The 232,094-nt window shown below is 43.0% G+C and overlaps 3 protein-coding genes, 1 long non-coding RNA gene, 1 other non-coding gene and 1 pseudogene across 8 annotated transcripts; 3 read left to right on the top strand and 3 right to left on the bottom strand.

Moving 5' to 3' along the window:
• Window positions 1-20,515: 20,515 nt before the first annotated feature.
• Window positions 20,516-56,526, bottom strand: LOC135516539 (amyloid beta A4 precursor protein-binding family B member 1-interacting protein-like). Of its 2 annotated transcripts, XR_010451945.1 has the most exons (14): window positions 56,381-56,526; window positions 53,959-54,018; window positions 49,820-49,907; window positions 47,181-47,425; window positions 46,123-46,200; window positions 45,711-45,870; window positions 44,265-44,386; window positions 43,819-43,893; window positions 43,513-43,656; window positions 39,085-39,195; window positions 26,058-26,156; window positions 24,579-24,699; window positions 23,317-23,453; window positions 22,750-22,827 (listed from the first exon to the last, which is right to left on the bottom strand). XR_010451945.1 is itself a non-coding variant. In XM_064940896.1 (13 exons), exons 2-13 carry the CDS (start codon window positions 54,016-54,018, stop codon window positions 22,739-22,741), a joined length of 1,392 nt encoding a protein of 463 aa, XP_064796968.1. In that variant the 5' UTR covers window positions 56,381-56,526; the 3' UTR covers window positions 20,516-22,738. The 2 variants fall into 2 exon arrangements, 1 of the variants encoding a protein (XP_064796968.1); XM_064940896.1 differs by lacking the exon at window positions 23,317-23,453 and having other exon boundaries at window positions 20,516-22,827.
• On the top strand, window positions 46,674-46,728 carry LOC135519021 (U7 small nuclear RNA). The gene has a single exon (XR_010452244.1). It is a non-coding gene; the product is annotated as a U7 small nuclear RNA (small nuclear RNA).
• A 9,469-nt stretch (window positions 56,527-65,995) lies between the features above and the next one.
• On the bottom strand, window positions 65,996-184,356 carry LOC135516526 (metabotropic glycine receptor-like). The gene is made up of 11 exons (XM_064940879.1): window positions 183,034-184,356; window positions 178,271-178,376; window positions 131,139-131,241; window positions 105,416-105,633; window positions 99,316-99,384; window positions 90,310-90,419; window positions 88,810-89,048; window positions 84,857-84,995; window positions 73,803-73,908; window positions 73,342-73,488; window positions 65,996-69,602 (listed from the first exon to the last, which is right to left on the bottom strand). Exons 1-11 carry the CDS (start codon window positions 183,903-183,905, stop codon window positions 67,782-67,784), a joined length of 3,930 nt encoding a protein of 1,309 aa, XP_064796951.1. The 5' UTR covers window positions 183,906-184,356; the 3' UTR covers window positions 65,996-67,781.
• On the top strand, window positions 133,371-146,457 carry LOC135516509 (uncharacterized). 3 transcript variants are annotated; one of them, XM_064940860.1, is made up of 3 exons: window positions 133,371-134,071; window positions 138,748-138,922; window positions 145,795-146,457. In XM_064940860.1, exons 1-3 carry the CDS (start codon window positions 133,876-133,878, stop codon window positions 146,249-146,251), a joined length of 828 nt encoding a protein of 275 aa, XP_064796932.1. In that variant the 5' UTR covers window positions 133,371-133,875; the 3' UTR covers window positions 146,252-146,457. The 3 variants fall into 3 exon arrangements, 1 of the variants encoding a protein (XP_064796932.1); XR_010451942.1 differs by lacking the exon at window positions 138,748-138,922; XR_010451941.1 differs by lacking the exons at window positions 138,748-138,922; window positions 145,795-146,457 and adding an exon at window positions 137,835-138,500.
• On the bottom strand, window positions 148,752-151,663 carry LOC135516533 (uncharacterized). Its single transcript, XR_010451943.1, has 3 exons — window positions 151,474-151,663; window positions 150,996-151,278; window positions 148,752-150,900 (listed from the first exon to the last, which is right to left on the bottom strand). It is a non-coding gene; the product is annotated as an uncharacterized LOC135516533 (long non-coding RNA).
• A 32,074-nt stretch (window positions 184,357-216,430) lies between the features above and the next one.
• Window positions 216,431-232,094, top strand: part of LOC135507269 (piggyBac transposable element-derived protein 4-like) — a 17,440-nt pseudogene continuing 1,776 nt past the window's right edge.

Here is a 232,094-nt window from a genome sequence, read left to right as displayed (position 1 = left end):
AAGCGTGTGCAAAGCTGTCATCAAGGCAAAGGGTGACTACTTTGAAGAATCTCAAATATAAAATATGTTTGATTTGTTCAACACTTTTTTGGTTGCTACATGATTCCATATGTGTTATTTCATAGTTTTGATGTCTTCGCTATTATTATACAAGGCATAAAATAGTAAAATAAAGAAAAAACCTTGAATGAGTAAGTGTGTCCATATTTTTTACTTGTACTGTATATATACAGTGCATTTGGAAATTATTCAGACCCCTTGACATTTTTCACATTTTGTTAGGTTACAGCCATTTTCTAATATTGATTAATAGATTTTTTCCTCATCAATCTACACACAATCCTCCATAATGACAAAGCAAAACCATGTTTTTATACATTTTTGCTCATTTAGAAAAAAAAAACAACTTAAATATCACATATACTTAAGTATTCAGACCCATTACTCAATACTTTGTTTATGTGCCTTTGGCAGCGATTACAGCCTTGAGTCTTCTTGGATATGACGCTACAATCTTGGCACAGCTGTATTTGGGGAGTTCTCCCATTCTTCTCTGCAGATCCTCTCAAGAGGTGTCACTACAGAACCGAGTTCGATCCCAGGCCGTGTCTTTATAAAATGGCGCCGGAGCAGAAGGCAGACGTTTTACCTGCCCACAACCGATTGTGTTTTTTGTTTGCTTATCTGCTTTGTTTGTGACTTAGTTTTTTAAACTATTTTTGTACATAATGTTGCCGCTGCCGTCTCTTATAACTGAAAATAACTTCTAGGCATCAGGACTGCGATTACTCACCACGGACTAGCAGACTCCATTTTCTTCTTTCACGACTCTGACAAGCCCGAGGCGGAGGATATACGGCTCCCTCGGAAACAGGCCCCGACCCCAGTGATCTGCGTGATGCGGAGGCGGAGAAAGAGAGGCCGGAGGGCGGGCTGCCTTCTGAGGAGTAGGAGACGATTGAATGAACCCCCACTCGCCTCAATTCTGCTTGCAAACATGCTATCTTTGGACAGTAAAATTGACGAGTTATTGGGAAGATTAAACTACCAACCAGACTTTAAAAACGAACATCTTATGCTTCAAGGAGTCGTGGCTGAACGACGACAATATCAACATACAGCTGGCTGGTTATACGATGTACCGGCAGGATAGAACAGCGGTGTGTGGTAAGATAAGGGGTGGCGGTCTATGTATTTTACAGCTGGTGCACAACATCTAAGGAAGTCTCGAGCCATTGCTCGCCTGAGGTACAGTTTCTCATGATAAGCTGCAGACCACATTACCTACCGAGAGAGTTTTCATCTATATTCTTTGCAGCTGTTTACATACAACCACAGTCAGAGACTGACGCCAAGACAGCATTGAATGAGCTGTATTCCGCCAAAAGCAAACAAGAAAACGCTCACCCAGAGGCGGCACTCCTAGTAGCCGGGGACTTTAATGCAGGGAAACTTAAATCGGTTTTACCTCATTTCTGTCAACATGTTAAATGTGCAACCAGAGGGAAAATAACTTTAGACCACCTATACTCCACACACAGAGATGCATAGAAAGCTCTCCCTCGCCCTCCATTTGGCAAATCTGACCATAATTCTATCCTCCTGATTCCTCCTTTCAAGCTAAAATTTAAGCAGGAGGCACCAGTGACTTGATCAATAAAAAAGTGGTCAGATGAAGCAGATGCTAAACTACAGGACTGTTTTGCTAGCACAGACTGGAATATGTTCCAGGATTCCTCCAATGGCATTGAGGAGTACACCAAATCTGTCATTGGCTTCATCAATAAGTGCATTGATGACATCGTCCCCACAGTGACCGTACATACCCCAACCAGAAACCATGGATTACAGGCTGCATCCGCACTGAGCTAAAGGCTAGAGCTGCCGCTTTCAAGGCGCGGGACTCTAACCCGGAAGCTTATAAGAAATCCCGCTATACTCTCCAACGAACCATCAAACAGGCAAGCATCAATACAGGACTAAGACAGAGTCGTAATACACCGGCTCTGACGCTCATCGGATGTGACAGGGCGTGCAAACCATTAGACTACAAAGGGAAGCACATCCGAGAGCTGCTCAGAGACAAGAGCCTACTGGACGAGCTTAACTACTTCTATACTCACATGCATGAGAGCACCAGCTGTACTGGAAGACTACGTGATCACACTCTCTGCAGCCGATGTGAGTAAGACCTTTAGACAGGTCAACATTCACAAGGCTGCATGGCCAGACAGATTACCAGGATGTGTACTGCGAGCATGAATTGACCAACTAGCAAGTGTCTTTGCTGATATTTTCAACCTCTCCCTGTCCAAGTCTGTCCAACATGCTTTAAGCAGACCAACATAGTGCCTGTGCCCAAAAACACTAAGGTAACCTGCCTAAATGACTACCGACCCATCACTCACGTCTGTAGCCATGAAGTGCTTTGAAAGGCTGGTCATGGCTCACATCAACACCATCATCCCAGAAGCCCTAGACCCACTCCAATTTGTATACCACCCAAACAGATCCACAGGTGATGCCGTCTCTATTGCATTCCACACTGCCCAATCCCACATGGACAAAAGGAACACCTATGTAAGAATGCTATTCATTGACTACAGCTCAGCATTCAACACCATAGTGCCCTCAAAGCTCATCACTATGCTAAGGACCCTGGGACTAAACACCTCCCTCTGCAACTGGATCCTGGACTTCCTGACAGACCGCCCCCAGGTGGTAAGGGTATGTAATAACACATCCACCACGCTGATCCTCAACACAGGGGCCCCTCAGGGGTGCGTGCTCAGCCCCCTCGTGTACTCCCTGTTCACTCATGACTGCACGGCCAGGCATGACTCCAACACCATGACTCCAACACCGTCATTTGCAGATGACACAACAGTGGTAAGCCTGATCAACGACAACAACGAGACAGCCTATAGGGATGAGATCAGAGACCTGGCCGTGTGGTGCCAGGACAACAACCTCTCCCTCAACATGATCAAGACAAAGGAGATGATTGTGGACCACTAGAAAAAGAGGACCGAGCACGCCCCCATTTTCATTGACGGGGCTGCAGTGGAGCAGGTTGAGAACTCTAAGTTCCTTGGTGTCCACGTCACCAACAAACTAACATAGTCCAAGCACACCATGACAGTTGTGAAGCGGGCACGACAAAACCTATTCCCCCTCAGGAGACTGAAAAGATTTTGCATGGGTCCTCAGATCCTCAAAACGTTATACAGCTGCACCATCGAGAGCATCCTGATTGGTTGCATTACTGCCTGGTATGGCAACTGTTTGGCCTCCGACCGCAAGGCACTACAGAGAGTAGTGTGATAGGCCCAGTACATCACTGGGGCCAAGCTTCCTGCCATCCAGGACCTCTATACCAGGTGGTGTCAGAGTAAGGCCCTGAAAATTGTCAAAGACTCCAGCCACCCTAGTCATAGACTGTTCTCTCTGCTACCACACGGCAAGCGGTACCGGAGCGCCAAGTCTAGGCCAAAGAGGCTACTAAACAGCTTCTGCCCTCAAGCCATAAGACACCTGAACATCTAGTCAAATGGCTACCCAGACTATTCACATTGCCCCCCTCCCCTCTCCACACCACTGCCACTCTCTGTTGTCATCTATGCATAGTCACTTTAATTAACTCTACCTACACGTACATACTACCTCAACCGGTGCCCCGCACATTGACTCTGTACCGGCACCCACCTGTTTACATTGTTATTTTTTACTGCTCCTCTTTAATTACTTCACTTTTATCTCTTACCCTTATTCATGTTTTTTTTAACTGCACTGTTGGTTAGGGGATCGTAAGTAAGCATTTCATTGTAAGGTCTACACCTGTTGTATTCGGCGTGTGACTAATAAAATTAGATTTGTGTCGAATCCCACCATGACCTAGAGATCCATGAGGCGGCGCACAATTAGCCCAACATCATATGGGTTAGGGGACGGTTTGGCCATCCGGGTTGTCCTTGTCCCATCGCGCTCTAGCAACTCCTGTGGCGGGCCAGGCACATGCATGCTGACATGGTTGCCAGTTGGACAGTGTTTCCTCCGACTCATTGGTGCGGCTGGCTTCCGGATTAAGCGAGAAGTGTTTTAAGAAGCAGTGTGGCTTGGCAGGGTCGTGTTTCGGAAGATGCATGGCTCTCAACCTTCGCCTCTCCGGAGTCCGTACAGGACCTCCCTGACCAAGGCCCCTTCTCCCCCGATTGCTCAGTTTGGCTGGGAGGCCAGCTCTCGGAAGAGTCTTGGTGGTTCCAAACTTCTTCCATTTAAGAATGATGGAGGCCACTGTGTTCTTGGGGACCTTCAATGCTGCAGAAATGTTTTGGTACCCTTCACCAGATCTGTGCCTCGACACAGTCATGTATCTGAGTTCTACGGACAATTCCTCATGGCCATGCACTGTCAACTGTGGGATCTTTATATAGACAGGTGTGTGCCTTTCCAAATCATGTCCAATTAATTGAAGTTAACACAGGTGGACTCCAATCAAGTTGTGCAAACATCTCAAGGATGATCATTGGGAACAGGATGCACCTGAGCTCAATTTCAAGTCTCATAGCAAAGGGTCTGAATACTTATGTAAATAAGTTATTTCTGTTTTTTATTTTGTAATACATTTGCAAAAAAAAAATAACAACTGTTTTCAGTTTGTCATTATGCGGTATTGTGTGTAGATTGATCAGATGATGCTTTTTTTAGTCCATTTTAGAATAAGGCTGTATCGTAACAAAATATGGGAAAAGTAAAAGGGTCTGAATACTTTCCAAATGCACTGTATATGTATATATATATATATACTGTAATGTGAGAAGCTGCCAGTTTGTGTGTCAGTAGTGTTTTACCTGTGATTTGCCATCTGTCTTTTGAGGGGTCAATGGCATGCAAAGTTGTGCCAGGCAGGGATGATGTAACTCACTCTAATTTAGTCATTGGTGGGGTTTTCTTTGATTTTTAAATTTTAGTGCCATTTCTACCCTCAGTTTAGCCAATTGTCACTTAATATTACGTTTTTTTAATGTCGTTTTTTTAATGTAATTTTTTTAAACGATATCTTCTTATTTTATGCTGTCAGGCTACTGTAGCAAAACGTGAAGAAACGGATTATTGTACGTTCTACTCCATCATGGTTCCATTGTGTTGGAATGTCTGCACTGATTAGTTCTCAATGGCTTTTTATATGACATCAATCACATGGCTTTGATTGCAACACACGTTTGATTGCGTTCTGGCTATCGAAACGTTGCATTATCGTTGTTAGTTATATCAACCTGGCTTTGACAGTGGGCTCTGGTTAGGTGCTTATCTTTGGTACTTGATAACCATCATCAACACAACCTCAAAACAAGGACGCAAGACTGTCAAAAAAAATGGTGTAGGCTACTAGCCTACTAATTGAGCAGAACAGAGTGATTTGTAACAGTGGTAAACATTCAATCTTGAATGTAACCTTGCTCTATCATTTCTATCACAATGAATGTAGGCAATTCAGCAGTGTATTGTGGACTCAAATGTACTACATTGATTGTATTTAAAAGATGCAGACACATTTGTGCCACACAGTTATGATGAACTAATATTCCACACACATTGTCAGTGCATAGTAATGCCTACACAACTTTATTGTAAACATGACATGATGACATAACTAAATACTTCCATGCAAATATGTAGGTTGCTTGTAGTTGGATGGCCTTACATCCTGTCATTTGAGGTTTATTTTTCATGAGCCATCAGTGATGTTACGGTTATGACAATAGGTTGTGACCACATGGAGTAGGCGTTATGACGCACAGACAAAGTTAAGTTAAAGCTGGCCACATGCGGCCTCCCGTGTGGCGCAGTGGTCTAAGGCACTGCATTGCAGTGCTAGCTGTGCCACTAGAGATTCTGGGTTCGAGTCCAGGGTCTGTCACAGCCGGCCACGACAGGGAGACCCATGGGGCGGCACGCTATTGGCCCAGAGTCATTCAGGTTAGGGGAGAGTTTGGCCGGCAGGGTTGTCCTTGTCTCATTGCGCACTTGCAACTCCTGTTGGGGGCCGGGAGCAGTACACGGTCGCCTCGCCAGATGCACAGTGCTTCCTCTGACACATTGGCGTGTCTGGCTTCCGGGTTAAGTGGACATTGTGTCAAGAAGCAGTGCGGCCTGGTCTGTTTTTTTTTCTGAGGACGCACAGCCCTCGACCTAGTGAAAGAGAATGGGAGGGAGAGAGAAAGGGATAAAGAGAGAAAGAAAGAGAGGGAAAGTGTGTGTGAGAGAGAAAGAATGAAAAAGAACTAGAGTGAGAGACAGTGGAGGAGAGAGAGAGAGAGAATGAAAGTAAGAGAGAAAGAGAAAGCAGAGAGAGAGAGAGAAACATGTTGTCCCCTGGTTCCAAATATAGTATACTCTGTTATTGTGGCTTTTTTTTTATTAATTAAAGACTCAGACATGACAAAATCCGTTTTTGTTCGGAGCATTGCTTTGTACAGACGTTTGTTTGGCTTTTTGGCTCGACGAGACAAGACTGTAATTACCAATTGGATACCATGAAATTGGGGAGAAAATCTTCAACACAAACAGTATTCAACCTCAATGTATGCATACATTTTTTACTGAGAATAATAATTTGCCACTACATCCAGTTATTGACTGTACTTTTAACTCTTCCATCATTTTTGGTCATTTTTGTGAGAGAAAAAACTACTTTTCCTACCTAAGCATTTTTAGCATTACATTTTGTTGTTTTGAAATACTTTGTCTAAGACTGCTGTACATGGTTAAGTAGCGGTGTGTGTTTTTATTTATTTATATTTTCCTAGAAAAATATGAGACAACCACTCACATGCAGCAGAACATTGCATGTACGTTTACCACTAAAAACCTAAAACATTTCAGGGCACCAGGGCTCAAGGCATCTTGATTTTATGTCTGTTTTCTTATATGAAATGTGGAAAAAGTGATGATCTGTAACTTAAATGTTCATGGGAACATAATCTGATTTGTCTTCTTTCCTCTTGGTTTGTATATATAATGTGTTAATTGAAATGTATGTACAGTCCTTTTGTAATAAACAGCTCGCCGAAACAACAAATGAAGCTGGTCTTTGGTGGGGGATTTCTCCTTGGGACAGTTAAAGAACAGCATTGGAAATTCAATGACTTTCTATGGCTTTTTGGCAAACAAATTAACACCAGATAATACTGCCCATAAAGCCACACACACACATACACAAACACACACACGCACATAAAAATATACAATATTCACATCACCAAATAATTCACCAAATAATTGATTAAAACACAGAATGTTTTGCAATGAAGGTCTACAGTAGCCTCAGCAGCACTATGTAGGGTAGCACCATGGTGTAGCCGGAGGACAGCTAGCTTCTGTCCTCTGGATACATTGACTTCAATACAAAACCAAGGAGGCTCATGTTTCTCAAGCCCTTCCATAGATTTACACCAGGGCTGTCCAATCCTCTTCCTGGAGATCTACCATCCTGTGGGATTTTAGTCCAACCCTAATTTAACACACCTGATTCTACTTATTAGCTGCTCAACAAGACTATAGCTGGCTGAATCAGATACGCTAAATTAGGGTTGGACTGAAAACCTACAGGACAGTAGATCTCCGGGAAGAGGGTTGGGCAGCCCTGTCTTACACAGTAATTATGACAACTTCCGGAGGACGTCTGTTACGGGCGTCGTAAGAAGTGGACCAATGTGCAGCGTGGTGAGCATACATATTCCTTTTTATTATAGAAAATGTCGCCAACAAAACAACAAACGAAAAACAACCGTGAAGCTTACAGGGCTATAGTGCCACTAACAAAGATAACTACGCACACTAAAAGGAGGGAAAAAGGGCTACCTAAGTATGATTCCAAATAAGAGACAAAGATAGACAGCTGTCCCTGATTGAGAACCATACCCGGCCAACACATAGAAACACAAATCATAGAAATAAAGGACATAGAATGCCCACCCAAATCACACCCTGACCAAACCAAAAAGAGACATAAAAAAAGCTCTCTAAGGTCAGGGAGTGACAACGTCCTCCAAACTATCAGAGCTCTTGCAAAATGAACTGACATGTTGTCCATCCAATCAAGGATCGTAGAATAAATCTACTACTGAAATCATAAGCTACAGCTAGCTAGCACTGCAGTGCATAAAGCGTGATGAGTAGTTGACTCAAAGGGAGAGAGAAATTGTTGAACGGTTTTGAACAAATTCGTTTTCTTCCAAAATTAAGGAAGAGCGAGAGAGAGCGCCAGCTAGCTATATTTGGTTGTATTTTTCTTAATGTTGCTTTCACTTAGCTAGCAAATGCAGCTAGCTAGTTGAACATACTCAAACACCTGGCTCAAACAGAGAGGGATGCTATGTTAGCTAACTGGCTATGGGCATCTGACACTGGAACTCTTCCAAGTCAAAGTAAGCTTTTGGTTTTATTAATTTATTGCCTCCGGTGCCTGCCGGTGTAACAGCTAAAGTGCTTCCGGGCTGTACACTGTACTGCAAGATTGTAGCAGGTTTACTAAAGCCTTAGTTCTAGTAGTTCTAGTTGACTATGATGTGACAATGATGTAGGCTATGTGTAGCAGTTAGCAGTCATGATAGGAAGGTTTGGCATGGAACGTTTTTTTTGCCTGGTCACAGACAGCTGATATGATGTGCACTGAAGTCTACAAGTGAAGGGAAAAGGTGACAGGACGAGAGCGCATAGATGGTTGCGAGAAAGAATCATATATACAACGAGCAAAGTGATCATGATCATGTGACTACTATGAAAGTGAATGGATTGCGTGTGATCCAGGGGTGTATTCATTCCATCGAGCAAACGGACGAAATGGGGATAAACATACCTGGATTTGTCCAATAGAAACTCTCGTTTGCAACTGTTGGACTGATGATGATACCCTAGATCAGCTAGATGCAACCAAGATGCAGCCAGGTCTCTCGACCTGTGCACCTACATTTTAAACTTTCATTCATAGGCTAGGTTGTAGCAACCTCATGGGTACAGGGAAAATTTGAGTATCATGTAGTAGTAAAAACCTATCAATGTTACATTGAGCTAGGTGAATGGAATATGAATGACAGTCATCAGTCATCCAATATGCTATAATAGAAATAAGGCCATGCTTATAATTCTTAAACGGCACCGACTGCCACTGACACAAACACACATCCAAACAGACACACACACACAACTTAACCACTTTATTGCAAATACTAACCATAGCAACTCTACATAATTTTTTATTTAAGTAAGATCAATGACGAACAATAAGGTTCATTGTTAACTGTCAGATAGTAACAGGAGTTTTAACGATATACATACTGTATATTAAGCACTATGCCAAAGGCATGTTTATCTGCCATTCAACATGTAATAATACTATAGGGATTGATCTATCTTAGCCCAGTTTATCTCCATTTTTGAAAAGGGAGTGGCTACATGACCTATGATGAAAAAGCTTAATACCAACATAATGCACATTTTTGTTTGGCTACAAAGATTTCCTTTCCAGTGGCATAGCGGTTGTTTAGACAGTTTTGGAGGTGGAACTGTACGGAAATCCAGAGAGATCACAACTTAGTTATTTGATGATCACTACAATACAAAAGTTATTTTCAAATCAAATCAAAGTAGCGAGGCGACATACAGAAACTGGTTAGTCAGGCTGATTGAGGGAGTATGTACATGTCGATATGGTTAAATTGACTATGCATATATGATGAACAGAGAGTAGCAGTTGCATAAAGAGGGGTTGCGGGTGGTGGGTGGTGGGACACAATGCAGACAGCCTGGTTAGCCATTTGATTACCTGTTCAGGAGTCTTATGGCTTGGGTGTAAAAACTGTTGAGAAGCCTTTTTGTCCTAGACTTAGCACTCCGGTACCACTTGCCATGTGGTAGTAAAGAGAACATTTTATGACTGGGGTGGCTGGGGTCTTGACAATCTTTAGGGCCTTCCTCTGACACCGCCTGATGTGGAGGTCCTGGATGGCAGGCAGCTTAGCCCCAGTGATGTACTGGGCCGATCACACTACTTTCTGTAGTGGACCATTCTAGTTTGTGGGTGATGTGGACACCAAGGAACTTGAAGCTCTCAACCTGCTCCACTACAGCCCGTAAATGAGAATGGAGGCGTGCTCGGTCCTCCTTTTCCTGTAGTCCACAATCATCTCCTTAGTCTTGGTTACGTTGAGGGATAGGTTGTTATTCTGGCACCACCCGGCCAAGTCTCTGACCTCCTCCCTATAGGCTGTTGTGTAGTCTGCAAACTTAATGATGGTGAAGGAGTCGTGCCTGGCCTTGCAGTCGTGGGTGAACAGGGAGTGCTTTCTCCTATAGAGCTCCATTTTTATGGAACGATCTGCCTACCCATGTCAGAGACGCAAACTCGGTCTCACCCTTTAAGTCTTTACTGAAGACTCATCTCTTCAGTGGGTCATATGAATGAGTGTAGTCTGGCCCAGGAGTGGGAAGGTGAACGGAAAGGCTCTGGAGCAACGAACCGCCCTTTGCTGTCTCTGCCTGGCCGGTTCCCCTCTTTCCACTGAGATTTTCTGCCTCGTCCCTGGGAGGGGTGCGTCACCTGAGTGGGTTGAGTCACTGATGTGATCATCCTGTCTGGGTTGGCGCCCCCCCTTGGGTTGTGCCATGGCGGAGATCTTTGTGGGCTATACTCAGCCTTGTCTCAGGATGGTAAGTTGGTGGTTGAAGATATCCCTCTCGTGGTGTGGGGGCTGTGCTTTGGCAAAGTGGGTGGGGTTATATCCTTCCTGTTTGGCCCTGTCCGGGGGTGTCCTCGGATGGGGCCACAGTGTCTCCTGACCCCTCCTGTCTCAGCCTCCAGTATTTATGCTGCAGTAGTTTATGTGTCGGGGGGCTAGGGTCAGTTTGTTATATCTGGAGTACTTCTCCTGTCCTATTCGGTGTCCTGTGTGAATTTTAATGTGCTCTCTCTAATTCTCTCTTTCTCTCTTTCTTTCTCTCTCTCAGAAGACCGGAGCCCTAGGACCATGCCTCAGGACTACCTGACATGATGACTCCTTGCTGTCCCCAGTCCACCTGGCCGTGCTGCTGCTCCAGTTTCAACTGTTCTGCCTTATTATTATTGGACCATGCTGGTCATTTATGAACATTTGAACATCTTGGCCATGTTCTGTTATAATCTCCACCCGGCACAGCCAGAAGAGGACTGGCCACCCCACATAGGCTGGTTCCTCTCTAGGTTTCTTTCTAGGTTTTGGCCTTTCTAGGGAGTTGTTCCTAGCCACCATGCTTCTACACCTGCATTGCTTGCTGTTTGGGGTTTTAGGCTGGGTTTCTGTACTGCACTTTGAGATATCAGCTGAAGTACGAAGGGCTATATAAATAAATTTGATTTGATTTGAGTACAGGAGGGGACTGAGCACGCACCCCTGGGGGCCTCCAGTGTTCAGGATCAGATTGGCAGATGTGTTGGCTTTGTGATGAGCTTTGAGGGTAGTATGGTGCTGAACGCTGAGCTGTCGTCAATGAATTGCATTCTCACATAAGTGTTCCTTTTGTCCAGGTGGGAAAGGGCAGTGTGGAGTACAATAGAGATTGCATCATCTGTGGATATGTTGTGGCGGTATGCAAATTGGAGTGGGTCTAGGGTTTCTGGGATGATGGTGTTGATGTGAGCCATGACCAGCCTTTCAAAGTACTTCATAGCTACGGACGTGAGTGCCACGGGTCTGTAGTAATTTTGGCAGGTTGCCTTTGTGTTCTTGGGCACAGGGACTATTGTGGTCTGCTTGAAACATGTTGGTGTTACAGACTCAATCAGGGACATGTTGAAAATGTCAGTGAAGACACCTGCCAGTTGGTCAGCACATGCCCGGAGCACACGTCCTGGTAATCCATCTGGCCGCGCAGCCTTGTGTGTATTGACCTGTTTAAAGGGCTTACTCACGACGGCTACGGAGAGCGTGATCACACAGTCGTCCGGAACAGCTTATGCTCTCATGCATGCCTCGGTGTTGCTTGCCTCGAAGCGAGCATCGAAGTGGTTTAGCTCATCCAGTAGGCTTGTGTCTCTGGGCAGCTCGCGGCTTTGCTTCCCTTTGTAGTCTGTAATAGTTTGCAAGCCCTGCCACGTAAAACGAGCGTCGGAGCGTGAGTAGTATGATTCAATCTTAGTCATGTATTGACGCTGTGCAAGTTTGATGGTTTGTCGCAGGGCATAGCAGGATTTCTTGTAAGTTTCCGGGTTAGAATCCCGCACCTTAAAAGCGGCAGCTCTACCCTTTAGCTCAGTGTGAATGTTGCCTGTAATCCATGGCCTCTGGTTGGGGTATGTACGTACAGTCACTGTGGGGACGGCGTCCTCGATGCACTTATTGATAAAGCCATTGACTGATGTGGTGTCTCCTCAATGCCATCAGAGGAATCCCCGAACATGTTCCAGTCTGTGATAGCAAAACAGTCCTGTAGTTTAGCATCTGCTTCATCTGACCACTTTTTATAGACCGAGTCACTGGTGCTTCCTGCTTTAATTTGTGCTTGTAAGCAGGAATCATGAGGATAGAGTAGTGGTCAGAGTTACCAAATGGAGGGCGAGGGAGAGCTTTGTACTCGTCTCTGTGTGTGGAGTAGAGGTGATATGAGTGGATGTATTGATGATAGATTGACAGTATGGCTGAGATGGCAGAGCCCATGGTGGATTAATGTATTTGTTGATTGCTGCACTAAGGGATGGTACATTTCATGCTAACATCATGCTTTCATTTGTGTGGAGCTCATTATCAGTTTATAAGTTAGAATGTTAGCAAGCTCTTACCTTGAGCTAAGAGCTCATGGGACAGCTAAGCCTTTGTGGGGCATTTAAGCCCCTAACTATTCCTGACAGGCAACCCTATCTCCCAGTCTGTGTCACCCGCATTACGATAGCTACTTGCATGTAAGCAACAACACAGCTAATTTGGCTAGTGTTGTGAACGAGCGAGCTAGTTAGCTAGGTAGTATTGTTAGCTATCTAGCTATTTTCTATTCTGGTTGTTAGCTTGTATAATAGATAACAGCATCTGCCTATAAAGAAATTTGACCTATGAAACAGCCTATAAGGCAGCATCCTGACTTATCAGCATCTGAGGCTGAAACTGAATCTGATCAGCCTGTCAAGAATGGAGCTCACCCACTGTAAATTGTAATAATATCCACAAAACATGAAGTGTCCCTTATAATTATACACATATCAGGTAAGCAAGCTAACAACCAGCACAGATAACAAGCTAGTTTGCTAGTTAGATAACAAGACTACCAAGCTAACTAGCCATGTTACAAGAATAGCCAAGTTAGCTGCATTGTTCCTTGCATGCAATTGGCTGTGGTCTTGGGGGCGACACGCAGCCTGGTAGACATAGTTGCCTATCAGGTATCGTTCAGGGCTTAAACGCCCCACGAGCACATCGCAATCAATGCAGCCACAGGACTCCTTGATGAGGTGGTTATTGTGCATCTGAACAAATTAATGGATAATGTAAGTATGGAAAGCCGTTATAACATATATTTAACACACACATATTTTAACTTACAAGCATTTCGCTACATTATTTCACTTATAATTCACTTAATCACAATTCCAGTGGGTCAGAAGTTTATATTCACTACATTTACATTCTGATAGGCTAATTGACATAATTTGATTCAATTGGAGGTGTTCCTGTGGATATATTTCAAGGCTTACCTTCAAACTCAGTGCCTCTTTGCTTGACCGCATGGGGAAATCAAAAGAAGTCAGCCAAGACCTCAGAAAAAAATTGTAGACATTCACAAGTCTGGTCATCCTTGGTAGCAATTTCCAAACACTTGAAGGTACCACGTTCATCTGTACAAACAATGGTACGCAAGCATAAACACCATGGGACCACACAGCCGTCATACCGCTCAGGAAGGAGACGCGTTCTGTGTCATAGAGTTGAATGTACTTTGGTGCAAAAAGTGCAAATCAATCCCGGAACACCAGCAAAGGACCTTGTGAAGATGCTGGAGGAAACCGGTACAAAAGTATCTATGTCCACAGTAAAACGAGTCCTATATCGTCATAACCCAAAACCGCCATAAAAAAGCCAGACTATGGTTTGCAACAGCACATGGGTACAAAGATCGTACTTTTCTGAGATATGTCCTCTGGTCTGATGAAACAAAAATTGAACTGTTTGGTCATAATGACCATCGTTATGTTTGGAGGAAAAAGGGGGTCACACGCCCTGACCATAGAGTGTTGCTTATTCTCTATGTTGGTTGGGGTGTAACAGTGACTAGGGTGGGTCATCTAGGTGTTTAATGATCTATGTTGGTCTGGTGTGGCACCCAATCAGAGGCAGCTGTTTATCGTTGTCTCTGATTGGGGATCATATTTAGGCAGCCATTTCCCCATTGTGCTAAGTGGGATCTTGACTTTGTATTGTTGCCTGTGAGCACTATGTTAGCTTCACATTTCGTTGGAGTTTATTGTTTTGTTTTGCTGTGTGTTTCACTTAGAAATAAAAAGAGGTGGAACGCAGATCAACCTGCGCTTTGGTCCACTCCTTATGACGAACGTAACAGAAGATCCCACCAACAACGGACCAAGCAGCGTGCCCAGGAGGTAATGGCATCCTGATCTTTGGACAAGATTAGGGAGAGAGCATCCTGGACATGGGACGACATAGTGGCAGGAGAGAAGAGCCTGCCGTGGAAGCAGGCGGAAGCAGCGAAGGAGGGACAGCAACGAAGTCGGTGAGGATGGCCACAGAAACCCCCCCAAAATTTGGGCGGAGGCACATGGAGCGGAGCCAAGAAGTGAACCAGAGCCAGTCTGGGAGAAGAAGGAGAATTTGGAGGAGAGAGAAATGGGGGTTGAGTTGGTGGAGGATTCACGAATTTGGAATAAAGGAAAGTGTTGTCAGTTTGGTGCCACCTGATTCAGCTCCCGGTACTCATCCTGAGAAGGGTGTTAAAGTTCCGGAACAATTGATGCCGGTTATACACACCAGGTCTCCAGTGCACCTTCACAGCTCAGTATGTCCTGTGCCAGCTCCTCGCACTTGCCGTGTGAAGTGTGTTAAAGTTCCGGTACCATTGATGCCGGCTATACGCACCAGGTCTCCGGTATGTCTCCACAGCCCGGTACGTCCTGTGCCTACTACTCGCACTCTCTCTCAAGTGCGCTTTCCCAGTCAGGTGCATCCTGTTCCTGCTCCTCACACTCTCCCTCAAGTGCGTGTCCCCAGTCAGGTCCGTCCTGTTCCTGCTCCTCGCACTCACCCTGAGATGCTTGTCACCAGCCTGGTGCCACCTGTACTGGTTCCACGCATCAGGGCTCCAGTGCGCCTCCGCGCTCCGGAACCTCCCGAGACGGTCCGCGTTCCGGAACCTCCTGAAACGGTCCGCGTTCCCTAACCTCCTGAGACGGTCCGCGTTCCCTAACCTCCTGAGACGGTCCGCGGTCCGGAACCACTAGCGACGGTCCGCGGTCCAGCGCCTCCAGCGACGGTCTGCGGTCCAGAGCCTCCAGAGACGGTCTGCGGTCCAGAGCCTCCAGAGGGGGTTCCTAGTCCCTAGCCTACTGCGAGGGTTCCCAGTTTGGAGCCAACTGGCGACGATCCACGGTCTGGAGCTTCCGGCGACGATCCCCGCACCAGTACCCACTCCGCGTCTGCGAGCGGAGTGGGTACTTCGCCCCGCACCGGAGCCGCCCCCGGAGGTAGATGCCCATCTGGACCTTCCCCTATTGAGTCAGGTTTTGTGGTCCGCACCTTTGGAGGGGGGTACTGTCACGCCCTGCCCATAGAGAGATGCTTATTCTCTATGTTGGTTGGGGCGTGACAGTGATTGGGTGGGTCATCTAGGTGTTTAATGATCTATGTTGGCCTGGTATGGTTCCCAATCAGAGGCAGCTGTTTATCGTTGTCCCTGATTGGGGATCATATTTTGGCAGCCATTTCCACATTGTGCTTTATGGGATCTTGACTTGGTATAGTTGCCTGTGTGCACTATGTTAGCATCACGTTTCACTTGAGTTTATTGTTTTGCTGTGTGTTTCACTTAGAAGTAAAAAGATGCGGAACCCAGATCACGCTGCGCTTTGGTCCACTCCTTATGACAAATGTGACAGGGGGAGCCTTGCAAGCCGAAGAACACCATCCCAACCCAACCTTGAAGCACGGGGGTGCAGTATCATGTTGTGGGTGTGCTTTGCTGCAGGAGGTACTGGTGCACTTCACAAAATAGATCAGCATTATGAGGTGGGAAATTATGTGTATATGTGGATATGGACAATGACCCCAAGCATACTTCCAAAGTTGTGGCAAAATGGCTTAAGGATAACAAAGTCAAGCTATTGGAGTGGCCATCACAAAGCCTCAATCCTATAGAAAATTTGTGGGAAGAACTGAAAAAGCGTGTGCAAGGAGGCCTACAAACCTGGCTCAGTTACACCAGCTCTGTCAGGAGTCACGGGCCAAAATGCACCTAACTTATTGTGGGAAGCTTGTGGAAGGCTACCCAAAACGTTTGACCCAGGTTAAACATTTTAAAGGCAATGCTACCAAATACTAATTGAGTGTATGTAAACTTCTGACCCACTGCCAATGCGATGAAAGAAGTAAAAGCTGAAATAAATCATTCTCTCTACTATTATTCTGACATTTCACAGTCTTAAAATGAATTGGTGATCCTAACTGACCTAAGACAGGGAATTTTTACGATGATTAAATGTCAGGATTTGTGAAAACTGAGTTTAATTGTATTTGGATAAGGTGTATGTAAACCTCCGAATTCAATTGTATGTGTATGTGACCAATACAATTTGATTTGATTCATGACATTATTTATATGAAAAATATTTTATTTTCAAAATCAACAATTTAATTTCTAACATTTTTTTAATCAATATAATTAAAAAAAATATATATCCATAATTCCCCATAGGCTTCAATGGAGGAACCAATTTTTATATTGATAATTCAATGTTTTATATAATATATACACTACCAGTCAAAAGTTTTAGAACACCTACTCATTCAAGGGTTTTTCTTTATTTTTTAAATTCTGTTTAACACTTATTTGGTTACTACGTGATTCCATATGTGTCATTTCATAGTTTTGATGTCTTCACTATTATTCTGCAATGTAGAAAATAGTAAAAATACATAACAACCCCTCTAATGTATATCGATAATTACATTTTTTGAATTAAAAGTTACGTCAATAAATAATGAGTTTATATACAAACTTCAAGTTATTGATAATGAATTCTGCATATATTAGCATATATTTAGCATTATTAAGACAAACCAGCTTCTGGTGCTTTGCATGTCAATGATGAGGGTGGCGAGAGAGCGCCATGAAACTTCACATTTTGTTGCCTTAAAATAAAATGTAAAATTGTATGACATATATTTGTTTATGTGTACAAACTACCCCACATTTCTAAATGAGACAAAATTTTCCTAAGTAATAATTTTTATTTCGTTCTGTATGTCTTCACAACCCATAGTTAATATGATTTGATACTTGGGGAAATGGGGAAATACAATAGAGACAATAGAGAGGGCTGCTGCTTCCATATAAATACATGGAATCGATTGAGAATAATACCCCATTGTCACTCCCTGGCCATAGAGAGGTTTTTATTCTCTATTTTGGTTAGGCCAAGGTGTGACTAGGGTGGGCGTTCTAGTTTCTTTATTTCTATGTTCCCAATCAGAGGCAGGTGTCTGTCGTTGTCTCTGATTGGGCATCATATATAAGTTGTCCTTTTTCGGGTTTTGTGGGTAGTTATTTTCTGTTTAGTGTCTGCACTTGGCAGGACTATTTTGGTTTTCACTCTGTTATTTTGTTTGAGTGTTTGGAATAATACATTTACCATGAACACTTACCACGCTGTTCCTCGGTCTCCTTCTTCATCCGACGAAAGCCATGACACCCATCATATACCCCACTCCAACACAAAAGATTAATAAATTAATGTCAGGCAGCAGGTAGCCTAGCAGTTAAGAGTGTTGGGCCAGTAAGCGCAAAGTCGCTGGTTTGAATCTCGGAGCTGACTAGGTGAAAAATCTGTCAATGTACCCTTGCACAAGGCACTTAACCCTAATTCCTCCTATAAGTTACTGGATAAAAGTGTCTACAGTTGTGGCCAAAAGTTTTGAGATTGACACAAATATTGCTTTCCACAAAGTATGCTGCTTCAGTGTCTTTAGATATTTTTGTCAGATGTTACTATGGAATACTGAAGTATAATTATAAGCATTTCATAATTGTCAAAGGCTTTTATTGACAATGACAAGAAGTTGATGCAAAGAGTCAATATTTGCAGCGCTGACCCTACTTTTTCAAGACCTCTGCAATCCGCCCTGGCATGCTGTCAATTAACTTCTGGGAAACATCCTGACTGATAGCAGCCCATTCTTGCATTATCAATGCTTGGAGTTTGTCAGAATTTGTGGGTTTTTGTTTGTCCATCCGTCTCTTGAGGATTGACCACAATTTCTCAATGGGATTAAGGTCTGGGGAGTTTCCTGGCCATGGACCCAAAATATCAATGTTTTGTTCCTCGAACCACTTAGTTATCACTTTTGCCTTATGGCAAGGTGCTCCATCATGCTGGAAAAAGCATTGTTCATCACCAAACTGTTTGTGAATGGTTGGGAGAAGCTGCTCTCGGAGGATGTGTTGGTACCATTCTTTATTCATGGCTGTGTTCTTAGTCAAAATTGTGAGTGAACACACTCCCTTGGCTGAGAAGCAACCCCACACATGAATGGTCTCAGGATGCTTTACTGTTGGCATGACACAGGACTGATGGTAGCGCTCACCTTGTCTCCTCCGGACAAGCTTTTCTCCGGATGCCCCAAACAATCGGAAAGGGGATTCATCAGAGAAAATGACTTTACCCCAGTCCTCAGCAGTCCAATCGCTGTAACTTTTGCAGAATATCAGTCTGTCCCGATGTTTTTCCTGGAGAGAAGTGACTTCTTTGCTGCCTTTCTTGACACGGCAGGGTAGCCTAGTGGTTAGAACGTTGGACTAGTAAACAGAAGCTTGCAAGTTCAAATCCCCGAGCTGATTTGTTGTTTTTCCCCTGAACAGGCAGTTAGCCCACTGTTCCTAGGCCGTCAATGAAAATAAGAATTTGTTCTTAACTGACTTGCCTAGTAAAATAAAGGATAAATAAACACTAGGTCATCCTCCAAAAGTCTTTGCCTCACTGTGCATGCAGATGCACTCACACCTGCCTGCTGCCATTCCTGAGCAAGCTCTGTACTAGTGGTGCCCCCATCCCGCAGCTGAATCAACTTTAAGAGACGGTCCTGGCGCTTGCTGGACTTTCTTGGGCGCCCTGAAGCCTTCTTCACAACAATTGAACCGCTCTCCTTGATGATCTGATAAATGATTGATTTAGGTGCAATCTTACTGGCAGCAATATCCTTGCCTGTGAAGCCCTTTTTGTGCAAAGCAATGATGATGGCACGTGTTTCCTTCCAAATAACCATGGTTGACAGAGGAAGAACAATGATTCCAAGCACCACCCTCCCTTTGAAGCTTCCAGTCTGTTATTTGAACTCAATCAGCATGACAGCGTGATCTCCAGCCGTGTCCTTGTCAACACTCACACCTGTGTTAACGAGAGAATCACTGACGTGATGTCAGCTGGTCCTTTTCTGGCAGAGCTGAAATGCAGTTGAAATGTTTTTGGGGGATTCAGTACATTTGCATGGCAAAGAGGTACTTTGCAATTCATCTGATCACTCTTCATAACATTCTGGAGTATATGCAAATTGCCATCATACAAACTGAGGCACTGAGTTTCAGCTGATGCCATCTAGGAGGCGTGACAGGGTGCAAATAAAGCCCCACAGTGGAGGTGTCATAATACCCATAAATCCTAGCGGTCAAACAGGAAAATGGTTCCAATAATTTTTCCACCATTCATTTTTCCCATAGGGGATTTTAAAAACACTGAACATAAGGGCTGTGTTTTGTGTAGGCCTGGTGGGATGTTTTGATAACCATGTAAATCTCTCAGACAATGTGACTTTTATCAATATATTCAGCTCTATTTACTCTCAGATTCCATCAAAGTAAACATCATGCAAAAATACAAATCCCTGCAAGCTCCTGCGTGTTATCTGTAGCTGAAACCTTTGCTAATAGGTATTGTGTCAATTTAAAACGTGCACAAGACAGTTCACAGAATTGTCAATTTAAAGAACTTTTGCCAATTTATTCATGACTAAATTTAGCTAACATTAAATAGATCATCCAAAGATTCTTATCTTTGCCTTGATTTGGCAGTTTTGTCCAGATCATCATGGTGTTTGTAGTTCTTTACGATAGTCACATTTTCAGTTAATTAGCATGTCATTTTTGGGGGGTAAGTGCAGGCAAATATATTGGTATAAGTCACCTTGTCCTAGAAAGAGTTACACAGTTATCAAAACGGCACACCAGGATAAGCCTACTGTCGTGGAATTATTGTAATCAAATGGAGAGATTTTTTAATTTCTTCAAAACTTTATTATTTAATTACTGGGATAATTACTGGAATAATAATGGAGCTTGTCAAAGAGCCCCCCACAGAATTTTATAGCAAAGTCCATCCTCCTGGGTGTTCCTCCTCTGGCTACATTGACTTCAATACAAAACCTAGGATGCTCGTAGGCCTCTCCCCCTTCCATAGACATACATTTTAATTCTACTTCTGGAGGACGTCCTCCATCCAATCAAAGCTTTTGAGGTATGAACTGACATGTTGTCCATCCAGTCATAGAATTAGGATCAAAGAACGAACCCATGATTTGTATTGGGATTGTGCCACAGAGCATTATGGGGGTTCTATGTGCTGAGAAGCTTGGGGACATTGTTGGATAGAGATTAAGAGTGAAAAGTGATAGTTGAGCATTTTTTGGAAATTATTCAATTAAAATGAGTTTTTTCAAATTACAGGAGACATAGGTGAAATATTATCAATTGTTTTCTTAACTTTATTTTTGCGTCCAGTTTGTGCAATTTATTTACATTTGCCTTGCTAACTTCAGTAATTTAGCTATAGCTAGCTACCAGAGCGAGTGTGCCGTTTTCTGTGCCATAATGGTAACGTTAGCATGGCCAAAAATTAGCAATGCCGAAAATGTTGTGGACTTTTTGTTGACCCCTTCCATTCTCTGGGGTACACGGAAAAGCTGCAAATTAAAAGCGAGGGTCGACCTCTGCCTGAGATCAGTTTCATGAAGAAGGGTGAAAAGGTGAGGGTGTTCAATGGCATCTGGTATCAACAGTATAGCTGGTAAACAGGGAGCCTTTCATCAAGCCGCCTCTATTGCTGGCCTTGCAAGATTTTGAGATGGAAAGTTCCACCGACAAGGGGAACTACAAGGAGCTTGCAGAGCTAATTACACGTTACGATGCGTCACTTGCTGAACATATCGAACTTTTGACTGTCTTTTCTGGCATGTCGAAAACGATTCCGAATTCCCAATGCTTCCATCTCATCATCCATTAAAAGATAAAAGAGAGAGTTTGACGCAGCGCATTTTTTCGCGTGTGCTCAAGTAGGCTTTCCACTTGCATCCAGTATACATTTAGCAAAGGTGATAACACATAATCACTCCGGACAGACACAAGAAACAACTCATGATATAAATGTTGCAGCAGCCTAGGCTACACCTAAACATTAGAAATCTGACATGCTGTATGGGATGAAAACGAGACTATTTTTCAGTCTGATCAACTGTAGTCTACTAATAAGAGCAGCTGCTTACAGCCTATGCGCCCTGTCCATCTGGTCAGGATAAACTAATGGTAACGTTATCTATTTACAGTCCATTTGTGTGTCAGGAGAAAATGTGAATGGGCACCCCAGGTACTTGTATGAGTTTACCTGCTTAATGTTCTTTCCATGTACCACCATGGGGATGTAGTCTCCAATGGACTTACAGTCAAGGATCATCTCCTCAGTTTTTTTCACATTCAGTTGTCGGTGGTGTTCATCACACCATCTGACGAATCCTTCAATCGCAGCTGTAGCCGTTGGTGTCAGAGCCTTTGTTTAAGAGTCCGAGGACAGCGGTTTTGTCTGAGAACTGAACTGCGTAGTTGTTGCGGTGCTTGCAGAGCAGATGCAAAGGTTTGTGTACAACGTGAAGAGGATAGGCGACCTTGAGGTGACCTTGAGGATAAGGTGCCTCTTCTTGAACTGCACTGTCGGTTAAGGGCTTGTAAGTAAGCATTTCACGGTAAGGTCTACACTTGTTGTATTCAGCGCATGTGACAAATACATTTTCATTTGATTTATGGAAGCACTGTTGGCAGCCATTACAGATGTGAATCATTTTGAATAAGATTAGTATTGTGGTGGCAGAATCATGTTATGGGTATGCTTGTTGCTGGAAGGGGCTGGGGAGTTTGTTAGGATCAAAATAAATATGAAAAGAGCAAAGGACAGGTAAAAAGTTAGAGGAAAACCCACCATAGTCTTCTGAATAGCTAACCCTGTGATAGTTATATATTTTTTGCGGAACAATTGCACAAATTCTAATGCTAAAGATACACCAGAATGGTTTTCTAAGAGGTGTTGAGTGTTCCTAAATAGTCTAGTAGTCTCAGTTCTGACCTAAATCTGATTGAAAATATTATTGTCCATCTGCCTGTCTTTAGGTAGGTTGAGAATGTCCTATGGTAGTCAAAGGTTGTGCATTGAGGGGGTGGAGCTCCTTCCCTAGACTCCAGAGCCCCAACCAGGAGGGGGCGGGGGAATAACGTCTGGGGGAGGTTCAGGGAGGTCCTCCTGAGGGGTGTGTCCATTTGCTGAGGGAAAGAAAACAATAGTATTTAGATTATGTTTTGGGGTTGACCATATTATATTCCATTTGTATGTGGTTTTTGCTTAACTATTCTTGTGGGTACCAGAAATCCTCAAAAGGATAGTAAAAACAAGGAAAATTCAGACAGGATGAAAATGGCTATTTTAGGTTTAGGGATTAGAATTAGGGTTAGGATTAAGGTTAGGGGTTATGGTAAGTCCCCATAAGGATGTGCGTACAGTTGATGTCAGAAGTTTACATACACTTATGTTGGAGTCATTAAAACAGATTTTTCAACCACTTCACAAATTTCTTGTTAACAAACTAGTTTTTAGCAAGTCAGTTAGGACATCCAGTGGGTCAGAAGTTTAGATACACTAAGTTTACTGTGCCTTTAAACAGCTTGGAAAATTGCAGAAAAGTATGTCATGGCTTTAGAAGCTTCCAATTGAGTCAATTGAAGGTGTACATGTGGATGTATTTCAAGGCCTACCTTCAAACTCAGTGCCTCTTTGCTTGACATCATGGGAAAAAGAAATCAGCCAAGACCTCAGAAAAAAATTGTAGACCTCCACAAGTCTGGTTCATCCTTGGGAGCAATTTCCAAACGCCTGAAGGCACCATGTTCATCTGTACAAACAATAGTACAGATGAATAGCAGGTATATACACCATGGGACCACACAGCTATCATACTGCTCAGGAAGGAGACATGTTCTGTCTCATAGAGATGAACGTACTTTTGTGCGAAAAGTGCAAACCAATCCCAGAACAACAGCAAAGGACCTTGTGAAGATGCTGGAGGAAATGGATACAAAGTATCTATATCCACAGTAAAACGAGTCCTAAATCGACAACCTGAAAGGCCGCTCATCAAGGAAGAAGCCACTGCTCCAAAACCGCCATAAAAAAGCCAGACTACAGTTTGCAACTGCACATGGTTACAAAGATTGTACGTTTTGGAGAAATGTCCTCTGGTCAAAATGACCATCGTTATGTTTGGAGGAAAAAGGGGGAGGTTTGCAAACTGAAGAACACCATCCCAACCGGGAAGCATGGGGGGTGGCAGCATTATGTTGTGGGGATGCTTTGCTGCAGGAGATGCTGGTGCACTTCACAAAATAGATGGAATCATGAGGGAAGAAAATGATGCGGATATATTGAACAACATCTGAAGCAACATCAGTCAGGAAGTTAAAGCTTGGTTGCAAATGGGTCTTCCAAATGGACAATGACTCCAAGCATACTGCCAAAGTTGTGGCCAAATGGCTTAATGACAACAAAGTCAAGGTATTGGAGTGGCCATCATAAAGCCCTGACCTCAATCCCATACAAAATTTGTGGGCAGAACTGAAAACGTGTGTGTGAGCAAGGAGGCCTACAAACCTCAGTTACACCAGCACTGTCAGGAGGAATGGGCCAAAATTCACCCAACCTATGTGGGAAGCTTGTGGAAGGCCACCCAAAACGTTTGACCCAAGTTAAACAATTTAAAGGCAATGCTACCTAATACCAATTGAGTGTATGTTAACTTCTGACCCACTGGGAATGCGATGAAAGAAGTAAAAGCTGAAGTAAATATTTCTCTCTACTATTATACTGACATTTCACATTCTTAAAATAAATTGGTGATCCTAACGAACCGCAGACAGATCATTTTTACTTGGATTAGATGTCAGGAATTGTGAAAAATTGAGTTTAAATGTATTTGGCGAAGGTGTACGTAAACGTCCGACTTCAACTGTAATTGTGTCACCTCTGTGCACAGTAGGTGTGGAAGGGCTGGAGGCAGGCAGACTAGTCAGGTGCAGAGTGGAGCTGATGGTTGATGCTCTCCTCACTGCCATCTGGTAGTTCTTGTACAGGGTGGCCCCATACTAAACAAACATAGATACAATAGGTACACAAAACATACAGTGCAATGGGGAAGTATTTGCCACCTTTTGAATTTTCTCTACTTTTGCATATTTTTGATACTGAATGTTATCAGATATTCAACCAAACCCTAATATTAGATAAATGGAACCTGAGAAACCTACATCCCAAGTAAAGACCAAATGTTGTGTTCCCTACAGGTTGTAGAGAAGAACACAAGCTCTGAACTCTCTTTACTGATGTCATTGTCCCCATGGGGAAATTTAGTTGTAGTACACGTTTAAAGTAGTGTTTAAATGCAGTAGAAAAAAAGTTAACATTAGAACATTCATTACAGTTACATACCAATAAAAAGATATTAGCCTGCTGGCCTTACTGGGTTGATAGGAACATTAGCCTGAGCTGTTAAAGAGGGATATCACACCTGGCACAAACTATTGTCCAGTTCTGTTCAGACCTTAATTCTACCTCTGCTACAGATCCAGACCCAACCCCCATACCAGAACACCGGAAGAGGCGCGGAGGAGGGATCAAAGATCTAACCTTCATCTGGAGTGAGCAGACCACTGGGAAGTACCACCATTGGGTCTAGGGCTCGCTTGTGTTTCTGCTTGCTTCACAGGTTGTCCTCCTCCCCTCTACAGACCCAGATCCTGACCCAGTTCCTGGTTCCTGCCCACCCCCCCAGTTTTCAACCTCAGCACGACTTCCAGTCCCGGCCCCAACACCAGCACCAACCCAGTTTTCTCCCGGTCCCAGCAACAAAACACGCAAAAACTCTGGACACGGCACTGACTAACCTCAACTGCCACCTCCATCCAGCAACTGCCAGCCCAGATCCCACCCCTTCCCCAACACAAAGAAGCAGACACATTGTGGACTGACTGACCAACGGACTGACTCTCTCTATTTTTTAAATGAATAATTATTGAATTTTAACTTGTGACATTTAACCTGTAAAGAAATGTATAAAAAATGTAATACAAAAATTACCCAGTCCTACCTACCTACAGATTGTGGAAATCTGCTCTTTTAGCAAGTCAAATATGATAAAACAAAGACACTCTAGTAAATACTACAGCATTCTCCGCAAAAACACAACAGTACATACTTCAGTATACTACAAAAATACTACATGAATTACTATAGTATTATACTACCGTTTTCTTTTAAATGAGTATTTATGCTATAGTTTACTGTAAATACTACAGTATATAGTATACTATAGTATTTTTCATGTGGGAGTTGCTAGGACCATGCTGGAAAGAATAATGTGAAAGGAATATAACTAATAACTGAGCCAGCACAGTACAGCTCAGGTTGGCAAGATAGTGGGAAAATACTATCAATAAAGCCTGACCTTGGCTACTCTGATGGAGTTGACCCAGAGGGAGAGAGTGTGCTCATCATCACAACACAGGAATCTGATGTATTGGGACTCCTTCTGGATCTGAGGATGCTGAAGGGAAAAGAACAGAACAAATGGCATTGATGGTAAATCTCTGCTCTTAGAGCAACATCTCCTGTGCATGCAATGTCTGTCACAAAATACTGTATTGATGCTTGATTCACTTCTCAGTCTTTGTTCAAGTGGTCCAGTATTTTTGTTGTTGTAGTTCATCAAAGAGACAACAGGGGGCAGCCAATGCTCACTTGAGTCAAGCCATTAGAGGAGCACTATTTGTATTGCACTACCATGTTTCATGTTTGATTAGTCGTACGTACAGGATACACATGGTATACACTGTCCAACGAAATGTTTACATCCATGTGGGTTGCACTACCATGTTCTCAAACCCTCTCGCATTAAGAACCTTTATCATTCATGTTAAGAATGCCTGAACATTCTCATACACATAATAAATGGTAAGTAAAAAATAAAGGCCCTAATTTGAACCATAACTTTGAACCATCAAATTTGAAGATTACTATTTTTTTACTAACTTTTTGACTTTACACTTAGAAAGAAAGGAGCTATCTAGTTCTTTGGCTGTCCCCATAGGAGAACACTTTGAATAATCTTTTCTGGTTTCCGGTAGAACCCTTTAGGCTTCCATGTAGGCCCCTTTCCACAGAGAGTTCTACGTGGAACCAAAAAGGGTTCTTTCTATGGGGACAGCTGAAGAATCCTTTTGGAGTTTAGGGACACTGGTGAGGAATATTTTTTTTCTCCAAAATGGACAGAAATATAATTTGGTCATATGTTGTTGTTACGAACCATACAGTTATAATATACGCTAAATATACGCTAAGTTAACTTCTTTAATGTACCTTTAAAAACAGATCATTGTCAGACATGGTTCTGCAAGTAACTGACATAAATATTAAGCAACCAATATTGAAAAGCCACCAAAGTACCTGTCAAACATAGGAAATCCACACTGTCCATATACTTATGAATTAACATACATATAACATATTTCAAACGTGGTCTCAGGGCAATTCGTATTATTCTGTACATAAATCTGTGGCACTCATTTTAGTATGATATATTAAGTTACTTTAGGTTACATTATGAATGTAATAGCGGTCGTACAATATCAAACGAATTATAGGACGTACAGTATAGTATCATGTCTCACCCGGCAATACAATTACGTAATTACTTGTTACTTTTATTTATTATCCGTATATTTTTAAACTGCATTGTTGGTTAGGGGCTCGTAAATAAGCATTTCATTTTAAGGTCTACACCTGTTTTATTTGGCACTTGTGACTAATACAATTTGATTTGATTTGATTTGAATAGCATACGGATTGGATAATGTAACTTATCAAACATAGATCCTGAATCAGCAGGTATAGTATTATACCTCTTTCTCTGAGACCAGGTTGCTTGTTGCACTGTAACAACATAGGAGAAATACAGGGAGCATTTACATTGGCGGTTAGAGGAACTAACGATAAAGGTTAGGTTAATTTATGGAAAAAGGTTAGGGGAACTAAAACGGCAAAGCTTAGGTGAGTTTACTTAGCAGGTTCGGCAAAGGAGACTGGTAAGGGGAGGACGGCTCAGAATAATGGTTGGCATGGTGAATGGAATGGTACCAAACACAAGGAAACTGTGTTTTATACTATTCCATTAATTCTGTTCGAGCCATTACTATAAGTCGTCCCCGATTTAAAGTGCCACCAGCCACCACTGGTGAATGGGGTTAAGTTTAGAATAAGACCAAGTGAGGATTTTTTTTGTATGGACGTCTATGAGAGAGTGTCATATGGTCCACAACATTTATTGCTAATTTGCCACATGAAGCTTATTTGATCCAATAGAACTTTCGTAATGTTTAGGTTTTTACAAATGGAAAGATAAGTTCACGCTTGTGACAACTTTGAGAAAAATATTTTATATCGGAGTTATGTCGGTTGCTCACACACGTATCTGCCCTCTCATTAGCTAGAATGTTCCCACCTGACCACACCTCCTCCCGCCAGCCTTTCTGCTTTGTGGACATTCATCTCCTAGCAACCAATTCCATGAGCAGCATGAAAAAGGGTCCTCCTTAAATTGCAATCTTTGTCAAAACAAATTATTATGTTATTGCATTGCTGTCTTCTGCCCATCTAGAAGAATTGGAAGATACTTTTCTTTTGTGGAAATAGCTTGGAGCGATTTTGAGAGATTTATCAACTTGGTTCTTGCTGGACTCCCCTGCTGAATCCTCAGGCAACACAAGGAAGGAATCGGATAGGAGGACCATAAACCCAACAAGGACAACAACAAGAATTAGGACATAGATAAGCAAACAAAACCAACAGAGGGAGATAGAGAAAGGATCTCTGAGGGATTTCTGGAGGATAGTTCAGGCCTTGATAGTGAAACAAGCATTCAGACGAACAAACAAGCAAAATAGCACTTTGAAAGGAGGTAGAAACATTCCAAACATTGAGAGAGTATCTTAATTTATGTGTAATGTGTTATTTCATTGAAAAACACATTCAATATCTTTATTTGTACTATTAATAAAACGTGCATTGTTTTAAAAGTGCATTTATCATTAGGTGCATTTTTTAAATAAGCACTTTCATCAAGTAAGCACTTCACAACATTCTAGAGCAGAGTGGATTGTTAAAACAGGTCACCACGGAGATGAATATGGATGCATTCTCTAAGCATTGTTTCAGAGACCTTGCCATCACATATCCTGAAAATGTTACAAGTGAGTCATGAAAAAAGACATTCAAAAAGAAATTGCTAAGAGAAGAGAATCCCCAGAGACTCTGAGGGCAGACTTCATCCTAAAAGTGAACACGGATGATCCTAATGCCGGCACACAACTCTCCATAAGGCCTTAAAATGTCAGAAAACAGAACAATGAGGCAACTGTACATCGATTCCACCCCCAAATGTAACATTCATATTCATAATAACGGCACTGTGATGGATCAAGGTTCGGAGGCCAGTCTGGATCAATTTGTTTACTACTTCGACCAAATAAAACCTCTTCTTGCTGAACTTAAAACCGCTCCACTGTCACTACCTACAACAGCCTCCCCCCCTCTGTGCCCCAGTATGTAGTCCCCAGTGTCCCTCTCCCTCCCTCGCCTGCAGCAGACACAGCCCTGAGCATGCCTCTCTCACACGTGACACCTGCATCATATACAGGAGGAGATCAGCCTGGTGCGTCGGCATAGGGGTGAGATCCAGGAGCTGCAGTGTGCAATGAAAAATGTTGAGGAGGACAACCAGGCTCTCAGGATGGAAGTGCGTAGTCTTAGAGAGGAACTGTCCAGCCCAGACAACACCGGCCACATGCACAACCTCCAGAAGGAGTTACAGTACATGACCTAAGGCAGGAATTTCTCAGCCACCACCATCCATCTACAAAGAGTCACACAACTACGCAGGATCAGGCCAACAGCTGAATCAGAACTCACCTACCAACCCAACCAACCAATACACCAACCCAGCTGACCCCCTCCATGCCCATCTCACGGCCTGTAATTACTCCCATCACTCCTGCCATCCTCCATAGACTTGACGAAAAACCCGACATTATATTAATGATGGACTCAAATGGAAAGTTTATATAGAGAATCAACTTTTCCCAAATAAAAAGGTGTCAAAGTTATGGTGCCCCACAACAGAGAGAGCTACTGGGGGAAATACCACAGTGTGCCATCACAGCAGAAAGATTTGTGACCTGTTGCCACCAGAAAAGGGCAACCAGTGAAGTACAAACACCATTGTGTTGCTCTTGTTGCTGTACTTTTTTTTGTATATATACAGCCTTGTACCATTTGCACATCGTTACAACGCTGTATATATACATGTACGACATTTGTAATGTCTTTATTCTTTTGGAACTTCTGTGAGTGTAATGTTTTAATATTCATTTTATTGTTTATATCACTTTGTATATGATCTACTTAATATGCTTTGGCAATGTTAACGTATGTTTCCCTTGCCAATAAAGTCCCTTGAATTGAAATTGAGTTGAATTGAGAGCTATGGAGCTCATGACTGTGGCCCAGCTTGCTCACCAAGCCATATCATCATTCACACCTGGGGACCAATGACCTGCGTGCCCAACAGGAGAGGGTGGCCACATAACTAAGGGGACTGATAGACAGGGCCTCCACCATCTTTCCCCTTGCAAAGATAGTAATATTTACCCTGCTGCAGAGGAGAGACTTCCAATAATGCCACCATCCAGGGCGAAGATGCCAGTCTCTCTCGGGACTGTGTGCAATGGCCCACTTTTCCACCCTCAGCCTGCACTGTCTTCATGACAATGTACAGCTGTACAAAGAGACAGTGTTAAAGGAAGTTGCTCTGCGTGGCCAGTCCACCTCACCCACCAACTCCCTGAGACAAACAAGACACTCCTTTAGACCTGAAACCGGTGGCGCCTTATAGAGACAGAAGAACAGCCAGCAACGCTGCCCCCCACACCACCCTACACCACTTCTCTCCCAGGAACTGCATGCAGATAGACTGAGCTATGCCCAAGCCGCAAACAGTCAGAGGCCCCATGCACAGTTTGGAGCATCGGTGGTCACACTGCCCACCCTCTTCAATTCCCACTACAAACTCCTTCTCATACTACCAGACCAGGTCCGCCTCAGCACAGCTCAACCAGACCCGGCCCATCACAGCACAGATCCACCAGACCCGGCCCATCACAGCACAGGTCTACCAGTCTCGGCCAATCACAGCATAGATCCACCAGACCCGGCCCATCGCAGCACAGCTCTACCAGACCCGGCCAATCACAGCACCGATCCACCAGACCCGGCCCATCACAGCACAGGTCTACCAGACCAGACCCGGCCCATCACAGCACAGGTCTACCAGACCCGGCCCATCACAGCACAGGTCTACCAGTCTCGGCCAATCACAGCATAGATCCACCAGACCCGGCCAATCGCAGCACAGCTCTACCAGACCCGGCCAATCACAGCACCGATCCACCAGACCCGGCCCATCACAGCACAGGTCTACCAGACCCGGCCCGTCACAGCACAGATCCACCAGACCCGGCCAATCACAGCACAGATCCACCGGACCCAGCCCATCACAGCACAGCTCTACCAGACCCGGCCCATCACAGCACAGCTCTACCAGACCCGGCCCATCACAGCACAGATCCACTAGACTCGGCCCATCACAGCACAGATCCGACAGACCCTGCCCATCACAGCATAGCTCAACAAGACCCAGCCCGCCTCAGCAAAGCTCTACCAGACCCGGCCCATCACAGCACAGCACAGCTCTACTAGACCAAGCCCACCTCAACTGCCCAGCTCTACGCAGCACCAACCACTACCCTAGGATGTGGCAAAACACTGTTGAGGGTAGTGCACAGATGGTGATACAGTCCACACCATGTATCATTCACATCATCAGCCCTCATGTGGTGAGAGTTTTGAGCTTTGCCAGTCACACTGCCCTCCACACCACCCTCAATTTCCCCTACAACCTCCCTCCCAGGCTAGTTTTGGTTACCCTCCCTACTCCCATCCCCAGGACAGGCCTGGGACACTTCTTCCCCCCATGGCAACCCCAACCCTGCAACAGGAGCCACACCAAAGCCTCATGTGCACACCCATAATGGAGCATTGGCGGGAGCTTCATCAGGGTGGACTGAGCTCTGCCAACACTGCTCTCCCAGTTCTCACTCCAGCCCCTGCATCCAGTGACTTGAGGGATGTCTGTCAAATGCTCAGTCTACTCTGCTCTCATGTGGTTGGCCAGGGACCTTGGCAAAGTCTCAGCTCACTCAACAAATAGCTGCAGATGACCCTTTGCTGTCAGCTCTTATGGAAATGAGCTGAATACCCCCCAGACTTTAAATCTAGTAGGGGGCTTGGGCTAATGCACCTAAATGTGCGAAGTAGGGTTGAAAAAATGGACACAATTGATATTTGGGAACAGGACGCTTGTCTGTCCTGACATTCTGGTTCTCTCGGAAACATGGTTAAATGGCTCTGTGTCTGACGAAGACATTGAAGTAAATTATTATAATGTATTTAGGTGTGACAGATTACAGAAAGGGGAGGAGTGGCCATATATGTCAAATCTAATTTCATGGATTGCCAATCTTTAGATATTTCTGTTCCCAAGAAAATTGAGCTCCCAGTTGTAGATGTGTCCATGAACTAGAATACACATTTGTTTGTTAATGGGATTTATCGCCTCCCCCTGCTGCCATGGTGAACGTTATTGGTGGTATAGCTGAGTGTTTAACACTTTTTTTTGTCCTCGGAGTTGGTCATTTGAGGGGATTTGAGTCTGGATTGCTATGCCCGGCCACAGATCAATTTAAGAGTATATGCATTGACTTCAATCGGACAAATGCACACGACTAAATGCGAGAAACCCTGTTAACTCATTGATTGATTTAATTCTCACTAATAACCCCCATAAATATTTGTCTCGTGGAGTAGTTGCATATGATCTCAGTGATCATTGTCCCACACAGTATAGTACAGAAAAATACTAATACTTGTTTAATTGAGATGACCAAGTTTAAAAAGTTCTCAAGTGTTTTTACGTTACACGTTCTATTCTGATTTAGCCACTCTCCTGTATTACTGAACCTGAGTTGGCTCTAGAACATTTCTTCCCTGCCTAAGCAAGTTCTGTCTGACTCTGGCATCATAACTGAGAGGAATGGAACAAGTGATGCTTTTAATCATTTTCTCTCAGCAGGCTTTTTACCTGAGAGAAACTGTGGTTTAATTGACCTCAGTCAGTCAATCGACTGCTTTTCCCTCGGCCAGCCCCGAGCTGACTCAATGGTTAACCCTTCAAATTCTAGTGAATCTTTGTTTTCATTTCAAGAATTTACTATCTCTGATGTGCCTTGATTAAGATTAATGTAAAAGAAAAAGAATATAGGTCTGATATGCTTGATCCATATCTGCTGCAGCTCTCTGCCCACCTGATTGCTGAATCATAAACCCATATTTTTAACCTGACGATTATCTGGTACTATCCCCAAGGTTTGGAAGGCAGGCAATGTACTCCACCTTCATAAAGGTGGTGACCCTTGTGACCTAAATAATTATCGCCCTATTTCTAAACTTTCTTGCCCAGGTAAAATGTTACAATCCTTGATTAATTCTCAGCTAAGATATTTCTTATCTTTGAAATGTATTCTTAATGTACAGTACCAGTCAAGGTTTGGACACACCTACTCATTTAATACTTAGTTTTTAGTTTAGTTTAGTAATATTTAGTTTTACTATTTTTACATTGTCGAATAATAGTGAAGACATCAAAACTATGAAATAACACACATGGAATCATGTAGCAACCAAAAAAGTGATAAACAAATCTTAATGTAATTTAGATTCTTCAAAGTTTTTTGGTTTTTTATTTATTTCACCTTTATTTAACCAGGTAGGCAAGTTAAGAACAAGTTCTCATTTACAATTGCGACCTGGCCAAGATAAAGTAAAGCAGTTTGACACATACAACAACACAGAGTTACACATGGAATAAACAAACATACAGTCAATAATACAGTAGAAAAATAAGTCTATATACAATATGCGCAAATGAGGTGAGTTAAGGGAGGTAAAGGCAAAAAAAGGCCATGGTTGCGAAGTAAATACAATATAGCAAGTAAAACACTGGAATGGTAGATTTGCAGTGGAAGAATGTGCAAAAGTAGAAATATAAATAATGGGGTGCAAAGGAGCAAAATAAATAAATAAATCCAGTAGGGGAAGAGGTAGTTCTTTGGGCTAAATTATAGATGGGCTATGTACAGGTGCAGTAATCTGTGAGCTGCTCTGACAGCTGGTGCTTAAAGCTAGTGAGGGAGATAAGTGTTTCCAGTTTCAGAGATTTTTGTAGTTCGTTCCAGTCATTTGCAGCAGAAAACTGGAAGGAGAGGCGGCCAAAGGAGGAATTGGCTTTGGGGGTGACCAGCGAGATATACCTGCTGGAGCGCGTGCTACAGGTGGGTGTTGCTATGGTGACCAGTGAGCTGAGATAAGGGGGACTTTACCTAGCAGGGTCTTGTAGATGACCTGGAGCCAGTGGGTTTGGCGACGAGTATGAAGCGAGGGCCAGCCAACGAGAGCGTACAGGTCGCAGTGGTGGGTAGTATATGGGGCTTTGGTGACAAAACGGATGGCACTGTGACAGACTGCATCCAATTTATTGAGTAAGGTATTGGAGGCTATTACAGTGTCCTAGAACTTTTTGGAGTTTGTGTTGCAGGAAGCAAATTTCTGCTTGAAAAAGCTAGCCTTGGCTTTTCTAACTGCCTGTGTATATTGGTTTCTAACTTCCCTGAAAAGTTGCATGTCACGGGGGCTGTTCGATGCTAATGCAGAACGCCATAGGATGTTTTGTGTTAGTTAAGGGCAGTCAGGTCTGGAGAGAACCAAGGGCTATATCTGTTCCTGGTTGTACATTTCTTGAATGGGGCATGCTTATTTAAGATGGTGATGAAGGCATTTAAAAAAATAGCAGCATGAGCTTTGAAGATAAATGGGGGGCAATCAGTTCACATATGGTGTCCAGAGCACAGCTGGGGGCAGAGGGTGGTCTATAGCAGGCGGCAACGGTGAGAGACTTGTTTTTAGAGAGGTGGATTTTTAAAAGAAGAAGTTTGTTGTTTGGGTACAGACCTGGATAGTAGGACAGAACTCTGCAGGCTATCTCTGCAGTAGATTGCAACACCGCCCCCTTTGGCCGTTCTATCTTGTCTGAAAATGTTGTAGTTAGGGATGGAGATTTCAGAGTTTTCGGTGGTCTTCCTAAGCCAGGATTCAGACACGGCTAGGAGATCCGGGTTGGCAGAGTGTGCTAAAGCAGTGAATAAAACTAACTTAGGGAGGAGTTTCTAATGTTAACATGCATGAAACCAAGGCTAGGCTATTACGGTTACAAAAGTCATCAAAAGAGAGCGCCTGGTGAATAGGAGTGGAGCTAGGCACTGCAGGGTCTGGATTCACCTCTACATCACCAGAGGAAGGAACAGAGGAGGTGTAGGATAGGGGTACGGCTAAAAGCTATGAGAATTGGTCGTCTAGGACGTCTGGAACAGAGAGTAAAAGTCTGGGGGCGATAAAATTGCTTCAAGGTATAATGTACAGACAAAGGTATGGTAGGATGTGAATACAGTGGAGGTAAACCTAGGCATTGAGTGATTATGAGAGAGATATTGTATCTAGAAACATCATTGAAACCAGGTGATGTCATCGCATGTGTGGGTGGTGGAACTGAAAGGTTGGATAAGGTATAATGAGCACGGTTAGAGGCTCTACAGTGAGATAAGCCAATAAACACTAACTAGAACAGCAATGGACAAGGCATATTGACATTAAGGAGAGGCATGCTTAGCCGAGTGATCATAAGGTTCCAGTGAGTAGTGAGGTTGGTTGGGGTCACGGCGTTTCAGACAGCTAGCCGGGCCATGGGTAGCAAGCTGGCAGAGGATGGAGGTCTGTTTTTAGCCACCTCGTGCATTTCTGTCTGTAGATTAGTGGGGTTCCGTGTGGTAGAGGGGACCGATCCAGTTGTCAAAATAGATATAGGTATAGTGGCACAAGAAAATTGTCCGATAGACCTATTCAGATAGCAGCAGATAAGACAGCTAACAATTAGCGGGCCGCAGATGAGCGTTCAGGTTACGTTGCGACGGAGAGGCCAGTTGGATAACTCTCAGATAACGTCGGTAGTCCAGTCGTGAAGGCCTGGTGGGGCTCCGCATCGGCAGTAAAACGGGTCCAGATAGGTGATTGTAGCCCAGGAGTGGCTGATGGAACTCTTCAGCTGGCTAGCCCCGGAATAATTAATGTTTGTTCCGGGACCGACGTTAAGCCAAAAGTCACTCGGTTAGCAGCTAGCTAGCTGCAAGATCCAGGTGTAAATGTCCAGAGCTTGCGGTAGACATCCGGGGATATGGAGAGAAAATAGGTCCAGTATACTCTGGTCTGAGTCGCGTTGTACAAAGCCAACCTTTGCCTTGATGACACCTGTGCACACTCTTTGCATTCTCTCAACCAGCTTCATGAGGTAGTCACCTGGAAAGTATTTCAATTAACAGGTGTGCCTTGTTAAAAGTTCATTTGTGGAATTTCTTTCCTTCTTAATGCATTTGTGCCAATCAGTTGTTGTGAAAATGTAAGGGTGGTATACAAAATATTTGATATTTGGTAATGATCAAGTCCATATTATGGCAAGAACATCTCAAATAAGCAAAGAGAAATGACAGTCCATCATTACTTTAAGACATAAAAGCCAGTCAATCCGGAAAATGTCAAGAACTTTGAAAGTTTCTTCAAGTGCAGTCGCAAAAACCATCCAGCGCTATGATGAAACTGGCTCTCATGAAGACCGCCACAGGAAAGGAAGACCCAGAGTTACCTCTGCTGCAGAGGATAAGTTCATTAGAGTTAACTGCACTGCAGATTGCAGCCCAAACAAATGCTTTACAGAGTTCAAGTAACAGACACATCTCAACATCGACTGTTCAGAAGAGACTACGTGAATCAGGCCTTCATGGTCGAATTGCTGCAAGGAAACCACTACTAAAGGACACTAATAAAAATAAGAGACTTGTTTGGACCAAGAAATCTGTCCTTTGGTCTGATGACTCCAAATGTTTGATTTTTGGTTCCAACTGCAGTGTCTTTGTGAGACGCAGAGTAGGTGAATGGATGATCTCCGCATGTGTGGTTCCCACCGTGAAGCATTGAGGAGGTGGTGTGATGGTGTGGTAGTGCTTTGCTGATGACACTGTCAGTTTGGAACCAAAAATCAAACATTTGGAGCCCACCTTGGGGCGGCAGGGTAGCCTAGTGGTTAGAGCATTGGACTAGTAACTGAAAAGTTGCAAGTTCAAATCCCCAAGCTGACAAGGTACAAAATCTGTCGTTCTGCCCCTGAACATGCAGTTAACCCACTGTTCCTAGGCCGTCATTGAAAATAAGAATTTGTTCTTAACTGACTTGCCTGGTTAAATAAAGGTAAAATAAAAAGTGATTTATTTTGAATTCAAGGCACACTTCACCAGCACAGCTACCGCAGCATTCTGCAACAATACGCCATCCCATCTGGTTTGCGCTTAGTGAGACTATCATTTGTTTTTCAACAGGACAATCACCCAACACACCTCCAGACTGCGTAAGGGCTATTTGACCAAGTAGGAGAGTGATGGAGTGCTGCATCAGATGACCTGGCCTCCACAATCACCCGACCTCAACTCAATTGAGATGGTTTGGGGTGAGTTGGACCGCAGAGTGAAGGAAAAGCAGCCAACAAGTACTCAGCATATGTGGGAACTCCTTCAAGACTGTTGGAAAAGCATTCCAGGTGAAGATGGTAGAAAGAATGCAAAGAATGTGCAAAGCTATCATCAAGGCAAAAGGTGGCTACTGAAGAATCGAAAATATATTTTGATTTCTTTCAATTCTTTGTGATAGGGGGGAATATTTTCACGACCGGATGAAAAGCGTGCCCAGAGTAAACTGCCTGCTACTCAGGCCCAGAAGCTAGGATATGCATATCATTAATTAGTAGATTTGGATAGAAAAAACACTTTGAAGTTTCGAAAATTGTTTGAATGATGTCTGTGAGTAAAACAGAACTCATATGACAGGTGAAAACCTGAGAAAAATCCAACCAGGAAGTGGGAAATCTGAGGTCTGTAGTTTTTCAAGTGATTGCCTATCCAAAATCCAGTGTAAATGGGCTCATATTGCACTCCTAAACGCTTCCACTACTAAAATGATTTTTTGCAAACTTCATGAACCTACATTTATTTCCTTGCTGGTGTGACCTTACCATGAGAACCACCACTCTCATAAACTCAACTAATTTCCTGAAAATGTGAGGTGTAACTGTAGAGAGAACATGGGGGCAGATCTGGGATCACGAACTATGTCAAATTTTTCCAAATATTTTAGCTGGGCTTGATTAAGCTTGCCTGGCACAATGGAACCAATAGAATAATAGCAAAAAGGGAAATCCTGCTCTTCTGGCACTCCAAGCAGGCTAAAGCAAACACTCAAAGTATTACAAAGATTTCAAATAGCATTTGAATCCAGTTCTGGAGAGCACATAGGGGCTGAGGGGTAAATTGTAGTTGTTGTAGTAAAGACCAACATACACAGCTTAACCAAGTTGCATGGTTCTAAATACCCGACACCAAACATTATTTTGAAGGGAAACCACAACCCAGCATGTCAGAGCTGCTTTACACTTCAACCAACTAACACCTCACTTCCCCCTGCTTTCATTCTGTCTGAGCAAGTCCTATTCTGGGTATGGAAAATATTCCTTATTAAAATGCCTACTCCTTGAAGACTGACATTAGGTCGTTTAAGTTGGCCCCTGTCTGTCTCTCTGTCTGTCTTGTATTCTCAGTCTCTCTCGTTCCACATAACAGCTGGTTTTGTGTGATCCTTTAGAGATCACCGTGGGAAACATGTGGGTCTGTCTGTGTGTGGTGGTGCATTGCCAATATGTTAAAGTAGTTGCAGTGCACAACTTCCTGTCGAACACATCTAGCCTATATTTAAACATGCAAATATTCAGAATTAAGTTATCAGCTTATTTTCTTCCCTGCTGGCCCTCAAAACTTTGCATTTTTAAATGTTGCAAATGTACAGTATTGAGGTGGAAATAGATGTTTCCCATAACATCTGACTATCAGTCTTCAAATAGTTTTCAACAAATCGATTTGCCAAATGGGCCAAACATGGACACTAACTTTTCACCCAGTTAGTCTAAACCCTGAACCTAGTTTAAACCCCCAAAAGTGCTCCAGGACCATTGCACTGTGAATTTTTCAGCCTGTCAAAGATGTATGTGTGTTACCCAGTCTGTTACCTCAGTGAGTCGATTGGAGAAGAGCAGACAAATGTCCACTGTGACAAACTGATAACATCTGTTAATCTTTCCTCCAAGATGGATGGCCTACCTTGAGGATGAAGCAGAAATCAGATGGTGCTTTGTATTTCTGTTTGTAATCAGTGGTGGTGTAGATATTGACTTTGTCAAGCTGAATGAAGCACGCCAGGTCCCTGGATGTCTGTCAAAGAAGAAAAACATGAGAAAACCTGAATAAGTAGACTTTAGGTTATATCGTCTCTGTCTGATGAAAACATCTTATCTCTAAAAATTGAGACTTTTTGGGAAATTGTGAAAATTACCATATTTTCCCATTATTAACGAACATACAATTATGAAAATCAGAAACTATTTTGAATACATTTTCTTGGTCCTAAAAGTCATTAAATATTCAGAGTACATTGAGGGTTGTTACTGCTTTCAAGAAAAAAAGAAGAAAAAAATTGGTAACAATTGGAGTTCCTAGGTTTTCATCAGACAGCAACGATATGGATCATATCATTGGAGATCCAGTGAGTAAGGATTTCACAGAGTAGTGTTTTAGTCTGAAAAGTCCCAACTTGAATGAATGTGTGCACTGTGGACTTCCTGAGCCAATAGTTTTTAAGCGTTTTGCAGACACAACATATACAGTGCATTCGGAAACTATTCAGACCCCTTGAATGTTTCCACATTTTGTTACGTTGTTACAGCCTTGTTCTAAAATGGATTACAATCGTTTTCCCCCCATGATCAATCTACACACAATGACAAAACAAAAACTGTTTATACATTTTTGAAAATATATATTAAAAAATACATTTACATAAGTATTCAGACCCTTTACTCAGTACTTTGCTGAAGCACCTTTTGCAGCGATTACAGTCTCGAGTCTTCTTGGGTATGATACTACAAGCTTGGCACACCTGTATTTGGGTAGTTTCTCCCATTCTTCTCTGCAGATTCTCTCAAGCTCTGTCAGGTTGGATGGGGAGTATTGCTGCACAGCTATTTTCAGGTCTCTCCAGAGAAGTTCGATCGGGTTCAAGTCCGGCCTCTGGCTGTGCCACTCAAGGACATTCAGAGAATTGTCTCGAAGCCAGTCCTGCTTTGTTTTGGCTATGTGTTTAGGGTTGTTGTCCTGTTGGAAGGCAAACCTTCTTCCCAAGTCTGAGGTCCTGAGTAGGTTTTCATCAAGGATCTCTCTGTACTTCAAATCAAATGTTATTGGTCACATACACATGGTTAGCAGATGTTAGTGCGAGTGTAGCAAAATGCTTGTGCTTCTAGTTCCAACAGTACAGCAATATCTAACAAATCCACAACTACCTAATACACACAAATCTAAGTAAAGGAATGGAATAAGAATATATACATATAAATATATGGATGAGCAATGACAGAGCGGCATGGTCAAGATGCAATAGATGGTATAAAATACAGTATATACATTTGAGATGAGTAATGCAAGATATGTAACATTATTAAAGTGGCATTATTAAAGTGACTAGGGATCCATTTATTAAAGTGGCCAATGATTTTAACAGTCTGATGGCCTTGTGACAGAAGCTGTTTTTCAGTCTCTCTGTCCGAGCTTTGATGCACCTGTACCTCACCTTCTGGATGGTAGCGGGGTGAACAGGCAGTGGCTCAGATGGTTGTTGTCCTTGATGATCTTTTTGGGGGTGGCAGGTAGCCTAGTTGGACCAGTAACCGAAAGGTTGCAAGATCAAATCCCCGAGCTGACAAGGTAAAAATATGTCATTCTGTTCCTGGACAAGGCAGTTAACCCACGGTTCCTAGGCTGTCATTGTAAATAAGAATTTGTTCTTAACTGACTTGCCTACTTAATCAAGGGCAAGGGTGCCTTCCTGTGACATTGGGTGCTGTAGGAATCCTGGAGGGCAGGTAGTTTACCTCCAGTGATGCATTGTGCAGACCGCACCACCCTCTGGAGACCCAATTGGTTGTGGGCGGTGCAGTTGCCATACCAGGCGGTGATACAGCCCGACAGGATGCTCTCAATTGTGCATCTGTAAATGTTTGTGAGGGTTTAGGTGACAAGATATATTTCTTCAGCCTCCTGAGGTTGAAGAGGCGGTGTTGCGCCTTCTTCACCACACTGTCTGTGTGGGTGGAGCATTTCAGTTTGTCCTTGATGTGTATGCCAAGGAACTTGAAGCTTTCCACCTTCTCCACTGCTGTCCCATCGTTGTGGATAGAGGGGTGCTCCCTCTGTTGTTTCCTGAAGTCCATGATCATCTCCTTTGTTTTGATGATGTTGAGTGAGAGGTTGTTTTCCTGACACCACACTCTGAGTGTCCTCACCTCCTCCCTATAGGCTGTCTCGTCATTGTTGGTAATCAAGCCTACTACTGTTGTGTCATCTGCAAACTTTATGATTGAGTTGGAGACTTGCATGGCCATGGAGTAATGGGTGAAGAGTCATGGGTGAAGTCATGGGTACAGGAGGGGGCTGAGCACGCACTCTTGTGGGGCCCCAGTGTTGAGGATCAGCGAAGTGGAGATGTTGTTTCCTAACTTCACCACCTGGGGGCGGCCAGTCAGGAAGTCCAGGACCCAATTGCACAGGCCGGGGTTAAGACCAAGGGCTTCTAGCTTAATGATGAGCTTGGAGGGTACTATGATGTTGAATGCTGAGCTATAGTCAATGAACAGCATTCCTTTTGTCCAGATGAGATAGGGCAGTGTGCAGTGTGATGGCGATTGCATCGTCTGTGGACCTATTGGGACTGTAAGCAAATTAATGTGGTTCTAGGAGGACAGGTAAAGTGGAGGTGATATGATCCTTGACCGGTCTCTCAAAGCATTTCATGATGACAGAAGTGAGTGCTACGGGGCGATAGTCATTTAGTTCAGTTACCTTTGCCTTCTTGAGTGCAGGAACAATGGTGGCCATCTTGAAGCATGTGGGGACAGCAGACTGGGATAGGGAGATATTGCATATGTCCGTAAACACACCAGCCAGCTGGTCTGCACATGCTCTGAGGACGCAGCTAGGGATCCTGTCTGGGCCGGCAACCTTGCGAGGGTTAGCACGTTTAAATGTCTTACTCACGTAGGCCGCGAAGGAGGAGTGAATACGGGCCACGTCGGTGGCATTCTATTATCCTCAAAGCGGGCAAAGTGTGTGTTCGTGACGTGGCTGGTTTTCCTTTTGTAGTCCGTGGTTGTCTGTAGACCATGCCACATATGTCTCGTGTCTGAGCCGTTGAATTGCGACTCCACTTTGTCTCCACACTGAAATTTGTCTTGTTTGATTGCCTTGTTGAGGGAATAACTACACTGTTTGTACCATAAATGCCTGATTGGTGGAGCGCTGCAGAGTTACTTTTCTCCATTCATCTCTGCCTCGATCCTGACTAGTCTCGGAAAACATCCCCACATCATGATGCTGCCACCACAATGCTTCACCATAGGGATGGTGCCAGGTTTCCTCTAGACGTGACGCTTTGCATTCAGGCCAAACAGTTCAATCTTGGTTTCATCAGACCAGAGAATCTTGTTTCTCATGGTCTAAAAGTCCTTTAAGTGCCTTTTGGCAAACTCCAAGTGGGCTGTCATGTGCCTTTTTACTGAGGAGTGGCTTCCATCTGGCCACTCTACAATAAATGCCTGATTGGTGGAGTGGTTTAGAGATTGTTGTCCTTCTGAAAGGTTCTCCCATCTCCACATAGGAACTCTGGAGCTCTGTCAGAGTGACCATCGGGTTCTTGGTCACAACTTGGTCACATCTTGGTCACATCCCCAGGAAGCACCTAAGCTCAATTTTGAGTCTCATAGCAAAGGGTCTGAATACTTATGTAAATAAGGTATTTCTGTTTTTTATTTTTAATATATTTGTAGAAGTTTTTGCCATTGTGGGGTATTGTGTGTAGATTGATGATATTTTTATTTACATTTACATTTTACATTTAAGTCATTTAGCAGACGCTCTTATCCAGAGCGACTTACAAATTGGTGAATTCACCTTCTGACGTCCAGTGGAACAGCCACTTTACAATAGTGCATCTAAGTCATTAAGGGGGGGGGGGGGGGTGAGAAGGATTACTTATCCTATCCTAGGTATTCCTTGAAGAGGTGGGGTTTCAGGTGTCTCCGGAAGGTGGTGATTGACTCCGCTGTCCTGGCGTCGTGAGGGAGTTTGTTCCACCATTGGGGGGCCAGAGCAGCGAACAGTTTTGACTGGGCTGAGCGGGAACTGTACTTCCTATTTAATCAATTTTAGAATAAGGCTGTAATGTAACAAAATGTGGAAAGTGTCAAGGGGTCTGAATACAATACGTTTTTATATTAGTTCCTAAACTGCCTATACAATATACTGTATGTGCAAGACTATGTATTGACAAGATGTTTACTCAACTTGCTGTGACGAAGGACATGCAGCCAAAATTCATCTGGGTTCATAATCTTTGTTTCCATTGAACATGCCATACAAATAAAGGCATTTTAATACATTATATTTAGAGTGCCTTGGTACTCCTTTCACTTCCTGTACCTTTGTCTTTCCTTTAGGCACATAATATATCCCAGATGCCCTGAGCAGGAAGTAGCGACGTTTCCACGATTTCTTCCCATCCTCTCTCAGATACAGCAGCCCCTCCAGGTCTGGGACGATGAGAGAAGGCCCATCAAAGTTTTCCTGGACTCAGAAACAAAAAATAAGGTTTGTGGAAGTGTTTGAGGGTTTAGATAAGCCTGATTTTCTCAAGAGGAAGGAGAAGACCAACAAAATATTGGTATAGTAAATGTGTGTACTGTATAGGCTATAGAGGAGACTACAGGTGTGTTTGTGATAACTCACCTTTAGCAGAAGTTCCTTATGCCTTTCTTTTATCTCATTAATACATTTTTGGTCTTTCTTCCATAGGTAGAATATCTTGAAGTTGACGTGAAAAAAAAGCGAAAAGACAATGTCAGCACAAGGATATAAATAATGGAACTAAAACAAAGAGCTTGGTTGCTAGTTTGTCTCTTCTTAAACCACTTTTTTGTTTGGTAAAACATTGGCAGAAGTAGAGACAGATCATTGGATTAAATTAGAAAGCACAGTTAACTGCACTATTTTGTGTGAACTCTGGGTCATGTTCATATGGGCACGAAATGGAAAACGTTTTAAAGAGCTTGCAACAGAAAACAACAAAGATTTTATTGGGGGGGGGTAGAAGTCCAGGTAACTTCTCCCTGTTTCAGTCTATTTTCTTCCATTTGGTGCTTAATGTTTGGTGCCCAGTTCTCTACTGTACTCACCTGGGGGTCCTTGAAGAAGAGATATTTGTTGGGTCTCAGAAGGAAAATGATTTGGTTTTTACTGTCTCGTGTCCATGCAGAAAGAGGCTCCACTAGATATTCATGGTCTTCAAACCCCCTTTCTGCATTGAGAACAAAAGAGGAGCCTCATTTCTTTATGAAAATGATATACATAAATCATACAATGTCATATCTTATATCATACCTAAAGTACACTAAATTACCAAAAGTATGTGGCCACCTGGTCGTTCGTCCACACCGATATCGACAAAACATTTATGTATGGGCCTCCCTTTTTTCACAGGGGTATTGCTATGCTGAAACAGGAAAGGGTTTTCCACAAACGATTGCCACAAAGTTGGAAGCACAAATCAAATCAACCTTTTTCATCAGCAGATGTTACAAAGTGCTTATACATAACTAGCCTAAAACCGCAAACAGCAATGAATGCAGATGTAGAAGCACAGTGGTTAGGAACAACTCCCTAGAAAGGCAGGAACCTAGGAAGAAAACTAGAGAGGAACCAGTCTCTGAGGGGTGGCCAGTCCTCTTCGCCTAGAATTTAATTGCATGCTGTATCATTAAGATTTCCCTTCACTGGAACTAAGGGGCCTAGCCCGAACCATAAAAACACCCCCAGACCATTATTCTTCATCCACCAAACTTTACAGTTGCCACTATGCATTTGGACAGGTAGCGTTTTCCTGGCATCCGCCAAACCAAAATTTGTCCGTCAGACTGCCAGATGGTGAAGCCTGATTCATCATTCCAGAGAACGTGTTTCCACTGCTCCAGAGTCCAGTGGTGGCAAGCTTTATACCACTCCAGCCGACGCTTGGCATTGCGCATGGTGATCTTAGGCGTGTGTGTGGCTGCCCGGCCATGGAAACCCATTTCATGAAGCTGCTGATGAATAGTTATTGTGCTGACGTTGCTTCCAGAGGCAGTTTGGAACTCGGTAGTGAATGTTGCAACCGAGGACAGATGATTTTTACGCGCTACGCACTTCAGCACTCGGCAGTCCCATTTTGTGAGACGTTGTTGCGCCTAGATATTTTCACTTCATGATAACATCACCTCTAGCAGGACAAATATTTGACAAACTGACTTGTTGGAAAGGCGGCATGCTATGACGGTGCCACGTTGAAAGTCACTGAGCTCTTCAGTAAGGCCATTCTACTGCCAATCATTGTCTATGGAGATTGCATGGCTATGTACTCGATTTATACATCTGTCAGCAACGGGTGTGGCTGAAATAGCTGAAACCACTCATTTGAAGGGGTGTCCACATACTCTTGTATATATAGTGTACCTTGACTGCACTTGATTGAGCTTGCTTGGTGCAATGGAACCAATGGAAGAGCCCAAAAAGTGCAAACCTGACCCAACAACCGGACAGAAAACAAATACCACCTGAACCAAGGTCTGGTGTGTAATGATTCTCACCCGTCTGCAGCTCGGGGTTGGTCTCACACAGGCTCCAGTCCATGCTGAAGTCACAGTGGGTCTTCTCAAACAGATTATCCAGCACGTCCCTGACCGTCTGTCTCTCGTCCACCATCAGTGTCTTGGAGCTGCCATCACTCATCATCACCTTCACTACCAACTACCAGGAGGTACATACAAATAGCCATTGAAATATAAGTACTTATTGAGTATACTCAATATGACTGCTGGCCCACCCATCACAGAATGTTGACTTAAATGGGGATTGCCATTCTAGTAATAAACAATGATTACTAGAAACATTTGCATATATTTGCATTTTTATTTGAGTTCTTTGCATGATATAGGGGTAGCTCAAATCCTCACAATGTGAAGCTGTTATAGCCGGTTTAGTGAAATTAACCCACTATACCTTCTTAACTTTGGCTTCTTTTAGCTTCTCCAGAGCCAGCTTGATTTTGTCAGTTTTGGCTTGTGCTTCGGCCTCTCCCTGGAAAAGTTTTAGTATACTGTTTGATTAAAAGAGCAGGAATGTCAAAAGGTGCCACACACACATGAAAAAATACTAGTTTACTATAGAAAACTACAGTACTTACAGTAGTACTTACATACTACTACACACTGTAGTATCCCTCGATCATGTGTAGTACTTACCATAGAATGCTATAGTATACTGTAAAATACTATAGTAAATACTACAGTATTAACCAAAATAACACTGTAGTAAATATTACAGTAATGTCAGCAAAAAGACTAGTTTTTACTATAGTAAATATTACTGTATCTTATTTGCATATACTCCGCTCATTCGCAATTCGTGCCACCCATAACTGAGAAACCTACATGCAGAGTATAGAATATACATTGTGTTCCGTACAGTTTATAGAAAAGAGCAGAGGCTCTGAACTATCCGTTCATAGAACTATCCTTTCAGACCACAGTCATACCTAGCTATAGGTTATGGAGAATTTGCTCTTTTAACATTTCTCCAGTAGGTTTCCTGAAGGAGAAAACCTCCACTCCTATGTCAAAGATAATAAAACAAATACACCATAGTAAATACTACACTGATGTCCGCAATAACACTACAGTAAATATACAGTTGAATACAATCTGCAAAAACCCTACATTCATTACTTTAGTATGTACTACTATTTTACAGTATTTTAATACACCTTAGTAAGTATTCACTTTTGTAGTGTGTTTGTACAAAAAATCTACAGTGAATACTATAGTCATTATACCATAATATTTTTTATGTGGCAGTTTACTGTATATTGGCAGTAATTAGCTACAAAAACAGAAAGGTAAGATGCCTTGATATGCAAATCAATAGAACTGCAGAACTCAAGGGCCTGATATTGTGCACCCCTGCATTTGAAACAGAAATAGTTATGTAATCTTGGTTGAGACCTGAAGACTTGCATTAGCTGCCCTGGCTAATACCTAGGGTTACACAGTCATAGTTACCGGTGGAAGTGGTTTTGGGGGTTCAGGAGGTAGAGAGGATGAGGAGGACGCCAGCGATGACATTTGGGACAAGGAGATAGGTGCTCGGACATTTTGTTGTTGGGTGGAATAGCCAGACTTGTGCAGCTGTGTGTGGACATGTCCCATCTTGGTTGCATTCAGTTTCTCCTCTGTCTCTGACAAATCTGACCCCAGATCAGCCATCAGAGCGTCCAGGTCATGATCCTCTAGCGCATTTAGAGATTCTGCCAGAGGAAGATGGGAAATGAGGGGTTTATCTTAGACGTGATAACGCAATCACTTCCCTTCTTATGAATACTTTTACCATTCTAACTCATGTACTAGTGAAAAGTGCTTAATAAGGTTGCTATTGGCAAGCAGGACTTAAAATATTTGTCATATGCATCAACTCTAATTGTAAACCAGGTAGTTTGGGTCCAGTATTTCAGCCATATGTATATGTAAGGGATACATGCAGACGTTCAGTACATTACACTCTTAGAAAAAAGGGTTCCAAAAGGGTTCTTCGGCAGTCCCCATAGGAGAACCCTTTTGGGTTCCAGTTAGAACCGTCTGTGGAAAGGGGTCTACATGGAACCAAAACGGGTTCTTCAAAGTGTTCTCCTGGAGACAGCTGAAGAACCCTTTTTGGTGCTAGATAGCACCTTTTTTTCTAAGATTGTACCTTGGAAATAATGGACGACGAAGCATGATGATGCGGAGCTGAGTCCCTTTGTGTAGTTCCTTTTTCCAAGGTAATGTACAGCACGAAGGTGTTTATCCGCTAATACCACAGTTTCCAAAGAAAACAATACTAAAGTACACGTTTACTGGTAGAAATGAAACATTTTCATTGATATTAAATATTAAACAACAGCAAAGTAGCTGCATTTGCATTTGTTTAAGCTGTTTTCTATTGCCATTCATGTGGATACATCCATAAGGAGCTGATGATGCCAGTTTTTTGCCTGGCATAGTTCGAAATGTGGTTTGAGCCGACAAACATTTTTACTGCTCTAATTACGTTTGGAAAAAATTTACAACAGCAGTAAGGCACCTCGGGAACTTGTGGTGCATGGCCAATATACCACTGCTAATGGCTGAATGCTGATTGGCTTCCGTCGTGCCTAAGAACATCCCTTAGCCGTGAAATATTAGCCATGTACCACACTCCCTCAGGCCTTATTGCTTAAATACAGTTGAAATCGGAAGTTTACATACACCTTAGCCAAATACATTTAAACTCAGTTTTTCACAAATCCTGTCATTTAATCCTGGTAAAAATCCCTGTTTTAGGTCAGTTAGGATCACTATATTTTAAGAATGTGAAATGTCAGAATAATAGTAGAGAGAAGGATTTATTTCAGTTTTTATTTCTTTCATCACATTCCCAGTGGGACAGAAGTTTACATACACTCAATTGGTATTAGGCAGCATTGCCTTTAAATAGATTAACTTGGGTCTAACGTTTCGGGTAGCCTTCCACAAGCTTCCCACAATAAGTTGGGTGAATTTTGGCCCATTCCTCCTGACAGAGCTGGTGTAACTGAGTCAGGTTTGTAGGCCTCCTTGCTCGTACACGCTTTTCAGTTCTGCCCACAAATATTCTATGGGATTGAGGTCAGGGCTTTGTGATGGCCACTCCAATACCTTGACTTTGTTGTCCTTAAGCCATTTTGCCACAACTTTGGAAGTATACTTGATGTCATTGTCCATTTGGAAGACCCATTTGCGATCAAGCTTTAACTGATGTCTTGAGATGTTGCTTCAATATATCCACATCATTTTCTTTCCTCATGATGCCATCTATTTTGTGAAATGCACCAGTTCCTCCTGCAGCAAAGCACACCCACAACATGATGCTGCCACCCCTGTGCTTCCCGGTTGGGATGAGGTTCTTCGGGCTTGTAAGCCTCCCCCTTTTTCCTCCAATCATAACATTGGTCATTATGGCCAAAAAGGTTTATTTTGGTTTCTTCAGGCATTTGGAAATTGCTCCCAAGGATGAACCAGACGTTTGGAGTTCCAAAAAATATTCAGAGGTCTTGGCGGATTTCTTTTGATTTTCCCATAACGTCAAGCAAAAATGCACTGAGTTTAAAGGTAGCCATGGAAATACATCCACAGGTACACCTCCAATTGACGTCAATTAACCTATCAGAAGCTTCTAAAGCCATGACATAATTTTCTGGAATTTTCCAAGCTGTTTAAAGGCACAGTCAACTTAGTGTATGTAAACTTCTGACCCACTGGAATTGTGATACAATGAATTATAAGGGAAATAATCTGTCTGTAAACAATTGTTGGAAAAATGACTTTTGTCATGCACAAAGTAGATGTCTTAACCGACTTGCCAAAACTATAGTTTGTTAACAATACATTTGTGGAGTGGTTGAAAAACTAGTTTTAATGACTACAACCTAATGTATGTAAACTTCTGTCTTCAACTGTATACCACCGGTACGGTGCAAAAAGACTTGTTTAATGTACTATTTATGTTGGTAACCAGTTTATAATAGCAGTAAGGAAACTTTGGGTTTGTGGTATATGACCAATATACTACACCCCCTTGGGTCTTACTGCATCAAGATACAAGATTTCCACTGTTTGCTGATGTACTGTTGCATTATGTTTCTCACCGTTCAAATCTGTGAACCCAATAGAGAAGTTTTTTTCTCTCTGTGAGCTGGATGACATTTCTGAGGGCTCCATTTCATACCCAAGACTCTGTCAAAAAAATGGTTTCAGATGAAATGTTGGCATAGTACAGAACCAGAAAGAAATTGTATGTTTTACATAACACTAATACAGATAGAGAACACATATTTGCAACATTTGTACATTAATTCTAAGAAAACCCTCTTCAAGGACCATCTCAGAAGCCACATTTATAAGCTGTGCAGAACACAGTCAAAATTCAAACCTTATACTTCGAATGCAAAAAAAAACAAAAATAAACTGCACTATGGTGAGGATGTGATATCATAGGAAAGTGATTATTTAATCTGATATGTCATATTTTCATAAATGTCCCCAGCAGGCAATTCCAGCAAAACATACACAGTGGATTCAGACCTCTTCACTTTTTACACATTTTGTGACGTTACAGCCTTATTCTAAAATTGATTACAAAACATTTGTCACTCTACACACAATACCCAATAATGACAAAGCAAAAACAGCTTGTAATTTGTTTGCAAATGTATGGAAAAAAACAAATTAAATATTATATTAACATAAGTTTTCAGACCCTTTTCTCAGTACTTGTTGAAGCACCTTTGGCAGCGATTACAGCCTCGAGTCGTCTTGAGTATGATGCTACAAGCATTGCACACCTGTATTTGGGGAGTTTCTCCCATTCTTTGCAGATCCTCTCAAACTCTGTCTGTAACGGCGTTCTTCTTTTGTTGAAAGAAAGTCGGACCAAAATGCAGCGTGTAGGTTACTCATGTTTAATAGTGAAAACAAACAAACGAACTATACATGAATAACTAATAAATACAAAAACAACAAATGGAACGTGAAACCTATTACAGCCTGACTGGTGAAACTAGCACAGAGACAGGAACAATCACCCACGAAATGCAAAGCGAAAACCAGGCTACCTAAATACGGTTCCCAATCAGCGACAACGAGAATCACCTGACTCTGATTGAGAACCGCCTCAAGCAGCCAACCTATTTAACACACACACACCCCTAATCAGCTACAATCCCAAACACTACAAAAACCCAATACGAAAATATAATACAATAACCCATGTCACACCCTGGTCTAACCAAATATATAACGAAAACACAAAATACAATGACCAAGGCGTGACACTGTCAGGTTGGAGGGGGAGAGTATTTTCAGGTCTCTCCAGAAATGTGCTATTTTAGCATTTCTCCAGTAGGTTTCCTGAAGGAGAAAACCTCCACTCCTATGTCAAAGATAATAAAACAAATACACCATAGTAAATACTACACTGATGTCCTCAATAACACTATAGTAAATATACAGTATAATACAATCTGCAAAAACCCTACATTCATTACTTCACTATTTTACAGTTTTTTAATACACCTTAGTATAAAAATACTGTAAAACTGTAGTATATACTAAAGTAACGAAAGTATGGTTTTTGCAGATTGTATTATACTGTATATTCACTGTAGTGTTTTTAGGGACTGTAGTACACTACTAAAAATACTAAGTATTCACTGTATTGTTTTTGTGCAAAAAAATCTACAGTGAATACCATAGTCATTATACCATAGTATTTTTTTATGTGGCAGTTTAATGTATATTGGCAGTAATTAGCTACAAAAACAGAAAGGTAAGATGCCTTGATATGCAAATCAATAGAACTGCAGAACTCAAGGGCCTGATATTGTGCACCCCTGCACTTGAAACAGAAATAGTTCTGTAATCTTAGTTGAGATCTGAAAACTTGCATTAGCTCCCCTGGTGTTCGATTGGGTTCAAGTCCAGGCTCTGGCTGGGCCACTCAAGGACATTCAGAGACTTTTCCAGAAGCCACTCCTGTGTTGTCTTGGCTGTGTGCTTAGGGTTGTTGTCCTGTTGGAAGGTGATCCTTCACCCCAGTCTGAGGCCCTGAGAACTCTGGAGCAGGTTTTCATCAAGGATCTCTCTGTACTTTGCTCCATTTATCTTAGCCTCGATCCTGACTAGTCTCCCAGTCCCTGCCGCTGAAAAACATCCCCACAGCATGATGCTGACGTCACAATGCTTCCCCGTAGGGATGTTGCCAGGTTTCCTCCAGATGTGACGCTTGACATTCAGGCAAAAGCGTTCAATCTCGGTTTCATCAGACCAGAGAATCTTTCTTATGGTCTTAAAGTCCTTCAGGTGCCTTTTGGCGAACTCCAGGCGTGCCGTCATGTGCTTTTTACTGAGGAGTGGCTTCCGTCTGGCCACTCTACCATAAATGCCTGATTAGTGGGGTTCTGCAAAGATGATTGTCCTTCTGGAAGGTTCGCCAATCACAACAGAGGAACTCTGGAGCTCTGTCAGAGTGACCATCGCGTTCTTGGTCACCTCCCTGACCTAGGCCCTTCTCCCCCAATTGGTGGCCAGCTCTAGGAAGTGTCTTGGTGGTTCCAAACGTCTTCCATTTAAGATTGATCGATGCCACTGTGGTCTTGGGGACCTTCAATGCTGCAGAAATGTTTTGGTACCCTTCCCCAGATCTGTGCCTCGACACAATCCTGTCTCTGAGCTCTACGGACAATTCCTTTGACCTCATGGCTTGGTTTTTGCTCTGACATGCACTGTCAACTATGGGACCTTATATAGACAGATGTGTGCCTTTCCGCATCTTGTCCAGTCAATTAAATTTACCAGAGGTTGATTCCAATCAAATTGTAGAAACATCTCAAGAATAATCAATGGAAACAGGATGCACCTGAGCTCAATTTTGAGTCTCACAACAAAGGGTTTGAATACTTATGTAAATAAGGTATTTCTGTTTTTTTTAAATACATTTGGGGAAAAAATTAAAAACCTTTTCTCACTTTGTCATTGTGGGGTATTGTGTGTAGATTGATGAGGAAAATGTTCTATTTAATCAATTTTAGAATAAGTCTGTAACGTAACAAATGTGGTAAAAGTCAAGGGGTCTGAAGACTTTCCGAATGCACTCTATCGTAAACAGTCTATAGAACTGGGTGACCTACATATGATCTCCCCTGGCACATAACTGAACCCTGATTAATATAGAGAGAAACATATGGATGGATTCTGAGGTCTGTTGATCTCCATGCTCCCAGAAAGTAATCCAAATTATGTATCAATCCAATCATGGTCAAATTTGAAAACATTTGATCTCTTAAGTTCAGGATGAATGATTATTCTTATCAAATGGTTATCTTCCTAATTTGCATAAGACTGTAGACAGTGACACAATATTTGTGGCTCTCCAAAAGGATGGCTGCCAATATGAGGTTGAATTGGCATAAATAACCATTCCATAGATTTCGATTTAAATGTAATGCCATTTGGTCTAATTACTACTCCTGTTCTAAGAGCTACATTCATTAAAGGGGATGTTCTGTATTTTATGATTCCTCACCCTGAAAGAAGTCTATGGGCCAGGTGAAACTGTAATCAATCGTTCGGTTTTCTTTACATCCACTACAAACTACAACTAACATTATCTACTGCTAGCAGCTAAAAATCAATGGAAGTGATATGGCAGCATCAAACCAGATATTGAGTTGTTTGATTTGCTCGGTTGCCCCATTCACTTCCATTGATTGTTTGCTAGCAGTGTCTCAAGTTAGCTGTAGTTTTTAGTGGCTGTTTAATGAAAACTCAGCCATCGATTACAGTTTGTCTGGTCCCATAGACTGCGTACAGGGTGAGAAACCATCTAATATTAAGTTGTAAAATACTGAACTTCCCCTTTAAGAGGAGTTTACTGCTGAATACAATGTACCATGCACATAGGTATTAGCCAGGATTCTATTAATGGCATCTAATGTTTCATCTGGCAAGCCACATACTGTACATACTAGTGTCATGGAGGGACAAAGTGCTTGAGGACACCTTGGTGCCATGACCTTAATATCAGTGGCTTCTGTCCATTACTCAACCCAGATAATGTTTCTCGTCATTCATTTTACTTTATTTTATTTATTTGACAGAGATAATGCATAATAATCAACACCCTCTGTAAATGTTCCAGATTTATGTCTGGTTTGTTCATTTCTGGTAAAACACTTCTGATGAATCAGGGGAAGTGTAGTTTATAAGAATGGTCCCAGTGACAACTCACCTGTGTTAGGAGGTCCATCTCTCCCAGCAGGTCAGTGAACATGGAGTCTATATCATCCATCTGTTACAGATAACAAGCAGACATATTTTAGACAAACGTCTGCACACTAGAAGGCCATCAATGAGCCCTATATACCTAAACATGACATCATTGACATTGACATAAACGCTAAGGACCATTATTGTGGCAGACAGAGAATAGGTCTACATAACGAGTGTCACTTAAACTTGTAAAATCATGATTAAAGGGATAGTTCAGCCAAATTATAAATGTCCATATTTCTTTCATAACTTTGAAAGCAGTCCATGGACAAAGAGAGGCAGTAATCCATCTTTGGCTTTTGCCAGCAGCATACCCCCCTGCATACCACTGCTGGCTTGCTTCTGAAGCTAAGCAGGGTTGGTTCTGGTCAGTTCCTGGATGGGAGACCAGATGCAGCTGGAAGTTGTTTTGGAGGGCCAGTAGGAGGCACTCTTTCCTCCGGTCTAAAAAAATATCCCAATTCCCCAGGGCAGTGATTGGGGACACTGCCCTGTGTCGGGGGACGTTAAACGGGTGTCCTGACTCTCTGAGGTCATTAAAGATCCCATGGCACTTATTGTAAGAGTAGGGGTGTTAACCCCAGTGTCCTGGCTGAATTCCCAATCTGGCCCTCAAATCATCACAGTCACCTCATAATCCCCAGATTACAATTGGCTCATTCACCCCCCTCCTCTCCCCTGTAACTATTCCCCAGGTTGTTGCTGCAAATGAGAACGTGTTCTCAGTCAACTTACCTGGTTAAATAAAAAATCAAATAATACTAGCCAATGCCAACAACTGCTAATTTGAGCTATTTCTAACCAAAAAACAATGTGCTCCAGTTACCATGTTTTAAATGCCATGCCCATAGTACCACGGGGAGTCTGCAATGTGACAATGTGTTATGTGACCACTAAAGTTGCTTCCATGTTGCTTGGACTGTGAGAGACAAACACGTTTTCATTAGAGGCCATCAAAGTAGAGCTGCATTGACACAGAGGATGACACTGAACAATAAACGATCCCATAAGCGAAGTCGTCTGCTCTTTGAGCGAGGCCTGTTTAGGTTAGCGAATGATTTAGTCAACGTGAAGGGAAAAAGCACCAGTACGTGTGTAGCAGGCAGCTCTGGCCAAATGGATCATCTCTCCAAGTATGCAGCTTAGATACGAGCACCGTCTCACCAAATTTGAGAGGCCTTCTACAACCACTACTCATTTTTTTTTTGTATTTTATTTTTTGCACTGACTCTTTTGCACTTGCTCGATGCACACTCTATTGACTCTACCCACACACACACACACATACAGTACTACGTTGACACTCTAACTAACACACACACACGCTCACACAAACATGCATATTGACACCACTCACTCACTCACACACACACGCACGCACGCTTGCACGCGCGCACACACACACACACACACACACACACACACACACACACACACACACACACACACACATACATACATACATACTGGTACTCCTTGAATATAGCCTCATTATTGTTATTTTATTGTGTTACTATTTTGTTTTTTATTTTATTTAGCAAATGTTTTCTTACTTTTTAACTGAATTGTTGGGAATGGGCTCGTAAGTAAGCATTTCACAGTCAATTCTACACCTGTTGTATTCGGCGCATGTGGCCAATAAAATTGCATTTGATTTTTAAAATAGCATAAGGATGCCACATGTGGTCTGTGGGCATGCTACTTCTGCACTGACACAATAAAGTGACTCACTAAAGTTCAGACAGAGAGAGTGACCAATGCCTAATCATCAACAATGACTTAGTGTACATAGAAAAAGATACTGTGGTTCTCGATAGGCTGGCTACGTATGTTGAATGTTCTTGTGTTCAAATGGTCCCTCTGTTTTATATTTGTTTTATAACTGTTTTATAATTGTTTTCTAACTGTTTTATAAATGAGTACATAAACAATTGCTGGCTGCTACTGTAGAAAGATGTGTTCACTTTAAAGGGGCAATCTTATTCATTTAAATGTCCAGAGTGGATGTACCAATTCCAGATTGCCCCTTTAACCAACGATGGCTGTTGAAGTATTTCCTAACTGGCCAATGGGCTGTATTTGTGAGTATTGTACAATACTGTATAACTTTTTTATCATATTGCATCAGAACATGAGAGTAATACAATGCCCAATATGAGAAAGTTGAATGTAACAATCACATAATTGTCTTTGGTAGTACTATGAAGAAGCATTAAAGCTCAAATCTAGACTGTAAGGTAACATAACATACAACGACTCTACAAGTAATGCTAACCATCTATTCACAGACATATTAAGGAAGCAAAGTCATGTAATAAAAGTCAAAAGACACAAATGTCAAAGATAAAAAGCAACCTGTCAAAAATCACCAGAGAGTTTACCTTTTCTAGTTTAATGATCTCCTGGATTACTCTTCGGTAATAGATTAGATATAAGATATTGTATCGTTAAGTACATGTGCACCTTGCACATGTGGGGTTGAATTGGAAATGGTATGACTACTGAGACTGAATGATAGGGGCTCTATTTCCTGTTCTATGCGAAAGTTGACCTTCTTACTGTCACATGACTCAGGAAGAGGCTTGGTTTGTGTCTAACAATGAGGTGGCTTCCTCTTCTTGTCTCCTTAATCTGCACTGGTCTGAAGACGCAGGATAGGTGCCAACAAAATGGTTGACACTTACTGTGAATTTGCTTGCACCTGTCAGTCTGAAAATCAAAGGTGTTGTTTAATTTTACTATAGGTTGTCTTAAAGTGGAAATCAGCAGTTCAAACCATAACAGAGCAACACCCCACCACTGTGAATGGGATGGGCTGGAGAAATGTAACCACTATCAAATTCATGGACATAGAGCTATGGATGCAAGGACTGACCATCCATGATATCAAAATGAGAGTTTTACCCAAGTTTTGAGGCTATACAAGTGTTGTTTATATTTAAATTGTTTACAATTATGGTTTAAAACAATGTTATATTTTTGCGGTTCTGATGGGGTTGGAATGTTGAATTAAGCTCGTGAGGCATTTTTTTGTTACATTCTTCAAGAATGTATCATTAACTGAAGTAAAACATTTGATGTACAGTGAGGTATTCAGAAGATATTCATACCCCTTGACTTATTCCACATGTTGTTAGCCTGAATTCAGGACAGATTTAATTGATGTTTTCTCAACCATCTATATACTCCATAATAACAAAGTGAAAACAGTTTTTTTTAAATATTAGCAAATTTATTGAAAATGAAATGAAATACAGAAATATAATTTACATACAGTGCATTCAGAAAGTATTCACACCCCTTGACTTGTTCCACATTTATTGTACAATCCAGGTGTGCGAAGCTCTAAGAGACTTACCCAGAAATACTCACTGCTGTCATCGCTGCCAAAGTGATTCTAACAGGGGTGTGAACACTTAAGTAAATTAGATATTTCTGTATTTAAGTTTTTAGACATGTGCACCTATGTACCTACGTAGATAGGTGAGAGAGAAATATATTTGATCCATTTTTAATTCAGGCTGTAACAAAACAAAATGTGGAATAAGTCAATGCGTATGAGGGACTTTCTGAATGCACTGCATGTGTTCACATCTGTGGGTGGGGAGGAGCTAAGGCTTAAGAAGGTGTGAACGATGTTGAATAGGCGTAAACAAATAGCTATCTAGGAAGTGTGAAAATCTCATCAAAATCTTTCAAAGGGCATTTTCCCCTACTTTCCCATGTTTCCTCCAGTTACAGTGTATGAAAGTCTGTACTCTCATAAAATGTCAAATTGGCTAGTAACTTACATTTGATAAAACCCTCAATAGAAAAATCCGTACACATATGAAATATTTGATTTCAAATCTAAAATGCTGGAGCATAGAAATCAAATAAAAATAGCACACAAAAAACAATAACGAGTTAGAATATACAAGGAGTACCGGTACCGAATCAATGTGCAGGTGTACGAGGTAGTTGTGTACGACGCAATATGTAAATCTAGGCAGGGGTAAAAAGTACTAGGCAATCAGGATAGATAATAAACAGAGTAGCAGCAGCGTATGTGAAAGTGTGTCTATGTGTGAGTGTGTGTGTGCGTGTGTGACGCTAATATGCATATATATGTGTATGTGAGCGTACAGTGGGGCAAAAAAGTATTTAGTCAGCCACCAATTGTGCAAGTTCTCCCACATAAAAAGACGAGAGAGGCCTGTAATTTTCATCATAGGTACAATTCAACGATGACAGACAAAATGAGAAGAAAAAAAATCCAGAAAATCACATTGTAGGATTTTTAATGAATTTATTTATACCCTTTGACTTAATCCATATTTTGCTGTGTTACAGTCTGAATTCAAAATGGATTAAAATATATTTTTTCTCACCCGTCGACAAACAATACTCCATTATGACAAAGGGAAAACATGTTTTTAGAAATTTTTGCACATTTTATGAAAATGAAATACAGAAATATCTCATTTATGTAGGTATTCACAACCCTGAGTCAATACATTTTAGAATCACCTTTGGCAGCGATTAGAATTGTGCGTGTTTCTGGGTAAGTCTCGAAGAGCTTTGCACACCTGGATTGTACAATATTTGCATATTATTATTCTAATTTTATTTTTTTAAGATGTTAAAGGTGCAAATCAAATCAAATCAAATGTATTTATATAGCCCTTCGTACATCAGCTGATATCTCAAAGTGCTGTACAGAAACCCAGACTAAAACCCCAAACAGCAAGCAATGCAGGTGTAGAAGCACGGTGGCTAGGAAAAACTCCCTAGAAAGGCCAAAACCTAGGAAGAAACCTAGAGAGGAACCAGGCTATGTGGGGTGCCAGTCCTCTTCTGGCTGTGCCGGGTAGAGATAATAACAGAACATGGCCAAGATGTTCAAATGTTCATAAATGACCAGCATGGTCGAATAATAATAATAAGGCAGAACAGTTGAAACTGGAGCAGCAGCACGGCCAGGTGGACTGGGGACAGCAAGGAGTCATCATGTCAGGTAGTCCTGGGGCATGGTCCTAGGGCTCAGGTCCTCCGAGAGAGAGAAAGAAACAGAATTAGAGAGAGCATATGTGGGGTGGCCAGTCCTCTTCCGGCTGTGCCGGGTGGAGATTATAACAGAACATGGCCAAGATGTTCAAATGTTCATAAATGACCAACATGGTCAAATAATAATAAGGTAGAACAGTTGAAACTGGAGTAGCAGCACGGCCAGGTGGACTGGGGACAGCAAGGAGTCATCATATCAGGTAGTCCTGGGGCATGGTCCTAGGGCTCAGGTCCTCCGAGAGAGAGAAGGAGAGAATTAGAGAACGCACACTTAGATTCACACAGGACACCGAATTGGACAGGAGAAGTACTCCAGATATAACAAACTGACCCCAGCCCCCCGACACATAAACTACTGCAGCATAAATACTGGAGGCTGAGACAGGAAGGGTCAGGAGACACTGTGGCCCCATCCAAGGACACCCCCGGACAGGGCCAAACAGGAAGGATATAACCCCACCCACTTTGCCAAAGCACAGCCCCCACACCACTAGAGGGATATCTTCAACCACCAACTTACCATCCTGAGACAAAGCTGAGTATAGCCCGCAAAGATCTCCTCCATGGCACAACCCAAGGGGGTGTGCCAACCCAGACAGGATGACCACATCAGTGAATCAACCCGCTCAGGTGACGCACTATGCAGAAATCGCTCTGACATTTCCTGGTTGCAAAAATTCACTTAGTTCTACTAAACTGAAATTATGTGATAAAACAAGCATTCTCTTGTGTAGAGAATCATTGTACCATGTAAACCACAGTAAAATATGTTTTCTATAATCAACATTTTTTATATTCAGCTGTTTGAAGCTGGTGTACAAAACCAAATGTGAAAGACGCAAAAATGAAACTTCAGAACAGGAAGCATAGAATCAGCCCACATAGAACAGATCTACCGCTTCTTAGACATTCTTTCAATGGAAATGAAAGATCTATAACGCTCCCAAAAAGTGACATATTGTAGCTTTAGGCTCTGTCAAGTTGGTTGTTGATCATTGCTAGACAGCCATTTTCAAGTCTTTCCATTGATTTCCAAGCCAATTTAAGCCAAATCTCATCTTGGTAAGCAATTACAGTGTAGATTTGACCTTGTGTTTTAGGTTATTGTCCTGCAGAAAGGGGAATTTGTCTCCCAGTGTCTGTTGGAAGCAGACTGAACCAGGTTTTCCTCTAGGAATTTGCCTGTGCTTCGCTCCATTCCGTTTATTTTTATCCCAGATAACTCCCTAGTCCTTGCTGATGACAAGCATAACTGACAAGCATAACATGATGCAGCCTCAACCAGGCTTGAAAATACGAAAAGTGGTACACAGTGATGTGTTGGATTTGCCCCAAACATTACGCTTTGTATTCGGTACAAAAAGTTCTGGACAAAAAGTTCAGGACATAAAGTTAATTTCTTTGCATCATTTTTTTGTATACAGGATGCATGTTTTGGAATTCTGTACAGGTTTCCTTTTCACTCTATCATTTAGGTTAGTATTGTGGAGTAACTACAATGTTGTTGATCCATCCTAAGTTCTCATATCACAACCATTAAACTATGTAACTGTTTTAAACTGTCTTTGGGGTAGCAGGTAGCCTAGTGGTTAGAGTGTTGGGCCAGTAACCAAAAGGTAAAAATCTGTTGTTCTGCCCCTGAACAAGGCAGTTAGCCCACTGTTCCCCAATATCCGTAATTGTAAATAAGAATTTGTTCTTAACTGACTTGCCTAGTTAAATAAAGGTATAAAAATGGTTTTAATCACAATTTGCCTCATGGTAAAACCCCTGAGCAGTTGCCTTCCTCTCCAGCAACTTAGTCAGGAAGGATGCCTGTATCTTTGTAGTCACTGGGTGTAATAGTTACACCATCCAAAGCCTAAATAGTAACTTCACCATGCTCAAAGGAATATTCAGCATATGCTTTTTTTATTTTCACCAATCGGTTGCCCTTCTTTGTGAGGCATCGAAAACCTCCCTGGTCTTTGTGGCTGTATATGTACTTGAGGGACCTTCCAGGTAATTGTGTGCGTAGGGTACAGAGATGGTGTAGTCATTCAAAAATCATGTTAACCACTATTATTGAACACGGAATGAGTCCATGCAACTTATGAGATTTGTTAAGCACATTTGTAACTTCTGAACTTTGCCGTAACAAAGGGGTTGAATACTTATTTTAAATTCAGGCTGTAACACAACAAAATGTGGGAAAAATAAAGGGGTGTGAAGTCCCTTTCTGAAGGCACTGTATGTTTCATGTTAGCCACCATATTCTAATGTGAGTATCCTCTGCATGCCTTATATAATGGCTGCTTTGCGTGATGTATTGTTGTCTCTACCTTCTTGCCCTTTGTGCTGTTTTCTGTGCCCAATAATGTTTGTGCCATGTTTTGTGCTGCAACCATTTTGTGCTGCCGCCACGTTGTGTTACTACCATGTTGTTGTCATGTTGTGTTGCTACCATACTGTGTTGTCATGTTGTGTTGCTACCATGCTGTGTTGTCATGTTGTGTTGCTACCATGCTGTGTTGTCATGTGTTGCTGCCATGCTATGTTGTTGTCTTAGGTCTCTCTTTATGCAGCGTTATGGTGTCTCTCTTGTAGTGATGTGTGTTTTTATCATATATTTGTCTTTTCTTTTTTCTTTTTAATCCCAGCCCCAGTCCCCGCAGGTAGGCCTTCTGGTAGGCCGTCATTGCAAATAACCATTTGTTCTTAACTGACTTGCCTAGTTAAATAAAGGTTAAATAAAATAAAAACATGTATACTGTACATATAATGACAATTTTCAGGAGACCCTAGGCTACCAGACTAGGGTTGTACACTGTTGTGTTAGACATCCACAAACAATTATATTATTTTAACATGGACACAGTATGTAAGTAATAGAAACATATTGTTTACCCCAAATGAGCTGTAATAAAATGTATATATATATTTTTTTTTTATACAGGGATTCCAATAAAATGCATTTGTAATACCAGATGTGCCATGCTGCTGCTGTAGTGTCTCTTTATATTAGCACACGTTTAGCATGACATTTAGAGACATGTGTGGCTAAGTCCAGTAGATAGTAGGCTTACTATGACCACGAATTAGAGTTCTAAGAATAGCAATTATGCCACCAGCCAAAGTGCCAGTCTTTACTGCCGTAATACACACATTTTAAACATTGTGACACCAAACCTCATGCTTGTCAAGGTCATTAAACTCTGCTTTAACAAGACTGTAGGCTACATATTTTAATTATGGTTGGAATGTTTGTTATATATTTAAACAACCATGTTCCTGGGTACAGCCCTTAGCCGTGGTATTTTGGCCATACACCAGAAACCCCAGAGGTGCCTTATTGCTATTATAAACTGGTTACCAACATAAATAGAACAGTAAGCAAGTGTTTTTCCATCACACCTGTGGTACAGTGCCTTGCAAAAGTATTCGGCCCCCTTGAACTTTGCGACCTTTTGCCACATTTCAGGCTTCAAACATAAAGATATAAAACTGTATTTTTTTGTGAAGAATCAACAACAAGTGGGACACAATCATGAAGTGGAACGACATTTATTGGATATTTCAAACTTTTTTAACAAATCAAAAACTGAAAAATTGGGCGTGCAAAATTATTCAGCCCCTTTACTTTCAGTGCAGCAAACTCTCTCCAGAAGTTCAGTGAGGATCTCTGAATGATCCAATGTTGACCTAAATGACTAATGATGATAAATACAATCCACCTGTGTGTAATCAAGTCTCCGTATAAATGCACCTGCACTGTGATAGTCTCAGAGGTCCGTTAAAAGCGCAGAGAGCATCATGAAGAACAAGGAACACACCAGGCAGGTCCGAGATACTGTTGTGAAGAAGTTTAAAGCCGGATTTGGATACAAAAATATTTCCCAAGCTTTAAACATCCCAAGGAGCACTGTGCAAGCGATAATATTGAAATGGAAGGAGTATCAGATCACTGCAAATCTACCAAGACCTGGATGTCCCTCTAAACCTTCAGCTCATACAAGGAGAAGACTGATCAGAGATGCAGCCAAGAGGCCCATGATCACTCTGGATGAACTGCAGAGATCTACAGCTGAGGTGGGAGACTCTGTCCATAGGACAACAATCAGTCGTATATTGCACAAATCTGGCCTTTATGGAAGAGTGGCAAGAAGAAAGCCATTTCTTAAAGATATCCATAAAAAGTGTTGTTTAAAGTTTGCCACAAGCCACCTGGGAGACACACCAAACATGTGGAAGAAGGTGCTCTGGTCAGATGAAACCAAAATTGAACTTTTTGGCAAGAATGCAAAACGTTATGTTTGGCGTAAAAGCAACACAGCTCATCACCATGAACACACCATCCCCACTGTCAAACATTTTGGTGGCGGCATCATGGTTTGGGCCAGCTTTTCTTCAGCAGGGACAGGGAAGATGGTTAAAATTGATGGGAAGATGGATGGAGCCAAATACAGGACCATTCTGGAAGAAAACCTGATGGAGTCTGCAAAAGACCTGAGACTGGGACGGAGATTTGTCTTCCAACAAGACAATGATCCAAAACATAAAGCAAAATCTACAATGGAATGGTTCAAAAATAAACATATCCAGGTGTTAGAATGGCCAAGTCAAAGTCCAGACCTGAATCCAATCGAGAATCTGTGGAAAGAACTGAAAACTGCTGTTCACAAATGCTCTCCATCCAACCTCACTGAGCTCGAGCTGTTTTGCAAGGAGGAATGGGAAAATATTTCAGTCTCTCGATGTGCAAAACTGATAGACATACCCCAAGCGACTTACAGCTGTAATCGCAGCAAAAGATGGCGCTACAAAGTATTAACTTAAGGGGGCTGAATAATTTTGCAAGCCCAATTTTTCAGTTTTTGATTTGTTAAAAAAGTTTGAAATATCCAATAAATGTCGTTTCACTTCATGATAGTGTCCCACTTGTTGTTTATTCTTTACAAAAAATACAGTTTTATATCTTTATGTTTGAAGCCTGAAATGTGGCAAAAGGTCGCGAAGTTCAAGGGGGCCGAATACTTTCGCAAGGCACTGTATGTTGTCTGATATACACACTCTGAACTGATTCCACCAATCAGCATCCAGGACCCAAACTATATGGTTTATAATTAAGCAATAATGCACGAGAAGGTGTGGTATATGGCCAATATACCACGGCTAAGAGCTACTTTTAATAAATTAGCAAAAATGTCTAAAAACCTGTTTTTGCTTTGTCCTTATTGGGTATTGTGTGTATATTGATGAGGGGAAAGACAACAACATTTGAATCCATTATATAATAAGGCTGTAACGTAACACAATGTGGAAAAAGTGAAGGGGTCAAATACTTTCAGAATGCACTGTATGTTTTCAATAAACATTGGAGACGAAATATAGTTTACATGTTGTCACCAATGTAAGCCAACCAGTCAGTTTTGCCCCATAGTTGTGCACGAGTTGGTTTTGTTGCTAAACGACAATCCCATCTATAGAGTTCTTTTGGGAGCCCAGATAATCTATTTATAAATCCCATCATTGGATGGTTTGGTAGTTTCCCAAGGGACTCCATACCCACTTACAAGACAAGTGTAACGGTTTTCTTTAGGCGAAAGAGAGTCGGACCAAAATGCGGCGTGGCTATTAAGATTCATGTTTAATGAAAAACAAAGGAAACACAAATCCATACAAAACAATAAACGTAACGTGAAAACCGAAACAGCCTAAACTGGTGCAAACTAACACAAGACATAAACAAGGACAATCAACCACGAAACACTCAAAGAATATGGCTGCCTAAATATGGTTCCCAGGACGCCAGGACAGCGGAGTCAATCACCACCTTCCGGAGACACCTGAAACCCCACCTCTTCAAGGAATACCTAGGATAGGATAAGTAATCCTTCTCACCCCCCCTTAATGATTTAGATGCACTATTGTAAAGTGGCTGTTCCACTGGATGTCAGAAGGTGAATTCACCAATTTGTAAGTCGCTCTGGATAAGAGCGTCTGCTAAATGACTTAAATGTAAATGTAAATGTAATCAGAGACAACGATAAACACCTGCCTCTGATTGAGAACCACTTCAGACAGCCATAGACTAACCTAGAAAACCCCACTAAGCTACAATCCAATACCTGTGAAAAAACCCCAAGACAAAACACACCACATACAAAAACCCATGTCACACCCTGGCCTGACAAAATAGATAAAGAAAACACAAAATACTAAGACCAGGGCGTGACAACAAGACAAAGCCTCTCATACAAAGCCTCTCATACAGCCCACAGTCCCTCTGTGTATTCAGCTTGACCCAGCAATGACCAAAAGCTTCTCCTTCTCTGATATGCAATATCAATACATATTCAGTATATTTTCATTATATTCAATATTCAATCACTTATTTTATTTCATGCTTTGGTTAAGTGTCTAAAAACTTAATGGTCATTACAAATGAGTAATCGGTTTGGTTCAACCATAAATTATATTGCTGGGACTTCATTAGTCTGATATTAGACTCCTGGTGAAATTCTAGTCTGTAAAAACAATTCAAGGATGAGGAAGTAACATTTTAAGACTTGTCATAAGCATGTATGAGCCCCTTAAATGGATAGACCAGCCAAATTGCAAATGTACATATTTTTTTGCTTATTGAAAGCAGTCTGTGGACAAGGAGAAAACTGCAATCCACCCTTTGGTTTTGCTTACCTTGTCACAGCCAATAATATTTGTATTTTCTAACCAAAATCAATGTTCTCCAAAATTCAAACAAATTAAGTAGCGACACAATCCCTTCCAGAGACTTTGAAAGGATTTGGTATGGCAGAAAATATTATGTCTACAGTTATGTATGCTTATCTCCACCAGGGGTTAGTGTTGGTCTATGTGATGAAGTAGTAGGTATTCTCTCCAGACCATGGTTAGTCAGCACTGTTCGACAATACCCATCAAATAACAACAGAAAATAAGATTGAGTTTTATATGAATATTTATTGCAAGCATACAATAGTGGTACAAGTTCACTTAACAAACAAGTCATAACAGTCTGATGGAGCAGGGTTTGCGTAGAGCAGTGAGACGCTGGGCCAATATGTTTAGTGTCATGCAGAAGCCACTGTAGCATTCATATAGCATCATCGTGTTCCTGATTACCTAGATCTTATTCACTAGGATACCAAATGGAGGAAAACAGACAAACAGGGAGGAAATAAACCAAACTTGTCCAATAAGAAATGTTTCTTTCCATTGCAATAATGAACATGACCCTTATGTCTTTGACAACATTCAACAACAAGAGTTACTAGTTACTGGTGGAGTAGATCAAATCACCACCACTAAAATGTTACAAAGGCCATATAAATAAAGGAAGAGGGAATCGGTAATAATGCTAAAGTGGCAAACGTTTTTCATGCAATGCAATGATGCAGACACACACACACTGTACACACCCACACACACATGCAATAATGCACACACGCTGTACACACCCACGCACACATGCAATAATGCACACACGCACACACCTACCCGTGTGGAATCTATGGTGACACTATTTCGACAATCAATGTCATAGCATTTGATTTTAGGTGAACAACTATAAGGTGTTATCAAGCAATTGCATGGATTTTGGAAAGCAAGCAAAAGTCAAATATGCTGTATAATCCATCTGACTTTTCTTTGCTTTTGGTCCATAAGAGAGCACTGAAATGATTATACATAAACCTTCAAATAAAAATGTTTGGGAAAAGTACAAGACAAAGCTTGTTTAAGGATTCACCTAAAATTAACATATGTAAATTAATGTCAACATTGTATAAGAGGGGGGAACCTTTGGGATTACAATACTGCTTCAATATTTTTTCCATATCATATTTTCAGATGAATGCACATAGAAACATTCTTGAAAGCTTTATGTTTTAAGCTGTATTTTAACTTTGAACTTGAACATTGAATTATAGTAGGCAACATCAAGTATTACATCTTCATTACCAAATGTTTTGGATGTAAGTTGACAAATGGACATAAATACACTTTTGGAAGTGCTTTGCCACATGCTACAGCAGTTTTTTTGAGAAATTAATACATCAAAGATAAACTTCTGCTTTTTTTTACAGACATAAAGCATGTTTGACTAAATGGAGACCAGGTGAGATACTTTTCCTTCAGTGCATGTATCATCATGTTGCTACCTATGTACTAAATGTTAACTATGTACGGTTCACCTATGTACCTATTTCTCCTGCTCAACACTCAAAATGCATATCCTTTGTATAATCTATAAGGCCCAAAATTAAGGCATAATTACCTGTGCACTGTGCTTAATATGGAAATGACATGATGTACTTCCCAATGACCAACATTCTGAACTCATACTCAAACCATTACTTGACAAAAATGGCACAAATGCAGGATACAGGCCAAAGAGAACTCTTAGGACACAATTTAATGTATTGAAGAATGTGAAAAAAACGTGCATAAATGCAAACTGAGAAAATCTACCAGCAAATAGTACCGACAACACTTTCCTCTACATTTCAGAAAAGTGACTTTAAGTTGCATAATTACACAACTAACAAAACAACAAATACTTTGTTTGGAATGCTTTAAGAGACGGTAGTGTCATGTTTTTCTTCACAATATGATTTTGATATAACCAAGGCAAATTGTGCATTGTTATTTTCACCACACTTTCCCTATCTTTAAAACCCAGTTTGCAGGGCTTTTGTGCAGTGAATACAAAGCATATAAAGTCCATGATGTCAAATATCATGCACTTTTCTCTGACCCATTGTCTTCAAAATCCCACGGACAAACGTCAACCTTTTTGGCAGTGCTCATGGGTTGTTTATAATTAGAACTCAAAGAGTTTTCTTTCGCTGGAGAAGTTTTTGTCTGTGCCATATTGGTTGGCGCGTTCTCTACCTCCCACGGGCATGCCTCCACTCTCTTGTTCTCCGACACCTCCGGGTCTCTTGTCGAGCTTTTCCGTCTCCCAGACGCGGGCGCGGTGACCGAACCGCCCTCTGAGGATTGGCTGACACGTCGTCTTTCCGGGGGCTTGCTGGAGGAGCTCCTCCTCTCCTTGCTCTTTGACCTGTGCTGCTTCTCTTCCTCCCTGTCCCTCCCTCCTTTCTCTCTCTCACCCTTCTCTTTGTAGGAGCATGAGCCTTTTCGTTTCCGCTTGGAGTGAGGCGTGGGGCTGGAGCAGTTCTTCTCCTGGCTGGGGGAGGGCGGGGCAGGGGCTTCATTGTAGTCCCAGGGACAGATGTCCACCATCAGGGCGGGCGGCTGCAGCAGACTCCCCGTGGATTTGGAGTAGTCTGAGTGGAGGATCTTGGGCTTCCCATCGGTGGGTGTAACACTCTTCTTACTTCTGATCCTCTCTGGGGAGATGGAGTCTGAGTCACCTCCCAACACCGGCTGCTCCTCAAAGGCCCAGGGGCACACCTCTGGTTTGAGGGGGAGCGGAGATCTGGGAGACCTGGGCTTCCTTGTTTCTCTGGCCTCGTCTGGTTCACAACCCTTACCTTTGGAGCGACGTCGGCCTGCAGGTGATTGCCCTGCGGCTCCCTGTTGCTTCTGTTGGGAGCGACTGCCCTTGGTGCAAACCGCACCACCACCACCACCCCCCCTGTGGACCGTGGTGGTCTCTCCCAGAGCAATGGACACATGCTTCTGTGACCTTCCTTCCGAGGGGGTTGGGGGGTCCTCTACATCCCAAGGGCACACCTCGGAGAGGTCATACAGGTTTCTCCCTGGCTCTGTATTGATGGACGGCTGGCTGCCACTCACCTGCTGCTTCATGATGCCCATCTTGCCCATGGGCGTCTTGGAGTACTCCACCGACTGGCTGATGATCATCTTGGGATAACACTCCTTCTCTTCCGCCTCGTCCACCTCAGACAGCATCCTCCCATCGCAGCCCTTGAGTCCCTTCTTGCTTGCTTCCTCCACGCAATGTGTCTTGCTGGTGAGCCCGGGCATCTTCTCTTTGGCACTGGTTATGACACTCAGTGACTTCTGCATGATGGACGTCCTCAGGTGGATGGGCTTTTTATCCACTGTAAAGTTGTGCGCGCTGGCTGACTTGCAGACCAAGGGCACTGACTCAGTGGACTCGGAAGGTTCAATCCTTGGGGCATGCTCTGGTGACTTCTTCACCTGTCTCCTCATGAGGGATCCAAGCAAGGAACCCTCTCCGGCAGCCATTTTGTCCCCACACGAGCTCTCTCCGCCAGCAGTTTCCTCCCCTTGGTCACAGACGTGGTCGTAGCTGTGCGATTTCTTCAGGCCAAGGACCTTGTTTTTCAGAGAGTCTTCCCTGGACTTGTGACCAGAGTGGGATGGGTCAAAGGGGTTCCGTCGAAGGGTGCTCCGGTTGCTCCCATGCTCACTACAGTCACGATCCTCACGACTGCCATGGCTGCCGTGCCGGTGCATAGTCTCTGGGATCTCAGTGATGCGCCTCATGAGGGAGCGGCCCAGGCCCTTCTTGGAGCTGCGCTTCTTCTGGAGATGGGGGTTGTTGGCCAACATCTTCTTGCGCTTGTAGACTTCCAGTTGCACGTAGAGCTTCTTTAGCTCATCCTAAAATAGCAACACAGAGAGAGGTGTTGAGAGAGAGAAAAGTGGATGAGAAATCATAAGGAGGAAAATGATTTCTCTAAGTGTTTGTGCTACAGACATTTTCTGACATCACAGACACAAACTAACCATGGTCCATTTCCTTGACAGACCAGAACTTTGCCACAAGGTAGTGACTTTCCACAGGGGTCAGTGTCGGGGCCAATACCATTTTTAATCTACATGCTCTCTCCAAACCAAATGCCTAAGTATACATCCAAACAAAAGGGACACAACATCTCTAATTTATCAAACTTTGGCATCTGCTCTAATGAACTGCGCTATACAAATTAAACTTGATAATTAATTACTAAAATGTGGTGCTGTGAGTGATACGCCTTCATTGATTGGGCATGTTCCCAAACAAAATGTATTTTCCTTTGTTAAGACACAGCAAATGGGTACTTAATCTAACCAGTCTCTTCTCTGTAAAATAAGCTGAATGGCACCAGAGGAGATGGCTGCCATTTCACAGGCTCCTAACCAATTGTGCTATTGTGTGTGTTTTTCCGTGTTATTTGTAACTTATTTTGTACCTATTGTTTCTGCCACCGTCTCTTATGACGGAAAAGAGATTCTGGATATCAGAACAGCAATGACGCACATCATACTGGACAAAGATTTTTTCTTTAACGAGTCGGACGTGAAGGATTTACTTCAGACCCAAATCCTTGTCATTCGCATGAAGAAGAGACAGAGATATCGGGGACGTAGATCGAGGTGCCTTGTAAGATTCCGACGGCGAGCGGGTAATCCGCCTCTACCATCAGTCCTATTAGCCAAAGTGCAATCATTGGATAAGAAAATGGATGAGCTCTGATCAAGAGTATCCTACCAAGAGACATTAAAAACCATAATATATTATGTTTCACAGAGTCGTGGCTGAAAAACGACATGGATAGCATACAGCTGGCTGGGTTTTCCATGCATCGACAAGATAGAACAGCTGCTTCTGGTAAGACAAGGGGTGGCGGTCTGTGTCTATTTGTGAATAACAGCTGGTGTACAAAATCTAATATAAATGAAGTCTCTAGTTATGCACGGCTGAGGTAAAGTATCTCATGATAAGCTGTAGAACACACAATTTACCAAGAGAGTTTTCATCTATATTTTTTGTAGCTGTCTATTTACCACCACAATCCAATGCTGGCACTAAGACCGCACTCAACGAGCTGAATAAGGCCATAAGCAAACAAGAATATTCTCATCCAGAGGCGACACTCCTAGTGACCGGGGACTTTAGGGAAACTAAAATCCATTTTATCTCATTTCTACCAGCATGTTACATGTGCAACAAGAGGGAAAAAACTCTAGACCACCTTTACTCCACACACAGAGACATGTACAAAGCTCTCCCTCGAGCCTCCATTTGGCAAATCTGGCCATAACGTTATCCTCCTGATTCCTGCTGACAAGTAAAAACTAAAGCAGGAAGCACCAGTGACTTACTCAATACGGAAGTGGTCAGATGAAGCAGATGCTAAGCTACAGGACTGTTTTGCTAGCACAGACAGGAATATGTTCCGGGATTCTTCCGATGGCATTGAGGAGTAAGCCACATCCGTCACTGGTTTCATCAATAAGTGCATCGATGACGTCGTCCCCACAGTGATCGTACGTACATACCCCAACCAGAAGCCATGGATTACAGACAACATCCGCACTGAGCAAATGTGTAGAGCTACCGCTTTCAAGGTGCGGGACTCTAACCCGGATGCTAATAAGAAATCCCGCTATGCCATCCGACGAACCATCAAACAGGCAAAGATTGAATCGTACTGGACCGGCTCTGACACACGTTGGATGTGCAGGGCTTGAAAACATTTACAGACTACAAAGGGAATCACAGCCACGAGCTGCCCAGTGACACAATCTTACCAGATGAGCTAAATGACTTCTATGCTCGCTTCAAGGCATTAGAACACTGTTCCGGACAACTGTGTGAACACGCTCTTCGTAGCCGATGTGAGTAAGATCTTTAAACAGGTCAACATCCACAAGGCCGCAGGGCCAGATGGATTACCAGGACGTGTACTCCGAGCATGCACGGACCAACTAGCAAGTGTCTTCACTGACATTTTCAACCTGTCGCTGACCAAGTCTGTAACACCACCATGTTTCAAGCAGACCACCATAGTCCCTGTGCCCAAGCACACCTAGGTAACCTGACCCGTAGCACTCACGTCTGTAGCCATGAAGTGCTTTGAAAGGCTGGTCATGGTTCACATCAACACCATTATCCCAGAACCCTAGACCCACTCCAATTTGCATACCACCCCAACAGATCCACAGATGACGCAATCTCTATTGCACTCCACACTGCCCTTTCCCACCTGGACAAAAGGAACACCTATGTGAGAATGCTATTCATTGACTACAGCTCAGCGTTCAACACCATAATGCCCTCAAAGCTCATCACTAAGCTAAGGACCCTGGGACAAAACACCTCCCTCTGCAACTGGATCCTGGACTTCCGCATGGGCCACCCCAGGTGGTAAGGGTAGGTAACAACACATCTGCCACGCTGATCCTCAACTTGGGGGCTCCTCAGGGGTGCATGCTCAGTCCCCTTCTGTACTCCCTGTTCACCCATGACTGTATGGCCAAGCACGACGCCAACACCATCATTAAGTTTGCCAAAGACACAACAGTGGTAAGCCTGATCACCGACAACGATGAAACAGCCTATTGGGAGGAGGACAGAAACCTGACAGTGTGGTGCCAGGATAACAACCTCTCCCTCAACGTGATCAAGACAAAGGAGATGATTGTGGACTAAAGTAAAAGGAGGACTGAGCACGCACCCATTCTCCTTGAATGGCTGTACTGGAGCGGGTTGAGAGCTTCAAGTGTCCACATCACCAATGAACTATCAGGGTCCAAACACACCAAGACAGTCATGAAGAGGGAATGACAATGCATATTCCCCCTCAGGAGACTGAAAAGATTTGGCATGGGTCCTTAGATCCTCAAAGATTTATACAGCTGCACCATCGAGAGCATCCTGAATGGTTGCATCACCGCCTGGTACGGTCTCCGACCACAAGACACTACAGAGGATAGTGCGTACGGCTCATTATATCACTGGGGCCAAGCTTCCTGCCACCCAGGACCTTTATACCAGGCGGTGTCAGAGGAAGGCCCTAAAAATTGCCAAAGACTCCAGCCACCCTAGTCATAGACTGTTCTCTCTGCTACCGATTGGCAAGTGGTAACGGAGCGCCAAGTCTAGGTCCAAAAGGCTTCTTAACAGCTTCTATCCCTTAGCCGTAAGACTCCTGAACAGCTAATCAAATGGCTACCAGGACTACATTCATTTACGCTGCTGCTACTCTCTGTTTATTATCTATGCATAGTCACTTTACCTCTACCTACATGTACATATTACCTCAATTACCTCAACTAACCTGTGTCCCCGCACATTGACTCTGTACCAGCACCCCTTGTATACAGTCTTCCTACTGTTATTTTATTGTTGCTCTTTAATTATTTATTTTTCTATTTTCTTATTTTTCACTTCAGTTTATTTGAGTAAATACATTCTTAACACTTTTTTTTTGTCATAAAACTGCATTGTTGGTTAAGGGCTTGTAAGTAAGCATTTTACTGTATACCTGTTGTGTAGACCTTACAATGCATGTGACAAATAACATTTGATTTGATTTGTTTACAGAACAAAAAAAGACAGAGGGACCCTGCTCACACGTATGTCCTCAGGGTCCAGGCTGTGCTCACTCCAGGCTGAGGTGATGCTGCTGTTGAGGTAGGACCCAGACCGGCCCATGTCCAGCTCCTCCTCATAGGCTTCAGTGGCAATGTCATCCCTTGCCTGAGTCCCTGTGGACAGAAACTAACGAGAAGGGAAAAAACCTACTTCGGGTGACATTATTTAAAATGTTATAGTGCATTTGTTCACGGTGTGCTTGTATTTTCAGGAGGAAAGATTGACATCATCCCACTGTTCCTAATTGTCATCTAATTAAATCTTGAGAAATGAACGGTTTATTCCCCACTCATCGAGTGTTTAAATGTTCTCAAATAAGACTTAAAAATACCCAGATGTGCACTTAAATCACATTACGTTAATTATTATTGCAGTAAGAAGCTGTTAAATGTAATGCTCATGTATTCAGGGGAAAGGGAGAGGAGAGAGAGCAGGGTTACCTTTGGAACAAGCAGAAGCCCCAAAGTCACAGTCACGGTGAGGTGTGTGTGAGCGAAGACCAGCATGAGCATCCAGTCTGGGTGCCACAGAGGGGCCAGAGTGAACCTGCAAATAGATAGCAACAGATAAGACACTTTTATTGAAGTGTAACAGAGTGCATTCCATTCTGCCCTGAGCAGGGTTGGAACTCACAACCCTAGTCAAAGAACCTATATGTTTTGTGATTTTTTTTCCTTTTCCCCAATAGAATCCTATAGGATTCTCACAATCCTATTTTGTGTCACATCTATCTGAATCCTATCCAGAGTCCCATTGGCCTACTCTTTTCCTTTTGTAAATCAAAAGTAATCCTAATGGATCCTATAGGAATCTATTGGAATCATATTTGGACTATTTTTCCCCCCTATTGGAAATCAATCCTATAGGTTTTTGATAAATCATGTAGGATTTTGCCACCCCAATCTGAATCCTATAATTTATCTTAACTGAAATGCTAAATAGCACACCTTTTTGACACAAATGTAAACATCCTTGCGGACAATCTCAGAAGGTTTCACAGCAATTGTTGTCACAGTTGGCACCATAACTTTAATGTGTGATGATGCACCAGATGCAAATATTCTCTCACGTTGTGTCCCTTGGACCTTGGGGGATGGGGTTACGTGAGATACACTACATGATCAAGGTATGTGGGCACCTCCACATCGAACATCCCATTCTAAAAAATGGTCCCCCCTTTGCTGCTTTAACAGCTTCCACTCTTCTGAGAAGGCTTTCCACTAGATGTTGCTGCGGGGACTTGCTTCCATTCAGCCACAAGAGCATTAGTCAGGTCGGGCACAGATGTTGGGCAATTAGGCCTGGCTCGCAGTCGGCATTCCAATTCATACCAAAGGTGTTTGATGGGGTTGAGGTCAGGGCTCTGTGCAGGCCAGTCAAGTTCTTCCACACCGATCTCGACAAACCATTTCTGTATGGACCAGGCTTTGTGCTAAAGGGCATTGTTATGCTGAAACAGGAAAGGACCTTCCCCAAACTGTTGCCACAAAGTTGGAAGCACAGAATGTCATTGTATGCTGTAGCGTTAAGATTTCCCTTCACTGAAACTAACGGGCCTAGCCATATCCATGTAAACCATTATTTATCCTCCACCAAACTTTACAGTTGGCTCTATGCATTGGGACAGGTTGCATTCTCCTGGCATCTGCCAAACCCAGATCTGTCCATCGAACTGCCAGATGGTGAAACGTAATTCATCACTCCAGAAAACGGGTTTCCACTGCTCCAGAGTCCAATGGTGGCAGGCTTTACACCACACCAACCGTCGATTGGCATTGTGCATGGTGCTGCTGCTCGACCATGGAAACCCATTTCATGAAGCTCCCGATAAACAGTTATTGTGCTGACGTTCTTGTGCTGATGCGCTTCAGAACTCGGCGGTCCCGTTCTGCTTGTTTTCTTCCACTGTCATGTCCTGACCTTAGTATTCTTTATTATTTTGGTTAGGCCGGGGTGTGACATGGGTGATATATGTGTTTTTGTACTGTCTAGGGGTTTTGTATGTTTATGGGGTTGTTTACTATCTAGGTGTTTTGTATGTCTATGTTTGCCTGGATTGGTTCTCAATCAGAGGCAGCTGTTTATCGTTCTCTCTGACTGGGAACCATATTTAGGCAGCCATATTCTTTGGGTAATTTGTGGGTTATTGTGTATGTCTAGTTGCCTGTGTCTGCACATTTTATATTATAGCTTCATGTTAATTTTGTTATTTTGTATAGTTTTTTTAGTGTCCGTCTTTATTAAAAGTAACATGTATTCATATCACTTGGTCTCCTCCATTCAACGAACGTGACAACCACTTCACAGCTGGAAAGGTGGCATCCTATGATGGTGCCACGTTGAAAGTCACTGAGCTCTTCGGTAAGCCCATTCTACTGTCAATGTTTGTCTATGGAGATTGCATGGCGATGTGCTCAATTTATACACCTGCCAGCAACGGGTGTGACTAAAATATCCAAATCCACTAATTTGAAGGGGTGTCCACAAACTTTTGTTTATATAAGGTAGGTACTGGTTAGAGGGGACATTGCCAGTGGTTTCCCACTATAGGGTCACCATCTCAAGTGACAAGGGTGCAGTGGAGGCTGCTGAGGGGAGGGCGGCTCATAATGATGGCTGGAATGGAGTCAATGGAGTGGTATCAACCACATGGAAACAACGTGTTTCCATGCCCCCTCCTCGACGGGGGTTCGTGCCCCGGCTCGGCCGACTGTCTTCCCTAAACCACTTTCTGTACCCTTCTCTATATCTGTCTCCCTATCTGAACTTACATCTGTCCCTAAAAAATAAATAATAATATATCCAATCTCCTAATAAAGAACACATTTTTACCCTAGTCAAAAAAATCCTTCAGCATTTCAATAAAAAAATAGTATTCGAATCTAAAATAATAAAACAAACCCTATTGGATACATTTTAAAAGTCTCCAACTTCAGCGATTTTTGCAATTTGTTCCAGTCACAGGCAGCAGAGAATAAGATTTTTTGCAAAAGCAGCAGCTAATGGGGATCCTAATTAATACCAAATACCAAAAAACAAAAATTAGCATGATTTGCATGGAGCAAAAAAAAACTGTGGGAAAACAAAAGTACCAGGATGCACGCAAACTCAAAACTTTGCTCCACCACTACCTTTGCATTGGAGTCTCTCTGCTCTTTAATAACCTCTTGAAACTCTAGGGGCGCAATTTCATTTTTGGATGAAAAACGTTCCCGTTTTAAACAAGATATTTTGTCACAAAAAGATGCTCGACTATGCATATAATTGATAGCTTTGGAAAGAAAACACTCTGAATTTTCCAGAACTGCAAAGATATTGTCTGTGGGTGCCCTAGAACGGGAGCTACAGGCAAAGCCAAGATGAAACGGCAACCAGGAAACCAGCAGGATTTTTGAGGCTCCGTTTTCCATTGTCTCCTTATATGGCTGTGAATGCGAGAGGAATGAGCCTGCCCTTTCTGTCGTTTCCCCAAGGTGTATGCAGCATTGTGACGTATTTGTAGGCATATCATTGGAAGATTGACCATAAGAGACTACATTTTCCAGGTGTCCGCCCGGTGTCCTCCGTCGAAATTGGTGCGTCTTTTTCAGCTGCTGGTATTTTTCCATGCGATTCTGAGGGGAAGCAGGCTTCCACGAACTGCATATCAATGAAGAGATATGTGAAAAAACACCTTGAGGATTGATTCTAAACAACGTTTGCCATGTTTCGGTCGATATTATGGAGTTAATTCGGAAAAAGTTTGACGTTTTGGTGACTGAATTTTCGGTTCGTTTCGGTAGCCAAATGTGATGTACAAAACGGAGCGATTTCTCCTACACAAAGATTCTTTCAGGAAAAACTGAACATTTGCTATGTAACTGAGAGTCTCCTCATTGAAAACATCCGAAGCTCTTCAAAGGTAAATGATTTTATTTATTTGGTTATCTGGTTTTTGTGAAAATGTTGCGTGCTAAATGCTACTCAAAATGCTAAGCTAGCTTAGCATACTCTTACACAAATTAGTGATTTGCTATGGTTCAAAAGCATATTTTGAAAATCTGAGATGACAGTGTTGTTAAGAAAAGGCTAAGCTTGAGAGCAGGCGCATTATTTTCATTTTATTTGCGATTTTCAGAAATCGTTAACGTTGCGTTATGCTAATGAGCCTGAGGCTTTATTCACGATCCCGGATACGGGATGGGGAGTATCAAGAGGTTGGGAGTTGTGTTATTAGGAAGTACCCAAATAGTAAACGTGGCATTGAAACGAGTGGCCACTCAGTCATCACAGTTTGGTGAATATGAAGCTTCTTTATGCCAATAATCGGAAATGGAAACCCAGTATATTCCTGGATATGCAGCTTCACTAAGAATGACACCAACCTCTGGTGGAGAGATGACCTGCTGGATGTGTACAGAGTGACTGCTGTTTTTCTCACCAACAGAGGATACCACAATCCTGAGAAGCTCGACAGCGCTGAGATCCTCATCGGTAACTCACTGGAACAATGGCAACAACCCCATATGAGCTGTCATCTTCCACACCTCAGCAGGAGAGACCCACACCTTCCAGTGTAAAGAGTTACCTTCTCTTTTCTTTACCACTCTTCTTCAACTTACCCTTTGCATTAAACATTTCTTGACATTTGATGTGTTCTTTCAAATCTGATAGACAGTGCACAAGGCTGTTGGATTCTCTGTTTGAGCACTATGGAACCCCTGGCTCAGATGTATGCTTAGCCTAGCGGTTAAGAACGTTGGGTCAGTAACTTTTGGTTGTTGGTTTGAATCCCTGAGCCGGAAAAGTGGGAAAATCTGCCGTTCTGCCCTTGAAAAAGACAGTTAACCCCTAACAACAAGTTTTCCCTTTCCCTTCATGATGAGTATCACTTTCCGAACGAAAACAAGCTGTGGACTAAAGCACAGCGTTACTGCAGAGACAAGTACATTGACTTGGCCACCATAGACAACACGGAGGACATGGACAGACTGACGAAAACTGTGGACAGTGGCTATACTGAAGCAGTCTGGAGAAGGGCACAGTGTTAAGAAAATGATAGTGTTCAGATAACACTTACAGTGAAGGATATTTCAAATAGGGAAGGAGGAATGTGTGTTTATGAGAAAAAGTATTTGTTGGAAAGATCACTGATGCTAAGGTCTACATATTTGGTTTATCTGCTACAACGGTAAGCAATCTCAATCACACAATCCATCATAAAATATTATACAAATCTCTGTTGATATAGTAGTATATGTCATAGCCTTGTGGCCGGTTCAAAATCAAAGTACTGACAGGATGAAAAATCAGGAGGGAGTGAGCCGGCAACTAGAGGGTTGCTGGCACCTACAGTATCAGTCAAAAGTTTGGACACACCTGCTCATTCAAGGCTTTATTGTTTACTATTTTCTACATTGTAGATTAATAGTGAAGACATTAAAACTATGAAATAATACAACCAAAAAAGTGTGAAACAAATCAAAATATATTTGAGATTATTCAAAGTAGCCACCCTTTGCCTTGATGAAAGATTTGCACATTCTTGGCATTCTCCCAACTCTTGAAGGAGTTCCCACATATGCTCAGCACCTGTTGACTGCTTTTCCTTCACTCTGTGGTCCAACTCAATCTAAACCATCACAATTGGGTTGAGGTCAGGTGATTGTGGAGGCCAGGTCATCTGATGCAGCACTCCATTCTTCTTGGTCAAATAGTGGTGTGTTTTGGGTCATTGTCCTGTTGAAAGACAGATCGTAGTCCCATAAAGCACAAACGAGATGGGATGGGGTTTCACTGCTGAATGCTGTGGTAGCCATGCTGATTAAGTGTGCCTTGAATTCTTAATAAATCACTGACAGTATCACCAGCAAAGCACCATCACACCTCCTCCTCCATGCTTCACGGTGGGAACCACACATGCAGATATCGTCCGCTCACCTACTCTGCATCTCACAAAGACACGGCGGTTGGAACCAAAAATCTCAAATTTGGACTCAACAGACCAAACGATAGATTTCTAGCGGTCTAATGTCCATAGCTCGTGTTTCTTGGCCCAAGCAAGTCTCTTCTTATTATCTGTGTCCATTAATAGTTGTTTCTTGGCAGAAATTTGACCATGAAGGCTTGATTCACGCAGTCTACTCTGGATAGTTGATGTTAAGAAGTGTCTATTACTTGAACTCTGTGAAGCATTTATTTGGGCTGCAATTTCTGAGGCTGGTAACTCTAATGAACTTTTCCCCTGCAGCAGAGGTAACTCTGGGTCTTCCTTTCCTGTGACGTTCCTCAGGAGAGCCAATTTCATCATAGCACTTGATGGTTTTTGCGACTGCATTTGAAGAAACTTTCTAGGTTCTGGATGGACTGACCTTCATGTGTTAAAGTAATGATGGACTGTCATTTATCTTATCTTATTTGAGCTGTTCTTGCCATAATATGGACATTTACCAAATAGGGCTGTCTTCTGTATACCAACCCTACCTTGTCACAACACAACTGATTGGTTCCATTGCATTAAGAAGGAAAGAAATTCCACAAATTAACTTTTAATCTGGCACACCTGTTAATTGAAATGCATTTCAGGTGACTACATTATGAAGCTGGTTGAGAGAATGCCAAGAGTGTGCAAAGCTGTCATCAAGGCTGTCACGTCCTGACCTTAGTTCCTTTGTTATGTCTCTATTTTGGTTTGGTCAGGGCGTGAGATGGGGTGGGAATTCTATATTTTTCATTTTATGTTTTGTATTTCTATGTGTTTGGCCTGGTATGGTTCCCAATCAGAGGCAGCTGTCAATCGTTGTCTCTGATTGAGAACCATACTTAGGTAGCCTGTTCCCACCTGTGTTTGTGGGTAGTTGTTTTGTGTATTGCACTTTGCGGAACTGTTCGTTTGTTGTTTTTGTTCAAGTGTTTGTATTTATTAACCGTATTATGAATACTTACCAAGCTGCACCTTTGTCCTCTTCTCCTTCTCCCGACGACATTCATTACAAAGGCAAAGGGTGGCTACTTTGAAGAATCTCAAATATAAAATATTTTTGGATTTGTTTCACACTTTTTGGTTACTATATGATTCCATATGTGTTATTTCATAGTTTTGATGTCTTCATTATTATTCTACAAAGTAGAAAATAGTAAAAATAAATAAAAGCCCTTGAATGAGTAGGTGTGTCTTTTGACTGGTACTGTATATTTCAGGTGCCACCTAATGTCAATATTCCCTTGAGCAAGGAACTTAACTACATGCTCACTGGGCTCTGCACTCTAGCTGCAAGTGGTTCAGGGTCAGTGAAGAGCCCACCAGCTACCACAACTGGGCTCCAGGAAACGGGACTGCCATGGAGGACTGTGGGAGAACTGGAGCGGTGAGAACCGGGGCAGTAAAAAGAGATGTCACCAGTGGGTTAGTCTGCCTGAGACCCAGGAGCTCAACTTTATCTGCAGCACCTCTGTCAAGTAGTAGAATCTGGAACCTGCTCTAACACAGTGGCATTCCCAGACACAGATTAAGCCTAGTCCCGAACAAAAAATCAGAAAAGAGAAAAGTGTTACAGAATCCCCCTGCCGAGGGCACTGTGGGACTAATTTACAGCATGTGTCTTGTTGTATATGTCTGGCTGGCACTGCATAGCCTAGCCTCACACGAGATATTGATTACCTCCAGCTTGTGGCTCCAGCCAATCAGACTGTCCCAATCAGTGTTGCCAACTAATTTTCAGGGTAAGTTGCTAGAGGCAGGTTGATTTGTTGCTAAAAGTTGCTAAATGATGTTGTGATGTCATTGCGTGATAACGTAAAACTACGTCATTACGTAGAATACACAATAACGTTACTCAAATTAACCGGCCATCTCGGCAAAAAATATGATTTGACATTTGTTCAGGTACAGACTCCCACTCTTTTCTATACTTCTGGCTGTACATTTTTGATTGAGACATGTTGATTGATGTTGTAAGTTCTGTTCAAGATCAAACATTCGTGACCAACTATATTAATTGGGTTTGGCTCGTCAAACCCGTACTACTGCTGCTACAGTCAGTCATCAATGATTTGCAATTTATTGAAATTGCTGCTGAGCGCCTGCTGCTGACATCAATCACGATGCAATTTTGCAGCCAGGCACCTGTGTTGTGACTGAGTGTGTGACAGAGAATCATTTTTGTGTCATTTAGAGGGAAAATGCGTACATTTTAGCATTTGAGTCACTTTCAAAAGTTACTAAAAGTTCAAAATACATTTTTAAAAGTAGCTAAATTTGATGCTAGGTGCTGTTTGAAAGAAAAGTTGCCAGGGTAGTCTGAAAAGTTGCTAAATCTAGCAACAAAATTGCTAAATTGGCATCACTGGTCCCAATGCAACCCACACTCTGCCCATGCACTGATCATACATCCTGTGATTGATTGGTCAGATGCTCCTAGCCAGCCCAGCACTGGAAAATCGGGTCTTTTGCATGCTCCCTCAAGTGTATAAGTATTAGCCAGGCCTGTACTGAGTTTTACCAGTCTCAGAACGTGGGTGGACATGTGTGCATGGATGCGTAAACAAAGTTATCACTGTTGACGTTGTTGTTATCCTTGTAGTATGTGCTACAGTAGCAGTATTCTATGTAGTTCTCATTCCTGTTATTATTATGTTACTACTGATATTGTTTACTACTTCCTATTTCCTATACTATACATTTAAATACAGTTCTTGCTCTTGTGTGCTGCTGTGAAATAGCCTACTATTTGTATAATATACAGTCCATGCCATTATTCTTACTGTGCTATTGCCATGCTAGTCATTAAGCTGGTGTTACTATGGAATACATGGTTATTAGGTCATTATTAGGTACAGTCCTTGTTGTTTTATCCCATATTCGATTCTATCGTACTCTGCATATACACTATATATACAAAAGTATCTGGACACCCCTTCAAATTAGTGGATTCGGTTATTTCAGCCACACCCGTTGCTGACAAGTGTATAAAATCGAGCACACAGCCATGCAATCTTCATAGTATGCCAGCAGCATACCACCCTGCATACCACTGCTGGCTTGCTTCTGAAGCTAAGCAGGGTTGGTCTTGGTCAGTTCCTGGATGGGAGACCAGATGCTGCTGGAAGTGGTGTTGGAGGGCCAGTAGGAGGCACTCTTTCCTCTGGTCTAAAAAAATATCCCAATGCCCCAGGGCAGTGATTGGGGACACTGCCCTGTGTTGGGTGCCGTCTTTCGGATGGGACGTTAAAAGGGTGTCATGGGTCATTAAAGATCCCATGGCACTTATCGTAAGAGTAGGGGTGTTTAACCCCGGTATCCTGGCTAAATTTCCAACCTGGCCCTCAAACCATCACGGTCACCTAATAATCCCCAGTTTACAATTGGCTCATTCATCCCCCTCCTCTCCCCTGTAACTATTCCCCAGGTTGTTGCTGCAAATGAGAACGTGTTCTCAGTCAACTTACCTGGTAAAATAACAGATAAATAAAAAAATAGACAAACATGGGCATTAGAATGACCCATACTGAAGAGCTCAGTGACTTTCAACGTGGCACCGTCATAGGATGCCACCTTTCAGTTCATCAAATTTCTGCCCTGCTAGAACTGCCTCGGTCAACTGTAAGTGCTGTTATTCTGAAGTGGAAACGTCTAGGAGCAACAACTGCTCAGCTGCGGAGTGGTAAGCCACACAAGCTCACAGAACGGGAAGCGCGTAGCAGTCGTCTGTCCTCGGTTGCAACACTCACTACCGAGTTATAAACTGCCTCTGGAAGCAACTTCAGCACAAAAACTTTTCATCGGGAGCTTTATGAATGGAATTTCCATGGCCAAGCAGCCGTACACAAGCCTAAGTACATCATGCGCAATGCCAAGCATCAGCTGGACTGGTGTAAAGCTTGCCGCCATTGGACTCATTGGAAAAGCATTCTCTGGAGTGACGAATCACACTTCACCATCTGGCAGTCCGATGGACGAATCTGGGTTTGGTGAATGCCGGGAGAACGCTACATGCCCCAATGCATAGTGCCAACTGTAAAGTTTGCTGGAAAAGGAATAATGGTCTGCGGCTGTCCTTTCATGGTTCGGGCTAGGCCCCTTAGTTCCATTGAAGGGAAATCTTAACGCTACAGCATAAAATTACATTCTAGACGATTCTGTGGATTAAGGTTAGAGTTAGGGCTAAGGTAAGGATTAAGTTTAAGGTTAGGATAAGGGCTAAGCGTCAAACTTTAAATGAGGCAAGTGAATTTACAAGAATTTGGGCTTTTTCATATCCTTGACTAATTCAACGGGGATCATGGCGCCGAGGGACGGCGGTCAAGGTGCCACAAAAGTCTCTGTCCTTCCGTCCCTCCATCGTGCTCCTCCGATAATGAGATTCAACCTCATTAATCATGTTAGTCAAATCAAATCGTATTTGTCATGTGCGCCGAATACCGTGAAATGCTTACTTACAAGCCCTTAACCAACAATGCAGTTCAAGTAATAGAGTTCAGCAGTCTTAGTCATGTTTTTGGCATTGATTGAAAAGCAACATCACGACTCCCTCCATCCCTCCTCCCTCAATCCCCTCCTCCTCTCCTCCCCCATCCCCTCCTCTCCTCCCACCAGCCCCTCCTCCTCTCCTCCCTTAGTCTGCCAGCCCTTATCTCTGGGCTCCAGCAACCTGGCTGCTCTCTCCGATCCCTCAGAGATGGCGATGAGTTTCTTTTTGAGGTTCGGTTTATGTGAGACATTCATAAGGGTGCTGTTTAGAATTTTACATTCAGGGGACAGATTTACAGTAATCGATTTATCCCCCTCCCCTCCCCTCACCTCCACTCCTGTCACTGTTGTAATATTCAATGTAGGCATATTCCATCACAGCTGGTTTGTTATTGGGTGAGGCATGCCAACATGTTATGAAACCTTCAGATACAACCCCGGGGTTAAATTGATGGGTATACCATAACCTTGCTGCTTTGTTCCGCATGACAATAGACTTGTTTATGCTCATACTGTACGTACGCCAATCCCTTTCATTGGGATTTGTAAAAGGAATGAATTGGACCCAGCTGTTCGTGAGCAGCACACACACGACCCCTCCTCTCTCACACACACACACAACCCTCTTTCCCCCCCACCCCCCTTCCCCACACACACTTGTAGTTCTCCTGGTGGTCAAATGAGGAGGTGGCTCATCAAGCCAGTGCCACCAACCAGTGTCAGCTCCACCAGCAGATTCAAGTAGAGGAACAGTTACAGGGCATAAGGAGTTTATTTTAAGCCTTGGCAGATTTATGCACTGTCTGCCTGGTGCAGGCATATTTTATTCACCTCTGTTCAAGTGGCTTATCCAAGCTGTCCTGCTGACTATTCATTTGCTTGATGGGAGGGAGCGCTCTATTCTGCCTTTTAACTGGGGATGTTCTGCTCCTGTTATTGTCCTGCTTAGAGGCGTATATCGCTTCTTGATTATGATTATAAACTATAGGGTCACACATTTGTAAGGGCATACACTCTCTCTCTCTCTTTCTCTCTCTTATTACTTACTTAATGGTGTGGAATATTGCCGATATGAGGAGTTCATTGTATATGGCAACAGTCATGTAGCGTGGTTCATGGAAGGCTGACGGTACGGTCCGGACAGCATAGCAGAGGTACACTCCCCACAGGAGAAACAGGAACTCAGCTAGATAAGGAGAGGTCAACAATACATTGTCCTTAACTCTAACACACAAATAGCAGAGATACACAACGTACAATGACTGGAAATGTAAAATTATATTCTGTAAGATCTGCATTATTTACGACAACCATTGTTTGCTTTGGTTTGCACAAAATGGCATACATGTTACGTGTTATTTAGCAATACAATTCAAGGGTCTCCACATGTAGGGCTGGCACAATTATCATATGATTGTGTAAAAAAAAATGTAAAAAAATTGTCATAATACATACATTTTAGGAGATGGGGGGATTCAACTTTATATTCAAGTAGATATAGTTTACTCAATAGCAGTTTTTCTTTTTTACATGAAGTGGGTAAAAGTTGTAATAATTTTATGAGCAAAATGGCACGGTCACAAGGAGAAACCCACTTGTTTTTGAAACAGGGGTGTCATCAAAGCTGTGTTGTTTTCATTAGGTATGTTTTAACAAATGTTCAAATCTGCATTATGATACATTACAAGCTGAAAAAAAAGTTATACGAAAATGACAATTCTGACCATAACCGTGGCCATTTGCATGACAATCAACCGTCACAGCCCTATCCTCATGTCCCGTCCGTTTTGAAAAGGCCACAATTCAGCAGGAAAGAATTGGCAAAATTCAAGGACCTCAGCCTGTCAAGTGTTGATGGCTGCACATCATGTAGTCACTAGCCACTGACAGTTACTAATTTTGCTGTGCCCGTGAGAGTTCCCATTTCTGCCAACAGTGATTTCCCATTGCTTGACTGCCAGCCCACTGCCTCATTGACAGATCTCCTGCTGGATAGAGATCCTCTCTATTGTCCAAAGGTAGCTGGTAGTTCGCAAAGAGAAAGGAAGTCTGAGTCTCTCATCTTGGTTTATTCTACATTCTAAGAACTGTACTTAGAACTGACAATATCCTAAGTTCTCTGAACTGGTCTCAGAACTGTAAGACAGTCCAAGTCTCTCGTCTCTCCTTTATTCTATGTTTTTAGAACTATTCTCAGAACTGCTCAAAACTGTTTAAAACATTTTCCGTTGCATGCCCAAATGAATACGACCCATTTTTCAGAACTGTTTCAGGACTGATTCACTGTTATTCGGGAGCCCATAACGGTGATGCTAATTTATATTCCATTTCCAAGAACTGTTATCAGAACTGTAAAGCAGTCCGAGTCTGTCATCTTTCCTTTGTTCTACATTCTCAGAATTGCTCTCTATTGTCTGCCCATAAAAACAGCCCTAATTTACATTCATTCAATAATTAACACCAAAGACAACAGGGATCATGTCGGATTGTCATCTGTAAATAGTGATTAGAGTGTATTATTATTATTATTAATGTTTTGTGAATCATGATGACTAATTATAAGCTATTTAATGTCATCAGTATGCATGGTGAGCTGTTTGTAAATGCTGGTGGGAGGAATAAGTCATTTCTTATTAGATCAACACTTTTTTTTCATTAACTGATAAATCATTTTTATCATTATTGTAGAACCACAAAACAATACAAATAATAATTGTATGTTCTCTTTTTAAAATTATTTTCCTGTACAGCACCTTAGCACCTTAGAAGGGTGGATATCGTCCACGTGTTTCCAGAAGCTGTCAGAACAATCAGCGGGGCGGCTGAGCCCCTACCCCCGACCGCAGACCGATCTCTCCTCTTCACCATTTCTATTTACAGGCACTCTAGCTGTCTCTGCCTCCCCTGCGAAGCTGCACAATGTTCTTACGCCTTATCTCAAATCCGTTGGTGACAACACTCTCCATATCTCTCTCAAGGTCCTCTGACAGAGCAGAGCACATCGCTTCTCAGGGATCCATCCTCTTTAAAAAGGATTGGATGATAGGTCCTGTGTCTCAGCTGCCTGTCACATTCCCCTCTAGAAGGGGCTTGGCAATTCTCCAATTCTTCTCTTGTTATTCGGAGACTGGAGGAGTCCATTTGTGTTGCCACCTACAGTTTGGCTTTTGGGAATGATGAAACAAACAACAGCTCCAGTGGCGATGATAATTGGAGTAGGGCCCAGTATCAAATAAAATACAATTTTACTGGTCAGGTACACATACTTTGAAGATGTTATTGCGGGGGTAGCAAAATGCTTATGTTCCTAGCTCCAACAGTGTAGTAATACCTAACAATACACCCCCCCCCCCCAAAAAAAAATTAAATATAGAAATATTAGAATGAGCAATACCAGAGTCCGGAATATAAATGTATTCTGAACAAAGATATAAAGGCAACATGCAACAATTTTGAAGATTTTACAGTGCTATAGTTCATATAAGGAAATCAGTCAGGCCCTAATTAGGCCCTAATCTATGAATTTCACATGACTGGGCAGGGGTGAAACCATAGGCCCGCCAACTTGGCAGCCAGGTCCACCCAATGGGGAGTCAGGCCCAGCCAATAAGAATGAGTTTTTCCCCAGAAAAGGGCTTTATTATAGACAGAAATACTCCTCAGCAAACACCCCACCCCCCTCAGACGATCCCACAGGTGAAGAAGTCAGATGTGGAGGTCCTGGGCTGGCGTGGTTATACATGGTCTGCGGTTGTGAGGCCGGTTGGACGTACTGCCAAATTCTCTACAACGATGTTAGAGGCAGTTTATGATAGTGAAATGAACATTAAATTCTCTGCCAACAGTTCTGGTGAACATTCCTGCAGTCAGCAAACTTGAGACATCTGTGGAATTGTGTTGTGTGGCAAAGCTGCACATTTTAAAATTACTTTTAATTGTCCCCAGCACAAGGTGCCCCTGTGTTATTATCATGCTGTTTAATCAGATTATTGACATGCCACACCTGTCAGGTGGATGGATTATATTGTCAAAGGAGAAATGCTCAATAAAAGAGATATGAACAGACTTGTTGACAAAATTTGATAGAAATAGAAAGAAAGCTTTTTGTGCGTATTGAAAATTGTAGTAGATTTTATATTTCAGCTCATGAAACATGGGACCAACACCTTACATGTTGCATTTATAATTTTGTTCAGTGTATGTACAGTGCCATGCTTACATGGAAGAAGTTAGGAACCTCCAAGACTCTTCCTAGAGCTGGTTGCCTGGCCAAACTGAGCATTCATGGGAGAAGGGCCTTGGTCAGGGAGGTGACCAAGAACCCGATGGTCACTCTGACAGAGCTCTAGAGTTCCTCTGTGGAGATGGGAGAACCTTCCAGAAGGTCAATCATCACTGAGGCTCTCCACCAATCAGGCCTTTATGGTAGAATGGCCAGACGGAAGCCACTCCTCAGTAAAAGGCACATGACAACCCACTTGGAGTTCGCCAAAAGGAACCTAAAGACTCTCAGACCATGAGAAACAAGATTCTCTGGTCTGAAGAAACCAAGACTGAACTATCTGGCAAGAATGAGAAGCATCACATCTAGAGGATACCTGGCACCATCCCTATGGTGAAGCATGGTGGTGGCAGCATCATGCTGTGGGGATGTTTTCAGGGACTGGAAGACCAGTCAGGATCGAGGCAAAGATGAACGGAGCAAAGCACAGAAAGATCCTTGATAACAACTTGCTCCAAAGCACTCAGGACCTGAGACTGGGGGGAAGGTGAAGGGTAGAGTACGGGGTGGTAGCCGTCTACTAACAGTGACTAACGTACAGGGCAGGGAACTGGGTACTGTTATAAAAAGAAAGATAATAAAAACGACAATTGGCGTAACCCGCTACAAACATAAAACGGAACGTCACAATAACATAATTTCAACCAGTTTTTAGCTTTAATGATGTCATTTACCCACTGGGTACTGACTAGGGGTCCACACTTCCGTCACAACTCACCGACTGCCATCATGTAGTCCCAGCGGTCGAGCAGGCACATGCTGAACTGCAGTCCATCGGGGGTGAGGCCCATGTTGATAAGAGCCAACGTCAGGTCAGGTGTCTGACACACGGCCGAGGTCCAGGCCACCAGGAACCACAGCACCACTAGCAAGATGACCCCCAGCAGACGCAGCACCCGCCAGCTGGTCATGTATGGGGTCCTTTGGGCTGTACGGGACAGGAACACCTTCAGCACCCTGGAGGAGGGAAGAGAGAGAAGGTTTTTGTTGTTCCCAAATCCCAACAGGCAAAATTTGGCATCTAATGGCATCATTTTCTGAGAGAAAAACTTTTTTGAGAAAAACTTATAACTAGATTATAACCAACAGGTCTCTGTTATAAACAGGTAAATATATCCTTTTCATTATTGCTTTGTCATTATGTATTTTACAAATTATGGAACTTGACACAACTAACACTACTTTAACTGCAACTACTGTACTACCACCATTACCATCCCAACATTACTCCTTCCACCACTGCACTTTCTATCATTTTGGTTATTACTTGTTCTATACTACCTGTACTGCTGCAAGCCCTTGCAAGCACTAGTATCTCACTGAGACGTGTGGGCTAGATTAGCATAGATATATAATGAGGAGATATTTTGACCTTTGGGTTCTCTGAGGGAACAACCATGATTGATCCTGTCTCAGATCTGTGTGTGGGATTCCCCTAGAGGGTACTGACACTGAGGTCATGGTTCGAGCTTTCTACACCAGGAGGAATTTAATTGGTAATTTTGTCAGGTGAAGTAGCAGGCTGCCCTATGGCCCCTCTTTTCTGCACTGCTCTCAAAACTATACTGACTGAAGTGGGGGTGTACCCCCTCCCGCCAAACACACAGGAGCAAACACACACACACACACACACCTATTTCTTACACACACACACACCTATTTCTTACACACACATGGTCAGATTGAGTTGTTTCTCTACAGTCTCAGTGAAATGTAAAAAGGCCAACATGAGGGCCAACTCATTTCCAGAAGAGGAGAGTGGAGAAAACTATGCTACGGTAAGTAGTTCTGTGTGATTGAGAATGTAAAGTGCTACCTTTGCCTCTAAGTCCTCTCGCTTCGACTACTAAGAAGCAAAATAGAATGACTGCAAACCAGGACCAATTCTGAGAAGAACCTGGATGTGAGCGAGCGCTCCACAGGGCAAACTCATCAAGGAGCATCATTGGGAAAATTGGGGGGAGAAAGGACACAATGTTCTGGGCTGAATACTGCAGAAGTTATCCAATTTGGCCATATGTCATTGGTTTCTCTGCGTGATACATCTGGGGTGTATTCACTAGGATAGGTCGTAACGGAGAGGGACCTACCTGATTATGCAGTTGCAAAACGTTTTCTACGGTGCAAAACATATTGTTGTTGTGTGTACTTATGAATACACCCCTGTGATTTAGATTCCTTTGGCAAACTCCAAAAATAGAATGAACATACAACATACCTATAAAGCATCAGGATCACTGTTCCGTAGGCTGTGGCAAAGCCCAGGAGACGCACCCATCTCAGGAGGATACAGCGGAACATGCTGGGGTTGAAGTACAGTATCATCACCTAAAGGCAAGTGGAGATGCACATTACTTTGACTATATTTTAATTTATGTTAAAAAAAGAGTGGGGCAGTCCCACTCCTTTAGTATTTTCTCTAGTGAAAAAGTGTAGTGAAAAAGCAAGGAGAGTTAACAGACAGATTATTTCACTTATAAATCACTGTATCATAATTCCAGCAGGTCAGGAGTTTACATACACTATGTTGACTGTTCCTTTAACTTCTTCGATATAGAGGGCGTTCTTTTAATTTTTGGATTTAAATTTTTTCGTTTTAAACAAGAAAAGATGCTCGACTATGCATATAATTGACAGCTTTGGAAAGAAAACACTCTGACGTTTCCAAAACTGCAAAGATATTATCTGTGAGTGCCACAGAACTGATGCTACAGGTGAAACCAAGATGAAATTTCAAACAGGAAATGGCCCAGATTCTGAAGGCGCTGTGTTCCAATGTCTCCTTATATGGCTGTGAATGCGCCAGGAATGAGCCTACACTTTCTGTCGTTTCCCCAAGGTGTCTGCAGCATTGTGACGTATTTGTAGGCAGATCATTGGAAGATTGGCCATAAGAGAATACATTTACCAGGTGCCCGCTTGGTGTCCTCCGTCAAAATTATTGCGTAATCTCCAGCTGCGTGCATGTTTCCATTTTCTTCAGAGAAGAAACACAACTGCCACAAATTATTTATCATCGAATAGATATGTGAAAAACACCTTGAGGATTGATTCTAAACAACGTTTGCCATGTTTCTGTCGATATTATGGAGTTAATTTGGAAAAAAGTTCGGCATTGTAATGACTGAATTTTCAGTTTTTTTTCTTAGCCAAACGTGATGAACAAAGCGGAGCGATTTCTCCTACACAAATAATATTTTTGGAAAAACTGAACATTTGCTATCTAACTGAGAGTCTCCTCATTGAAAACATCTGAAGTTCTTCAAAGGTAAATGATTTTATTTGAATGCTTTTCTTGTTTTTGTGAAATTGTTGCCTGCTGAATGCTAGGCTAATGCTATGCTAGCTATCAATACCTCTTACACAAATGCTTGTGTAGCGATGGTTGAAAAGCATATTTTGAAAATCTGAGATGACAGTGTTGTTAACAAAAGGCTAAGCTTGTGAGTGAATATATTTCTTTCATTTGCGATTTTCATGAATAGTTAACGTTGCGTTATGCTAATGAGCTTGAGGCTATGATTACGCTCCCGGATACGGGATTGCTCGACCCTAGAGGTTAAACAGCTTGGAATATTCCAGAAAATGTCATGGCTTTAGAAGCTTCTGATAGGCTAATTGATATCATTTGAGTCAATTGGAAATCAGCCAAGACCTCAGAAATAAATTGTAGACCTTCACAAGTCTGGTTCATCCTTGAGAGCAATTTCCAAACGCCTAAAGGTACCATGTTAATCTGTACAAACAATAGTATGCAAGTATAAACACCATGGGACCACGCAGCCATCATACTGCTCAAGAAGGAGACGTGTTCTGTCTCATAGAGATTAACGTACTTTGGTGCGAAAAGTGCAAATCAATCCCAGAACAACAGCAAAGGACCTTGTGAAGATGCTGGAGGAAACCGGTACAAAAGTATCTATATCCACAGTAAAGCGAGTGCTATATCGACATAACCTGAAAGGCTGCTGAGCAAGGAAGAAGCCACTGCTCCAGAACCACCATAAAAAAGCCAGACTACGGTTTGCAACTGCACATGGGGATAAAGATGGTACTTTTTGGAGAAATACCCTCTGGTTAGATGGAACAAAAATATAACTGTTTGGCCATAATAACCATCGTCATGTTTGGAGGAAAAGTGGGCGCCTTGCAAGCCGAAGAACACCATCCCAACCGTGAAGTACGGGGTGGTAGCATCATGTTGTGGGGGTGCTTTGCTGCAGGAGGGACTGGTGCACTTCACAAAATATATGGCATCATGAGGAAAGAAAATTTATGTGGATATATTGAAGCAACATCTCAAGACATCAGTCAGTTAAAGCTTGGTCGTAAATGGGTCCTCCGAATGGACAATGACCCCAAGCATACTTCCAAAGTTGTGGCAAAATGGCTTAAGGAAAATAAAGTCAAGGTATTGGAGTGGCCATCACAAAATCCTGATCTCAATTCTATAGAAAATGTGTGGGCAGACCTGAAAAAGCATGTGCGAGCAAGGAGGCCTACAAACCTGACTCAGTTACACCAGCTCTGTAAGGAGGAATGGGCCAAAATACACCAAACTTATGTGGGAAGCATGTGGAAGGCCACACGGAAAGTTTGACCCAGGTTAAATCATTTAAGCAATGCTACCAAATACTAATTGAGTGTATGTTAACTTCTGACCCACTGGGAATGCGATGAAAGAAGTAAAAGCTGAAGTAAATATTTCTCTCTATTATTCTGACATTTCTCATTCTTAAAATAAACTGGTGATCCTAACTGACCTAAGACAGGGAATTTTCTACCAGGATTAAATGTCAGGAATTGTGAAAACAGAGTTTAAATGTATATGGCTAAGGTGTACGTAAACTTCTGACTTCAACTGTAGCAGCGGCATAGACATGCTGGACCACCCCAGGCCACAACTCAAATTTAAATTATAACTGTAAGTTAATTTGACAAGGAAATGCACATTAATCAGCTTTTTTGTAAAGATGACAGATTTTGTGCCAGCCAGCTATTTTTCAACTTTAGTCCCTAGGCAGGTAAAATGACTACACATCAATGAGGAATCAGGCACTCCCATTTCTCTTTCTGCATTGCTGACAACTTCAGCTTTTGTTCATAGTCAAACACACAGATGCCGGAAAACATTGGGAACATATCTGATCTAAGTACAGCATTATTACCTAAAGGGATGAAGATCCACATTAAACATAGGCTACACATCAAGCCACTAAATTTCACTTTCTGCATTGCTGAAACAACTTCACCTTTTGTTAATAGCCAAACCCAGTAGCAGGAGAACATCGATACATGTCTGACCGCGGGGCCAGGCTGGCTGCCTTTCAACCTTCACATTGTTGTCTCATTTTCTGGATGTCGTCTAAAAGGTGAGTCACAGGCATCTGCTTGGAAAATATTGTCCTGCCGTTAGCTCTTTGTGAAGTTCATTCTAGCTGATTATTGAAAGAGGCAAGGACTGGGGATGGAGGCACGAGGTCATGCATTGTCAACTGAACAAAGGGCAATGCTTGTTTGAGAGGTTTCTGTATGGTAACTCACTTATTTCATTATATATTCCAGCAGATGCAGAATCGCAAATGTCACATCTCAAGTGACTAAAATGGAGTTGAGTTATAGAACCTATACTGAATCCAAAATATACAGTTGAAGTCGGAAGTTTACATACACTTAGGTTGGAGTCATTAAAACTCGTTTTTCAACCACTCCACAAATGTATTGTTAACAAACTATAGTTTTGGCAAGTCGGTTAAGACATCTACTTTGTGCATGACACAAGTCATTTTTCCAACAATTGTTTACAGACAGATTATTTCACTTATAATTCACCTTATCACAATTCCAGCAGGTCAAAAGTTTACATAGACTAAGTTGACTGTGCCTTTAAACGGCTTGGAAAATTCCAGAAAATTATGTCATGGCATAATTTGAGTCAATTGGAGGTGCACCTGTGGATGTATTTCAAGGCCTACCTTCAAACTCAGTGCCTCTTTGCTTGACATCATGGGAAAGTTCAAAAGAAATCATCCAAGACCTCAGAAAAAAAAATGTAGACCTCCACAAGTCTGGTTCATCCTTGGGAGCAATTTCCAAATGCCTGAAGTTACCACGTTCATCTGTACAAACAATAGTATTCAAGTATAAACACCATGGGACCACGCAGCTAACATACCGCTCAGGAAGGAGATGTGTTCTGTCTCAATGAGATGAACGCACTTTGGTGCGAAAAGTACAAATCAATCCCAGAACAACAGCAATGGACTTTGTGAAGATGCTGGAGGAAACAGGTACAAAGGTATCTATACCTGTCCCCCCCACAGTAAAACAAGTCCTATATCGAGATAATCTGAAAGGCTGCTCAGCAAGAAAGAAGCCACTACTCCAAAAGCGCCATAAAAAAGCCAGACTACGGTTTGCAACTGCACATGGGGACAAAGTGTAACGGCTTTCTTCTGTTGAAGGAGGAGCGGACCAAAATGCAGCGTGGTACTTTTGAGACATATTTATTGAAGAACGAAAAAACACGAACAATACAAAAACAACAAACGGAAACGTGAAAACCTAAACAGTCCTATCTGGTGAAGACACAGAGACAGGAACAATCAACCACGAAAACACTCAAAGAATATGGCTACCTAAATATGGTTCCCAATCAGAGACAACGATAATCACCTGACTCTGATTGAGAACCGCCTCAGGCAGCCATAGACTATGCTATACACCCCACACAACCCCAAGACGAAACACACCACAAATAAACCCATGTCACACCCTGGCCTGACCCAATAAATAAAGATAAATATAATATATTTCGACCAGGGCGTGACACAAAGATTGCACATTTTGGAGAAATGTCCTCCGGTCTGATGAAACAAAGATCAAACTGTTTGGCTTGCAAGTCAAAGAACACCATCCCAACAGTGAAGCACGGGGGTGGCAGCATCATGTTATTTATTTATTTTTATTTTACCTTTATTTAACTAGGCAAGTCAGTTAAGAACAAATTCTTATTTTCAATGACGGCCTAGGAACAGTGGGTTAACTGCCTGTTCAGGGGCAGAACTACCTTATCAGCTCGGGGGTTTGAACTTGCAACCTTCCGGTTACTAGTCCAACGCTCTAACCACTAGGAGATACTGGTGCACTTCACAAAATAGATGGCATCATGAGGAAAGAAAATTATGTGGATGTATTGAAGCAACATCTCAAGATATTAGTCAGGAAGTTAAAGCTTGGTCGCAAATGGGTCTTCCATATGGACAATGACCCCAAGCATACTTCCAAAGTTGTGCCAAAATGGCTTAAGGATAACAAAGTCAAGGTATTCGAGTGGCCATCACAAACCCCTGATCTTAATCCTATAGAAAATATGTGGGCAGAACTGATAAAGCATGTGCGAGCAAGGAGGCCTACAAACCTGAATCAGTTCCACCAGCTCTGTCAGGAGGAACGGGCCAAAATTCACCCAACTTATTGTGGGAAGGCAACCCGAAACGTTTGACCCAAGTTAAACAATTTAAAGGCAATGCTACCAAATACTAATTGAGTGTATGTAAACTTGTGACCCACTGGGAATGTGATGAAAGAAATAAAAGCTGAAATAAATCATTCTCTCTACTATTATTCTGACATTTCACATTCTTAAAATAAAGTGGTGATCCTAACTGACCTAACTAACTGAGGATTAAATGTCAGGATTTGTGAAAAACTGAGAGTTTAAATGTATTTGGCTAAGGTGTATGTAAACTTCTGACTTCAACTGTAACTATTATGTCAACCACACCAGTATGTCAGCCAATTTAGTAACGTCCTTCTCACGAGCTAGTCTACATATTTGAGAATGTTCAAGGTGAGCTGTTGTCCCAGCTCCACAGACTGAACTGCTTTGCTGGCTGTCAGCAAAATAACAAAAAGCACCAGGTTTTAGACTCTTCCACAATACTCACAACCTATCCCTGCAAATAAGTGTGATAGCCACCCCAATCCCATTTCCTTCCTTGTTTACATATTGTATGTACTCTACAAATCAGACCTGTGTTCAAATAGTATTATTTTTTAAATTTAAATTCTAAAGGTGCACTCAATTGAACTTGCATGACACAATGGAACCAATGGAATAGTCCCAAAAAGTGAAAACCCCAGCCATCTGGCCCTCCAGTTCGGCTAAATCAAAACACTCAAAGCATTTGAGGGGCAACAAATACTATTTCTAATACAGGTTTAGTACAACCTTCACATTTCCACAGCTATACACTATAGCTCCCAGAGATACAGTTTTATCTTGTCTCTATGGTATATTCCACAATTTGAGGTATGCAGTGTGGCTGTTTGAGAGATGGCAGGTATCCTCTATAATTAAGCAGAGCGACAGCACCTGTCCCCTGCGGCAAGATGGCAGAACATCGGCAACCAGCTTGCTTAACTCGCAAACAGGGGAAATGTTCTCGTGGATATGGGATGAAACAATGGCACAGTGCCACACACAACCCGCAAAGCACATATCACACTTCCATGATATGAGAGGAGGCCTCATTTAGCTGCAGAATTCACTGGAAGAAAATGTTGGTAAAACTTTACCTGAACGGTACCTAGGTAAGGACTTCATAACACATTCATAACCCATACATAAGGACACCTTCATGATGATATGACAAGCTTTAGTTGCACTTTTCTTGAAGGGTACCTGCATAAGGACTTCATAACACATTATTAGCCATCCATAGGCCATGCACAAGCAGTACATCTAGGCACTTCATAGATGCTTATGTCAACAAGTTGCCTGCATTATTAATCCTTTACCCAAATTTTGCCTATATCAAGCACTGTCAACAGAACATTTGTACAAAGGGAAATAGGGAAATAGGTACACCTACAGTCTATGGATTTAAATACATGCGCGTAATGTAGGAAAGATCCACAATTACTACTAGTACACCCTAATTGCATCCACTTGTCATGGCCAGAAGCAATAAAAGCAACACAAGACTGGCAGCACTGGAGATCTTTAAGTTTATGTTCATCCAGGAATAAAAAAGCAAGTAAGTGAGTGTACCCTAATTGTCCAAGATGCATTTATATCCTATACATTAAGAAGAAATACTATCAATATCTTTTCAGCACTGGCTCCTGCTCATCATGCATCATGACTGTAAATGTGATCAAGGGCATCAAGGAATTGCTGCAGTCAGCTGACATGTATCCCTGGCTGTAAGCTGGCTTTTAAAGTTCCAAAGCTTTCCATTTGCATGCGAGTCATGAAAAGTGTATATAAAGTCACATCCATATGTGGAGGGCTTAGAGTGGTGACGCTATTGGTAAAGTAAATGACTGCAGTCACTTATGAGACACATTAACTGGTTGGTACACAGGCAAGATACAGACTCCTGTATATCATACATGTATTGCCAAGTTGGTTTCCTTCAAAGTTACTTATATTTTCCTAATGTACAGTAGTATCTGAGGCTAGAAACGGGAATGTTATGAGTTTGTTTGAGGAGCGAAATGTAACAGTGTACTGAGCACGCACACACACACACACATACACATACAGCATGCCCAACAGCAACATCACAACAACACTCAAATGACAACAATGGGATTTATATTGTATACCCCTCCCAAACATAGCCACCAGTTACATACTCATTAACTGCATTTGATCATGTTCTTCATAAACTCACTGTACTGATAACCTCCGGCTAGTATTAGTTGTATCCAGGCTTCTGTAGTAACCAAGCCCTGTCCATGTAGAACAGCAAGTCCCACATTCCTCCATGACAAGTCAAAATACATCACGTCCCAAACAAGACGTACAACTAGGCCAAATATACGTAAGCACACACGTGCAATAGCACGCACACACACGCAATATCCAGCAGAGTATAACTTGCATGGGCCACTCAAATGAGCGAAAGAGAAGGGAGCTACATGTTTGTTTCCAGCATCAACCTGCTAAGGTGGCTTCCTCTTCTTTCCCCTCTCCATACCCCCAACTCCTCCCAATAAATTAACCAGCAGATGTATTTTTAATACAAGTTGCGCTAGAACTTGACGGACTCTTTAAAAATTGAGCGCCACGGCAAAACAGCTGCACTAAGCTGCGGCTGTGGCAACAGCAGCAGCAGGAGGAGAGCACATCACTGTGGAAGAGAGAGAGGGAGAGTGAGAGAAAGAATAGAGAGAGATAACCAGGGTTGCATGAGCACATTGGAGTGAGGAGTTCCTGGGTCCTGTGGCAGAAGAGATGAAAAGGGGAAAGTATATTTTGGGGGGATGGAGTCACTCCACTTTGGTCCAGGAATAGCCTGAGGTGCAGAAACTTTGAGGACTGGAGTGGTGCACCCCTGGTTTAAAAGTATATCACAACAATAATGATGACAACCAAACCATAGTAGTATTGTTGATAAGCTTAGGTTTATCTCCCCATTTGTGTGGAATGTACCAAAAATAATGTTCAGTAAAAAAAAAAAAACATGGTGAGGTGTGGTCTCTCAGCCCATAATGTGGTTACTACGTAACATTGTTACAATATAACGTTGTCACTGTTACATTGTTCCTACGTTACGTTGTTACTACATCACGTTATAATAAAGTTGAGTTATTACTAAGTTGCATTATTCCTAGGTTACGTTATTACTAAGTTACGTTATTACTAAGTTATGTAAATACTACACTGCTACAGAGACATTGCTACAACTCTAGCCTGAGAGGAAAAGCCCAATCTCTAAAGCTTACTTTAGCCAACAACACCGAACCTCATCCTTGTCAACAAACTTTTAATAGTCCCTCCTGTGTGGTTTACTTCTCTGGCTTTGTTTTCCCTTTTTCTTTTATAATTTTCCAAATGTGTTCTCTAGACAGCTGTGTTTTGCTGTTGGCAGCCATTGAAGGTATTTGAAGTGAGTGAATTTGAAATCCCTGTAGCTCCATAAAAACACCATGCAACATTGGCTGTAAGCTCCCCGTCTGTTAAAACTCTGTGTGGCGCTCCAGGTTGGACTGTACGACACACTTTAAAGCATTACTCACACACACCAGCTGTGTTGTCATCCAGGATGTCTGTGGCTTGTTTTTTCTGTGTCATTTTAAAATATAGCTGTGATATATCAATTCAGAGGGACTGTGGACAATGGACAGGCATGCAGACAGTCAGAGACACACAAATGCACACACACGCACACACAAAGTCACAAACAAACACACGTCTAAATTGGAGACTTACGGTCGAGTAGAGAAGCAAGGCTCCAAACAAGATGGCTTCCAGGAGGATAAGACCAGATGCTCGGATCCTCTACAAAAAAAGAGCGAGAGAGAGACTCAACAGTAGAGAACAATAGAGAGCACTCAGCCATGCAATCTCCATAGACAAACATTGGCAGTAGAATGTCCCGTACTGAAGAGCTAAGTGACTTTCAACGTGGAACCGTCATAGGATGCCACCTTTCCAACAGGTCAGTTCGTCAAATTTCTGCCTTGCTAAAGCTGCCCCGGTCAACTATAAGTGCTGTTATTGTGAATTGGAAACGTCTAGGAACAACAACTGCTCAACCAGGAAGTGGTAGGCCACACAAGCTCAGAGAACGGGACCACTGAGTGCTGAAGCACGTAGACATTCTAGACGATTCTGTACTTGCAACAGAGTTGCCACAAACAGAGACAATGCCCCCATGCACAAAGCGAGGTCCATACAGAAGTGGTTTGTCGAGATCTGTGTGGAAGAACTTTACTGGCCTGCGCAGAGCCTTGAGCTCAACCCCATCTAACACCTTTGGGATGAATTGGAACGGATGAGTGTGAGCCATGCCTAATCGCCCAACATCAGTGCCCAACCTATCTAATTCTTGTGTGGCTCAATGGAAGCAAGTCCCCGTAGCAATGTTCCAACATCTAGAGGAAAGCTTTCCCAGAAGAGTGGAGGCTGTTAAAGCAGCAGGGGGGGGGACTAGCTCCATACTAATGCCCATTATTTTTCGAATGAGATGTTTGATGAGCAGGTGTCCACATACATTTGGCCATGTAGTGTAACATCCATTTTTATTTATTTTATTTTAACATTATTTTACCAGGTAAGTTGACTGAGAACACGTTCTCATTTACAGCAACGACCTGGGGAATAGTTACAGGGGAGAGGAGGGGGATGAATGAGCCAAATGTAAGTCATACAGTTACTAGGATGATCTACACTATCTGAATCTACTCGGCTGAAAATAAATAAAGAATTTGACTCAATGGCACAACAAAATGGATATAAATGATCAAGATAGTCCCTTTGTTGAACTGCTCTGCTACCAATCATGTTAGTGAAAATGAGCGAGGGCCACGGGACAACTCTGGGCTTAATTTAATTACTCATTATATCCTAGAAGGCAATGTATTTTACGTATATATCTAAATTCACACACCTCAAGGAACATCTCATCTGAACTGCATTTCTGAAAGATTCTTATATGGATCAACCCAAGCTTCGAATCGTGGCATATAGCTCGATATACAAAACAAACGGCCAGGCATGTGTGGACTCTCTACGAGACAACCATATTGGAATATCATATACAGGTTTGTTTAACCCTGTCCTATAGTGTATCAATAACCATCACTGCTGTGGAATACGTACTGCAAAAGGTGCCCTTAGGATGAGACATGAAATAGAGCTTTGACTCTGTGGTCACTAAAAATCCCATGACACTTAATGCTTGATTATGGCTGTTAACCCCAGAGTTCTGGCTATACTCACCCTGGGCCCTCGCCAGTTTCAAATTGGCCCAATCACTCATCACCTCTCCACAGTGGAAATGGATTCCGTGTGATGAACATTCTGGCACAAAATGGCTACCATGCATCAACAGGGTGGATGTTACTACAAATTGGTGTTGGATGGAATAATGAGTTACTCCAGATCAAGGTAAAGTGCTTTGAGACCAGATGAAAAGCACTATGTCAATGGAATCCATTACCACAACAGAAGACTGTCAAATGTTCCCAAGAACTCTAAGGCTGTCACAATGACTACCACCCTGTAGCACTCACATCTGTAATCATGAAGGGCTTTGAAAGGCTGGTCATGGCACACAACTCCATCATCCCAGACACCCTAGACACAATCCAATTTGACCGCCCCAACAGATCTACAGATGATGCGATCTCAACTGTACTCCACATTGCCCTCTCCTACCTGGAAGAGAGGAATACCTATGTAAGAATGCTGTTCATCAACTACAGCTCAGCGTTCAACACCATAGTGCCCCCCATGCTCGTCACCAAGCTTAGGACCCTGGGACTGAACACCTCCCTCTGTAACTGGATCCTGGACTTAATGACGGGCTGACACCAGGTGGCGAGAGTAGGTAACAAAACTAGTTTGAAGATGGCGCCGGAAGGGATGGCTGCCGTTTTATGGGCTCTACACCAACTGTGCTATTTTTTGAACGTTTTTTTTCGCATTGTTTGTAACTTATGTTGTACATAATGATGCCGCTAACAGTCTCTTACTCACCTTAAACTGGACGACAAAGAATTTTTCTTTAATGAGTCGGACGAGAGGGATTTACCCCAGACACCCGAACAGGCCCTCATCCCTGTCATTCGCAGGAGAAAGTGACAGAGGTATCGCGGAAGGAGATCAGGGTGCCTTGTGAGCACCCGGTGAGACGAGTGGCTATTCTGCCTTTGCAATCAGTACTATTGACCAACATACAATCACTGGATAATAAAGTGGACAAAGCACATATATCCGACCAACAGGACATTAAAAACTGTAATATCTTATGTTTCACCGAGTTGAATAACATACCGCTGGTGGGTTATACACTGTATCGGCAGGATAGAACAGCAGCCTCTGGTAAGACAAGGTGTGGCAGTCTATGTATATTTGTTAAACAACAGCAGGTGCACGATATCTAAGGAAGTCTCGAGGTTTGGCTCACCTGAAATAGAGTATCTCATGATAAGCTGTAGACCACACTATCTACCTAGAGAGTTTTCATCTATATTCTTCGTAGCTATCTATCACCACAAACCAATGCTGGCACTAAGACCGCACTCAATGAGCTGTATACTGCCATAAGCAAATAGGAAAACGCTCAATCAGAGGCGGCGCTCCTAGTGGCCGGGGACTTTAATGCAGGGAAACTTGAATCCGTTTAACCCAATTTCTACCAGCATGTTAAATGTGCAGCAAGAGGGAAAAAAATCTAGACCACCGTTACTCCACACACAGAGACGCACACAAAGCTCTCCCTCACCCACCATTTGGTAAATTTGACCATAATTATATCCTCCTGATTCCTGCTGACAAGCAAAAATTAAAGCAGGAAGCACCACTGACTCGATTATTTAAAAAATGGTCAGACAAAACAGATGCTAAGCTACAGGACTGTTTTTCTAGCACAGACTGGAATGTTCCGGGATTCTTCCGATGGCATTGAGGAGTACACCACATCAGTCACTGGCATCATCAATAAGTGCATCGATGACGTCGTCCCCAACCAGAAGCCATGGATTACAGGTAACATCCGCACTGAGCTAAGGGTAGAGTTGCCACTTTCATGGAGCAGGACTCTGACCTGGAAGCTTATAAGAAATCCCGCTATGCCCTCCGAAGAACCATCAAACAGGCAAAGCGTCAATACAGGACTAAGATCGAATCATACTACACCGGCTCCAATGCTCATCTAATGTGGCAGGGCTTGCAAACAATTACAGACTACAAAGGGAAGTAAAGCCGAGAGCTTCCCAGTGACATGAGCTAAATGACTACTATACTCGCGTCGAGGCAAGTGCCACTGAAACATGAATGAGAGCATCACCTGTTCTGGAAGACTGTGTGATCACACTCTCCGCAGCCAGTGTGAGTAAGACCTTTAATTAAGCAGCAAACATTCACAAGGCCGCAGGGCCAGATGGATTACCAGGATGTGTACTCCGAGCATGCGCTGACCAACTGGCAAGTGTCTTCACTGACATTTTCAACTTCTCCCTGTCTGAGTCTGTAAACCAACATGTTTCAAGCAGACCACCATAGTCCCTGTGCCCAAGAACACTAAGGTAACCTGACTAAATGACTACCGACCCGTAGCACTTACGTCTGTAGCCATGAAGTGCTTTGAAAGGCTGGTCATGGCTCACATCAACACCATTATCCCAGACACCCTAGACCCACTCCAATGTGCACACCGCCCCAACAAATCCACAGATGACGCAATCTCTATTGCACTCCACACTGCCCTTTCACACCTGGACAAAAGGAACACGTATGTGAGAATGCTATTCATTGACTACAGCTCAGCGTTCAACACCATAGGCCCTGGGACTAAACACTTCCCTCTGCAACTGGATCCTGGACTTCCTGACGGGCAGCCCCCAGGTGGTAAGGGTAAGTAACAACACATATGCCACGCTGATCCTCAACATGGGGGCCCCTCAGAGGTGCATGCTCAGTGCCGTCCTGTACTCCCTGTTCACTCATTATTGCACGGTCAGGCATGACTCCAACACCATCCTTAAGTTTGCAATTGACAACAGTGGTAGGCTTGATCACCAACAACGATGAGACAGCGTATAGGGAGGAGGTCAGAGACCTGGCCGTGTGGTGCCAGGACAACAACCTCTCCCTCAATATGATCAATACAAACGAGATGATTGTGGACTACAGTAAAAGGAGGACCAAGCACGCCCCCATTCTCATCGACGGGTCTGTAGTGGAGCAGGTTGAGAGCTTCAAGTTCCTTGGTGTCCACATCACCAACAAACTAACATGGTCCAAGCACACCAAGACAGTAGTGAAGACGGCACGACAAAACCTATTCCTCCTCAGGAAACTGAAAAAATATGGCATGGGTCCTCAGATCCTCAAAAGGTTCTACAGCTGCACCCTCGAGAGCATCCTGACGGGTTGCATCACTGCCTGGTATGGCCACTGCTCGGCCTTCGACCACAAGGGATTACAGAGGGTAGTGGGTACACCCCAGTACATCACTGGGTCCAAGCTTCCTGCCATCCAGGACCTCTATACCAGGCGGTGTCAGAGGAAGGCCCTAAAAATTGTCAAAGACTTCAGCCACCCTAGCCATAGCATGTTCTCTCTGCCACCGCACGGCAAGCTGTACCGGATCGCCAAGTCTAGGTCCAAGAGGCTTCTAAACAGCTTCTACCCCCAATCCATAAGACTCCTGAACATCTAATTAAATGGCTACCCAGACTATTTGCATTGCCCCCCCTCTCTTTATGCTGCTGCTACTCTCTGTTATTATCTATGCATAGCTCACTTAATAACTCTACCTACATGTACATATTACCTAAATTACCTTGACTAACTGGTGCCGCCGCACATTGGCTCTGTACCGGTACACTCTGTATATAGCCTCGCTATTGTTATTTTATTGCTGCTCTTCAATTATTTGTTACATTTATTTAGGTATTTTTCCTAAAACTGCATCATTTGTTCAGGGCTTGTAAGTAAGCATTTCACTGCAAGGTGAACAACACTTGTTGTATTCGGAGTATGTGACAAATAAAATTTGATTTGATATGACATCCGCCACACTGACCCTCAACACAGGGGCCCCCCAGGGGTGTGTGCTTAGCCCCCTCCTGTACTCCCTGTTTACCAACGACTGTGTGGCCACGCACGACTCCAACTCCATCATCAAGTTTGCTGACGACACGGCTGTGGTAGTCATTTGGTAGTCAAACAAACGGTAAATTAGGAGTTCTGGCACAACACTTGAGTTGCTACCTAATTCCCTACATAGTGCACTACTTTTGACCACAGCCATATGGGCCTTGGTCAAAAGTAGTACACTATATATGGAAAAGGGTGCCATTTGGGTAACAACCTCCAAGCAGCTGTGTTCATCAATGCAGGTCCTGGAGGGTAGGAATCAGTAGATATTTTGGTCTCTCTTTCTTACCATTCAAAAATGGCAATCCAGTAACAGTTTACTGAAATCCAACAGGATTTCGTGTGATGAACATTCTGGCACAAAATGGCTACCATGCATCCTCCGGGTGGATGCAACTACAAATTGTATGTATCCTTTAACTTAAAATGTCTTCAAATCATCTCATAATGATCTTAACTAATTCAATAAAAGCCATTTCCACTACGTTGTAGCATAGAAATACATTATTAGGGCTCATACATGCTTATAGCAAATAATAAAACATTTAAATAAAGTTATACGAGAAATCACAAGTGTATGAAATAGAAACAACAAACTATACCAGTAATACCTTTGGTGAAAAACACAATACATAATACCAGTTTTCTGGATGGAGTTCCCCTGCTTGACCCCTAACCCATGCTTCCTCCCAATAGCCCTTACCTTGTTCCTGTGGAAGTGGTAGACCAGCACCATGGCCACTAAGTCCAGCAGCATGCAAAGGCCCTGGAAGGAGGCTACAGAAAGCCGGAGGGCCCCGTCTTCCTGAGCCAGGCAGGGTGTGTCGCCCCGGCAGTAGGGGCAGCCCTCACGGCACGGCAGGCACTTACTGGACACCTCTGAGGGGTCCTCGCTGTGAGCGTGACCATTGCTCTCTTTCCCTGGAAAGGGCAGATAGACAGAACATTGAGGAGATACATTAGAGGATGATGTGTTGTGGAAGCATTGTGGAGGCAATTGTGTATTTGAGTTATGCAAAAAAAGTGTGTTCTCAATGTCGTTCTTTCTGTGTATAATTTGTACTGACCCCAGCAAGAGTAGCTGTTTGGAATCAAAATAAACAATGAGTACACTGCCAATGAGTACAAAAGTACTACAGATGGAAAACAGCTGGCAATAACAAGCCTACAATCTGATCTACAGTGAAACATTCAAGTCAAAACATTTAGAACAACAGTGTGTGTGTGTGTGTGTGTGTGTGTGTGTGTGTGTGTGTGTGTGTGTGTGTGTGTGTGTGTGTGTGTGTGTGTGTGTGTGTGTGTGTGTGTGTGTGTGTGTGTGTGTGTGTGTGTGTGTGTGTGTGTGTGTGTGTGTGTGTAGTGCTGAAGAGATAGCCTTAGCAAAAGGAAGTCAACTTTAGTGGAAAACTAATCAAAGAGTGGGTTTTGTAATCATGCTCTCTCTTCAAGACCATTTATAACCTTCTGTTGGTGTTTCAATGGGTAAGAGCATCACTGAGTCATAACTGCTGTGGCCATCTATAGGTTATCTGGTTATGGTTATATCACTAAAGAGAACAGGGGCAGTGGGTTGTGTATCTTCTCACAATTTGTTGTTCTGATTCATTTGTGAAGAAAGATCAGGGATGTGTTGAGTGGGGGACACTGAAGAAAAACCTGTTGGGTAACACTTTACTTAAAGCCTACCCTGCAGATACAATAGGTTATAACTTGTTATAAGCATGTATGTAAATTCTTATAATAAAGCTTAAAATACTGTATGCATGTCAAGTCTTACAATGCATTATAATGGCATAATAATGCATTATAGCCTACATGCAAGGCATTAAGTTAAGTGTTACAAAAAACTGTGTTCTTATTGGAAGTTCATGTAATACCGCACCGTTTCATCCTACTGACCACAACCCAGGCCACCAAACCATAACAAGCTAAAAACGGTCTGTTCCCTGTCGTAGACAACACCCAATCATGTGGAGTGGACAACCCACAAAACACCCAGTCACAGTAAAACAGTGCTTCGATTTAGTGAAGTAAAGTGCTGCAGCGTATTTGCAAACAAACAAACAAACAGACAAACAGACACACAGACACACAGACACACAGACACACAGACACAGACACAGACACACACACACACAGACACAGACACAGACACACACACACACACACACACACACACACACACACACACACACACACACACACACACACACACACACACACACACACACACACACACACACACAATACATCCCCCAAGGCATACTGTCTGTTAAGAACAGAGTAACCAAGCGCAGGCTGAGATGACAATGTAGTCCCCAACTAAAGATATGCACACTTTGGATCGACAATAAAAAAGTAAACGAGACAAAGAACTGATAGAGAATTCAGCTCAAATAATCCCTCACTAATAAGAGCCTAATTGCTAACAGAGACAACAATAGAGCCTCATCAGTCATACTGTTATCATCTTTAAAGCTTGCTATAAACAGGTTTGGAAAAACCTGCAATCTGACTGGGTGAAATGGGGTTCCAAGCCATTGACAATGCCCTGTTTTCCAAACTGTTTGAAGTAGATTAATGACTCACTGAATGAGTGCCAGTTTTCAAAATATCAATACGCCAAACTCCGAGCCCTGTCCAAAACAAAAAACACGGGGGACAATTTATGTTGCCTCATATCCATAACCAGTAGTAATCACAAATCAGGTTATATTAAAATTAAGACTAATCTAACATGTCCGCACCCAACAACATTGTTGCCGAGGTGGACTTGCTAGCTAGCTACAGGATTTGAGTAATCTCAACTGTTTTCTAATAAAACAGCTCAGTTAGCCTATGTGAAGTGCTAGTTCGAGATGACAATAGCAAGCTTTCTAGCTAGACGCAGCTACACTCGTGAGCTGATGGCTGATGACTAGTTCATTTTCAGAAGAATTTGTTCATCATAGATACTTTATCCACTAACCACCAAATCTATGAGGAAAACTGACTGAAATGTAGCTGAACAACAAGCGGTAAAACAGGACACGTAGGAGTACTTGAACGTAGGAGCAGTTGATAGCACGTCATGACTGCATCACATTTTGTATATGAGGACCTAGTATGCATTTCCCTCATCATAAGATCCTGCATAAACAAATTAATGCTAGCTAGCCTAGTTTCCTCATTGGTGTTGCATTTAGAATGTATCTAATTTTGGTTTGTTAGGATGTTGTTGGTTTAGTTTTTTGGAACCTCATAGCAATAGGCTGCTGCCTGGCAGTTGATCCAGCATGCTTGCTAGCTAAGTGAGCCAACTAATCATGATTGTATGATCAGCCCAAAGAAGCACTACACCAATTGCAGACAATTTGCCCTGCTACTGTGGCTAGCTAGCCATGTGGCCAGTTGAAGTCAGACGTTTACATACACCTTAGCAAAATACATGTAAACTCAGTTCTTCACAATTCCTGACATTTAAATAGAGTAATAATTCCATCGTAGGTCAGTTAGGATCACCACTTTATTTTAAGAATGTGAATTGTCAGAATAATAGTAGAGTGAATGATTTGTTTCAGCTTTTATTTCTTTCATCACATCCCCAGTGGGTCAGAAGTTTACGTACACTCAATTAGTATTTGGTAGCATTGCCTTTAAATTGTTTAACTTGGATCAAACATTTTGGGTAACCTTCCACAGGCTTCCCACAATAAGTTGGGTGATTTTGTCCCATTCCTCCTGACAGAGCTGGTGTAACTGATTCAGGTTTGTAGGTCTCCTTACCCAGACATGCTTTTTCAGGTCTGCCCACAAACTTTCCATAGGATTGATGTCAGGGCTTTGTGAAGGCCACTCCAATAATTTGGCTTTGTTGTCCTTAAGCCATTTTACCACAACTTTGGAAGTATGCTTGGGGTCATTGTCCATTTGGAAGACCCATTTGCGACCAATCTTTAACTTCCTGACTGATGTCTTGAGATATTGCTTCAATATATCCACGTAATTTTCCTCCTCATGACTCCATCTATTTTGTGAAGAGCACCAGTCCCTCCTGCAGCAAAGCACCACCACAACATGATGCTGCACCCCCGTGCTTCACGGTTGGGATGGTGTTATTCGGCTTGCAAGCCTTCCCCTTTCTCCTCCAAACTTAACAATGTTATAACCCAGAGGACATTTCTCCAAAAAGTACGATCTTTGTCCCCATGTGCAGTTGCAAACTGTAGTCTGACTTTTTTATGGTGGTTCTGGATCAGTGGCTTCTTCCTTGCTGAGCGGCCTTTCAGGTTATGTTGATATAGGACTCATTTTACTGTGGATTTAGATACTTTTGTAACGGTTTCCTCCAGCATCTTCACAAGGTCCTTTGCTGTTGTTCTGGGATTTACATTAACTTTTCAAACCAAAGTACGTTCCTCTCTAGGAGACAGAACTCATCTCCTTCCTGAGACGTATGACGACTGCGTTGTTGGAAAAATGACTTGTGTCATGCACAGATGACACAGATGACACAGATGTCCTAACCAACTTGCCAAAACTATAGTTTGTTAACAATGAATTTGTGGAGTGGTTGAAAAACAAGCTTTAATGACTCCAACATAAGTGTATGTAAACTTCCGACTTCAACTGTATAGCAGTCATTGCATTACTAGCTAGGCAGATAGACTTTGTTCTCATTCCAGCTGTCGAGTCTCTTTATGACTCTACTGTAACGTTAGTTTGCTAGCTAACGTTACCTAGCAAGTGAAGTGACAAGAACATGGGGCGGCAGGGTAGCCTAGTGGTTAGAGCGTTGGGCTAGTAACCGGAAGGTTGCAAGTGCAAATCCCCGAGCTGACAAGGTACAAATCTGTCGTTCTTCCCCTGATAAGGCAGTTAACCCACTGTTCCTCGGCCATCATTGAAAATAAGAATTTGTTCTTAACTGACTTGCCTAGTTAAATAAATAAAAACAATTTTTTTGCCAGCTTCCATAACAACCAACAGAGAGAAAGAGGCAGCACATTTTCCCTGCTATTGCTATATAGCTGGCTAGTCAAGTGGGTATGTTGCAGTTATGGCATTACTACTAAGGCTGACTGAGGCCAATAATAGTATTGTTCTGTAATCATCTGCATAATGGGGTGACTTGCTCTATGTGGCGTAGTGACATGGCAACAGTTAGAGCAGTGGTGGGGGATATGTTAGGTTAACCACACTCTCGCAACAACAAAATGCTATCTTTTTTAGAGAAACATTTTACTTTTCAGAGGAAATTCTCTCAAATAAATGGTTGGGATACGTTTTACAAGTTCATTAACACACTCCAGACAGTGCTTTGAGCGGAAATTCCTTGGCAACGCACAGTCTCTCGTGTGTTAATGCTTGCTTAACACTGCTGACCAGACGGCATCCCCAGCCGCGTCCTCAGAGCATGCGCAGACCAGCTGGCTGGTATGTTTATGGACATATTCAATCAATCCTTATCCCAGTCTGCTGTTCCCACATGCTTCAAGAGGGCCACCATTGTCCCTGTTCCCAAGAAAGCTAAGGTAACTGAGCAAAACGACTGCCGCCCCGTAGCACTCACTTCCGTCATCATGAAGTGCTTTGAGAGACTAGTCAAGGACCATATCACCTCCACCCTGCCTGACACCCTAGACCCACACCAATTTGCTTACCGCCCAAATAGGTCCACAGACAATGCAATCGCAACCACACTGCACACTGCCATAACCCATCTGGACAAGAGGAATACATTTACATTACATTTACATTTAAGTCATTTAGCAGACGCTCTTATCCAGAGCGACTTACAAATTGAGTACCTATGTGAGAATGCTGTTCATCGACTACAGCTCAGCAGTTAACACCATAGTACCCTCCAAACTCGTCATCAAGCTCGAGACCCTGGGTCTCGACCCCGCCCTGTGCAACTGGGTACTGGACTTCCTGACAGGCCGCCCCCAGGTGGTGAGGGTAGGTAACAACATCTCCACCCCGCTGATCCTCAACACTGGGGCCCCACATGGGTGCGTTCTGAGCCCTCTCCTGTACTCCCTGTTCACCCACGACTACGTGGCCATGCACGCCTCCAACTCAATCATCAAGTTTGCGGACGACACTACAGTGGTAGGCTTGATTACCAACAACGACGAGACAGCCTACAGGGAGGAGGTAAGGGCCCTCAGAGTGTGGTGTCAGGAAAATAACCTCACACTCAATGTCAACAAAACAAAGGAGATGATTGTGGACTTCAGGAAACAGCAGAGGGAGCACCCCCCTATCAACATCGACGGAACAGTAGTGGAGAGGGTAGTACTGAATTGGTCCACCCACACAGCGCCTCTTCAACCTCAGGAGGCTGAAGAAATTTGGCTTGTCACCAAAAGCACTCACAAACTTCTACAGATGCACAATCGAGAGCATCCTGTTGGCTGTATCACCGCCTGGTACGGCAACTGCTCCGCCCACAGCCATAAGGCTCTCCAGAGGGTAGTGAGGTCTCCACATCACCGGGGGCAAACTACTTGTCCTCCAGGACACCTACACCACCCGATGTCACAGGAAGGCCATAAAGCTCATCAAGTAAAACGTCTAAGACAATTGTGTAGTCTAGAGCGATTTTCTAGGTTAGCTAGCCAGCTATTGTCGTTCTTTTAACCTCTTACATCTATGGGGGCGCTATTTCATTTTTGGATGAAAAACGTTCCCGTTTTAAACAAGATATTTTGTCACAAAAAGATGCTCGACTATGCATATAATTGATAGCTTTCGAAAGAAAACACTCTGACGTGTCCAAAACTACCAAGATATTCTCTGTGCGTGCCCTAGAACGTGAGCTTCAGGCAAAACCAAGATGAGATGGCATCCAGGAAATGAGCAGGATTTTTGAGGCTCTGTTTTCCATTGTCTCCTTATATGGCTGTGAATGCGAGAGGAATGAGCCTGCCCTTTCTGTCGTTTCCCCAAGGTGTCTGCAGCATTGTGACGTATTTGTAGGCAGATCATTGGAAGATTGACCATAAGAGACCACATTTACCAGGTGTCCGCCCGGTGTCCTGCGCCGAAATTGGTGCGCAAAAGTCACCTGCCAGTATTTTTCCATGGGATACAGAGAGGAAAGCAAGCTTCCACGAACTGCATATCAATGAAGAGATATGTGAAAAAACACCTTGAGGATTGATTCCAAACAACGTTTGCCATGTTTCGGTCGATATTATGTAGTTAATCCGGAAAAAGTTTTACGTTGTAGGTGACTGAATTTTCGGTTCGTTTCGGTAGCCAGACGCAATGTAGAAAACGGAACGATTTCTCCTACACACAGACGCTTTCAGGAAAAACTGCGCATTTGGTATGTAACTGAGAGTCTCCTCATTGAAAACATCAGAAGCTCTTCAAAGGTAAATGATTTTATTTATTTGGTTATCTGGTTTTTGTGAAAATGTTGCGTGCTAAATGCTACTCAAAATGCTATGCTAGCTTTGCATACTCTTACACAAATTAGTCAATTTCTATGGTTCAAAAGCATATTTTGAAAATCTGAGATGACAGTGTTGTTAAGAAAAGGCTAAGCTTGAGAGCAGACGCATTATTTTCATTTTATTTGCGATTTTCAGAAATCGTTAACGTTGCGTTATGCTAATGAGCCTGAGGCTTTAGTCACAAACCCGGATCCGGGATGGGGAGTTTCAAGAAGTTAACGTAACGTAACGCAATCAACACTGCTAGCTAGCCAGCTAGCCCCCGAATAGCAGCACTGTAGAAACTATTACAGTACAACGGTTTGATTTGTTTGATCGTAGCTAGCTAGCTACATAGCCGTCTTTGTATCTAAGACAATTGTGTAGTCTAGAGCGATTTTCTAGGTTAGCTAGCCAGCTATTGTCGTTCTTTTAACGTAACGTAATCAACACTGCTAGCTAGCCAGCTAGCCCCCAACTAGCAGCACTGTAGAAACTATTACAGTACAACGGTTTGATTTGTTTGATCGTAGCTAGCTAGCTACATAGCCGTCTTTGTCTCTAAGACAATTGTGTAGTCTAGAGCGATTTTCTAGGTTAGCTAGCCAGCTATTGTCATTCTTTTAACGTAACGTAACGCAATCATCACTGCTAGCTAGCCAGCTAGCCCCCGAATAGCAGCACTGTAGAAACTATTACAGTACAACGGTTTGATTTGTTTGATCATAGCTAGCTAGCTACATAGCCGTCTTTGTATCTAAGACAATTGTGTAGTCTAGAGCGATTTTCTAGGTTAGCTAGCCAGCTATTGTCGTTCTTTTAACGTAACGTAACGCAATCAACACTGCTAGCTAGCTAGCTAGCCCCAAATAGCAGCACTGTAGAAACTATTACACTCGACGGAACGACTTGATTAGTGTAGTGTCAACATCGCAGCCACTGCCAGCTAGCCTACTCCAGCAGTACTGTATCATTTCAATCATTTTAGTCAATAAGATTCTTGCTACGTAAGCTTAACTTTCTGAACATTCGAGACGTGTAGTCCACTTGTCATTCCAATCTCCTTTGCATTAGCGTAGCCTCTTCTGTAGCCTGTCAACTATGTGTCTATCTATCCCTGTTCTCTCCTCTCTGCACAGACCATACAAACGCTCCACACCGCGTGGCCGCGGCCACCTAATCTGGTGGTCCCAGCGCGCACGACCCACGTGGAGTTCCAGGTCTCCGGTAGCCTCTGGAACTGCCGATCTGCGGCCAACAAGGCAGAGTTCATCTCAGCCTATGCCTCCCTCCAGTCCCTCGACTTCTTGGCACTGACGGAAACATGGATCACCACAGATAACACTGCTACTCCTACTGCTCTCTCTTCGTCCGCCCACGTGTTCTCGCACACCCCGAGAGCTTCTGGTCAGCGGGGTGGTGGCACCGGGATCCTCATCTCTCCCAAGTGGTCATTCTCTCTTTCTCCCCTTACCCATCTGTCTATCGCCTCCTTTGAATTCCATGCTGTCACAGTTACCAGCCCTTTCAAGCTTAACATCCTTATCATTTATCGCCCTCCAGGTTCCCTCGGAGAGTTCATCAATGAGCTTGATGCCTTGATAAGCTCCTTTCCTGAGGACGGCTCACCTCTCACAGTCCTGGGCGACTTTAACCTCCCCACGTCTACCTTTGACTCATTCCTCTCTGCCTCCTTCTTTCCACTCCTCTCCTCTTTTGACCTCACCCTCTCACCTTCCCCCTACTCACAAGGCAGGCAATACGCTCGACCTCATCTTTACTAGATGCTGTTCTTCCACTAACCTCATTGCAACTCCCCTCCAAGTCTCCGACCACTACCTTGTATCCTTTTCCCTCTCGCTCTCATCCAACACTTCCCACACTGCCCCTACTCGGATGGTATCGCGCCGTCCCAACCTTCGCTCTCTCTCCCCCGCTACTCTCTCCTCTTCCATCCTATCATCTCTTCCCTCTGCTCATACCTTCTCCAACCTATCTCCTGATTCTGCCTCCTCAACCCTCCTCTCTTCCCTTTCTGCATCCTTTGACTCTCTATATCCCCTATCCTCCAGGCCGGCTCGGTCCTCCCCTCCCGCTCCGTGGCTCGACGACTCATTGCGAGCTCACAGAACAGAGCTCCAGGCAGCCGAGCGGAAATGGAGGAAAACTCGCCTCCCTGCGGACCTGGCATCCTTTCACTCCCTCCTCTCTACATTTTCCTCCTCTGTCTCTGCTGCTAAAGCCACTTTCTACCACTCTAAATTCCAAGCATCTGCCTCTAACCCTAGGAAGCTCTTTGCCACCTTCTCCTCCCTCCTGAATCCTCCTCCCCCTCCCCCCCCTCCCTCTCTGCAGATGACTTCGTCAACCATTTTGAAAAGAAGGTCGACGACATCCGATCCTCGTTTGCTAAGTCAAACGACACCGCTGGTTCTGCTCACACTGCCCTACCCTGTGCTCTGACCTCTTTCTCCCCTCTCTCTCCAGATGAAATCTCGCTTCTTGTGACAGCCGGCCGCCCAACAACCTGCCCGCTTGACCCTATCCCCTCCTCTCTTCTCCAGACCATTTCCGGAGACCTTCTCCCTTACCTCACCTCGCTCATCAACTCATCCCTGACCGCTGGCTACGTCCCTTCCGTCTTCAAGAGAGCGAGAGTTGCACCCCTTCTGAAAAAACCTACACTCGATCCCTCCGATGTCAACAACTACAGACCAGTATCCCTTCTTTCTTTTCTCTCCAAAACTCTTGAACGTGCCGTCCTTGGCCAGCTCTCCCGCTATCTCTCTCAGAATGACCTTCTTGATCCAAATCAGTCAGGTTTCAAGACTAGTCATTCAACTGAGACTGCTCTTCTCTGTATCACGGAGGCGCTCCGCACTGCTAAAGCTAACTCTCTCTCCTCTGCTCTCATCCTTCTAGACCTATCGGCTGCCTTCGATACTGTGAACCATCAGATCCTCCTCTCCACCCTCTCCGAGTTGGGCAACTCCGGCGCGGCCCACGCTTGGATTGCGTCCTACCTGACAGGTCGCTCCTACCAGGTGGCGTGGCGAGAATCTGTCTCCTCACCACGCGCTCTCACCACTGGTGTCCCCCAGGGCTCTGTTCTAGGCCCTCTCCTATTCTCGCTATACACCAAGTCACTTGGCTCTGTCATAACCTCACATGGTCTCTCCTATCATTGCTATGCAGACGACACACAATTAATCTTCTCCTTTCCCCCTTCTGATGACCAGGTGGCGAATCGCATCTCTGCATGTCTGGCAGACATATCAGTGTGGATGACGGATCACCACCTCAAGCTGAACCTCGGCAAGACGGAGCTGCTCTTCCTCCCGGGGAAGGACTGCCCGTTCCATGATCTCGCCATCACGGTTGACAACTCCATTGTGTCCTCCTCCCAGAGCGCTAAGAACCTTGGCGTGATCCTGGACAACACCCTGTCATTCTCAACCAACATCATGGCGGTGGCCCGTTCCTGTAGGTTCATGCTCTACAACATCCGCAGAGTACGACCCTGCCTCACACAGGAAGCGGCGCAGGTCCTAATCCAGGCACTTGTCATCTCCCGTCTGGATTACTGCAACTCGCTGTTGGCTGGGCTCCCTGCCTGTGCCATTAAACCCCTACAACTCATCCAGAACGCCGCAGCCCGTCTGGTGTTCAACCTTCCCAAGTTCTCTCACGTCACCCCGCTCCTCCGCTCTCTCCACTGGCTTCCAGTTGAAGCTCGCATCCGCTACAAGACCATGGTGCTTGCCTACGGAGCTGTGAGGGGAACGGCACCGCAGTACCTCCAGGCTCTGATCAGGCCCTACACCCAAACAAGGGCACTGTGTTCATCCACCTCTGGCCTGCTCGCCTCCCTACCACTGAGGAAGTACAGTTCCCGCTCAGCCCAGTCAAAACTGTTCGCTGCTCTGGCCCCCCAATGGTGGAACAAACTCCCTCACGACGCCAGGACAGCAGAGTCAATCACCACCTTCCGGAGACACCTGAAACCCCACCTCTTCAAGGAATACCTAGGATAGGATAAGTAATCCTTCTCACCCCCCCTTAAATGATTTAGATGCACTATTGTAAGTGGCTGTTCCACTGGATGTCAGAAGGTGAATTCACCAATTTGTAAGTCGCTCTGGATAAGAGCGTCTGCTAAATGACTTAAATGTAATGTAAATGAAAACAACCACCTGAGCCACTGCCTGTTCACCCCGCTATCATCCAGAAGGCGAGGTCAATACAGGTGCATAAAAGCAGGGGCCGAGAGACTGAAAAACAGCTTCTATCTCAAGGCCATCAGACTGTTAAACAGCCACCACTAACATTGAGTGGCTGCTGCAAACACACTGACTCAACTCAGCCACTTTAATGGAAATTGATGGAAATTGATGTAAAAATATATCACTAGCCACTTTAAACAACGATACTTAATATAATGTTTACATATCCTACATTACTCATCTCACATGTATATGTATATACTGTACTCTATATCATCTACTGCATCTTTATGTAATACATGTATCACTAGCCACTTTAAACTATGCCACTTTGTTTACATACCCTACATTACTCATCTCATATGTACACTGGGGCAAAAAAGTATTTAGTCAGCCACCAATTGTGCAAGTTCTCCCACTTAAAAAGATGAGAGAGGCCTGTAATTTTCATCATAGGTACACTTCAACTATGACAGACAAATGAGAAAAAAAATCCAGAAAATCACATTGTAGGATTTTTAATGAATTTATTTGCAAATTATGGTGGAAAATAAGTATTTGGTCACCTACAAACAAGCAAGATTTCTGGCTCTCACAGACCTGTAACTTCTTTAAGAGGCTCCTCTGTCCTCCACTCGTTACCTGTATTAATGGCACCTGTTTGAATTTGTTATCAGTATAAAAGACACCTGTCCACAACCTCAAACAGTCACACTCCAAACTCCACTATGGCCAAGACCAAAGAGCTGTCAAAGGACACCAGAAACAAAATTGTAGACCTGCACCAGGCTGGGAAGACTGAATCTGCAATAGGTAAGCAGCTTGGTTTGAAGAAATCAACTGTGGGAGCAATTATTAGGAAATGGAAGACAAACAAGACCACTGATAATCTCCCTCGATCTGGGGCTCCACGCAAGATCTCACACCGTGGGGTCACAATGATCACAAGAACGGTGAGCAAAAATCCCAGAACCACACGGTGGGACCTAGTGAATGACCTGCAGAGAGCTGGGACCAAAGTAACAAAGCCTACCATCAGTAACACACTACGCCGCCAGGGACTCAAATCCTGCAGTGCCATACGTGTCCCCCTGCTTAAGCCAGTACATGTCTAGGCCCGTCTGAAGTGTGCTAGAGAGCATTTGGATGACCCAGAAGAAGATTGGGAGAATGTCATATGGTGATATGAAACCAAAATATAACTTTTTGGTAAAAACTCAACTCGTTGTGTTTGGAGGACAAAGAATGCTGAGTTGCATCCAAAGAACACCATGCCTACTGTGAAGCATGCGGGTGGAGACATCATGCTTTGGGGCTGTTTTTCTGCAAAGGGACCAGGACGACTGATCCCTGTAAAGGAAAGAATGAATGGGGCCATGTATCGTGAGATTTTGAGTGAAAACCTCCTTCCATCAGCAAGGGCATTGAAGATGAAACATGGCTGGGTCTTTCAGCATGACAATGATCCCAAACACACCGCCCAGGAAACGAAGGAGTGGCTTCGTAAGAAGCATTTCAAGGTCCTGGAGTGGACTAGCCAGTCTCCAGATCTCAACCCATAGAAAATCTTTGGAGGGAGTTGAAAGTCCGTGTTGCCCAGCAACAGCCCCAAAACATCACTGCTCTAGAGGAGATCTGCATGGAGGAAAGGCCAAAATACCAGCAACAGTGTGTGAAAACCTTGTGAAGACTTACAGTGTCACAGCTTTCGTTGTGGGAAGGAGGAGCGGACCAAAATGCAGCGTAGTTGTGATTCATTTTATTTAATAAGGAAACTATACATGATTAAACTAACAAAATAACAAACATACAAAAACCGAAAACAGCCCTATCTGGTGCAAAACACAGAGACAGGAGCAATCACCCACAAACACACAGTGAAACCCAGGCTACCTAAATATGGTTCAAAATCAGAGACAATGACTAACACCTGCATCTGATTGAGAACCATATCAGGCCAGACATAGAAATAGACAAACAAGACATCCAACATAGAATGCCCACTCAGATCACACCCTGACCAACCAAAACATAGAAACATACAAAATAAACTATGGTCAGGGTGTGACAGTACCCCCCCCCCCAAGGTGCGGACTCCGGCCGCAAAACCTGAACCTATCGGGGAGGGTCTGGGTGGGCATCTGTCCGCGGTGGCGGCTCCGGTGCTGGACGTGGCCCACACTTCACCGTAGTCCTCCCCCACCTTGTCCGCTTCCGTGACCTCCTAGCCACGGCAACCCTACTAAATAACACGAGGCAGAGGGGCAGCTCGGGATGGAGGGGCAGCTCGGGACAGAGGGGCAGCTCGGGACAGAGCGGCAGCTCGGGACAGATGAGCAGCTCGGGACAGAGGGGCAGCTCGGGACAGAGGGGCTCCTCAGACTCCGGCAGCAGCTCCGTACAGGCGGGAGACTCTGGCAGCAGCGCCGTACAGTCGGGAGACTCCGGCAGCAGCGCCGGACAGGCGGGAGACTCTGACAGCACAGGAGAGGAAGGCTCTGGCAGATCCTGGCTGACTGGCGGATCTGGAAGAGTCTGGTTGACTGGCAGATCTGGAAGAGTCTGGCAGACTGACGGTTCCGGCAGATCCTGGCTGACTGGCAGATCTGGAAGAGTCTGGTTGACTGGCAGATCTGGAAGAGTCTGGCAGACTGACGGTTCCGGCAGATCCTGGCTGACTGGCGGATCTGGAAGAGTCTGGTTGACTGGCAGATCTGGAAGAGTCTAGCTGACTGGCAGATCTGGAAGAGTCTGGTTGACTGGCAGATCTGGAAGAGACTGGTTGACTGGCAGATCTGGAAGAGTCTGGCTGACTGGCAGATCTGGAAGAGTCTGGCTGACTGGCAGATCTGGAAGAGTCTGGTTGACTGGCAGATCTGGAAGAGTCTGGCAGATTGGCGGATCTGGAGGAGTCTGGCTGAGTGGCAGATCTGGAAGAGTCTGGCTGACTGGCGGATCCTGGCAGACTGACGGCTCTGGCTGCTCCATGCTGACTGGCAGCTCTGGCTGCTTCATGCTGACTGGCGGCTACATGCTGACTGGTGGCTCTGGCTGCTCCATGCTGACTGGCGGCTCTGGCTGCTCCTTGCTGATTGGCAGCTCTGGCGGCTTCTTGCAGACTGGCAGCTCCTTGTAGACTGGCAGCTCCTTGCAGACTGGCAGCTCCTTGCAGACTGGCAGCTCCTTGCAGACTGGCAGCTCTGGCTGCTCCATGCAGACTGACAGCTCTGGCTGCTCCATGCAGACTGGCAGCTCTGGCTGCTTCATGCAGACTGGCATCTCTGGCTGCTCCAAGCAGGCTGGCAGCTCTGGCTGTGCTAAACAGGCAGGAGACTCCGGCAACGCTGTAGAGGCGGAAGGCTCTGGCAGCGCTAAACAGGCGGGAGACTCCAGCAGCGCAGGAGAGGAGGAAGGCTCTGGCTGCGCTGAACATGCGGGAGACTCTGTCAGCGCAGGAGAGGAGGAAGGCTCTGGCTGCGTTGAACAGGCAGGAGACTCCGGCAGTGCAGGAGAGGAGAAAGGCTCGGGCAGCGCTGAACAGGCGGGAGACTCCGGCAGCGCAGGAGAGGAGAAAGGCTCCGGCAGCGCTGGAGAGGCGAGGTGCACTGTAGGCCTGATGCGTGGTGCTGGCACTGGTGGTACTGGGCCGAGGACAGGAAGCCTGGTGCGGGGAGCTGCCATCGGAGGGCTGGTGTGTGGAGGTGGCACAGGATGGGCTAGACCGTGAAGGCGTACTGGAGATCTTGAGAGCAGTGCTGGCACAGGACATGCAAGGCTAGGGAGGTGCACAGGAGGCCTGGTGCATGAGGCTGGCACCAACTTCACCAGCCAACTAACACGCACCTCAGGATGAGTATGGAGCGCTGACCCAGGTGCCATCAAATCCCCGACACGCTCCGTTGGGCGAATTCCATACTTAAAGCACCAACATAGCAACTCCCTCATTACTCTCTCCTCCAATTTCCCCATTAACTCCTTCACAGTCTCTGTTTCGCTCACCTCCAACACCGGCTCTGGTTCTGGTCTCCTCCTTGGCTCCTCACGATAAACAGGGAGAGTTGGCTCAGGTCTGACTCCAGACTCTGCCACACTCTCCCTGAGCCTCCCCCCAAGAAATTTTTGGGGCTGACTCTCGGGCTTCCATCCACGTCGTCTTGCTGCCTCCTCATACCGGCGCCTCTCCGCTTTCCGCCTCCAGTTCTTCCTTGGGGCGCCGATATTCTCCAGGCTGAGCCCAGGGTCCTTCTCTGTCTAATTCGTCCTCCCATGTCCATTCCTTTTTTAGTTGCTCCTGCTGTTGCTTTTGCCTGTTACCACGCCGCTTGGTCCTGTTGTGGTGGGTGATTCTGTCACGGCTTTCGTTGTGGGAAGGAGGAGCGGACCAAAATGCAGCGTAGTTGTGATTCATTTTATTTAATAAGGAAACTATACACGATTAAACTAACAAAATAACAAATGTACGAAAACCGAAAACAGCCCTATCTGGTGCAAAACACAGAGACAGGAACAATCACCCACAAACACACAGTGAAACCCAGGCTACCTAAATATGGTTCTCAATCAGAGACAATGACGAACACCTGCCTCTGATTGAGAACCATATCAGGCCAGACATAGAAATAGACAAACAAGACATCCAACATAGAATGCCCACTCAGATCACACCCTGACCAACCAAAACATAGAAACATACAAAATAAACTATGGTCAGGGTGTGACATACAGAAAACGTTTGACCTCTGTCATTGCCAACAACGTGTATATAACAAAGTATTGAGATAAACTTTTGTTATTGACCAAATACTTATTTTCCACCATAGTTTGCAAATATATTCATTAAAAATCCTACAACGTGATTTTCTGGATTTTTTTCCTCATTTTGTCTGTCATAGTTGAAGTGTGCCTATGATGAAAATTACAGGCCTCTCTCATCTTTTTAAGTGGGAGAACTTGCACAATTGGTGGCTGACTAAATACTTTTTTGCCCCACTGTATATACTGTACTCGATACCATCTACTGCATCTTGCCTATGATGTTCTGTACCATCACTCATTCACATATCTTTATGTACATATTCTTTATCCCTATACACTTGTGTGTATAAGGTTGTAGTTTTGGAATTGTTAGGTTCGATTACTCATTGGTTATTACTGCATTGTCGGATCTAGAAGCACAAGCATTTCGCTACACTCGCATTAACATCTGCTAACCATGCGTATGTGACAAATATAATTTGATTTGATTTTGTGTGTCGATACATAATCGTGGACTTCAGGAAAAGGCAGGCCAAACAGGCATTAACATCGACGGGGCTGTAGTGGAGTGGGTCGTGAGTATCAAGTTCTTTGGTGTTCACATCACCAACAAACTATCAAGCTCCAAACACACCAAGACAGTCGTGAAGAGGGCATGGCAACACCTTTTCCCCCTCAGGAGACTGAAAAGATTTGTCATGGGTCCCCAGATCCTCAAATTATCCAGCTGCACCATCAAGAGCATCCGGAACTGTTGTATCACCGCCTGGTATGGCACCTGCTCGGCATAGTAAGGCGCTACAAAGGGTAGTGAGTACGGCCCAGTACATCCCTGGGGCCAAGCTTCCTACCACCCAGGACCTATATAATAAGCGGTGTCAGAGGAAAGCCCAAAAAATGTTCAGACACTCCAGTAACACAAGTTATACATAGACTGTTTCTCTGCTACCGCACGGCAAGCGGTACCGGAGCGCCAAGTCTAGGACCCAAAGGCTTATACCCAATAGCCATAAGAGCGCTGAACAATGAATCAAATGGACACCGGACTATTTACATTGACCACCCCATTTGTTTTGTACACTGCTGCTACTCGCTGTTTATTATCTATGCATAGCCACTTCACCCCTACCTACATGTACATATTACCTCGATTAACCTGTTTCCCCGCACATTGACTCAGTACCGTTAGCCTCTGTACATAGCTTTGTTATTGTTATTTTAATGTGTTATTTAAAAAGATTTAAACTTTAGTTTATTTGGTAAATATTTTCTTAACTCTTCTAGAACTCCATTGTTGGTTAAGGGCTTGTAGGTAAGCATTTCACGTAAGGTCTATGTGCATGTGACAAATACATGATTTGATTTGATTTGATTTGATAGATGTTCTGGAAACTTCTGTCTGAAAACTACCCCTGCTGAAATTCTTGGGATATTTTTTTTTGACAGTTTGCTATTTTCCCATATCTAGAGGTTAAAGGTTAAAAAAACTATTAAGTGCCCCTTTAAGCTTCACAACTTCCAGGTGAGGTGAAATTTACCAAAAGATTGATATGGCCAAATTGGTGGTAGGCTACTTTGAATAGGTACACAACCCAAATCATTGTTCAGGCTCACTTACAACAACAGTGTCATCAGCACATACAGTTGTAGTCGGAAGTTTACATACACCTTAGCCAAATACATTTACACTCAGTTTTTCACAATTCCTGAAATTTAATCCTAATAAAATTCCCTGTCTTTGGTTAGTTAGGATCACCACTTTATTTTAAGAATGTGAAATGTCAGAATAATAGAAGAGAGAATTATTTATTTCAGCTTTTATTTCTTTCATCACATTCCCAGTCAGAAGTGAATACACTCTACATACAATATACTCAAATAGTATTTGGTAGCATTGCCTTGTTTAACTTGGGTCAAACGTTTCGGGTAGCCTTCCTCAGGAGGAAGGTAGAACACTTTTGGTTCCAGGTAGAAACCCAGAGGGACAGCCAAAGAGCCCTTTGGGAATCTTAGATTTCTGTCTGAGAGTTGCTGATCATATTTATGCATAGACACCCTCTTATATGAACTCTCTTATATGAGTAAAATTAAGAAAAATCATTGACTAATCAAAGAAATATTAAAGGAAATCTTTTCACTTTTTGTCAGCATCTAAATTCATGGGGTTTGCCATGCCTTGGAAGATGAGACCATCTCCCCACCAGTTTTTACTTAATGCTTTATTTCATTATTGTCTTGATAGTTTCTGGGAAACAACAATACATGAAATCGGTTTGTGAAGAATAACAGTGGCAGGTCAATTCAGTGGAAGTGGAAATGAGTATTTCTCCTACAATCCAAACTAAGCCGGAGAGATGCATTTGAAATATTTTTTTAATGACGTGTTTGTGGGCTTTTGAAGATGACTTTTACCCCTCGATGCTACTTTCAAGTCTCCCATTGCATTCCAATAAGGCTGTCACATCCTCAGGGGTGCTGTCTAGGAAATTTTATGAAAAGGACTGTATACATACTAATACTTTACTCCATATGCCCTGGTGCTAACCTAAGTCTGTGCTTGCAAAGTTATCCAAGGTATTTGTACAGAGGAATCAAAAATAAAATAATTCTACCATCGTTCCATCCATCACCATTCCATCCATTCTTTCATCCCTCCAACCAACCCAGCAGACTAGTATCCTACAAACTGCAAATTAACAATGACAGAGTTGGTGGCGTGAGGTGGTGTCATTTCCGGTCACAACTTGCAGACTTGTTTACGTGCTGCTGTGCGTTTTGTTGCTAACCTTACTTTGCTACCTGACAACATTACAGTTTTTACTTTTTAATTACCGTTTATATTTTTAGTTTTTCCTTCACTCAACTTTTTTTTCCTTCAACTTTTTCACCCCGGACGCTTTATCTGGACATGGTTCGTCAAGACCTCCAACAGCCGAAGCTAAGTAGTAACATTAACATGATGCCTTCTAATTGCAGTCACTGTACTCATAATATACAGGAGAACGATCGCCTTACGGCGAGGATAGCTGTGCTGCATGCCCAGTTTCAGACGCAAGCGTTAGGCAAGGGTAATTTCAGTGTAGGAAAGGATGAAACAGCGTCTGTGCCACCAGTAAGTTCAGATAGTAGTATAAATCCCCTCGTACGGTCCCTGCAGCCGGATAACTTTCTCATGGCTTCTGGAGGGAAATGCTGTATGAATGCTCAACCGGTGTCACTCATTTAGCCGACAGAAACCTTCAACCGGTTCTCCCCATTAAGCAGTGAGTCAGAGTCTGAGGCCTTCTCTGGTCTCTACTCCTCCCGTTACGGTGTCTGAGACGCCGAAGGCTCCCACCATTAGCTCTGACAAATTGAAAACCCTAGTCATTGGCGACTCCATTACCCGTAGTATTAGACTGAAAACAAATCATCCAGCGATCATACACTGTTTACCAGGGGCAGGGCTACCGACGTTAAGGCTAATCTGAAGATGGTGCTGGCGAAAGCTAAAACTGGCGAGTGTAGAGAGTATTGGGATATTGTTATCCACGTCGGCACCAACGGTGTTAGGATGAAACAGTCAGAGGTCACCAAGCGCATCATAGCTTCAGCGTGTAAATCAGCTAGAAAGATGTGTTGGCATCGAATAATTGTCTCTGGCCCCCTCCCTGTTAGGGAGAGTAATGAGCTCTACAGCAGAGTCTCACAACTCATTCACTGGTTGAAAACTGTTTTCTGCCCGTCCCAAAAGTTAGAATTTATAGATAATTGGCCCTCTTTCTGGGACTCACCCACAAACAGGACCAAGCCTGGCCTGTTGAGGAGTGATGGACTCCATCCTAGCTGGAGGGGGGGCTCTCATCTTACTAACGAACATAGACAGGGCTCTAGCTCCCTTAGCTCCACAATGAAATAGGGTGCAGGCCAGGCAGCAGGCTGTTAGCCAGTCTGCCAGCTTAGTGGAGTCTGCCACTAGCACAGTCAGTGTAGTAAGCTCAGCTATCCCCATTGAGACGTGTCTGTACCTCGACCTAGGTTGGGCAAAACTAAACATAGTGGTGTTCACCTTAGCAATCTCACTAGAATAAAGACCTCCTCTATTCCTGCCATTATTGAAAGGGATTGTGATACCTCACATCTCAAAATAGGGCTACTTAATGTTAGATCCCTCACTTCCAAGTCAGTTATAGTCAATTAACTAATCACTGATCATAATCTTGATGTGATTGGCCTGACTGAAACATGTCTTAAGCCTGATGAATGTACTATGTTAAATGAGGCCTCACTTCCTGGTTACACTAGTGACCATATCCCCCGCACATCCCGCAAAAGTGGAGGAGTTGCTAACATTTACAATAGCAAATTTCAATTTACAAAACAATAAAACCATGTTTTTGTCTTTTGAGCTTCTAGTCATGAAATCTATGCAGCCTACTCAATCACTTTTTATAGCTACTCTTTACAGGCCTACTGGGCCATATACAGTGGGGCAAAAAAGTATTTAGTCAGCCACCAATTGTGCAAGTTCTCCCACTTAAAAAGATGAGAGAGGCCTGTAATTTTCATCATAGGTACACTTCAACTATGACAGACAAATGAGAAAAAAATGATAGAAAAACATTCAGAAAATCACATTTTTAATGAATTTATTTGCAAATTATGGTGGGAAATAAGTATTTGATCAATAACAAAAGTTTATCTCAATACTTTGTTATATACCCTTTGTTGGCAATGACAGAGGTAAAATGTTTTCTGTAAGTTTTCACAAGGTTTTCACACAATGTTGCTGGTATTTTGGCCCATTCCTCCATGCAGATCTCCTCTAGAGCAGTGATGTTTTGGGGCTGTTGCTGGGCAACACGGACTTTCAACTCACTCCAAAGATTTTCTATGGGTTGAGATCTGGAGACTGGCTATGCCACTCCAGGACCTTGAAATGCTTCTTACGAAGCCACTCCTTCGTTGCCCGGGCGTGTGTTTGGGATCATTGTCATGCTGAAAGACCCAGCCATGTTTCATCTTCAATGCCCTTGCTGATGGAAGGAGGTTTTCACTCAAAATCTCACGATACATGGCCCCATTCATTCTTTCCTTTACACGGATCAGTCGTCCTGGTCCCTTTGCAGAAAAACAGCCCCAAAGCATGATGTTTCCACCCCCATGCTTCACAGTAGGTATGGTGCAACTCAGCATTCTTTGTCCTCCAAACACAACGAGTTGAGTTTTTACCAAAAAGTTATATTTTGGTTTCATCTCACCATATGACATTCTCCCAATCTTCTTCTGGATCATCCAAATGCTCTCTAGCACACTTCAGACGGGCCTGGACATGTACTGGCTTAAGCAAGGGGACACGTCTGGCACTGCAGGATTTGAGTCTCTGGCGGCGTAGTGTGTTACTGATGGTAGGCTTTGTTACTTTGGTCCCAGCTCTCTGCAGGTCATTCATTAGGTCCCCCCGTGTGGTTCTGGGATTTTTGCTCACCGATCTTGTGATCATTTTGACCCCACGGGGTGAGATCTTGCGTGGAGCCCCAGATCAAGGAAGATTATCAGTGGTCTTGTATGTCTTCCATTTCCTAATAATTAATCCCACAGTTGATTTCTTCAAACCAAGCTGCTTACCTATTGCAGATTCAGTCTTCCCAGCCTGGTGCAGGTCTACAATTTTGTTTCTGGTGTCCTTTGACAGCTCTTTGGTCTTGGCCACAGTGGAGTTTGGAGTGTGACTGTTTGAGGTTGTGGACAGGTGTCTTTAATACTGATAACAAGTTCAAACAGGTGCCATTAATACAGGTAACAAGTGGAGGACAGAGGAGCTTCTTAGAGAAGAAGATACAGGTCTGTGAGAGCCAGAAATCTTGCTTGTTTGTAGGAGACCAAATACTTATTTTCCACCATAATTTGCAAATAAATTCATTAAAAATCCTACAATGTGATTTTCTGGATTTTTTTCCCTCATTTTTCCTGTCATAGTTGAAGTGTACTTATAATGACAATTACAGGCCTCTCTCATATTTTTAAGTGGGAGTACTTGCACAATTGGTGGCTGACTAAATACTTTTTTGCCCCACTGTACAGTGTTCCTCACTGAGTTCCCTGAATTCCTATCGGACCTTGTAGTCGTAGCAGATAATATTCAAATTTTTGGTGACTTTAATATTCACATGGAAAAGTCCACAGACCCACCCCAAAAGGCTTTCGGAGCCATCATCGACTCAGTGGGTTTTGTCCAACATGTCTCCGGACCTACTCACTGCCACAGTCATACTCTGGACCTAGTTTTGTCCCATGGAATAAATGTTGTCGATCTTAATACCTTTCCTCATAATACTGGACTATCGGACCACCATTTTATTACGTTTTGCAATCGCAACAAATAATCTGCTCAGACCCCAACCAAGGAACATCAAAAGTCGTGCTATAAATTCTCAGACAACCCAAAGATTTCTTGATGCCCTTCCAGACTCCCTCTGCCTGCCCAAGGACGTCAGTGGACAAAAATCAGTTAACCACCTAACTGAGGAACTCAATGTAACCTTGCGCAATACCCTAGATGCAGTTGCATCCCTAAAAACTAAAAACATTTGTCATAAGAAACTAGCTCCCTGGTATACAGAAAATACCCGAGCTCTGAAGCAAGCTTCCAGAAATTTGGAACGGAAATGGCGCCACACCAAACTGGAAGTCTTCCGACTAGCTTGGAAAGACAGTACCGTGCAGTATCGAAGAGCCCTCACTGCTGCTCGATCATCCTGTGTGGCTCAGTCGGTAGAGCATGGCGCTTGCAACGCCAAGCGTCGTGGTTTCGATTCCCGCTGGGACCACCCATATGTAAAAGTAGTGGCCCCAGCCGACTTGTAAGTCGCTTTGGACAAAAGCGTCTGCTAAATGGGATATATTATTATTATTATATTATCCTATTTTTCCAACCGAATTGAAGAAAATAAGAACAATCCGAAATTCTTTTTTTGATACTGTGGTAAAGCAAACTAAAAAGCAGCATGACTGAGGATGAATTTCACTTCAGCAATAATAAATTCATTAAATTCTTTGAGGAAAAGATCATGATCATTAGAAAGCAAATTATGGACTCCTCTTTAAATCTGCGTATTCCTCCAAAGCTCAGTTGTCCTCAGTTTGCACAACTCTGTCAGGAGCTAGGATCAAGGGAAACACTCAAGTGTTTTAGTACTATATCTCTGGACACAATGGTGAAAATAATCATGGCGTCTAAACCTTCAAGCTGCACACTGGACCCTATTCCAACTAAACTACTGAAAGAGCTGCTTCCTGTGCTTGGCCCTCTGTTGAACATAATAAACAGCCCTCTATCCACAGGATGTGTGCCAAACTCACTAAAAGTGGCAGTAATAAAGCCTCTCTTGAAAAAGTCAAACCTTGACCCAGAAAATATAAAAAACTATCGGCCTATATCGAATCTCCCATTCCTCTCAAAAATGTTAGAAAAGGCTTTTGCGCAGCAACTCCCTTCCTCACTGAATACAAACAATGTATACGAAATGCTTCAGTCTGGTTTTAGACCCCATCATACCACTGAGACTGCACTTGTGAAGGTGGTAAATGACCTTTTAATGGCGTCAGACCGAGGACATGCATCTGTCCTCGTGCTCCTAGACCTTAGTGATGCTATTGATTCAATCGATCACCACATTATTTTGGAGAGATTGGAAACCCAAATTGGTCTACATGGACAAGTTTTGGCCTGGTTTAGATCTTATCTGTCGGAAAGATATCAGTTTGTCTATGTGAATGGTTTGACCTCTGACAAATCAACTGTAAATTTCGGTGTTCCTCAAGGTTCCGTTTTAGGATCACTATTGTTTTCACTATATATTTTACCTCTTGGGGATGTCATTCGAAATATAATGTTAACGTTCACTATGCGGATGACACACAGCTATAGATTTCAATGAAACATGGTGAAGCCCCAAAATTGCCCTCGCTGGAAGCTTGTGTTTCAGACATAAGGAAGTGGATGGCTGCAAACTTTCTACTTTTAAACTCGGACAAAACAGAGATGTTTGTTCTAGGTTCCAAGAAACAAAGAGATCTTCTGTTGAATCTGACAATTAACCTTGATGGTTGTACAGTCGTCTCAAATAAAACCGTGAAGGACCTCGGCATTACTCTGGACCCTGATCTCTCTTTTGACGAACATATCAAGATTGTTTCAAGGACAGCTTTTTTCCATCTGCGTAACATTGCAAAGATCAGATATTTTCTGTCCAAAATTGATGCAGAAAAATTAATCCATGCTTTTGTTACTTCTAGGTTAGACTACTGCAAAGCTCTACTTTCCGGCTACTCGGATAAAGCACTAAATCATCTTCAGTTAGTGCTAAATACGGCTGCTAGAATCTTGACTAGAACCCAAATTATTTGATCATATTACTCCAGTGCTATACTGGCTTCCTGTTAAGGCAAGGGCTGATTTCAAGGTTTTACTGCTAACCTACAAAGCATTACATGGGCTTGCTCCAACCTATCTTTCCGATTTGATCCTGCCCTACATACCCACACGTATGCTACAATCACAAAAGGCAGGCCTCCTAATTGTCCCTACAATTTCTAAGCAAACAGCTGGAGGCAGGGTTTTCTCCTATAGAGCTCCATTTTTATGGAATGGTCTGCCTACCCATGTGAGAGACGCAGACTCGGTCTCAACCTTTAAGTCTTTATTGAAGATCTCTTCAGGAGATCCTATGATTGAGTGTAGTCTGGCTTAGGAGTGTGAAGGTGAACGGAAAGGCACTGGAGCAACGAACCGCCCTTGCTGTCTCTGCCTAACCGGTTCCCCTCTCTCCACTGGGATTCTCTGCCTCTAACCCTATTACAAGGGCCGAGTCACTGGCTTACTGGTGCTCTTCCATGCCGTCCCTAGGAGCGGTGTGTCACTTGAGTGGTTTGAGTCACTGACTGATCTTCCTGTCTGGGTTGGTGCTCCCCCTTGGGTTGTGCCGTGACGGAGATCTTTGTGGGCTATACTCGGTCTTGTCTCAGGATGGTAGGTTGGTGGTTGAAGATATACCTCTAGTGATGTGGAGGCTGTGCTTTGGCAAAGTGGGTGGGGTTATATCCTGCCTGTTTGGCCCTGTCCGGAGCTATCATCGGATGGGGCTAAGTGTCTCCTGACCCCTCCTGCCTCAGCCTCCAGTATTTATGCTGCAGTAGTTTGTGTCGGGGTGCTAGGGTCAGTCTGTTATATCTGGAGTATTTCTCCAGTGTCCTGTGTGAATTTAAGTATGCTCTCTCTGATTCTCTCTTTCTTTCTTTATCTCTCTCAGTGGACCTGAGCCCTAGGACCATGCCTCAGGACTACCTGGCATGATGACTCCTTGCTCTCCCGGATGTGCTACCTCTCCCAAACCTGCTGTTTTCAACTCTCTAGAGACAGCAGGAGCGGTTTAGATACTCTCAATGATCGGCTATGAAAAGCCAACTGACATTTACTCCTGAGGTGCTGACCTGTTGCACCCTCAACTACTACTGTGATTGTTATTATTTGACCATGCTGGTCATTTATGAACATTTGAACATCTTGGCCATGTTCTGTTATAATCTCCACCCGGCACAGCCAAAAGAGGACTGGCCACCCCTCATAGCCTGGTTCCTCTCTAGGTTTCTTCCTAGGTTTTGGCCTTTCTCGGGAGTTTTTCCTAGCCACCGTGCTTCTACACCTGCATTGCTTGCTGTTTGGGGTTTTCGGCTGGGCTTCTGTACAGCCCTTTGAGATATCAGCTGATGTAAGAAGGGCTATATAAATACATTTGATTTGAATTTGATTTGAACAATATCAACAACAAAACAGGGATTTTATAATCACTTATTAAACCTACATGAAAAAAATAATCAAAATAATCATCAAACCAATATCAATGAAAATGAATGCACAGGTGCTCCTTGATTTCCATGTTGTTCTGTCACACACATCTGCTGCAATAGCTAAAATAAAGTGATTGAAATCAGAGAGGAGGGAACAGATGCCACATGTTGCTGGGTAGGGAAACCGCAAACCTACTTGTGAAACCGTTGAGTGCCACTCTGCTAGGGTGGTAGAAGCCTCTCCTGCATTGGCACTTGTACTTGTCCAGCACGAATCCATGGCCGACAATGGGAGTGCACTAGGGAGAGATAAAAGAGAGAAAAAAGAGAGCGAGAGAGAAAGCAAGAGAGAAATAATGAAAGTGTTTATATGAAAGCCAGGTAATCAGGATGGAGGGAAGAATGAAGGGAATGTGACTCAGCCTTCTGTTTGTTTCTTGAAACTCACAAAAAAACATGTTTTGTGTATTGCTAAAATGATATGAAATACCCTGTGGCGTTGTTACCGCAAATTCCGTCAAAAACTGAAATATTTGGGTTGGTTATATAATGTTGGAAAATGTCTATACGACAGAACAGTCCCTAGCTCTTACTTTTTTCCCCCTATTCTGGTCTGTGCTCTTTGAAAAGGCACTCTCATTTCCTATTCAAATCTCAACTCAATTCAAATTAAACTCACTGACAGGCCTTTACTAACAGCCTTGGAATTCAGTTATTTAAACAGAACCTAGTTTACCTTCCTCAGCTATACGTTAATGTTTACATTGTGTTATCATATAATCACAGACAAACACTACAGCGGATGTAGACATTAATCATGACAACACAAAACCGGGTATTAGGTCAAACTTAAAGCATCCTGACGAAATGCTTCTACAACACTGTCCCATAACACTGACGTAGAATTCCATGCAGTTCAATCAACTTTCCATAAAGACAACTAGCAGAATTTTTTTATTAGAAAATTGTTAAAGCCACATTCAGTCAGATTTATTTATCATCAGAGGGGGCCCACTACCAAAAACAATGTAAACCATATTACAGGATGCCATTTTCCCATGCAAATTTTAGCTCTTGATTTCTGCATTGCACATAACATCATTATTCAGACACTGGGAGCGATTTGTCTAAATGAACTCGTCTCAACCCTGTTATTAAATTAAGCGTATTTTCTTCTGACGAGCAGAACCCGAGCAAACGGGACCAATAATGATCCGGAGAACAGCGTCAGGGGAAATAACACACCCTTGCCAAGTTGCAGGAATCTAATTAATATCTAAATTAAGAATTAAAACCGGTTTTCAGAATTTAAATTCGCTGCATAATTCCAGCTTGGAGACTGAGTGATGGCTGGCTATGAGCTCATGGACCATCTGGATCGACTGGGAGGAAACACTTTCCTTAAAAATGCGCAGTTTTGAGCTCCGTCCGAAATAGATTTGCAATGATATGAATGCTCATGAATAGTGGATTATACTGTGTGTGTGTGATGGCATTACGTAGGGTTTGAGACATTGTATTTCAGTGGTGATGTAGAGAAACTGGGGTATGCCTTGAAGGAAGGGCAGTCAAACCTACTTGTTACTTTGAAGCATAAACTGTAGTGGTTTAGATCAATTGTCTTTGAGCCTAGAGAACTAGCTCCCTTCACCACTAATCATATTCTACTGGGAGGAGAAGGTTTTGTAATGTCTGATTTGAAGTGTGAAAGCCTGGCAAAAACAAACAGATAAAACCTTGCTGTTAAGCTCTACTGTGTTTAGAGAAAAATATAATGAATGTTTTATCACCAATGTTTTGAGGAAGCAGTGTGAGATATCCCTTGGCAAGTTGATCAACACTTTGTTTCTTACATTCCAGTGGCGTGTCCAGAACATTTTGAATGGGGTGGTCATGTTGGGGCACATAACATTTCAAGTGCCACCCAGAGTGAGAATTATCCTGTGAAATTCGGGGGATCTAAAATGTTTTAAGGGGACCTCTTAATTTATGGGCTTTATAGTAAAGACATCATTTAACTGTAAAAATGAATTACCTTTTAATGTGTCATGAACACAACCAGTCATGATGTTTTCATCCGATTGTCAAACAAATCACTTAAAAATAGGTTACCTGCACACGTTCGTCTACTCCAAAATTAATCTACATCCGAACAGTGCAATGTGTACACGCCATTTGAATGGAAACCGACATTATAAACACCATGTGTAATGACATTCAGCCTACAAAGTGGTGTGTATTGATCGATGCCAAGGGAAACCAGGCTTCCCCAAAAATTTGAACAATACAAAAATAACCCAACGTATACAATTATTTCTCATTCGTGTCTATCCGTGTTTCATAAAGGGATACGTTGAGACTGTCAACTAATGGGGAAAACTCCAGAAAGTTGAGTGAAGTTCAATCTCATGCTTCTCTGCAGTGTCACGGTTCATGAATCCACTGCCTCCGTCTCTCTTTCTCTCTCTCTCTCTCTCTCTCTCTCTCTCTCTCTCTCTCTCCAGTGTTTGTGTGGGCGTGGTTTCCCAATCTCGGCCTGATTGTCTGCGCCAGCTGGAACCACTTATCTTCCCTTTATATGTTCTGTTACCAGTGTTTCTTGTTGTCAGATCGTTGTTTCTTCTCTGAGGTTGTGTCGTGTGTCCGTGCTCTTCTCTTGTGTGAATTATCTGCTGTGCTCCTTCCTACTCATCCGGACACACTCCCCTGGTTTTCTCAGCACGTTATGATCGGAAGATGCGCCCGAGTTCCTGGGTCGGATTCCTTCTGAGTACAGTCTGTCTGTCATGTTGCTGCTGTGAACTACATTCATTAAAACCATCGTTGCTTGCATCTTGCATCCGCCTATGTGTTGTAACAGAACGATCTGACCAGACCATGGATGCAGCGAGTTCAACGAGTCTGACCGAATTCCTTTCCGCAGTATCACGAGAATGGATCAACAAGAGGAGAACATCTCCAGCACAGGTCGGGCAGTACAAGCCCTTTCGACGCAGGTATCCCAGCTGACCCAACAATTGCAACATCTGAGGGGTTCCGCTGCGCCACCTACACCGGCAGTTCAACCCGCCCCGCCAGAGCCGGATTCCCAGCTAGAGCCACGGCTACCGACACCAGAGGGTTATTCAGGTAATCCTGACTATTGCAGAGCCTTTCTTACGAGATGTTCCATGCATTTCTCGTTGCAGCCACGGACCTTCAACCGTGAACAGTCTAAGGTAGCATTCGTACTCACACTGCTATCAGGCAAAGCGTCTCTCTGGGGAACGGCGGTGTGGGCGAACCAGGACCCATGCTGCACCTCTTTCCAGACACTCTCCGAGGAGATGAGAAGGGTCTTCGATCGGGCCGTGGCGGGTAGGGAGACGGCCAGACTACTCGCTGACCTTCGCCAAGGAGACCATTCAGTATCGGAATACTCCATCCAATTCCGCACTCTGGCCGCTGAGTGTCAGTGGAACGAGGAGGCGCAGTGGGACATGTTCCTGCATGGGCTGGAGGACCGGATCCAGAAGGAGATTTATGTTCTGGACCTTCCCAGGAGTTTAAATGGACTAGTGGAACTAGCCCTGAGGGTCGACGCTCGTCTGAGTCGTATTGGCCGCCGAGCATGCCCTAACAGACCGTATAACGACACGGAGGGCTGGCATGCCAGCGTCGGGAACACGGCCAGTTCAGCTTCCGCTCACGAACCCATGCAGCTGGGGAGAGCTCGCCTCTCCCGGGAAGAGAGGGAGAGGCGGAGATCCCAAGGACTCTGTCTCTACTGTGGTAGAGCGGGCCACTTTATCCACTCCTGCCCGGTAAAAGATCAGGCCCGGTAGTAAACATGAGGCTACTATCGGGTGGTGTCACCACAGAGAAGACCTCATCATCTACTCTCCTCCCGGTAAGACTAAGATGGGCCACCCACACGCACGACACCCAAGCCTTACTGGACTCAGGAGCAGAGGGTAATTTCATGGACTTCAAGCTCGCTCACAAACTCCAGATCCCTATCACCTCACTCACGCACAAGATATCCGTCAACGCTCTCAATGGTCAAGAACTCCCCAACATTTCTCACACCACTGAACCTATCACACTCATCACTTCTGGCAATCACACTGAGACACTATCATTCCTACTCATGGACTCACCCCTTGCACCATTAGTTCTCGGCCACCCTTGGCTCACCCAACACAACCCCAGAGTTGACTGGGGTCATAACTCTATATCCATGTGGAGTAACAAGTGTCTTGAGTCCTGTTTAGTGTCTGCTTGTTCGTCTGTGTCTGATTCTGTGTTTCTAGAGGAGGCAGTGGATTTGTCTAACGTGCCCGTTGAATACCTCGACCTGAAGGAGGTGTTCAGTAAGTCCCGTGCTGCTTCCTTTCCTCCGCATCGTCCCTATGACTGTGCAATAGAATTATTGCCAGGTGAGTCTCTGCCTAAAGGCAAGTTATATTCACTTTCTGTTCCTGAGAGGGAGGCTATGGAGAGATACATCTCTGGTTCTCTGGCATCTAAATTCATTCGTCCTTCCTCTTCTCCAGCGGGGGCGGGGTTCTTCTTTGTGGGGAAGAAGGACGGATCTCTGCGTCCTTGCATTGATTACCGTGGTTTGAATAACATCACAGTGAAGAATACCTATCCCTTACCGTTGATGTCCTCCGCCTTTGAAAGGTTACAGGGAGCATCCGTGTTCACTAAGTTGGATTTACGTAATGCATATCATTTGGTTCGCATAAGGGAGGGGGACGAATGGAAGACCGCGTTTAACACCCCCAGAGGGCACTTCGAATATTTGGTCATGCCTTTTGGGCTATCCAACTCCCCAGCGGTTTTCCAGGCACTCGTCAATGACGTGCTGAGAGATATGATTGATCAGTTCATATATGTTTACCTGGATGACATACTGATTTTTTCTTCTTCTCTCCAGGAACACGCTCAACACGTCAGACGAGTGCTTCAGAGGTTGTTGGAGAATGGACTTTTTGTCAAGGCGGAGAAATGCATTTTTCATGCACAATCCGTTCCATTCCTAGGTTACATCGTCTCGACTGAAGGTATTCGCATGGATCCCGACAAGGTTAAGGCTGTGGTGGATTGGCCAAGCCCAGATTCCCGTAAGGCCCTACAGAGGTTTCTGGGATTCGCCAATTTCTACCGGCGTTTCGTTCGCAACTTTAGCCAGATAGTCGCTCCTCTTACCGCCTTAACCTCTCCCAGAGTGACGTTCAGGTGGTCCGATACAGCCGAGGCTGCATTCGCCAAACTCAAGAGCCGCTTTGTTTCGGCTCCTATCCTCATAGCTCCCGATCCCTCGCGTCAGTTCGTGGTGGAGGTGGACGCTTCAGAGGTGGGGGTAGGTGCGGTACTTTCCCAACGTTCCTCTTCTGACGACAAGATGCACCCTTGCGCGTTCCTTTCCCATCGGTTATCACCTGCGGAACGCAACTACGACATTGGCAACAGAGAGTTGTTGGCAGTGAAGTTAGCACTGGAGGAGTGGCGCCATTGGTTAGAGGGTTCGGGGTACCTTTTATAGTTTGGACCGATCACAAGAATTTGGAGTATATCAGAACCGCCAAGCGACTCAACTCCAGGCAGGCGCGGTGGGCACTCTTTTCGGACGTTTTGACTTCTCTCTCTCGTATCGCCCGGGTTCCAAGAATGTCAAACCCGATTCCCTTTCTCGCATTTTTGACCATTCCGAACGCCCATCCACTCCCGAGTGCATCCTACCCGGGACCCTAGTGGTCTCCACACTCACATGGGAGGTTGAATCGAGGGTCAAAACGGCCTTAGAGGGGGTCACGCCTCCGCCCGGTTGCCCGCCTAATCGGTTGTTTGTGCCGGAGGGGTGTCGGTCCGATGTTATTCGGTGGGGGCACTGCTCCAACGTAGCGTGTCATCCAGGAGTCAGCCGCACTAGCTTTTGGTTAAGCAACGCTTTTGGTGGCCACTGATGGCTCGTGACATTCACAGTTTTGTCTTGGCCTGCTCGGTTTGTGCCACTGGGAAGACTTCTAATCGACCCCCAGATGGGTTACTCCAACCGCTGTCGGTCCCTTCGAGACCCTGGTCCCACATCGCGCTAGATTTTGTTACCGGCCTCCCGCCCTCCCAGGGCAAGACGGTTGTTTTGACCGTGGTGGACCGGTTCTCGAAGGCGGCTCATTTTATTCCCTTGCCTAAATTACCATCTGCCAAGGAGACAGCGGTAACTGTCGTGGATCACGTCTTTCGCTTACATGGCCTGCCGATGGACGTAGTTTCTGACCGGGGGCCCCAATTTGTGTCCAAGTTTTGGCAAGAGTTTTGTAGGTTACTGGGAGCGAGTGTCAGCCTGTCTTCAGGGTTTCATCCCCAGAGCAACGGTCAAACGGAGAGGGCCAACCAAGATTTGGAGAGAGTGTTGCGATGTTTGGTTTCTAAGAATCCCTCTTCCTGGAGTCAACAACTCTCTATGGTTGAGTACGCTCACAATTCGTTGCCAGTGGCAGCCACGGGTCTCTCTCCGTTTGAGTGTAGTTTAGGTTACCAGCCACCTATCTTTCCCAGTACGGAGTCCGAGGTCACTGTTCCCTCCGCTCACGCTTTCATCCAGAGGTGCCGTCACGCATGGAGCAGAGCCCGTGAGACTCTTCTCCGGGTGGGGGCGCGCACCAAGGCTAAGGCCGATCGCCACCGGTCGAAGCCTCCGGTATACGTCGTTGGCCAAAGAGTGTGGCTTTCTACTAAGAACATTCCACTCCGATCCGTTTCGAACAAGCTTGCCCCCAAATTTATCGGCCCGTTCAGAGTCACCAGGATCATTAGTCCGGTGGCGGTCCGGCTCAAGCTTCCTCCGGCGTATAGGAGAATTCATCCTACCTTTCATGTGTCTAAAATAAAACCTGTGTTTCAGGCACGCATTAACCCGCCGGTCCCGGTTCCCCCGCCGCCACGACTTGTTGATGGGGAAACCACCTTTTCTGTCAATCGTATTTTGGACTCTAGAAGGAGGGGACGCGGATTCCAGTACCTGGTGGACTGGGAGGGTTACGGCCCGGAGGAGAGAAGTTGGGTACCTGCTAGGGACATTCTGGATCACTCCCTTATCGATGATTTCAATCGACAGGTAAATTCGCCTGGGAACGCCAAGAGGCGTTCCTAGGGGGGGGGGGTATTGTCACGGTTCATGAATCCACTGCCTCCGTCTCTCTTTCTCTCTCTCTCTCTCTCTCTCTCTCTCTCTCTCTCCAGTGTTTGTGTGGGCGTGGTTTCCCAATCTCGGCTTGATTGTCTGCGCCAGCTGGAACCACTTATCTTCCCTTTATATCTTCTGTTACCAGTGTTTCTTGTTGTCAGATCGTTGTTTCTTCTCTGAGGTTGTGTCGTGTGTCCGTGCTCTTCTCTTGTGTGAATTATCTGCTGTGCTCCTTCCTACTCATCCGGACACACTCCCCTGGTTTTCTCAGCACGTTATGATCGGAAGATGCGCCCGAGTTCCTGGGTCGGATTCCTTCTGAGTACAGTCTGTCTGTCATGTTGCTGCTGTGAACTACATTCATTAAAACCATCGTTGCTTGCATCTTGCATCCGCCTCTGTGTTGTAACATGCAGGGGCTGATATTTATTTTGCAAGGCCTGGGCCACCCCCTGAACATGCCGTTGTTACATTATCTGAAAAATACTGTACATTTACTGGGATAAATAGTTTACAACTGTATTCGTTGCATATTGGTGTCAGAAATGGGAACCATGAAAATGAGGAACGGTTGATTTGAAAAGGGCACCGATTTGAATAACTGGGCCTGAATTTATTGATCGTCTTTCAGGTGTATTGAAAACTAACGGAAACGAGTTAATGGGCAAGCTGCTACTACTATTGGAGCAGGCGGCAAAGAACTGGTCTCCCAAGAGGTTCCGAGAGTCAGACTGCACAAACTTCCAACATCTGCAGAGAGCGCACAAGCATGTTAATATCATCTTCCGCCCAGCAGGGGAGTGTGGGTAAATAAAGCTTTATTATGGATTTATTTTGTGCTTACGTTAGCTCTGAAGGAGAAACTCATTAAGATAACACCCACCAAGGGCCATGGAGCGCATGGAAGTGTGCTTATTGTGTGGGATTATCGAAGTCAATGGAAGAATTTATAATCAACTTGAAATAACAGCTTGTGTTGATATGTGCTCGGTGACATGACATCTGTCACTGTGTCTCATGTTCAGGGTGCATCTAGAGCACAAATTCATCTCGTTAGCCACCTGCAGTGTATTTAAACGATACACATGTGACAAGGGTTGATGTGGTTCTTGGTTGTGCCATGTGTGTGATATAGTAGATTGACATGGGAGTTTGAAACTGTGCCTCAAGGCTCATAAAGAAAAAACCTACTCAAAAACTATATTTTGGTATTTTTTTCATTAGTCCACTGTTGATACCGCCCCAAAATGTTTTGTCTGTTAGCAGTCAGGTTTTTTGCATCATCATGATGATGTGCCAAGTGACACTTTTCTTTCTTGAAAACTTGACTGCTGACAGTGGACTAATTAAAAAAAATACCAACATATAGTTTTTGAGTAGAGGTTTCCTTTAACAGTGAATAACAGTACCTCTCCATACATCACTAATCAGGGAAGTCTTTTATACTGACTTGGCTCCAGGCTGGAATTAAATGGTGCCAGGGTCTCTCATTGTTCTTCTGGAGTTACGAAAATGTGCAAATTAGTATTTAGATATGTCACAGTTTATTATATCATATAATATGATGATTGGGCCCATGCTATTTTGGTAACATGTTATTTCACATATTACCACGTACATGTGACAGGGCTAGCAGACGCTATTGTGAAACAGTCAAGAAAAGCGCAACCCATTAAATCTTAATTCAACCATGAGAATACTTCAAGGGAGAACAGAAACTTTAACATTAATCTTGGTGTATGCACCTCGTTGTCAAAATGGTTGGAATCAAACTAGGATCTTACAATGACTTTAAAGAACTTGAGTCTATATTCCCGTGGCGTGCTGTCAACCAAATGCTCTAATCAGACAATATGCAAATTAGAGGGGGATTCCCTTTTGTGTTACGCCATTTGGAATTTCCCTTTGAATAATGTGTAGCCAGGTACTTACTCTGACCTTTACTCCAAAACTGTCTAACCTTGGCTCTAAATAGATTTTGGAATCTGCATTATGCCCCTCATCTTCTTAGCCACTCTCTTATATTTAAGCCTGGTCTTTAATAGACTGGTGGTGGCTCGTTAATGGGCAAGGTCTTACAAAGTGCAGCAAGAATGTCTACATTTCAGACATGCGCATTAAAGTACCCCATATCGGGGACTTTGAGCAGTTCTGGACCGGTTCCGACTAACATTTTGGTGTACATTCCCATGCCTTATAATGCCAAAAAGACCCATCTGTCTACTCTCCGTTTCAGGAGCTGACTTGAAGTGACAGGTTTCAGACCCCATATTTGCATAGGAAGTGACGTGTCACATTTTCTAGCCTATCCTAACACAAATAGATTCTCTTCCTCTAGGTGAGTGAGCCCAGCTTGCGAGACAGCAAATGAACGATGACAGTGTAGCGAGTCCAGCCATTCATCTCGCTGTGATATTCTCAACCCGATTTAGAGGTCTCAACATGAAAAAATACTACATTTCATAGAATTGAAAGAAGACCACTTTATCTTGGACACAGATGGACGAAATCACTGTGTGCTTAAAGTGAAGTTGAAGTTATAATGAGACTGCACACATTTGAATGGTACCTCTGTTGACAGTTTTAAAATAGTGCCAATATTTTACTTCCACTAAGTACGAAGTCATTTATAATTTGATTGTTAATATATTTAGAAAGCATTCCAGTCATTTCAGGACCTATTGCCCCACTATTTTGTATTTTCGTAATATTTGTACGATGTACTTGAGCTTGTGTCTTCAAAAATGAGTATCATTACACTGAAATAGATTGCGCAAACACTCCCTGGGGGAAAGGGAAGGCAGGGTGAGAAGTGAGTCAGAGTAGCAGCATGTAACAATAGACATTAATAGGGTGAAAGTCGCATGTTGCAGTCATTTCAGCTTCAGCTATAGCAGGGTTTCCAAACTCAGACACCCAAATTTTGTTTTTTCCCCCTAGCATTACACAGCTGATTCAAATAATCAAGCTGTGATCATTTGAATCAGCTGTGTACTGTAGTTTTAGGGCGAAAACCAAAACGTGCACCGCTTGGGGTCTCGAGGACCGAGTTTGGGAAGCGCTGAGGTATAGGTTTAGAACATTTTAGAGTGGAGGATACAATATTTGTATCTTTCGTCAAGAGATCATGTATCAGTTGGCTGGGTCATGCCCTCAGAATGCATCGGAACCATACCTCCACATTATCGTTGTATTGAATCCTAATTGGACAAAAACAACATGTGGTAATGATGTGGTAGTGATGCACATAACCTGATGTTCAGTACAAGACTAAAATGACAGTTTGAAATGGACAACCTCGTGGTGGCTTTAGTTACCCCAAAGCGAGATGAAAAGGACCAAGTAAGACATTTTTGGAGGTAAAGCTCCAAGATAATGAAAATAAAATCCCCACCTCGCAGAGGGAGTTTCTCTGAAAGGTTTTGTGTTTCTTGAGATCAAATGTAATAGATTGTTTTATGTGGTTTGTGGGCTTCCTGAGAAAGAATTGCGAGTCTCTCTGTCCAATGTTAGTTTTCTCTGAATGCAACTTTGGGCAAGAAAGTGGTAAACAGGAAGCTAGGGGAGAGAGAACACGCTGTTCCTCCAAAATCTGAAAATATCCCTGAGATCATTAAACCGTGAAAGCAATCACTCTTTCCCCAGGGGTTCTGCAGACTGCAGCCTCACACTGAAATATGTCTGAGAAGAAAGGTCTTGGTCTCTAGACTCTCTGGAAACTCTCTATCAATGTATGAGACAGGAAGAATTTAGCCACTATTAGATGGTCACCTACTGCAAACCACTACAGTGTGCGGTAAATAGGACTCGATGTTGGTTTTCTGGGAGCAGACTTTTCTCTAGCCTGAGGAGAATCCCATCAAGAATGTGGTGAACTGAAAACTCCCTGAAGGGAATACATAGCCATTCTTCCTCATAACCTGTGCTTAATTAAAAGGCTAATTAAGGGTCTCATTTGGTGATGTTTTAGCTATACATGCAATGATAAACTCCTCAAACACTGAGAGAACTGTACATCTGGAAAAGAGTCCTTTCCCATCACATGCAAATCACTTCAAACGGAAGAGGACATAATGGAATGGCAATGGAATAGGTTATAAAGCGGACACAGAGAGGAAAACAGACGTTGACATTTGTGTTTATTAAGACAGACGAGCCTCTGTTATCCACCATGGGCACTAGTGGGTGGTCACTGAGCCCCACACAGTCAGGTCCGGGAGGCCCAAGACAATTAGGATAAGCTGGTGTTCTGTTGACAGCCTCTTTAATATTGCTGTGGCAGCCGCAGAGCTGCAGACATTAGATTAGGAGTAAATTATGTTTCCGTGAGGCTGAATCCCTCTTATCCTGCCAGCATGTCTGTTGTCAGGGGAGTACAGCCAAAGAATAGGAAAGTGAAGAGAGGCAATATGTATCTAAGGCTCAACAATGACAGACCTTCTGTCACGAATCTCGCCGAAGATGGTGCCTCTTCCTGTTCGGGCGGGGCTCGGCGGTCGTCGTCGCCGGCCTATTAGCTGCCATCGATTCCCCTTTTTGTCCCCCGTTTGTTTCTGTTTATTGGGTTTAATTGGGTACACCTGTTTTGAGTTAGTGTTTGTTTGTAGGCTATTTAAGGGCACTAGGCCCGCTGGGTATTTGTGCGGGCTTGTTTCCTGTTATCTATGTATGAGTGTTATCAGTATTTTTCCGGACAGTTTTTAGTCTGGTGTATTTTTGAGGGCAAAGCGGCGGGAGAGCGACTGTTCCACCTCAGACAGGAGACGAGGAGTGCGCAGGACTTCGCGCTGGAGTTCAGGACCCTAGCTGCTGGTGCTGGGTGGAATGACAGGGCCCTGATGGACCATTATCGGTGCAGTCTCCGGGAGGACGTCCGCCGGGAGCTAGCTTGTCGGGACACTACTCTCTCCCTGGATGAACTGATAGACATGTCGATTCGATTGGACAACCTGCTATCTGCCCGCGGGTGTTCAAAAGGGGTCATGTTAATTCCACTTTCCAGCCCTCCCGCTCCCATTCCGATGGAGTTGGGAGGAGCTGCATCTAGGGAGACCAGAGGAGGAGGCTCCTGCTGCGCCTATTGTGGACGGAGAGGACACACTTCGGACCGGTGCTGGAGGAGTTCCTCTGGGAGTCGAGCTGGTCGGCGGAACACTCCTCGGCCACCCCAGGTGAGCAGGCATCACACTCACCCAGAGCTCCCTGTTGGTCACATGTTTTAGTTTATTTTTTTCCCTGCGTTTTTTCCTTCTCTTCAGCATAAGGCGCTAGTCGATTCAGGCGCAGCTGGGAGTTTTATGGATCGCGGACTCGCCCGTAAGTTTGGTATTCCGTTAGTGCAGATAGACCCACCTGTCCCCGTGCACTCCTTAGATAGCCGACCGTTAGGGTCAGGGCTGGTCAGGGAGGCCACGATTCCGCTGGACATGGTGACGCAGGGGGATCATAGGGAGAGGATCAGTTTCTACCTTATTGATTCATCTGGGTTGCCAGTGGTGTTTGGGGGTTCCCTGGCTGGCTATTCACAATCCCCCAATTTCCTGGAAACAGGGGGCTTTTCAAGGGTGGTCAGATGAGTGTTCGGGTAGGTGTATAGGAGTTTTCACCGGTGCCACGACGGTGGAGAGTCCAGACCAGGTTTCCACCGTGTGCATTCCCCCAGAATATGTCGATTTGGCATATTTAGTAAGAAAAAAGCGACCAAATTACCACCCCATCGACGGTGGGATTGCGTGATAAACCTTCCCCGGAGTCACGTGTACCCACTGTCACAGGAGGAGACTTTGGCTATGGAGACATATGTCACGGATGCTCTGAGACAGGGGTACATTCAGCCCTCCATGTCACCCGTCTCCTCTTGTTTCTTTTTTGTGAGGAAAAAGGAGGGAGGTCTGCGTCCGTGCATTGATTATCGAGGTCTCAATTCGATCACAGTGGGTTTTAGTTATCCGCTACCTCTCATCGCTACGGCGGTGGAATCATTCCACGGAGCGCGTTTCTTCACAAAACTGGACCTCAGGAGTGCGTATAATCTGGTGCGTATTCGGGGAGGAGATGAGTGGAAAACAGCGTTTAGTACCACATCAGGCCACTATGAGTACCTCGTCATGCCGTATGGGTTGAAAAATGCTCCAGCCGTCTTCCAATCCTTTGTAGATGAGATTCTCAAGGACTTGCACGGGCAGGGTGTGGTAGTCTACATTGATAACACCAAGAAGCTGGGTCCGGCGGAGCGGAAATATGATGTGGGGGACCGGGAGTTACTAGCTATGGTAAAGGCCCTGAAGGTGTGGAGACACTGGCTAGAGGGGGCTAAACACCCTTTCTTCATCTGGACTGACCACCACAATCTGGAGTATATTCGAGCAGCGAGGAGACTTAATCCGCGTCAGGCTAGGTGGGCAATGTTCTTTACACGCTTTAGATTTACGATCTCTTATAGACCAGGTTCCCTTAACACTAAGGCCGACGCGCTGTCCCATCTCTATGACACCGAGGACCGGTCCATCGAACCCACTCCCATCCTTCCAGCCTCTCGGCTGGTGGCCCCGGTAGTATGGGAGGTGGACGCGGACATCGAGCGGGCGTTGAGGGTTGAACCTGCGCCTACACAGTGTCCAACCAGTTGTAGGTACGTGCCGCTTGGTGTCGGTGATAAATTGATTCGGTGGGCTCACACACTACCGTCTTTGGGTCATCCGGGGATTGATAGGACAGTGCGGGGTCTTAGGGGGAAATACTGGTGGCCCACCTTAGCTAAGGATGTGAAGCTCTATGTCTCTTCCTGTTCGGTATGCGCTCAGAGTAAGGCTCCTAGGCATCTGCCTAGAGGGACGTTACAACCCCTCCCGGTTCCACAACGGCCATGGTCCCATCTCTCGGTTGATTTCCTTACTGATCTTCCCCCATCTCAGGGGAACACTATCGTTCTGGTCGTTGTGGATCGGTTCTCTAAGTCCTGCCGTCTCATCCCATTGCCTGGTCTCCCTACGGCCCTACAGACTGCTGAAGCTCTATTTACCCACGTCTTCCGGCACTATGGGGTTCCAGAGGACATTGTATCTGATCGGGGTCCCCAGTTCACGTCACGGGTTTGGAAGGCGTGTATGGAGCGTCTGGAGATCTCGGTCAGCCTTACCTCTGGTTATCACCCCGAAAGTAATGGGCAGGTGGAGAGAGTAAATCAGGAAGTGGGTAGGTTTCTGAGGTCGTATTGCCAGGACCGGCCAGGAGAATGGGCAAGGTACGTCCCGTGGGCAGAGTTGGCCCAGAACTCACTTCGCCATTCATCCACAAATATGTCGCCATTCGAATGCGTACTGGGCTACCAGCCGGTCCTGGCTCCGTGGCATCAGAGTCAGACCGAAGCTCCTGCGGTGGCGGAGTGGGTACAGCGCTATAGAGAGACCTGGCGGGCAGTCCAGGATTCTCTCAGGCAGGCCAGTGAATGGCAGAAGAGAGGCGCTGACCGCCACCGCAGTGAGGCCCTGGTGTTCGCACCAGGGGACAGGGTCTGGCTCTCGACCTGAAACCTGCCCCTCCGCCTGCCCTGCCGAAGGCTGGGGCCGCAGTGTGTGGGGCCATTTAAAGTCCTGAGGAGGATAAACGAGGTGTGTTATAGATTGCAACTTCCCTCTTACTATCGCATTAACCCCTTGTTTCATGTGTCTCTCCTCAGGCCTGTGGTAGCTGGTCCCCTACAAGACGGTGAGGTACCGGAGGTCCCTCCACCCCCTCTGGACATCGAGCGGTCCCCGGCGTACACAGTACGAGCGATTTTGGACTTGAGACGCCGGGTGAGGGGCCTGCAGTACCTCGTGGACTGGGAGGGGTACGGCCTGGAGGAGATGTGCTGGGTACCGGGGAGGGACATTTTAGATCCTTCCCTCTCGAGGGATTTCCACCGCCTCCAACCGGATCGCCGCGCGCCTCGTCCTCCGGGTCATCATCGAGGCCAGGATCGGCGCGCTGCGGGAACCGCGCGTCAGGGGGGGTACTGTCACGAATCTCGCCGAAGATGGTGCCTCTTCCTGTTCGGGCGGCGCTCGGCGGTCGTCGTCGCCGGCCTATTAGCTGCCATCGATTCCCTTTCCGTTTGTTTGTTTATTGGGTTTAATTGGGTACACCTGTTTTGAGTTAGTGTTTGTTTGTAGGCTATTTAAGGGCACTAGGCCCGCTGGGTATTTGTGCGGGTTTGTTTCCTGTTATCTATGTACGAGTGTTATCAGTATTTTTCAGACAGTTTTTAGTCCGGTGTATTTTTGGGACGGGTTGTTTCATGAGCCCTGGTGTTTTGCATGTCATGGATCCACTGTCTATGGAATAAAATATCCACGTACTGAATTACCTGCTCTCTGCGCTTGACTCCTCCACTCACCATCGTTAGAAGTTGTAACACCTTCCCCAAAAATTCAGGTATAAGGTATTTTTTTATTCTTACTCACTACCTATTCATCCAAGTAGGTAATTGAGAATACGTTTGCTTTTACAATATGGCATAATAGGATTGTAGAAGAACTGAATGCAATTTGCCGGAAGTTAAAATTTCTAATTGCAAAGTGAATTGACAAAATAGGCTATAATGAAATGTGAGTGAAGACTGCTTTCGTAAACATTTTTTTGCCATTTATTAAACTGTAATAAGCTTGGACCTTTGTAGGTGAAATATCAAGTCTTTTCTACACTCTAAAATCTGTTTAGTTGTTCCTGCTGGCAAAAGATCGTTCTTCAGCCTGCACAGTGGTAACACTCATGCAGATCAATAGTGGCTTCTCATCTCAGGGTAAGTAACTGGGAGTTGCACGCATTTCTCTGTCAATTTATCATCACCCAAAAGCCCATTGTCAGAGGTGTACACTGGCTAAATTTCAAAGGACCAATTATAACACCATTATCCCAGTCCTGCCAGAAAACAGTTCTTAATCCACCAGTTTCATTCTGTTTAATTAACACCGTAAAACATCAGTAACACAAAGTCATTTATGCTCCCTTTAGTTTTTACTCGTTTTTAGCTTCTAACATGCTGACCACACTGCTCGTGTTACGTGCGTGAGCGTTGCAAAATAAATGTACACATACATGTTATTCCATAATTACATCCAAACTGCTTGGGCGCGTCAACTAGCATCTGCGTAGCCAGACGCTAAAATAAAACATGGTTCTATTTTTGACACTTGATGTGCTGCAAGTCCTGCCTCTCCCATCTCCTTATTGGTTTTTAGAAGCATATACCCATGTGGGTGATTGAAAGATGAGCTGATGTCCACACTCCAGTCCAGTTGGTTGAAGGAGGAGAGATTACTAGAAACTAACTAGGTTTACTCTTTTATCTGTGGATTAATTGTCGGAGTAGAGGACCTTGTGCATTTCAGGTAAAATAACAACCCAATGTTTATATCCCAGGACAAGCTAGCTAAATGGCCATGAATGTTTCATTCATTTAGACCTGTCCCTAAATTAATATAAGTGGTTCAGAGTTCGTTTTGATATTTCAACCTGTGTGTCCTGATCGCATCTGGTGTGGATGGACAAAATCAACATGCGAGTGATGGCGTACGCAGATGCATGCGCGTGCCCGGTGTAGCCAGCATGTAAGCAAGTAGCCTAGGTCCAATATCCGAAAGTCATTTGAAACTCAAGTCTTGAGCCTATTAATTCCCACCATCTCTTTGAGCAGCCTTGCCTTATACGCTAATTGAGACATTCCATCCTGTCAGCAGCCATCTTGTCACATCCCTTAAGGTGTGTTCAAGACATCTGAGAATGTGTAGTATGAGGATGAGTGGAATTAATAAACAACAAAGCTAATGAGCTTTGATGAGGCAATGTTAATTCACTCAATTCATTCTCCAAGTCTGTTAGGGTAGCTCCATGTGTTTCATAAGGGTTCTTATAGCCACGGCTATAGCTGGGGCTTCCTATCATCGAGCTGTTAAATTCTGTCACAGTCAACCGGAAATGCAATTTGGCATTTCATAATGAGCATCTGTGAATGTACCATCTTCATTACGGTTGATGAACAGGCAGCTTGAGACTTCAGTGGCTTCAGCCAGAATAGGCTATGGAGGCCTTTTTGTTGGTTTACTTTAACAGGGAAAAATACTAATTCCCTAATTCCCAAATACAGGTTTGCCATACCAAAGCAGCCAACTTTTTTTGTTTGAAACTCCCTCTGGAAAGATGAGATACGAGGGGACTCTGACAGAACTCTATTTTTGTCTCTTTGCTTTTTCCTCCGCTTGCCAGTTTTTTTTTATCTGTTGGAGATAAAATGGGGATGAATGTTCGTGCCTGCCTGGAACTATGCTACTCTGTCGGAGCCAGCACACACATCCAGAGACTGTTCAGCTTTAGAACTGCATTCACTGGACCATTCTGCTGTGGTGATAAATAAAACACAACCTGTGTGGTTCTCAGACTGAAAGGCCCCAACAGTATAGAGTACAGCCTTTGTGCTTTATGTAATCGAAAATGACCTCAACTTGAATTCTGAGTGATAACATTGTGCATTCAGATGATTTTGACAGAAAGATTTGAAGTAATCCTTATGACAACTTTGATAGAATAATGCAACATTGAGCCTATGGTTTGTGAATATTCACAGCAAAGCAGACAATTCTTATTTTATTCTCCAGCACATAATAGGATGACTCGTAGAATCTGACATTTCAATTTGAAAGAAGTCAAGATGATGAGTCACCAACGTGAAAAGTACAACAACAAAAAAACAGACAGGGTCAGTGATGCACTTCTTTTGATTGTGGTGGAACCGAGGCAGTTCTCATTTCAATGACATGACAAAACATGAGTATTTTAGTGATGGTACATTGTAGGCACGCTCGTCACAACGAGAATGGTTTTGTTTATTTCTTTGCCACAAGATTTTTTGGTCAATATCCACTACTCTCCTCTCATCCTGAGCGAGGGATGATAAGGGAAGTGAAGGAGGCAGCTAGGTAGAAACATAAATATTTACGTTGTGCCTTCTGTTGTTGCGCTGAGACAAGGTTGAGACTGCAAAGCAAACCATGAATTTTTTTAATTTTATCATTAGTCCACTGTTTGATACAGTCCGAAAACATTTTTCATGTCAGTAGTCAAGTTTTCAAGATATTAGACTTTCAAGACAAAAAGTGTCACCATGATGATGCAAAATGAAGGGAGAGAGAAACAAATAAGGTATTAACGGGTAAGGAAATGACTTGAAGATTCCGTCTCTGGGCTTCTATGAAGTGTTACAGTTTTTCTCAATTGCTAAAACACAATTTCTGAAACCTTGCTTCATTTTCTGAAAACATTAAACACAAAACCTCATCTTCAAGCACTATTTACATAACCTCTGGCTCCTCTCGCAAAATGAAACATTTGCCTCAAAACAGTTTTACCTGTGTTCAAAATCAAACACTGCTCTAAAATCATAAACAAAGTGATCAAAATGATATACACTCTCAAGCAGTCAGTAAACAATACACCGAAAAATAGAAAACACATTGTTCAAAACATACAATTCTCAGGGAGAAGTACATTTTTAATCTAAAAAAATATTCATATTTTTCCGTCATTGTCTTTTGATGAATGAAAACATGTTCTATCATAGTAGCTCAAAATTGATCAGAAATTACTACTCTGCTTTGCAATTATGTTTTTTTGTTCTTCCACCCCTTGTACCCCTATTTTTACAGTACTGTACCCTGCATCTCACAAACTTGTCCTTTGTCTCTGTGATACTGTAACTCTTCTTCTTGGTTGATATGAACCTGCAACCAGTCAAAATCTATTGAGCAGTCAGTACTGTTACAGTTTTTCCCAATTGCTAAAACACAATTTTGCAAACTAGGCTGGTTTTATGAAAATACTTAACACAATTCACAAAACCACACACCCAAACTGCAAAATACCTCATATACGAGGGGAACCCGGTCCTGCAAAATGAAGCAAGGCAACCAAAACTACATATAGAATTATCAAAATCAAACGTTTGCACGAAATGGCACACAATTCATTCAACATATGCACAGCAGATATATTTACATTGGACTGAACAAAAATATGCTCACAAAAAAATAGTAAACTGAAAATCTCATAAAAAATGTGCAGAAAAAATATATAGAAAAAAAGAGGCAGCATCTTGCCGCACAGCTGGGTCTGGCCACAACGCCTCGTCCACATCACAGGCAATATCTTCCCTTGCCAGACATCGAGTGAAGAAGTGCCTTGAGTGCCTTATCCATCCCTGAATCGCACCCACATCAATCTCATCACATGCCTCTTCCATAGCCTGCACAAGAGGCATGAGCACAAAGGGCTGCCGGTCGTATACCTTCCACCGCCATGCCGAAAACAACTCTTCTATGGGGTTCAGAAATGGTGAGTATGGTGGGAGGTATTGCACGAGAAATGGTTGGTGGTCAGCAAACCAGTTTTGGACTGGGGCTGCACGATGAAAGCTCATGTTGTCCCATACTACAACGTACCGGGTTCTTTGATGATCTGCATCATTCATACGCTCTGGTGATATGAGAATGTTGTGGAGTCTGTCCAGAAATGTGATAATATGGGCTGTGTTGTATGGTCCAAGGTTGGCATGACGGTGGAGGACACCATGCGTATTGGAGATGGCAGCGCACATTGTGATGTTCCCACCACGTTGGCCAGGAACATCTATAATGGCTCTGTGGCCAATGACGTTTCTCCCCCTTCTTCTGGTCTTTGCTTGGTTGAACCCAGTCTCATCTATAAAGATGAACTCATGTGGGATTGCATGAGCATCCATTTCCAGTACTCCCTGAAAACAAAGAACAAAAGCAGTCAACATGGTGTTATCCAGTAGACTGGGAAACAATATTGCGTGTAGTGTACTGCAGTCAATATTGTACTTACATCCACATATGCTCGTCTGAACGCTTTGTTTCTTTGAGAGTTTCTCTCAAACGGCACCTTATAAAGTTGTTTCATTCCGATTTGGTTTTGCGTGAGAATGCGATCCAATGTGGACAGACTGACTCATTGAATGTTGTTGAATATGGTGTTGTCTTGGATGATGTGGCATTGAATTTCTCGTAATCTGATTTCATTATTTTCCAAAACCAAGTTTACAATGTTAGCTTCCTGTACTGCGGTGAACATTTGGCCCCTTCCTCTACCATGGTTGCGTCTCTCAGTCCTTTAGAAAAACAAAAAAATAGGGCTTGGACAACGCAGCCTAAAGATATTTCCCCCACAGTAGAGTAAATTCTACAGGAAATTTGTGCAGTTAGTGTATGACATCAGCCATTCATGAAGTAAACAGGTGTCACCCAACTGATACACTATGACATGGGGTGTACTACATAGTGTGAAAGACATTTTTGTTACATACCTGTACTCCAGTCTAAATGTCCGGATGACAGAGGCGACAGTAAAACGGCTCAAGTTGGGCTGCACTCTCTGTCCAGCCTCTCGCATTGTCAGCCCATGGTTGATGACATGATCAACTACGGTTGCTCTGATTTCATTTGAAAGATGTTGTCTTCTTTGGCCATGAACTCCTCTACCAGCCTACCCATACCTCTCACTCTTCATCCCCCTCCCCCTCCCATTCTCACCCTCCCTCTTCCTCTCTCTGCAATGGCTTCCATTGTTGTTGTAAAACAAAAGGTGCTCACCTGTGGTCTTTTCATAGTGCTTACTTCCTGATTGAAGTGGTAACAATTAACCATTGAGGTGTTTGGCCAGGTGGCACATGTGGTGTAATTTTGAATGGCAGTGTTTTGAAATGTTGTGTCTTATGCAGAGAACCGTGTGCAGTGCATTTAAAAAGTGCCATTTTGAATTGCAAAATGTGTGTAAAGCAGAAAATGTGTTTAGACTTTTGGAGACTTGAGAAGAGGTTTTGCTCTCTGTGTGTCAGTTTAAATAATTGTGCTGTGCATGTCATTTTAGTGTGTTAGCAATTGGAAAAAACTGTAATAAATGGAAAGCACAATGTTCAGGGCCATACAATTTGTCCATTGTACAGTATACAGCCTACAATGCACTGTACTACAGTATACAATAACAACCCAATTTGTCCCAAAAGGGACAAAAATCAAAGGAGTAAACATGTGATCAATGTGCTTCTTCTTGTCTTTGGGCTGGGTCAGGCCAGAGCACTTCGTTGACATCACAAGCAATATTGTCCCTCCTGAGGCAACGGGGGAAGAAGCCTCTTGTGTGCCATGTCCAGCCCTGACATGATTCCTCACCTATATCACTACAGGCTAAATCCATGGCTTGCAGCAGATTTACTCTGGTGTAGGGTTGTCTATCATACACTTTCCATCTCCAAGAGGAGAAAAACTCCTCAATCGGATTCTGGAAAGGCAAGTATGGAGGGAGGTACAAGTTCATAAACTGCCCATTGATGTTAAACCATTCCCTTACCTGAGCAGCTCGTTGGAAACTGACATTGTCCCACACTATCACATAGGTGGGAATGGGATTCTCATTTAGCTCTTGACCCTGCTGCTCTTGAACCTGCTGCTCAAGTAAAATCTCTCTTAGATTGGCAATAAATCTTAGAAGGTGCTGAGTGTTATATGGCCCGAGTGTAACATGGTGATGTCGAACACCATGGTTGCTGATAGCAGCACAGATTGTAACATTGCCACCTCGTTGCCCAGGGACTTCAACAATGGTCCGCTGTCCAATCATGTTTGGGCCTCTCCTTCTCCTCTTTGTTAGATTGAAGCCTGCTTCAACGACAAAGATGAACTCATGGGGTCTGTCCAAGGACTCCAAGTCAAATATTGTCTGTGTAGAAATAAAATATACTGTATGTAGGATTTTGTAAGTCGTACAGAGACAGTGCTATACTGTAGAGTACAATTAGGCTTCTGATTCACATACATTGTATGTACTGAAGAGTAATGTCATTCACATAGTACTGTAGAGAATCTGGATTACAGTAAATGTTTCTGAATGTACACTTACTTGCACATACTGAGCTCGCAGTTCTTTCACCCTTGGTGAGTTGCGCTCCAAAGGTACTCTGTATACTTGTTTCATTCGCATCCTGTTATGATGGAGGACACGGTCAATTGTGGAAATAATGTTTTGTATCACTCGTTCCTGGATTTCTCTGAGTCGTATTGCATTATCTTGAAGGACCATGCCAACTATAACGGCCTCTTGCTCCCGAATGAATATAGCTGTCCATCCACCTGCATGTGGCAGCCTTGCAATTCTACAAAAAGTAGTTGTGCAGTTACAAAACATATTCATGCAGTACAATACATACAGTGATTAACTTTAAAAATGTCTATTGAAACAGCTGCATATAGTGTAGTACAGTAAATTTGCAATTACAAAAATACAGTAGTATACTGTACCTGTTCTCTTCTCTGAATGTCCTTACTATGGTGGACACAGAAAATCAGCTCAAATTGGGTTGCACTCTAAGTCCTGCTTCCCTCATTGTCAGTCCATGGACAAGAACATGGTCTATAACTGTTGCTCGAATTTCATCAGATATTTCCACTCTTTGTCTTCCTCATCCTCCTCTTCCTCTTTCTTGCCCTCCTCCCCCTCTTCCTCCTCGTCGCCCACCTCACATACGCACTCGTCCTCGTCCTCTCACATTGTTTCTTCTATCCATTCTCAGACATTCTCCTTCCCACCTTCAACAACCTGTTTGCTCTCTGAACTGGCTTATATTCATCGTGTCGCATCATTTGAAACAGGTTAAATCAATTTTGAGTGGTTGTGTTCAAGCAATGACGTGTTCTCTATTTGTATTTGATTGTTGCCACTTGTGTTTACCAGTACGGATGACATGTGCATTAGAGTGCAGAATGTGTTTTGAGAATGAGAATGTGTTTAGAGTTTTGCTGAAAAGTCTAAGTGAGATCTGCAAATTGTGTTTTACCATGTGAAATGGTTTAAGGTATTAAAAACAGACTGCATAATTAGCTAAATGAGTCCAGGCAACTGAAAACTTTGTTCAGCCAATGGGTTTTAGTGTTTTAGCAATTGAGAAAAACTGTAAGTGCCTCCATCAAGATGGAGAGAGAAAGAGGGAGAAGAAACTGCAGATGAATAGAGGAAGGGAGGAATGGAGGAGAGTCGAAGGCGGACTACCCTCCTTAGCTGTCACAGCAGCTCATGCTCATAAGCAAAACGACCACTTTGAAGCTGTTAATCTCCATCACCAGGTTTCAGAGGATTTGCAGGGAAAACACACACACACCTAATACAGACTCAAAACATTCTTAACTCCCATTAATTACATATGCTACAGTCCTTTTGTAACATACTTCCCTACAACAGAGGATCCATAATGCATGAGTGCTTGTGTTTGTTTTCTTAACACAGGCACTTCCGATGCATGCTCCCTGTTTCGGGGCAAATGAGAAAAGGGCAACAGCAGCTCCTCTGCATGAAGTAGTAGATGTGTGGATGGAACCACAAGTAAAAGTTCATACACAAAATGTCCAGATGATAGCAAGTCAGGTTGTGGCACACATAGATACCGACCCTATGGGGAACTTTTGGCATACCATGTCATGTAATGACATCGTTTTCTGGTTGTAACCTGGTTGTAAACTGGTTGTCAGGTTGAGAAGGCGTTAGACAACCAGAATAACCAACAGCTCACTGTTACAACCAGATAACCACATAAAATAGTTGCCACAAAGTTGCACGTTGTGTGTAGGGATTATTTTGGTTATTTGTCGGTCCATGACAGCTCCCCTGCGTCAGGATAGAGCAGCAAATCACACTTTTAAGGGAGGTATCTTGGGTAGCGCCTGAGAAGGTCTTTGTAGTCTTTGGGGACTTGATGAGCCCTGCATACGATTTCTATAGCTATTCAACAAACATGTTGGTCTGATAATAACATCCCATTGGGCAAAACTGGTTGCAACATTGTCAGGCTGTAAAGGGAAATTTTGTTAACGTTTTTTATGACGTCTTTCCCATGATGTCTTGATCTTGCTATGACAAATATGTCGTTACCTGGTTTATACAGAGACCAATTGGCTGTAATCTGGTTCTATTATGTCTTCTCAACCAAAAAGGCAGTTTGCAACCAGATAGCCATGTTGCAAATGTAGGATAATAGAGATAATAGGGGGGAATTGGGCCAATGAGTCATGAATAGGTAGAAGCACTGAGATACTGAATGGGGGAAAGTAGAGAAGATAATACAACAAGTAAGAGAAGAGGACAGGGAGATTCGAAAACAGATACAATTAAACCAGCTCAGGTTTTGGCCTTGACATAGGCTTACTAATATCACCTATGTGATCGTGTTCATCCTTAATTATTTCCAGCTAAAAACCCCAAAATCAACAGCTAACCCTTTTGTAGGGTGCCCCGCCTGAACAATGCTAAGTGAAACACTAATGTGATTTAGAATCACTTACAAGTACCTGACTGACAGATTTATACGGTTCCATATTGATCCCTACTGTAATAACTGTTTCCCTTTTTCAAATGAGCTCATAAGAGATCGCCAGGCATGATTATGACTTGACTCGCTGTGGGATTTACAATCACCTTGAGCTCCGTAACCATGGAATCCAGTCTACTGGAGACAAGCGCTATGGTGACTAATCAATTTTCTTCAAAGAGAAGGACACAGAGCATTCAGAATAGCTATGGGTATTTTTCAGTGCTCCACAAAGTGAAAGTCTGTGCTTGAGAAATGGTTTGCGGGTGCCAATTTACTCTAATGTATGCACGCATAACTGTAAGTTGCTTTGGATAAAATCATCTTCTAAATGGCATATATTATTTTAAATTATATTACTCTTTAACATTTCTAGGATGGCCCAACCTAGGCAATATTGGACCTGGCCTCAACTTTCCCCAAAATGCTGTGCTGCAGGATGACACCCGCTCAATTGTTAGGGCCTTTTAAAAAACTTGGCCTAATTCCATTTTTTTCTCAGCTTTGGCGGTTTTGTTTTTCCAGGTTTCAGATTTTCCTTATTTATTTATTCCCCCATTTTTTCCACACTTCATAAAATTTAAATTTTACCCCCTTTTCTCCCCAATTTCGTGGTATCCAATTGTTTAGTAGCTACTATCTTGTCTCATCGCTACAACTCCTGTGCGGGCTCGGGAGAGACAAAGGTTGAAAGTCATTTGTCCTCCGATACACAACCCAACCAGAGCCACACTGCTTCTTAACACAGCGCCATCCAACCCGGAGGCCAGCCGCACCAATGTGTCGGAGGAAACACCGTGCACCTGACAACCTAGGTTAGCGCGCACTGCGCCTGGCCCGCCACAGGAGTCGCTGGTGCGCGATGAGACAAGGACTTTCCTATCGGCCAAGCCCTCCCTAACCCGGTCGAAGCTAGGCCAATTGTGCGTCGCCCCACGGACCTCCCGGTCGCGGCCGGTTACGACAGAGCCTGGGCGCGAACCCAGAGTCTCTGGTGGCACAGCTAACAGAACAACCAATCTTTTTTGTTGTTGTGTTCACAGCAATGCTTAAACCACACCAAGGGACCACTTTGGAGGTCTGGGAAAAATCTAAAGTGTAATTACACTTTAATTCAGTGCACATGCATGTGTTTCTGTAGTGGAGTAAGCGCACAGGTGATGGAGTTTGCAAATCAAATGCTGACTTGTGGTGCCACTGGACAGAGAAAACTGAGTAAGTTAACCTTTATTTATTGTACATTTAAATTAGTCTGTAGCATTTAAGTGTTGAGTTAGATTACATAGCTACCTCAATCGTTATTGCAAATAATTTTGGTGACTTCACAGCAATTGTTAGCTAGCTAGCTACGTGTCATAGGTCAAGTCATGAGATTTGTAAACTAAAGAGGAATATAATAGTAAGAAAAAAATGGAGTTTCCCCATCTCCCCATTTAGAGTATTTCTGGTGCAGAACAGAAATGCCCTTATCCAGATGGTGTGACAAATGCATATCCTAACAGACCTGCTTACTTTCTTTGTCGTTACTTATAAAGGTTGAAATCAACATTGAATACCTCCATCAGGCAGAGGTCCCTCCCCCATTGAAGTTGACATTATAAATGGTTATGGTTAAGGTTAGGATTAGGTAAGAATTATGGTTAAGGTTAGGGTAGGAGTTAAGGTTAGTATTTAGGCAGTGGTGTAAAGTACTCAAGCAAAAATACTTTAAAGTACTACCTAAGTCGTTTTTTTGGATATCTGTACTTTACTTCACTATTTACATTTTGACTACTTTTATTTCACTACATTCCGAAAGAAAATTACGTACTTTTTACTCCATACATTTTCCCAGATACCCAAAAGTACTCATTACATTTTGAAAGCAGGAGAGGAAAATGGTTCAATTCACACGCTTATCAAGAGAACATACCTGGTCATCCTACTGCCTCTGATCTGGCGGACTCACTAAACACAAATGCTGTGTTTGTAAATTATGTCTGAGTGTGTGAGTGTGTCTGAGTGTGTCTCCCTAGCTATCAGTAAATAACAAAAAACAATAAAAATAAAAATCGGGCCTTCTGGTTTGCTTAATAAGTCATTTGAAATTATTTCAACTTTTACTTTTGATATTTAAGTATATTTTAGCAATTACATGTACTTTTCATACTTAAGTATATGCAAAACCAAATACTTTTAGACTTTTACTCAAGTAGTATTATACCGGGTGACTTTCACTTTTACTTGAGTCATTTTCTATTAAGTTACCTTTACTTTTACTCAAGTATGACAATTGGGTACTTTTTCCACCACTGGAGGGACATCCCAAGGATTATGGGATAGCACTATCCGAACGAGATTAGGTGTAATGAGACTAACATCACTTCACTTTAGAGCATGTGCCATCCATCAGCACGTCACCCTTCATTAAGCACATGTTTATATCATATTTGACACAATTGACATTGGTGATTTATAAAGCATGAAATACAGTTATTGATGCTTTGTAATACATTTACAGTGCATTCGGAAAGTATTCACACCCCTTAACTTTTTCCACATTTTGTTACGTTACAGTTGTATTCTAAAATGGATTCAATTGTTTTTCCCCTCATTTATCTACACACATTACCCAATAATGACAAAGCAAAACAGGTTTATAGACATTTTTGCAAAAAATAAATAAAATGCTGAAATATCACATTTACATAAGTATTCAGACCCTTTACTCAGTACTTTATTGAAGCACATCAACCAAAGCATCTCCTGTTTCTATAAAGAATTGTACACCTCAGATTGTAAATTCACACCAAGCTGGATTTAGTCCTTTTTAAAAGATATAAGAAGTCCTCTTCTCTCAACTGAGGAATACAAAATCTTTCTCCATGTGATGGTATTCCTCCTGAGGTCTATTTAAAATTTTGGAACCAATTAGGTACTGTTACTTGAAATGATTAACACAGACATTCACAAAGGTACATTTGGAAGGAATGTAAATACCGTACTAATTTCGCTTTTATTAAAAAAGGGAAGGCCACCAGTACACTCACCATTGCCCTCTATCCTGATAAACACAGACATTAAACTATTTTCTGAATTCTGTCATCCCGTCTCGAAACTTACTTATGCAAATTGGTACATCTAGACCAAAGCATGTTTGTTTAAAAATGCTTATCCTCAGATAACCTCTGCCGTCTTTTACATATCTTATATGCTTCATCAGAAATGTATGTGGTTCTGTCCTTGAGCTGTTCTTATCTATTAACGTACTGTATTGTCATGTTTCACGTTTTGTGTGGATCCCAGGAAGAGTAGCTGCTGCATTTGCAACAGCTAATGGAGATTCTAATAAAATACCAGTTCTATCTCTCGACGCAGAAAGAGCTTTTGATAGAGTAGAATGGTTATATCGGTTTTGGAACATATGGGACTTGGCTCCAATTCCATTAATATGATTAAGATACTACATGCCAATCCCTCAGCCATAGTAATAACTTCTAGATATTCTGTTCTGTTCAGGATAATTGGAAGTAGCAGACAAGGTGATTCCATCTCACCTATGCTATTTTTGTCTATAGAGCCCCTGGCCCAGGCAATTCGACAATATCTCTCAATTCTACGGATCACGTCAGCTCATTAGCTGACAATGTCTTTCTTTATCTAGACGATGTATCTCAATCCCTCCCAAACGCTTTGAAGATCATAGACAAATTCAGCTACATCTCAAGTTATAAAATAAACCTAACCAAATCTGCACTACTGTCTCTCAGGACCCCGATGGAGGACTTCATCATCTCTACTTATGGTAGGAATGAATTAAGACTATATACATATATGGACAAGCGATGTCAGAGCGGAACGGACTAAGATACCGTAGAACAGTATAGAATACAGTATATATATATGAGATGCGTAATGCCGGATATGTAAACATTATTAATAGTGTTCCATTCCTTAAAGTGGCCAGTGATTTATAGTCTATGCCTATAGGCATCAGCCTCTAACGTGCTAGTGATAGCTGTTTAACAGTCTGATGGCCTAGAGATTAGAGGTCGACCGATTATGATTTTTCAGCGCCGATACCGATTATTGGAGGACCAAAAAAGCCGATACCGATTAATCAGACAATTATTTATTTTTATTTGTAATAATGACAATTACAACAATACTGAATGAACACTTATTTTAACTTCATATAATACATCAATAAAATCAATTTAGCCTCAAATAAATAATGAAACATGTTCAATTTTGTTTAAATAATGCAAAAACAAAGAGTTGGAAAAGAAAGTAAAGTAAGTGCCTTGTAAGAAAGCTAAAGTTTAAGTTCCTTGCTCAGAACATGAGAACATATGAAAGCTAGTGGTTCCTTTTAACATGAGTTTTCAATATTCCCAGGTAAGAAGTTTTAGTTTAGTTTGTAGTTATTATAGGACTATTTCCCTCTATACAATTTGTATTTCATTAACCTTTGACTATTGGATGTTCTTATAGGCACTTTAGTATTGCCAGTGTAACAGTATAGCTTCCGTCCCTCTCCTCGCTCCGCCCTGGGCTCGTACCAGGAACACAACGACAACAGCCACCCTCGAAGCAGCTTTACCCATGCAGAGCAAAGGGAGCAACCACAGGCTCAGAGCGAGTGACGTTTGAAACGCTATTAGTGCGCGCTAACTAGCTAGCAATTTCACTTCGGTTACACCAGCCTCATCTCGGGAGTTAATAGGCTTGAAGTCATAAACAGCGCAATGCTTGACGCACAACGAAGAGCTGCTGGCAAAACGCACGAAAGTGCTGTTTGAATGAATGTTTACGTGCCTGCTTCTGCCTACCACCGCTCAGTCAGATACTTAGATACGTGTATGCTTGTATGCTCAGTCAGATTATATGCAACGCAGGACACGCTAGATAATATCTAATAATATCATCAACCATGTGGAGTTAACTAGTGATTATGATTGATTGTTTTTATAAGATACGTTTAATGCTAGCTAGCAACTTACCTTGGCTTACTGCATTTGCGTAATAGGCAGTCAGTCTCCTTGTGGAGTGCACAAGGACTAGTTAACTGTAAGGTTGCAAGATTGGGTCCCCCAAGCTGACAAGGTGAAAATCTGTCATTCTGCCCCTGAACGAGGGAGTTAACCCACCGTTCCTAGGCCGTCATTGAAAATAAGAATGTGTTCTTAACTGACTTGCCTAGTTAAATAAGGATTAAATAAAGGTGTATAAAAAAAAATGCAAAATCGGTATCCAAAAAAAACTATTTCCGATTGTTATGAAAACTTGAAATCGGCTCTAATTAATCTGCCATTACGATTAATCGGTCGACCTCTACTAGAGATAGAAGCTGTTTTGCAGTCTCGGTCCCAGCTTTGATGCACCTGTACTGACCTCGCCTTAAAACCTCTTGAAGCTATGGGGGCGCTATTTCATTATTGGATAAAAAAAACGTGCCCGTTTTAAGCGCAATATTTTGTCACAAAAAGATGCTCGACTATGCATATAATTGACAGCTTTGGAAAGAAAACACTCTGACGTTTCCAAAACTGCAAAGATATTATCTGTGAGTGCCCCAGAACTGATGCTACAGGCGAAACCAAGATGAAACTTCAAACAGGAAATGAGCAGGATTTTTGAGGCTCTGTTTTTCATTGTCTCCTTATATGGCTGTGAATGCGCAAGGAATGAGCCTGCCCGATCTATCGTTTCCCCAAGGTGTCTGCAGCATTGTGACGTATTTGTAGGCATATCATTGGAAGATTGACCATAAGAGACCACATTTACCAGGTGTCCGCCCGGTGTCCTGCGCCGAAATTGGTGCGCAAACCTTAGCTGCAAGTATTTTTCCATGGAATTCAGAGAAGAAAGCAGGCTTGCACGAACGATATATCAATGAAGAGATATGTGAAAAACACCTTGAGGATTGATTCTAAACAACGTTTGCCATGTTTCAGTCGATATTATGGAGTTAATTTGGAAAAAAGTTAGGCGTTTTGGTGACTTAATTTTCGGTTTGTTTTGGTAGCCAAAAGTGATGTACAAAACGGAGCGATTTCTCCTACACAAAGAATCTTTCAGGAAAAACTGAACATTTGCTATGTAACTGAGAGTCTCCTCATTGAAAACATCCGAAGTTCTTCAAAGGTAAATTATTTTATTTGAATGCTTTTCTGGTTTTTGTGAAAATGTTGCCCGCTAAATGCTACGCTAAATGCTACGCTAGCTATCAATACTATTACACAAATGCTTGATTTGCTATAGTTCAAAAGCATATTTTGAAAATCTGAGATGACAGTGTTGTTAAGAAAAGGCTAAGCTTGAGAGCTAGCACATTTATTTCATTTGCGATTTTCATAAATAGTTAACGTTACGTTATGCTAATGAGCTTGAGGCTATAACTGAATACAGGTTTTTTTCATAGGCAAACGTGAACAAAACGGAGCGATTTGTCCTACACAAATAATATTTTTTGAAAAACTGAACATTTGCTACCTAACTGAGAGTCTCGTCATTGAAAACATCTGAAGTTCTTCAAAGGTAAATGATTTTATTTCAATGCTTTTCTGGTTTTTGTGAAAATGTTGCTGGCTGAATTCTAGGCTTATAGCTATGCTAGCTATCAATACTCTTACACAAATGCTTGTTTAGCTATGGTTGAAAAGCATATTTTGAAAATCCGAGATGACAGTGTTGTTAACAAAAGTCTAAGCTTGAGAGCAAATATTTTTATTTCATTTCATTTGCGATTTTCATGAATAGTTAACGTTGCGTTCTGCTAATGAGTTTGAGGCTATAAATAGGATCCCGGATCCGGGATTGCTTGTCGCATGAAGTTAAGGATGTTAGAGGGATGAACAGGCAGTGGCTCGGGTGGTTGATGTCCTTGTTGATCTTCTTGGCCTTCCAGTATCATTGGGTGCTGTAGGTGTCCTGGAGGGTGGGTAGTTTGCTCCCGGTAATGAGTTGGGCAGACTGCACCACCCAATTGCGGTACCAGGTGGTAATACAGCCCGACAGGATGCTTTCAATTGTGCATCTGTAAAGGTTTGTGAGTGTTTTAGGTGACAAGACAAATTTCCTCAGTCTACTGAGGTTTAAGAGGATCTGTTGCACCTTCTTCACCACATTGTCTGTGTGGGTGGTCAATTTCAGCTTGTCAGTGATGTGTAAGCCAAGGAACTTGAAGCTTTCCACCTTCTCCACTGTGGTCCCGTCAATGTAGATAGGGGGTGCACGCTCTGCTGTTTCCTGAAGTCCATGATCATCTCCTTTGTTTTCGTTGACGTTGAGTGAGAGGTTGCTTTCCAGATACCACACTCCCACAGCCCTCACCTCCTCCCTGGAGGCTGTCTCGTCATGGTTAGTAATCAAGCCTACTACTGTTGTGTCGTCTGCAAACTTGATGACTGAGTTGGAGCCTTCTTGGCCACGCAGTCATGTGTGAACAGGGAGTACAGGAGGGGCTGAGCACACATGCATCGCATCCACCGATGTCACACCTCCGCATCTGCAGTGAAAGGTGACAGTGATACAGCGGTGTTGTTCATACCATGAGACATCCCGAAAATCTGTCTTCTCACAAAACGTCTGTAGCGTCCGAACGGTTTAGCCTCTATGGCCCCAACAATACTGCAGATCTGCCAACTTCTGTCTGTAGCGTCCAAACAGTTTGGGCTACACACTAATATAACCCCTCTACGGAAAGGTTGTTTGGTTGTTGTCTAGGATGAACACAAGCCTCACAAGACTCGTCTGAAGGTACCCCGGTACAAGTTTAAAAAATACATGGAAGTATATATGGAAGTACTGTAGTTTAGTGCCTAAAATAAATAGGTGTAAAAATAGGTGTATAAAACAACAACAATTCCTGATCTTTCTTATACCTCTTAGATATGAGACAGACACCCCTCCCCCCGTTAGACTCTAGAAGGTTAAAAATGGAACAATAGAACACATCCTGACAGGTTGGTGGTATACATGGAATCTTGGAATGTTCCTTCAGTGGAACTCCCACAAGAGGGGAGAAGCCTAGGAGGGGAAGCACACAGACAAAGAGCATGGTCAATAATTCAGTGTTCTTGCTGCAATCCATTACACTGCATTTATAATACATCATATAGCCAGGGCAATGCCACGCAAGCCTGAACAGCAAGCCCGACCCCACTATTGAATTGTGCTGCAACACATCACACACACACACACACACACACACACCCTTGTTGGGGACCAAACAATTAATTCCGATTCAAAATCCTATTTTCCCTAAACGCTTAACCTAACCTTAACTCTAACACTAACCCCAGAACACCCTAACCCCTAAACCTAATCCTAACCCTAACTTGTAACCCTAATTCTTATATTTTTGTCTTATTTTTACATTCTGTTTATTGAAAATGTTCCAATATAAACATCCATATACATACATCAAGAACAACCAGTTCCTATATCCCCATCCCTGAGTCCCTAGTATCCTAACTGCACGTAGGGCTCCCTCCCTCCCCTCCCTATTCCCCCAGTACGAGCTCGACAGAAAGTCCTACATACAAAAATTGCAGTGAGAAAAAATGCATAAACAAACAAATTAGATTTATATAAACACAGTCATCAGATTGTATTTACACATGAATAAGGTTTTAGATACATAATTTATTACTTAACACAAATCAACCTAGCTAACTTATAACACAAATCAACCTAGCTAACTTTATATATATAAATAAGGATCTGTTTTAAAGCCCCACATCCAAAGTCAACCCTAATTACATAATCTAGTAAGTCTATGAAGTCTCCCCAAACCAACATAAATACATAAGGTTTCTTCGGTGTATTGTATGTTATCCTGGGGCGGCAGTGTAGCCTAGTGGTTAGGGCATTGGACTAGTAACCGAAAGGTTGCAAGTTCAAATCCCCAAGCTGACAAGGTACAAAATCTGTTCTTCTGCCCCTGAACAGGCAGTTAACCCACGTCATTGAAAATAAGAATTTGTTCTTAACTGACTTGCCTAGTAAAATAAAGGTAAAATAAAAATCCTTTCACATGGAAACTAGTGTTCTAATTCAGAGCAATACATTTATTAGCAGCTATAATTGATAATTTAACTAATTTAGCTTGATATTGACTTCTAGTTGTCAATAGAGACTCATCTCCTAAAAGTACCAGGGAAGGAATTATTGAAATATTCAAAAGAGGTCACGTGAGATATGACCTCCCAATATACATCAAGTTTTGGACATGCCAAAAACATATTTACGAGGGTTCCCACCTCTGTCTCACACAGGGCAGTATTTTCAGTATTTTGCGTAAATCTTATGAAGCCTCTCTGGGGTGAAGTATACCCTATGCAGCAAATTAAACAGCATCATTCTATGCCTAGTGCTAAACGACAACTGTTGGGAATCTAAGAAAAGTGTCTCCCACGTCTCTTCTTCAATAATGATGCCAAGGTCGTCTTGCCATTTAGAACATACATTCAGGGCTTCATTTTCTATCAAGGTCTGTAGACCAGAGTATATGCATGCTATAAAGCCTTTCACCCCATTCTATACTGACACAGCTTGTCAGCTGCAGTTGAGGCCAAAGGTTGTGATCTTCTTCCCTGTTGAAAAGCTATGTAGTGTCTGACCTGTAAATACTTGAAAAGTGAGATTGGGGAAGTTGGAACCTTGAGGCCAATATTTGAAAAGAGAGCATCACCCCAACCTCACATAATTGACCAATTGACCTTATACCTTTCTTGAACCAGAAAAGAGTGATACCATCTCTTAAGGGTAGCCTAGTGGTTAGAGCGGTGGACTTGTAACCGAAAGGTTGCAAGTTCAAATCCCTGAGCTGACAAGGTACAAATCTGTCGTTCTGCCCCTGAACAGGCAGTTAACCCACTGTTCCTAGGCCGTCATTGAAAATAAGAATTTGTTCTTAACTGACTTGCCTAGTAAAATAAAATAAGGTTTTTGGTAAAATAGGATTTCCATGAAATGGAGTTCGCTTATATACTGATTTATTTCCTCCAGTCAGCTTACGAACTTCTGTCAATAAGGTAATGTTTTATAAAGGGATTATTTATGGAGCTACTAAATGCTTTGGGTGGTGATAAGGCACGGTTGCCTGGTGACATGGAATGAAGAGAGTTTTCTTCTATTTGCCTCCAAGTCAGTGGATCAGAACTGGTGTTTAATATGGTCTGCACAAAGTATTGAGTTTAACTCTGGGGGGCTTCCTTTTTCCATAAGAATTTAAAAATCAGAGTGTTACAGTTTTTCCCAATTGTTTACACACTAAAACTGGTCCATGAGGCACAATTACCCAAACCTGTAACTCATTTAGCAGAACCATACACCAAATCTGCAATAATACTGGCACACGTTTTGCTTTACACTCAGATTGCAATTCTATAAGAAACATTTGGCAAAACACAACACACAATTCTCTACCTTTGGCACAACCACAAATCTATTGTGTGCAAATGAAAAGCAACACTGTTCAACAAGCTAAGCTCAATTACCAATTGATCACTTTCACTCTTCACATGTACAAACACAAATTGCATAAATGTTCACTTTGCAATCAGACCTTTGGTATGGATAAACATGCCACAGGTGAGTACTCCTGTGTTTGGAGAACAATGGAAGCAAACTTGGCTGAGGTAGAGGTGGAGGTGGGGGTAGAGGTGGAGGAAGACCATGAACAAGGAGAGTACTCTGATGAAATTCGGGCAGCTGTGGTGGACCATGTGGCCAACCATGGATTGACCTTGAGAGAGGGTGGGCAGAGAGTGCAGGCCAATCTGAGCCGCTTCACCGTAGCATCCATTCCAAAATGAGAATAGGTATGTACTGCATACATTGGATCTATTTACTACTTTTACTACTTAACAGTAGTACAACATAAAGCACAGTAAAGACTGTAGATTCTAATACATACTGTAAGGGGCAACAAAGTAAATGTTTCATGCATTACTGTACGAAATTGGGAGTTATATTACTTTGTAACATGTTTATCTTGTATACTATTACCATAGTGTTTACTGTACTGTATGCTATTTTGTTTTTGTACAATTGAAAGATGACCACCAAGTGGTGTTAGAACATGTCTATTTACAGATGAACAGGAGGCTACCATTGGGAAAATGGTAGTTGAAAATAATGCCATTAAGACTGTGGGAAATCCAACAGCAGATTATTAAAAACCCTGCCATCTTCCATAACATCAGAGTGAGCTTATAGCCCCGCATCCTTAAGAAACACCATCTCCAGACGAAGCAAATCTACAGTCCCATTTAAAAGGAATTACCAAAGAGTGAAGCACAAACGGTACGAATATGTGCAAGTAAGTAGTATTACACTCTTTAAACATTACAGACTCATTGATGTTGCCAGTGAACTACTATACAGCAATTACAGTATTTACTGTAATTTCAGATAATCATGGAGTTCCCTCTGCGTTGGTCAGGTACCTCATGTTCATAGATGAGGCTGGATTCAATTTAGCGAAGACGAGGAGGAGGGGAAGGAACATCATTCGTCAATGCACCATCATTGAGGTACCTGTCCAGTGCAGGGGAAATGTCACCATATGCACAGCTATGAGCCTAAATAGGATCCTCCACCTCCATGCCACCCTTGGACCATACAACACTGCCCATCTCTTTAATGTCCTGAACACCTTACATGACAGTTTTTTTAAGTCAGTGCAGAGATGTCCAGGTGATCCTGAGCAGCAAATGTACTGTATGTTCTAATTTGGGACAACGTGAGTTTCTATCGGGCTGCTCAGGTCCGCAACTGGTTCCATCACCATCCCAGGTTTACAATTCTCCATTTCTCAAACCCTTTGAAAAGTTGTTTTCAGCATGGCGGTGGATAGTGTATGATCGCAAACCCCATGAACGTAATGCCCTTCTCCAGGAAGTTAAGAAGGCCTGTGGTGACATTTCAGAGTCCTATCAGGGGTGGATGCGTCATGCCAGAAGATATTTCTCCTGCTGTCTGGCCAAGGAGAATATCGCCTGTGACGTTGCTAAAGATCTGTGGCCGGACAAAAACAACATGCATGACTGATATTGTTTTAGCAATGGAGTATTTGTGTCTTGACTTATGATTTAGATTTTACTGTGTTTTGACAGTTTCTTTATCTATTCCGTTCAATTGATCTAATATACAGTAAAGTAGTTACAAATAGGCCTAATTTTGTTCCAAAGCATATGCAAAATATATTTACTGTATGTTTGCATTTTTACTGTATGTGTGCTTACAGTATGCTGATTGACATGAATTGAGTCATGTTGAAATATAAAACTTACATTTTTGAATTTGTGTTCCTTTCTTGTTTGAGTACACACAAACAATACACAGTATAACAACAAAATATTCGTCTTTACACTGAAATAGGTTCTAATAGTAGTGTTTTGAATACATCCCAGTGTGATCTTAGTTCTCACTTAGGTAGATTAATTTGTTGTGTGTGTGTCTCACTTGTATGCAGATTTTCCTTTTTAGCAGGGAGTATATGATTTTAACTGCTGTGTTTCATTTTGCAAGATGTCTGTGGGCTTTGGGGAAATTGGCTAACTGTTTGTTTAGAGTTTTGAGTACCTGAGATGTTGTTTCAGCAAACGTGTGCTAACAATTAAGAAAAACTGTAATTTGTCAGAAAAAGTATTTAAAGTTTGGGTAGAGTTTGGATATTCACCTTTTGGCAAAATATTAATTTTTATACAATTAACACGTTCAATTAGTAACATTTGTGACATCATGCCACCTATCTAGTTCTTTCCCAGCCATTTTAAGTAACGGCACATCATTTACTTTACAGGTGTTAGTCATTTCTGTGGGAATTTGTTGCCCTAAATAAGTAATTATCTGAGACCTCCAGGAAATGGGTTATGCTTTTCGTCAGATTGATCTTGTAGCCTGAAAAGGAACTGAATTAATTCAACGTTTCTACTAGTGCTTGGAATGATTGCTCTGGTTTGGATAAGTAGATGTTGCTCGCGTAGAGAGAAATAGTGTGTTCCCGTTCACCTACCCAAATACCACGGATAGCTACCTAATAGCTTCCGTTCAGGGTTCAATAGCCAGGGCAAAAGGGAGTGGTGAAAGAGGGCATTTCTGCCTGATCCCACGAGAAAGCTTAAACTGAGAGGAAATATTGTTGTTAGTCAGAATCTGGGCAACAGGACGGTTATATTGTAGTCTGATACATATTTTGGACCTACAGTGGGGCAAAAAAGTATTTAGTCAGCCACCAATTGTGCAAGTTCTCCCACTTAAAAAGATGAGAGGCCTGTAATTTTTAATCATAGGTACACTTCAACTATGACACAAAATGAGTAGAAAAAAAATCCAGAAAATCACATTGTAGGATTTTTAATGAATGCATTTGCAAATTATTGTGGAAAATAAGTATTTGGTCAATAACAAAAGTTTATCTCAATACTTTGTTATATACCCTTTTTTGGCAATGACAGAGGTCAAACGTTTTCTGTAAGTCTTCAGAAGGTTTTCAGAGAGCATGAGCTCCTGAGTTCTTCTTCAAAAATATAGAATTAGAGTTGGATAAATGTAGATGAACTATAATTTTTTTCCATGGACTTATACAGGATACTAACCTCAACATCAAAACCTTCATTCCAATTAACAATTACATAAAAACATATATAAGCTTAATACTGTATATAAGGCTACCAAGCTGCTAGGAAAGAACTGACTGAAATTAGCACTGAAGTGTGAAGTGAGAGGTGTAAAAACTCTTGAGCCTAACAATGGAAGGAGAGTTTCACAGCCCCTCCCCACCCAAATGCAGAGGCCTTTGAAGCTCCCTTCATCTGTGGAGAGAAGATATCGTCCTCAGAATCCCCAAAATACAACAGCCACTGGACAACTTTGTTTGGATGTTGTAAAGGACCATTCGCCGATACTGATATAGCTAGCGAACGATCTCCTTTTCCACATGGAAAAGACAGATAGAGACTTGCTAGCTACCTTAGCTAGCTTGCTGGAGTTTTCTACAAAGAATCTGCCTCCTGAAAAAGCTTCTCCTACTCACGTTGCCTGCTGCTTGGATTCAACCTGGCAATCTGTTCACTGTCTGCCCTGGACTGTCTCCCCTGTCAGGTATATGTAACCCCGACACACTCCCCCTCTCTCCCGAGCTTTCCCTCACCTCCAGCACACATGCACTGTTGAGGCGAGTGATTCTGAACTTACAATGGCTAGCCCCAAGTTGCCATATTTTTGCTTGTGCTTTATGCTATTTGCCTCATGACTCCTGCATGCTTTGTTGACTATGAACTTGCTTGTTTACCCAACTGTGGGACAGTCTATGTTTTTTCCCACACACGGGACTCTGACTCTCTTTTGGTTACAGACTCTTGGCCTTCCATCCTATTCTAACCACTTCTCACCAGCTTTGTATTCATGTTACCTGGTGAAATTGTTGTACAATATGATGTTGTTGCCATCTAATGTACATTCAAATGTTTTAAATAAACATTGCAGAGCTTCCCTGTCCTCTGCCGTGCCCTGCTTGTATTACTGTTGATCTTATCTGGAAATGTGCATGTACACCCTGGCCCATCTACTGTTGCTAGCCCTTGTACCTTTCTGGTTATAACCTTTTTCGGCTAGACAGATCTTCCAACGGTGGTGAAGTGGCAATCTTCACCAAGGAACACCTTCAGTGCTCGTTTGTCTCCACCAAGTCTGTCCCCTAACAATTTGATTTGTCGGTTTAACGCATTAAACTTTCAAATAACTCTTTGTTGACTGTTGCTGGCCGTTATCGGCCACCATTAGCTCCGGCCTTTACCCTAACTGCCCTAAGCTCTCTCCTGGCCCTTACACTAAGTCTGAATTTGTCCTGCTAGGTGACATAAACTGGGACATGCTTAAACCACCTGACCAGGTCCTAAAACAATGGGACTCCCTAAATATTTCTCAGATTATTACCAATCCCACAATGTATGACTCTAAACACCCAGAAAAGGTTACTCTCCTCGATGTTATCCTAACAAATAATCCTGATAGGTATCAGTCTGGTGTTTTCTGTAGTGACCTTAGTGATCACTATTTTACAGCCTGTGTTCGCAATGGCTGCTCAGTGAAACGACTTATCCTGACTTGTCATAGACGCTTGCTAAAAACTTTCATGAGCATCCCTTCCTTCTTGATCTGGCCTCTGTAAATGGGTATGGAATCAGCTTGATCCCCTCTGTCGAAGATGCTTTGACCTTCTTTTTTTATATTTTCAGTGGTATCGTTTACAAATACATGCCCATAAAGAAAATGAGAATTCTAGGTTCAGCCCCTGGTTGACTGTAATCTGGCTGCAATTGTTGTTGACTTAGCCAAAGCTTTTGATACGGTAGACAATTCCATTCTTGTGGGCCGGCTAATGAGTATTGGTTTCTCTGATGGGTCTTTGGCCTGGTTTGCTAACTACCTCTCAGAAAAGAGTGCAGTGTATAAAGTCAGAACATCTGCTGTCTCAGCCACTGCCTGGCACCAAGGGAGTACCCCAAGGCTCAATGCTAGGCTAATTTACATCAACAACATAGTTCTAGCAGTTGGAGGCTCTCTCATTCATGTATATGCAGATGATACAGTCTTATACTCAGCTGGCCCATCCCTGGATTTTGTGTTAAACACTCTACAACAAAGCTTTCTTAGTGTCCAACAAGCTTTCTCTGCCCTTAACCTTGTTCTGAACACCTTCAAAACAAAGGTGATGTGGTTTGGTAAGAAGAATGTCCCTCTCCACACCGGTGTGATTACTACCTCTGAGGCTTTAGAGCTTGATGCAGTCACCTCATACGAGTACTTGGGGGTATGGCGAGATGACTTAATCGCTCCTCTTTCACCACAGCTGCCAAACTAACCCTGATTCAGATGACCATCCTACCCATGCAAGATTATAGATCGGCGGGTAAGGGTGCTGTCGAGTGGCTAAATGTACTTTACCATTCCGCCATCAGAATTGCCATCAATGCTCCTTTTCACTGCACTCTCTACACATCACTGCACTCTACTCTGTAATCTGGTCATCTCTGTATACACATCGCAAGACCCACTGGTTGATGCTTATTTATAAAACCCTCTTAGGCCTCACTCCCCCCTATTCTGAGATACCTACTGCAGCCCTCATCCTCCACATACAAAACCCATTCTGCCAGTCACATTCTGTTAAAGGCCCCCAAAGCACACACATCCCTGGGTCGCTCCTCTTTTCAGTTCGCTGCTGCTAGAGACTGGAACGAGCTGCAAAAAACACTCAAACTGGATCGTTCTCTCTCTTCATTCAAAGACTCAATCATGGACATTTACTGACAGTTGTGGCTGCTTCGCGTGAGTTATATATACAGTGCCTTGCGAAAGTATTCGGCCCCCTTGAACTTTGCGACCTTTTGCCACATTTCAGGCTTCAAACATAAAGATATAAAACTGTATTTTTTTGTGAAGAATCAACAACAAGTGGGACACAATCATGAAGTGGAACGACATTTATTGGATATTTCAAACTTTTTTAACAAATCAAAAACTGAAAAATTGGGCGTGCAAAATTATTCAGCCCCTTTACTTTCAGTGCAGCAAACTCTCTCCAGAAGTTCAGTGAGGATCTCTGAATGATCCAATGTTGACCTAAATGACTAATGATGATAAATACAATCCACCTGTGTGTAATCAAGTCTTCGTATAAATGCACCTGCACTGTGATAGTCTCAGAGGTCCATTAAAAGCGCAGAGAGCATCATGAAGAACAAGGAACACACCAGGCAGGTCCGAGATATTGTTGTGAAGAAGTTTAAAGCCGGATTTGGATACAAAAGGATTTCCCAAGCTTTAAACATCCCAAGGAGCACTGTGCAAGCGATAATATTGAAATGGAAGGAGTATCAGACCACTGCAAATCTACCAAGACCTGGCCGTCCCTCTAAACTTTCAGCTCATACAAGGAGAAGACTGATCAGAGATGCAGCCAAGAGGCCCATGATCACTCTGGATGAACTGCAGAGATCTACAGCTGAGGTGGAAGACTCTGTCCATAGGACAACAATCAGTCGTATATTGCACAAATCTGGCCTTTATGGAAGAGTGGCAAGAAGAAAGCCATTTCTTGAAGATATCCATAAAAAGTGTTGTTTAAAGTTTGCCACAAGCCACCTGGGAGACACACCAAACATGTGGAAGAAGGTGCTCTGGTCAGATCAAACCAAAATTGAACTTTTTGGCAACAATGCAAAACGTTATGTTTGGCGTAAAAGCAACACAGCTTATCACCCTGAACACACCATCCCCACTGTCAAACATGGTGGTGGCAGCATCATGGTTTGGGCCTGCTTTTCTTCAGCAGGGACAGGGAAGATGGTTAAAATTGATGGGAAGATGGATGGAGTCAAATACAGGACCATTCTGGAAGAAAACCTGATGGAGTCTGCAAAAGACCTGAGACTGGGACGGAGATTTGTCTTCCAACAAGACAATGATCCAAAACATAAAGCAAAATCTACAATGGAATGGTTCAAAAATAAACATATCCAGGTGTTAGAATGGCCAAGTCAAAGTCCAGACCTGAATCCAATTGAGAATCTGTGGAAAGAACTGAAAACTGCTGTTCACAAATGCTCTCTATCCAACCTCACTGAGCTCGAGCTGTTTTGCAAGGAGGAATGGGAAAACATTTCAGTCTCTCGATGTGCAAAACTGATAGACATACCCCAAGCGACTTACAGCTGTAATCGCAGAAAAAGGTGGCGCTATAAAGTATTAATTTAAGGGGGCTGAATAATTTTGCACGCCCAATTTTTCAGTTTTTGATTTGTTAAAAAGGTTTGAAATATCCAATAAATGTCGTTCCACTTCATGATTGTGTCCCACTTGTTGTTGATTCTTCACAAAAAAATACAGTTTTATATCTTTATGTTTGAAGCCTGAAATGTGGCAAAAGGTCGCAAAGTTCAAGGGGGCCGAATACTTTCGCAAGGCACTGTATATACTGTATATATACTGTATATACTGTTTATACCCTTCACATTCCAAATTATGAGATGATGAGTGTTAGGGGCAGACGTTTAGGTGTTTGATTGAAGCAAATTAGAAAGAGAGATGTAAATATATTGAGTGCGGAGAAAAATTTAAAACAAATGAAAAGGTACAATAACTGGTATATAAGCATACATCTCTCCAACCTGTGTGAGCTAGTATTAATTCCCCTCCCCAACCCCCTGTCTACTCTCTCCCCAACAGAGAGAGTAAAACAACCCAACCCTATCGAGGCTACAGCTAAGTGGTAACACATTCCCACTTACCTAGCCTTGCTATGCATGGTGACCCCAAGATAAATTAAATTATACATTTTTTAATTGTGTATTGCCATCACCTCTGTTGAATAATACATATGTATATCTTCTGACTTCAACTTCAACTGTATATATATATATATATATATATATATATACACACACACACACAGTGGGGCAAAAAAGTATTTAGTCAGCCAACAATTGTGCAAGTTCTCCCACTTAAAAAGATGAGAGAGGCCTGTAATTTTCATCATAGGTACACTTCAACTATGACAGACAAAATGAGAAAGTAATCCAGAAAATCACATTGTAGGATTTTTAATGAATGTATTTGCAGATTATGGTGGAAATTAAGTATTTGGTCAATTACAAAAGTTTATCTCAATACTTTGTCATTGTCAACAAAGGGTATATAACAGAGGTCAAACGTTTTCTGTAAGTCTTCACAAGGTTTTCACACACTGTTGCTGGTATTTTGGCCCATTCCTCCATGCAGATCTCCTCTAGATCATCCATATATATAGAAAATGAGACCCCTCACCAGAATGGCCACACCGGAGACATTGGGTGCATCATTCTCGATACTCTAAAGTGACTTTTACTCCTAATCTCTTCATTTATTGAAACACACACACATATATTACACATATATTATATATATATATATATATATATATATATATATATATATATATATATATATAATATATTATATACATATATAATATATTATATATATTATATATATATATATATATATAATATATATAATATATTATATATGTATATAATATATATAATATATTATATATGTATATAATATATTATATATATATATATATATATATATATATATATATATATATATATATATATAATATATTATATACATATATAATATATTATATATTATATATATATATATATATATATATATACAGTGTCACGCCTTGGTCTTAGTATTTTGTGTTTTAGTTAATTAGTTGGTCAGGCCAGGGTGTGACATGGGTTTATGTTATTGTGTGTCGTATTGGGGTTTTTGTAGGCATTGCGATTGTGGTTGATTAGGGGTGTGTTTAGTTTAGGTTTGGCTGCCTGAGGCGGTTCTCAATCAGAGTCAGGTGATTCTTGTTGTCTCTGATAGGGAACCGTATTTAGGTAGCCTGGATTTCACTGTGTATTTCGTGGGTGATTGTTCCTGTCTCTGTGTAGTTTCTCTGTGTAGTTTCACCAGATAGGCTGTATTTAGGTTTCACGTTCCTTTTTGTTGTTTTGTATTTGTTCTCAGTATTTTCATGTAATCGTCAAAAACATGAGTAACCAACACGCTGCATTTCGGTCCGACTTTCTTGCGACAAACGAAGAACGCCGTTACATACAGTTGAAGTCAGAAGATAACATCAACTTAGGTTGGAGTCATTAAAACTCCAACCTGAACATCAACCTTGGAGGACATCAACCTTTTCCTCTAGCTTCAAGATGGAGTCAACTAGCTTCTTGTCTGTTTCCTCCACATCTTTGCGTACATCAACAATTGCGATTTCATGGTTAGAGTGCCTGATTTCCAACTGGGTTAACCGCTCACTTGTGGCCAGTTGGTCTTGGTTTAGTTGATGCATGATTTAATCAATTTTGTTGAGTCGGGCAGATATTCTATTTGAACGATGGCCTTATCCACCTTGAACCAGGCAGGCGCTGCCTCATTGTCAGTCTTTGACAGGGAGGTAATTGAGGATTTAGGAAGGTCTGTCTTTTTAGGAGGAATCTTGTTTCGGAGCTGGTAATTGATAGCGTTATGTCTACTTGCTTTTTTAGTAGGTTAACAGCATAAATGTGGTTGAAAAATTAAATTATATATGAATTTATCAGAGCGCTATGCACAACGCGTACCCTCAGTGTGCCGCCATTTTTCCCCTGTAACTGTAATTCTTACCCTAGCCCTAATTGTAACCCGAACCCTAAACCTAACCCCTAAGCCTAAAAAAGCTATTTTTCTTGTGGGGACTGTCGAAATGTCCACACGTCCAAATATTCCTTGTTTTACTATCCTTGTGAGGACTTCTGGTCGCTACAAGGATAGTAAAACCAAACCAAACCACACACCCCTACTTCACACACACAGCATCAACAACTTGGAAGACGGATGGTTGTGTCGATATAGCCTGCACTCTGAGTGTGATAAAACATGATGTCTCTCCGGTGCCAGTAATGAAAACACTAGCAAAAACCTCCTCATTTCACTTCCAGAGTGTTTTACACTGTATTAAGCAGTGAACAATACACGCCCACAAGCAAAGGCTTATATGCAGCATCCTTCCTGCATATTCAATGCAAATATTGCTACAGAGCTCTGTTAATCTTGCTATTCTTTACATAACAACAGAGATAAACCTACACAAAAATAAACATGCACTGCTGCTGACAAGAGTGAATTTACTGTCTACATGGAGACAAGCAACATTTCAAGCATAAACTTCACACCTAGAGAAACAATACTGAGAGCACGATTGTTTTTGTTCTCATGCCTTCATTGATTTCCCCAGTAGCAGTAGAGATATAGGATGTGTATTTGTTTTCTTGACAAGTACCCAGAATTTTTATATGCATTACCAATTATATTCAGAGTGACATACAGTACATTGTTTGCAAAGAAGCAATGTACTGTATTTTTACTAAGGTCTTTACTGTGAAGGACCTCGGGGTTACTCTGGACCCTGATCTCTCTTTTGAAGAACATATCAAGACCATTTCAAGGACAGCTTTTTTCCATCTACGTAACATTGCAAAAATCAGAAACTTTCTGTCCAAAAATTATGCAGAAAAATTAATCCATGCTTTTGTCACTTCTAGGTTAGACTACTGCAATGCTCTACTTTCCGGCTACCCGGATAAAGCACTAAATAAACTTCAGTTAGTGCTAAATACGGCTGCTAGAATCCTGACTAGAACCAAAAAATGTGATCATATTACTCCAGTGCTAGCCTCCCTACACTGGCTTCCTGTCAAAGCAAGGGCTGATTTCAAGGTTTTACTGCTGACCTACAAAGCATTACATGGGCTTGCTCCTACCTATCCCTCTGATTTGGTCCTGCCGTACATACCTACAAGTACGCTACGGTCACAAGACGCAGGCCTCCTAATTGTCCCTAGAATTTCTAAACAAACATCTGGAGGCGGGGCTTTCTCATATAGAGCTCCATTTTTATGGAACGGCCTGCCTACCCATGTCAGAGACGCAAACTCGGTCTCAACCTTTAAGTCTTTACTGAAGATTCATCTCTTCAGTGGGTCATATGATTGAGTGTAGTCTGGCCCAGGAGTGGGAAGGTGAACGGAAAGGCTCTGGAGCAACGAACCGCTCTTGCTGTCTCTGCCTGGCCGGTTCCACTCTTTCCACTGGGATTCTCTGCCTCTAACCCTATTACAGGGGCTGAGTCACTGGCTTACTGGGGCTCTCTCATACCGTCCCTGGGAGGGGTGCGTCACCTGAGTGGGTTGAGTCACTGATGTGATCATCCTGTCTGGGTTGCCCCCCCTTTTGGGTTGTGCCGTGGCGGAGATCTTTGTGGGCTATACTCAGCCTTGTCTCAGGATGGTACGTTGGTGGTTGAAGATATCCCTCTAGTGGTGTGGGGGCTGTGCTTTGGCAAAGTGGGTGGGGTTATATCCTTCCTGTTTGGCCCTGTCCGGGGGTGTCCTCGGATGGGGCCACAGTGTCTCGTGACCCCTCCTGTCTCAGCCTCCAGTATTTATGCTGCCGTAGTTTATGTGTCAGGGTGGCTAGGGTCAGTTTGCTATATCTGGAGTACTTCTCCTGTCCTATTCGGTGTCCTGTGTGAATTTAAGTGTGCTTTCTCTAATTCTCTCTCTCTCTCTCGGAGGACCTGAGCCCTAGGCCTCAGGACTACCTGACATGATGACTCCTTGCTGTCCCCAGTCCACCTGACCATGCTGAAGCTCCGGTTTCAACTGTTCTGCCTTATTAGTATTGGAACATGCTTGTCATTTATGAACATTTGAACATCTTGGCCATGTTCTGTTATAATCTCCACCCGGCACAGCCAGAAGAGGACTGGCCACCCCACATAGTCTGGTTCCTCTCTAGGTTTCTTCCTAGGTTTTGGCCTTTCTAGGGAGGTTTTCCTAGCCACCGTGCTTCTACACCTGCATTGCTTGCTGTTTGGGGTTTTAGGCTGGGTTTCTGTACAGCACTTTGAGATATCAGCTGATGTACGAAGGGCTATATGAATAAATTTGATTTGATTTATGTACTGTATGATTTTTCGTTGTTAGCAAAACATTTGTGGAAGTGCCACTAGATTTAGTACTGGGATTAACAATTACAACCATGTTTTAACCAAGAGGGGGTGTTTGTGTTTGCATGTAAAGTGTAGAAAGCACACACCACTAATGTATGAACTATGGATGGATGGATAGATGGATGGAAAGTTGAATGGAAGTAGACTCACTTCCATGCTGGTCACGTTACATCGGTGAGTTCCAGCAAACCAGCCACTGCTGGAGCACTGGTCAATGTCCACATCCTGTAGGTTGACATCCACTCGAACCACACCCCTGTAAGAGGAGAGAAAGAAACACAGAGAGAGAGGGGGAGAGGGGGGTGGATAGAGGTTAGAGACAGCAGTTAGCTTACACTCAGACGTCTCTTTTAGCGTAAGAAAGAAAGAAAGAAAACGAGAGAAAGAACAAAAGAAAGGCAAATGTTGCAATCCATTGTGACCTCATCTATAACAGGGTCTCTACTTTGGTCCAATGTCTACAGGTGAACTATTGAGGGAAATAAACTATTCAAGGCAAAAACTGGTATGAGCATTGAATGCCAGAGTATTTTGTCCAATTTAACATCAACAACAACAAAAATGTATCGTGTGTATCTGGTTTATATGTTATGTAAAATAAACATCTTTATTTTAATGTTCCCTAATGAGAGAAGTGGCCAAGCTTAAATAGCCCAATTGAATTATGTTGACTCCAGCTCTGAGCATCATGTTTACTTTAACCAAAACATAAATATATTTTAGGCTTACAGTAAATCAATAGACTGATGGTGCGCTTGATGTTGTTTACCTCTGGGAGACAATATTGCACACACACACTATCTACTGGCTCATGGTTAATTAGGCTACTGATTTGGCGTGCATCCAAAGCACCTTCACATATCCACAGTTTGCATTTGGACAACTGGATAGATGGACTGCTGGATGCATATTGAGTAAGCTATAGTTAAATCAGGCTAGCTATTGTTCAGGCCCCGTATACATAAAAAGTCTGAGAGTATGAGTGCTGATCTAGGATCAGTTTAGACTTCTAGACTACAGTAAATATGATTATATGGACGGGGAGGGGCTAGCTCCCAGCCTGCCATCAGGTGTTCTCTTTCATGAAGTTTAAGATTATCAAATGGGCCCCAGGTGGGTCGCTCTCTTTATTCAGTCTGTCTGTTAGTCTCTTTCGCTTTCCTTTTCTCTCTCTTTCTTAACTTTTTTTTCAGTCTGCCATTAATCTCCCTGATCTCTGTATTTCTGTGTCTGGCAATCTTGCCACTCTTTATTACAAAATCAAACATTATCTCCCAATTCACCCAGTCTGTCTGTCTGCCCCTCTATCTCCATCTCTCTTATAATGCCCAGGCCTCAGGGGTTGTTCTCAAGAGGAGTCTGACAACCATTAGCTTCATCTGTCTGGTGGGAACTGGAACAAACACCAATGAAGAAAAAAGGCTGAGGCTCATGCCATCTTTCCCCTGGCGCAAGAATAAGACGGGAAAGAAAGAACATGTAACTGTGATAGAGGAAGTGTTGATAAGTGGAATAATCTGTGTGCATGTGGGAGGGAGTGAGGGAGAGAAGGAAGGTGAGAAAAAATGTGTGCGAGAATGTGAGGACTCGTGGAGGAGGGATTTTTTTTTTTTCACCAAGCAGGAGGGATTTTCTTTTTAAGTCACTCTGCTAGAAACAAAACCATACAGCGATACATAACCAGTGGTGGAAAAAGTACCCAATTGTCATACTTGAGTAAAATCACAGATACTGTACCATAATAGAAAATGACCAGATAAAAGTGAAAGTCACCCAGTAAATACTACTTGAGTAAAAGTCTAAAAGTATTTGGTTTTAAATATACTTTAAGTATCAAAAGTAAATGTAATTGCTAAAATGTACTTAAGTATCCAATGTAAAAGTAAAAGTGTTACTAATTTCAAATTCCTTATAACCAGGCGGCATGATTTTCTTGTTTTTTTAAATGTACGGATAGCCAGGGAGAGCCACACTCAGACATAATTTACAAACATAAGATTTGTGTTTAATGAGTCTGCCAGATCAGTTGCAGTAGGGATGACCATGGATTTTCTCTTGATAAGTACGTGAACTGGACAATTTTCCTGTCCTGCTAAGCATTCAAAATATAAGTATTTTTGGGTGTCAAGGAAATTGGCTGGAGTAGAAAGTATATTATTTTCTATAGGAATGTATTGGAGTAAAAGTCAAAGTTGTCAAAATATAAATAGTAAAGATACCCCAAAAAATGTATTAAGTAGTACTTAACCATATTTGATTAGCCTAACAGTCTAATCCAAACAAACCATTACCAAACAGCCATTATATTAAATCATCTTTCGACCAATGTGTTATAGGCTTACTTTAAAGTGATCTAAATGAACCTGTATCCAGCTGGGAGGAAAGAGAGGAGACGCCTCTGAGGACATGGACCAATACCTCAAGCTCAAAGCCAATGTTCTCATTCTGCATATCCTCCACAAAAGCACACTGGCATCATTTACATTTTGATTAGGTTTACAAAAAAACATGATCCGTCTTGGTTTCTTTTATCCTTGGGGTGAATAGATTGCTTTGGATGTACATCTAAAGAGTTGGCCCACAAACTCTCAGAAAAAGGAAGAAAGACGAGACAGTGCAGTGGGATTCTCTTTGATCTCGACACGTTGGGGTTGTAGTTGTAAAACCAAATCCACAAGCCTGTTCTTAAAGTCATGCTGATGCTGGTAATCACTAGACGACTATGCCACATCCATTTGTGGGAATGTCAATTGAGTTTTAATGTGCCCTCAGGACATTCTGAAATTTTGAACAGTAACCAGCTCTTTAAAAACTAGTAGAAGCAGTTACTTTCGCAGCTAATTAAAGGTCATCTTGCCGATGGCTTAATACCAATGTCCTCATAAAACGTTGTGTTCGTGGCCATAAAAAGAGAGGACTGAACTTTAAAAATACATTGGACTTGAAATTCCGAAAAGTCTTAAAAGCAGCTCCAAGGTCGATAATGCCTCCTCTATGGTTGAGCTCAAGTTGATTGCTATGATTTTATGCTAAGCAGCAACAGCAGGGGTCTTTGTCTGGCTGCTAATGTATCAAATTTGTAGTGGAGACACATCAACACTTTCAACACTTAGGCCTTTGTTTATCCCCTTCCAGATCTGAATTGTCTGGATCGGTGTGAGCAAGCATCATGACAGTTCCTACCCTATTGCAGAGACCTATCAAAACCTTTTTAATCTGTGAAGAGGTTTCAACAAGGGACTAGAGCAAGTGTGGGCAACCCTGGTCATGGAATCCCTGGGAGGCCACGTAGGTGAAATTTTGCCAATCACTGATATTAATACATCAGCTTAGTTGGTGTTGTAAATTAGTAAAGTCAGTTGTGGGGCTTGATTCGGACTAGGCGAAACTTTTGCTGTACCTGCAGCACTCCATACCAGAGCCCCTGGCTTAATGATATGGACTGGGTAATTCTTTGGGATTGGCTCAGGCAACCGCTTTGAGATCATCTTGCATTTATGCCAAAGAAATGCACAAAACTGACTAACTTACATACAGATGTACTATCTTAATTTGATCACTCTGTTGTCGCAGATAATTATCCTTCACGACTTGATATGCAAATGTGTAGTGTATGCATGGTTTAAAAAGACTTCTAAAAAGTTTGTAATTTCCACTTAGAAATATCATACTAACTAAAAATATATCACCCCTACAAAAATTTATATTAGTTATAACACACATAATAATTCACATTTCCTGTTGCTGAAATATTATTTTCCTGCTGTGAGAAATGGTTCAAATTAAGATCTGTAGTCCTACCTAAACAAATCAAGCTCAGTGATAAACTACCATGCTGGAATTATTATGTGGACACAGAGGAACTGAAATTTAAGTGGGAGTAAAGTGGACTTGAAATTCAAAGTGGTTTCAGATTGCCATTGTACTGCATGTCTTTTATAATTTATTCATGACTAAATCTATTTTTGGACACACTTGGACTGGAGCCTTGAAATATGAAGTACTTTGTGTTTCCCAATTAACTAACCTACACTTTCAAACACCTATCGCACAAAAACATACAACAAAGCCAGGTCTTTCGAACCATGCAAGCTATGATAGCAAAGTTAAACTAATTCAGCCTACTGTTTCAGTTTTACATTTTTACAGCATACACAAAAAGGAAGTGTAGTCTTCCAGTGTGATTACAAAAAAAAACATGAGCTGTTTTTGACAGACAGCAGTGTTCATAGACAGTATAATGTTAAATGTCTGAGATTCTATCAAGCCATCTGTTCCTTCCACTAGGGCTGATTTATGGATTGCACAAGCATCAGATGTGCAGGAAGACAACTATAGGCTACTCAAACGTCCCACAATGTCTATCCTATCCTCAATTTAATGTATTGCCCTCTTGCTGTGCATATCACTTGATGGGACTAATCATTTTTTTATAGTTATTCACTGAGTAAGTTTTATTTCATATTCACTGGACCTATTCTTTGTAAAGTGGAGGGAATATTATGGGTTATGTTTGGGTTGGCTTTCTCAATTATAAACTACTGAAGATTCGACTACCACAGCAGGACCAAACGTTGTTTTCAATAATGGCTAGCTCTGTGCAAACTATTCACAAGCATCAGAATAGAGGATAGGTCGAAAGTTACGATCGTAATAAGATGCTCTAGCTAAACTTTAAAACGTTGTTGTGGGGAAGCAGCTTTATCCTACTGTTTGTGTGGAAAGGATCTATGGGGGCCCTTCAAAGCGTGGGAAGCGCGCGGTCAGTTCAGCAATGCTGTCTACTCAGGGCCAGAAAAACTATATTTAGGCCTACCTACCATTTCTTCAATCAATAAACAATAGATGCGGTACATTTTAACCGAATGTATTACTTTCAAACAAACAGTCACGAGTGACAACCTTAGCCTCACCTGAACTCGGGCGCGGAATTTGTCTTCAACCCATAGAACCCAGCAGACAAGGTGAGTAACCAGTGTGGTACGAAATTCCCATGCTCGCATTCCAGGTAAGGCGCAGACCACTTGATTTGACTTTTGTCCAGAATGTAGCTATTTTGAGTGGCTGTGGCGTCTCTGCCTGACGCCCTTCTCTGACTGTGCATTTTCTTTCGGTCCCTGAACTCGTTAAACCACTCAGAATCCGGGCTCCTGCTCTTGAGACGGTGGTGAGCAGAGTTGGAAAGGTCCTGGAGGACCACTTCCCTGTCAGTTCTTGTCGCTTGAAGGAAAACGTGAGGACCCGGTGTTGGAGCATCATTATGGAATGTAACCACTGCCTTGTGAATTTTGGGGTCCCCTTCAAGAATACTCCGAACCAGCGCGTGGTACCAGTGAATATCCCTCCGAAGGCTGTACTCTCGCGACCTGTTGGCTTGTAAAATCATGTTCAGGAAGTTGGTCGCGTGCGCTATAGTGTCCAGCACGCTATGGAGAGAATAATGAGAGGCCACATTGGTTCCACCGCGGAGGCTACTCAACTCATACCTCCGAGAACAGTTGACTTGTTCAAGAGCCGAAGAGTCTCCAGTGTGCAGGAAAGCTGTCACCACTCTAGGCAGGTCCTCCTCGATTTTGTGCGCCACCACCGTGCGCTCCGTGGCGGATCCTGGGTTGTAAGTTGGATGGTGCAGTGATTCCTTGTTGATATTTTGAGTGCTGAAAATAGAAGGGTTCTTTCCCCGTATTTCTGCGTCTTTGTCGTTATCCGACCATTCTACATACCCATAATTGGATCCGAAAACAAATCCCATTTGCAAAAGCATTTGAATAAGGAAAAAACACATAATTTGACTTCTTTTACCGACACAGTGAAGAATCCGTTTGCTCGGTTGAAAACCAAAACTAACCCCTATCGAGGAACAACTAAATGTGTACGCTAATGTTAAACTACTATGTGATTACTTCGTATCTTCCCTATTTTATAACATAAGGTGCCATTTAAAGATAGCCTTCTACCAAAACCTCTAGGCTACTTGCTACTTGTCCATGATAAAGAGATGCTCGACTTCACTTGCTTCCACCAACCGCCGCCGTTCACGCTTTGCAACCGAGTGTCAGGCAGATGTTTTCACAGTCAACCAATGTTCTTACTGCCCAGACATTTTTAGTTGGACGTGACGCCTTCCCAACTCCAAGCAGCTAATTATAAACAGCTATGTTATTGCAGCGGTGAGCTCTGGTAGTCGCTTTTACACAGAGCCATGGGCGAGGTAAAACACAAGCCGCCCACTTCAATCCTCCTAGAGCAGGCAGGAGCATTAGAGTGAAAACAGAGGAAATACTGGAGGCTCGAGCAAATTGCTTTCATAGTCCCATCCCTTCCAATATCGCATAGGGCACCTGAAGTGTCGTAGACACACGCGTGTGGCTGCTATTGCTGTCAATCCTCTTTGTGAAGTGGGATAATATGGGTGGAGCGAGCTGCAGGAGCTGTTCTGTGCTGAAAGTAGCCTGTCAGTATGGGAAAGGATGTTGACCGATATATGCATGACAAGTAAAGTGAAACGTGCAGGGTTTTAATTGGGATTTTGCAGTGATGAAATAGAGCCTATTATTTTTCTATTTTCCTTGATAACTGGCCAGTCATCTCCCACAGTGATATCTTTATTTTATCATTACTAAAATGCATGTCAGGTGTATGACAAAAGTGTTCAAAAGTGGTGTTCAAAAGTGGTGTGGCAAAATTTGCACGTGTCTTTTCTACCTAATCAGGTAAAACTCTGGCTCCTATTTGTAGGCAATTACAAAATAGTGTCATTATAGATAGCTTCCTTTTTCATCTGTGACTACAGGGCTGGTGTTCTTCTTCTCCGGTCATGTGAATTCGAAACACTCCTGGCCTCAGGTGGATCAAGCTCTTTCAAACTACCACAAACCTTGTTATTATTCATTCTGGATATGATATCAAAAGAGCCAACGTCAATGGACAACATAAGTTGTCTACTAGTGACCTACTATAGCAGGATTGAGCATTATGTAAATGCTTCCGTCCCTCTCCTCGCCCCAACCTGGGCTCGAACCAGGGACCCTCTGCACACATAAACCACAGTCACTCACAAAGCATCATTATCCATTGGGCCACAAAAGCCACAGCCCTTGCAGAGCAAGGGGAACAACTACTTCGAGGTCTCAGAGCGAGTGATGTCACCGACTGAACCACTATTAGCGCGCACCACCGCTAACTAGCTAGCCATTTCATATCGGCCACATAAAGACTAGTTACCAATGTATTTAAATATCTATTTCACTCTATACACACACACACACATACACAATTTTAAGCAGTGGATAGAAAATAAAAACACAGACAGACAGGTTTCAATGTCGAAAAGTATTTTAATTTGCTGTCATTAAACCTATTATTTACTCATCTGATTTACAGTGCTCTTCTGCAATTATTCATTTTGTAAGTTTTATTTAAGGCAGTAGAATTTGAAACGAGGCAGGGTTAAATTTAACACTATACACAGTAGACTTTGTTACAATGTTGTTTTTTTATGTGTAAGTCATCATTAAACCACAAACCTTGTGTTGTTGTCCTGGTCTCCATCTGGCCCACCAGAGGTTGGTTCCCTGGCGCTCACTGTAGGAACTGATTGCCTGTAAAAATCCATGTCTTCAATCATTAAATCAACTACTTTCAACATTTTAATTGAAAATACTATGCCCCTTTTCATGAAGTAGATTTTATTGAATGTTTCAATAAAATGTCATAATACGTTAGATTTAGCTGCTGGGAGGCAAGAAGACCCCTAGCTCTGCTAAAACCAAAGACGTGCCATTTTCAAGGGATTGTTAAATTAGGGCTGTCCCCCCCCCAAAATATTATCTTGGCTGACTGAAAGTCGTCTGTTCTTTCGACCAATCGGTTGCTCAACATTTTTAAACGTGTACTTTTCCATATATAGACACACCCTATGTGTTTTAATAAAATAAACTACAGTGCCTTCGGAAAGTATTCAGACAAATGGACTTTTTCCACATTTTGTTACATAACAGCCTTCTTTAAAGAATCCTCAGCAATCTACACACGATACCCCGTATTGACAAAAAATGTTTTATTTTTTTTAGCAAATGTATAAAATATTAAACACAGAAATACCTTATTTACATAAGTATTCAGACCATTTGCTATGAGACTTGAAATTGAGCTCAGGTGCATCCTGTTTCCATTGATCATCCTTCAGATGTTTCTACAACTTGATTGGAGTCCACATGTGGTAAATTAAATTGATTTAACATGATATGGAAAGGCCTGTCTATATATTAAGTCCCGCAGTTGACAATTGTCCATAGAGAGTTGAGACAGGATTGTGTCTTAAATGGAAGCAGTTTGGAACCACCAATACTTTCCTAGAGTTGACCCCTGGGCAAACTGAGCAATCAGGGGAGGAGGGCCTTGGTCAGGGAGGTGACCAAGAACCCAATGGTCAAAATGACAGAGCTCTAGAGTTCCTCTGTGGAGAAGGGAGAACCTTCCAGAAGGACAGCCATCTCTGCAGCACTCCACCAATCAGGCTTTTATGGTAGAGTGGCAAAACGGAAGCCACTCGTCAGTAAAAGGAACATGACAGCCCACTTGGAGTTTGCCAAGAGGCACCAAAAGACTCTCAGACCATGAGAAACAAGATTCTCTGGTCCCATAAAACCAAGATTGAACTCTTTGGCTTGAATGCCGAGCTTCACGTCTGGAAGAAACCTGGCACCATCCCTACAGTGAAGCATGGCCGTGGCAGCATCATGCTTTGGGATGTTTTTCAGCAGCAGGGACTGGGAAACTACTCAGGATTGAGGCAAAGATGAATGGATCAAAGTACAGAGAGATCCTTGATGAAAACCTGCTCCAGAGCTCTCAGGACCTCAGACTGGGGCGAAGGTTCACCTTCCAACAGGACAACAACCCTAAGCACACAGCCAAGACAACGCAGGACTGGCTTCTGGACAAGTCTCTGAATGTCCTTGAGTGGCCCAGCCAGAGCCTGGACTTAAACCTGATCGAACATCTCTGGAGAGACCTGAAAATAGCTGTGCAGCAATGCACCCCATCCAACTTCACAGAGCTTGAGAGGATCTGCAGAGAAGAATGGGAGAAACTCCTCAGATACAGGGGTGTCAAGCTTGTAGAATCATACCCAAGAAGACTCAAGGCTGTAATCGCTGCCAAAGGTGCTTCAACAAAGTACTAAGTAAAGGGTCTGAATACTTTTTGTATTGTTAATGTTTTTATTTTTAATAAATTAGCAAACATTTCTAAAAACCTGTTTTTGCTTTGTCATTATGGGATATTGTGTGTAGATTGATGAGGAAAAAACATTTGAATCAATTTTAGAATGAGGCTGTAACCTAACAATATGCAGAAAAAGTCAAGTGGTCTGAATACTTAACCAAGGCACTTCCTAGAGCTGGCCGCATCTTGTCTGATGCTTTAAGCTTACAGTTTGATGCCTCAAGAGGGTGCCAAAGATCTAGATAGCCAGAAGAAAAAAACCTTAACCTGACCCAACTATTCTCCTCCGGCTGGCTTTTGCAGATTCTGCCATTACTCTCCTGAAGTTGCTGGTAATAGCCTACACTAGGAGTCAGCAACCTTTCTCATGTGAAATGCCAATTTATCTTACAATTTTTACAGATCTGCGTGCCAGTTATGGTGTTCATATGCACATTTTTGTGAAACAGTTTAATTTTATTTTTAATAACATCTCAAAATCACTGTCATGTGGTAAATCAAAATTCTATCAAAATCTTAATGAAAACCTAAAAAGTAACTTCCATTGCCAACTTTGTAAAAATAGCCTACATAAAGCCAACAAATAAAAACATTGGGAAAGGGGGATACCTAGTCAGTTGCACAACTGAATGCATTCAACTGAAATGTGTCTTCCGCATTTAACCCAACCCCTCTGAATCAGAGAGGTGCGGGGGGCTGCCATAATCGACATCCAAGTCTTCGGCGCACTGGGAACAGTGGGTTAACTGCGTTTCTCAGGAGCAGAACAACTGATTTTTACTTTGTCAGCTTGGGGATTCAATTCATCCAGCTTTCGGTTACTGGCCCAACGCTCTAACCACTAACCACCATTGCAGCCTGCAGGTAGAAAATATTCTGATAAAAATAAATATTCTATAAATCACATTGGCTACACATGGCCTGTCTGCAGGGGTGCAACTTTCACTGGGGACAGGGAGGACATTTTGAAATTGCATTTTTGTCCCCCTCCCAGTTTTATCATTGGAATTGGATACAACAGGAGGGAACGGTGTGGTTTAGGACCATGTGGAGGACCTCTGAGCGGTCGGGTAGGCTGTTTGGAGTGTTTATCAGACTAGATAAAAAATAAAACCAAAGTTGCGCCCCTGCCTGTCTGCAACGAACTTGAAACATCTATTTGCACAAGGGATAATAATCAGTGCTTGACTTGGGCAGCCGGCACCTCAGATTTTCTACTGCTTGAGCTCCTGTTCCTCTTACAGAATATTAGCTCAAAAGTATTGTGGGGCTCGTGCACCTAAATATAAACAGTACCAGCACCCAAAATGAGTACCAGAACCTATTTCATTCCAAGTCAAGCACTGATAAGAAGCCTATTTTATGACATTTCCACTGGATCAGAGCATGACATTTTTCCCTTTCACTCTGAGTGTTTATTGAAAGGGAGAGAGCTGGAAAGATTTTTCAAATACACTGACAAACTATTGTAATTCTCAATGGATGTGAAAACAGACTTTGTTTGCTTGCTGTTTGAGGTGAAGAAACCATTACTTTGAGAAGCTCCATGTCATTAGTGGTCGTGAGTTAAGCCAATCAGAAATACTATCAGATCCCGAAATGGGTACATTTATATGCATACATTTGTGCACACGCCAGGTAGCCTATAGGCCTACTTCATTGTGTGCGCATCCTTACTCAACATTTACAGGAGCGCTCCAAACAAAAGACAATGACTAAATTGACAGAACTCGTAAATGGAATTAAACAAACCTAAACTTGTTTCTCACAAGTGTAGAATAGGTTGTGCACTCTGCAAACAATGTGTCCACTCCGACAATGAGAACAAGGAGACAGGAATAATAACAGTGCATGCATTAAAATAAATTACTGTAACCAAAGTAACAAAACGGTACATGTCCTACTGATGATATATGTAATGGGGAATTGATATACACTAAATATAAAATGCAAACAATTCACACAATGAATGTGCACAAATTGGTGTTAGAGCGTGCATTCTAGAGAGAAGTGCATTGTGCATCTGGGCGCATGGTCAAGCCAACGTCTTCATTGACTGTGCAGCATTCAAGGTAATATGGCTTCAGCAGAAGTCAGGGAAAGAATGGCCTCAGCAGAAATAAGGACATTCATACTTGCGCTTCGAGCAGTTCAGATGCGGAGCTATACAGAGCCCTCTACATTGTTACAAAATTTGGGAGGCGAATGGCGATGCAGTACACAGCTCGATTTGGCCTCTGCATGCCTCTGGAGGCTCCGCCATTGCATCACACCCTCCATATGGAGCATCACACCCCATTTTTGAATCAAGCATAAATTGGCTTTTAGTGTAGGCCTCCGCAATGGATAAGTTCACTGAGATCTCGGTTGACCAACAGCCTAACGACCAAACAATCGACCAGTCGACAAATTGGGGTCAGCCCTAAAATAATTGTTATAACTATTTGGTTTTCATATCATCACCTACTGAGCATAGTCAGAACTACAGATGTCCAATTATTCCATGCAAAACAGCACACATTTTGCTCAGCAAACAACATAATTTAGCTTGCTTCATCAGAGGTTAGGCTTTTGGAAAGAGCTTGACATCGGCTAGTCCTCTTCCTGGTGAAGTTGTCAGTCGTACTACTGTCATCACTTCTATAGATGGCATGCAAATAAAACAATATTTAGATATTGTCATCTAGTTTATCCCCTGAAAGTTTGCTTGTTAACTAGCCATATTGATAACTGTTATTACTGTAGCTAACCTCTCTGGGCAACCCGACGCGCTAGCGTCCCACCTTGCCAACAATAAATGCAAATGCGCTATGCTAAATGCTAATAGCACTCGTTAAAACTCAAACGTTGATTAAAACACACATGCAGGGTACTCAATTCAAGCTACACTCGTTGTGAATCTAGCCAACAAGTCAGATTTTTAAAATGCTTTTCGGCGAAAGCATAGAAGCTATTATCTGATAGCATGCAACACCCCGAAATACCTGAAGGGGACGTAAACAAAAGAATTAGCGTAGCCGGCGCTACACAAAACACAGAAATAAAATATAAAACATTCATTACCTTTGACGAGCTTCTTTGTTGGCACTCCTATATGTCCCATAAACATCACAATTGGGTCTTTTTTCGATTAAATCGGTCCTTGTATACCCAAAATGTCCATTTATGAAGACTGTGTGATTCAGGAAAAAAATACTTTTTCTAAACGCAACGTTATTTTTTAAAATTAAAAAAGTTGCCTATAAACTTCAAACTACTTCTGTAATCCAACTTTAGGTATTAGTAAACATTAATAAAAGATCAAATTGATCACGGAGCAATCTGTATTCAATAGGAGCAAGTTTGGAAAACGTAGTCCACTTTCCCCCTTCCATTTCTTCCTGCTGTGTACCCGACGAGAGGATGTGCCTATTACTCTTATGACCAAGGATTTACCTGCATAGAAATCACAACACTGGCGACATCGTGTGGAAGCTGTAGGAACTGTAAGCCGTTCGCTATCTATTATACCTTGCAATAGACAATACAGAGACTGGCGGATTGATTTTTTCTTTGTCGATTTTGTGATAAGGTTTCCTTGCGATTTTGACCACGAAACACGTTCTGTTATAGTCACAGACATCATTTAACCAGTTTTAAAAACTTCAGAGTGTTTGCTATCCACACATACAAATCATATGCATATACTATATTCCTGGCATGAGTAGCAGTACGTTGAAATATTGTGCGATTTTTAAAAGAATGTTGAAAAAAGTAGCCCGATCTCTAACAGGTTCTAACTAGCCAAGTTGACATGGTCCATCAATCAATGTAGCCTAAATCATGTCTGTCAGCAGCAATCATAATTAAAAACAATGTTGAAAAGGGGATCATGTTACCTAATTTCGCTAGGTAGGCCTCCGTTGGGTGGGGAAAAAGTACATTAGGTCTACTTACCACTCACCATATGTTTATCCATCTGTACAAAGTTTCTACTGATATCTTACAAAGTAAACATTATCAGCTAACAGTACCACAGCAAATGCACCCTTCTGCTGTTTGACAGGCAGAGCCCAAAAAAGATAAGAAGTTAACCTAAACCACTCATACATGTCAGGTATAGTTTACTTTTATTTTATATCACTGAAATATTCAATTAATGGTGGCCAATATTGAGCGGTATCATGAGGCTACCCTACGTATCTTAAATTACATGATGAATTGATGTTTACTGATCATGAAAAGCATACAGTTACTTTCAGTATAACTTTGATGATAGAGCTAAATGTGGGCAATTGTTTTGCATGGAATAATCAGAAATGTGTAGGTCTGACTACAACCCAGTCGCTCATAACGGTGTATGTATACCACGCAGAAATACTTTTCAAACATTGTGAGCGATTCGGTTGCTTAGACAAGCTTTTCCTATCCTATTGTAGTGGATGAGGAGTAAAATGTTTATTGTGCAATGGAGGCTCCTCCACAGGAGAAAGGGAGGACCATCCTCATCCTCATAAAAATAGTGAAACATTAACATTTTTATAAATCTATGCTAAATATATTCATGTCACCAAATAATTGATTAAAACACACTGTTTTGCAATGAATGTCTACAGTAGCCTCAACAGCATTCTGTAGGGTAGCACCACGGTGTAGCCGGAGGACAGCTAGTTTCCGTCCTCCTCTGAGTACATTGTCTTCAATACTAAACCTAGAAGGCTCGGGGTCCTCACCCCCTTCCATAGAATTACACAGTAATTATGAAAACCTCAGAAGGACTACCTCCAACCTACTAGTGCCACACCCTGATCTGTTTCACCTGTCTTGTGCTTGTCTCCCCCCCAGGTGTCTCCTATTTTTCTCCATTATCCCCTGTGTATTTATACCTGTGTTTTCTGTTTGTCTGTTGCCAGTTTTCTCTTGTTTTGTCAGGTCTTACCATCATGTTTCTCATGTTCTCTAGTTCTTGTTTTCTAGTCTTCCTGGTTCTGACCTTTCTGCCTGCCCTAACCTTGAGCCTGTCTGCCGTTCTGTCCCTTTTTTTACTCTGCTTTGGACTACGAACCTCTGCCTGCCCTCAAACTACCCTTTTGCCTGCCCTTTGGTTATAATAAATATTCTGAGAACTAAACCATCCACCTACTGTGTCTGCATCTGGGTCATATCCTGAGTCGTGATAGTACGAACAGGCCATGACTGACCCAGCAGACTCAGACCAGCTCCACAACGCTGTCTCCCTACAAGGAGTCACAATTGGAAGACACAATGAGCTACTTCAGAACCTTATGGAGGAACTCCATACATTGGAACGCCATGACCATATGTTCAGCTCCGTACTGGAGCAAGCCACAACGGAAGCCTCCCGGGTGCTCAGTAACCTCACTACTAGCGATGCTTCTCCCCAGCCAACCCCGGCTTCCCGAGAAGCTCGGTTTCCTCCTCCGGAACGCTATGCTGGAGATTCTGGAACCTGCCGGCCGTTTCTCTCCCAGTGCTCCCTCATCTTTGATTTGCAGCCCTCTTTCTTTCCTTCAGATCGATCAAAGATAGCGTATCTTAAAACGCTAATGTCTGGAAGCGCGCTCACGTGGGATACGGCAGTGTGGGATCAGAAATCCGCTGTTTGCCTTAGTCTGGAGGATTTTGTGGCAGAGGTAAGGAAGATGTTCGATTCCCTTTTGTCCGGAAGAGAGGCACCTCGGAGGCTACTTCTTCTGCGTCAAGACTCCCACAGTGTGGCAGACTACGTGGTAGACTTTTACACGCTGGCTGTCGAAAGTGTCTGGAATCCGGAGTCCCTGTTCGACACCTTCCTTCATGGATTATCGGAGGTATTCAAAGACAAGCTCGAAGCCCGGGAGTTACCCAGGGACCTCAACTCCCTCATGGCATCGACTATAAGGATAAATAGGCGCCTGCTTGAATGCAGGACCACACCACTTCAGGGGCGGCTTTATTCCCTCACTGGCCCGGAGACCAAGACCATGGAGGTATACATTGAGGACTCTCTAGCTGCCAGAATCATGCGTCCTTCTGCCTCCCCTGCTGGCATAGGATTTTTCTTTGGGGGGAAAAAGGACTAAATCCTGTGCCCAAGTATTGACTAACAGGGCCTTAATGACATCACTGTAAAAATCAGTACCCGCTACCACTCCTCGGCTTTCAAGCTTCTCTAGGGGGCGACAATCTTTTCGAACTTGGTCCTTCGGAACGCCTACCACCTGGTTCAGATACGGGGAGGAGATGAGTGGAAGACAGCCTTCAATGCGGCTAGCGGACACTACAGGTACCTGGTTATGCCGTTTGGTCTGACCAACGCACCCACATGGTTCCAGGCCCTGGTCAACGATGTGCTCATGTGACATGTTGAACCGATTTGTGTTTGTCTATCTCGACGAAATCCTTGTCTGACAAGTCTTCCAGTGCCTCCTGGAGAACCATTTTTTTGTTAAAGCGGAAAAATGTGAGTTCCATCGTTCCACTATCTCCTTTCTTGGATACGTCATCGCTGCAGGGAACATTCAGATGGATCCTGACAAGATGAGAGCGGTGGTGGTTTGGCCCCAACCCACATCCAGAGTGCAGCTGCAACTTTTCCTGACATTTGCACATTTCTACTGCCGCTTTATTCGTGGCTACAGCACCCTGGCCTCCCACCTCTCTGCATTCACTTCTCCCAAAGTTCAGTTCATGTGTTCCCCAGCTGCTGCCCGGGCGTTTCTCAATCTAAAGCACCATTTCACGCCTTGGACATTGGAGTGGGGGCCGTCCTGTCCCAGCATTCTGTCCAGGACCAAAGCTGTATCCCTGCGCTTTCCTCTCCCATCATCTCAATTCTGCTGAGAGAAACTATGACATGGAAAATCAGGAACTTCTGTCAATCAAGTTGGCGCTGGAGGAGTGGAGACACTGGCTTGAAGGGGCGACCATAAGAATTTGGAGTATCTCCGCACCGGCAAAAGCTTCAACTCAAGGAAGGCTCATTGGGCTCTGTTATTCACTCAACTCAATTTTACCATCTCCTACCGCCCTGGGTCCAAGAATGTGAAGCCTGACGTCTTCTCCCCCTGTATAGTTCCGCTGCTACATCATCTGACCATGAGACCTTCCTCCCTACCTCCTGTCTAGCAGCTACACTAGTCTGGGGTATTCCAGGTGGGGCCAGACTAACAGGATGTTCGTCCCAGATTTGGTCCTGGTCCTGATTCGGTCCTGGAATGGGCACATTTCTCTAAACTAACCTGTCATCCTGGCTCCCGTTGGACCCTAGATTTCATCCGCCAACATTTTTGGTGTTCCACCATGGTTCCAGATGTCTCCGCATTCATCGCCGCCTGCACTGTGTGCACACAGAACAAGACCCTGGGGCAAGCTCCAGCTCGCCTCCTTCACTCCGTTCCTCATTGCCCCTGGTCCCATATATCCCTGAACTTTGTTACTGGTCTCCCTCCGTCAGATGGCAACACCACCATCCTTACTGTGTTGGATAGGTTTTCCAAAGCCGCACATTTCATTCCCGTTCCAAGTTACCCTCAGCCAGGAAAACGGCCCAGCTTATGGCGGAGCACGTCTTCCGGATCCATGGACTTCCGGTCGACATGGTCTCCGATTGGGATCCTCTGTTTTCGTCCAAGTTCTGGAAGGCATTCTGCAACTTCATTGGGCCATCGGCCAGCCTGTCCTCCGGGTTTCATCCCCAGTCCATCAGCCAATCGGACAGAGCCAGTCAGGACCTGGAGACTACTCTTTGCTGCCTCATCTCTGCCAACCCCACCACCTGGAGCCAACAACTTGTGTGGGTGGAGTAGGCCCACAACTTCCTTCCCTGCCACTGGGCTCATGCCCTTCGAGTGTTCATTGGGTTCCCCGACCCAGCTCTTCCCTGAGCAAGAGGAAGAGGTCAACATACCCTCTTCCCAGATGTTCATCTGCCACTGTCGGCATACCTGGAAGAGAGCCCGGTCCACTCTTCTTAAGACCACCTCCAGGTATCGTTGACAGGCGGATCGCCACCCCGGCTCCCCACTATTGGCCCGAGGAGGGTATGGCTGTCCACCCGTTATCTGTCCCTCTGTTGGTCCATTCCCCAAGTCCTTAGCCCCTCTGCTATTCATCTTCTGTTGCCCCGTACGCTCTGTATACATCCCACTTTCCATGTTTCTAGGATTAAACCTTTGTCTCGCAGCCCTTTGTCTCCTAGTTTTTGTTTTCTAGTCTTTTCGGTGGTTCCAACCTTTCTGCATTTTCTTACCCTGAGCCTGCCTGCCGTTCTCTCCCTTTGTGATTTTACCTTGGACTACGAACCTCTGCCTGCCCTTGACCTGCCCTTTTGCCTGCCCCTTGGTTATAATAAATATTCTGATAACCGAACCATCTTGTGTCTGCATTTGACTTATATCCTGAGTCGTGATAACCAGAGCTCTTGCAGTTTGAACTGACATGTTGTCCACCCAATCAACAAATCAGATAATTTTTCACTTTCACTTTCACTTACTTAGCAAGCGAATGGAGCTAGCTAGTTTAGCCTACTCAAGGACACTCACATTTGTACGAAGTTTTACATTTGGTATGATTACAGAAGACAGAAGTTTCTTCAAGGCAGAAACGAAAGTAGGGTGGTTGGTCAGGGTGGATGGGTAGGCATATAATGTGAATATCTAGCAACCCAAAGGTTTTGTGTACGATTCTCATCACAGACAACATTAGCATTTTAGTACTTTACAACTACTTACTACTTTTTAGCTACTTTTCAACTACTTAGCATGCTAGCAAACCCTTCCCTTAACCTTAACCCCTTGCCTAGCTAAGGTTAGCACCTAGTTTATGTTAGCGTTAGCCACCAAGCTAACATGAGCTACAATTGGAATTTTTAACGTATACATTTTGAAAATTTGTAACATATTGTACAAATTGGAATTCGTAACATCATACGAATTGTAATTCATAACATATCATATGAAATGGATGATGGACAACAACAAATTAATAAATACACTACCCGCCACTGCTAAATTAATATAGGGGAAACAATGATGTGTGTGTGTGTTGCACACACAGACATATCCTGTTGCATTGTAGTCTTTAGGGCTCATCTAAAGCCAGTTTCAGGAGAGCGGCATGCCGCCTGGGGTGAAGGATGGGCCTTTACCATGGTGACCGAGGCCCCCATGCAAGCGCATTCAAGTCATTGGAGCAGAACACGCCTCACAGGTTCAGTGCATCTGGCACAGTCCACTAGTTCCAGGTCAGCTCCACTGACACACCGACACAGACAGATAGGTAGGTAGGTAGGTAGGTAGGTAGGTAAAATGGAGAACGTAATGTAATGCATTGGACACATTCATATTTACCATTAAAGATGCATTGGTGTTGCATCTGCACTGAGCAGTGATAAAGGTCCTCCCTGTAATTGGTTGGGATAAGCACAATGCAAGGAATCAATTACATAATTTCAGATTAGTATTAAAAGTAGCCAACCAAATTGGCAGGATGTTTGTTTCTATGTTCTATTCATTTCATTTCTATGCTGACTGCACTACAGACTACAAGTCGGCATCCTCTTCTCCTTCACAGTCTTTTCTCACCACCTAGTCCTACATCATTATCCGACCCTCCTATAATCACAGATTACTGTAATAATACTGTGTTAACAGATCTAACTATTTCATTTCTATACTGACAGTGTGTTCCAGTGCATACAGGCCTTGGGACAGCAGACTCCTCATGCTCCCTCCATTTCATCTTCCTCTCTTGTAATCACCACAACCTCTTATGGCCTTATGAATATTTCATGGCCATCGGGTGCTTCATCTACATGCCTTACAACTGGGGCCTTTCTGACAGTAGCAGTAGCAGCACTACTAGTAAAGCATTTACCCTCACTCTCTGAATGCGTTCCAAATGGCACCCTATTCCCTATATAGTGCACTACTTTGACCAGGCCCAGTAGGGCTCTAGTCAAAAGTGGTGCATTATATAGGGAATATGGTGCCATTTGGGACGTAGAATGTATGTTCCCACAGGATTCTTTAGATTTCCTTCCCACCAAAAAACTGACAGCTGGAATAACTACATCTGCAGTATTTGGGGCAAGTTGCACATGTATTCAAATTGCATGGTTACATCAGTGTATTTAGCTATGTGAAGAAATCCTATGCTCAATGGAGGGGGTTCTGCTCATGTTACCAGAGAGGAAGGACTGACTAACCAGGTAAGTATAGTAAGTATGGTATCAAACTTCCTCTCTGACTAACACGGAACCAAACCGGCTGTGCGCATGCACCATCGTGTAACAATAATGTATTTTGTTCCCCTACACCAAACGCGATAAAGACAGGCAGGTTAAAATATCAAAACAAACTCTGAACCAATTACATTAATTTGGGAACAGGTCGAAAAGCATTAAATATTTATGGCAATTTAGCTAGTTAGCTTGCACTTGCTAGCTAATTTGTCCTATTTAGCTAGCTTGCTGTTGCTAGCTAATTTGTCCTTGGATATAAACATTGAGTTGTTATTTTACCTGAAATGCACAAGGTCCTCTACTCTGACAATTATTCCACACATTAAACGGTCAACCAAATAGTTTCTAGTCATCTCTCCTCCTTCCAGGCTTTTTCGTCTTTGAACCTATATGGTGATTGGCATCTAAACTTTCATAGTATTACTACACCGACTGGCAACACAGTTCGTCTTTTGTCTTTCAATCACACATGGGTATAATCAATGAGGAAATGGCACGTAGGTACCTGCTTCTATAAACCAATAAGGAGATGGTAGAGGCAGGACTTGCAGCTTGATCTGCGTCAGAAATAGAAAGGAGTTCTATTTTAGCCCTTGGCAACGCAGACGTTCGTTGACGCGAGCGAGCAGTGTGGGTACAATAATTGAATAACATAGATTTCTAAATGTATTTTGCAACGATCGCACACGGTGTGGTCAGCCTATCAGACACCAGGTTCTTTATAAATCCCCGGGATGCACAACATTTTCCAAAATAATACACGTGTTTTAGATCTGCAATTCCTAAAAATAAAGAAATCCCACACATATGAACATGGATTGACCGGACAGGGCAATGTGATACTGAGCGCCTAGCATAGCTTGAACAAACCACTGAATTAATTACTGGCTTTAAGATGGCGCCGATGAGGATGGCTGACATTTTACCTTCTCCTGACCAACTGCAAGTCCAAGTTTATTTGCGCTGTTTGTAACCTATTTTTTTTTTACTTATTATGTTAATAATGTTGCTGCCACCGTCTCCTAAGACCGAAAATAAATATATCCCATTTAGCAGACGCATTTGTCCAAAGCGACTTACAAGTCGGCTGGGGCCACTACTTTTACATATGGGTGGCCCCAGCGGGAATCGAACCCACGACGCTTGGCGTTGCAAGCGCCATGCTCTACCGACTGAGCCACACAGGAAAATTACTTCTGGACATCAGAACAGCGATTACTCCCCTCGAATTTGAAGAAGCTTTTTCCGTTAACGAGTCTGACGAGAAGGATATACTGCTTTCCCAGGAACAGGCCCAAATCCCCATCATTTGCATGAAGAAAAGACAGAGAAAGATTAAGATTATCCTACCAATGGGACATTACAAACTGTAATATCTTATGTTTCACAGAGTCTTAGCTGAACGACGACAAGGATAATATAGAGCTGGTGGGATTTTCCATGCACAGGCAGGACAGAGAAGCTACGTTTGGTAAGACGAGGGGTGATGTCTAATATGAAAGATGTTTTCGAGGTATTGCTCACCTGAGGTAGAGAACCTTATGATAAGCTGTAGCCCAAATTATCTACCAAGAGAGTTCTCATCTACATTATTCGTAGCCGTCTATTTACCATCACAGACCGATGCTGGAACTAAGACCGCACTCAACCAACTCTATAAGGCCATAAGCAAACAAGAAAATGCTCATCCAGAAGCGGCGCTCCTAGTGGTCAGTGACTTTAATGTAGGCAAACTTGAATCAGTTTTACAATTTTCTTTACAAGCATGTAACATGTGCAGCCAGAGGGAAAAAAAACTCTACACCACCTTTACTCCACACACAGATTAATCATACAAAGCTCTGACCATAATTATATCCTCCTGATTCCTGCTTACAAGCAAAAACTAAAGCAGGAAGTACCAGTGACTCGCTCAACACGGAAGTGGTCAGATGTCGCGGATGCTACGCTACAGGACTGTTTTGCTAGCACAGACTGGAATATGTTCCGGGATTCATCCAATGGCATTGATGAGTATACAACCTCAGTCATTGACGACGTCGTCCCCACAATGACCGTACGTACATATCCCAACCAGAAGCCATGGATTACAGGCATCATCCGCATTGTGCTAAAGGCTAGAGCTGCCGCTTTCAATGAGCGGGACACTAATCCGGACGCTTATGAGAAATCCTGCTATGCTCTCAGACGAACCATCAAACAAGCAAAGTGTCAATACAGTACTAAGATTGAATCCTACTACACCGGCTCTGACGCTCATCGAATGTGGCAGTGCTTGAAAACTATTAGAGACTACAAAGGGATCCCAAACGTGAGCTGCCCAGTAACGCAAGCCTACCCGACGAGCTAAATGCTTTTTATGCTTGCTTTGTGGCAAGCAACACTGAAGCATGCACGAGAGCACCAGCTGTTCTGGATAACTGTGTGATAACAGTCTCGGTAGCCGATGTGAGCAAGACCTTTAACCTGTCTGGCCCACCTGGGACGCAACCGCACTGCCAACAATAAATGCAAATGCGCTACGCCAAATGCTAATAGCACTCGTTAAAACTCAAACGTTCATTAAAATTCACATGCAGGGTAGTCAATTCAAGCTACACTCGTTGTGAATCTAGCCAACGAGTCAGATTTGTAAAATGCTTTTCGGCGAAAGCATGAGTAGCTATTATCTGATAGCAGGCAACACGCCGAAATACCAGAAGGGGACGTAAAACAAAGGAATTAACGTAGCCGGCGCTGCACAAAACGCAGAAATAAAATATTAAACATTCATTACCTTTAACGAGATTCTTTGTTGGCACTCCTATATGTCCCATAAACATCACAACTTGGTCTTTTTTTCGATTAAATCGGTCCTTCTTCCATTTATGAAGACCGTCAGATCCAGTAAAAACACATTTTTTTTTAAATTAAAAAGGTTGCCTATAAACTTTGACAAAACACTTCAAACTGCTTCTGTAATCCAACTTTAGGTATTACTAAACGTTAATAAACGATCAAATTGATCACGGAGTATTCTGTATTCAATAGGCACAAGTTTGGGAAACGTAGTCAACTTTTCCGGTTTCATTGTTTACAGCTGTGGACTTGACAACCGGATGTGGCTATTACTCAGATGACCAACAATTTAGTTGAATCGAAATCACAACACTGGCGACATTGTGTGGAAGCTATAGGAAGTGTATCCTCAGCCCTAAGTATTTTTCCTTCCAATAGACAATACATGGACTGGCGGATTGATTTTTTCTCCGTCGATTTAGTGACCAGGTTTTCTGGCGATTTTGACCACGGAACTTGTTCACCATTGAACCAGTTCTAGAAACTTCAGAGTGTTTTCTATACACACATACTAATCATATGCATATACCATATTCCTGGCATGAGTAGCAGGACGTTGAAATGTTGCGCGAATGTTGAAAAAAGTAGCCCGATCTCTAAGAGGTTTTAAACAGGTCAACATTCACAAAGCCGTGGGGCCAGACGGCTTACCAGGACGTGTACTCAAAGCATACGTGGACCAACTGGCAAGTGTCTTCACTGACTTTTTCAACTTCTCCCTGACCGAGTCTGTAATACCTACATGTTTCAAGCAGACCACCCTCTGCAATAGGAAGTGAATGTAACCTGCCTAAATTATTACTGCCCCATAGCACACGTCGGTAGCCATGAAGTGCTTTGCAAGGCTGGTCATGGCTAACGTCAACACATCCGGATACCCTAGACGCACTCCAATTTGCATACCGCCCCAACAGACCTTACAGATGACGCAATCTCAATCACACTCCACACTGCCCTTTCCCACCTGGACTTAAAGGAACACCTATGTGAGAATGCTGTTCATTGACTACAGCTCAGCATTCAACACTATAGTGCCCATGAAGCTCATCACTAAACTAAGGACCCTGGGACTAAACACCTCCTTCTGCATCTGGATCCTGGACTTCCTGACGGGCCGCCACCAGGTGGTAAGGGTAGGCAACAGCACATCTGCCACTCTGATCCTCAACACAGGGGCCCCTCAGGGGTGTGTACTTTGTCCCCTCCTGTACTCCCTGTTCACCCAGCCAAACACGATTCCAACATGATCATTACGTTTGCTGATGACGCAACAGTGGTAGGTCTGATCATCGACAACGATGAGACAAGTCAGAGAACTGGCACCACACCCTCTCCCTCAATGTGAGCAAGACAAAGGAGCTGATCGTGGACTACAGGAAAAGGCGGGTCAAACAGGCCCCTATTAACATCAACGGGCTGTAGTGGAGCGGGTCGAGAGTTTTAATTTCCTTGGTGTCCAACAAACTATCATGGTCCAAACACACCAAGACGGTTGTGAAGAGGGCATGATAAAACATTTCCCCCCTCAGGAGACTGAAAAGATTTGGCATGGGTCCTCAGATCCTCAAAAGGTTCTACAGCTGCACCATCGAGAGCATTCTGACCAGTTGCATCACCGCCTGGTATGGCAACTGCTTGGCATCTGGCAGTAAGGCGATACAGAGGGTAGTGCGTACAGCCCAGTACATCACTGGGGCCAATCTTCCTGCCATCCAGGACCTAAATAATATGCAGTGTCAGAGGAAAGCCCATAAAATTGTCAGGGACTCCAGTCACCCAAGTCATAGACTGTTTTCTCTGCTACCTCACGTCATGCGGTACCACCTGTATATAGCCTCATTATTTTATTGTGTTACTTTTATTATTTTTTACTTTAGTTTATTTGGTAAATATTTTCTTAACTCTACTTGAACTGCAATGTTGGCTTGTAAGTAAGCATTTTACTGTAAGGTCTACACTTGTTATATTCGACGCATGTGACAAATAATGTTTGATTTGAACTTAATAATTTAGACACACCCCTCACTATTGTCATTGATTGCACTAATTGCATTGTTTGTCTATATAACCTGGTTCAAGCATTTATGACATTACCCTGAAGAATGCACAGTGATGCCAAAACGTTGGTGATTTACCCAATAAATTACTGGGAGTTTATATATAGAGTGTGCAACATAGTGTGCAACATTAGACAACTTTTAAGTCTGAGAACATCTGACAAACTAACTTCAATCTCAGTATCTGAGAATAACAAGTATGGAAAGTATATGTTTAAGCTATTGTAATGTCACTGATATAATTAACTAAGTTACCACATAAAGCAGAATTTGCTGAAATATTCAATGTGTATGTTGTGTATTTGGTTTACCTGAAGCATAATCTTGACACAATGACAGAGGACGAGACAGAGCAAGAGACGCAATATTCATCTGATAAAGTCATCACTGATGCCCAAAAGATCACAAGGCAAAGGTGAGCTGGATGGGTACCTTGCCTGCGTGTCAGACAAGATAGACTCCTTTCCATACCCTAAGGGAACATTTCGACATTTTCTGTATGGTTAGTGAAAAAGTCCATTTTGCAAATGTACCTTCCCTTACTAGACGTCCGAAAACATTTGTTAAATTCGGGGACGGCGTCGGGCCGAGCGGCAGGGCCAGACCTACCGGGAAGTCATCAAATGAACTTTGTCGGACATTCTGTTTTCGTTTTATAAAATAATCAAATTTTGGTCATTTTTCCACTATCCCGGAAAATCCCACAAGAGGGCATAAGCAATCATACTGCAATTTGACAAAACATCACGAATCACGACGGGCCTTATCTCGAAAACTGAAAATATTTCGAAGCCGAAACTTGGTGAGCATAGGTTTGGCATAATGGGCAGTTGGCCCCGAACAAGATGGCATCTAGGCCTCAATGGTTTTTGAGTTATGGCCATTTTTCTGGGATTTTTAAGGTCCAAAATGAAAATAGAGAAATGATTTTTTCACTTCACGTCAAAGTCAAGGAGCCTCCGGTGTCAATAACAAAAAAATCAGCCATTTATCTATCGTCATTTAAGAGAAATCGTACGATGACAGATTTGTGATGTTCAAATATAGGTGTTTTTTTTTCAACAGTTACAGATCCAGTTGCAGGGTGTTCATACGAATATTTTTAAAGTGTGCTGCGGAGCTCTGCGAGATTTCTGTGATTTTCTATGATTTTCTGAAATAACACACACTCACTAAACCCTCCGTAAATAACTCAGTTCTTAACGTAAAGACTTAAAACTCAGGATTCTGTAAAGGCATACCCCAATGAGGATATGAGTTTATTTATAGCTTCCTGTGCCAACAGAAAGTGCCTTAAATGGTGTCATAGTGGCTGTATCCAAGGGTTAAAAAGGTCAGATCTTTTCAAAACTTCATATGTGTGATTAGGCAACCCTCCTGAACTGTAAAATCAGTCATTTCTCCCAACAGATGTCAAAGAAAAGCTCTCACACACACACACAGCAAGGATGGAGTGACAAAGCGTGGTGTTTGAAGACACAGAGAGCAGGCAATGGCATAAACATAATCCCAAGGCCGTGCCGAGTTCAACGAGATATCCCGCTTGACCGTAGCTCGCTCGGTCTAAGCGCAGCGACCATGAGAAAAGTAGGCCCAATATGAAGCCTGCACCAGAACGTCATTTGATTTTGGGTGACAGCGGCGGAACCGTTAGGTTTAGAAGGACAATTCAAACACAGGACTGTTTCTAAGGTCCTCCCGATCTGTGCAAGTCTAACCTTGACCGTGTGGCATTAACCCTTCACAGTTAAAAGAAGGTGTTTACATAAAAACAGTTTGCATTGACTTCTCTCCCCATAGGAATACATTGCCTGCTCCCCTAAATTCAACCTGGAGCCTATATGGGTTATGAATGCCTTATGAACCTGTCTTTGGTACCAGTCCATCAGGCCACTATAAGGTCTACCTGTGTCGATTCTAAGCTTCCTGGACCAACCGGAAGTGGTTAAAATTGCCCTAAAAGTGTATACCCATACCCTGCCTGCAGTTTGATAGACATAGTGCATTCAACCCTGTGTAAATCAGTCAGTTTTTTTGGTAAAGACTTGAAACTCAGGATTCTGTAATAGAATACCCCAATGAGGAAGTGTGTTGAGTTATAGCATCCTGTGCCAACCGGAAGTGCCATAATTGGTGTCTCATGGGCTGTTTCGAGGGGTTAAAAAAAATCAGATCTTTCCAAAACTTCATATATGTGATTAGGCAACCCCCATGAACTGTAAATCAGTCATTTTCCCCATAAAATTTCAAAGGAAAACTAAATCACACACACACACAGCTTGGAAGTAGGGACCCATTGGGGTGCGTAGAGACAAACACTCCCTGCATTAGTTAACCTTGTTGGAACTTTTAAAGAACCGTCAGACCTAGAGTTCCGAAACTTTAGAATCCTGTTCTAGACCTCAGGTCGATAGTGCGTGGTGAGTTACGGCGCTCTAGAAGGTTCTCGGACCGAGAAACAGCCTCATACATTTGCAATGACTTCAATTCATTTTGACCATTACGAAAATGGCGACATTTAGAAATGTCCCAGAGTCACAAGACTAGGTGCATTGTGACCGTATCGGCCCATAGAGACAGAACCCAACGTTTCGGTCCGATAGCTCATTCAAGGACCCCGTAGCAAGTCATGGAAAAAAGTGGATTTTGAGCACCAATTAGGGTTTTGCTCGGACACCAAATGACCTATCGAGCCGAAACTTGGGATTCGGGGTCGCCTCAGCTAGGCCTACACATAACACAAGAAATGGACCCGCAGCTAGAACGTAACTACGTGTTTTATGTTTTTTTTTATGGTTTGAACCGAAGGCGTTGTGAATTTTGGGCCAGCTCTGAAGTATGTGATACTTGGCTCCTAAACGAGTTGGGAAAAGTGGGTTTGGTGTCAGTTTGTATCAGTTTGGTGTCAGAATGATATCAAATTGACTGATGGACGGTGACTTGCAGGTGACTCTTGTCCATTTGCAATATGTTTAAGCGGTGAGGTACCATCACCAAAAGTGACATTCTGAAATCAACCCTATCGAGCGATGGAGAGGTACCAGAATCACTGCCCAGCCATCCCGAGTTCATCGGGCCAGTCAATTTGGCATTCCTGCACGATTTTCAGTGACTTTGCAAAAGTGAGAAAACATTTGCAATATGTTTTAACAGTGAGGTACCATCACCAAAAGTGACATTCTGAAATCAACCCTAACGAGCGATGGAGAGGTACCAGAATCACTGCCCAGCCATCCCGAGTTCATCGGGCCAGTCAATTTGGCATTCCTGCACGATTTTTATAGCATGACAAATTGGTGATGGTGAATGCCCAGTTAACCATATTGCAAATGCACAGTGACTTTGCAAGAGTGAGAAAACATCACCAAATGGACATTCTGAAATCAATCCTAACAAGCGATGGAGAGGTACCAGAATCACTGCCCAGCCATCCCGAGTTCATCGGGCCAGTCAATTTTGCATTCCTGCACGAATTTTCAGTGACTTTGCAAAAGTGAGAAAACATTTGCAATATGTTTTAACAGTGAGGTACCATCACCAAAAGTGACATTCTGAAATCAACCCAAACGAGCGATGGAGAGGTACCAGAATCACTGCCCAGCCATCCCGAGTTCATCGGGCCAGTCAATTTGGCATTACTGCACGATTTTTATGGCATGACAAATTCGTGATGGTGAATGCCCAGTTAACCATATTGCAAATGCACAGTGACTTTGCAAGAGTGAGAAAACATCAACAAATGGACATTCTGAAATCAACCCTAACGAGCGATGGAGAGGTACCAGAATCCCGAGTTCATCAGGCCAGTCAATTTTGCATTTCTGCAGGATTTTTGAGCATGTCAAATTTCTTATGACATTTGGCCCCCACAAAACATATGCCTTATGCACAAGTAAAAAAAAAAACATTATGATAATAAAATATGACTAAAGTATGTTGATACAGTTCTTATACGTGTGTAATTGACACAAAATTCTAAAGAATTTCGAAAAACGGTCCAGAAAGCACTTTTTTAGGGGTGTGTGAAGTTTATGAAATTTTGCAATTATTGACTTTTGACTTCTGACTTCCTATGAAATCATATTGCAAATGGAGAAAACACATGCAATAATACGCAAGTAAAAAAAATAAAAAATTATGATAATAAAATTCGACAAAAGTATATTCATACAGTTCTTACACATGTGTAATTGACAAAAAAAAGCGAAAGAATTTCGAAAAACGGTCCAGAAAGCACTTTTTTAAGGGGTGATAAGTTTTTGACAAAAAATTCATTTTTTCAAAATTTGGCTTTTGGATGTTGACTTGGGGTCCATTTCCTATATGAAAAACCAAGGTGGAGCACACACGCCACCTGTTGGATTTTTGAAGTGTTAAAACTGGCAATTGCCATATGGCATTTGCAAAACATTTTGCATGAATCAACGCCGATTTGGGTGGTATTGTCCATCGTGTACATGGTTTGTACTATGCCAATGGTTTCCCATTCATTTTTGTCCATTTCAGGGGGGAATTCCCTTACATACCTGTGTCAGACAAGATAGACTTGCTTCATTCCTTTCCATCCATAAAGAAGCTGTCTCTCAAACTGAACACAGGCCTGCCTGCCTCTGCCACCTATGAGAATCTTTTTAGCTGTGCTGGACGGCTATTCACTGCAAAGCGAGCCAGGATAGACTTTATTCTCTTTGAAAATCAGCGCCAGCTGAAACTGAACAGTAAGCTCAGAGAGAAGTGAAGGCATTAGAAGAGAAGTCCTTTGTTTTTGCTAAAGGAACACTACATAACCTAACGTACTCTGTACATTTAGCCTACAGTGCCTTCAGAAAGTATTCCTACCCCTTGACTTATTCCACATTTACAGCCTCAATTCAAAATGGATAAACATTTATTTATCTTCTGACCCACACAATATCCCATAATGACAAAATGAAAACATGTTTTTAGAAATTTTAGCAAATGTATTGAAAATGAAATGCAGAAATATCTAATGTATATAAGTATTGACACCCCTGAGTCAATAATTTGTCAAATAAAATGTTATTGTTCACCTACACAAATGTTAATGTTAGCAAATGTTAATGCGAGTGTAGCGAAATGCTTGTGTTTCTAGTTCCGACCATTCAGTAATATCTAACAAGTAATCTAACTATTTCACAACAACTACCTTTTACACACAAGTGTAAAGGAATGAATAAGAATATGAACATATACATATATGGATGAGCGACAGCCGAACGGCATAGGCAAGATGCAGTAAATGGTATAGAGTACAGTATATACATGTGAGATGAGTAATGTAGGGTATGTAAACATTATAAAGTAGCATTGTTTTAAAGTGACTAGTGATACATTTATTACATCCATTTTTTTATTATTAAAGTGGCTAGAGATTTGAGTCAGTATGTTGGCAGCAGCCACTCAATGTTAGTGATGGTTGTTCAACAGTCTGATGGCCTTGAGATAGAAGCTGTTTTTCAGTCTCTCAGTCCGAGTTTTGATGCACCTGTACTGACCTCGCCTTCTGGATATTAGCGGGGTGAACAGGCAGTGCCTCCGGTGGTTGTTGCCCTTGATGATCTTCTTGGCCTTCCTGTGACATCGGGTAGTGTAGGTGTCCTGGAGGGCAGACCTCATTACCCTCTGGAGAGCCTTACGGTTGTGAATGGAGCAGTTGCCGTACAAGGCGGCGATACAGTCCGACAGGATGCTCTTGATTGTGCATCTGTAAAAGTTTGTGAGTGTTTTTGGTGACAAGCCACATTTCTTCAGCCTCCTGAGGTTGAAGAGGCGCTGTTGCGCCTTCTTCACCACGCTGTCTGTGTGGGTGAACCATTTCAGTTTGTCCGTGATGTGCACACCGAGGAACTTAAAACTTTCCACCTTACTGTCCTGTCGATGCTGATAGGGGTGTGCTCCCTCTGCTGTTTCCTGAAGTCCACAATCATCTCCTTAGTTTTGTTGACGTTGAGTGTGAGGTTATTTTCCTGACACCACACTCTGAGGGCACTCACCTCCTCCCTGTAGGCCGTCTCGTCGTTGTTGGTAATCAAGCCTACCACTGTTGTGTCGTCCGCAAACTTGATGATTGAGTTGGAGGAGTGTGGCCACGCAGTCATGGGTGAACAGGGAGTACAGGAGAGGGCTCAGAATGCACCCTTGTGGGGCCCCAGTGTTGAGGATCAGCGGGGTGGAGATGTTGTTGCCTACCCTCACCACCTGGGGGCGGCCCGTCAGGAAGTCCAGTACCCAGTTGCACAGGGCGGGGTCGAGACCCAGGGTCTCGAGCTTGATGACAAGCTTGGAGGGTACTATGGTGTTAAATGCTGAGCTGTAGTCGATGAACAGCATTCTCACATAGGTATTCCTCTTGTCCAGATGGGTTAGGGCAGTGTGCATTGTGGTTGAGATTGCATCGTCTGTGGACCTATTTGGGGGTTAAGCAAATTGGAGTGGGTCTAGGGTGTCAGGTAGGGTGGAGGTGATATGGTCCTTGACTACTCTCAAAACACGGAAATGGGTGCTACGGGGCGGTAGTCATTTAGCTCAGTTACCTTAGCTTTCTTGGGAACAGGAACAATGGTGGCCCTCTTGAAGCATGTGGGAACAGCAGACTGGGATAGGGATTGATTGAATATGTCCGTAAACACACCAGCCAGTTGGTCTGCGCATGCTCTGAGGGCGCGGCTGGGGATGCTGCCTGGGCCTGCAGCCTTGCGAGGGTTAACACGTTTAAATGTTTTACTCACCTCGGCTGCAGTGAAGGAGAGTCCGCATGTTTTCGTTGCAGGCCGTGTCAGTGGCACTGTATTGTCCTCATAGCGGGCAAAAAAGTTATTTAGTCTGCCTGGGAGCAAGACATCCGGGTCCGTGAAGGGGCTGGTTTTCTTTTTGTAATCTGTGAATGACTGTAGACCCTGCCACATACCTCTTGTGTCTGAGCCGTTGAATCGAGATTCTACTTTGTCTCTATACTGACGCTTAGCTTGTTTGATTGCCTTGCGGAGGGAATAGCTGCACTGTTTGTATTCGGTCATGTTTCCGGTCACCTTGCCCTGATTAAAAGCAGTGGTTCGCGCTTTCAGTTTCACGCGAATGCTGCCATCAATCCACGGTTTCTGGTTTGGGAATGTTTTAATCGTTGCTATGGCAATGACATCTTCAACGCATGTTCTAATGAACTCGCACACCGAATCAGCATATTCGTCAATGTTGTCTGACGCAATACGAAACATCTCCCAGTCCACGTGATGGAAGCAGTCTTGGAGTGTAGAATCAGATTGGTCGGACCAGCGTTGGACAGACCTCAGCGTGGGAGCTTCTTGTTTTAGTTTCTGTCTGTAGGCAGGGATCAACAAAATGGAGTCGTGGTCAGCTTTTCCAAAAGGAGGGCGGGGCAGGGCCTTATATGCGTCGCGGAAGTTAGAATAGCAATGATCCAAGGTTTTGCCATCCCTGGTTGCGCAATCGATATGCTGATACAATTTAGGGAGTCTTGTTTTCAGATTAGCCTTGTTAAAATCCCCAGCTACAATGAATGCAGCCTCAGGATGTATGGAATCCAGTTTGCAAAGAATCAAATAAAGTTCGTTCAGAGCCATCGATGTGTCTGCTTGGGGGGGAATATATACGGCTGTGATTATAATCGAAGAGAATTCCCTTGGTATATAATGCGGTCGACATTTGATTGTGAGGAATTCTAAATCAGGTGAACAGAAGGATTTGAGTTCCTGTATGTTTTTGTGATCACACCACGTCGCGTTAGCCATAAGGCATACGCCCCCGCCCCTCTTCTTACCAGAAAGATGTTTGTTTCTGTCGGTGCGATGCGTGGAGAAACCAGCTGTCTGCACCGACTCCGATAGCGTCTCTCCAGTGAGCCATGTTTCCGTGAAGCAAAGAACGTTACAGTCTCTGATGTCCCTCTGGAATGCTACCCTTGCTCGGATTTCATCAACCTTGTTGTCAAGAGACTGGACATTGGCGAGAAGTATACTAGGGAGTGGTGCACGATGTGCCCGTCTCCGGAGTCTGACCAGAAGACTGCCTCGTTTCCCTCTTTTACGAAGTCGTTTTTTTTGGGTCGCCGGCTGGGATCCATTCCGTTGTCCTGGGTGAAAGGCAGAACACAGGATCCGCTTCGCGAAAGTCATATTCTTGGTCGTACTGATGGTGAGTTGACGCTGCTCTTATATTCAGTAGTTCTTCTCGACTGTATGTAATGAAACCTAAGATGACCTGGGGTACTAATGTAAGAAATAACACGTAAAAAAAAAACTGCATAGTTTCCTAGGAACGCGAAGCGAGGCGGCCATCTCTGTTGGCGGATTATCATTCAAAAATAATGTTACCCACTATTATGGCACACTGAGTCCGTGCAACTTATTAAGCAAATATTTATTCCTGAACGTATTTAGGCTTTCCATAACAAAGGGGTTGAATACTTATTGACTCAAGACAATTAAATTGTACATTTTTTATTAATTTGTAAAAATGACATTGTGGGCTATTGTGTGTAGATCAGTGGCACAAATTCTTGATTCAATCAATTTTAAATTCAGGCTGTAACACAAAATGTGGGAAAAGTCAAGGGGTGTGACTACTTTATGAAGGTGCTGTAACATGCTCTTTAAAATTAACGTTGTAACTTTGTCCCAAAAGCATTTAACTGCAGGTTGTCATGTAAAAATCTTCCCAGCGTGAAATAGTTCCCAATCGTTCTGATTGTGTTGTGATTGTAAAACATATCACAGCTTAAAAATGCTCCCAGTCAATAATTGCAAGCAGGTCTCTTTGTGTGCATGGCGGAGCTCGTGCAGATGTCTCTCACACCCTCGTCATTGATTTAGCAAGCTATCATAATTAGATGGCTTGTTCTAAGAGGTGTGCAGTTTTAGCTTGCTTGTATAGCTAAGTAAAAAAATATAAAAGCTAGGTTTTAGCTTAAGTATAATCAACTGTTTCACATCTCATCTAGTTACTTTTGATAGCCAAATGTATTGTGCTAGCTATGCCATTCCGTGCATCACATGATAGGCTGCATTAGCTAGCTAGCACAACTAGCTTGTGTCCACAGCTAGCTTGTGTCCACAGTCCATAACTTTATCCATTGTCTCTCACATTACCCAAAGCCAACAGTACTGTGGTAGCCCCTGCTGGAGACATCCTCGAATGGAAAGTAAATGGCAGGACTCCAATGCTAATTCATGGTAAATCAATTATCAACACTACTACCAAAGATTTACAGTGCCTTTGGAAAGTATTCAGACCCCTTGACTTTTTCCATATTTTGTTACGTTACACCCTTATTCTAAAATGGATTAAATATTTTTTTTTCTCAGCAATCTACACACAATACCACATAATGACAAAGTGAAAACAGGTTTTTAGATTTTTTTTTACCAATGTATACAAAAAATAAAAAAAACAGAAATACCTTATTTACATAACTATTCAGACCATTTACTCTGATACTCGAAATTGAGGTCAGGTGTATCCTGTTTCCATCCTGATTATCCTTAATATGTTAAAACAACTTGATTGGAGTCCGCCTGTGGTAAATTTAATTGATTGGACATTAATTGAAAAGACACACACCTGTCTATATAAGGTCCAGGACAGTGCATGTCAGAACAAAAACCAAGCCATGAGGTTGAAGAGATTTTCCGTAGAACTCCGAGACAGGATTGTTTCGAGGCACAGATCTGGGGAAGGGTACCAAAACATTTCTGCATCATTGAAGGTCGCCAAAAACACAGTGGCCTCCATCATTCTTAAATGGAAGAAGTATGGTTGGTGGCAGCATGGTGGTGGCAGCATTATGCTGTGGGGATGTTTTTCAGCGGCAGGGACTGGGAGACTAGTCAGGATCGAGGCAAAGATGAACGGAGCAAGGTACATGTGCATTTTATTGAGGAGTGGCATCCGTCTGGCCACTCTACCATGAAGGCCTGATTGGTGGAGTGCTGCAAAGATGATGGTCCTTAATGGAAGGTTCTCCCATCTCCACAGAGGAACTCTAGAGCTCTGTCAGAGTGACCATCGTGTTCTTGTCACCTCCATGACCAAGGCCCTTCACCCCCAATTGCTCAGTTTGGCTGGGCGGCCAGCTCTAGGAAGAGTTATGGTGGTCTGGCCACTGTGTTCTTGGGGACTTTCAACCCTGCAGAAATGTTTTTGTACCCTTCCCCAGATCTGTGCCTTGCCACAATCCTGTCTCGAAGCTCTACATACAATTCCGTTGATCTCACTGCTTGGTTTTTTCTCTGACAACTGTGGGACCTTATGTAGACAAGTGTGTGCCTTTCAGAATCATGTTCTATCAATTGAATTTACCACAGGTGAACACCAATCAAGTTGTTGAAACATCTCAAGGATGACCAATGGAAACATTGTGTACCTGAGCTCAATTTCGAGTCTCATAGCAAAGGGTCTGAACAAGGTATTTTTATTTTTTTTGCCAACATTTTGTCATTATGGAGTATTGTGTGTAAATATATGAGGATTTTGTATTATTTAATCCATTTTAGAATAAGGCTGTAACGTAACAAAATGTGGGAAAAGTCAAGGGGTCTGAATACTTTCCGAATGCACTGTGTCATATTCTGCTTCCACCGGGCATTCCACTGATTGTAAAACTCTGTCTTTCAGAAAGTGGAGAGCATTAGCAACACTTATGCAGTTCTTCGTAATTTGTTTCAAAATAGCATAGTTAAAAAGGATTACCTACACATCCTGAGCAGCTTATGTTATAGACAGAAGCGTGCTACATGGGTTCCTGTCTTCCTGCCTTTTTCAGTGGCTAAACCAACTAGGCTCGTAATTTAATTTTATTAGTATTTACAGATAATAAAAAGGCATAAAAGTTTGTTGTTGAGGCACATGAAAGTTCACATTTTCCAGAAGGCATTTTCCAAGAAAATGCATTATGCCCCAAAAAAATTGTTTACATTCGAATGCCTCTCCTGTAGAGTAGTGAAGCAAGACATACGCTTAGTTTCCTGAAACGAGTAACAGTTGTCAAAAGTACAGAGATGTGATCAATGTATTCGTTCATACAAGCACAAATGACTCCATCAGGTCGGATCTAATCCTGCTTGCCCAGTTCTGGCACCCGGATCCAGACAGAGGTCTGGTATTTGCAGGCATGGTACAGTAAATGGGGGGCCACCTCGTCCCCCAAAGCCTACGGGGGGGCATCGCTGAGACATTTAGATGCCAAACACACTTTTCGGAGGGGGAAATTTACCAGGGGTCCAAGGTTTGGAGGGATGGAGTCACACGTCACACATTCTATGGCTTGTCACAGATCACATCAGGCCCTATTAATTGTGTGTCTTATCTCAACATCCTATATAGAATTGTAGGTTCTTGATTTCTCAACAGATTATTTGGGCCCTATCATTTATAGCATGCTAAATTGGGTTTTGTATATGACTAACATTAAAATGTAAAGACACAGATATTCAATTTGGTTGTATTATCCCTGTAGCATTGTTGAGAACAGAGCATTTATTTATTCATGTGATCAGCAGATTCTTTTAACTCTTCTGCAAGCTGCTCTGTGACTGTTGTTGGTTTATCAGATTCTGATGACACTGTTACTCTGACACAAATTCCTAGCAGAAACAGGAGAGCAGAGGAAGATAGCAGCCAAAGTAAGCCTTTCATTATTTGCTTTGATTGTCTTTTTTATAATTCAAAACTGTATTGATCTTCCTGAGGTTCCATCTTTCTGATATTGGGTTGGCCTACTCCAGGAGAGTTACTTAGTATGTAGGCTTTTTTCAGTCCTGCTCTTATCAACTTAAATCATCTTGGAAGATCCTAATGTGCAGCTTAGTGATAGAGCCAGGTGGTGGAGCAGGGCTGAAACCAATGCTTGCACAGTAGCTCTCCAGGAGGATGGCTGGCTAACACTGAGCTCTTTCTCAATTTGTCTATCCTTGTCTCCTTGTGTCCTCGTCTCATCCGTCTGAAAACCAACTACAGAACAATGAATTTGGAGAGGAACATTGGGTCTTATTATTAAATGTGATTTGAGAAGAAGGCGAGGAATCACCCAAAAATATTTTGAGAAAGAACACTGGTGTACTAGGGTCTATGTCTGTTGTGCCTTTTGTTAGATGTTTGAGGACATTCTCCAGTGAAAAGCTGGAGGGGAAAGGATCATGAACGAGTGTGCTCGGACAAAAAGCTTGACTGACCGCACCAGACGTAATTCGATCAATCTAGTCATTATTATTATTTTTGGTTCATATCAAGTCCCCCACGAGATGTGAAGGAAGCATATGCAAGAGGAATAGTTTCCTTCTTTCCGTACCTGGATGACCCCAAAAGCATGACTGACTATGTGAGTACGAAATAAACCTGGGTCCCAGTTCACTCCCTACCACTTCCCCTTAGCGCTAACCCTTTGATGTTTGCCGATTTGAAGGGTGTGGATAGATGTAAGCAGTGTAGTCGTGAAGCTGTCATGTTATAGATCTGCACACATTATGGCCAAGGGGCAGTGGTGTAGACTATTTTTTTTAATGGTTTTGCTGTTTTGAAGGCTCAAACTGCTGATAGTGAAACTGCCACTGCAACATCACCAGATGTTCAAATGATAAACAGCATTTTTCTAGTCTCTTTTCAAGTTACAAAGCTGTCTAAGTTTACATGCTAGTTTACATAGTTTACATGCTCATCCTCGGTCACTTGCTTTTGAAGATTACATAAATCAGGCTTTGTGTGTGTGAAGGTGTGTTACGTCCGTCGTTGAATGAGTGAGACCAAAGCGCAGTGTGGAAAGTGTTCATGATAAATGTAATAATGAAACACAGACAAAACAACAAAATATAAAGGAACGTAAAGTTCTGCAGGGCGAGACAGCTACTGTGCAACAACAAGATCCCACAAACTCAGGTGGAAAACAGGTTGCCTAACTATGATTCCCAATCAGAGACAACGATAGACAGCTGCCTCTGATTGGGAACCATACCGGGCCATAGAAAACTAGAATGCCCACCCAAATCACACCCTGACCGAACCAAATAGAGAAAACAGGCTCTCTAAGGTCAGGGCGTGACAGTACCCCACCCCCTCACAAAGGTGCGGACTCCAGCCGCAAAACCTGACTATGAGGGAGGGTCCGGGTGGGCATCTAGCCTCGGTGTCGGCTCCAGTTCGGGGCGTAGACCCCGCTCCGCTTGCTGATTTCTGTGGAACCGGACTGTGAATCATTGCCAGAGGAACCGGACCGTGGATCGTCGCCGAAGGAACCAGACTGTAGATCGTCGCCGGGGACTCTGGACCGTGGATCACCGCCAGAGGCTCTGGACTGCCGACCGTCGCTGGAGGCTCTGGACTGCATACCGTCGCTGAAGACTCAGGACTGCAGAACATCGCTGGAGGCTCTGGACTGCAGACCGTTGCTGGAGGCTCTGGACTGCAGACCGTCGCTGGAGACTCTGGACTGCAAACCATCGCTGGAGGCTCTGGGCCATGGCTCCTCACTGGAGGCTCTGGACTGCAGACCGTCGCTGGAGACTCAGGACTGCAGAACATTGCTGGAGGCTCTGGACTGCAGACCGTCGCTGGAGGCTCTGGACTGCATACCGTCGCTGAAGACTCAGGACTGCAGAACATCGCTGGAGGCTCTGGACTGCAGACCGTCGCTGGAGGCTCTGGACTGCAGACCGTCGCTGGAGACTCTGGACTGCAAACCATCGCTGGAGGCTCTGGGCCATGGCTTCTCACTGGAGGCTTTGGGCCATTGATCATCACTGGATGCTTCGGGCCATGGATCACCTCAGGAAGTTCCGGACTGTGGACCGTCATTGGAGGTTCCGGACTGTGGACCATCGTTGGAGGTTCCGGACTGTGGACCGTCGTTGGAGGTCCGGACTGTGGACCGTCGTTAGAGGTTGTGGACTGTGAAACGTCGTCCGAAGCTCTGGACTGGTGAGGCGCACTGGAGGCCTGATGCGTGGGGCTGATACAGGTGACACCGGGCTGGTGACACGCACCTCAGGGCAAGTGCGGGAAGGAGGCACAGGACGCACCGGGCTGAGGAGACGCACAGGGGGCTTGGAGCGTGGAGCTGGCACCGGATATACTGGACCGTGGAGGCGCACTGGAGGTCTGGAACGTAGAGCTGGCACAACCCGTCCTGGCTGGATGCTCACTTTAGTCCAGCAAGTGCCGGGCGCTGGCACAGGATGCACTGGGCTGTGAAGGCGCACTGGAGACACGGCGCGAAGAACCGGCTCACATTTTACCGGAACGGTGACACACACCCCAGGGCGATTGCGCGGAGGAGATACAGGACGCACCGGACTGGGAAGGCGCACCGGAGGCCAGATGCGTGAAACCGGTGCACATGACACCGGACTGTTGTCAAGCTCCTCAGCACGCCCGCTCTGCAGCACTCCCAACTCCAGCACCTCTCTCCGGAATCTTGCGTCAAGCTCCTCACTCGACTACCTGACTGGCTCTGGTTCACACCTCGGCTCCGCCGACCACTCCGTGTGCTCCCCAAAAACATTTTTTGGGGCTGCCTCTCGTGCTTGCGTCGTGTCCTTGATTCCTGGTCTCGTCGTCGTTCCTCTCTCGCTGCCTCTGCCTGCTTCCATGGCAGGGTCTTGTCCCCTGCCGTTACCTCCTCCCAGGTCCAGGATGTTCACCACTCCTGGGTACGCTGCTTGGTCACTTGGTGGTGGGATCTTCTGTTACGTCGATCGTTGAATGAGTGAGACCAAAGCGCAGCGTGGAAAGTGTTCATGATAAATTTAATAATGAAACACAGACAAAACAACAAAATATAAAGGAACGTAAAGTTCTGCAGGGCTAGACAGCTACTGTGCAACAACAAGATCCCACAAACTTGGGTGGAAAACAGGCTGAAATAAACAGGTTCTCTAATGTCAGGGCGTGATAAGGTGACTGAGGAGCGTTAAATATTAAACAGTTAAACTGCAAATGTTAAACTTTTCTTCCAGACAAGGTTTGTTTCCTATTTCTCTGTGTTTATCAAGGCCTACTATTACATTGCAGAAGACTGGAGTGGCTACTTGGCATGGAGACTGAAGCACCTGCAAAAGGAGCCTGCAGAGTGAAGAATAAAGTCCCCTCGAAGATCACTAACAGGCTGGTCAGGTGGTTGGCACTGAGAGGACCTGTTACACAACGCTGAGTCCACAGCTGATGTGGAAAATGGCAGAGGCATACCACTTTACACTGTAATATGAAGTTCTAGTATGTACATGTGGGAGGGAGAAGAATTTTAGGATTGTGGTTGAAAGGGAAGTGGGTTAAAGGTTAACACACACCAGCACTGGCAGACATGTTCTGAAAGTTTTCTAATGTCAGAATTACAATGTGTGTTTCTAGGCTGTGACAGTGACATGTCGTCCATTCTTCTTATCATCCATCTTCTGCCTCCCTCCTCTCAAGGCCGCAACAATCCGGGAAAGATGTCAGCAAAACACACAGATGAACATCTTTTGAAGTTCATCTAGGTCAGGCTACAATTCAACACAAATTGTTGTAGACAAACTGTGTTGCGCTATATTGATCCCTGACCCCCCCCCCCTTTCCTTCACCCTCTTCCCCTTCACCCCTCTTTCCCTATAATACCTATGTGGCATTATAACATTGTAATACATATTAGAATCACTACTGTCTGGCTTCGGAGACTATTAGTAGATGTGATCATTAATAGTGGATGTTCTAACAATACATTATTGTCTTATTATAGGCAGGGACCAGCATCCAGCAGCATCTTGATGGCATCACTGGAAGTAGTGATTGATAAGCATGCAGTACCTTGTAAGGCATCTGGCTCACTGGGCAGTTTTGATGAGCTTTTCAAAGCTCACTTTATCTTTGGTACCTCATAAAGTCAGGGTCTGGCAAACATGTACACTTTTCTCCAAATGACAATTTCTGACATTGACGTTTATACAACTAAGGCAAATCCCAGGGTAGCAGAGCTGAGGGATGTTGCATTAAACAGATCTGTTTGAGACACAGAAATGTTTTGTTTTGTTTGCAAATGCCACCAGGCAAATGCCAACAGCATTGTAAAACATCTGAAGTTAATCCACAGTCTTTGTACAGGGAAATCTCTGTGTTTATAGTGCGGTCAGGTTGGTTGTTCACATGTATTTGTCACTTTTTTCTGGATTTAGAAAGTATCATAACAAGGAAAATGAAGAGCGATCCGTAGCAGTTTCTGGTAATTATGGTGGAGGCCCCTCTAACACTGCTAACAGTCTTGCAGCAAACTATTTTGATGATGTGCTAGCCCCAAGCTCACATTGTGATTCAGCTCTGTATAATAAGAGTATTGCAGATAATTGTGCCGCAACAATAGCTAAACTCAAATCAGCGGGAGTTGGTAAAACAACAGTGAACACTTTAGTCAGTTCCATGGAAGAGATAGTTGATGATATCTACAGTCAAGCTAAAGAGTCAGTATTTACAGGAAACTGGCAACAATTAAATAGAAAATGTAAAATAGAATCAGTGTTTTGGGCAAATTGAAAATTATTTCAGTGTATTGAATTCTGAAACCAAAAGGTTGAAATATTTCTCAGAAGTGGGGAACTGTAAATCCAGTTGAATATGTTCTTGGCACAATGCAATAGAACCACTGGAACATATGACCAGTTTATTATTACAGATAAACTAATGTACGTACCCCATTTTGTAACATCTCTAACATCTGTTAGAGTTTATTGACAAAATGACTTTGAAATCGCTAATCCTCTTGGATCGACGCGTGGCATGCATAAATTGGGTTCAATTTACTTTAAGAACTGTCTCCAAATTGGAATTTCTCTTCTCAATATTCTCTATTTCATGCTCAATACATAAAAACCTATGGGTTTCACTCACTACTTGACCCAATTGTACGAGATATAAACATTTTGTAAAGTGAGTTACTGTTAGGTTCCCTTGTACATCACCAAATTCATGGTGTATCACAACCGGATGTGATTGGGAGTCCCATAGGGTGGCGCACAATTGGCCAAGCGTCGTTCCGGTTTGGCCGGTGTAGGCCGTCCTTTTCTATAAGAAAATGTCTTGCCTAGTTAAATAAAAATTAAATCTGTTGCTGTAGCTTATGAGGTGTGGAAACACTTTGTTGCTGTTATGGATTTTATGTTGTTGCTCTGACTGCGTGCTACGTGTTGCTGGTCCTATGTTGCTCTGCATGTGCTCACTGCTCATTGTTTGTTCGTATTGTTTTGTAATGGCTTTTAATAACCTGCAAAGGGACTGCTGTTGAAAATTAGCCGGCTGGCTAAAACTGTCACTTTTATTGAAACGTTGATTAATGTGCTCTGTCCCTGTAAAAATAAACTCAAATTCAAGTAGACAAAACGACTAACACTGGAGAAAATACAATGTTGACTATTTGAAGCAACAAAAGCAGCAAATGCCAGTGTTGACCATTTGGAGACACCAACTCACCAAAGGTAAGTGGTAGATTGTATAGTAGACACCAAGACTGAATGGCATTTAAGCCCAAATCATTGGAACCCTCAAGTAACTTTACTGCAGAGGGTCTGTTGTTTCTTTCCATATAACCATAGTTGAAGCTCTAAATACTCATGTCAATTTCTTTTGAAGTTAAATTCTCATTTTTGTATGTGTTGTAGTTGCAATTTCACCTCATATAGCTGATGATATCAACTGAAAAATTCTCACTTGTATGAAAGTACTGTAATGAATTTAGCAGGCAAGTGTCACACCCTGACCTTAGTGTTCTTTGTTTTCCTTGTTATTTTGGTTAGGTCAGGGTGTGACGGGTGATGTATGTGTTTGCCTTGTCTAGGGGTCTTGTATGTTTATGGGGCTGTTTCCTTTCTTGGTGTTTATGTAAGTCTATGGTTGCCTAGATTGGTTCTCAATTAGAGGCCGGTGCTTATCGTTGTCTCTGATTGGGAACCATATTTAGGCAGCCATGTTCTTTGGGTATTTTGTGGGTGATTGGAGTATAACAGGAAAAATACCAGCCAGTTAAAAATAGCGGCCAGTCTTCCCACAGATGGGCTGAAATGTGTGATGGAGTGTTGAGAGGTGCGGTAGTGAAGTGAGCAGTCTGGCTCGACTAAAGTGTGAACAGGCAGGTGTAAAACTACAGAAAGGCCTCCTGAGAACTTGGAAGTGCTAACACAACAGCACAACCCACGCGCCTTCCACAGCTGTGACAGAGCACCTGCACACACAAACACACATACAGACAGACAGACAAAGACATACACACTCACTCTCTCATATGTTGTAGGTTTAAATAGGATTTGCCAGTGTCATATACCTCCACAACCTGTAGAGTAACAGCCAAGCATTTGCTGCTCTCTAGTGGTGGTTCAGTCTCCACTATGAAGGTCCATGTGTTTCCATTTGAAAGGTATCTTATGAAATACCTTTATTTTACTGATTATATTTTGGACCATGGAATTTGTCAATATAACATCATTGTAATGATGCTTTCTTAAGGATTAATATCACAAGGGAGGATGGCAACAGGTTGAACAAAATCATAAAGAAAGCTGGTTCTTCCATCAGCACCCACATGGACAATCTAGACCCCATTCTGAATAAGCCAATCCTCAAGCAGCTCAAGGGCATAGAGATCAACACTGGCCATCCCCTCCACAGTATCTGATCGGACCGTTGCAGTGTAATGGTAGACAGATTAATTTTACCTAGGAGTCAAACAGAATATTTCCACAGATCATTTTTACCTTATGCTATGAGGGATTTTAACATGAACACTTAAAGTACCAGTCAAAAGTTTGGACACACCTACTCATTCCAGGGTTTTTCTTTAATTCTACTATTTTCTACATTGTAGAATAATAGTGAAGACATCAAAACTATGAAATGAATCAAAACTATGAAATGAATCATGTAGGAACCAAAAAAGTGTAAAACAAATCAAAATATATTTTATTTTTGATATTCTTCAAAGTAGCAACCCTTTGCCTTGATGGCAGCTTTGCACACTCCTGGCCTTCTCTCAACCAGCTTCATAATGTAGTCACCTGGAATGCATTTAAATTAACATGTGTGCCTTGTTAAAAGTTAATTTGTGGAATGTCTTTCCTTCTTAATGCGTTTGAGCCAGTTGTGTTGTGACAAAGTAAGGGTGGTATACAGACGATAGCCCTATTTGGTAAAAGACCAAGACCAAACGGCAGTCTATCATTACTTTAAGACATGAAGGTCAGTCAGAAAAAAAAAGTGTTATGATAAAACTGGCTCTCATGAGGACCGCCATAGGAAAGGAAAACCCAGAGTTACTTCTGCTGCAGAGGATAAATTCATTAGAGTTAACTGCACCTCAGATTGCAGCCGAAATAAATGCTTCACAGAGTTCCGGTAACAGACACATCTCAACATCAACTGTTCAGAGGAGACTGCGTGATTCAGGCCTTCATGGTCCTAATTGCTGCAAACAAACCACTACTACAGAACACCAATAAGAAGAATAGACTTGCTTGGGCCAAGAAACACAAGCAATGGGCATTAGACCGGTGGAAATCTGTCCTTTGGTCGGATGACTCCAAATTTGAGATTTTTAGTTCCAACTGCCGTGTCTTTGTGAGACGTAGAGTAGGTAAACGGATTATCTCCGCATGTGTGGCTCCCACAATCAAGCATGGAGGAGAAGGTATGATGGAGTGGGGGTGCTTGCTTGTGACACTGTCAGTGAGTTCAAGGCACACTTAACCAACATAGCTACCACAGCATTCTGCAGCGATCCGCCATCCCATCTGATTTGCGCTTAGTGGGACTATCATTTGTTTTTCAACAGGACAATGACCCAAAACACACCTCCAGGCTGTGTAAGAGCTATTTGACCAAGAAGGAGACTGATGGAGTGCTGCATCAGATGACCTGGCCTCCACAATGACCTGACCTCAACCCATTTGAGATGGCTTGGGATGAGTTGGACTGTAGAGTGAAGGAAATGCAGCCAACAAGTGCTCAGCATATGTGGGAACTCTTTCAAGACTGCTGGAAAAGCATTCCTCATGAAGTTGATTGAGATAATGCCAAGAGTATGCAAAGCTGCCATCAAGGCAAAGGGTGGATATTTTGAACAATATCAAATATAACACCTTTTCTGTTACTATATGATTCCATGTGTTATTTCATAGTTTGGAAAAATAGTAAAAATAAAGAAAAACCCTTGAATGAGTAGGTGTTTCCAAACTTTTGACTGGTACTGTATGTGCTGCTTTTAGTGTGTTTTTAGTTGTGTTTTATTATGTATTTATTGGTCGTTCTCTGTATTGGCTGGTGCAATCAACATTTCCCTTCTGGGGGATTAATAAAGTACTATCTTATCTGTAATGACCCTATAGGTGCCTTATGATCTCTCGTCATACAATAAAGTATCTACAGCAACAATGGCTAATCACCCAACAACAATATTCTTATAATACATGTTTTGTTTCCCTGTAACACAGGATTTGGTCAAGTAATCATGGATTTTGCAAACTGATGTTTTTATTTTTAACACTATGATGAAACATAGCACTACACTGTGATGAAACAAAGCACTTGCACTCCTTTACATTCATACCCAAAGTCAGAGCAAACATCTTGTGTCTTTTAACAGGAAGTGAACATCAAGATTATAGGCCTATGGCAGACGATTTGCCTCAGTAACTACTGTAGGGATAATAATATTTAACAATCTACATTTAATACATTTTACTATCTGACTCCATTTAATTTAGTTAAACCACGTGCATTAAGATTAAGAAATGGTAATGAGAAGAGAATCCAAGGTATTAGTTAGTTCTTCTCAATGAACAACTTTCAAATAGATAAGAAACATGGATGCTATAGTATTATTCTCACACATTCCAATAGTCAGTCCGCTGGAAACTGTAGAGAGGGAGAGATACATTTTGGCCCCTCAAAAGGGGGAAGGGCTGTTTTAGGGCAAATTCCCATGCAGCCCCAGGTGACAGAGAGCACATAAGTTTGAGGCAGGGCCTACACTTCCACTCTGCTGAAGTCATCTGTCCCTTCATCTGGACGTTCAATAGAAGGCAGCAGGTTGATCATTTCTCTATTTCTGGTGTCCTTTTCTGCACACCCATGGTCCATTTCTGGCCACCTCAAATGCTTTGTCCAAGTCACTGTCCTCAGCAGCATCTTTAAGCGACTGCATCACAAGGGCATTTCTCCTCCTTGTATCCTCCATTCTCACTGGGTTAGCTTCAGGGAAATTTTGAATTAATTCCTTCTTCCTTTCTTCTCCTGGGGAAATCACTGAAAACACTGTATATCCAACACCTAGTGCACCGACCAGCGCTTTGGATGCCAGGATAGTGACTCTGCTCATAGTATTACTTGGTCCGTTCGGTTTTGCACATTTGTTTTCTATGTTATCAATCACTGTTGTGTTTTTCCTTCAGCAGTGCACAATGTCCACCCAGAGGTTTTGTAAGTGGCTTTATTGTGGTCTGTTGACAGTCACAATGCATTCTGGGATGGGAACAGAACGGAAGCTGCCTGGCACAAAAAGCATCGACAGTCAGCTGTGTGATCCAAGCAAGAGTAAGAAGAACTAGCAAGAACAAGAATGTGATCGCTGTGATTCCCTTTCAAAATAAAAGTCCTGAGATGAAACTGGTACAAAATGTTACAAATTGTAAAAATTCATACCAAAGATGTAGTAGTAAATGGCATATGCTTCACAGAGTTGGAATATTCTTAAACATGATCAACAAAGTAATTATTTAATTAATTTTACAATTATTATTTTGGTATTGGTTCTACATGTTCCATATGCATATCAGTGAGTAATAAACATAAGAGGATCTGAACCATGTAGATGTTTTTCAATCTGTAGAGAGGTTGAATGCCGGTAATGTAATTAAAGAGATTATTCAGTACTTTTGCATACTTTTTAGCCAGTAGTTCTGAAAGTAGTGCTCACAAGCCAAAAGTGGTCCCCGAAAATCGCATACTATGTTACATGCAGATATGTGCACCACATCATTGGTCTCTCTGTCTCACTCTGCTGTGTGCATCTTGCTAGCTGTCGCTCTAATGTCGAGGAGCTAAGCTCATTGGCTATGAACACAAATTGTTAGGGGGCTGGCCCAGGTGGGGAACAATGTTGGGAAAATGTCCAGAAAAATAGTCGCTTTCAAAATAGAGATTTCGTGGCTAATTGAGGTAATACAATACTTCTGCTCATAGATTATGCATATATGAACTGCACATTGACACATCCAGCCCAAAGCGGGTGGTTTAATGGACCCATCTTGCACACATAATTTATGGTAATTAGGTTTGACATTTCACTCAAGAGCCTCAAAAACCCTTTTTAACATGGTAACCAGGGTACCATTAATGTGTGGCGGACCTCTCCAAATGCCTTTCTGATAGCAAAGAGAGATTGAAGGGAAAGGCTGCTTTTCAAGGCTACTTTTCAAGCATGTCCATATTCATGTCCATTCTTTATGTGTGAGAGCAGCCCATGTACATTGTATTGTATTCACTGCAGATTCTACAGTATATGCTACCTAAACCTGCTTTTCCACTGATCAAGCAAGGTGTTATACGTTATTATGTTTTAGTTCAATAATCACTGACATGCAACGTCCCACCACACGTACACTGACTGTACAAAACATTAAGAACACCAGCTCTTTCCGTGACATAGACTGACCAGGTGAAAGCTTTGATCCCCGTTAAATCCTCTTCAATCAGTGTAGATGAAGGGGAGGAGACAGGTTAAAGAAGGATTTTTAAGCCTTGAGACAATTGAGACATGGATTGTGTATGTGTGCCATTCAAAGGGTGAATAGGCAAGACAAACGATATAAGTGCCTTTGAACGGGGTATGGTAGTAGGTGCCAGGTGCACCAGTTTGAGTGAATCAAGAACTGCAACACTGCAGGGTTTTTCATGCTCAACAATTTCCATGGTCCACCACCCGAAGGACATCCAGCCAACTTGACACAGCTGTGGGAAGCATTTGCATCAACATTGGGGCACTTTCAACACCTTGTAGAGTCCATGCCCTGACGAATTGAAGCTGTTCAGAGCACAAAAGGTGCAACTCAATATTAGGAAGGTGTTCCTAATGTTTTGTACACTTTGTGAGTAGACGACACGACACATAAGATGTAAAAGATACATCTGATGAGTCTGTGGACTGTGGAAAGAAGTTCAAGGCATGCTTGAACTAGATTTTTCTGGCACATTGTTCCAGGGGATTTTTATTTAATTTTTTAGATTATTATGATTATTTTTCTCTGGTGAAGAACCTACTCATTGGATTGGTGAGCCTTAAAGAGTGGTTCTGGCAGCCGTCCTTGAGCTTTATTCCTGTATAACAACTCCACGGCCCTCCCACAATCATCTTGACTTTTTCAATCATCATTACATTTACATTTAAGTCATTTAGCAGACGCTCTTATCCAGAGCGACTTACAAATTGGTGAATTCACCTTCTGACATCCAGTGGAACAGCCACTTTACAATAGTGCATCTAAATCATTAAGGGGGGGGGGGGGTGAGAAGGATTACTTATCCTATCCTAGGTATTCCTTGAAGACATCTTCAGATACTGTTATTGGCACATGAACAATGTGCCAATAACAGTGCTTGTTACTGTTATTGTTAATAACAGTGCTGGCCACTGTGCTTGTGGCTGTCCAAATAGGATAACTGTTTTTTGGTTCCAGCGAGAACCCTTTGGGTTCCATGTAGAACCCTCCGTGGAAAGGGTTCTACATGGAACCCAAATGGGTTCTACCTGGATCCAAAAGGATTCTTCCTGAAACCAAAAAGGGTTCTTCAAAGGGTTCTCTTGTGAGGACAGCCAAAGAACCCTTTTAGCCCTTACAGAATAACCACATGAACACGTTTTCATGCGATCACATGTGACCTTATATGATAACATGTGACATGTAAAGCAACGTGATAACATGAAACTACACATGTGAAAACGTGATCACGTGAAGTGTTCAGAAATCGTTTTTTCATGTGACTTTCCACATGTGAAAACGTTTTTTTCATTAGGTTCTAGATATCACCTTTTTTTCTAAGAGTGCATTGTCTATGGAAGAAGCATAACCCATGGGTGAATCATGCCCTGTTCTGTGTTTACCAAAGGAGGCAAGCGGACATAGAGTGTCTATGGAAGAGTAGACCGTTCAAGAGGAGGAGAGCTAGGGCTGGAAATTATACCGCTGGGAGAGAGAGGAGAACCACAGGGGGATTTGGTGGGATGGGATAGGAGTAGGAGACCACACCCGTCACCTCTGTCTCGCATCCTCATCTCCTCCTCCAGTTTCTTGGGATCTTTTCAATACCTGTTCTATTTTATCTCTCAAAACATTGTATTTTGAGCCTGTGTATATGTGAATGACTGATTTAACAAGTTAAATAGTTCATGTAACATAGGCCTATTTAGGAAGAATAGTTTATCAACTGTGTTTGATGGTAATCTGCAGCTGTTCTCTTTGTCTGCTACTTAAACAAATGCCACAGCTTCTATCATGTTTTAGGGAAGACCCAGATGCAGACAGTTTCAAAGTAACAAAAGTTTTTTACTAGGGCAGGGTGCCGGGCAAAACGACAGGTCAAGGGCACGCAGAGGTCAGTAATCCAGATCAGAGTCCAAAGGTGCAGAAAGGCAGGCAGTCTCAGGGTAGGCAAAGGTCAATGATCCAGTGTGGTGGGGCAAGGTACAGGACAGCAGGCAGGCTCAAGGTTAGGGCAGGCAGAATGGACAAAACAGGAAGTAGAAACAGACAGGAGCAAGGGGAAAAACTCTGGTAGGCTTGACGAACAAAAGTAACTGGCAGACAAACAGAGAACACAGGTATAAACACAGGTGTGTATGTGTGGTGTACAGAGATTAGGTAGGGGTTCAAAAATCTTTGGCGCAGTGGTCTAAGGCACTGCATCGCAGCGCTAGCTGTGCCACCAGAGACTCTGTGTTTGCGCCCAGGCTCTGTCGCAGCCGGCTGCGAGGTCTGTGGGGTGACGTACAATTGGCCTTGCATCGTCAGTGTTTGGCCAGTAGGGATGTCCTTGTCTCATCGCGCACCAGTGGCGGGCCATGCGCAGTGTCGCCAGGTGCACGGTGTTTCCTCCGACACATTGGTGCGGCTGGCTTCTGGGTTGGCTTCTGGGTTGGATGAGTGCTGTGCGGCTTGGTTGGGTTATGTTTCGGAGGAAGCATGACTTTCGACCTTCGTCTCTCCCGAGCCCGTACGGGAGTTGTAGGGATGAGACAAGAGGGTAACAACTAATAATTGGATACTATGAAATTGGGGAGAAAAAGGGGGGTAAAAATAAAATTAAAAATCTTGTTAAATTATTGCACACAGTTAGTCCATGCAACTTATTATGTGACTTGTTAACCTCTTACATCTATGGGGGCGCTATTTCATTTTTGGATGAAAAACGTTCCCGTTTCAAACAAGATATTTTGTCACAAAAAGATGCTCGACTATGCATATAATTGATACCATTTGAAAAGAAAACACTCTGACGTGTCCAGAAATACCAAGATATTCTCTGTGCGTGCCCTAGAACGTGAGCTTCAGGCAAAACCAAGATGAGATGGCATCCAGGAAATGACAAGGATTTTTGAGGCTCTGTTTTCCATTGTCTCCTTATATGGCTGTGAATGCGAGAGGAATGAGCCTGCCCTTTCTGTCGTTTCCCCAAGGTGTCTGCAGCATTGTGACGTATTTGTAGGCAGATCATTGGAAGATTGACCATAAGAGACCACATTTACCAGGTGTCCGCCCGGTGTCCTGCGCCGAAATTGGTGCGCAAAAGTCACCTGCCAGTATTTTTCCATGCGATACAGAGAGGAAAGCAAGCTTCCACGAACTGCATATCAATGAAGAGATATGTGAAAAAACACCTTGAGGATTGATTCCAAACAACGTTTGCCATGTTTCGGTCGATATTATGTAGTTAATCCGGAAAAAGTTTTACGTTGTAGGTGACTGAATTTTCGGTTCGTTTCGGTAGCCAGACGCAATGTAGAAAACGGAACGATTTCTCCTACACACAGACGCTTTCAGGAAAAACTGCGCATTTGGTATGTAACTGAGAGTCTCCTCATTGAAAACATCAAAAGCTCTTCAAAGGTAAATGATTTTATTTATTTGGTTATCTGGTTTTTGTGAAAATGTTGCGTGTTAAATGCTACTCAAAATGCTATGCTAGCTTTGCATACTCTTACACAAATTAGTCAATCTCTATGGTTCAAAAGCATATTTTGAAAATCTGAGATGACAGTGTTGTTAAGAAAAGGCTAAGCTTGAGAGCAGACGCATTATTTTCATTTTATTTGCGATTTTCAGAAATCGTTAACGTTGCGTTATGCTAATGAGCCTGAGGCTTTAGTCACAAACCCGGATCCGGGATGGGGAGTTTCAAGAAGTTAACTCCTGAATTGCTGCATTTAGAAAGTGTTCAGACCCCTTGGGCTTTTTTTTTGTTACGTCGCTGCACAGCTATTTTCAGGTCTCTCCAGAGATGTTAGATCGGACAAGGCTAAAATCTGTCTGTGCCAGTTCGTCTTGTTAGTTCAAGCCTAACAGCGTTTTGTGTCGCAGCTCCTGCTTTTTCCAGTTGCCCTCTTTTCTCGTCCTCCTGGGTTTTGACCCTTGCCTGTCCTGACCTTGTACCCGCCTGCCTGACCACTGCCTGTCCCTGACCCTGAGCCTGCCTGCTGTCCTGTACCTTTGCTCCACCTCTGGATTACCGACCTCTGCCTGCCTTGACCTGTCGTTTGCCTGCCCCTGTTGTTACAATAAACATTGTTACTTCACACAGTCTGCACTTGGGTCTTACCTTGATCCCTGATAGTACATATCATACATACAGTAGGTATTAGTAGTGGGACTTCTCTTAGTCTTCACCCAGTAGCTCAGACTGTCACTGGTCATTTACCCTTTCTTGCTTGGATTTTAATTTGTTCCCATTCTGACTCCGTGTATTAGTCTTTAGGCCTAGTGGAATATATGTAAGAAGAAAGTTGGAAAAGCCAATTATTGTTATTATATGCCTAACAATATTTGGTTATTCCAGTTCAATTTTGATGACAATATCCTCGATGAATGTTGTGTATATAATGTTATGGTAGCATGATATAACATGTACTTTTTTCAGGTTTGAATGAGACAAAATATTCCCATAACCTTATTCTTTAAATAAAGTGAATGTTTTATTATTATTATTATATTACTTGTTTATCTCTTTCCTTATCAAAAGTAAGACTAAATGCCATTTGTAATGTAACTTCATCTGCCTGATAGATTAAAAGATCATTTGCATTTTTGTTCAGATATGTTACATTTTAATTAGGTGTTAGAGTATTAAAGCAACTGAGGAAAAACTTGACTGAACTAAAATATAAACGCAACATGTCTAGTGTTGGTCCCATGTTTCATGTGCTGAAACAAAATAACCCAGAAATGTTGTACACGCACAAAAAGCTTATTTCGCTCAAATTTGGTGCACACATTTGTTTATGTCCCTGTTAGTGAGCATTTCTCCTTTGCCAAGATAATCCATCCACCTGACAGGTGTGGCATGTCAATCATTACACAGGTGCACCTTGTGCTGGGGACAATAAAAGGCAGTTTTGTCACACAACACAATGCCACATGTTGTCTCAAGTTTTAGAGAATTTGGCAGTACGTCCAACCGGCCTCACAAGCGCAAAACACGTGTAACCACGCTAGCCCAGGACCTCCACATCCAGCTTCTTCACCTGCGGGATTGTCTGAGACCAGCCACCTGGACAGCTGATGAAACTGTGGGTTTGCACAACAGGAGAATTTCTGTCAGAAACCGTCTCAGGGAAGCTTATCTGCGTGCTCGTCATCATCACCAGGGTCTTGACCTGTCTGCAGTTTATTGTCGTAACCGATTTCAGTCGGCAAAAGTTCACATTCGATGGCCAATGGCATGCTGGAGAAGTATGCTCTTCACAGATGAATCCTGGTTTCAACTGTAGATGGCAGACGCCGTGTATGGCGTCGTGTGGGCGAGCTGTTTGCTGATGTCACTGTTGTGAACAGAGTGCCCCATGGTGGCGGTGGGGTTATGGTATGGGCAGCATAAGCTACGGACAACAAACGCAATTGCATTTTATCGATGGCAATTTGAATGCACAGAGATACCGCGACTAGCTCCTAAGGCCCATTGTTGTGGCATTCATCCACTGCCATCACCTTGTGTTTCAGAATGATAATGCACGGGCTAATGTCACAAGGATCTGTACACAATTCCTGCAAGCTGAAAATGTCCCACTTCTTCCATGGCCTGCATACTCACCAGACATGTCACCCATGGAGCATGTTTGGGATGCTCCGTATTGATGTGTATGACAGCAACTTGGCACAGCCATTGAAGAGGAGTGGGACAACATTCCACAGGCCACAATCAACAGCCTGATCAACTTTATGTGAATGAAATGTTTTGCATTGCATGAGGCAAATGTTGGTCACACCAGATATTGACTCGTTTTCTGATCTACGCCCCTACCTTTTTTAAGGTATCTGTGACCAACAGATGTATATCTTAATTCCCAAATTGAATGATAAATTGAATAATTTCCTTATATGAACTGTAACTCAGTACAATCTTTGAAGTTGTTGCATGTTGGGTTTTACATTTTTGTTCAGTGTAAATTGCTACTGTCTATACCACTTGAAAGGAAGAAAAATTATTTTTTTGTTGACTCCATAAAGCATGAGCTCCGTCAGATTTTTGTCTAACATCAACTCCGTCAGACTGCTGAAAGACCTGATATGTTAGGGGCAAAAATGGCACTGATGGCTAACCCCCTTAAACATGTTGGGCGGGGAGTAAATATTCTGAAAAAAAAATATTGTACTCACTGTTCTGGAACATACTTTATCAATTTAAGTATTTGCTTAGCTTGACATAAGGGATAATGTTTGCTTTATACGGTGCCTTTAGAAAGTACACACACATTAAATTAGGTGTTGCGCTAGTCCAGAGATGGGCATCTTTGATGGGGGTGGGGGCCACAAAAAAAGGAACTTGTCATGAGGGGCCACAGTGGATCATGGGTATGTGTACCCACATCCATGCCCCATTTCCCACCTTGCAAGCAAAACAGTTTGAGGCCCCCCTCCTGACAGCAATTCTGCACATATTGCCATGGGGCAGAGAAGATTTAGCAATTTTATAAAAATGTCATGCAATTCTATGAATTTTGCCATGTGGTGGAGAAAAATGTTTGCAGTTTTTAACCCTTGTGTTGTCTTAAGGTTCAAAAAAGACCCACCACTATGTTTAACAACAGCGAAAAGCCCCTAAAGTGACCCCAACATTAGAAAAAGTGAAACATTTACTTTGTTCATATTTCCATGAAAGGGTACAAAGATTGTCTTGATCCGGCAGTTATAAAATAATTTACACACCACAAAAAGCACAAAGACACACACATACACACACACAATGAGAAATTGAGATTACATGTGCTACTGATTGAACTCAGGCAAAACTAAAATGTTCTTGTGCATGTGCAGCTTCTGCCCTCCTTGACCCCACACATGACTCAAGTTCACAGACAAAATAAAAAATCATTTCAGACAAAATA

Source organism: Oncorhynchus masou, chromosome 3 (assembly GCF_036934945.1).
Source record: "Oncorhynchus masou masou isolate Uvic2021 chromosome 3, UVic_Omas_1.1, whole genome shotgun sequence".
NCBI classification, from domain to species: domain Eukaryota; kingdom Metazoa; phylum Chordata; class Actinopteri; order Salmoniformes; family Salmonidae; genus Oncorhynchus; species Oncorhynchus masou.
This window is presented reverse-complemented; position numbering and strand designations above follow the sequence as displayed.

What these genes read in the sequence shown, in the direction of transcription:
- LOC135516509 (XM_064940860.1), top strand. Translation starts at nt 133,876, where the DNA reads ATGGATCAACAAGAGGAGAACATCTCCAGCACAGGTCGGGCAGTACAA. An exon ending in GACACCAGAGGGTTATTCAG is followed by an intron (nt 134,072 to 138,747) that starts GTAATCCTGACT and finishes ATCGTCTTTCAG; the next exon opens with GTGTATTGAAAACTAACGGA. An exon ending in CGCCCAGCAGGGGAGTGTGG is followed by an intron (nt 138,923 to 145,794) that starts GTAAATAAAGCT and finishes GTCTCTCCTCAG; the next exon opens with GCCTGTGGTAGCTGGTCCCC.
- LOC135516526 (XM_064940879.1), bottom strand. Translation starts at nt 183,905, where the DNA reads ATGTGTTTTTTCCTTATTCAAATGCTTTTGCAAATGGGATTTGTTTTC. An exon ending in GTAACGTGACCAGCATGGAA is followed by an intron (nt 131,242 to 178,270) that starts GTGAGTCTACTT and finishes ATCTCTCCCTAG; the next exon opens with TGCACTCCCATTGTCGGCCA. An exon ending in GCAATATTCCACACCATTAA is followed by an intron (nt 73,909 to 84,856) that starts GTAAGTAATAAG and finishes ATCTATTTGCAG; the next exon opens with GTTCACTCTGGCCCCTCTGT.
- LOC135516539 (XM_064940896.1), bottom strand. Translation starts at nt 54,018, where the DNA reads ATGGATGATATAGACTCCATGTTCACTGACCTGCTGGGAGAGATGGAC. An exon ending in ATAAGGAACTTCTGCTAAAG is followed by an intron (nt 43,657 to 43,818) that starts GTGAGTTATCAC and finishes TTCTGAGTCCAG; the next exon opens with GAAAACTTTGATGGGCCTTC. An exon ending in ACTCCATCAGAGTAGCCAAG is followed by an intron (nt 24,700 to 26,057) that starts GTCAGGCTTTAT and finishes ATGTTTGTTTAG; the next exon opens with TATGGGGCCACCCTGTACAA.